General features: G+C 48.9%; 1 protein-coding gene across 10 annotated transcripts; it reads left to right on the top strand.

The window, feature by feature from the left end:
• The first annotated feature begins 18442 nt into the window (after positions 1 to 18442).
• On the top strand, positions 18443 to 234706 carry LOC113913852 (F-actin-monooxygenase MICAL2). 10 transcript variants are annotated; one of them, XM_027578196.2, is made up of 37 exons: positions 18443 to 18618; positions 43837 to 43910; positions 65881 to 66221; positions 102548 to 102755; positions 105989 to 106105; positions 107474 to 107575; positions 109969 to 110124; positions 113381 to 113481; positions 117775 to 118032; positions 119104 to 119219; positions 120064 to 120190; positions 120828 to 120918; positions 121649 to 121796; positions 122940 to 123139; positions 123516 to 123622; positions 132515 to 132583; positions 135619 to 135768; positions 137236 to 137358; positions 138402 to 138620; positions 138802 to 138903; positions 140088 to 140213; positions 144578 to 144640; positions 149427 to 149534; positions 150563 to 150749; positions 151930 to 152018; positions 153264 to 153366; positions 169052 to 169235; positions 173143 to 173324; positions 178028 to 178102; positions 182584 to 182738; positions 183943 to 185272; positions 202140 to 202255; positions 206162 to 206254; positions 208995 to 209088; positions 223680 to 223779; positions 227739 to 227812; positions 230948 to 234706. In XM_027578196.2, the coding sequence occupies exons 3-37, from the start codon at positions 65958 to 65960 to the stop codon at positions 231130 to 231132; spliced, it is 5922 nt and encodes a 1973-aa protein (XP_027433997.2). In that variant the 5' UTR covers positions 18443 to 18618; positions 43837 to 43910; positions 65881 to 65957; the 3' UTR covers positions 231133 to 234706. The 10 variants fall into 10 exon arrangements, 9 of the variants coding, with proteins under 9 accessions (XP_027433997.2, XP_027433998.2, XP_027433999.2 ...); XM_027578197.2 differs by lacking the exons at positions 137236 to 137358; positions 138402 to 138620; positions 138802 to 138903; positions 140088 to 140213 and having other exon boundaries at positions 18444 to 18618; positions 223677 to 223779; XM_027578198.2 differs by lacking the exons at positions 137236 to 137358; positions 138402 to 138620; positions 138802 to 138903; positions 140088 to 140213; positions 149427 to 149534 and having other exon boundaries at positions 18444 to 18618; positions 223677 to 223779.
• Positions 234707 to 244536: the final 9830 nt, after the last annotated feature.

Here is a 244536-nt window from a genome sequence, read left to right on the forward strand (position 1 = left end):
CACTAAGGATTTGTAGAGGTTGATCAGAGAGCTCAAGGTGGCCGGGGGCTGCCAGGGGATGTGGGTGGCTTGCTAACAATTTTCAGCAGTGGATCCCCTGATACATTCCCCCTGGTCCAGGGTGTGCATTCCAGGCAAGTGAACCACATAAACAAAAGCATGGGAAGGCGAGGAGGCACAGAGGGCTTGGCTGCTGCCCTTTTGCCCACTCCCTTGGCTGAGGTTGCCTCTTCCTCCCCTTGGCATCAGAGGTCCCTGCTCCTGGACCTGTGAATACAAAAGCTCAGCTCAGGTCAGGGGCCCTTCGCTCAGATGAAGCTGGTAAGTTCCTGGGACAAAACATGCTTGGTGAGACCCGAGCTTGCAGAAAGCTCGGAGCAGCCTAGGCAGGCTACAGTAAAAAGGAGAGATGTAGGGACAGGCAGGAGGGAGTCAGGAAGGAGCCTCTATCACTGACTGCAAATAGAAGCCTCAGTTTGTGGTGCGATGAAATCACCGTATATGGCTTGGGAGGAAATTCTCTACAAGGAGCTGCATGCAAATAGGTCATCAAGTAATGGCAAAAATATGCAGCCAAATGGAGGTGCTTCTGCAGAGTTTCTGTGTCTCCAAGGACTAAATAAACTCTAGGAAGCCATAAGGACTCAGAGCTTTATGTTACAGAGGATGGGGGACAACAGATGCTCCCTCTGCCTCCCCGCCCAGCCTCCTGTCTCCTGCTTCCCCCTTCCCCACCAGGACCACCCTGAGTCTGACCAGCATCTTTATTCCCTGTTGCTGAGATCAGGCAGGGATTTGGAGATTGCCTGAGACATTTTCTGGTGACTAATGCAGTACTTGAACAGGAAACAGACTGAAAAGGGCTTAGGAGGAGCTATAAATAGCCCATGTCCTAAAAAAATCTAACTTGGGAAGAAATGGAATTAACACACTGGAAGGAGAACAAGGAGATCACAGGCTCCAAGCAAGACCAGGACTTCTCCTGGGAGATGAGCTTTTCTTCCAGATGGAGCTCCATCTGCCTTGTAGGAGTCAACTCTACCAAGTATACCCTGTTCTGCTTTGGGGTTGACCAGCCAGCCCAGCCTGTCTGCCTGCCAATACAATGCCCTTAATTGTTGGTGCTTCTGGGGATCAAGCCATGTAGGGATTATGTGAGGGTATGTGTGCATGCATGTAATGGGGGTGAGGTTCAAGGCTCAAAGACAGTGAATGGTCTCACTTGGGGAAATAGATAATTTAAAAAGTGTCAGGAATATTACTTCTGCTTGCCTTGATTTCCCCTGTCCACCAGGCTATAGAAAACTTCTCCCATCTTGAACTCAGTGAAGGGCAGGGAGAGTATGTTAGGAGGGTGTGAGGGGCAGGGATAGTATGTTAGGAGAACTAGCCTTGGATTGAATAGTGGGTCAGCAGACTGGCCAGCCGAGACTCTTACTTGCTGAGTAACTTGGAATAGACACTCAACTTTACGAAGATTGTTTTCTCTGTGATGGAGAGGTTGGTCTAGTTCAGTGGACTTCAAATCTTTCCTTTTATTTTTTCAAAGCTGCATAACATTTCTCCAAAGGAAATCACAAGAGAGCAGCGCTGGCTGGTTAAGGTGGGGACTTCACACTTGTACACACCCACTCCCCTTGTGGTAGCTGCCAAGAAGCCACCATGGGACCCCAGGGCTTTACTGAGCACCATTTGCAAACCACAAGACGAGTACTTGACAAGTGTGGCTGGTCACCCAAAAGCTACTCCTCACGGTCCTTTTCTCCTTACCTCCATGTAGAGGCTGGGAAGGTAAAATACTGAAAAGTAATACTGAGCACTGGAGATTTAACTAAAGACACCAGTAAAAAACAGAGGAGGGATTTATGTCTCACAACCCTTAGCAAACTTCTTAATATCCTCATTAGATACTGGGATAAACTGATTGCAGAAATGGCTATAATCCTTCACCCCTCCCATTATTCAAACTATTTATTTGAGAGAGTGAGCAAGCAAGGGCGAGCAGTGGGGAGGGGCAGAGGGAGAGGGAGAGAATCTCAAGCAGACTCCCTGCTGAGCGTGGAGCCCAATGTGGGGCTGGATCTCACAACCCCAAGATCATGACCTGAGCGGAAGTCAAGAGTCAGATGTTCAACTGACTGAGCCACCCAGGCACCCCTCACACCCTCTGTAAATTTATTGACCCTCCCATCAAGAGACAGAATTGACTTCCCCACCCTTTGAATATGCACTGGTCTTGAGATTCGCTTTGAACAATATTTAATGGAAGACAGTGTGCCAGTTCCAAGCCTAGGGCTTAAGAAGCCTGTGTCTTCTACTCTGTTAAACCCCCACTACTGCCATGAGAAAAGCCTGGGTTAGCCTGCGGGGAATGAGAGATCAGGTAGAGAGAGCTGGGTTGACCCAGCTGAGGCCACACCCAGACCAGCCTGCCCCTAGCCAACTGACTGAAGACACATGAGCACCCAGACTCATGAGAAATAATATTTGGTGGTTGTTTATGGCATGTGTTTTGGGATAGTCTTTTTCTGTTCCAGCTATCTGTTGTGGTATAATAAACCACCCCAAAACTTAGTGGCTTAAAACAAGTTATCATACTAATTTATTATGATCACTCATGTTTTTGTGCATTGACTAGTCTCAGCTGGGCAATTTGCGCCTGGGGTCTTTTATATGATTACAGTCAGATGTCAGTTGGGGCTGCAGTTATCTGAAGGTTTGACTAGACTGGGGGTCTGAGATGGCTCATGCAGATCGGATGGCTGGTGTTTGAGGTTGGCTATCATCTGGGGGCTCAGCTGGGGCTACTGACTGCATATGACCCCTCCACGTGGCATGGGTTTCTCACAACATGGCTGCTGGGTTCCAAGAGGGGGGAAGATGAAGCTGCCAGGCCAGTTAAGGGCTATCCCGGTTCTGGTACAACATTACTTCCTTCATATTTGATTGGTCAAAACGGTCATAGCATCCTCCCAAATTCAAGAGGCTAAAGAAATAGAGGTCGCCTCTTGATGGGGAAATGGCAAGATGGCATTTCGAAAGAGAATGCAGGATGGGAGATATTCTTTGTACCACCTTTGGGAGGCAGAATCTGCCACAGTTGCACAATATTATTGTGGCAAAAGATAACAGATATTTTAATTTTGCATGGCCCCTTCTCCCCTGCAGCACTGCTTTCTGTCCATCCTCTCTGGCTCCTCAAGGAATCACATAGGGATTGGCAAAGGCTGAGCAACTGGAGAGGAGAGGAGGAACTTCGGGGCCCTGAGGAGGGAGATGATGCCGCCCACCTGAGCACAAGTACCCTTGGCAAATGCCAGAGATGCTTTCTGTCAGAGCCCTGCCCACCTGCCTGGGAGCCCCTGCCAGGGCAGCATCCAGTCCGTCAGCCCCCTTGGGGCTGGCTCCCACTACTCCTGTCCCAGCATGCCTTGTAGCTGAGCCCAGCTGCTCATGGCAGGAAACTTGCGGACACCTCCCCTCCTGACTAGGGTTTTGGCTTGCTTTGGCACCAACATCCTGTCTGTTTCATTTCCTACTGAGGGGCAAACCGGACTGGTTTCCAATTAATCCCATACCCCAGAGAGCCTGGAAGAAGAGACGGCCTTATAGAACTCCTTCAGGAGCCATCAAGAAAGGGAGGAGTTCCGGAGAGCCAGGAGCAGGGAAGAGGGAGGTAGAAGTGAAGTCTAAAGTCCAGAGTGTTCCTTCCTGGCTGAGGTAATGCCCCAGCAATGTGCTTTATGGAATGTGCACCTCACCTTAGTGTCTGCTCACAGGAGGCCAGCCCCTCCCTGCAGTGGCCTCCCCTTGCCCACAGCCGCTCCCTCTGCTCACACACACCCTGTCCCATCTACTGAGAAGTGGGGATGATCTTTGAGCAACATCCTGCAAATGAAGAGAGAGAAAGAATTATAGCCACTGTAAAACATGCATATAGTAGAATATCTGAACAGAGAAAATTTCCAGAGTTCCACCCCTAGAGATAAATACTTCTAAAAGAGTTTGTCTTGTTTGTTTTTATAATATTTAACCCAGTTATAGTCTTCAGATCACCTCTCTAGTATTCCTTTTGGTCTTCAGCTAAGCTCTACTCCCAGGCCACAGCGGTCATGGGGTGGCTAAGGCTTGTCTGACCCATTGTAAAGGGCAGAGCTATCTTGGTAATTGGGTTCAGGACTCTCCTCTGCAGTGACCAGGACTCAAGAACTGTGCTTTCCCCTTCCGAGAGGATCCTCAGCTGTGAAAGTCTGCCCTCCCCTTCTCCTTCCTCCAAGGGCAACAAGAGCACTCTGGAGAAACCGTGGTAATGAGGCTTCTAGATGCACAGGACCCTAGGATGCAGACCCTGGGAGAGGGAGGAGGAGGGCAGGCCTGGAGCCTCCAATTCTACCAGCCCCCCCCCACTTCCTCTTTCCCTCTCTTCCCTCCACTGTGTCTCTCTGCCTCCTCTGTCTCCTGTCTCTCTTTTCTTCCCTCTCTTCTTCCTCTCATCAGTAACAGGCAGAAGTCCTTGGTGTTGGACCTTGATCCCACAGCCACAGGTCGATAGAGCCTGGCTCACAGTTCTCTCATTGACTGTCTGTAGGACCTTGGTTGCATGAGTCACTTTAGCTCCCCGAGCTTTTTTTTTCTCATCTCAAAACGAAGATGATAATGCCCCTGTGCTGGGGACAAAATGAGCTGGTATCTTTTAAGCACTTAACCCAGTGCCTGACACATGATGGATATGAACTAAAAGTGAACCGACTCGAACCTGCATCAGGTAAGCCCCTACTGCGTGCCAGATGCAGAAGGTCCAGAGTGAGCAAGATGGAGATCCTTACACAAACCTCTGTCCTCATCTTTCCACGATATACTCTAGCGATTTGTTTCCATAAAAGGTGTAGGGAAGCATAAAGAGCTTCCCCTGCCAGCCATTCAGGGACCAGATTTCAAGGGCTCCTGCGCACTTAAAAACGCAGAGTAGCCTGCTAGCAGGATTGGAAAGTCAAAACCAGATCCTGCAGCGAAGCGTGTCCCCGTTCAGTCTACTCGGCTCTTTGGTTTGCCTGAAAACTTGTTTCTACCGAAAACGGGATAAGTTCACGTGTCTTAGGCGCCCGTGCACCTGTCTGTGGAAGGCAGCAGCCCCAGCGCTCGGCGCAAGTCTCAGAGCCACCAGAGTTGGGTCGTCCCAGGGCTCTGGCAAACGCCCGTCTGCTTGGAGAGACTTAGGCCGGATGGCACAGTGGTCTCACTGGGCGTGCCAGCTCTGACCAGCTGGGGCTGTGGCTCGAAGTACCAGGTCCGGAAGGAAGCAGAGAGTCCCAGGTCCGGAGGACTGGCAGTGTTTGTCACAGCGGGATCCACCAGACCTCCGGAATCCGCTCTCATTTCCTGCTGGCTCGGCTCCACCTACACCCAGCTAGGGCTCCTCAGAGGCACTCTCCTCTCCCATTGGCAACGATGCTCTGGGCTTCACCGCCACATCCCACACAAAAGGGAACCCAAATAAACGGAGAGCTTTACCTGACTCATGGATTGGAAAAGTCAATACCACAAATATGAGAGTTTCTCTCAAATTAATATGTAAATTTAGTGAAATGCCTATCAACATCTCAATGAAGATTGTCCTAGACATTTACAAGCGGATTCTAAAAGTCACGTGGAAGAGAGAAGGCCAAAGAAGAGTTTAAGTGAATTGGAAGAAAAACAAAAAGAGACTGACCCCCTGCCAGCTATTAAGACCTATTATGAAGTCATTGATCTGAAGGAATTTGTGCAGGAATGGAACAGACCAATGGGATAGAACAGAGAGCCCAGAAATAGGTCCACCTGTGTCTGGGTACCTGGCATATGACTGCGGTGATATTCATAAGGAAAGGACAGCCCATTCATTTAACGTGGTTGGGGAGCTGGTTATCCATATGGAAAAGTGAAAATTCAAGATGGAACGTAAGAAAAAGAAGTAGAACGTAAGACTTTTTGGAAGCGAATGTACATATGAGGGACTATATTTATGGCATTGGGGTAAGGAAATATTTTTTAGAGAGGAGACTAAAAACAACAAACCCACAGACTGGAAAGGAAACAATGAATTTGCCTAAATTAAGATTAAGACTTTTGTTCAAGGGAAGACACAACCAAATAAAAAGACGACACACAGACTACATCCAGAATAAGTAAAGAACTCCTACAATCAATTAGGAAAAGGCCACCCAGCAGAATATAACAAACAAAGGGTATGACTTAGAAATTCACAAATAAATGACACCCAAATGTCCAAGAAACATATGAAGCTTCACCTTCACAGTAACTGGGAAAATGCAAATTAAGATCCCAATGAAGTATTTTATCCCCATTGGATTGGCAAGACTTTTAAAATCTGACAACTCCAACTGTGGGTTTCACAGACATGTTCCGGGATATGGGGCACCTATGGCGGGAAATGGGCAGAATCACTTTGGAGAGCAATGTGTTCCTGCCTCGTAAAGGTGAAAATGAATATTCCCAATCATCCAGCCGTTCCAATTCTAGATATGTAGGGAAAACTCTCCTACATGCACACAAGGAGACATAGACAGGATGTTTTTGTGATATCAGTTATAATAGCAAAAAAAAAAATGTCTATGAACAGGGGAATGAGCAGATCAAATGTGTTGTATTCACTCAGTGGACTACCATTCAACAAAGCAGATCCTTATGAATATAATTCAGATACCAATATGGATAGATCTCCAAAACAAGAGGAAAAACAAATCACAATTTCGTGTAGTATGAATCCGTATCAAATTAATATGTTTAAAAATATGAAAACCAGTAAAAAACCTTGTTTAGAAATATATGCCTATGTGGTAAAAGTGTGAAAAAATTTATTTGAATGATAAACACCAAATTCACGAGGAAGACCATTCATGAGGAAACGGAATGTATCCCTTTGGGGTTATGATTAACTATAATGTTTATGTTTCTAAAAAAAAAACATCTGAAGCAAATAGGGCAAAATGGCAAGATTTGTGAAAGCTGTCTGGTGGGTACAAGACTGATGTGTTATGCTTTGTTTCCTTATGTTTGCAGTATTAGTAAAAAGTCCCCAGGTTCCTGGTCTTTGGGTTTCCCCCAGATGCACAGTTATGGCTTTGGAGAACAGAGGCCAGAAATGTGTTCACCTTATATTTATGCCCCGTGGTTTTCCTAGATACGGTGCCTCTCCTGACACTCTTCTCACCTGTGACATTTGATGGCTTCACAATGATTAAATTAATTCAGTACCAGCTAAGTGCCATGCACTGAGGAAACAGAATAACTTAGGTTTGCCCCTCCCTAATAGAGGAGCTGGTAGGCCCGTAGAGGAGACACACAGGTCAATGCCCATGCCGTCAGACATGCAGCAGCTTAGGCAGTTTAAAAAAACGCTGGGGCTAGCACAGGAGCAAGCAGTTCATTCTGCCAAGGGGGCGGGTACAAAGAACGCAAGGCCCTGACGGTTGAATACGAGTTTGCAAGTCCTTGGGTTTGAAGAGAGGATAGCATGAGTAAAGGAATCCAGACATGGAGTCCCTGTCGTCTTATGGGGCTGGAGAGCAGCCTCCAGACTGCACACATGCTTCAGAAACCTCCTCCCCGCAGTGGTGGAAACACTGAACAAAGGCAGGGGACTGGTTGGGAAGCCACTGAGGGTGTTTCAATGAGAGGTGATGGAGACCTAGACCATACCACAGTGATTTCAGTTATTAGTTTCCCCACAGAACTGCACATTAACGGAGGGCGGGCACGATGGCTTAGTCGGGTTTTGTGGATCTGTGTGTACCCCATAGCAGCTACAGTTGCACCCTGCGTCTGATAGGAGCTCAGTGAAGGCCCATTGATAGAAGGGAGGGAGGAACGAAGCCAGCAGGCCCACGGCCCCACTCCCTCCTTTTACAGATAAGAAGACAGACGGAGAGCTGCAGAGGGAGTGTTTTCAAGGACGTCCTTAGCTGGACGCTTACCGTCTCTAACACAGCAAAGAGCTCTGTAGCCACTCTGCTAACAAATTCATAGGCACATAGACCTTTAAAGACAGAAACCTGGCAGGTAAAAAGTCTCGATACAACGAATCCTGGTATAAAGCTGTGCTCTTCATAAGAAAGTGCTTTCTTTTCCTCTCAGGCAGAAAGAGTCCCTTTAAGACAGATGAAATTCTCTGAGATGAATAATACGGAACAATAGCCCTTCACCTGGCCTCATCCATATAACAGGCTCCATTCAGGTGGCTCTATAAACACCTGATTGTGTGCCGTTGGCACTGTGGGCAGGGCAAGCCCAGCAGCCCTGGGGATTTTATGAGACTTTTGTTCTGCCACCAACCAGGGATTGGCTCTCCACCCCAACATAGTCAACCTCCAGTCACCTGAACAAAATTCACTTACATTAACAGACTGCATGCAAAGCAAAACAACCTCCAAAGCGCATATAGGTGTGAAATCTTTGCAGCCTCCCCACCTCCTCTCTGTGATTCCTCGTGTCCGAGAGAGACTCATCGTCCTCCTGTCCGAAGCTCCACTTCCTCCCACCTCCTGTGGATCTGGCTCCGGCAGGCAGGTGTTGAATCTGCCCCTCTTGACACTACAACCTCTTCCTGTCACCTGGCTCTTTCTTTCAGCATCTAAACATGCTCAAGGCTTTCAAATATCAGAAAAAACTCTATTCTGCGTCTTCCTATTCCGTGTGTCCCCTTGTAGTCACGAGATTCTGCAAGGAGTCCTCTATACTCACTGTCTCCCCCCATCTCACTTCCCATTCATACCTCTAAGCCAACCCAGGGAGTCAGTGCTTAATATTTATTGGGGAGGGAAGGAAGGAAGGAAGGGAGGAAGGGGCTGATATTGTGTGCTTACTACGTACCAAGCAATGTTCTAAGAATTTTACATATATTAGTTTATGAAATCCTGACGTCACTGTGATGTAAGTGCTATTATTATTTACATTTTATAGATGAAGAAAGGAGTCATTGAGCAGTTGAGTATTTGCCCTGAGTCATATCAAGCCAGAATTTGGGCAAAGGCACTCTGGCTCCAGAGCCAGAACATTCTTACTTTGTACCTAGTACGTGGTGCCTTGAAGTTAAAAATGGACTTGTCCCATTCGTTCAGTCAGTCATCTGTTCATTATTTAACCCTTACTGAGATCTACCATACGCAAGGCAGAGAGATAAAGACATGAATCTGCCATTAAGATGCACAAAGTCCAAAGAGGGAGACAGCCAGTAATCTGGGGTATAAAGAGCTCTGGTAAGTTGGTGGGCAGGGAGCTGGGGAAGCACAGAGGAGATAGCTTGCTTTGCTTAAAGCAGAGGTTCCCAGACTTCACTATGCATTGGAATCACCTGAGAGCTTTAAAAGTTACTGATGCCTGGCTCCCACCCCCAGATGTTAGGGTTGAATTGGTGCTGGGTGTTTTAAAAGCTCCCCCTCTCCCAGGTGATTCTAATGTTCAGCAAAATTTGGAAAGTACTGGCTTAAAGGGTAATGAGCAGGGACTTTAGTTTGCAAGTAATACAAAACCCAATTCAAACTATTTTAAGACAAAATTAAAAGAAAAGAAAAAATTAAAAAAAAAAAGAGCAGGGGGATGTATTGGCTTACGTTTCAAAAAGAAAGGGTATGTGTCTATGGGTAAGATTTGCTCCAGTTCTCAAAAGATGTCACCAGGTAAGTGACAGCCCTAATCTCAGGCTCCCCTTGGTCACAAGATGCAGCCATTCCAGTCTGTACCTTCTTTCTTCACATCCAACGCAAAGAAGGGGCCTGATATCCTCATAGCTCAAATAAAAGCCCAGAATTGTGTTTCATTGGCTCCGACTTGGGCCTGAACAAATTACTGGGGCTAGAGAGGTGGAGGCTGCTGACTGGTGCAGGCTGAGTCATGTGTCCCACCTCTGGGGCCAGGGATTGGAGGCAGCTTCACCTCGAAGCCCACCTACAGTGGAGAGTGGAGGATTTGTGACAGGTTCTAGTATGTTCTAGGAGCTGAGGGTGAGGAGTTTAACTGTGTTTTCTAGAAGGCAGATACTCAAACAGGAGAACAACCTGATCACTCTTGTCTTTTGAGCATGTAATTCTGACAGTTATGGAAAGGACATATGTCGGTTTTATTTTTGTTAAGATTTTATTTATTTAAGAGAGAGACAGCGAGAGAGGGAATACAAGCAGGGGGAGTGGGAGAGGGAGAAGCAGGCTTCCCACTGAGCAGGGAGCCCGATGTGGGGCTCGATCCCAGGACCCTTGGATCATGACCTGGGCCGAAGACAGATGCTTAACTGACTGAACCACCCAGGCGCCCCCATATATGGGTTTTAAAAAGGTTACTGTAGTTGTCAGGAGAAGAGATCCTGGGATCTGGACTAAGACAGTGGCAATAGGATGGGGAGGAGGGAGCGGACTCAAGAGAGGGCTCTGAACTACACGGACATGATTTGTTATCCGTCTGGAAAAGAAGATTTAGAAAAAAGAGAGGAACCACAGATGACTGAAAATTCTAGTTTGGGAAATTGGTACACCATTAGTGAGATTAGGAATATATATCATTTGGTGCATTTTGGATGATTCAGTGTGACTGTTGAATGTGAGATGTGTCGAGGACTTCTGGGAGGTCCAGAGGGCAGGGGAACACAGGGATCTGGAATTTTTTAATATAAAGAAGAAAAGGAGTTTAGAGATACAGCCCTTCTCTGCAGATGTTACAGGCATGTAAGAAACAGTTGGAGTGTCTCGGGGCCACAGTGTTCCCAGGATGTGCAAGGAGCGTGAACCAAGGCAGCGAGACCGCACAAGGTGGTGACCTAGAGAAGTTTGAAAGGGAATGATGGTCCTCGGTGGGTGGAAAGGAAGAGGGAGGGCCCTTTGGAGGGAAAGGCAAGCACGAAACCCTGAGGCCAAGAGGGACGGGGGAGGAACGGGGAGATGCAGGCTGGAACCACTGGGGTGATGTTTCATGTCCACCCCGTCCCCTGGTCCTCCTGTTGACCTTCTTCCAGGTGTCTCTCCCCCTACTCTGCCCTGAACCAACCATACCACATAAATTTTCTTTGCTCCATACTGTCCATGGGACAGCTGCAACCTCCTTCCAGGATGCTTCCCTCAGTCCTCAGGGAGATGGAAAACCTCAAGGGCTGGCCTCTCAGGCATTCTTAGAAGGCCGCTGTGGCTGTGCCTTCCTGCTTTGTCCGGGGATCCTGTGACTCTCAGGCACAAGCCCAGAGCAGCCCTTACTCAATTGCTTCTTTGATTTTCTCCCAGTGGGACTGTCAGGGATTGTTGGCCAGGGGGAGGGTACTGAGTGGTGAGCAGTGCAGAGAAACAAGTAGTGTATTTCTTTCTGCCAGAAGTCAGATTTCTTTTCAGACATGGCTGTACAGAGAGCGATCGGACTCCTTCAGTTAAGACACAGTCTACACCAGTTTGCTTAGTGTGCGACTTCAGCATGATGCCCAGCGGATCTAAAATGGATTCCCTTTTGGCATTCCATCTTTCAGGGTATGTCCATCTCTTTTTCTTTCCTGTGTTTGGCATCTTAAACATTTTAAACTGATATGTCTAAGAGTCTTTCCTATTCCTAATGAGTATACATCACATCTGCAGCCTTTAATAATTAACGAGATAATGCTCCTGATGAGTGTCAGGGTGAGTGAGTGACAGGAGTTCAGGCACAAGAGCGAGCTAGACCAGGGTTTGAATCCTAGTTCTGCCAGTTACTAGGACACAGTATTTAACCTCCACGATTTGAGTTCATCCAAGTGTGGTGGTTAATTTTATGTGCAAACTTTAAAAAAATTTTTTTTTAATTTTTATTTATTTTTAAGATTTTATCTATTTTTTTGACAGAGAAACAGCGAGAGAGGGAACAAGCAGGGGGAGTGGGAGAGGGAGAAGCCGGCTCCCCGCCGAGCAGGGAGCCCGATGTGGGGCTCAATCCAGGCCCCTGGGATCATGACCTGAGCCGAAAGCAGATGCTTAATGACTGAGCCACCCAGGCGCCCCTTTATGTGCAAACTTGACTGGACCACAGGGTCCCCAGATACTTGATTAAACATTATTTCAGGGAGTGTCTGTGGGGAGTGTTTCTGGATAGGGTTAGCATTTGAATTGGTAGACTGAGGAAGGCCATTGTCCTCCTCAGTGGGAGCAGACCTCATCCAAAGCCTTGAGAGCCTGAATAGAACAGAAGGGCAGAAGAAGGGAGAATTCACTCTCTTAGCCTGATTGCTGAGCTAGAACATTGGTCTTCTTCTGCCTTTGGACTGGGACTCTCACCCTTGGCTCTGGTTCTCAGGCCTTTAGACTCATTAGAACTATGCTACTGGCTTCCCTGGGTCTCCAGCTTGCAGATGGTAGGTTGTGGGACTACTTAGTTTCCATAACCACTGAGCAAATTTCCCATAATAAATTCATTTATCTATCTCTCGATGTCTCTTATTGGTTCTGCTTCTCTGGAATGCTGACTAATATACAAAGTGTAAAATAGGGGTGATAATCTCAATCAGTAATTCTCAGAAGTAATCTCATAGGGATGTTGTGAAGAATAATAACATACGAACCCACGGTAGGCTCACAGGAAGTGGCAGTTTTATTTCCCCTCGTATTGGGGTTCGATCCGGGAAGCAGGACCATTAATGTGATAGGGAATAAGGGATTGTCATAGGGACTGGAGTTCACAACACAATTGCAGGAGCTGGTGAAGAGGTCTCTGGAAGGCAGGCACCTCACGTCTGCCGGTGGGCCCGAAGTTGTGTCCATAGGCAGGGCTGGCAAGTGAGAAGAAAACTTGGATGTGGAGTGGGAGAAATCAAGAGGAAACTGAACTCGGAATTCCAGGAGCCGGAATTCGTGTTTATTTCTTACCACCTCCAACCTTAACATGCAGTAGTGACTCAGAAGCAGCTTATACGCATGTGCACTGGCCCTGGACTCAGGGATGCCGGAGGAAGCTATCTCCAGAAGCCTGGCTACTGCTCCCCACCCCCACTCCATCAGCAACACGCATGCGCCGCACAGGTGCCTAAAGCCCTGCACTGCCCTTCCAGGCGTGCGGCCTGCAGTCACTTCTACCTTCCTCATCTCGTGCACATGTGCCTAGCGGCCAGTCCTCCCTGGGAACCATCCAGGAAAGAGAGTTCTGGGAAACCCAGTTCTAGCTTGGCAAGTTGCTAGGATATAAAACCACCACACTTACAAAATAGGGGAGAAAGCAACTAACACTTCATGAGGTCAACAGTAAGCCTTCATGTCCGGCATCTGATGTGATCCCTACTCTGCCCTTACAAGCAAGGGCTATTATCTTCATTAACTGGCTCGCTGGAAGTCACGCTGTTAGGGAGAGCAGAGGCTGGAAGCAGACTATTGGAGCCTGAGTGCTTTCCACCGGAACTTGACCTGTGAAGCTGACTCTGGCTCCATCACGGTGATACCCCGAGTGCCCCTGCAGACCCCAGTCATCTGACCAGGCGCGAATGACCCCTTCTGAACCAATCGGGCCAGGTTGCACTGCGTGGTCTCTTGCTATCCAAACTGCATCGAGGGAAAGGTTTGAAGAGAAAAGCAGTTGGACAGGAGTTCGATTTTAATTAAAATGTATTTACTACAGAACACATGGAAGCTAGAGAAGAGTTTAATGGGGGGTTGGTATGTGGGTGGGTGGAGGTGTGGAGTGGATAATAGAGGGGAGGTCAGAATGATATGACTTTCTGAGAGGTGAAAAGCATGAATTCCTTCTGCAAGTTCATGTGTGCCCTGGTCTGTATCAACCCAGCAAATGGCCGTGTGTCCCTCCTTTCCCACTGCACTCAGCTTTCAATCAAGTGTCCGCCTCTCTCCCCCACAGCCTGGTGTCTCAGGGGAAGCTGAGGCTGGCCTCCGTCCCCCCACCCCCAGGCAGGGGCCTTGCCTGGCACAGCCAATCAGCACATTCCAGCCCTCTGGCTACCCTAGAGGTTCAGGTGGGCATGTGACCCAGTCCAGGCAGAGTGGGTCTCAGGACTCCTGCTTGGAATGCTGGGTCAGAAATGTTCTCTTTGGGATAAGGTTGCTTGTGGCAACAAAAGCTGTTGGCACTGGCCGCAATGAGGAAAACCAGCCTGAAGACAAAGCCAACACGGAGGAGGGCAGAGCCAAGAGAATTGTAAAGAAAGGTAGCTGGAGCTCTTACTTCTGGTCTCTTCTGTCCTAGGAGCCTCTTTCTCTCCTGTTGTGGTTAGGTTTTTTCTACTGCATGTGGAATACACTGACTGCTAGCCCTGACTTCTGTGGAAAGAGATTGCTTTATCTCTACACTGCTCCCGAAGACAGAATCTGCTTGGACCGCGGGCACGTCTGTTGGACCAGTCATGGTGGGGGCTCTATGGTTGGCCGGGCCTGGGAGCTGTGCCCAGTCTTGTAACCGGGAGAGTGTATAGAGCACAGGCTCAGATGTCAGCCAGGCAGATTCACCCTGCTGTATGCTGGCTCCTGGGAGAGCTTGGGCGAGTGGGGCTAGACTACTTTCATAACCCTGTGTCTCTTCCTCTCACCCCCTGTACACCTACTCTCTGTCTCTGTTTGCTTCGGTATGTCATCTCCTGCCTGCTCTCAGCTCTCCAGAGCCGACTTTCCCATCATTGCTGCCAACAGGCACACATTCCCCAAAGTGCTACGGTCTCTCTGAGGGCATTACTGATTTTGATAGGTGCCATTTCTCCCCCAAACTGTCTCTGGAAAACCCACTGAAAATGTGGTAGGCCCGATGAGTGCCTAGTGACCTTGCAAACATTTATATGTCTTATCTCTGAAACATAGAGCATTGTGAGGCCTATCAGGAAGATAACGGGCTAGAACAAGGCCCCAGTGATCTTGCTTCTCACATACTCCTGTGTCTGTTTGAGGGAGGTACAAATGTTTCCACTTCCTGGCTTAGAAAGTCCTTCTCCAAAGATAGCTCCCAAGGTGGCCCGGGGCCAATCAGCCTTTTCTCATCATTTAAGGTCATTGGACTTTGCATAGATACCAGCCTTCTACTTCCTTCTGAAAGCCGAAAGCCAAAGGGCCTTTGATAGCAGCATGGGCAGGAACTGGTGAGAACCATAATCACTATTTTACCCCTTCCTGGAACGTAAGTACATGAGGAAGGGGCCCGAAGGCAGGGACCCTTTCTCATTTGGAGGGGGAGACACAGGTGGTCTAACTCTTCTCCTTCCCCTTCACATGTTGTAAGAAGCACCCTGGCTTCTCCACAGAAAATCTTTGCATTCTACTTAGTTCAATTCTGACCTTTCTTCAAGCAAATTGCCAGGCTTGAAATAAAAAGAAGCCAGGCCTGCCACCCCCACAGCTGTCTTGGAGTACCGTCAGGTAGATAACCAATGATAATGGAGATCACCAGCTGAAGTTTTCTTGAGGGAGGTACGCATGTGCTGGTAAACCCATGACTTCCAGTCTGAGATGCAGATATTTTTAGGGATGAATCTGGGCCTTCCTTTTCTCCCTCCTTCTGATGCTAATGTGGCCATCTGCATCTCCCAGACAACCTTCTGCGGCACACATTCACCGTCCTGAGAAGAGTGGGCTGGGGAAGGGATTATTATTAAATATAGCTTACTGAGCCACGGCACGAGGAGCTTGAGCTTGCCTCTGTGCTAAGAGGGAGGCCGGGGCCTCAGAGACTTGGAACCCATTCCCACACTCCCTGACACTCATAAGCGCCTTCCCTTCCCTGGGACTCCATTTGTTTTTTAAATTTCTTTAATCTGTTAAATGAGGGGCTCAGATGGTATTTCCTCTATGGCCCGTTCTACCTTTGCAAGACCTTCTCTTTGAAGAGCTTAGTCTTACAAACTCCCAGACACACAGTCCAGTGGGAGATACCATGGTAGCTGCTATGTCCAGAGGAGGTGAGGTTGTCATCTCCTGTCCCCCATTTCTCTCTACCCCGCAGCGAGATGGCCGGGAAGGGTAACTTGTGTGTGGAGGTGAGGGGCCCTGGCTCGAGAGGTCCCAAGGCGATATTATCTCCATCCATGCACTTAGCCCCCATGAACGCCCAACTTGCCCTAAAAGCTCACCTAGCAAGGGTCTTTCTTACTTGAGCCCCTGAGTTAAAAAGGTGGGGTGGGAAAAACAAAACAAAACAAAAAGTTTGGGTGGGGGAGAAGAGGCAAAGCTCCTAGGAAGGCAGGGCTAAGTTTTAGTTTTTGAGTTACTAGAACTTCTATACTGAGCAGTGTTTTTGTAAAACTTGGTTGGCCCAAAGTGTTCCTGAAGTAGTTAAATGTGTTTAACTTGGAGAACATTGTGCTAGAGATAAGGTGATGGGAATTATAAAAGATACAAGTAATAAAGAATAGAGCTCCCATAGCCCCTTGTACTTCTGGTTATTTATCAGCTGTGTTGTAAGTTACATGAACGCAGGAACCGTGTCCAGCTCACAGTAGCATTTGTGAACTGAATGAATGACTATCTCCAGCTCCATCCCCAACAGGATTGCCTCAGACCCAGGCCAGAAGGAAGAGGCCTTGTGTCCAGTGAGGCTTTGCACTGGGGGCAGAGGCAGCACTCTTTCCCGAAGCTCTTCTCTATCTAGCGTTTCCTGTATCAGTCTGTAGATAAAGCAGGGCCATGCTGGTCTCATCTCCTGGCCCTAAGAGTGCGCAGGCCTGAGCTCAGCAGAATGTTTGGGCAGGTCAGGCTCCAGAGCAGTTCCTTTAGAGATAGAAGGGGCGCCTGGGTGGCTCAGTCGTTAAGCGGCTGCCTTCAGCTCGGGTCGTAGTCCCAGGGTCCTGGGATCGAGCCCCGCATCGGGCTCCCTGCTCTGTGGGAAGCCTGCTTCTCCCTCTACCACTCCCCCTGCTTGTGTTCCCTCTCTCGCTGTGTCTCTCTCTGTCAAATAGATAAATAAAAATCTTAAAAAAAAAAAAAGAGGTAGATGGGGCCTGTCTAGTGTTCTTGAGCCGCGAGCAGGGCCATAGCAGCCCCAGTGCACAGTGTTAGGCATGCAGAGGCTGGGTTCAGAGCTTTAGGCTCAAATTCTGACCCTGTTACTTATTAACCGTGTGACCTTGAAAAGTTAACTTTCCCTCACTGAGTCTCACTTTCCACATCTGTTAAAGGGAACAATAGCAAAGATACAGACCTTACAGAGCCATCATCAGGACTGAGAAAATGTGCACAGAGCCCACTCCATCCACGGGCATCGCAGGCAGTGTTCCGTCAAGAGGAGAGCCGCCCATCTGGGAGTCACTGCTGACTTCTACAAACTGAGCAGGGACAGCTTTTGCTATAGTTCAACTACAGGAAGTTGACTGAACTCTGAAGATGCTAAGAGAGCTACCAGGTAGGACAATCCCTGGGAAACCCCAAAAGGCCTGGAGTAGGATCCCCTGGTAAGGAGCAGAGAGAACAAAGAAAGCCCCAGGTTTGATGGGGGCAAGCTGTTCTGTTTGTATGTGCCTGGCAAGGGAACAAAGTCTCTCTAGAGGGTGGTCTGGAGCTGTGGAAATTCCAGCAGCCTGGAGCCACAACACTCTTTACTCACCGCCCAAGCTTGCCTGTTCTCTCCTGGGTCAGCTCAGTTCCCAGAACGTTGGTGGATGCCTGCATTGGGCCCAGCCGGTGATAAGAGCCTGGGCTCCAGAGGTAAGTAAGACATGGCTCCCGCCCCTGGGATCCCTGTTCATGATCACTGCTATACCCGGGGCAGTCTGCACAAGTTGTTGGTAGGATTTACAGTGTACAAAGCCGCTTGGCACCCCTCACTAGGCCCCACCTGTTCACATAGTGTTTTCTGTGGATGGTGCTCTCTGCGGCTGAGGGCTTATGGGCAACCCAGGAGCGTGGGCAGAGCAGAGATTAAGGCAGCCATTTGACAGTCAAGAGAAGAGGGTGCTTAGGTGATGTGACTAAGGTCACGTGGCTGGTCTGCACTACAGCCCCTCTTCCCACCAGCGTTGTTCTAAGCAAGGCCGGTCCAGGTGAGGGGAAGAGCCTATCAGCTAACAGGGCGTTTGCTGAAGCCCGGCTGGTCAAGAGCCAAAGCAAGGAGGGAGGTCCACAGCCGTTACAGGAAGTGCCATGCTGCTCCATCACTTCAAAAGTGGAAGCTGAGGCTTGCTTTCCAGCTGCCCAGGCCAAGGAGCCTGAGGCCCAGCCCCTGCCTCTCCCCCGACACTAGGATACTAGCACCCAGGTTTTCATCTAGCAGCACCATTACGCCCCGCCTTCATCGGCCTCCCGCTGGTCTCAGACCTGTACCGGGGCTCCCCGCACTCAGGGCACGGCTACAGCCCACGTGCGCCCGCCGGCAGACGCGGTGACAGCTGGCCCCGTGGGGGCGGAGCGGGCGTGGAGCGGGGGTGGGCTCCGCGCCGCACTGCCATTGGCCGCGGGCCTCGGGTCGGGGGCGGGGTGCGCCCCCGGCCGCTCTGTCATTGGCCGCGCCGCCGATGGGGGCGGCCCCCAGCGCAGTCAGCCGCGCGGCGAAGAACTGCAGGCGCTCGCCTGGCTAAGGCTGCGCGGGGCTGCCTCCCTAGCTCCCAGCTCCGCAAGCCGCCTGCGGGTCTTGACCGCCGCGTCCGCGGCCCGAGGCGAAGGCAGAAGCTGACCCGAGGCTCGGTGGCGGGAGCGGATCTCGGTAAGGGGGGTGGGGTGCGGGGCTCCAGGGAGGGAGGGGAGGGAGGGCGGGCGGGGACCGTGGCAGCCGAGCCTGGACTCTGTGCCCTGGCCCGCGCTGGGGACAGTCAGGTGCGGCCGCAGCATCTCTCGCTTCAAACCCACCCCGCGGGGCGTCCGGCAAGCAGGTGGCCCTGCCCGGGGAGGCCGGGGCTGCCCGATAGGTCTCTGAATCGATTAGAATGCAATAAAAGCCTGCCACCCGTACCCCGAACTACCTCCTACTCCGCCCCAACACCCAAACCCTGCAATTCTAAGCCGAGAAAATCCCCAAACGTCAACACGGAGTGGGCGCGACGCGCCCGCAGTACCGCATGCCACCGGGGCAGACCATTCCCAAACTTTGCTTTCCCATAATTTGGGCTCCGCTCTGTTCACGCTCTTTCCCGGCTCTTCACTGGGCGCTCCCCTACCCGCCGCGGTTCTTCTCCCTCCTTAACAACAGGAAGTTAAGTTGGGCCAAATGTCATTGGCCTGGCCTCCTGTGGGCTGGGATTGGGACTGAGTCTGGGGCCCGGGCGTGGAGGTGATCAGGGGACTGTGGCGCTGTCCTGTCTGTCGTGTACCCCCCAGCAGCCCAGGCGCACCCCAGGCCTGGGAGCCGCGGCGGGGGCGTCTGCGGCTCCCTCTTCGTTGTCGTCGTCTGTACTAGCTCTGGGAAGAAATGGGGTCTTGCAGGCAGCGTCTGCCACCGCTGACCTGGCTTCCGGACTGGAGCAAGTGGGGTTAACTTTATCCTAGGTCAGCCTCCCGGCTGAGCTGGGAATCATAGCCTTTGCTGGATGGGGAAGAGGCGTGTTGAAACCAGAGTAAACGTGTACGTCTTTCCACATTGTTAATTCTGTAACCTGGGTTCTTAAGGCCAAAACAGCTTTTATTTGGAGGGCCATCCTGCCTTGCGGGACTTGGGGTGGCAGGTGTGGACCTTTTTGCTGTCAGCCTCCCTTGCTCATTCAAGTCTTCTGTGGTTTCAGGCGGTGGTGGGGGGCGGTGAAGTCACTAGTTGGCCCCCTTGTGGGCAGGTCCTTCGGAAAGAAAGCCAGCAGTGGGTTGGCCCTCTGGTGTTTATGTGCCTGGGTGCCTGGCACCTGGACCAGCTCAGTTCTTGTCCCCTTCCTGGGGCCAACAAGTGGGCCTCAAGTCTCCAGGACAGCCCCAACTGATGTTCTGAAGACTCCTTGCAGGAAGAGCTTGCCTTTGGGCAGAAGAGAGATTTATTACGTGCCTACGGACAGACAGGTCCTGCCCTGTGGCACTTTTGCAGCAGATTTCATGGTTATTATCCAAACACTCAGTTTTGCCCTCCTCATTTTAGATGTGGGGAAACAGACTCAGGTAGTGTAAGTGCCCAAGGTCACACAGAAAGTGGCTGAGCCAGGATTTGGACCAGGCTCTGCCAGAACTATATTCAGTGTTCTTCCTGCTGCCCTGTGGCTCTAGAAAATGATGTCTGCAGGATCATGGCACTCCCTTGTGCTGATTGGAGCCTCCTGGCCTTTGAAAAGATTTTGTCTAAAGATTCAGAGGCTGCTTCTTTGGCAAAGCACTTGAACTGACCCTGGTTAGCCCAGGTTGTTCAACCTGCAGACCACTTGCTCACTCTGTCCCCTAGTCAGGGATGAATGGCTGGTATTGGTCATGCTGTACTGGGGAGAGATTTGACCTGCTGGTGTTTGGGGGGGGGACAGGCTGGGGAGGAAGCCTGCCTGTGCCATTGACTTGGTCTCACCTCTGAAAGTTGGTTTCTGGGATGGTCTAGGAAGGTCTAGGATGGTCTATTAGCTGAAATAACCTCTACCTTAGATCTGATTCTGGTTTTGTTCGTTTTGTTTTAGGGGACCAGTTGTTGAGCTATACTAGTTATGATTGTAAGGCGATTGAGATCCCCAGATCCTCTTATCTGCACTGCCTTCCTTCTTCAGTCCTGGAGCTCTGGCTTTCCGCTCATCCCTCTCTTCTAAAAGAAAATCATGATTAGCCTAATACCAACCAGTTGTACTTTAGTAAAAAGCATCTTGTGGACTAAGGCTGGTTTTAGCTGTGTTCATTGGAGGCCCATTCCCAGGAGCAGCAAGGAGCAAAGGAACAGTTGGGTAACCCTCCTCTGCCTGTAATTGGGGTGTGTTTCTTCTCTTTGCCCATGTCCATATCCTCATCTGGGTGTGCCTGTCAACAACCACGGACCTGTTCCTTTCACTCCCTGCTTTTGAAGGGTAGAGGTCCTGCCTTCTTGGTGGAGAGCCTTCATTCTGGCTGGAGGGATAGGGTATGGACGCAAGAAAATTTGGGCTGAACACTGCTCATCTTAGAAGTCCTGCCAGGGCTAAAAGTCTCTGTTGTTTAAAGAGCCAGGGAAGGGAATACTGTTCATCATGTGGGGAATTTTCACTCTTTATATCAGTAGGTCCCCCCATTAGCCCTCCAAAGAAGTAACTGGGGTTGTCCCCATTTTACAGATGAGGAGACTGAGACGGGGGAAGTTTGAAAGTCCCCCCCCTCCACTTGCTTCACATGGCTAGTGAGCAACGAAGCTAGGCTTCTGGTCTCAGTCTGTATGAATGAGATTGAGGTGGTGAGTTAAGGACTGAAGGAAGCAGGAAAACTGGTGGCTGTGCTCTGTAGTCTGGAGGGGTGGTGTGGCCCATTCCCTCCCAGCACTCACTAGTCCCCAACTTCTGTTATAATTCTTTGTGAACATGGCTTCCCATCCCACCATGAAATGGCTTTTAAAACCCTCACAAAACTTAGCAGATTTCTTTCCTGGTTCTTACAAATCCTTCTTGCTCTTTGCTCCGTATTCCCTTAGCCTTTTGTACCAGTCTTCATTAAGCTGTCCACCACAGTGTACTGCCATCCTCTATTTTACTATATCCACGAACATTTTCAAACACAAAAATAAAGACAGTAGTATAATGAGCCCCATATACTCATTATCTAGCTTCAACAGTCATCAAGATTACGCCGGGTTGGCTTCATCTCTCATTTTTCTCCTCTCTGTCTTTTCTTCCTGAAGTATTTTAAAGCAAATCTCTGATACCATGTCATTTTGCCCCTATCTAATCCAGTATATATCTATTTTTATTTTTTTTATTTTTTTAAGATTTTATTTATTTATTTGAGAGAGAGAGAATGAGAGATAGAGAGCACGAGAGGGAAGAGGGTCAGAGGGAGAAGCAGACTCCCTGCTGAGCAGGGAGCCCGATGCGGGACTCGATCCCGGGACTCCAGGATCATGACCTGAGCTGAAGGTAGTCGCTTAACCAACTGAGCCACCCAGGCACCCCCAGTATATATCTATTTTTAAAAGAATGTTTTTTTTTTTTTTTGTAACCACATTGCCATTATAGCATGTAATAAAATGAGCAGTAGTTCTTTGGTCTCGTCTGTCCGTATTCAGAGTTCCCGGATTGTCTCCAAAAGGACCTACGGAATTGGTTTGTTCGAATCAGGATCCAAGTCTGTATGCTGCGTTTGGTTGCTAGTCCTTTTATGCCTATTTTAATCTGGAGCAGCCTCCCCTCCACTTTTTAACCAGTCACGACCCTCCGTCTTAAGTGCCCACCTCCCCCACTGGCCAGCAAACCCCACGAGGCTGGAATCCACTTCTGTGCCCAGCTGGATCCCTGTGTGGCCTCTGGGATGGGGCAGAGGCCGGCTGAGCATCTGTCCAGTGATGTTGTAGCCACTCAGGCAATGCATTTGGAGTGAATGAACCCTGTCCTGGGCTCGTGTGACTGCTTGTGACAGTGTTTAGATAAGAGGGTTAAAAAAAGATGAGTTGCTCGCGTGTGGAGGTTTCCTCAGCAAGCGTCACTCTGTACACATCGTGAAATAAGAGGAGAACTATTTGCTGTGCTCACCACACTGCTCTGGTTTGTGGTGGGGAGCCCAGATGGCCGCCTTTCTGCCCTGATCAGCAGCCGGTCTCCCCCGATCATCTGTGGGGCAGACGGGGACTGAGGTCATCTCTGCCAGAGCTTGGAATCCCAACTTACTCAGCCAAGGGCATCAGCACATTCTGACCCAGACACTTGGCATTTGGGCTCCACAGAGACCTCTGCACACCTCCGTCTGGGCCTTGCTCCTTCCCTGTGCCTTCCCGAGCCTCCTCTGACCTGCCCCACACCTGGCCAGTTGTGGAGCCTTACTCAAACGACGCACACTCATGACCTTTCAGTATGTTGTCTGAGTTTGCGGTGAAGAGCTCGTGTCACCTCTGGCACCTTTGTGGGCATCCTAATGTAGGAGACAAGAGGCTCAGAAGGGAAGGAAAAGGTACGCTTCACTCCCGGATTCCCTGTCAAATCTGCGTAAGATCTGACCCACCCGCGAGGGGCCCCCTCTGCAAACAGCCCTCAGAATGAGGGGTTGTTTTTTCCTCCTTGTTGTTTGTTGTTGTTTGTCTTGGGTTTTTGTTGTTGTTGTTTTTCACACAGTCTTTTCCACCAGGCGAGTCCTTCTTTTTTGATGGCCGTGCTACAGGTGATTCATTTTCCTTTATCTTTAGTCATCTTCTTAGTATTTTCTCCAAATTTTTACAATAAAAACATTTTTCTAGTGGAAAATCCAAATACTTGGGGTCTTTTTCCTTAAAAAAGAGAATTTTCTTCAATGTGGATAGGTAGACAAAATTATACGTGAGTTTTTGTACAGCTATGTATGTGGATAAGGTCACAGAGCCATTGGGATTTTGATATTTGCTTATTTTATTTATTTGTTTTATGACATTATCTTTAAGAACTTACCTGGGCTTCCTTAAATTAGGGAATCAAGAAAGCTGGGGCTTAGGAAACAGGAACCCATGGAACCCATGCAGCCTCACCCTCCTTCCTATTCTGCCTCCTTCCTTTCCTTCTTGAGAATTTCATTTTGGTTTCCCCGAAATCATTCTAATGGTAGGTTCTTGATTTTTTTTATTCAGCTGTCAGAGACACAAAATGACATGGTTGTTAAGGCCAGGTAGGCAGGGCAAAGCTTCAGGCCCCAGTGGCCTGTCTTGTCCTCTCGGGGAAGTGCATGATAGCCAAACACCCCACGGACCTCACTTTGCAGGGGGGGGTGGCTGACCGCTCCCTCCACCATTTCTGTTTCCTCCCTGCATCTTCTCCAGAGGTAGAAAACATGGTTGGTCTGCACTGATAAGTGTCCTCCTTTCTAAAGCACTGATCATCTGGTCTCACAAACTCAGGTCTGGCAGGGATGATAGGGGACATGCACCCTTTGGTCACAAACAAACTTTCACTGCGAGACTGGATCACCGTGGAGTCTGATTTTTGAGACCCTTTCCCTTCTCTGTCCACTGCTGAGGAAGTGTCCACCCCTGAGGAGCGTTTGGTGAAGGCCAGGTGTGATATCGTTTCTTAAATGTAATTGCTTGGTACCCTTCACCCACCTAAATATTATCGTAGTTCATCCTAGGAAGCTCTGGCCTGTTGCTGTGGTGGCTGGCCGGGAACTGTGCGTGGACAGTGCTGGTGTTTTCAGGGTTGGGATTGTAGTACGTTCTTTGTTTGCACTAGTGTTTCTCTCTTCCCTGAGTGTCCGGGTAGTTTCCCTGCCTGCACCCCACCCTGAATCCCCACCTCCCAGCTGGGATCCCTGGCTGCACTGGCATTCCTTGCAAGGCCAAGTCAGATTGCTCTTTGGGGAACACACAGGTATTGGCGGATCCCCGAAGAGGGACTTGCTTCCTGCTGGTTTGGGGCCCCGGGTTTTCTCCTTCCCCCACAGTGAGGGATGTCTAGTGCAGATGTCCTTTCTTCAGGCAGCAAGAGGAGGGTGGCGAGGAGCTGGATGGTGGCTTGTGATCTCCGAGCTGCCCCAAGAGAAAGTTTTAGGGACGTCTGCAGGCCGGAGCTCCTGCCACACCCAGCCCAGAAGCCCAGCCCTGCCAGAGGCGGGAGTGGGAGTTTAGGAACATCCCGTTCTGGCCCTGCCGAGCTCAGTGTGTTAGAGCAGATGCGGAAACCATGGCTTTGCTCTTGTGACTCTGAATGGCTGGCCTTGGCTACATATCCGAGTACTGACTGTAACAAGTAAAGATTTGCAGCATCGCAGAGTTTAACTTGGACCCGGGGCCAGGAGACGAGGTGTAGGGGAGAATGAAGAAGTTCCAGGAAAAAGTCACTTGGGCCCTTTGGTCTCTGGGAGAGCTGCTGCCTGGAGGAGAGTGGGCCCAGGGCCTGCTGGGGGCCTGGCAGAGCCGCTGACCCCTCTGACGGACAGCTGTTCACCCTGGAGGAGCAGAAGGGGGTCCTGAGGTGTGGTGTGCGGAGTCCGTGCCTGCTGTGAGGTCAGACTGCTGAAAGCTCCGAGTATCAGGATAGAGGGGCTTCTGCACAGCTTGATGCAAAGGGCAGGTGAGGAGACCCCTGCTTGAAGGAGGTAGGGGTCTGATAGCAGATGAAAGGGAAAACAAAGGAATAGACGGGGCCACTGGGGAGGCCTCTTTCCAGACTTCAGAGAGAGGACTAGGTCCATCTCTTTCCTCAGGGAATGTCCTATGGGGCTTGGGCAAATGGTGGGGGCCTTGGGGACTACGGGGTCCATGCCAGGAGAGCTTGTCGCCTGTCTGCCTGCAGCTGCAGGACAGGACTGCTGGAAGGAAGGAGGAGCCTCTGGATGAGGTCTCAGGCTTCTCCTGGGTCCTCAGTTTGTGGCAGCCAGGGGCCCAGCACTCCTGCCTGCTCCAGGTTTCCATCTCTAGCCTGGGTGTGTCTGTTATCTTGTACCTGACATCATGGACTCTCTTAAAAAAATGACTCATCCACCCACACATAGACACACACAGATGCAGGGTACTCACCGCCCCCCCCCCCCACATGCATGGATGAGGGTAACATACTCATTCACTCAGGACAAAGTTAATTCAATGAAAAGTCTCTCTCCTTCCCATCCTCCAGCCCTCTGTTCTCTTCCTCAGTGGCATCTGCTGTCGCTAATCTCCTGTGGATCCTGGCAGACAGAATCTAGGCGTCGATTTGTGCCTGTCTCCCCCTTTGCTCCTCTTTGGATCTGCTGGGAAGCATCTAGAACACGGAGTGGGGCCCACACGGCTGCTGAGACTCGGGGGTTCTTTCAATTGGCCAAAGCTTAACTATTGCCCTTCCCCCCTACTTGGCCACCTCGCCTCATGCGGAATCTCCTGGTGTTAGATTTGTGGATGTAGAGAGCCTGGACATTGAGGAGAAACCTCAGGGGCCTGTTCTGTGATAATAGGTACAAACAATCCTCCTAAGACAAACCTGGGTTCGAATCCTAGCCATGTGGCCTTGGGCAAGTCCACGCACACTAGTATTTTAGTCTATATAAAGGAGGTCATTACACCTACCTCAAGGGGTTGATGTAGAGATGAAATTAAAATATTTGTTTGGGAAGCACCCTGCAGAGGTGGGCACTTGAAGATGTCTTTACTTCCACTTTTAAGGAGTGACCCATTTTCAGAACGGGCCTGGAATCCTCTGGATGGCTTCCTGGAAATCTTTCTCTTGGTGGGTTCCTGAGCTCTTAATTTCCCTGCAGAAGGTAGCCAGTTCTCCATTTTCTGTCCCCACCACCTCCTTTTGCCCTGGGGAGCCCAGCCTCTCTGCACCACCTCCTTCTGTACCCCTCCCCACCCCCACTGGTGAGCGGGACGCTGCTGGCCTCCTGGAGAGGGCTCTGGGCTGTTTATGGCAGCTCTCCAGGATGTTTATGTTGTGATCTCTTCAGAAGCTCCTAGCAGATGTCTGGTTATTGCTGAAACTTCATCTTTATCTTCAGCACGAGAGAAGAGGGAGGCTATTTTTAAAGATGTTTAATTGGCATGGCTGCACAGAGCGGCCTAGATTGCCTCCAAGCTTTATTCTGCATCGTTCCTGCTCTTTACCCATTCTGAACCCTTCCGATCCAGGCTGAGAGACCTTATATGTCCTGATTTTAGAGCAGCACTTAAACTTGGCAAGCAATTGTAATCTCTTAAAAAGGTAGGTCAGGGAAGCAAAGGCGACCACCTGTCTTTTTCCAGGCTGGGACAGATGGCAGCGTGAATGAGGAGCATTTCTGTGTCCATAGAAACCAACACCTGCCCCCCAGTGCCACCCTTCCTTTCACCTGTGGTGGCAAACCCCGCCCCCGCCCTCCCCTTGCTGCCTGCTGACTGGCTGGGAGATCTTTAGCGTTGCCTTTGCCTTTGGACTCAGGTGGGGCTCAAGGTGAGCAGGGAGTGGAAGTAGGGTAGTTTCAAACGATACTGACCTCCCAGGAGGGAGGGAGAGAGAGATGGAGGCCATGAGTCACAGGACCTTGGGATGTCAGACTGGAAGGGCCCTCTGAGATCATCCAGCTCTCACTCCTGCCACTGTGGTTTTTACTTATGGGGAAACCGAGGCTCAGAGGTCTATTGGTACTGAGCAGAGGCCAGGGAGGTGCGGTTCCTTGCTCAAGGTCACCCAGCCAGGTGGGAGTCAAGTCTGTTCTCCCCCCACCCTTTTTGCCCAGCCAAGATCCTGTGGTTTGTCTTGGGCAGCTTTAATTGCAGTTGGCCTTCCCTTTTGGGGGCAGAGCCCCACCCCCTTTCTCACAGCTCTGGCATTCTTCCAGTTTAGGATGTATACACTTGTAGCGCTGGCTTGCTCAATTGCTTGGTGCAAGATCTTTCGTTAACAAAAATACCTCCGCCGGAGCCTTGGGGCCTAAAATTCCCACCTTTGTTTTCAGTTCTTGTCTGCCCTTTATAAAAAATATAGAATTTAACTGGGAAGGATATGTTGACAGATTAGTTTATCTCTGATTAGCTGTCAGCAGAGGGCTGAAACTGAGGGGGTGAGTCAGCTGGGAAGAGGTGGAGGAGGGAAGCAGGACTGTTAATAGGGTGCCATCAGGGAGGGCATGGAGCACCTCGACCAAGACTCTTGAGCTCAGCGTGCAGCTGCCATGCTGGGGATGCTGCAGTGAATGACAGGAGCGGAGCCCTCCCCTAAAGCATGGAGGTGCATTAGACAAGCTGCAGATGCCCACATAGCAAGGTAGAGTGTGGGATGTGCTTTGGAGAGCCTCACAGTGGAACCAGGGGGGACTTCCTGGAGGAGGTGGCACTTGGTGGTTGAGATGGGCCTTGGAAAATAGGATTTCCATAGGCAGAGATAGCCAGAGGTATAGCACACAGAAATGTGGAAAAGTGAGGGCACATTCAGGGAGCCACGTGGTAGAAACGTGGGGGCTGCCTGGGGGCGGTGTGGAAGGCCAGAATCAGGCCAGCCCCGAGCCCTGCGGTGGGGGTGGGGTAGGGGGGTTTCTGCAGTTGCCAGACGCTCGTGGAGCATTGTGGTCCAGCCTCTGAAGTGGTCTCACAAGCACCCAAATATCCCCTTCAGGTGGGTGCTGCCCTGGGTTTCTGGTGCACACTTTGGGTTTACTTGCCTAGTGGAGGAAGAAGCTTGGGCATGCGGATGGGGCAGGACTTGATATTTCCAGGCAGCTGGAACATGTAGGGGCTTGGCTGACCTCCCCAGTCTTTCCCCCGGCCCTCTGGACACCTGGCCATGGGGAGGGGGCAGAGGCTGAGCTCAGTTTCCACTAGCTCCAATGTTAACCTAGCAGGTGGGAGGCATGGCAACCCAGTGTGCTTAAGGCTTTGACATTTGAGCAGGGTTTCCAGCACCTGTTCTCTGCCACAGAGGTCTCAGGAACACCCTTGCTGTATGTGATGGGATAAATCGCTCCTGCAAGCAGCAAAGGGCATGAGTTCAGTGCCCATGGGAGCTACGGATGGGGAGCAGGGCACGCACAGAACCAGCTTTTGTCTTTCTTTTTTCTAGTGTTAGTGCTACCAATATGAGACCACATTGGTTCATTGATTGATCAGTTAATTGCTCAGTTTATTCATTCTGCAACCAAGACTTCTGGAGTTTCCTTTCTCTGAAGCATGTTGTCCCACTGACCATGGTTTTTAGAGTTGTAAAACCTTTGGCAAGCCACTTACTTTCTCTGAGTCTCAAGTGTCTCTTCAATAAGACGGGAGTGATAATATTCACCGCTCAGGGTGGCTGTGAGGATTAAATGGGGCAGTGTGCCCAGCACACCTGTCATGGTGCCTGGCACCTAGGGGGCATAGATGCCCTTCCTCCTCGAGTCTGTTCCTGAATTGGCCCGATGGAGTCTGAGAGCATAGATGTGGACAGAGCTCCTCTTTGCTTCTGGCCTCCCATTCAGTCCTGTTCCCTAAGTGGCTTCTACCTTTAAGTAGTGACTTGTTAAGAGATTGGCTCAGTCAGAGCACCTATGTGTGCAATGAAGAGAGATGAGGCGCCTTTCCCTTGGTGGCGAGATCTTTGCCATCAGACCTCGGAGCCACAGGGCTGTTCTGTTGGTGCTTGATTTCTCCACTGTGGTGGTCCAGCCTGGGCTTGCACATCAGAGCTGACCTGTTCCATCTTTGGACGGCTCCTCCTGTCCCCTCCCTGATGGCTCCTGGTAGCTCCTGGCATTTGGTCCCAGTCTTCCTTCTTGAAGCCATAGAGAATGAGCCTTCTCTTTCCTTCCACATGTCAGCTCCTCAGATACAGTTTTTTTTTAAAGATTTATTTATTTATTTGAGAGGGCGAGAATGAGGGAGAGAGAGTACATGGCGGGGGAGGGTTAGAGGGAGAAGCAGGCTCCTCGCCCAGCAGGGAGCCCAATGCGGGACTCGATCCCGGGACTCCAGGATCATGACCTGAGCCGAAGGCAGTCGCTTAACCAACTGAGCCACCCAGGCGCCCCTCAGATACAGTTTTTAAATCCAGTCTGTGATACCACCGATAGGAAGAAGTACCACTATTTCGTGTAACTTCAAGAAAGAAAAAGTGCTTCGAATTAAATTGTGGAACGATGCTTTTTATCACTGAAAAGTTTTATATTTACTGAGAGAAGAATCTTTTTAGACTTTAGACATAAGTTTATATCCCATAACACTTGTATGTACATAAAAAGGAAAACATATTGGTTAGGCGTTTTTAAAACCTCTTCAGTTTCAGAATCTGATTCTTCTAATTCACTTTTTGACTCTGCCATCTTTGTGGCTCTTTTGACATATTATATTTTGATAAATTGATGATACATTTCTCAATCTTAGATGTTAAGGGGCTAGAAGATACATTCTGCTTTCAGGCATTTTATAATTGGAAAGTACGCATCTTGTAATTAGTAAAACAACATATTTAAAGGCAGCCCTCTTGTTCTCTCTCGAGTCTTCTTCCAGGTTAACAACCTGTGATGTGGTTTCAGTTCTTTTTATCTTCCTGGTGGTTCTCCTTTGAGCAAACTCACACGTGTTCAGATTCTCATACAGTGCCCAGGCCGTGTATGCTATTTGTGGTGTGGTATGACCACAGCAGAGGAAGGGAGCCATCACCTCCCTGGTTGAGGCCATTCTACTCCTCTTAATGCAGCCCAGGATTGCATCAGCTTTGCTGGCCACTATATCACACCATTGACTCACTGACATTACTGCTGACCAGATCTTTTTAACATGTGGTGTTGTTCAGCTGCATCTCCTCTGTCCTGAACGTGTGTGGCTTTAGAACTTAAATGCAGAGCCTCCTTTTTGTTTCCGTCTGATTCAGAACAACCATTTCTATTAAATTTCCACTTTGTTAAATTCGGTGCATCCATGGTCCATTGAGCTCTTTCAGGATCCTATTTAAGTATGCCTTCCATGTGGTTGCTGGAGGGGAGGAGGGCGAGGGGATGGGGTAACTGGAGGATGGGCATTAAGGAAGGCACGTGATACAATGAGCACTGGGTGTTATCCACAACAGATGAATCACTGACCTCTACCTCTGAAACTAATAATACACTATATGTTAATTCATTGAATATAAATAAAATTAAATTTAAAAATATGCTTTCCGTAGCATCATCTGAGTTGCTGATAAAATTCTTCTCAGGAGAGAGCCCTCTGGCTTGCTACTAGAGACCTCCCCTCAGGCACCGTGAGGTCTTTCATCAGCTTGCTTTGGGAATGGCAGTCTAGGCTGCCCCTTTCCTGAGTCGCCATCCGTTTGCTTTTCTGACTTCCGGCCAGATGTCTTCTTGAATCTGGCAGGCCACAGCTATTGTGGTCTTCCATCTCCCTCCAGTATCCCGTCACAGGAGAAAGTGGGCTCTGGCTGACAGCACATGTTGTCAGTTCCCAGAGGGGCCCCCAGACTGCTTTCGGGTGTCCCCGGGCTGCCCTGCAGAGATGCAGCCGGAAGTTCAGCGGTCTCATCTGCAAGAGTTTCCAATGCTCTGGGCCAGGGGACTTACAGTCACTGGAAATATCTAAATAGATGTATTTTAAAAACCAAGCTTGTCCCCCATCCCAGCTTCCTTTCTCATCTCAGTGTTGGATCTTTGTCAGTCTAAAGATGGCTCTTTGGGAAAGGGACCCCAATGCACCTGGAGTGGGAGCCCAGGTCTGACTTCCTAGGGCCCCTTTCTGCCGCTCGACCTCTTGGCTCCAGATGACCCCCCAGACCTTCCTGCCCTCTGCCCTCTGCTGTGCAGCCTGAGCTCATCCCAGGCTTGCCTCCTCTGGCTGAGGCAGGGACAGGCCTCTCATCACTGTCCTAGGGTTTTCTTGGTTATGCATTCTCCTTCTGGTGACGGGTCATGGGCTCCAGCAGCTGGAGCCCTTATCAAGGGCTCCCTGTGCAACCACACGGCTCCTGTTCCGGAACATGTTCTGTAGTTGTCTGCATGCCAGGCACTGGTATCAGGGCTTTGTAAACATGAACTCACTTAATTCTTGTGCCAATCCCATGAGGTGGATTTTGTCATTTGCCCCACTTACCAGTGAGGAAATTAGGGCACAGAGGGGTTAACTGATTTGCTCAAGGTTTCACAGTTAGGGCAAGAGGGGGAGTTGGAGTCTAGCCGATTTGTACCCAGAGCCCAGCTCTCAAGCTCTCTGGTGAGCGGCTTGCTACCTAGAAGGCTCCTCCCCCTTCTCCTCCTCCTCCTCCCGCTTCCTCTCCTTCCCTCCCCTTCCCTCCCCTTCCCTCCCCTTCCCTCCTCTTCACTGCCCCTCCCCCCTCACTCCTTTGCAGAACCGGAGCTGCATCGGAGTCTGAATCATTGACTTCCTCAATCTCAGGTCCTAGAGCCCTTCCGTGCTCCCAGCCATTTGAAGTCTGTGAGAGTCTCAGGCACCAACTTCCCCCTTCTTGGTCTCTCATAAGTTTCAGAGGAAATGATTGCTTTTCCATAGTTCCTGTGTCCTCCTGGTCAGTAACCCATTCTGCCATTGTTGTGGGAGTCAGGTTAGTCCTGTTTCTATGGATACTTCCTCCCTCTCCTGGAAGGGAGGCCAGCCTGAGATTTCAGCCAGTGGGGTTTCAGGACTTCCTTGTAGTGTTTCCCCTCCCCCCCATGCTCCCACCCACCACCCAAGCTCTTCTCTGGCTGGCCTGAGATCCCATCAGCAACTGACCCCACCCCACGGGGACCTTCCCTTTAGGCCTCAGGTCTTCTCTGAGCACACCTGTGTTCTCCAGAATACGTTCCTCTTTCATGCTTTTTTGTTACATAGAGATCCTGTCTCCAGGCTCCATCCCAAGTCCATTCCTTTAAGAGATAAAAGCTGGGCACTGAGAACTGTATATCAGTTACGTAAGGAAAAGAATCAATATTTGTATTTGTGGGTATACACATAAACATTGTCAGGGTTGAGGCGTAAGCAATGAGAGCCATTCCCAGGTTTGGAGTTGGGGCAGACTGGGTAGCTGCGGTAGAAGGGACACACTTCCTGTATACTTTAGTGAGTTTTGATTTTTGGATGTATTTCCTACCCAAAATTTAAAACAACAAAACAAATAAAAACCCAACCACAGACAACCTGGGACTGCTGCTTGGGGGACTGTGGAAAGAGCGGGACTCACCTGGTTCAGTCAGTGCCCTGCCTCCTACCGAACGGGCCTCGGCTCCTCAGGTGCACGCCGGGCCCGTGACAGCCCGCTTAACCTGGCTGTAGGGATGCAGGGGGCCCCTCTTCTACAGCCTGGCACATGGGGGCTCTGAGTAAACCACCTCCTCCCTGACTCTCTCCTTTGACGCTCCGAAGGAACTTGAGACTTTGCTGCCTCTTACAGTCACAGTTTACTAAGAGCTGGTGCTCAACAGGTACACCTGGGCCTCAGGTGTTGGTTTTCCTGTGTGACTCACCTACAACTCACACCGTGGTCTTTTCCCCCTGTTGAATTCCGGGACTTGAGGTAGCTGAAATGCTCTGATTGCCTGGGTTTGCCTCCAAGAATGATGCACTCGCCTTCTCCAGACCTGCAGGACTTCACAGATCATTTCTCCCACCATACTCATCTGCCCAGCTCAGGGGAGCATGATTAGAATGGGTCTAACACCCTTTGAAAACAGAAGCCCATAACTGGCCTAGCAGATAACCAAGGTCAGAGCAGACCCTCAAGAAAAAAATGCAGGCCATTGGGAGAAGCCAGTCTGGGCACCTGTAATTGAGGAAACGACCTGATTAGGAAAGTGACTTGTTTACCTTGGGCAGGTGATTGTGAAGCCGAATTTGAGCACCTACTGTGTGGCCTGGGCCCTGTGATATGGGGACGGCAATGGGGGTAGGCCCAGCCTCACCTCTACTCCAAAGCACATTCTCGAGAAAACAAGACATACATGTTTTTAAAAAAATGAAGTAGGAGATTGTGGTAACAGTTCAGATCATTGAAGGCAAATCACAAGGTAACTTCATGACTAAGTCCATATGATGGTGGAGGTAGCAGTGGGTGGTTTTCTAGGGGCTGGAGAGGGCCTGGAAAGCTTGGAAGGGAAAGAAGGAGGCTGGGGAGAGGTGGAGACTGCATTTGATCTGGATCCAGAAGGTTCCATGAAGTGCAAATGGGTATGTGGAAGGAAGAGGAGAGCATTTCTAGTGGGTGTAGAGGCCTGGGGAGATGGGAAATGGCTTGGTTTGATGGTGGGCAGAAGGAGATGAGGCTGGACACGTGAGTTTAGGACAGAGGCAGACAGCCTTCAATAAGACAAGGAGAGAGAGAGAGTGTGTGTGCGCGCGCGCGTGTGCTCATGCACATGTGCATGTATGCACCTAAGTTCAGAACAGAGATGGGAGACTGTGGGCCCAGGGTCTCGTAGGGCACTGTTGTTGTAAATCCTAGGGAGAATGAACAAGAAAGGGTTTGGCTGCCTCACATCTTAATCTAGGCATCTACAGCCTCTGTTCCAGAAATGTCTTCAGGAGCGGAGAAGGAGGCCAGAGGCATGCTAGCCATTCCCCCACCATTGTTGTTTGCACATTTTCTTCTTAGGCATGTCAAATGTCGATTCACTCAGCAGATATTTATGAGTTATTTTCTGCCAGAAGCTGTTCTAGGTGCTATGGTTACAGAAGGGGAAGAAAAGGTAAAATCCCTTGCCATATAGACCTTAAGTTCTAGGACGGAGAGAAACCATAAATAATTAGGTTAAATGTATGAGGCCAGGCCATGAGGTGGATGAAGGGAGAAAAAGATAGGATGTTCTGGGTGTAGTTGGAGGGAAGCAGTTGAGGAGAAGGCTGGAATTTTAGATGGAGTGGTGGGAAAGAGCTTACTGACTTGCCCTGCCTCTGGCACTGAGAAGCCAGCAAAAGAGAGGTCTGGGGCCAAAGGGAAGGAGGCCAGGCCTCTTCCCCCCCCAGGGATCTTGAGTCCCCATTTGATCCTCTTTGCCGCACTGGGGACTTCGGCTCTAGGCAGCGGGGAGCCTTTGAGTGTGCTTGAGCAGAAGAGTGCCATGCGTGGTGAGGTGTCCCTTGTGACTTTGTAGAGGACGGGATATAGGGAGCTGAGGTCCCAGATGACCAGGGCCCACAAAAGTCCACTTGTCTGACACCTCTGACTTAGGTACAGTGGGGCAGAGCTGGGAAGCAAGAGCAGTGGGATGGGGGGTGTGGGGGGCAGGTGCTTGCAGAAGGGGAACGATGGTAGAGTTTAGTTGGGAGGGGAGCAATGCGCTGAAGTTCTTAGAATTTGGGGCTTGGGGTCCACTCACCATTCTTGCTGTGACTTTTCTTTATTTTAGAATACTATAGTGCTTAAGAATGTGGGCTCTGGGTTTGAATCCTGCCAAAGTGGCCTTGGGAAAGTTACTTACCCACTCTGTGCTTCAAGGCCCAGCCCTGTAAAATGAAGTAGTACTTACCTTATAGGTGCATTTTTGAGAGGATGAAATAAGCTACTGAATGTAGAATGCTTACAACAGTACCTGGTGTATAGGAAGTACCCAGGAAGTATTAGCTGGTCTGACTATCCTGTTTCTCTCTCCATATATAGGTGTGTGTCAGTAAAATTAATGTGTTGGGCATATCTTTTCTGTGGTCCTAAAGCTAAGTCAAATGAAGAAAATTATGCTTTTAAGGACTAAATGAGGTAATGCTTGTGATGGATTTAACTTAGTGGCAGATGAATATGAGTTAAAAGTACTATTATCACCAGATATTATCGTGCAGAAAATGATTTTCCAGTGGAAATCCTTTGTAAGGTCATTTATTTAACCATTACTTACCGTGCCTGTGGTTTGCACTAGATATACTATCTCATTTCATCTTTACAACACCTGCCCAAGATCAGCATTGTTAACCACATCTTACAGATGGGGAAACTGAGGCCCAGAGACACTAAGATTTGCCCAAGGTTGCACAGCCAATAAGTGCAGAGCCAGGATTTGAGAGTTCCGCCCCCCCCGCCTCTGACATTGAACTACCTTTTATAATAAGAATAATTATTCCATGAGTGATCTGTTATGTAAATGTACATTGACAACTAGGCTACATCAATCTCCCTTGGTATTGGTGGTGACATGGAGCCTTGGGGGATACAGAGCCATGGCCAACTTCGCAGATAGACCAGGAGCAGTGTCAGAGGCAGGACCCTGGACCCAGAGTCAGAGTTGCACATGGGTGGGAGATACTGTGGGTAAGTCAGCACCTTCCCTCAGTGACTCATACCCCATCAGAGCCTTTCAGCCACAGAGAGAGTCTGCCTGAGACCTGTCTTGGTTGACTCAGCCCTTGGTGTGCTGGAGGAGCAGAGTCTGACGGGTGCAAATCCCAGCTCCACCACTTAGCAGCCCTGTAAGGCCAGGATAGGAGTGAATTTCTTTGTGCCTCAGTTTTGTTATCTGCAAACCCACTCATGGGGATTTTATGACAATTAAATGAGGTAAGCCATGCAAATACCCAGAATTCCCTGGCCCCAGCAAGCCCTGAGAGTTAATATTATGCTAATAACTATTATATTATAATGTTATAAAAGCCTCCTTTGACCTCTGAGGCCAGAGTAAAATGTCCCACCCTCTCTGCATGGGCCCTCTGGTAGCATCTAGTTTTGCCTTATTATGTAAATGTCGGTGTAGCTCTTCACCGGACTGTGAGTGCTTGAGACCAGGGAATAAGTCTTAGTGTTTGTTTGTTCGTTTTGAAACCCCATGGAGACAAGTGCCTTGACCTAGAAGATGTGGAAAGACGTTTGCCAAATGGAATGGGATCCGAGTTTCCACTTCGCTCGCAGCCGCATATTCTCACCTGCACATCGCACCTCCCAGGACTATGGAAAATGTCTGATGTTTCTGAGGGTGCTTTACAGTTAGCCAAGCAAATTCACGTTCATGTTTTACTCAGTCTTTACAGTTGTCCCCTGTGGTGATCGACTCTTATCTCCGTGTAATAGGTAAGGAGACCGAGTCTCCGCAGAGTTCAGTAATCTGTCCACAGACTCGCAGGCAGAAGGTAAAGGAATGGGTGGTCCCCTGCCCATCCCAGGAAGCCTGAGTCTGGAGGCTCAGATCCACGGAGCCTCTCCATCTGTTCCCCTGTGCCCTTCTCCTGAGGAGGGCTGGGAGGAGACCATGGGACCAACAGACCTTTCTATGCTCTGCTTTCTGCCCTCCAGCCCACCTCCTCCAAAAAAAGCACAGGACAGTGGGCTTGAGCCAGGGATGGGACTTGCTTAAATCACCTCCACTCCCATTTCCCTTCTCCGTGGGTCTGAGGCCGGGGCTCTGTGTTCTGGGCTTGTGGGGAGTGGAGACAGTGGGGACAGCACTGTAGCTTTAAGCATTTAGAGCCAGAGCTGAGCCTGAGCACAGACACTCCTTGGGGATACCTGCCAATGCAGATGGAGGAGGCTGGCACCCATGCTTCTCCCAGGAGGAGGAGCAGGCCCTAGTTGCAGGGCCCAGAACCATGTCCGGGGCGCAGGGGAGCTCCTGGGGGTCCCAAAGTAGCGACTGCTGGGGGCGGGAGGCCGTTCCTTTCTAGGGGGCAAAGAGGCAGATGAGCCTTCCCGCAAAGGCGGGAAAAGCCCAGGGCTCCAGGACAGACCTGAATCCAGACTTCTCAAACTCCAGAGCTGTCGCTTAAGCAGAAGAATCTTTTGTTTAGTTCGGCTTAGCAAGCCGTTATTGAGGAAATACCTGTAATGTCCTGGCAGGTGTGGGGAATAGAAGTCCAGTGAGATAGGGAGCCAGCCCTAAGGAGCTCATGGCCTACAGCTCCCTTTTTACCTCTTCTGCCTCGGGGAGCCTTGAAGGCTGGGTACAGTGGTGATACTGGCGTGCGCGTGGCAGTGTTCAGATTCCTGGCGTCCCAGAGCATGGGCTGGAGTTTGGGCCTGGCAAATCACCTGCTCATCGCGCTGGGGGCTGGGCCTGCTGTGCGGACGGAGGAGTTATTGGGCCTTTAGGGTTGTGATTCTTGGCTCCCTCCAGGACTGTCCTAGGATCAAGGGCACAGACACAGGAGTGTCTCTGGGGTGTGGGTGAGAAAGACCCTAGGTGGAATGGCCCCCAGGAGGACGGTTAGGGCGGCCCATCCCGTCCTCAGGCCAGCCCCGCTTCCTCTCCTCCCCCAGCGGGGCCGGTCTCTGCCGCACTGCGCTGCCTGCCCGCCTGGCCATCTGCCTCCCACTCCTTGCTCTGGTGTTTCTGGTCTGCAGGGCTTGTCTTCATTCTCTTTGCCTCTCTCCATCTCCAGGGCCTGGACTCAGCCCTGCCTGCTCCAGAAAGTCTTCCTAAATCCTCTCGGCCCAAACTCCCCCTCCTTTCTCCTGGCGCCTGCTAGGTGGAGAGCCAGCAGCCCCGAGCTCGGCATTTAGGCGAAGGACTTTGGAGTCTGACTGGCCTGGGTGTGTGTTCTTCCTCTGATTCGCTGGGTGACTTTGGGCAGCTGCTTTCATCTCTGAGTCCCCATTTTGTCTTCTAACTTGAGGATGTGGTACCCACCTCACAGGGAGGTTGTAAGCTTCTGCTGAAATAATCTGTGCAAGGCCCTTAGGCTGCCTGCCCTTCCTGGCTGTCAGTGGCTCTCCTGTGGCCACTGTAAATACAGGCACTGCTGTATTTAATCCACACCCTAGCTTTCAAAGGTAGACCTCATCCCCCAGAGGGGAACAAATGAGCCTCAGTGCCAAAATGACACGCCTGCCGTCTCGGGACGTGGAGTCAGGGAGGCTGGCCTTGAGGCCAGGTGCCGGCTGGCTGGCCTGGCCACAGCGTTCTTCCTTCTGCTGCCTCGGCTTCCTGTGTCCACCTGCTTCCCTTGCTGTTGGGTGCTCTTCACAGTCTTTGCCAGGACACTCAGCAAAAGCTCATTGAATGATATTTCCTGACTGGTTTAAAGGGAACCAGGTGGGGGCGGGGGCAGGAAATGGGACCGCTCGAGAGCATTCCATCCCCTTTCAGCTGATCCAGCTTGGCCACGGAGCCCTCCAGTGGACTGTGTGCCACCCCAGCACCAGGCAGGGCTGGGTCCTGTGGCCATTACACCCAGCCCCGGGCAGCGCGACCAAATCATGCCCTGAGGAAAGTTACCTGTTCCTTTTGATTGATTTATTTTTAAATCGCAGAGCTATTTAAATAGCAACGCTATGAAAAGAAAAAGAAAAGCAAGGGAAATACCTGTCTGGATAGTCCCCTGCGATGGGGGCAGCCACTGCCTGAACCGGCTGCCGGAAAACAAAGAAGAGGAAGGCCACACCAGCTGGCAGTGGGCTGGGGCTCCGTGTGGCACTGTGACACGGGTGTCTGCCTGGGTCCGTGGGGGAGGCCTCTTCGGAAGTCTCAGCGAACCTCCCGCACACCCTCAGGAACAGCCCGCACCCTGCCAAGGCTGCTTGGCTTGGCTGGAGTGTCGTCCCGGGGAAAGGCTGAAAGCTCCCACTTCTGCTCTAGCCGATGTTCACGTCTGCACAGGCCTCACTCCGCTGGGTGTTTGGCATAGGCCTGTGCAGACTCTGGTGCTGGGGACCCCAGGTGCGGAGGTGTGTGTCCACCCCCTGGCTAATGCTGCGGGAGATGGGGAGGCCATCGGTGTGATTTTGCTCCCAGGTCTTGTTCTTTTGTTCTTTCTGTTTCTCTGAAACTCTTTAAAACACACCTGAAGTTGGAGCTGCTTTTCCTGGAGGGAACTGAAAAGATGCTGTGGGGAAGGCCCCGGGGGTCCAGGAGTGGACTGTCTTTGGTGCTGGCCCGGAAGGTGGTGGGAGGACGAGACCCTGTTGAGCATGGTACCATGTCCTGCACTGTAGTTGCACCTGTCAAGTCAGAACCTCTTGGGAAAGGTGACTGAGGATTAAAAAAAAAACCAAAAACCCAAATCCTGGGAAACTCCGCATGGGCTTTGACGGGCATGTCCTCGTTAAAACCCATGGATACATGCCATGTCCATAGCATCACACCATGGTTCTTGCGGATTAAAGTAACCAATGAAGGAAATGTGCCCAGGGACTCCCTCCAGATATCCATGGTGCTCCCTGTCCTGTCAGCACCTGCAGGCAGCCCCTTCCTCTGGAAAGCTGTCTCTGGGAGGGGGTGGAAGGCGGGTTGTAAACGAGGGGCAGCAGCACATGACCATCTCCCTTGGGTGGTTGGAACACAGGCCTGTGTGGCAGTGGAGGGGCCTGGGTGAGGAGGAGGCCTCAGGCTCGGGGCCCAAGCATCCTGGCTTCCATGGCAGTGTCCCTGGCAGGTGGACCGGGCATTGGGCACTAGAAGCGTGACCTTGATGAGTTAGGCATTGAGCTCTCTGAGCCTCAGTTTCCTCCACTGGAAAATGGGTTGGATGAGCATCCAGCTCCTAGGGCTGTGCTGCAAGTTCAAGGCAATTGCACCAGGGAAAGAGTCACGCATTTAAGGGCTCAGACAAGGTGGTTTCCCTTCTCTTAAGCACCTTCCTTCCTCCTCTGAAAAGAGTTGTCTCAAGCAACTGCCTGGAGTTTTTTTCCACCACTGTGAAGTCCATGGAAATCCTCTCCCCTTTCTCTTCTTCCTCTTTCTGACCGCTCTTGTGAGGGGCACCCACGTCTGAGGCTGGGTTCCCAGCCATAGCTCCCGGGATGGAGCTATTCACATTGTTGGTTCCAGCATCTTTCTCTCCCAGGAAGGGCATGGGGGCAGGGCTTGTAGTGGCCTCCCATCACTTCACTTTGCAGGACATCTTGCTGCACATGTTCACTTTTCCCTGGCTGTCTGGGGCTCACTGGGAGTGTGCAGCTGGCTTTTCCTCCTGGGTGGGATTTAGTGATGACGAAGCGGCCAGTTGCTGAGTGCTATTGTTAGTTGAGACTCTTTTGGTTTCAGGTGACAGGAATCCAACTTGAATGAGCTTAAGCAAAAATGGGATACCTTGGAAGGTTCTAGGGGAGACTCAGACTCAAAGGAAATGCTGCAGAATCCAGCACCAGGAAGAGAACAGGTGACCTCCGGCATCCCCTGCTCAGTGACCCATGGCTGCAGGCAGCTCCCAGCTGGCCCCACACAGCCCTCCACCCATTCCAAGAGGACCAGGCCTTCCCCAGGTTTTCAGATTAGAACCTGGCCCAACTGGGACCTGGTGCATACCTTTCGTACTCAAGATCATAGCCCAGAAAGAGAGATCCTCGGATGAACCTATCTTGAGTCCCATACCTACGTTTTTGGCTGAGGAGTGGGAAATAGGGTGGAATCTGTTTTGGAACAAAGGGAGAAGGGTGCTTGCAATATTAATAACTAAGAATAATGCCAAGTTGGGCGCCTGGGTGGCTCCGTTGGTTAAGCGACTGCCTTCGGCTCAGGTCATGATCCTGGAGTCCCGGGATCGAGTCCCGCATCGGGCTCCCTGCTCAGCGGGGAGTCTGCTTCTCCCTCTGACCCTCTTCCGTCTCATGCTCTCTGTCTCTCATTCTCTCTCTCTCAAATAAATAAATAAAATCTTTAAAAAAAAAAAAAAGAATAATGCTAAGTCACCAGTATGGAGTGCTCACTTACTTTGTGGCAGGCATTATTCTCAGGTCTTTACCTACATAACTCACTTAGTCTTCACAATCAATCCCATGTTCTATACTGGGGAGCTGAGGCACAAAGAGATGAAGCAAGCTGCCTGAGGTCACACAACGGGCTAGTAGGAGAGCTGGGGTTGCACCCAAGCAGGGGACCCCACATGTGCTCTTCTCTGTCCACTCTAGTGCAGACAGTCACAAGCCATGTCCTCTCTGTCTCCATGAGTGACACACACGGGCTTGCATCCTGAACCGCAGTAACTTGCTTCATCTTCAGAACAAGCCTGTGGAGTGGGTATCAACATTTGTCCCATTTTTACATCAGAAGCTGAGGCTCGCAGAAATTACATGACTCGTCCAGGGCCATCTGACTAACTTCAAGTGGCAGAGCTGGAGTAGAAAGCCAGGTTTGCCTGATTCCAGGGCCCGAGCCCATGACCACTTCGCCGGGCAGCCTTTACGTTCAGACGCTTCTCTGGCTCTAGCAGATGCTCACCTGATCCCTGGGATGAAGAGCAGACCTGGGTCAGCCTCTCAGCCTTCCTTCTCTGTCTGGGGGGCTGGGGGGTACGGTGTGGACACCTTGGCACACACTGCTGAGGGGCCAGTTTTGTGGTTCTGAGCCAGTCTTGGTGTGTCTCGTGCTAATTTATACCAAAGGGTTCTTGAACAAGCCTTAAGTGCATCTAACCTCTGGAGTTCTTCAGTCCTTCATTCAGCAAATACTGATGGAGCATCTAGTGGGTGCCAGGCCCTGTTCCAAGCGCTCGGGGTCCCTCAGTGAAGACCCAGAGTCTGTGGGGCTCGGCTGGGAGCACAGCAGAGAGAAAGGCCCCCTGAGATACCCTCATGGCCCTCGAGATCATGAACCGACTCAACCACACAGGAAATCTTTCCTGAAGCACCCAAGTCAGGTGCACAGGGCCTGGAGACTTGGTGCTTCTTTGCTTGGGACTGGCAAGGTGGCGAGTCTGAGAGGAGACATTATTTCTTCATTCTCTTACAAAGGGAAACATTGTGTCAAGGAGCACACACGAGCATGGCGTCAGGCCAGCTCCGCTGTGCGTCCCAGGCGCTGTGGCCAGGCGAGGTGCTTGCTGGGCCATGCCTCAGTCCCCCTCCCCCCAAGCTCCCCATCGCGTGGCTGTACCACCTGCCTCCTAGAGTTGCTGGGAGGATTGTCTATGCTAGCACATGCTAACTACCCACCACCATGCCTGGCCATGGTTTAATCCTTTCAGTTCTTTTTAACTACTGAGAAGCTTTGTAGGTGTCGCTTTAAGTCAGAGCCCTTAGAGGGGAGCAGCTAGAAGGGGTCTTTAGTGAGGAAATCACCAATTAGGCCAAACTTCTCATTTTATAGATAAGGAAACTGAGACCCCTCGAGGGGAAGGGAGGTGCTGGGCCCTAGGACCTTCTGGTTTAGTGGAGTACAGGGGAGTCTGAAGTACATTTAGCTGTTGGTAGACAGAAGGTTTGAGTTGGTCGTTGGAGTAGCTGGATCACAGTGTGTCCAGATCTCTATGGGAATCTGACCAATGGTCGGCCCTTACAGACTGGTCCGGAAATGCCCACCTGCATCCCACTGTGCTGTCAGTCCAGTGTGCTTACTTTAAGAAGCCCAGGGGCAGAGAAGGAGTCCTCCAACTTCTCTGAGCCTACAGCTCAGGCTGATAGAATGTGGGTGAGGCAGGCCAGCTTGTTTGTCGGCTGCCATGGGCCTGAGAGGTGTGGCTTGATAATGATGATCATGATGGGGATGATTGGAACTTCTGCCCAAGTGGCTGCACTCGGAGCCCACCAGGCTGTTTGCAGGCTGTTTGGACCTGCCACAGCTGTGCTAGGACCCCTCTCACCTCGGTGTGGTGGGAAAGCCCATGAGCACTGGGTCAGCCAGCCCTGGGCTTGAATCCTGCTGTGCCTTGAAGCTGTGGCAGGTGCCTTCTGCTCTCCAGGCCTCTCTGTTCCTGTCTGTGAGGAGCCACTGGAACAGAACACATCTGGTCTACAGTGTGCATTCCATGCTCAGTAAATAGTAGCTGCTCTCCCATTCATAGACTGAGAGTTTTGAAAGTGAGTTCAAGTCCTAGGCTGTAAACACAGTCCCTGGTGTATAGAGAGAATACATGTGTGGTTATGTGGGCAAGTCGGCCCACCGCCCTGCTGTACAAAGTATGCCTCTGTCCGTGGAGTATGCATGTCACCTCTCATATATCTCAGATTTCTCCTCTGTGTTGACTTTTGTCCTGAGAGGCCATGTCTCAGAAGTTTGGAGTTGTGAAAGTAAATTCTTAGAAGTGCTTTAGAACACTGGGCTCCATTTCCAAACAGGTGCAGGGCATTTTCTGCAGAAGCAGTAGGATATGACCAAACCATTTGGGTGGTCAAGGGAAGCCAAGATAGTAGTTTGTTTAGGAAACTCAGCCATGACCAGATGGTCTGCTTTTAGAACTTCCTAGTTTATTTAGTGTTTTGGACCCGTTCCACCTCGGGAAATATGGCAGATTTCACATTGGTGACTTATTACCATGTTTTTATACCAGCTTGACTTACTTTCAACATGTTTTCACCTTAGAAAGTCTGGCACTTTCTGTTTCTACCAGAGCAGCTACTGAAGTAATCTTTTCCAGACCCATCTGACTTTCTCTGTAAACTCTTATGTAGTGGTGTGATAAACCCTAGGGTGCCCATACAGCGACACAGTGGGATTTGTTTAAGCACCTAGCAGTCCCTTTCTTCACATGCAAAACTTGGAGCACAGAGAGACTTTCTCTGTGCATTTCCTTTTGTTGGGTAGTGTTTCTACGGGGTAAAGTCCACAGCCTGTGGGACCTCGTGGCAGGGAGAAGATAGGAGGCTGTATGTAAGATAATGTAACTGACATTCATTGCTGGGCTCTTGTTTTTAAGGGAACGTGGCAACCTGTGCATGGCTCGTCCCACAAGGAGAGGACTTTTGAGTCACTGCGATGCCTAAGAATCAAGTAAGTCTGTTTCGTGCTGTCGAGTCGTACTTGAGGAGCTGGCTTCACGCTTTGGGAAGTGTAGGGGCACTTGCACTCTTTCTTTAAGCCCAAGTGAATGTGAGCCCGTTTGGAGAGACACTGGTGGGTGAAGGCCTCCCTTGCCCTCCTCAGAGACCACGGTCGGTCACACGGCGGTCCGTGCTGTCAGAGGAGGGAGGGAAGCAGGGGTTGAGACTGATGTGTGTCTGGGACCTACATCAGTGGTCTCAGGTGGGCAGGCTCTCTGTCCCTTGTCCCCTTAGTAAGAGCAGCAGCTCAGCTGTCCCGACTCCAGTCCCAGCCCCTATGGTATTTCCGTCTCCGGCTGGCCCAGATCCAGGCCAAGGTGAGAATCTGGCTGGGCAGCTTCTGGAGGAAGGGAATGCAGGGCACTGCACCGTGTGTCCAAGATTTGAAAATGTGATTCCAGCATCTCCCTCTGCTTTGGTCTCTTCTTCTGAGGAGAGCAGAGCTGTTCACCTCTGTCTGTAGATTCAGCAAGTCCATAGAGGCTTAGGGGCTGGGCGGCTGGGTATGGACAGTAATCAATAATGACTTGTTGGCATAATCGCCCTCAGGAACTGTTGTGGGAGCCCCTACCATTCTCCCCAGCTCCACTCTGTTCCCCTTCTCTGTCCTTTCTGGCAGACAGTCTGACCATCACTCCACTGGTAGCCTTCAGGGCCCCCTCCTGTTAGACCTCAGCCTCACTTTGTAGCCTCATTTTCTGCCTCTCTCATTAGCCCTGGCTTTAGTCCCACAACTCCTGGAACAGATGTCCACGCCGGGGACATGCCATTCCTTCTAGAAGCTTCCTTCCCTTCTCCAGACAGAGTTGACATCTCCTCCTCCTCTACCCTTCCATAGCCCTTTGTTAGGACGCCAGATACATGACTGGCTGAGTTAAGGTTTGTCACTTGTTTGTCTCACTCCTTAGCTGTGGGAGCCTTGAGGCGGACCCGTTGTCCAGCCTTCCTGTCTGAGCCAGGTAGCACCATGCTGGAGGCACAGTATTAGGCACGTGGCAGGGGGTTAGCAGCTGTTTGTTGACTGAGGGAGTTCAAACCCCAAGATTTCTTCAGGGCTTTGTGGCCCATGAAGCTCTATGGCAGTGTCTGCTGGGAACCCCACTCCCTGGGAGGGGCGGTCCTATCATCCTCACTTATTCTATAGACATGGAGACTGAGGTCTGGGCAGTCAGCTAACTTGCCCCCCAGCAGCAGCTCCTAAGGACCAGGACACATGTCTCCTATGGCCAGGCTAGTCTGGTTTCTGTAATATCAAATTTTATAATTAGAGAGAACCCAAGAGATTATTTCGTACGAACCCCTTATTACCAGATAGGGAAACTGAGGCCTGGCCTGAAGATATTTTCTCAAGGTTACCTGCCTAATTGGTGCCAAATGGAGAATTGGAATGGGGCCCTGGACTTCCAGTCTAGCATCCTTTCTCTCCTCCTCCTTCCTCTTCTGCCTCCCTTCTTTGTATAGACATCAGAGAACATTTTGGGACCATCATTCTATATTTATAGGAGGGTGAAGGACTTATAGAATGCCCTGAGTCAGAGGGAACATGGAGATGAATAGAACTGGCCCTGCCTCTAGGAGCTTCCCTGGAGGTGTGAGACCAGGGCAGGTTCTGGTGGAGGGGAGAATGGAGGAGGGGAGAGGAGGGGAGAGCATCAGTGCCTAACCCAGGGCTGAAGCAGGGTGGAAGTCCCTATGGAGGGGCAGCAGGCAATCAGGTCTCTCATTTAGAAGCTGCCCTGGTGGGCACTGAGGATCTTTGGGAGGTGAGATCCTGAATGGCAGGCTAGGGAGGGGTTGGCTGGACCTGGGGAGAAGCTACTGCAAGAATTTTGATTCTTAGTGTCTGGGCAAAGACGTCCTCATCAGCCTATCTGCTATGGCCTGAGAATCCTCTCTCTTTCCTGGAGAAACACAGAATATAGAATGAGTCCACAGAAGAGGGTCAGGCAATGGGCAATGAGTCCCATCATTGTCTGAAATGTATACGGGAAGGTATGTGTGTGCCGGCTCATCTCTGTTGTGCTCCTATGGAGTTTTGTTTTGTTTCTGATTGACCACAGTTCCAGCTGGTCTTTTCCTGTCTATCAATCATAAGGCTTTGCTGGGTGTTTCATTCACCCAGGCTTGATATAGGGCCAGGCAGGTCCTGGCTACTCTGTTTTCACTCTGCCCCTTCTTGCAACTTCTGGGGCTTCCAGATAGGAAGACAGGGACTGACCACAGGCTCCATCTCTATTAGCAGGTTGAAACATAACCTTTGCCCAAATTACAGGGAATGTGATGTTTGCCAAATATGTACCTTGGATTATTTTCCAAAGATAGGCAGGTTATAAACTTCTTGAGGGCAGGAAAAGCATGCAGTGTTATATCATTGTTGTTTATCCCTTAGGTTTACATTGCACTTTACATTTTATAAAGATCATTTCATCTTTATAATAAGCAGGCGGATTCCTTCCCATTTCACAGATGAGAAAATTAACTTAAATTTTTACCCTGCCCAGGGTAGTATAGCCGCCTAAGGGCTGAGCTGGGACACAGCCCAGGCCTCCTGTTTATAAATTTCATGATCCTTAGACTCTGCTAAGCTCCAGCCATATGTAAATCCTTGGAGGGCATAGGACTTCAGAGGAGCTCAATAAATATTTGTTGAATGTGTGAAATTTGGCTTTTTGGAGGGGCGGGGGGGAGGCACTCTTAACCATAAATGGATCCTCTTTGGCAGCAAAGGGAACACTACCCTGTGAAGTATTTGCATTTCTTGCTACGATAAGGAGCTGGTAAGTTCTCTTCTCACCTAGCCTCACCTCCGGGAACTGGGTCATGCACACTGAATAATTAATTCCTTGAATCTCTTACTCTGAGCATCCTTCTCCTGGTGCTGAGGTGATTGTTGGTCTTTGAAAGGTTCTGGGCAGAGGCAAATCCTATTGTTTGGTGTCAAAAACACTCAGATGACCCATCTAATTCCTCATGATGACTATTCTTGGCCTAATTAGGTCAGACTTCCAGTGAGTTAGTTCAGTCTGCCCCTTTTCCCCACCAACCTCCTTTAGACAAAGGAAGAGGGATCCTTGTGATTATCTTAGATATTCTGTAGGGACAGGAAGGCCCACCCCTCCCTTCTCATTGACCTTTGAACGCCTCAAGATTTTGCAGCGAGGGCTGGAGAAAGAACAATTAGACCTGTCAGCTTGGGAAGGAACACATGGGGTCAGGGAGACAGTTATCAAAACATCTTCCGGGCCTGCTCTTCCCCTAAGTGGCACTTGGGTCGTGTTTCTTAGAGTCTGCAGGGGATCCAGCTGGCCTCATGAGAATAACCTAACTAGGTCTTGAGGTCATCGGAATAGAGTGGAAAGAAGTGTGGGCTGAGGCCAAAGACCCACATTCTGGTATTGATTGTCCACAGCATAGCTGCAAGGCCTTGGGCCACTCACAGAACTTCACCTGCCCTCCGATTTCTCATTAAGGAAATAAGGGAGGTGTAGAGGGTTAGGTAGCATCTCAAGGAGCTTCCTAAAATTCTGTAACTTTTCAGTGCTCTGTCTGTCCTCATGATTCGCACTGCCTTCTCCAGGTCACCTCCTCCTCATGTAGCTGGAGCTTACTTCTCTAGGCACTTTTCTCCTGGCCCTTGTAACCTTGCCACCTCTCTCCCCTGCCCAACCCTGGGACATGCCAGAGTACAGATAAGAACTACCTCCTGCAGCCCTAGTCTCTTGCCAGGCAGCATGGGGGAAAGTCTAATGTTTTGCTAGAGAGTTGGGAACCTAGGGGGTGTAGGTGGTATTGGAGGGGAGTGAGGAAAATCTTTGAGTGAGAAGAAGCCAACCCAGATGACCAGGGGTTGTTGGTATAGCCAAGCTCTCAATGCCACATGTTTTCTGGAGTTGAGTTGTTGAGTCGTTTGACCAGAGAGAGTAGATATGTTATGAAGAATATGGCCCCAAGCCTCTCCTCTTTTTGCCTGGCCAGGCTCTGCCCTCAGGAGTGACCACTCTGGAGCAATAAAGGTCATAGGGTTGATAGAAGTCTGCTCAGTGGGAGCTAGGAGAGCTCTCAGACAAATAACTAACACACAAAGGGGAAGGTCTGAGAAAGGTGGGTTTGCCTCTAAGATCAATGATCATAAGGTGTCAAAGCTGGGAAGAATCTACAGATCATCTAATCCAATTCTTCGATTTTTATGGGTAAAGAAACTGAGGCCCAGAGACATGACTTAACAAGACCCATGAAGCAAGCGAGGGGTAGAACTGAGATGAAGGCCAGGTCTCCTGATTCCCAACCTCAGGAATCCAAAACATCCTCTGAAGTGGCTTTTCTCCCAGCACCATTTTGCCTCCTCACGTGGGTCCAGCAACCACACTTCCCATGTCTCTCTGACCCTGAGCATGATTGTCTCACGTGTTAGCAGGGCCCTCTGCTGCCACCTCATTGTTTATCAGGGCCTAATAAAACCCCCGGGTGCAACCACATGGAGAGGAGGGGGCTTCTTCTCATGCTGGGGCTGTTGGGCTTGCGCTTAGTGCCTTACCACGGCTGGGTCGGCATTCTTCTGTTTTATGGTGTGTTTTGGGGTGAAAGGTTAACCGAAGACAGGAAATGAAGGCTCTGATGGCCCAGCCTTGACAGGAGTGGCCTCTTTTGGGTCGGTCATTCAGATAAAAATCACCTTTGTTGCTAAGCAGGCCTGTTCTGAGAATCCCAAGCTAAAGATGTGGGTTGAGTGCAGCCTGCGCCGTCTCTTACCCCAAGAGAGGCCACTTTGGGTGGGAGGCTGGCCTCCTTATCACGGTGTTAATGGCACGTGAACCAGGGCAGGGAGCCATTCACTTTTTTTAAATAGCACTCCATTTGGCTGAGCTTTTCCTACTGAGCTCCAGTAAATGAGCGGGCACTAGGTGACACCTATGACCTTGTCAGTCCCTCACAGCAGCCCCCAGAGAGGTGACGTGATTCCTGATTATGTTGAGAAGAAAACTGAGGCAGATACAGGTCAATTAACTCACAGGGGTCAGGGCTCAGAGGCAGGGTGTCTGACTCCATTGTCTCTTCTCGCTCCATATTTCACATGGCCTCTCTCTCAGCACCGAGAAGGTTGGGCTGGGGCTAAGTGGGCCGGGCATTGATTGGGGCACCAAAATTTATTATGCGACTTCTGAGTGCCAGGTCCTGGGCTGGGTTGTGGGGACACAGGGGTGAGTAAGCCCTAATTCCTTTATTCCCAGGAGCTTGTGCCCTGGGGGGTGGCAGCAGGACGGAGGAGTGCAAAGTGAGAGCTACTGTTCTAAGCATTGTCATAAACACATCAAATGCCCCGGAAGCCCTGAAAAGAGAGCCTCACGCAGGGAACACTGCACTGAGCAGGTGCTGGGGGACTTGGGTTTTGAAGGACAAATAGGAGATTACCAGGCAGACAAAAAGGCAAGAAGGTTTCTGAGTAAAAGGTGTGGTGGTATGAAACGTCTTGATTCGGTACTTGTGAGTAAGGCAGAGTTATGTGCGTGTTTTCTTCTTAGCTGAGGGTGAAAGGAGTGGGGCCTTTAGTTGAGAGATAAACTAGGGGAGGGGGGAGGGGGTTTGACACCAGACTTGCTAATTATGTGAGCGTTGTTGAAAGAAACATCCGTAGGGACCAGCAAAGATTCTCCTGATATGAATTCTCCAGGCATCTGAAGTACCTTTCCCTGTAGAAACGTGTGTGGGGCTTGTTCTCAGATGGTGTGCGTCCATTTTCCGTGTCCTGTGTCTCACGCGCCGGTGAAGGTGTTTACTGATGGGGCGAAGACATCTGGGTGGGACCCACCACCCTGGCAGCTCATGTTCAAAATGTCTCTGATTCCTCTTGCCAAATAAGCTGATAACAAACACCCTTGTGAGTTCATGTGCAGACTGTCTCTCCAGGGACCGTTTTGCATTCCAGACAGGGCCACACAATCGTTCCGCAGGAGCTGGGCTGTGGGGTGAGAAGGCTACTTAAAAATAAAGACCAATGAAAAGATATAGCTGTTTCTAAGGATGATATTTACAAGGCACAAGGATCTAGGAAGTGGATGACTTGTCATGAGAGAGAGCCAGAATCTTCAAAAATATGAGCTCTGTAGAGTGGGAGAAGTCCTGGTGGAGAAAGAGAGCCCTTCAGGAGCCCTGGCCTCTCTCCTTGTGGATGAATTCTCCCTGAGATCTGCCCCAGGGAATCTGTTTGGGAAACACAGCTTTGAGTCTGACTTGTCCTTTGCTGGGGAGGAGGCGAGTGAATTTGGAGTCAAAGGCTTATCGGTCCCACATCACAGTCTCCTTTGTAGCCCCTGGGTTTTGCTTTATTTTTATGAAGAAAGAGAGAAGATCCTTTCAGACGGTTGCTGCTTATTTTGGTGAATGTGTTTTTCAGAACGTAAGCCCAAACACTAAGAGAGGAGTCCTGCATCTTCATTCAGCCAGCCCAGATTTCTTACATTGGGATGGTGGGCCACCGCCTCCCAAACCTCCACAGAAAATTCACCAGCGTGGTCCCACCCGTGGGCTTCTCCCCTGCACTGCTGTCTGTTGGGCTGTGGGTCAGTGAGGGGCACCCTGACCACTGAATGGGGAGTGGTCCTGGAGTGCTTATCCCAGCATCTCTGAGCTCACAGGAACACGGCCTTTGCATGTCACTGGGAGTGTGGGGCATCCGTGTCCTCAGAGCTGTGCTGCCCACCCACACAGGTCCATGTTGCCCTCAGCGCCAGCCTCATGGCTGCTACCGATGGCGCAGTCCAACCTGGCAAGACAATAATCTCCTCAGAGAGTAACTGAGTGTCTCTTAGGGACTGGTTCTGTCCTGTCTTATCAGAGAGGCCTTTCTGCATTTACTGTCTGGAAACTTCATTGGTTTTATACAGCTTTTGGGAGAATAGTTCCCAGGAGACCTCAGTTTCTCTGCACAGTGAGGAAATGGACAAAACTGTCTTTCTCTCTGTCTTCTGCTCAGATGCATGAACTGCCTCCTGATAACAGTGTATTTGACTTGGACAGAGAACCCCCTCGGTGGGTCCTGCTGAGTGGAGACATACTTTCGTAGAGCTTTCTCACTCTGTCTCTGGCCTATTCACCTCCCCCCACCTGAAGGTCCCATCTGAGAACTTTTCAGTGGTGTTCATTTGCCTGGCACATTGTTATCAGTGTCTGTGGGGAAGATAGGAACAAATGAATAGCCAGGAAGTAAATCCTGAGATGTTTGAGCAGAAGCAAAAAGGAAGTGAACAGGCCTCAGACTGAGTTGCCAGAGTGCTTTCCACAATCCAGCATGCACTCGAGGAAAATTCTCTCCGGTCCTTGGTGCACAGGGATTTACAGATCTCCCATCCCTAGACTGGGCCTAGAGGGAGGGCAGGATGATCTTTGAGCCACATCCAGAAGGTTCCCTACTCAAGATGCGAGTCTTGTTTTCAGGTCTTAAAACAAATACACAAACAAACCACAATAATAACAAGAAACCGCTGGCCATGCTGGGCCCAGGGAAGCAGAGCCTGTCCATTCTGCTGGCTACCCCCGCTTGCCCAGCCCGCTCCCACTTGGCTGACTATCCCACGCAAGAACCTCCTGCTGGGTGTCCCTGTTTCGTCATGCGGCTTCTCCACAGCACAGGGGACTTCATGTTTAAATCACAGAGCCCGGCTTCTCAAGCGTGTTGACATGCGGGTGGGGTTTGAACAACCCGTGGGTCTTTCTGACTCAGGCAGGGCTGACTTGCCCATGCAGGGGTGCGCACCTGCTCATAAAAGCTGAACGCAGTTTACAGGCCCCTGTATGGAGACCAGGGTGAGGAGTGTGGCCGGCCCGACTGCTGGCTGCGGGGACGGCCTCGTGGAAGGAATGGGCAGGCATCTCCCCTTCCTCTGCCCTGGGCACACCCACACCAAGGCCAGCCAGCTGCTGAGGTCCAGGGAGGTATTATTTACGTTGCTAATAACATTCATGACAGTATAAACAACAAAGCAGCTAATTACATACCGGGAAATTGATTCTGAGATGAAAGGTCTATAATTCAAATGAAAAATTTTGGAAGTCTTTTAAAAGCTATCTCTGAAGGTGGTACAACATCAGCTGTTCCATTTCTCCTGAAATAGATTTGTACTCGTAGATGTTCACTTACTCAATGAACATGTACTAGCTACCTCCCAGGAGTGGACACCACATTGACACTGAAATTACGAAGGTAAAAATGAATAAACGACTTGTTAATGGCTGAATTAGTCAAAAAGCGGCATGATATGAAAAGTCAAATTATTTGAATCTTTAACATTGAATGCCGATTGTGTATTCAGAACTAAGCTGAGTACTCTGGGAAATAGGGAAAAACACCAAAAAACAAAGACAGTGGCCTTTTCCTTAAGTTTGTATGTTAATCGTCCAGACAAGATTAATGCACAAAAAAATGTGTTGGGTTCAAGGCCAGATGAAGTGCCAGATAGTCTGGCCTATGCCCCAGAAACCCTGTGTTGTGACTGTTTACCCCCACCCCGCTTCCTGCACCCCTCCCAGGGGGCAATTTCTCAGAAAGGAGGACAGAGCTTCTTCACCTACAACGCAGGTTCTCTGTAAATGTAACGAGTGGAACCGGATGTGGTTAGTGACTCCCAGACCTGGCTTTGGGCCACGCATTCCCTGGGGAGCTAAAAGCATCTTCCCCCTTGGCCCTCCGGCTATATCAGTGCTGTTGGGGAGCGGGCCCAGGAAGCTGTATTTTTGGACCCTTCCCGGTGAATCTGCGGTGCAGCCGGGTTTGGTGGCCTCTGGCATGGACTCCAGGAGTGAAAAGAAAGCACAGGAAAGGAAGGTCAGTAAGGTGGTGGGGCAGCTTTGGTGCCCAAACACTCTAGCTCCTCCCTGAAGACCCAGCTCTGATGGCACAGCGTGGAGCTTTTCTGCAGGCTGCTGGTCACGCCATCGGTCACTCCATCCCGTCTGTGTGTCCGCACATCTTGGTATCATGGCAGCTGTTACCCATAATTATTATTTAAATTTGATCCCCCGAATAGACTGTGACGTTCCTTTAGGACGCAGCGCATAGTAAGCCTTCGTGCCATGGGGCCCGCCCTGCTCCAGAGGATGGGTACAGTTGGAGCAGGGGCCGGGCGTGGGGTGCTCCAGGGGCCCGCCTGTCGGACGCAGCCATGGGAGCACGAAAACCTCTGGGAATCAAGCCTAATAAGGAAATGGGAGTTGCATGGAGGACCTGGGGAGCCCATCAAGGGAGTGTGGACTTCCACAGAGGGGTGTAGGGAGCCCCGAGGGCTTTGGGAACAGTGTGAAGGCGGTGCTGGAAGGATGGGAAGTAGAGGCTAGGTAGGAGGCCCCTGCAGTCATTCTGGTAGTTGAGAGACAAAGGGCAGTCACCCCGCAAGCCACCACAGAGCCTGGATTTTGTAGCTGCTCTTGATTGGATTTTACCTGTAAGCGGTGGTTGTTGGGCATCTACCATCCCCAGAGGCACAGGGGCAGGCCGTGGGCTGTGCGCCGGAGAGCTCGCAGTGCAAGGAGGCAGGCAGCCCTGTGAGTGGATCAAGTGCAACAGAAAGTAGGAAGCCATCATTGGAACCTCCACAGAGTGTGATGTGGGAAAGGGGTTGAGGGGAAGTCCAGGTACGACTTCAAAGAACAACAGTGCCGTCTAGAAGACTGCCTAGCTGGGCATCCTTGTGTTTTATGCTCATGTAACCCAGTGGGGTCAGGACTATTATTATCCCCATTTTATGGATGGGGGAACTGAGGTTCAAAGAGGTTAGGTAAGTCATCCGGGCTCACGCACCTAGGCAGTGGTGGGTTACGTTTGTAACAAGTCTGCCTGACCCCAGGGTTCAAACTGGGACCCCTGGTACTCTGCTAGCTTCGATGTCCCAGCGCTAAAGCCCATTGGGTCTTCACCGAGTAAGCAGACGCTGCATGGGCGTGCTAGACAAAGTAGCAGGAGCCAAGGCACTGACGGAGCCGTGGAAGAGTCCAGTTTATCAGGAGCTTCAGTGGCTCAGTAAATCAAGAGTACAAGGGAAGGGGGAGCAGTTGGGGGCAGGCAAGGGGGGCATCAGGAAGGTGGTTTCTGTTTTGCTCTGCTAGGACATTCGAACTTGGCCCTGGAGATTTCGGGGGGGGCGGGGAGGCGCTGAAGGATTTGAAACAGGAACAGAACCTGACCAAGTGTGTGTTTTTGGTGTAAAGGTGTCTTTGGTGGCAGCTTGAGAAGTAGGCTGGTGGGTTGGAGGGAGCTGATCTGGAAGCAGGAAGGGCTTGCTTTATGAGGACATTTTGAGTGTTCAGGTGAGAGCAGAGAGGAAGGCAGGCGGTACTGGATGGGGCTGTTGGGGAGGCAGGACTGGGTGATGGACGCCTGGGAGGTGAGGGAAAGGGGCAGGGAAGGGGGGACTCTAATGGTTTGGTATGAAGGTCTGGATGTAGATGGTGCTGTTCACTGAGTTTGGGGGTGCAGGGGAGGGACAGGGGAGGTAAACTGACTACACCTGAGGTCTCTCTACAGGAGTCACCGCGGCTGGCTTATGGGCCCAGAGTGCAGCAGATCCCATGGAGGGGTAGCTTGATGGGTCATCAGGATGTAGATATTGATCAAACTCTAGGAGCGTCTAGGTCCTTGAGGGTGAGAGGAGAGTGAAGATCAGAACCTTGGGACACAGCAAAATCTCAGGGGCATTTAGAGAGATGAGTCTGTAGAGGCTGAAAATAGGAGCAACAGTGAGCAAGATAGGGTCCCAGGTGTGATGATGGGATTGGTGTGACAGCCTTGGGTGTGAGGCCTGGACCTGACTCTGTGTGTGAGTGGGAACCAGCCTGTGGTGGGTGCAGGGGGAGGTGGAGGTGAGGGAGGGGACGTTGCCACGCAACCTAGGCTGGGAAGCAGGGGGTGGGGGGGGTGGGGGGTGGACAGAGTGCAATTTTGTTTCCTCTGGTGATAGCGATAGAGACCTAACTATGATTGAGTTTGTGCACATTTTTGAGACTGACTTCATGTTGGTAAATTCACACAACAGCAACAACAACAAAAACGCAAAACTCTGGTCAGGCAATGAAAAAAAGTTTTTTTTTTTTTTGGCTTGACAAATGCGGTCAGTTGACACAACTCTTTAAAATCTGGGGGCTTTGGAAAACAGATTCCGTGAGACACTGCTGGGCTGTGAGCTTCTCAGGGCTGGTACCGCCCTGCGGTTGTCCCAGGCTCCTGGTTGAGGAGCTGTGGGCAGAGCGAGCAGGCATTGTTGAGAAATCCTTTTCATGTTCATTTTGCTAGGATTTCTGTCTCCTCCCCAGCATCTGTGTCTGTCCTCCAGACCAATTACTGGGGTCCGAGTCCCTGAGACCTAATTCATCACGTCAGGGGATGCAATGCCAACCAGATACAAAAGTTCATCTGGGGAGTGGCCTTAAGGACATGCTAGGCAAAGACTTGGTGGAAAATATGCTTTTAGCTCTCCCATCCCAACATAAGTTAGATTAAATGGAATGAGCTACCTTTTCTATTTGTGTGAAAATGCACCAGTTTCTGCCTTGCTTTGGTTTGGGCTGCTTTGACCTTGAGGTGGTGGGAGTCATCCCCCTGCAGGTGCTGGAATAACACTTAGCACATCCGTGAGCGTGAGCCATGAGGCACTTCATTTAAATTTCACAGAGACTTCGTTGTTTATGTTCAAGGGAGTGCTCAGTGGTCCAGAGTCCATGAAGTTACCACATCAGCTTTCAGGGGCCTCAGGAGCTGAGGGCTGTTGGGGGCGGGGGGTGGGGAGGAAGTCATTGCAACCAAGGAAATGACTAGCTTCTCTGTCCTGTTCTCCTGTTCTAGTCCATTCTCATTTAGGGAAGGGCGGTGGATTTGTTGGGCGCGGGGCAGGGGCGGGGACTTAAATGGAGAGGTGGGCAGGCTTACTCTGAGGGTCTAGCAACTTTTCCAGGATATTGAGGTCCTAATGGAAAGTCAGCTTTATAAAATGGCAGAACTGGTTGTTTTGGAAGTTGACCCCCACAACAATGGTGGTAGCGAGAGATCCCTCTCACGTGGTCACTCCCCTGTGACCAGCAGTGTTACTGGGAGAGAAAGCTTTCTGACACAAGCCCAATTCGACATGCCTACCACACTGTGGTTTAACTCCACACTTCCTGCCTAGTAGAAAAACCCTCGGTTCTCGGTGACGTCCCGCACTTGAAGTTCATGTCTCACGTATGCGAAGTCCAAATATTCCTGGTCGCAGACGGCTTTCCCGCAGGTGGGCACCCAGGGAATCTGGCTCCTCCCTTCTTGAGGCTGGCTGGGCTGTCTTCCTCCTGTGGTTTCCAAGGCTGCTGTGCTCTGGCAGAAGTGGAAGAGCATGGAGGGCCCCCAGGGGAGGTTCTTAAAGGGCATTCCCAGAAGTTGTGTACATCACTTCTGCTCACAGCCCATTACCTAGAACTGGTCATGGGGGCTCACGGCTGCAGGGAAGGGCCCCAGAGAAGGGAGCAATGCGTCTAGTGATCAGCTAGCCTGTCTCTGCCATATCTACCGAAGCCTGAAAAGTGAGATCTCAGCTGAGTTTTTGTCGGCAGGTTAGCCACTGATGGTGCATTGGTCTGATGGTGCATCAAGATTTCATTATCCAGATCATAGCATTTTGGAGTTTGATGGATGAAGAGGAGTCCTTGGGCAAGACCAGAGATCACGTCTCTGCTGTGGTGTGCAGGGCAGGACTTCTATACCTTTTGGCTCCATCCACTTTGTGTCGGAGCACTATGGGTATAGTGGTTAAGGATGTGGGTTCTGAACTCTGGCTATGGGGCTTCACCTTACAGCTTTACCACTTCTGGCCATGTGACCTCAGGCCATTGGCTAACGCTCCTAATTCTCTGAAAAATGGGGATAACAATAGTGTCTAACAATGCCTGGCTTTGTGACAATGATTAACTTCTTTAATACATATGAAGCTTTTAACACATTGCCCAAACCTTCGTAGATGCTCATTTAGTGTCAACAATTCTTATGTTCCCAAGGGTTGACTATGCACTCATTCGTTTAGCACATACCATATACAGACTATGCATTCATTCGTTTAGCACATACCATATACAGAGGAACTGGGAGTAGGGAAGTAAAAATTTCACAGAGGAACTTGCTATAATCGAGGCAAGTACAGGATGCCCTGGGAGGGATCCGACCCATTTGGGGCTAGGGAGCTAGAGTGTCTGGAGGAGAGGGGCCTTGAAGTTAGTTAACTAGGAATTAGTAGGGTGAGGATTTGCTCACATGCCCTGCTTGAGCATACCAAGTAGGCTGTGTGATGTATCGGACTTAATGTTTTTTGAAATGGGGAAGCTTCTCTGTCTTACAACAGGATTCTTCAAAAGGATCCTTACCCAGTGTCCCTGAAACTGATGCTAGCCAATGAAAAATAGGCCTGGCCCTGACTTTGAGGGACGGGAGTCTCATCTAATGACACGGCCATTGTTTCCATTCATTCGAGCATGATGGCATGCCCAATCCATCTGAGCTGATCTGGGTCTGTCGTCAGGGAGCTTTTAGGGAATCTGTACACTGCAGGGAAGAATGTTCCCTGATTTCACAGAACTGCAGTCTGCCAGCACCGCTGCCTGGGATGGTCAGAACTCAGGCGTGTTCATTCTCCTCGGGCGATGTGTGTGGGCTCAGGGGGCCAAGACCAGGGAGCTGGGTGTTGAAGGAGATTTCACAGGTGCCCAGGTGTGTGGGGGCAGGGGTATCAGTGGTGGTTGCCGGGGGAAGGCAGAACAAGAGATAAAAATTACAACTTGTCAGGGCTGAGCTTCCATAGGCTTTCTGGAGTCAAATAAGATTTGGAAGGAAGAATGAGAAAAACCTAGATGACTTTACAAGAAAAAAAAAAGGTTAAAAGTTATTTCACTGAGCAAGATTCTTTTATTAGCCTAATGATTTATTTTGCTTATTACGTTTTAATTCAAAAGTATTTTGGAAAATTAACTTCAGTGTTAATTAGGCCACAAATTCTGTACTCTGGCCTTGGACAGCTCCTACTATTAGGCGGTAATGATGGTTTTTTTTTTTTTAATGCATTTTATTTTTTCTTATTTTTGTGGGAAAATATACGTAACATAAAACTCATTATGTTTTATGTTACGTAACATAAAACATTTTAACTGTTGTTAAGTGTCGAGCTGCTCAGTGGCATTAAGTATGCTCGCGATGTTGTCCAGCCATCACTACCATCCACCTCCAGAACCTTTTCATCTTCTCAGATTCAAAGTCTGTACCCCTCAAACACTAACTCCCCACTCCTCTCTTCCCCCAGCCCCTGGCATCTACCCTTCCACCTCCTGTCTCTGAATTTGCTTATTCTCCGCACCCCCACTAAGTTCTGAGATAGGAGAGCCTCCTGGAAATCGAAATTGAGAGTTCACAGTATTCCTGGGCACCCTGTGTGTGACCAAGACGATCCAGGGCACATGCAGAATAGACTGAGTTTTTGTTGGTAAGATGAGCCCAGTGTGTGTGTTGAGATACATGTAATTTTGTTACCTCTTGGCCCATAACCAGGTATGCAGGTTTCCTCCTTGTGGGTTCATGGGCAAGGCATCCTGTGGGCCCAGGAGGAGATGGGGGCAAAGGTGTGACTTCTTGGAAAGAGGTCTGAGGTCCAGAGAACAGAGCTGCAGGGGAGGGGGGGAATGAAGCCTTGGGGCCTCATCCCTCACCTGCTGGAATGCAAGCCCATTCATCAGGTGAGGGTGATGCCCGGGCTCTCTCTTTTCTGGAGAAAAAGCATGCTGCTGGTGTGGTGGAGGCCTGCAAGCACTTGCTGACCTGAGGAAAATAAGATTCCTGAAGCCTTTCTCCTGCTGTCAGGACCCATGGGTGAGTCAGGGACCGAAGACTCCTGGACTTGGGATGTGTGTACAGGAGGGCCTTGTACAAGTTGTACACACTCCTGGTAAAATATTTGGGATATGCAGGAAGTGTGAAGCTAAAAATAAAAGCCATGTGAAAGACCATCTCTCTCTCTGTCTCTCTCTCACACACACACACACAACACACACACACATGAACACACTGTTCACATTTGTCTTGTTTTTCCTCTTCTATAGATACTGCTTTATGGAATTGGAATCCTACTGAGCACCTGAAATTGTATTCTGCTCTCCTCACTCTGCATTAGGGTGTAAACATTTCCCCATGGATTAAATGTCTTTCTAAATATTATTTTTAAAGGATTGTCTAATACTTTATTATTTGGTTGCACCGTAACTTATGAGACTGTGCCCTGTTTTTGACACAGAGCCTGAAAGATCTTCAGAGACTCCAGGGCTGGACCCATTTGTGTATCCAGTGGCTTTGGCAAAGGCAGGCCGTGCTAGTTCTCTCTACATGGCGCTGATCAGTTGGTGACTAAGTGTGGATTTTGAAGTGAGCTGGAACTGGGCCCCTTTCACAGCATCCCTAGTCGTTGCCTGTGGGATACCAAGGTTACTCTGTCATCTGCCTTTTCTTCTGCCAAACAAGGAGGGGTAAATGAGATCACAGATGTAAGCGTCTGGGACAGTGTCTGGGCGTGCTGGCAGCAACTGAGCCACGCTGCCTTTGGTGTCCTCATGAGGTGGTGTGAGGGGCAGGCCCAGACTCCTCATGCCCAGGCCGAAGTTCTGCCCACCTCAGAGGTTTCACGTCTCTTGGAAGGTCCTTGAAGAGCGGCATAGTGGTCCGAGCGGAGGTGTGGAGCCCTGGCTAGAAATCCTTATCGAAAAATGTTTAAAATAGGGACGTGTGTACATACATACACACACAATGCACATGCATACATATACACCCAGTGCACATGCATCCACACATAATGCACATGCACACATACACACAATGCACATGCATACATATGTATATAAACACCTGCACATACATATAAGCACATGCACATGTACGTATGTGTACACACACACACACACACACACAGTAGGAAGCACATGTGGCTAACTTACACTTACTTTATAGAAAATCAAGGTGGGCGAGTTCTGGAGTGACCACTTGCCCCTGCCCCCTAAAGCCCTTGTTGCAGAGAGCACAAACAGAGGAAAGAAGACCACCCCACCCCAGACTTGTTGTGACGGCTCTGTAGGATAATGCTGGTGGAAGCCCCTGGCCTGCCGTGGGCCTCTGGTCACATGGGCTTCTTCCTGGCATCATGACCGGTCAGGATACAGGAGTCTGGCTCATGGGAGCAGGGAAGGATCTGCTACTGGGATTCCAGGAAGAAGTGGATGGAGGTGAGGAAGCGGGAGTGTGTGCGGTCACTTTAAGCCAGACCAATGGAGTCAAGTTGCTGTTGAAAGAGTAAGGAGAGGGCTGGGGCTGGAAGGGCAGGAGCCCCAGTGGCCTCCGGCTCTCAGTGGGGGAGCTGCATAGAAGGCAGGGCCTGAGCTCCCTGCCTGGGGTAGTGTAGACGGAGGGTAGTATCTAGGCCCTTGGGGCAGGCTGGGAACTTGTTTGGGCTCCCACAGTGTGTCTCCTGGATGCATTTTCCTGAGCCTTTCCTAGCAGGGCTCCAGATGGCGTGTGTCCGAAAAGTGCATGTGTGGGTTGAGCCTGCGTGGAAGGAAGGGCTTTGACTTCCTGTGGGCGATCTCTGGGGTTAAAATCAGGAACAGAAAGAAGCCTGTGGACAGACAGGATTGATCATCCTGGGGAGTGACTAAGACGAATTAGTCTCCATTCAGAGGAGGCAGTGTGCTCTCCAGCTGGGGAGGGGAGCAAGGGAAGGCTGCGGACTCCTGGCTGGAAGGAAATGACAAGGACAAGGGGGCCCTTGCAGTTCTTTCTCAACCCTGAGAGATGCCTCTCTTGGTTCAAGTTGGTGCTGTATGTAATTGTAGGTGGAAAGCCTGGCCGGGTGAGAAGATGAGGCCTGCAGGCATCACCTGTGGTCCTGGGCTCTGCAGAGACGCAGTATATGTGGGAGGCCTTTCCCCGGCTGCCTCTAGACTCACCTCAGGTGTTGGGGGCAGGTTGCTGTGACGGAGGGTCTTCTGTGTGTGAGGCTCGGAGCTGGGGCTTCTAGTTCTTCTGACCACCCTGTGAGTGCTTGGAGGGTGAACAGCCTCATTTTGTTGCCTAGGAAACTGGCCCTGCCTGGGGGCTCATTGGTGGGGTGCCTGGGAGATGGTAAGTCTGAATGGGGAGCTTGGCAGTGTCCATGGCAAGGGGCGTCTGGATTTTATTGTCTGGTTCTTATTGGATCTACTTATTTAACGCAAGTACAAGTTGACACGATGTATTGAGGCTTCCAGTGGACATCACACAGGTGCAGTCACCGTCTGCGGCCATCCGAAGTTATTGCAGTCTTATTGACTCTGTTTCCCATGCTGTCGTGTTCATCCCTGTGACTGACTTTATAACTGGAAGTATATACCTCCTAATTCCCTTCTTCTGTTTCACCTGCCCCCCACCCCCACCCCAAGAGCTTTATCTTTAGATTATGTTTACCTTGAGACATTGCCTTTGAGTTTTGAGGGTGTGGTTGAGGGCTGAGCTTTTCTTCTGGGTCAGACTGCTGCTTTGTGAGAAGGTTCTGCCTAGTGTCCCTCTGGCGCTCAAATTTTTATAGAACTCTGTCATTTATCCACCACCTGGTCACCCTGTTTGATGCCGTTTGGCAGGTGATGAGGCCCAGGGAAGACAGAAGGCGGGGGCAGAAGGGTTCCTAAATGTGAGCGCACTGGAAGCTCTTCAGCCAGGAGGTTCCTTCTCTCATTTGAGAGGTATTTAGGGACTCTGTGTCAACCTTGAACTTGTCTCCCAGATGCCCTGGACCAAGCCCATTCCTCATGCTATTGCCAGCAATTGGAGGCCCTGAGGTTTTTTAATTTGTAGCAGCCAGGGGCAGGGAAAGGGGGTTGGCTTTGTGACTCACCAAGTCACACAGGCAGAACCACAAATAAGGGACTCCAGTTGGCAAAAACCAAATTGCTTCAAGGCTATTCTTGGAAACTAAAGCATCACGTCTTGTTTCTTCCCAGAAAATGCAGAAACCTTTCATATGTCTGGGTGGTTTTATTTATATTTCATATCAAACTCTAAAAAGCAACAGCTGGGTGGTGGTTGACAAGGAAAATTTTAACAAGAGCTACTAACCAGGATCCCCTGATTTAACCAATCCTTGAATTTCTTTTGGGAAAGGAGAAAGAGTATCTACCAGAAGAATTCCACTCTAGTGTCTGGAAAGGGGCTTGGAGCTCAGACTCAGGCTCCCAGAGCCCTTCCAAGTCAGCCTTTCTAGTTCATTAACAGAACTACCTTGTACCGAGGATGTTTTCAGTTCATTACTGAAACTTCCTTCTTCCCCACTCTATATTTGAGGGAACTGAAATCTCAGAAATTAAGTGAGTTGTCCAAGGCTACACAGCTAGGAAGTGGATTTGAACCCACATCGTCTGAGTTGAAAGCCCATGGCTTCTAGTTTTAAAGTACAGATAATTCCTTGACCTGGGCAGCTGGCCCCATCCTTCTGGTTTGATGTTTGGGCCATTTGAGGAATCATAATTACTGCTGGTTATCATGTAGCTGCCAGGTGCTAAATACGTCACATCCATGATGGAGTTCATTCCTTATGGCCCTATGACGCGAGTATGATCATCTCATTCTGCAGATGAGGAAACAGACAGAGATACGTCATGTGCCTTGCTGGTGCATGAGACCAGGTTCACACCCTCGTCTGGCAGACTCTAAACACTCTGAGGCTCTTCCGGAGGAAACATAGCCTGCATAGATGTAAGAGTCATTTTTAAGGTCTTTGACTTCAACTGGAAAGCTGATTTTACAGGTTGAGACCAGACCCTTCAGACCGGGGAGGCAGGTCTGAGGCTGGCACGAGCTGCTGGGATAGGCCAAGGCAGTGCTCTCTGCTGTCCCGCCATCCCTCTCCACCACCCCCACTGCCCCAGGTAGCTCCCTCTAGATAAGAGCAAGCTCCTGGGGCCCCCACGCCCAGCCAGCACCCTCCGTACCACCTTTGGCTCTCCACTGGAGTCCTAAGATCAAGTTGTTCATTTTCCTTTGGGGGGAGGAGGGGCGGCAGCTGGAGCTGGAAGGAGACAGGTTCTTCCAGTTCGTAAATGATTCTCTGGGAGTCAGGTTTGGCTTGATATCTCTAACCAGTTCACCATTTTAGACAGGGAGGAGTTGGCAACTTGAAGAATTGATTTACAGAAGTATTTTTCCAAACCGGTACATTCCCCAGACACAAATCTGCCCCACGTGAGGGATGCAGCACCCATTTCCACCGCTGCCAGGCACCTCCCAGGGCCGGGCTTGCCACCACACACCTCTCTTGCTCTGCACAGCAACCCCGCAAGGTGGAGATTATCTCTTACAAAAGAAGAAACTGAGGCTCAGCGCTCCTGTGGCTCATGTGAGGCCATGAGGGCAGCCAGGGGCCAAGCCGAGCTTTGGACGTGGGCTCCACTCGCCCTGAAGCCTGTGGCTTTCTTCTGCGCCACCAGCCCATCCCCAGAATGGACTGCAGGAGGGCAGCAGAATTCAAGTAGCTGTGGATCTCTCAGTCAGTGACCGCATCCTTTGTTCAGCGCTGGGCGCAGAGTGCCTCCAAAGATAGAGACCAAGGATGCTCCTTCGCTCTGAACAGCAAACGGGTCTTGCTCTCTGTTTATGCTCTCTGGGTGGCAAGTCCTGTACCTGGCGGAGAGCTGATGAAACAGTAGGAGACAGTGTTTATGTGAGTGATGCCGAACTGAGCACTGCAGAGGTTTGAGGAGCTGCGAGACCCTCTGGGAGGGAATCCATGTCTTAGCAGCACCTGGCAAAGCACAGGCCGCGCTCTCCACGTGTTCTGGCTTTGCTGAGGTGCGGGGAACAGAGCCGCCAGGTCAGTGCTCCTGGAGGACAGAGGCCTGGCTGAAGACTGGAACTTGGCTAGGCCTGGAGCAGGGAATGGGCCTTCAGCCGAGCACGGTGCCAGGCCCATTGGAGGCTCCTGGGGTGGAGGGGAGGAGGGGGGGGGGCCCACGCTGTTGCCGGTGCCCCCTCAGCCAGCAGCGTCTGGGTGTCTGCCCCCAGCCGGCTGCTCCCTGTAGCTGCTACCCACGGGGCTGCCGTACAGCCTTCATGTGTGTGGGGCTCTCTCCCGGGGCTCTCCCGGTGGCTTTGTTCATGGCCGCCTCCCTCTCTCATGCATCTCCACCTCCGCACAGAGACTCCTCTCGGTCCGCTGCTTTATCTCCTGCACCCTGCAGCCCACGGGAGAAGCCAGATCCCCTCCATGATCTGCCTTGGATGCACCCATCACCCCTTGTCATGAGTTTAGAACTCTAGACGCCTTGGACTTGCTCTCATTCTGCAGCTGTCCTGGCTCTTTCCAGACTCACGCCTGTATGGTGTTTCTTTTGCCTGAGAATTTCTATTCCCTGGTCTTCTAATGAAATTCACCTTGTTCCTAAAATTGTAGTGTTTTGGGCATCCCAGCCCCCCTCCACCCTGTGGCTCCTCTGGGCACCTGTAGGCTCTGTTGGACACCTCCTTATGTGGCTTCCATGCACCATGTTCATCTTTTAAAAGCGCTTGCTTGTTGTCTTATAATCAACTCTATACACCTGTCTTCATCACTAGGCCCCATCTCTGCATCCCCAGGACCTAGGGTGATGCATGGCTCTTGCTTAGGCACCAGTATTTGTTGCTGAATGGATGAGTAAAGGATGAAAGAAAACAAACACCATTCTCTGTTTTTAATATCATATGGCCAGCCCACAATCCAAATGTACCCACAATAGTGCTGTCTGGAGAGTGGGAAGCCACCCAGCCCAAGGGCCTTGTCTCTGTGTTTGCTGACCTCCTCCCTCCAGGCCTCTGTCTGGGGGAGCTTGGTATGCTGTATCCTCTTGTTTACCGACCCTCTCGAGCCCTCTGGACAGCTGGGCAGCCCTAGTTCCTCTATGCTTGTCTTCTTGCACTAGCTTTGGATTCTGGAAAAATAGCTATTGCTTTGGAAAATCGACCCTAACTTATTTTTGTTCCTTTGAAACTTGAATGACTTTCCTAAGAAATGCCTGAGGTTAAAGTGGTGCAGAGAGACAGGCCAATGGCCAAAACCCAGGCGAGCTATTTTCGTGATGTGAATGAATACCCATCGCATTTTTCCTTCCATCGGCCTGAGCACTTGTTCCAAATAACTCACAGCTTGGGCTCACAAAGCACAGACTCCTTTTGTATGTGGGGAGGAGACCCGTGTGTGTCTGTGTCTTTTTGTCTGTCTGACTGAGGTGGATGCTGAGCTTGCAGCAGATACGAGGAGTAGAGAGAAGTTTCGAGAAGTTGCCGGTTGTCATCTGTATAGGGGAAGGACCTGCCCCCTCTGGTAGCTAATGGAGGAATACTTTCAAGTTTGGTGTCTTAGGATAGGTGGGAAGGCCATGAAATCTAGGGAGGCACGTGCTTTGAATGTTTTGGTCTGTGCACTGTTCTGTGGCTAGATTACACTAATATTAGCCAACTAATTTACAGCACCACAAATTAAAGGTTTTCGGTGGTGCTCACAAAATCTAGTATGCTTCTCTGCTTTGTCCCCCCCCCCCCCTTACTAGTTATTATTTCTAGAACTATGTAGCTCATAGCAAGATTGACCAAGTAATGCTGACATCAGCCAGGCCATATCTTTGAGCAATCTGTAGTTCTTTACAACCAGCGAGAGGAGTGAGGTGTTGGCGGGGGGTAGAAGGAGATTGCCAGCAAGACACCATTGTCAGGTCAGAAGGGATGATTGTACATTTTATATAGATGGTTTATGTTTAGCATTAAGTATTAATGGTTAGTATGCTTAACATCCCAAAGGAATTTTATTTTTCCCTCTCAGCAACACCCCCCCCCACGCCTGCATTGCCATGGAGCTCACCTCTGTCTCCATCTACCTTTGCAGGTGTGACGTGTTTCCAGGTACTTCATGGTGTTCTCCTCCAGCCTCTCCATACCACTGCGCTACACAGCTCCTGAAACATGGGGGAAAACGAAGACGAGAAGCAGAGCCAGGCTGGGCAGGTTTTCGAGAACTTTGTCCAGGCTTCCACGTGCAAAGGCACCCTCCAGGCCTTCAACATCCTCACACGACACCTGGACCTAGACCCCCTGGACCACAGGAATTTTTATTCCAAGCTCAAGTCCAAGGTGACCACGTGGAAGGCCAAAGCCCTGTGGTACAAATTGGACAAGCGTGGATCCCACAAGGAGTATAAGCGAGGGAAGTCCTGTATGAACACCAAGGTAAGGGAAAACCCTGTGATTTCTTACCCTTGTGGGGCATGTGGGTTGACTTGCCGGGAGTTTGGGAAGCTGTCTCCATTCTGCCATTCTAAGGTTCTTAATAGGTGTGGGCGTGTGTTAGCATTTTGCTCGGTTGAAGATTTCCTTGGTCTGTACATGCACAGCTTATCCTGGGTGGGAGCCTCTGTCTTACTGTGGTGGCCTCAGCTACTCTTCTTGTGTCCTCTCCATGGCAGAGAGAATAAAGGCATGCTTGGCACTATCCTCCTACTATTACCACTACTACTTCTAGTAGCTACGATTTATTGAGCAACTTCTGCGTGCCAGGCACTTTATAAACATGGCCCCAGTGAACACCTCCATGGTCCTTTGGGCCATTTTAGAGCTATGGAAACTGAGAAGTCAATTATCTTGCCTAAGATCACACAACAAGGAGGCAACCTTAGTCTGTCTGATTCTAGAGCTTATGCCCTAAATTCTGTTCCCCTGGGAGCCAACATTGTAGAAAGATGCCTTGACTTTAGTTGGCTAAGAAATAGGTCTTTGGTCCTTACTGCATTTTCCTCCCTCTCTCTTTCCCTTCTTCCCCCCCACCCTCTTTCCCAGGATGCATTTCTGTGCTCAGGGTCACACTTGCAGTTAACCCTTCACAAGCTGATTACTTCCCCCACTGTTTGGCCATAGGCAACATTGGTGAACGTGGCCTAAGTAAGCAGAGCATCACATCTCTTCTCTCACTCCGATGCCCATTGCCTAATGGGCAGCCAGAAGTCAAGACTTCCCGGCTGGCCCTGGGGGGCTGTCAGCCCCCGGCAGTGGTCCAGACTGTATGTTTAGGTTAAAAGTGAGCATGCTGTATTTAGACCTCACAGGAGGTAGCTCAGCCAGAGCCCTTGGAATTTTAGTTGGTGCCAATCCCAGACAAGAGGATTGAACTCTCCATGGCGATCAGGACTGTTGTGTTTTTGTTTTGGTGATGAGGAGCTGTTGAGTGTACCGTGGGATACGGCTGCTTTCCCTTGCCCCCGGGGGGACAGCTGCCAAAGCTCCTCCAAGCCTGGGGCGACTTTATGGGGCATAGGAGGAGCATTCCACCAGGCCAGAACTTCAGCCTGGAGCTCTAGCCATCCAGGCAGTGCCTGCCCGTAACCTGCCAAGCTTTAGCCCTTCCTAGCGGAGACAGAAGTGTTAAAGAAAAAGGAGAGAAAGGGGTGTGACCAGTCCCCGAGGCGCTACCCCCACCTAGCTGATGTAACTTCCCGGCTCCCGGATCACTGGGAAGCTCTTCAGACTTGGAGAGGGGGGCACCGTTTGTTTTCAAAGCATCACCCTTTTCAGTAACAGCATGTGACCGCTTTCTTTTGAAAAGGTCCCATAGAAGTCAGGTGGCCAGGCTGCAAGATGTTTTCTCAGGAAGGTTTTCAGAGACGTTATTCTATGAGGAAATGCCATGGCCTCCTGTGCCCAGCAGTTTCTGGCTGTTGAGAGGACTCTCTTGGTGATCCTGAGGACAGACCTGTGGAGGGAATGAACCAGCACCGGGATGTGATGGAGGCTCGACCAGCAGGGAGATGTGCTTTTTTTCAAAAATCACCAGTCGGTGGGTTGCCTCTCCCTGTCTAGCCAGGCCTTATTTTACAAGCTTTGATGCGTTGAAATAGAAGAGTCCTTGTGGACTCTTGGGGTTGGCAGGTGACCACTGGTGCCTGAGATAACAAAGGGAAAGCACTAACATCTGTAGTTAGCGATGCTGAGTTGAGAGTGCATCTTGCTCAGGAATTTTATGCCTCATAGGAGGAAGAATAAAGACCTTTCACATGTGTGGTAGCCCATCTCCTAAGAACTACCTAGATCCTGAAGCGTGGAACACATTTGGAAATGTGGTCCAAGTACGGCTCCGACTGTATGAGGTCACTTGTGCGACACACTTGAGAAACCCAGCTCAAAGCTAAACACAAAAGGGAATCATTAACTTGTATAAACAGGAAGGTCCAGACAGTCTTTACCAGCCTCTCTCCTTCCATCTATGTCTTGGACGTTTTGCTCTATGTTGGCTCCATTCTAACATCCTGCAAACAGATTTTCTCCATGTTGGTGGCCTCTATCTAGTTCATATCGTTATAACTCTATGACCCAAAGGCTAGACTCTCTCTCCTCCTGCTCAATATTGAATAAAATCTCAGGGAAGGATTCTGATTGGGCTGTCTCTGGACCAATTATTGTGCCCAAACCAGGAGAACTGGCTACTGTCTTTGGTAGCCCTTTCAAGCATCACATGATTGACATGAGGGAGGAGCAGGTTCCCAATTTCATAGAGGTGTGAGATGGATAAATAACAGGTGTCCTCTATAGGGACTGTTTATGTGCATTCTGGTTATGGTATAGTCTCTCACCATATTGGATTCATGTGGATGGTTAATACTCAGCTCTAAGAGCCTAGAGCTTGTAGTCCTTGTTGTGAGTCAAACAAAACACAGAACATGGGTCCTCCCTCTCTTCTAACATGAACAGACACTGTCTCACTCACACACCTCTTTTAGGTATCCTTGGGTGTAGTAGTTTTTGCTGAGCATTAGCCAAACAAGAAATGCTGGGTATTAGCATGCACGTGGATGACCATTAGTGCTGACATATAGCACAGGTGTGTCAGATATCAGGCACATACCCAAGCTCCTGGCTAGCCACAGTTAGAGTAGAAATAAATGGAATTCAGCCAGAACCCTCACCTTTCCATTGTTGTGGACATCTCAGCACCATCTGGAGTGGGTTTGGGCTTTAGCATTTCACAAGCATGTGAGTGAGTGTGTGTGTGAACGTATATATGCATGCATGCATGTATGTTGGCAGTGGTGGTTGGGGGAGATTGACCAGCATCTGTTTGGAGAAGAAAGCCTCTGCTGGGGGTGCCAGGGGACAGGGAGAAGGACCTACAATGTCATAAGAGCAGTGGCTTAGGTGTCAGTTGCATAATCTAACTTGGGATCATGGTTCATTATTGATTAGTTATGAGGGTTTTGTCAGGCACTTAACAATTCTTTCCTTGGGTGTGACCTGTTTTGCTAAGGATAGAGTGAACAAAGGATCAAGCCAAATTAACTCTTTTAGGACTAATATTGGCTCTGCATCAGGGCAGTACCCCAATCAAATGTCAAATCCAATTGTGTAATGTTCTTTGGGGAAAACAGCCCAGAAGGAAAACAAAACAATACAATACAAATTTTGATATGGGAATTGCCATCATCATGAAATCATAAAGTCTGATCTTTTATTTTATATGTACCTAATGTCAGAAGGACATATTTTGAGAGGATGTTGTGTACCATCTCTCCATTTGACAGGTAACATAGAGGGGCCCAGGAACCTGAAGCTATTGATCTGAAGCTAGAGGGTGGCTTTATCAGGATTTGGACTCTGTTGATGGGTGCGTGCTAATATGCTTTTGTTCATTCATTCAGCAGATGTTTCTGGTGCTCTGTGCCTTGCTAGGCACCTGACGGGGAGGTGGTTTGAAAGAATGAGAAGTGGCTCTGAGCAGTTCGTGAGACAGAAACATTGTTTCTTTATTTATTAACTTATTTAATCATTCAGGAGGTGAATAATTTTTGAGCAGCTGCTGTGTGCCAGGCACTTGTCTAGGTACCAGTCAGCCACGAACTAGCTCTGTGGCCTTGGGCAGGCTACTTAAATCGCTGATCCTCAGTAGTGTTCTCTATAAAATGAAGATGGTCCCTCTCTCACGGAGTTGCTGTGAGCACTAACTAAGGCAATCTTTGTGAAGTATTTAGAACACTGCCTAGTACACCATAAGTGATCAGCAAATACTTAGCCATTATTTTCATAAATATCCTAAGTGTATGAGACAGGTGCGTCCACCTCTGTTCTGCAGAAGTAGAGAAAAGCAATGACTGAGCCTGACTGGAGCAGTCCCGGAATGCTTCCTGGAAGAGAAGGTATGATTTGGAGCTTGACATATGAGAAGAAGTTTGCCTGGCCTAGCTGAGGGAACACAAGGCAGAACTGTATTCCAGGGAGAGTGTGTTGCTGTGTAAGAGGAACGAAGGTGTGGGTGGGGAGAGGGTGAGAGCCAGGCAGAGCCAAATAGATGGATGAAGGAGGAGATCCGCAAAGAACGGCCTCCCAGGGCCGGGCTGTGAAGGGAGGGTCTCGTAGTCAAACAGAGGACCTGGGGGACCATTGGAGACGAGCCTGGATTCCCGATCCAGGGTTCTTTCTACCACCCTCCATGGGGTTGCTCAGTGATCACAGACAACCAATGCAGACCAGAAGGCATTTGTACATCATAAAAACATGCATGCAGGAAATGACTCATGGACTCTTGTCACCAGCAGGAATGGGGCCAGCCTATAAAATGAAAACTGTTGGGTTATCTCGTGAGGAGGAAATGTCTGTATTTTGTGAGCATCCCCAGTGACACCCCCTGATGGATGGATGGATATTTTGTATCCATCCAAACCGCATACCTTTTGTTCCTGACCGTGACCCTTGCCCACCTCTGCCTCTGCAGCGGCTCCCAGCGGTGGGTGGCCCAGGCTTGAGGGGTACAAGTGGCCGCTGAGCTTCGAAAGCCGAGCACAACAGGAGGCAGGGAGGTGGGGTGGGAGGGGGCAGCTGGCAGGGCAGGCTGCTATCTCCTGGTCTAGATAAGCCTATCTGACATTCCGGACCTCTGAAATCACCTGCCACGGCCCTCAAAGCTGGGCTCTGCCGCGCTGGCTGGGGCATGTCAAGTACCACTCTGCCTAATACAGACAGCGGCAGGCAGTGCAGATAGGGCAGAGGACGGTCTCCGGGATATGCGTTCCTGCAGGGGGCTCTGGTGGTCTCCGGGGTACGCGTTCCTGCAGGGGGCTCTGGTGGTCTCCGGGGGTACGCGTTCCTGCAGGGGGGCTCTGGTGGTCTCCGGGGTACGCGTTCCTGCAGGGGGCTCTGGCGGTCTCCGGGGTACGCGTCCCTGCAGGGGGCTCTGGTGGTCTCCGGGGTACGCGTTCCTGCAGGGGGGCTCTGGCGGTCTCCGGGTACGCATTCCTGCAGGGGGCTCTGGCGGTCTCCGGGGGTACGCGTTCCTGCAGGGGGGCTCTGGCGGTCTCCGGGTACGCATTCCTGCAGGGGGCTCTGGTGGTCTCCGGGGTACGCATTCCTGCAGGGGGACTCTGGCTTTGTTCACTTACCTGTACCAGCCTCCCAGCGCTGCTGTGTTCAACAGGTTTCCCAGCCTAGATTATGACGGCTTTGTGTTTATTCTTCCACTTGTCACCACTGACCCTCATGGAGTTGGCGGGCTCAGTGTGAGTGTGTGTGCTGCCCCTTAGATATGAGCTGAGTGGATCCAGTCCCCCAAATATTACCCTGAGATAAAAAGCTCTCTTTTTTGGCTGTCCTCATGGGAAGTGGTTAATTCAGGTTCCCTGTGGTTCATTTTATTTCATTTTATATATACAGTTATAAAGACTTATTTGTCTTTTTAAGAAAAAAACTAGTTTCCTTAAAAAAAAAAAGAAATGTATGTTTTTGGTTAAAAAAAAAAATTCAAGCAGGACAAGAGCATGTACTGTGGTGAGTGTATCTTTTCCCCAGGCCCCCAGGTTCCAGCCCTAGAGGCAATCATGAGACCGTTTTCCATCTGCTTTTCCTGAAAGTCTCTACTTATGTGGGCATGCGGGCATGTGTACGTGCATCCAGATGTATGCATCCTGCCACCCACCCCCCCTGCCCCCCGCTACTTATTTTTTACTGGAAAATGTTTTGTTTACATATTGTGAGCCTTGCTTTTTTCACTCAAATATATCTTGGAGATTGTTTTATGTCAGTATGTGGGGCTCTAATCCCTTTATTATTTTCCTGGCTTCCCATTTCACAATTTATTCAACTGCTTAGCTCGTTCCGAGTCTCTTGCCATCTTAACTAGTGCTGCAGTACGTTTTCTCACCCACACTCCGAACATATGTGAAAGCGTGTCTGTGGGATAGTCATGAGGATTCTGAGCCGAGGGGTATGTGCATCACATGGAAAATATCATAGGCCTTGTGGCTTCTTCCCTGGAGGTTTTTCCAGAGGACACTCCCCACCAACAGTGCAGGAGATGGCCGAGAAGAGTCCTTCTCTGAAAGGGAGCTACCATGGCAGCATATTGCCTACTGGCATCTCCTTGGCCTTGCTGGATGGGCGTTGGGTTGGACACCCCCTGAATTCTGGAGTCTGGGCTGTGTGGCCGTGAGCAGCGCCACTGAGTGAGGAGCAGTCCAGGAACAGTAAAGGCAGGGATGGCTGCCACCTCTGTAACAATCACAGCCACAACCACAACTTCGTTGCTATTATTAACACCCAACAACTGCATAGCACTTTAAGTTGAAAAATAGTTGCATATACGTGGTTTTGTTCAGAGGTTTGCTTTATCTGTGATGATGAATGCTCTTTAAATGGGGAACCAATACAAGTGTATACTTTCCTCTTCAAATTTCATCAAATAATGGGAGTTTTAGAGCCCTAGCCCACAGAGGATGTATACTGCTTGTGCTGAACAGGGGCCCCTTCCTGGCCTAGCTAGCTTGTTCTCTGTGTGATTCAGTTAAAGCAAGCATCACCTCCTTCAGGGAGCCCTCCTTGAGCTCTTCTTCACTTCCTCTTCTCTTATTCTATCCTTGGTCTAGGTTTGGTGCCCACTGGGGACCCCAGGCTCTGGTCCTATGAAATCTTGCTGATTGGTATCCGTCCTTGATTGCTTTTTGTGTCTCTTTATCACTATGGGCTCTGTGACGACAGGGACATGCCTGGCTCATCCCCAGGTCTCAAGCACCCAGCTTATTTTTAAACTAGATATCAGTAGAGAGATAGTGGCTAGAGGTTCAGTGGCTATATTCTCTGATTCTCTAGGCCAGTGCTGTCTAGTAGAAATATAATGCAAGCCGCATATGTAATTTAAAATTTTCTTGTAGCATCATTTAAAATGGTGAAATTGATTGGAATAATATATTTTATTTACTCTAATATATCCAATATTATTTCACCCTGTAGTCAATATTAAAAAATATTGATATATCTCATATTCATTTTTTTATTAAGTCCTAAAATCCTGTATGTATTTTACAGCTCATCTCAATTCAGACTAGCTACATTTCAAATGCTCAATAGCCCCATGTGACTAGTGGCCATTAAATTGTATAGTGCAGCCCTAGGTGTTCCATCATACTCGTCACCTTGTAGAGCAAGGCAGCTGCTGCAGCTCCAGCCATCACATCTGCTTCCAAGACAGGAAGAAGGTAGAAGGTCCTGCTGTAGCTACAGACATTGCCTTATTATGTAGGCAAAAGTGTTCCCAGAAACCCCATTAAAACCCCATGGGGGCAGGAGTTGTTGTCTATACTTGCTGATTCCCCAGCACCTAGAATAATGCCTAACAAGCAGTAGGTATTTGTTATAGGTTAGATCTTCAAAAGTAGATGCTTAGAAGGTGTTTGGAGTATAAGGTGTTCATTAGCAATGAACACCTGTGAAAGGAATGGGAGAGGAAGCAGGATTGGACAGAAGAAGACTGTGCAGAAAGAGAACCAAATACCTGCAGGTTCAAGAATGAGTTTTGCAAAAGACAAAGGGTGAGGGCCACAGTTCTCCATTCAACATGTTCCACAGGTAGGAACACAAGTAGTGTACTATATAACATAGTTATAAGAGTGTATACTTAGGGACGGTAAGTTGTAAATTCAACAGCATATACATACATTCTTCAATGCATTCCATATAACATTATATTGCATAAAAGTTCTTCACCTTAAACTTCACTGCAGCTTCTTGGGAAGAAAACCTAAATATGCTGTAACTTCAGAGCCTGCTCAGAGCCTTCCGCTGTATGTACCATGTTTTATTGCCATCTGGCATACTCCCCACCTCCTCTTATGTGTCACAGTCTTAAGAGGTATAAATACAGCGTAGCAAGCTGTCCCCAAGCGTTTGTCCACAGGAGTTCAGCAGTGGGAAGATTTTTATTCTCCCAGCCTTTCTCTAGGAGAGAGCTGTCTAAATCTAGAAAATTCCTTTATGTCCAAATCCAGGGAAGTTTCCTTTACCCCATCACCAAGGAGCTAGCATGTTGATGCTTGCCCCACAGCTGTTTGTTGCTCTCTCTCGAACTTTAAGAAAATTATCTCTTCCATTTACTTCTTTTCCCCATTCCTTATCCTTTTTTTAAACTGTGGATATATATGAAATTTGCTATTTTAACCATTTTACATGTATAATTCAGTGACATTAATTACCTTCACCATGTTATAAAACAATTACCATTTCTATTTCCAGAATTTTTCATCACCCTAGACAGAAACTCTGTACCCACCAAGCAATAACTCCCCATCCCCCACTGCTGCCCCTGGTAACCTCTGATCTCCTTTCTGTCTCTATGAAACTTCTATTCTAGGCATATCAGACAAGTGGAATCATGCAATATTTGCTGTTTTGCATCTGGCCCTTGTCTTACTTAGCGTAGTGTTTCAAGGTTCGCCTGTGTGGTAGCAGGCATGAGAACCTGCTCCTCTCTTTTTTTTTCAACTTCAATAAAATATTTTATTTAACCCGATATATCAAAATACGATCATTTCAACATGTAATGACTATAAAAGTTAGGAGTAAAATAGTTTACATTTTTTTACTAAGCTTTCAAAATATATTTTACTCATAGCACATCTCAATTTGGGGCTAAATTTTAATCAGAAATACTTAATCTATATTCAGATTCCATAAAATTTACAGTTGAGAAAGTCGACTCACACGTGCAAGTTATTCCAACCACACTTAAAAGTTTTCCAATGGCTGAATTGAGTAGGAGATTTTTTTTTTATTATAGTGAAACATACATAACATTTACCCTTGTAACTTTTTTTTTTTAAGATTTTATTTATTTATTTGACAGAGAGAGACACAGCAAGAGAGGGAACACAGGCAGGAGGAGTGGAAGAGGGAGAAGCAGGCTTCCCGTGGAGCAGGGATCCCGATGCGGGGCTTGATCCCAGGACCCTGGGATCATGACCTGAGCCGAAGGCAGACGCTTAACGACTGATCCACCCAGGCACACCCCCCCCCCCCGTAACTGTTTTTAAGTATACAGTTTAGTGGTATTAAAGTGCATTTACACTGTTCTGCAACCATCACACCATCCAGCTCCCAAACCTTTTTTTTTTTATCATCCAAACTGAAACATCCCAAACTATGCTCATTTATCAAAAATTCTCCACTCTCAGGGTGCCTGGGTGGCTCAGTCATTAAGCATCTGCCTTTGGCTCAGGTCATGATCCCAGGGTTCTGGGATCTAGCCCTGGAATCGGGCTCCCTGCTCGGCGGGAAGCCTGCTTCTCCCTCTCCCACTCCCCCTGCTTGTGCTCTCTCTCTGTGTATGTCTCTGTCAAATAAATAAATAAAATCTTTAAAAAAAAAAAAAAGAATTCTCCACTGTCCCCTACCCCAGCCCCTGGCAATGACCATTCTGCTTTCTGCCTTTAGGGCTCTGACTACTCCAGGTGCCTTACGTAAGTGGAATCCTACAATACTCGTCCTTCCGTGACTGGCTTATTTCACTTTGCATAATGTCCTCAAGGTTCATCAATGTGGTAACATGGGTCAGAATTCCCTTCCCCCTGAAGGCCAAATAGTTCCACATTGTATGTGTATAGACCACATTTTGTTTGTCCATTCATCCATCGACGAACACTTAGGTTGTTTCCACCTTCTAGCTGTTGTGAATACTGGCGCAGTGAACCCTGGCGTACACGTATCCATCGAACTCCTATTTTCTGGGGTATCTACCTAGGAGTAGAATTGTTGAGTCCTATAGTAATTCTGCGTTCTGCTTTTGAGTAACAACCAGACTGTTTCTACCTACTTGTATTTTTTTTAATTGCCCTCCCTGAGTTAAATTTCCCACAATTGTTAATGCATTAGAAAAATCATTTTGAGTGTCTACTGCATGCCAGGCACCAGGGATGCAGCAGTAAAGAAAACAGACAAAATTCCTGCCCTCTTGTAGTTTATGTTCTTCTCAGTGAGAGGCAGAGAGTAAATGTGTGTGTGTGTGGGGAGGCGGTGGGTGGGTGGGTGTGGTAAGTGCTAGGAAGAAAATAAGGAAGAAAGCAAGGTAAAGGAGATACGAGTGTCCCAAGCAGAGGTGGGTTGCTGTTTTATATAAGGATATGCTGGGAAGGCTTCTATGTGACAGTAATATTTGAGCAGAGAACTAAAGAAAGCGAGAACATGAGCATGTGGACTCTTAGAGGAAAGAGAATTCTAGACAAAGGGAACAGCAGAAGGCACAGAGGTGCTGACAAGCGGAGGTGCTCAGTATGTTCTGGAAACAGCAGGAAGAAAGTAGAGGTCGGATGGTACCAGGTGGGGTCCAGGAAGGGGGCCCGGATATGTGGACCATGAAACCTCTGGGAGGGACTTTGCCTTTTACTCTGAGTGAGCCACAAAGCCATGGAAGGCTTTTGAGTGGAGAGTTCCATGAAACTTCACCATGGAAGGGATGTGGAATCTGAGTGATCCTGGAAGGGAAGGTAGACCGGTCTCCCAACTGTGAGTAACAGCTGTCTCAGGCATAAGGAATTTATTGCATCCCGTTCCATGTCATGTCTTCAAGGAGCTGTGTGCATTTCACCACAGACCAGCAGATTAGGGAAAGGCTAAAACCAGCCTTGCTGCCCAGATTCGGGCAGACCTGGTCATTCTGATTGAAAGTCTTCTTGGAAGGAATGTCCTCAGAACTTAACACTACCTGAGAAGAAGTATGTTCGTTAATTTACTCTTTACTGTTAAGTGCTGGTGCTCTATGCTGGGCACCAGAGAGGATGAAGACAGAGAAGACCCCACACTTGCAGGTCTTTCTGTCCAGTTAGGAGAGAGAGAAACACACAAAGATAATTTTATCATGTCATACCAAGAAGGACCTTATGTTGTGGGTATTGTGCTAGAACTGCGAGAGAGGAGTTGATTCTAGACAGGGTGTCAGGGAGGTGGCATTTAAGCTGCAGTCTCTAGGTGAGAAGCAGTCAGCTAGGCGAAGAGTGGGTTGTTCAGAGAGGACAGCAAGTGTAAAGGCCCTGAGGTGGGAAAGCTCTTGGCTGGTTGGAAGAAGCAGCCAAGAACAGGGCTAAGGTGAGCAAAGGGGATAGTGGTACGCAGGAGGCTGGGGGCGGTGGCTACCAGGAGGCAGTTCGTTGAAGGGCCTTCTGGGTAGTTTGTTGTAACAATGTTTGGCTTTATTCTGAGGACTCTCTTTGACTGCCTACTAGGTATTGTGATGATTCCTCTGTTTCTTCATTTGTGAAGTGGGAATGATAAGAGCTATCATCTTACAGGACTGAGATGAGGGGTATATGTGAAATTTACCTAAAGCACTTAAAGTACCTGGTAGCGATTAGTTTCCTCCTCCTTCTTGAAACTCTCCTGTTGCATTTGTGACACAACTTTCTTGATTCATTTTGAAAGTCGTCCTTACGCTCCTTCTCCTTTTCCATAGGACATACAAGGTGTCCTCCAGGGGCTTGTATCTGACTCCTTTTGCTTCTGCCGGAGGTGCTTTCTCGGGGGAAGCTTCCCTACACTCAGCTGTCACTCCCTGTGATGATGACTCTCTACAGTCGCTACCTTCCTGAGCCCCATGACCCCACTTGGGTGCCTGTGGCTGTCTTTAGGATGCCCCTTGGGCACCTTTAAGCCACATTCACCAACTTCTTCCTGATACCTGCTTCTCTTCCCCTGTTTCTTCATTTCCCCTTCCTTTGCAATTCCATTCGTGCTCAGCCTCTGCCCTCCATTCTCACCTCTTCCACTTTGGTGGCAGCAGTGACCTCTTACCCAGGTGGTCACAGTTGCCAGTCTCTCAACTCCCTTTTGCCTTTCTCCCTCTCCAGCCCAGCTACCCACCCCTGTGGAGCCATCCTCCTGAAGCCCAGGTCTGCCTGCGGCTCCCTGGTGCCTGTCATGCGGTCCCACCCCCGGCTTGGCCTGGTGCCCTGGCTGGTCCGCCCGCTCTGGGCTCTCCTGGTGTTCCAGAAGCCCCTTCCCACGTGCCCCATCCTAGCCACACCGCGCTCCTTGCTCCCCACGCCCTCCCCATGCTGCTCTGGCCAGCCTTCCCACATGTCCGATGCCCACTGCCCCCTGAGCCCTCTCCTCAGAGGCCCTCCGCCTTGGTGGTTCCAGTGGCTGCCACCCGCCACCTCCGCCTCAGCCACCCATCCCCAGAGCCACGCCTAGGAGTTGGCCACCACCCAGGGCTGCTCCTCCTAAACTCATCTAGAAGGCTTCTCTCTAACCACCACTCAGAGCCGTGCTCCTCTCACCAGGGGGCCCTCCCTGCACCTGCCTGCCCCCACGCCCCTAGGTTCCTGTCCTCCCTCGCCTGGCCCGCCATCAGCCTCGCCTCTCCTTACCTTCCTTTGCTGGCCCATCCTGGGGCAGTTTCTCGCTGCCCTGACTGCGGGCTGACCCTGCCCCGGGAGATCTGCCTCGAACTTGCGCCAGTGGAGGAGGGAGCAGAGCGGGCGGTCTGGGGACCCACATAGGAGGACTCCGTGCTGAGCTGCATGATGCTGCCGGGAAAGCCTTTTAAGACAGCCTAGCCAGTTGTCTAACGCCCTCCTTCCTTCATCTCCCTCTCCATCCTTCGACCTCCTCCCTTTAAGCAGCCGTCCCTTTTCACGAGACTGAGGTCATCAGATCTGTTTCTTCCTCCCTTCTCAACCAGATTCTTGGGGAAGATGATCTCTGTGCCCCTCACTCCCATGGCTTCCTCTCCCTCCCATTCCAGCTTCCTTCCCACCACGCCGGTAGAGATGATTGTTTTCAGGGGCCCCGGGGGCCTCGGAGGTAGCCACACTGTCACAGCTGCTGTGTCCTTGCCGACTCCGTGACTTTCAGATATTGGATGTGGCGGGTCACCATCTCCTTGAAACTCTCCTCCCTAAAGAGGCTCCTAGGTGAAGTCCACGAGCCCTGGTCATTGAGGGAGGGGAGGATGCACGTTATGTTCCCTTGCAAGGAACTGTAAACCTGAGTATCACCAGCTCCACTTTCTTCCAGGGTTTTCATGCCTTCTTGGCGGGAAGGGTTGCCATAAAGAGCACATCATTGGCCTTCCTGCTGCCGCTGCTGCTGAACTCAGCGACAGGTGTGGGCAGCGTGGGTTAATGATCCCTGCTAGTGCTGCAGGAGCCTCTTGTATTTCCCTGCTCGGATTTACCGCGGCGCTCCAGATCGTACTGAACAATTTATCCTTTATTAGAGTTTAGTGATGCATCACAGTGGGATTAAGTGTTTCTGCTCAAGAAGCAGTTTTGCACCTATCATCTCACTTGATTCGCCTACTAACTCTGTGAGGTAACAAGGGCTGGTGTTACCTATCCCAGCTTTATAGATGGGGAACCTGAGGCTGAACGGGATTAAAGGGCTTGCCTAGAATTTCGTGGGATAAATGGAAGAATGCAAGAATGTTCAGAACCAGGGATCCCAGACTGCAGTGCCCAGTTAATTGACCTTTGTGTGAGGACCTCACCGTAGGCACTGACAGTGTGAGAAATATGAAATCCATTTTACTTCCAACCACACTATTTTGTCAAAGATAGGGTGGCAGGGAGTGTTGGTGCTCAGACATCATTCTTGCCATTATTTTCAAAAGAAATCCTGTCTGGGGGCACCTGGGTGGCTCACTTGGTTGAACATCGGGCTCTTGATTTTGGCTTAGGTCATGATCTCGGGGTTGTGGGATTGAGCCCCACGTGGGGCTCTGTGCTTAGTGTGGAGCCTGGTTAAGATTCTCTCTCTCCCTCTGCCCCTCCGCCTGCTGATGCTCGCCCTAAATAAATAAATAAATAAATGAAAATCAAAAAGAAATCCTGTCCAAAATATTTAAGGTGGACAACAGCATTAATTTGTATTTATGCATTCATGGTTTTAGAATTTCACAGTTGAGTGTTTGCTTATTAGATGTTCTCAGTTCACGTTCTGGTACCATGAAGCTCTTTTGATGGATGTAGTATTTTGAAATTTGGGGTTAAAGATGGCACTTGCAGTCTTATATCAGCTTCAGCATCCAATTTCTTTTGTTTTATTTGCACAAATTTAAAAATAAGGGGTTCCAAGTAAAAGGGTTTTTAATAGCTTGCTTTGCGATCTAACGACATTAGTCCAGTAACTCAAGCGTGTAGTAGGTAGATCTAACTTGTTTTAAAGATTCATCTTTGATTTGAAATCCAATTTTTTTATCCGTAAAGTGAAGGTAATATGACCCTCTTCAAGGAGTTGTTGTAAGTAGGAAATGCAGCCGCTTAGATGAGAGTCCACAATGTTATGAGCATTCAGTAAATGCAAACTTCTTATTTTGCCCTACGGGTTTGAGGAAAAGGTTTACGAGTGCCCCGCGTGCTGGGGATTCATGGCAGTGCCACTCTCTGCTCTCAGGCATTTGGGGTTTGGGTTTGGGTTTTTGTTTTTTCTCAGAGCAGTTTTAGGTTCACAGCAAAATTAATGGGAAGGTACAGAGATTTCCCACATACCGCCTGCCTCCCCCATGCAGCGCCTCCCCCATATCCTCCCCCACCACGAGAGTGGTAGATTTATGACGACTGATGAACCCACACTGACACATCGTCATCTCCCAAAGTCCGTATTTACCTTCGGGTTCATTCTTGGTGGTGGCCATTCTGTGGGTTTAGACGATGATGTCCTGTATCCATCGTTACGATATCATACAGAATACTTTCCTGTCCTGAAAGGCCTCTGTGCTCTGCCTGTTCATCCCTCTCCCCCACCTTCCCAACCACTGGCAACCATGATCTTTTTACTGTCTCCACAGTTTTTTTTTTTTACATTCTTTTCCAAGATGTCACATAGTTGGAATCATACAGTATGTAGCCTTTTCCGATCAGCTTCTTCCACTCAGTGATACGCATTTAAGTCTCCTCCCTGTCTTTTCCTGGCCTCATAGCTCATTATTTGGGGCTGAATCATATTCCACCATCTGAATGTAGCCGAATGGACATTTGGTTGCTTCCACGTTTTGGCAATTATGAATAAAGCTGTTGTAAACATCCCTGTGCAGGTCTTTGTATGGACATGAGTTCTCAACTTCCTTGGGCAAATACCAAGGAGCCCGATTGCTCCTTGGTCATATGGTCAGGGTATGTTTAGTTCTGTAAGAAACGGTCAGACTGTCACCCAAAGTGGCTGCACCAATTTGCATTTCCACCAGCAATGGGTGCGCGTTCCTGTTCTCCATCCCTCGTCGGCCCTTGGTCTGTCCGTGTTCTAGATTTTGGCCCCTCTAATAGCCATGTAGTGTTATCTCATTATTGTTCTAATTTACATTTAATTTGCATTCCCTTAAAGACATGTGATGGTGAGTATCTTTTCATGTGTTTATTTGCCACCTGTTATGTTGTGAGGTTTGCTTAATTTTCAGGAGTTTGTGAACTTAGATGGTGGAAAATTTTTATTTTCACTCACCTCTAACTGAAATGTAGCATTGTCTCCAGTCATGAATGTCGGCAGCAAACCTGTGTTAGGAGTGCCTGTGACTTTATCACCAATAGAAATCACAGATGTTTCCATTTATCCTCTTGCTTGTTAACAGGTTCTTCAGACTCTCGTTTACACTTATTATTTGGAAATCATGTAAGGTATTAGATCTGTGGCTAGATCTTATTATTTAATATATTATTAGATATGTTCAATGTGTTAACATTTTGTTTTGTGCATTTTAAGATGTTATTCTAAGAAGGTGTCTATGGGCTTCACCTGGTTGCCAGAGTGACCCATGGTATATAGAGGACTCCTAGTCTGATGAAACAGAGCTAGGAACTAGGGGTCAGGAGCTGTGTGGGGTCTGCCTGTGCACGGCAGCGGGGTATGCTGGGAAGAGCCTGGGTGCGACCCGGGTCAAACCTCAGCTCCTTCACTTACTAGTTTGTGACCCTTGGTCAGTCACTTGCGTGGCTTGAGTCCCAATTTCCTCTTCTCTAAAACAGCAATATTAAAGCATACCTTACCAGCTTTAGCACCACATAAAGAATCATTGCTAGCACAAAGGAAGTCTTCAAAAGTGTAAATTCCTCTCTCCCTCCCTACTCTGCTCTGTCTTCTCTTCTGTGACATGCAAGGTTCTAGCAGTTAGCTGCTTTAAGACCTCTTGCAGATGTGGTATAACTCTGTGTCTTTGTTTTAATTAAGGCCACACCAGGTGGTCCATTGTTCAAGTCCTAGCTGGTGTCTTAATGCCCCGCGGGAGAGCCAGGCTCCTCTCCTGGAGCAGCAGTGAGAAGCCCAGGCTCACAGACCTTTCCTGGCCCTTCCTCTGTCCACCTTGGCTTTCTCTGGCTCACCTCCAGGCTGACTCACAGGTTGGGAATGCATAGGCTGATCTCCCTGGCGTGCCTGTGATAGGGCCTTTGGCGTAGCATGTTCTAAGAACAGTGCCTGCACTTAGTGTCTGGAACAGCTGATAGCAGGCCTGGGAAACCCATTAATCAGTGTCCTCCGTGGCTCCGCAGACCCTCGGCGCTCGCACTGCTTCTCCGTCTGTTGTTTCAAGCCAACTGTTCTTAGGGGGAAAACGTAGCCTATTGTTATCTTGGTGATAAGGTGCTAAAGTGACAGAATGCTTCATTATACAGGAAGTTAGGAGTATGGGGGGAAAGTGGCTAGATGCCATCATGACTCCATATCCTCCTTTTTTGTTTTTCTTAATTAAGCACTGAATCAAAAAAAGTCTTTGTGGTCACTGAGTTCAGATGACATATGTTGTGGTTTTATTTTCTGTTGTTTAACTGTCCTGGGCCTTGGAACCATATTCTGTTCCAACTCAATTTGCAGAGTAGGTGAAAATGTATGGCGTGCCTGGCTGACCATTGCACTATTTGTTAAAAAGACTGCCAGAGTCTCAGCCTCACAGACGTCCATTTGGAATACACTAGGGGAAGGTCATTGTCTATACTCTGCATGTCCTCCTCCCTGTTCCAGCCCAAACACAGAGCCGCTGCTCCAGCTTAGAGCCCAGAATCTAACCACCTCTGCTCCTCCCAAGCCTGCAAGAGAATTGAGTGTGAGGAAGCAAGTGTTTCTGAGTCTGAGCTGAGCCCGGAGGGGTTGATGATGTGTCTTGTATCTTTAATATCACTAGTGGGATGCTGGCTGGAAACTGTTATAGCTGTGTGACTTCCAGCTTGTTAGTTAACCTCTCTGTACCTCAGCTGTGAAACAGAGAAGCTAATGGTACCCAAGTATAAGACCTGAAGGAATTCATACGGTAAAGCACTTAGAATAGTGCCTGACACAGAGTAAGGTCATTACCTTGGTCATGATTACCAGTTGTCAGAGCAAAAGAAATCTGAACAGTGGGGCTCTTTAGACCTCCACTGTCTCCATGCCCTGTGGGCGGCTCCCGGTTCACCTTCCTTCTAGTGGTGTCTGTGTCCCAGGGGAGGGTGCCCCGCAGGCCATAACCACTGGGCATAGCTGCCCACCGAGGCTACAGAGCTGGGGTTCAGCTGCCCCTCTGCAGTCCCAGCCCAGGAGAGGTAGACTGGAGAAAGGGCCAGTCCCCAGTCTGCCCGTGGGACACTGAGCTCCTGAGTGCCCTCCCCCGTCTGTCCCAGAAAATGACATTGGGGTTTTGTGATGAAATTGTCCAGCTCTCTGAGAGGCTTCACAAATCGATTCCAGATCTTACAGTAAACCAAGCCCACGCCTAGGCCTTTCCATGTTTTTATTGACACAAGAATGAACTTGAGGGAATGACTTCAGGTGGCTAGGAGAAGGGGGCTGGGTGGAGCTGAATTTGGGGGTTAACAGTCGCAGTGGTAACCAGTGCCTACTGGGTCCTGTGGTTTTTAATTTCTCTGTCAAGCCCAAGGGCTTGGTGAGGTGACCCTGATCGCTCAGCCTCTAGGTGCCCAGAACCTCTCCAGTCAGCTGGGCCTCCTGAATCTCTGCTTTATGCATTTACGTAGCAGGAGGGGAGGAAGCAAGGTTTTATGCGGCCTAGAAAATTATTTTTGAAAATTGATGGCCAAAGGGGGGGTTCCTCACCTGTCTCCCCCAAGATTCCTCCTGTTTCATGAGGTGTTTGTAGAGGACTTAGACCAATGATTAGCTTTCATCCAAAACATACATACACACACACACACACACACACACTCACACAGACAGGTATATTTAGGGTCATGATGGCAGTGTTCTAGATGCTGGAGAGAAAGCATTGAGCTCTCACTAAATGGTCTCTGCTAGAATAAACCATGATTTAGTGCTGGAGGGCACAGTGAAGAAATAGTCCACACTTGACCAGGTCTAGAGCACTTTCCCACACAGAAGACATTCCTTGCCTGCATCCTTTCTTGTTCTAAGCCTCTCATGCTTCCAGTCCAGATGACAGGGTCTGGCCATCTCTGAGCCATCCCCTGCTGGGTTGGCTGGGGCTGGAATCCAAGCCTCCTGGCAGCTCTGTGATGTAGGTAGATGTTACTGCTATCATTTCATGGATGAGCAGACTGAGGCTGGGGGAGACCAGGGGCCCAAAATAGAGGAGGACTTCAGTTCTTAGTTCAGCTCAGTTCTAGCCAGTAGTGTTCTTTAACTACGCTGCATGGCTCAGCTGTCCTCAGGGAAGCAGGCAGCGAGGATGTCCAAGCTCATCTACAGGGTGTGAGGAAGGAGAAGCTCTGGCCCTCTGGAGGTCTGGAGGAAACTGGGGTGACACCCATACCCTGGCATGCTTCCTCTAAGCCACTTCACCTTGAGCCTCAACCTCCACCTGCAATCCTGTTTCCAGAATCTGGCCAGAGGCTTTGAAGTCCTACACCACCTTCAGCAGGTACCCGGTGCCTCCCGGGTGCATAGTAGGTGCTCAGTGGTAGAGTCCTAGAACTACAAGGTGGGCCGAGTTGCTCTGACAGGGCTGGGGTTTCCTTGCTTCCTCATTCTGGGCCTGGGAAGCTCTGGAGCCAGCTGCAGGGGGAGGCGATCCCTTATGGGATTAACTGGAGCCTGCACTTTTGCTGGAGATGGTGGGAAGCAGCAGAGAGCTCTCCAGTGCTTAAAAAGTGGGTTTTGAAAAACAAACAAGACCTTGCCCATGCAGGAATGAAGCAGAGGTTAGATATGGTGCTTTTTTGTTGTTGTTGTTGGGCTTAGTTGAATAACAGACTAGAAGGAGCTCTGTAAGTGGGCCTTAGTCCCTTTGAAAGAAGTCCATAAGTTTGTCAAGAGGACAATATGCTGTCTGTATTAAGAGTCAACTTAATAACTATCATTTATAAAACTTTATAAAGCCCTTTTCACATGTATTCTGTGTGTGTGTGTGTGTGTGTGTGTGTACCATATGTAAGCTTCCCCTGTAAGGTTATTATATTAATAACACACACACTCTTCATTCTGCCTGTTACATAGTGGAAACCACACAGGTTGGCTTGCAGTCTCTGGGCCTCAGTTTTACCCATCTGCACAGTGAGGATGACAGCTCCTATCTGGGGAGATGGTGTAAGGGAATGTGCCCCTCCCTGGTTCAGGTGGGATGTGCCTCTTCCTGGAGGCAGGCAGGCAGGAGAGGCGCAGGCCCCAGGGACCCGGGGGTTTCTGACCTGCCTCTCCAGGCTGCCCTCCAGACCTGGTTCTCAAGGCTATCTGACGGGTCCCCTGGTCCACCACCATGCTAATTCTCATCAAGGAGGGCCTCTGAGTGGTGATCTGTGTTTCTCCCCCAGGAGTTTGAAGAGCAGTGCCCCAGTCTCATGGAGTGGAGGTGGACAGCACCCTCCTGCTCCTGCCTGAGGCCCGGTGCTGGTCGTCGCCTCTCTGTGAGCTCTGGCCGCGCCCTCTCTGCTCCCTTCCCCCGTGCAGACCTGCCCCTCCCCTTGTCCTTTTCTGTCTGTCTTCCTCTGCCCTCTTCCCGCTTGCCCTTCCCCTGCCTTCTTCTTTCTTCGGTCCACGGAACTGTTTGCTTTTTAATTGCAAAGGGTTTTCCGTTTCTTGTTCCTTATTTAAAACATCAGTTAGTCAGTTGGTTTCCCGTTCAAGGGAGGACCATCTCTAAGTCTGAACTTGAATCATGTGCTTCGGTTAAGTTTTCTCCTTTAATAGTTAGTGAAGCATCATGGCCCCAACCCTTCCCAGCGGTGGGGTCCTGCGTCTCCATCTGCACAAGGGGGAGAGTGATGTTCCTGTCAGGGTGGCAGTGGCCAAATGGGTGGATAAAAAGTCCAGACAGCGGCAAGCCCCCAGCCCTACCATTTGAATTACGCCAAGGATGTGTTGATGGTTGCTGAGTGGTCCCAGGCAAGGGCCTCATTTTCCTGGATCTGGCTCCAGATTGACTAAGACTCTGTGGTTTTGAGGGCTTTGTTTCAGTAGTTACTTGGGCTGGAATCAGCCCTGTGTCAGCTGCTGCTGGTGGAGGTGACCCTGGGTGTTTCCCGCTTGTGGATGAGTTGTCTGCATCTGTTTGACTCCCTGACTCTGCCTCGCTTGCTGGAGTCTGGGAATTGCCTCCCTGAAAGCCTCCCTAATTCCCTGTGCCTGCGTGGGTGGGTCTCCCAGGGCCCCCTCCCCTGGGCTCCCTCTCTCCACCCTTCCTTACCAGACACCTTTCTTCACCCGCCGCTTGCCCCACCCCATCCCATGGGGTCAGTGGGTTGCTGGTGGGGAGACGCAGTTCTCGGAGGGGAAAGGAAAAGCTTCAACTGTCAACATTCCCAGAACTTGTCTATTGTACTCTCTGACCATTTCACCATTGTCTTTTGCTCCTCTCTCTCCACCCATTCTTAAATGTAGGTGAGCTCCCTCTTCCCCTGGATCTGTGTTGTCCGGCATGGGAGCCATTAACCTCATGGCCAGGGCACTTGAAATGTGGCAAGTGCAAACCAAGCTGTGCTGTCAGTGCAAAATACATGCCTCATTTCAGCGACTTACTGTGGAAAAAAAAAAAAGATTGTACAATATCTCATCAGTATTTTTTATATTGATTACATGTTCAAATGATAATATTTTGGATGTGTTGAATTAAATACATTTATTAAAATTAATTTTCTCTCTCTTTTCAGTTCCCCCCCCAAAAATATGACTACTAGAAAAATTACATGTGTGGCCCACATTCTATTTCTTAACTAGTGGCGATTTTGCCCCCCCCACCCCCACCCCCTTCAGGGACATTTGCAATAGAGATATTTTTCATTGTGATTCTCAGGGGAGAGGGGGTTGCTATTAGCATCTGGTTGGTAGAGGCCAGGGATGCTGCTTAAAGTCCTGCAGTTCATAGGGTAGCCCCCCATAACAACAAGTGATCCAGCCCCAAGTGCGCACAGTGCCAAAGCTGAGACACCCTGTTCTATTGGACACTCTCACTTCGGGTGATGTCGTCTTCTCTTATGGGCCATGACTTCAAGATAAGAGGTCCCAGGGCATCACAGAAAGAGCAGAATGGCCATCATCAGATACCTGCAACCACGGGCAGGTTAGTTAAAATTTCAGAGCCTCCACTTCGTCCTCAGTAAAGTAGTCATAATGATGCCTATTCTATAGGTTTCTAATTAGTAAATGAAACTGACGTATACCATACCTGACACAGAGAAGACTTCCACTGAATAGAAGTGACTGTTCCTGTTAAAAATCTGAATCTCTTCCTCTGTTGGCTCTGTGGATCAACAATGGGGATTTCTACACACCTTCCAGATTTTTCTTTGCGTGCCACTCACGCAACAACTTGGAAACTACATCTCTTTATGGGCTACGTGTGTCTCGCGTAACCCTTCCCATTCCCAGCCAGCAGGACGTCTTTACCCAGCCTGACAGTGGCTTCCTTCCAGATTTCTGCCCCTGCTCTTTCCTGATCCCTCTATGTGCGTGCTTGGTGAACTCCATCTTGTTCAAGAAACTTCAGTTTCTGAACTGAAAAAAAAAAAAAACAAACCTTTTTTCTCCCCCCTGTACTAAAGTGGGAGTACCTGTGGGCAGAACATGCGATGTATCCGTCTCTCTCCAGCACTCAACATGGTGCCTAGAAAAAAATGTGTTAGTTGAGTGTTTTTTAGATGAACGCATGAATGAATAAATGATAAATATCCTTTCCTTCTTGGCTCCTGGGTAGGAGCAGGTACTACAGGAGCTAGGATAGTGTTTTCCAAATGCCTTATTTTCCCTTTTAATAACTCAGCAGAGCTGAAACCATGTCCTTACCTACCTCATCACTCCCCCCCCGCCCACCTCGTGTTTGCACTGGGGAAGCAGTTTGTTTGTTCTACATGGAGGCTTACAGTAATTCTTCCCCTCTGGAGTGATGGCCATGATGCAATACACCTCTGGCTCACAGAAGTCCTGCCTTCCATATGTGGACTTCCTCCTCCAGCCTAGAAGGTGGTGCCCCAGACATTCCACTGGCCCAGGCATGGCTCCTTGCGGAGGGTGGGTGCGCTAGATGCCCAGGCATGCCTTCCTCCTGGTAGCAGAAAGAATTCCCCAGTAGCCCCCAGCCAGGCTGTGAGGAGAGGCTCTCCAGAAATTTGCCCTTGAAGATGCTCTGATAAAGAAAACGTGTTCTTTAGCAGGTTGTAATCATGGGCGGGCACGAGGGTGTAGGATTGGAGTCTCCCAATGTCTAGACACTGTGATCTATTCACAGTTTTGAAAACATTCTAATTACAAGCCACTTTATAGTGTAAGGTAACCCACTTGGAAGAGCTTCTGGGCAAGTTTGCTCATTTCTTTTATGGCAGCTGCAGGTGGAGTCAGAACCGCCTTCCCCTGGTGAGAATGGCCCGGAAGGCATGTGTTGGATGCTGTTACCTGCTGCTATCTGTTGTTTTCTGCAAGGTGTAAAGCCCCTTCACTAGGGAAGGAGTCTCTCTGTGAATACACAGCAGTGTGTTCGGGAGCTGGTGAGGCACATCTGGATTTGGGACTTCCCTATACAGCCTTCTGTGGGTTGGGTACCGGATGTGTCTCCCAAGCCCAGGGGATGGATGGAGGTACAATGACCAAATGGATTTTCCCTTGAGCAATGTCAGGATTTGCTCTCACCTCTAACCGCATCTGAAGTTGTTTCCCTTTCTTTCTTTCTTTTTTTTTAAGATTTTATGTATTTATTTGAGCAAGAGAGAATGAGAGATAGCACGAGAAGGAAGAGGGTCAGAGGGAGAAGCAGACTCCCTGTTGAGCAGGGAGCCCGATGTGGGACTCGATCCCGGGACTCCAGGATCATCACCTGAGCCGAAGGCAGTTGCTCAACCAACTGAGCCACCCAGGCATCCCTGTTTCCCTTTCTTGACCCTAACTATTGCACTGGTGAGAGATGAGAAAATCCCTGCCTCTTTTCAAGTTTCCTTTCTTTCCTTCTCCCCAAAACCTATGCTTTGAAACAAATTGTTTAACAAACAGCTAAAATAAAAGATATTTTAGATAATATCTTCCCTCCAGTTTTGAAAAATCCAAAGGCACATCACTACTTATCGGCATTTCTAATAAGCCACAGATAATCTGTGAATCCACTAAATTGATAAAACCCCACCAAAATTAAACAAGAGTGGTGGTTAGTAGCTTGGGGCCGAGTTTGGCAGACCTGAGTTTGAAACCTAGCACTGCCTCTAGCAGATAAATGTTTTTGAGCAGTGGGACCTTCACTTCAGTGTCACCAGAGAGAAGGAGATAAAATAGTTCTTATCCCATAAGTTAGTTTCTGTCTCATTTAATAAGATAGTATGTGCACAGCCTCCAAGACAGTGTCTCAATAAACATTCCTCCACTATGATATTTTGGTTCGTCTCTGCAAGCATCCTGATTTGGGGTAAATGTAAGGTTTGATTGGATTCCTTTACTTCCTTGGCAAGGCAGCTCCTATGGGTCAGGAACTTTTCTGGTCTCTGGGGATACAGCATGAATAAGGGAGGCAAGTTACTCGCTTCGATGGAGTTTTCATTTTAGAGGGAGAGAGACACAGTGAACTAGTTAACAAATAAAAAGGAGATTGAGGGTTGCGGTAAGCACCCTGTGAAAACAAGAAAAGGTGAGAAGAGTAAATGGGGGGCAGGGCGGGGAAGATACCACCGAGGAGTGTGAGCTTTGAGCGGAGATGAGGACGGGGAGACGCCGCCTCTGTACAGGGTTCCAGGGCAGGGCGTCTAGGCAGTGGGAGCAGCCAGGGAAATCCATCAGAATTCAGGAGATATTGCCAAAGACCGCTGGGCTGTCATGAATCCCTCCTTGGAGCCCCTAAGGTAAAGGAACCGCTGTGGAAGGAGGCACCAGACGGGTTGATCTAAGCCAGCAGTTGGCAAAAAGTCGAAAATATTTGCTACCTGGTCCTCTACAGAGAAAGTGTGCCGACCCCTGATCTAAAGTCCCTTCCAGCTTGGACAGTTACACACCCCTGTGGGCTCGGGGGGCACAGGGCAGCTCGCTGGTGTGGGGGCCAGTGGCCTGACAGCCTCCTGGGTGCCCAGGCTCCAGGCAGGGCTCATCTGCCATGCTACAGATACCCTGATAAAGGCAACACAGCTGCCCAAGGAATGCGAAACACTCCCAGCCTTGACACTGGCTGGATCGCAGCATCCATGTCCCCGGGCAAGCTGGACCGTGAGATCTTAGAGGTGGAAATGCTGCTTTCACTTAGAGAATTTCTGCTCAGGAAGAGGGGAGGGAGGAGACGGGTTGTCAGTCATTGCTACCCTTTATCGGATGCTTACCGCATGTTCTGCTAGGTGCTTCTAGGAACAGTTAGTTCTGCAGCTTCTTGACTCCATTCCCATCACAACCCTAGTTGGTGGGAGCTACCCTAATGCTTTGTTTGTGGTTGGGGAGACGGAGGTCAGGAAACTGGACTGGAATGAGCTGCTGCTGTACGGAAAGTCACACAGCTGGGAAGTGGCCAGAATCTGGGCCCCTCACTTCATGGCCAGGGGAACTGCTTCCCGGCTGGTAGTTTTCACCTGTTTGCATGTCTGAACTAAGTCATGCTGAGAGCCTAAGCCATATTCGTCCAGTACTGGCCTAGGAGGCTGGAGACCCTATAAAAGAAAAGGGTGAAGGAAGCTACCATATCCTTAACAGTATGCTCTTAGAGTGGATTCTTCTGTGCTGCCTCCTCGGGGAATATTCCAGGGCTCTTGGCAGAGTGTTTGCTGGTCTAGACATGGCTGTGGAGTGGTAGGGGTGCCCTGGCATTCCTTGGGCCCTCGGCCCACAAACAGCTGCTTGGATCAGGTAAATAGTCTCTCCTTTGCTGACCTCAGAGCAAGAAGAGTCTGTGAACGTGGGAGGAACGCCCGGCCTTTGCTCACAAAGATCCATTACCAGGCCAACAGTGGTCTTTCTGGCAAGGTCAGCCTGGGACACGGCTGCGATCCACCGATAGGGCCAGGATTGCTGGTCACCCTGTGTGGCCATGGGATGAGGTGGCCCTATTGGAGGAATCAGAGTACCTGTGAGGGAGAATAAAATGGGCCAGAAAGGGAAGTGGACCCTAACACGTGGGAGAAAGGTGTCAGAGAGGGCGAGGTAAGAAGAAAGAGCCTGATGGTGGAGGCTCGAGGACCCCGTCATGACTCTGGGCTCTGTGCTTTACTAGGTGTGAGATCTTAGGCACATGTGTGACATGAGTCTGTGTTTTGGAACTAGAAGCCTGGATCAGAATACCAGCTCCTTCTCCCTGGGATGCAGCCTTGGGCATTCCATTCTACCATTCTGAGCCTCGGTTTCCTAATTTGGGGCTGCTGTGAGGTTTGCATGCCTTAACACACGTGAAGCACTTAGCTCAGTGCGTAACACAGAATTCGAGTTCAATAAATGCCAGCTCTATTCAGTCAAGTTACCCGAGTCTCAGCTTCTCACCTGCAAACTGGGAAAAGCCGGGCCACCTTCACAATGGATATGAGTTCATGTACTCAAAGCATCTGCTGCAGGTCAGCTTGTGTAAGATACTCAGCAGGTGCTGCTCCTGACCTCAGGTGGCCCCCATGGCCCCTGTTGAGTGGAAATGTTTGTCACCGGGCGGCCATGGCTGGGGTATCCAGGCTGGGAAAGTGTAGGTTGGTGGATGCTCAGCCTGTGTTCCGCCTTTCTCCCTATTAAGCTACCATGGTCCCAGCCAGAAGGGGTGTCCTGCCATTGCTGTAGTTTTCCTACTGGATCCTGCCGGCGCCTGCTGCCCTCCCAGCCCCCTCACCAGCTTGGCCCCCAAAGGGCACTGGTCTGCCCAGGGCCTGCCAACTAGGCTCACCTCTCTTTTTTCTAATCACCGCTGAGCACTAACCCTGTGCCAGGCTAGTTGCTTGGAACACAAAGGCAAGCCAGACATGTCTTTGCCTTTGAGGAGGTCACACATAATTAGAATTCACTGGCACAATGGAGGGCTGTGTGGAGCTCCCTTCCTGCCCCTGTCACCTTCAGTGGGGTCCCCATGGCCAGCGACCAAAGGCATGGTCTCCGGCGCCAAGCGCCTGGGTTTGAGTCCGGGCTCTGCCTCTTACTAGCTTCAGCTGTGGCACTGGCATGCTAGGTTCCAGTGGCTGTGAACGAAGGACTGAGTGCTGGCTATTGTCACGTACTGTGGGGACCCCTGCCTGACCGATCTTACAGGCTCTAGAGCCCTAGCAAAAAGAGAAAGTGATAAACATGAACTAGTGTATCTATTTCTGGATGCTAGATTGTGTTTCTTAGCTCTACTTTTTCCCCACATATGGATTATAACTGGCTGGACATTTCTTAGCTTTGAATATATCTGGCCTCAGCCCATCTCAGAAGGCTCCTTCCCCTGTTACTCCTCGAGGAATGTGAGATTCCTCCACACCCCTTTTTTTGGGGTCTTGGAAGGGCCTGGGACTTCTGTTTTCCTGAGGGAGAAGAGGGAGCCAAGACAGCCAGGGTGCTTGGCCCCCGACCCTGCCCCTTGACTAGAATCTTCTGGCTAATAACTGCATGCACCAAGATACCAGCACCAGAGGGGACAAAAACTCTCAGGAAGAAAGACCACTGATGGGGAGAAACCCATGCTCCAAGAAGCAAAATAGAGTGTAATTTGTCACCTCAAATGGATATGTTTAAGATTAGCACATTTCATCATATGTAAATTTTATCTTAAAAAAACAAACAGATAAAAAACAAGTCTTGAACTCCAGTCAGTGATATTTATCCTCAAGTATTTGGGAGGAAATGTACTGATTCTGCAATTTAGTTGGAATGCACCAAAAAAATAAGATAAGTTGATGAATGGGTAGAGGGACGGACAGATGAATAAATATGTGATAAAGTAAGGAGAGTAAAATGTAATTATAGAATCTAGGTGGTAGGTACTTGGTTGTTCTCTAAAATTATTTCAACTTTTCTGTTATATTTGAAAACCTTTGGGAAAACGTTGCAAAGAAAACATTGTAAAGCTACTAGATTACAAAGAGAAAAAAACAGCCCATAATGGAAAAATATACAAGTAGACCTGGAAATATTTACCAATATTGAAAATGCTGTTTGGAAAGCTGGATGTTAATATGAAGGAAAATAAAACTAAGCCTATATATTTTCTGCAATAGATTGCCTTTTTTGTATCAGAAAATAAATATTTATTTTATGTAACATTTATTTTATATATTATGTATATAATGGGGGGAGGGGGATGTTCCAGACAGGGGGCAAAACAAATGAAAATAGGCCTGGTGCATATTTAGGTCATTATGGCTGGAGTGCAGAGAGGGAGGGAAGTGTGGTTGGAGCAGAAGACAGGAAAAATTGGAGGGGAGGGTCATGTAGGACCCAAGGCCATGATAAGGTCTGATTTTGAGCTCTATGTGCTCACTAGACACTAAACACTAGAGGTTGTGAGGTGGGAGTGAATGATCTGACTTTAGAAGGCCCTTTCTGCTCTTTTGGGGGAGGGGAAAACGGTAGAAGGAGGGCTCCCCACTCCCTCCAAACCCTCTTTCTGGTCCAGACCTTAGTGTGCCATTTCTTCTGTCTCCACTTCCTTGGCCTTGGGTTTCCACTCGTGGGCCTTCTCCTAGAGGAGTCTTTCTTACCAGACAGAGTCTCTAGTCTGTCCCTCCAGCAAGCTTCTGCAGTCGTCACAAGCAATCTTCAAACAATCCAGCTCTTATGGTCTCTGTTGTATTTTTTCCCTGGTCCCAGCCTCTCTGAGGCTTGGGAATACCAGCCCTCTCTTGCTCAGGGGTTCTTACATGTCCTAGTGGAGGAGGGGACGTGTTAATCCTCTACCACCTAGCACCCCTGCAAGCCCTGGATGAGTGGATATCTAGGCTTGTGATTTCAAGCGTGCACTCTGGGGTCACAGGTTAGCTCCCACTCTAGTTCTGTGACCCTAGACAAGTCCTATAAGCTTCCCAAACTCCAGTTTTCTCAGCTGCCAGACGGCGATGAGTATGATGAGTATGCCTAACTCAGGGTTTCTGTAGGAATGAAATGAGATGCATTTCTTACAAACGGCTCGGCACAGCTCTTGCACGTTGTAAGCAGGTAGTAAGCGTGGGCTCTGATTTTTATTAACGTTGTTATGAACACTCTGATCACTATTGCTCTTCCCAGTATGGGAGGTACAGGCACCAACGAAGGCGAGACGGAATGGAGCTGGTGCTATTAATTTGGCACTTTGTTATCTGCAGAGGGAGGAATCCTGTTCTCCCCTGCCGGGGGTGCGGGGGGGAGCACTGACTCGCATGCCCTGACTTTAGGGAACTCATGCCTGGATGGGGAGATACCGTGAGGTATCCACAGCACCCGGTGGCAGGAAACACAGCCCTGAGGGTCGCACTTAGAACTTCAGACCAGGGGTCCAATACCAGCAAACTCACAAGGCCGAGGGGCAGAATGTGTGCAAATGAAACTGTCCCTGAAAACCCACGAGCACTGGGTACGGTTGCTCCTCGGAGCACTGGCTCAAGCTGGAAGGGAAGGACAGGGAGGAATGGAATGTTTCTCAGAGGGACTTGTATTCTTTTTTTGAGAGCAGGCAGGGAGAACAGGATATCTTTTTCCTTTTCCTTTGTGTAAATTTCTGAAGTCAGTAAGTGGTGTTAATTGTTACTCAGGAATAAGTGGGTGTGACCCAGATACAGGAGAGTCGGGAGCGGGGCAGGGCCCTGTCAAGTCCGAGGAGATTTCGCTCCCTGCCCAGAGCGGCCCTTGAAATCCCCAGGAAGAGCCCCTGTCTGCCCACCCGGCCTCAGAGACTCCTCCCTGGCTAGAAACTTCAGAGGCTGCATCTCTCCACTTGGTGCTGCCCCGTGGGGTGGGGATGTGAGGCCGGCCCCTGCTGTACGCCCCCCCGTACTAGCATGTGGGTGGCACCTACGATCGGAATAAGGCTCCGTCCTGGGATTCTGAGATGAGCTGTTTGCACTCGTGGTCACCCACTAGCAGTCAGGGCCTTCCTGCCTGGCTTCAGATGAGCAGCTTGTCCGAAGAGACGGTGATGCTGGGAAGCCACACTGGGAACCAGAGCGCTGCCCTGGGGAGCCCGCCTGCAGCTCAGCATGCAGCTCAGCATTCTAGCAGGGAGATGACACCATGCGCGACCTCACAGGGCTCGGCTCGCTGCCAGGGCCGCCCGCGCCCCAGAGGCACTGGAGGAGGCTTGCACGGCCCGTGGCCGAACCCTCACGGCCATGGCACCTGCCAAAGTGGCTTCCTGGACGTGCACGAGCTCTAGTTCCGTCCGGCCTGTAAACGTCCACTCCAGGGCAGCACAAGAGGCTCGGCCCAGACACCGGCTTAGGCCCTCTGTGCAGCGGCCCTGTGCACCCAGCCTGCAGCCCAGCCCCGTTCCGCAGGCTGAGACGTGCCCCGGGCCGGGAAGCACTTCTCCCCGACGGCACCCCGGAGGTCTGCTTTACTGTCCGCCAGACACGCAGCTCAGAGCACATGCCTGGGACCCACATGGCTTCCATTTGTATCCAGACTTGACCACCTCCTCATCATGGGGCCGACCTGAATTTCTTACTCTCTTTTGCCCCTGTTTTTGTTTTTTTTTTTTTTGCTCAAAAACAGGGATAATAAGGGCACCCAGAGCAGGCAGCTGAACTTCTTCTGGTCCTCAGCTTGCTCATTTACAAAGTGGAGGTGATGATGACGCGGACCACAGAGGGCCATGGGCAGGATGCGATACATGATGTGACTGGGATGGTGCCTGGCACCTAGAAAGTTCTGGGCATGATACAGTTTACATACTGTAATCCTCCTTTTCAACAAGGTGCTGAGTGCCAGGCCGGCCCGCTAATGGACGGCAGGCCTTGGTCGGCCTGCTGCCTGCAGGTGCTGGCTCTCTGTACCCCGCCCCCCAGGGATGTCTGCACACACGGCTCCCCAGGAAACTGGAGGCAGAGTTGAGGAGCAGGAACCAAGTCTCCAGATGGCTAACCCCTGGCTTAGCCCCTGGTCCCCTGGGGTTTCCCTCTGGGGACCGAATACCTTTCACATTCTTGGCACAGTCCTAGGACACCCACCCACTTGTGGATTGGAAGCTGCACCAGGTCATCAAGAAGTGGGGAGCGCTTGTGGGGCTCCTCCTGGGTGGTGCAAGAGCCCTGTGTGACCGAGGCTGCCCCAGCTGTGGGCCTGACCCACCATCTGTGCCTTTGACCGTGGGCTAGTCCCCTTGTCTCCTCTTCCCACCCCTTGATGTTTCCATGTGGTGTTTGTCTCTCCATGAACGGGGGGCCTGAGCACCGCCAGGCTTATCTATACACTGGACTTCCTGCTGGTGTTGGATCTGCCCCACTTCCCACTGGGTCATAAATTTATGTCGCCTGAGCACACTGATCTGCTGACGTCCATGATGCTGGTGGCCTTGGCAGACCCCAGCTCCCCCGCTTCTGGGTGGGAAATGCAGACATAAACCCTGGCTGACATGAGCTGAACATCCCAGTGACTGACGGAGAGCCAGAACTGGGCGGGCGGGGGAGGGTGTGGGAAGTTCATTCATCCATCAGCTGTTTACTGAGGCCTCCCGTGTGCCAGGCCGGGTACTGGGCTCTGAGCATGCAGAAGTGCGGAGGACACAGGGACAGCTTTTGAGGGTCACTCCCGCTGTCCTGGGAAACAGATGCAGGTTATTACAACACACAGAGCTGAGTTCTGGGGTAGCATTAAGGACAGAACCTGTGGACGGAATGTACAGTGTAATTTGGGGCTCAAGGAAGGCCTCCAGGCTGAGTTTTAATGAAAAGTTTTCTTTCCTTGACAACAAATCCTCAGCAGTGAGAGCCCAGACGGGTGTGGGAAATGTGGAGTTTTTTCAGGGTGAGTTATCACAACCCTTTGCACCTGTGGCCTGTTTGTACTGAGCCCACCATCCAGAGCATCACCTGTGGGCACACTGGGGGCGGCCGCCTTCTCTCCTGTCCTCTGCCCAGGCCCCTGGCAGCTGTAGTTTTTGGCATCTGCTCAGAATTCTGAGTTCCCAGGTTAATCATAACAAGTGTGTTCCGAGAGAAGTGGCCTGGCTCCTGCCAGCAAGCCTTCTCTCCTGTCTTGATAACATCTGCACCAAATTTTCTCCCTTTGTATAATTAGGTATTTGCTTTGACTTGAGATTACAGTGTGACTGGCGTCTCGGAAATTTCAGGCCCAAAGTATGTGTTGGGGCCCAGAGCGGTGGGAAAACAGCTTTCGCCAGTGGGGTTTCAGGTTCAGCTGGGAGGGTGGGGAACGGTGCGCCGGCTACTGTCAGCATGAAAACTGCCCTGCAGCCCCCCAACGGGTGGGAAAGGAAGCTCGTGCCTTGCTCCAGGAGCAGTGCGGGGTTAGGCCTGGTGGACAGAAGGACTCAGGACAGCTCCCCCTCCTTCTCTTCCTGCCCTTCTTCCCCCCCACATCCTCCCACCCCCGCACCATCCCTGGCCCTGGAGTGACAGGACTCAGCAAACAGGAAAAGACGCACTAACTGCAAAGAAATGCATTGAATCCAGGCTTAACCCCAAAGGCAACCTCAGAGTGTCAGGGCTTGGAATCTTCCTTTGAAATGCCCGTCATGGTCTGGCTATGTCAAACCAGAGGAGCTGTTTGGGGTGTGAGATAAGGAGTGGTCCTCCCCTGTCTGCTCCAACGAGAAAGGAGGCAAAAGGATTTGCATACCCGCTCCCCAACATCTCTGGAGTGAGCTGTATCTCAGCAGTGACTTCATTTCCCCTAATGGGGTTTCCACAAACTCCCTGGAAGGTTCCAGCCAGTAAGCCACACTGATTGTGGTGTGGGAGTTTCTGATATGCTTGTTTGTACTTTCCCTTGGAGACCCCAGAGGCCCCAGAGGAGTGATAACTGGATGACGGAATATTTGCTAGGGGAAGAGAAATGCATTTTTTAAAGATAAGGTTTGATCCTGAGCAGAGGGGAAGTTCCCAGATGCCTCTGCAATGTTGAGCAGTGTGGTGTGGGTGCAGGTCTCCTTCCCATTGCCTTGCTGGGGTATCCTCAGGGATCTAGACCCCGCCCCAGGGGGACTCTGGCCTCTTGAAGGTGCTGCAGGGGCTGCCTGGGGGTAGGGCGGGTGCGGCACAGGGGTCTCTGACTCTCTCAGCCAGAACACTGCCGTTTCCCTCTGTCTTTACACGGTGCTGGTGACTTTGTTTACGTAGAAGGGCTTTGCCCAGAACAGCCGGTTAGGTCATTCCATGCTGTCCCTTCTCTCCTAATAGGGCTGTAGCTTCCTTGGGGAAGGACCCTTGTCTTGCTCAACATTGCAGTGTCCATTGAGACTTAGTGTGAGACCTGTATAGAATCTGGTTTTGTCGCCTCCGCTCCCCATGGCCCCAGTGTCTGTGGGACCAAGATCATAGTCCTTCACTTGGTGTTTAGGACCTTCAGCATCTGGCTCCAGACTGACCCTCATCTCTTTCCTTTCCTTCCTTTCCCTTCTCCCAAAGTATCCTCCTCTCCATCCACCCGGAACTTCTTTCTTTTTGAATGGGTGAGCCCTCTGCTGAAATGTTCTTTCTTCTTTTTACTCCTGTCAGAATTAGGACAGAAGTAATAGTACAGCATGACGGGCCCTGGAGTGAGACCACCTGGGTCTGCGTCCTGGTTCTGTCCCTCTGGATCTGGGAAAGCAGGGGCCCACTACCTCGCTGTGTTGTGCCTCAGTTTTCCCATCTGTGAAATGAGGATAACAGTAGTTTCTTCCTTTCCGATGTGTTGTGAGGACTAAGAGCTAAAACACATGGTGCACGTAAACTGAGTGTCTGGCATGTAGTAAGTGTTCAACAGGTGCAGACTCTGGTGATGGTGAGGGTGATGGTGAGGAGGAGGACGGTGGTGATGGTGATGGTGAGGAGGAGGACGGTGGTGATGGTGAGGAGGAGGACAGTGGTGATGGTGAGGAGGAGGACGGTGGTGATGGTGATGGTGATGAGGACGACGGTGGTGATGGTGAGGAGGACGACAGTGGTGATGGTGAGGAGGAGGACGGTGGTGATGGTGAGGAGGAGGACGGTAGTGATGGTGATGAGGAGGACGGTGGTGATGGTGATGGTGAGGAGGAGGACGATGGTGATGGTGATGGTGAGGAGGAGGATGGTGGTTTGATGGTGAGGAGGAGGACGGTGGTGATGGTGAGGAGGAGGACGGTGGTGATGGGTGATGGTGAGGAGGAGGACGGTGGTGATGGTGAGGAGGAGGACGGTGGTGATGGTGAGGAGGAGGACGATGGTGATGGTGAGGAGGAGGACGATGGTGATGGTGAGGAGGAGGACGATGGTGATGGTGAGGAGGAGGACGGTGGTGATGGTGAGGAGGAGGACGGTGGTGATGGTGAGGAGGAGGACGATGGTGATGGTGAGGAGGAGGACGGTGGTGATGGTGAGGAGGAGGACGGTGGTGATGGTGAGGAGGAGGACGATGGTGATGGTGAGGAGGAGGACGGTGGTGATGGGTGATGGTGAGGAGGAGGACGGTGGTGATGGGTGATGGTGAGGAGGAGGACGGTGGTGATGGTGAGGAGGAGGACGGTGGTGATGGTGAGGAGGAGGACGGTGGTGATGGGTAATGGTGAGGAGGAGGACGGTGGTGATGGTGAGGAGGAGGACGGTGGTGATGGTGATGGTGAGGAGGAGGACGGTGGTGATGGTGAGGAGGAGGACGGTGGTGATGGTGAGGAGGAGGACGGTGGTGATGGTGAGGAGGAGGACGGTGGTGATGGTGAGGAGCAGGACGGTGGTGATGGTGAGGAGGAGGACGGTGGTGATGGTGAGGAGGAGGACGGTGGTGATGGTGATGGTGAGGAGGAGGACGGTGGTGATGGTGAGGAGGAGGACGGTGGTGATGGTGATGGTGAGGAGGAGGACGGTGGTGATGGTGAGGAGCAGGACGGTGGTGATGGTGAGGAGGAGGACGGTGGTGATGGTGAGGAGCAGGACGGTGGTGATGGTGAGGAGGAGGACAGTGGTGATGGGTAATGGTGAGGAGGAGGACGGTGGTGATGGTGAGGAGGAGGACGGTGGTGATGGGTGATGGTGAGGAGGAGGACGGTGGTGATGGTGAGGAGGACGACGGTGGTGATGGTGAGGAGGAGGACGGTGGTGATGGTGAGGAGGAGGACGGTGGTGATGGTGAGGAGGAGGACGGTGGTGATGGTGAGGAGGAGGATGGTGGTGATGGTGAGGAGGAGGATGGTGGTGATGGTGATCATTGTTAAAGACCTGCTCTGTGAAGTCTTTCCAGCTTATCAGGAGAGTCAGTGTTTCTTCACCTGTGCCCCTCATCGAAGCAACCACAAAGAGTTCTGGTTTCTTATCCCACAAGTCTGAGTTTGCCACTAGACGGAGAGTCCCTAGATAGCGACTGGGTCTCAGTGACGAGAATGAGAGCGTCTACACTAGTGTGTACCAAACTCCATAACGTGCTTTTTCTTCTCATACAAGTATTTTATAAGGATATAATTCACATACCACATACCACATATTCACATACCACCCTTTTAAAGTATAGAATTCAGTGGTTTTAATATATTCACAAAGTTGTGCAACCACCACAACTACTGAATTCTAAAATATCGCCATAAAAGGAAACCTTTCCCACTCCCCTCCCCCCTTCGCTGGCAACCACTAATCTACTTTCTGTCTCCATGAATTTGCCTATTCCGGACATTTTATGTAAATGGAATCATACCATCTATGTCCCTTTGTGTCTGGTTTCTTTCATTTAGCATGACATTTTCAAGGTTCATCTATATCTCAGTACTTCATTCCTCTTTAGAGTTGAATAATCCATTGTATGGATATGCCATATTTTGTGTGTACATGAATTAATGGACATTTCAGTTGTTTCTGTTTTTCTTGGCTATAATGAATAATGCTGCCATGAACATTCATGTACACGTCTCTGTGTGGACATATGTTTTCATTTCTCTTGGGCTTATGCATAGGAATACAATTGCTGGCTCACTTGGCAACTCTATGTTTAACTTTTTGAGGAACTGCCAAACTGTTCCAAAGCATCTGTACCATTTTACATGGGTTCCAATTTCTCCACATCTTTGCCAACACTTATCTTTGTCTGTCTTTTTGATTATAGTCACCCTAGTGGATATGAAGTGGTATCTCATTGTGGCTTTGATTTGCATTTCCTTGATGGCTAATGACACTGAGCATCTTTTCATGTGCTTTTTGGCCACTTGTATATCTTATTTGAAAAAAATTTCTATTCAGATTATCTGCCTGTTCCTTAATTGGGTCGCCTTTTTTTATTATTAAGTTGTTAAATTCTTTGCATATTTTGGATACTAGTCCCTTATCCAATTTATGATTTGCAGCTATTTTCTCCCATCTGTAGGCTATCTTTTCACTTCCTTATGGTGGCCTTTGAAGCACAAAAGGTTTTAGGAATGAAGTCCAGTTTCTCTCTTTTTCCTTTTGTTGCTTGTGCTTTTGGTATCACATCTAAGAAACCATTGCTTAATCTAAGATCATGGTGATGCACCATAAGCTTTTTAAAAGCAGTCTTATTTTCGATAGTTCTATGAGGAAAGAGTAGTAGACCCATTCACAGATGAGGAAGCTAAGAGGTTAAATGCCAGAGCTGGGGTTTAAACCCAGGTTCGTCTGGCTCAGAACCTCAAGTGTATCTTTCCATGCCCCGCCCCAAGTCCCTGTACCTCTGTGTCCCTCCCAGGGTTTGGCACGGTGCCTGGTTAGGCCCACAGGTAAGGTACCTTGGGTGGATGAATGGCAGATCCTAACAGGTACTTGGTTTGTACTTGCTGGTTGATTTGAGTGGACCAGTTAGCTGTTGACGAGGGGTTGGTGTCCACAGTGCTAGAGGTCAGTGAATGTCTCTCTCCTCTCTGACTTCTGCAGTGTCTCATCATTGGGGGAGGACCATGTGGTTTGCGCACTGCCATTGAACTTGCCTACCTGGGGGCCAAAGTGGTTGTGGTGGAGAAGAGGGACACCTTCTCCAGGAACAATGTGCTGCACCTCTGGCCTTTCACCATCCATGACCTGCGGGGCCTGGGAGCCAAGAAGTTCTATGGAAAGTTCTGCGCTGGTTCCATCGACCATATCAGTGAGTAGAGCCAATGATGGCACCCCATTCAGGGACAGGGCTGACCCTGGGTGGGGCACATCTCTCCATATTGAGGAGGTTCCAGGATGTTCCAGCTTACATGTCCCTGGGGGATCCACACATTCAGCCGGCAGACATTTCGTGAAGGGCCTGCTTTGTGCCTTATGCTGGCTCTGTGCTGCGTGGGCCCATGTAAGCACCATGAGGTCGGGGCCTGCGGTGTGCCTTGTTCCCCAGAGTGTCTCCAGGGCATAGAAGAGCGCTCGACACATAGTAGGTGCTCAGTCAACTTCTGTTGGATGAATGGATGAAATATGGGACACAGAATCAGTAGTAGGTAGCATGGTCTGCCCTCTCAGAGGGGGCTCACCGAGATTTTGTCAGGAATAAACTGCGCATGAACAGAGTTGTCAGACTTGCTGGAGGAGTTCCAATGAGGGAGGCACACAAAACCATGAAATGGGCCAGGGTGTCGAGTGCCTCTTGGACATTGTGCTGCCAGTTCTGGGGGAAACTGTGGCAGGTTTTAGAACAGAGGAATGACACAATTGACAGGCCCTGTACCAAGTCTCCTTGAGTTCTAAAAAGAGAGGTCATCATGACAGGGGTTCACCCAGACAAGGAGTGGGGAATAGAAAACATGGATTTCAGGCTCTGGGCCAGCCCTGCACGCCGAGTACGCTCTGGGGAGCACTGAGGCCCTTCTGCTCTGTGTTACTCCAGCCTGGGTCTCCAGGCAAGATCTGTGCAGACAGGCTGTGGGAGAACAGACTTCCCTCTTGGGCTGAGCAGGGAGGAGGTCTTTAGCCATTTAGTATAGAAAACTGTGTCCCATAAAAGTCAAGGAGGTTAACACTGTGGGGAGAGTTCAAGGTCTTGGACAGATCTGGGCCCCAAATCTGTCTTGCCCATTTGCTGTGGGAGTTGGGTCAAATTCCTTACCTTCTGCAGGCCCCAAGTTTTGTCTCCCGTGCATGGGATGAATGCCTGCCTCCCAGGACCCCTGAGGGGATCAAGTGAGGTCAAGTTTGTGATGTGCTTATCGCTGTGCTGGCAGGTAGTAGGTACTCGGGAAGTGCTTTGCATCCATTGGTGTGCAGCGGGCAAGAGGCAGCAGGGTCCCCAGCTTCAGGTGTCAGAGCTGCAGTCTCCCAACCTGTAGATGGGAGGAGAGCCCTGCTAGCCATGTTCTCATGCAGACAGGAACCACGGGAAAGGGCGTGGGGCTCAGAGGAATGACTGGAGAAGGTGGGCAGCCACATAGGGTGTAATTTAGTCATGGGTACAGGGGACCTATCAGCAGTGGCCCCAGATTTTATTCCCACTCTGGCATGAGAAAATTCCAGGAGTCCGTTGGAAAGAAATTTGGGTTTGCCCAGAAGGCTGCAGTGTCAGCTTTCGGGATATTCTCTACCACTCACAGAAGAATGTATATTAGTGCCCAATTCGGAACTACAACATTGAGCACCACTTTCCCATCGGGCACTCCTGAGAGGCAGAGCTGGGCACGAGGGTACTACCCCCATCTGTTGGGCTGCCTTCCCTGCTGTCTGGGAGCCCCTCTCTGCCCGCATCGATGGGGCTCCCATTTAACCCCTAGTTCTCAGAAAAATCCCGGTGTGCAGAAACACTGGCAAGAGTCTGGATCTGAGATTCTGATGTTCAGGGCGCTCGTTGTCAAGAGCAGTTCCATAGCCTGTGGGAAGGGAGGCAGGGAGAATTTATTGAACACCTCCCGTGTGCTGGAACAAGATCAATTAGAAACCTTGAAATGACGAGGAGAGTCCAGGCCGCTGCCTAGGCCTGTTTCCAGGCATGAGGGGGATTGGCTTCTTTAAGCCCCAGCTGACTGGCTTCGTTTCAGACTGACCCTGGTCTGCAGCCCTGGCTTTGCCCTCGCCCCCAGCATGGCTCAGCAGTTCCCAACTGTCCCGTGTCAGCATCCACCTCCAGTTCCCATGAGGCTGCTCCAAACCTCCACCACAGCCTCCTCCTTCTGAGCAGATGGCCTTCCTCCTGTGCTCTGGGGAGGAGGAGCCACTGGGGGGCACTCCCAGCCCCAGCCCCTCTCTGTCCTCCTGCACTGGCCTCCACCTGAGTACTTGTTCCCTCCCCCGCCCCATGTCTGAGGCTCAGCTCCACTCTGCTCCCTCCCGGGTTCCTGTAGAAAGAGGGGGTGTAGACTTGGTCTGTGTGTCCCATTCATGCTCCCTTCCATTGCAATCTGACTTCTTCCCCACCCCCTGTGAAGGAGATTTTCACTGAGATTGCCACCCCCAGAAGCCTCCTAACTCCCAGCCTCTTGCAGTTGTCATAATCCCTGATCTGTCCATGGGATTTGGTGCTCTGTTGGCTTCCGGGACCGCAGCTCAGACCCTGTTCTGTCACTCCCCTGCCCCCTGACCACTGTGGCCTGCCCTGGTCTGTCCACCTGCATTTCCTCCACTAGAGTGAGTTCTATGTCTCTGTGCCTACCATGGCACCTGGACCATTGTAGATGCTCAATACATGTTAAGTGAACAAAACCCATGAAATACAGAGGGACTCACAGAAAGTTTCTCGCTCTACAGAAAAATATTTGGAGGCATGCCCATGTGTGCTGAATGGCTGGGGACGAGGTAGAGAAACGAGGTGGTGACACTCATCAGGGGAGTTTAGGGAGTGGGTACAAGGCGAATTACCATAAGTCCAGCTCTGTGGAGAGAATTTCCCTCCTGACACTGACCCTGGATGGCTAAGAGCTTAAGCTCAGTCCTCCACAAAATGACCCATTTCATCACTGACTTTACTTATGGCCATTACTCTCTAGGTCTACTCCTCTTTCTGTCTTTACCTCGTCAGACCTCTAGCCTGTCTCAGGGAGGAGGCAGGAAAGGGAGAGCCTCCATCATGATAGCATTTTCTAAAAGCTAGAGCACAGTCTTGGAATCAGGCAGATCTGGGTCCACATTCTAGTTTTGCTGCTGTATGACCTTGAGCAAGTCACTTCACCTCACTGAGCCTCAACTTCTTATCTGTGAAATGGGAATAATTATCCCGCAGGGTCACGGTAAGGGGGGTTAAACGAGAAAACACTGAGTAGCTGGCACATAATTAGTTCTCATTCGTGGTCATTGTTGGAACATTGCTCTGCTCAGAGACCATTGAGTGACGATTATAGAGTACTCTGCATACAGGAGGCACTCAAGCATTGCTACTGATAATTCTTCTCTTTCCCCCTTCCTTTCTAACAGGCATTCGTCAGTTGCAGCTCATCCTATTCAAGGTGGCCTTGATGCTGGGAGTTGAAATCCATGTGAATGTGGAGTTTGTAAAGGTTCTAGAGCCTCCTGAAGATCAAGAAAATCAAAGTACAGTATAATTTCCTCTTATGTCTAGAAATCAGATATTGCAAAATGGAAATCGCATTTGCAGCTCTCAAAGAATGTTCCTGTAAGAGTTATTCTTGTCGGGAGCTGTTGGGCCTAATTCCTTCAGAGGATGTTTTACCTTTCCTGACCAACGCTGTCACTTTAGGTTTGCTCTTCTCCTCCCAGGGGATTTATTAAGTCATTAAACCTATAATTTGGTTTCCCTGTCGGTGGGAGGTGGTACTCTGACAAACAAAGTAATAGGTAATTAGGATAGAAGACCTAGATTCGGTTGTTTGATGAAGTTCATTCCTATGCTCTTCAGGCTGCGTGGGAACACACACGGACATGTGGCTACACTTGTACCCACGTGATATTTTCAAACCTAGTTAAAAAAAAAGTGAAACTTCTAGAGCAAATACGAAGTGCTCATGATATCATTTGGTATGTAATATTCTGAAGCCTTACGGAAGCATAATTTACAAACCACAAAATTCACCCATGGTGGGTATGTCTTCTTTAGTCACGTTGCTCTTTTTCCTTTTAGTATGTTTAGTAAATGCTGAAGTCACACACACCGTGGTCAGAGTTTGTTCATGATGCCTCTGCAGCTTATTTCTTATCGAAAGCTGCTGCTGCCTGGGCAGGGCTTATGGTTTGGGCAGCTTCGTGTCGGAAACCTCAGAGCTTCGTGGGTTCATTACGACTCTGACCTCTCCTGTCCTCTGCCCAGAATATTTCAGAATGGAGGAGAGGCCTTCGGTGGCTTTTGTAGCAGGACAGCATCTGTTAGTGGACTTCCAGAGATACGTGTGCCCTTCGTAAGGGCAAGCCTGAGAAGCCTGAGAAAGGCTTCTCAGACCCAATTCTGGGTGACCAGCAAGCTGTTACCTGGAAATGTTCTCATCGAAGGCTGTGTGCTGCCCATCAGAACATTTCGAGCATAATGAAGTGGGAAGCCAAACTGGTTTCATGACACCCAGCACGTCCTCCGGGTCTGGTTGGTAATAGGAGGGCAAGGAGGAATAGAGGGGCCTATGAAGAGAACATGGTAGAGCACACTGAGACGAACAGGGTTCAAGTGAGACTGGCCTGAGAATCATTGAGCATAGACTCCCAGCCTTTAGAGAAACCAGTTAAATCAGGCAGGGGGTGGGCGCTGCTGGTTTACCTTGCCCTGGGTTGAACTGCTATTAAAGCCAGAAGGACTCCAGATGAGAGTGTGATTGAGGATAATGCTGGGTCTTTCCTCTGGCAGCTCTGTCTGGGGTGCCTCTACCTAGTGATATTATCCCCTTTTCCCCGGCCAGCACTGAAGGGACCTCCCACCTTTCTCTGCCAACTCAAATCATTTTTCTGTTCTGGCAGAGATCGGATGGCGGGCAGAATTTCTCCCGGCGGACCACTCTCTGTCGGACTTTGAGTTTGACGTCATCATTGGCGCCGACGGCCGCAGGAACACACTGGAAGGTGAAGACTCTTCTTCCTGGAACTGAGGAAGGGGGGGGCACGGGAGTTGGAGGGGGGCTGGAGAATGGGGGCAAGATGGCAGGTGCCAAAGCTGGATGGGGGCCTTGACAGAAGGGCAGACTGTCCTGCCGTGCCTGAGGCTGAACATCCAGAGGGCAGGCATTTCGTGGTCTCTGAACGTCAGGCTTCCCATCTGTAAAATGTAGATAAGAGAACCTCCTCAGAGCATTCTCATGAGGGCTAGGAAAGGACTTGTATGTAAAAATGCTTTATAAAGGTAAAGTGCCATGGAAACTGAAAGTCAATATGCATTTATTGAGTGCCTGTCGATGAATCTGTGGTAACTAAGCACTTTCCCACTTACTCCGTCTAGCTACGACAACCATTCTTAGACTCTCTGTGGCCTTCTTGTCCTGTCACGTGTAATACCCCAGCGGGAGGAGCCCATCTCTTCTGTAACTTTTAAGCACACTCACCGCTGGGCAGTAAGATAAGCTTTTCCCAGACTGTCAAAAGGTGCCAAACCCTGCTTCTCTGAGTTCTGGAGTTGGAAGCATAACATGTTTTCTTGGAGTAAGATCTGGTCAGGTTGGGAAAAGAGCGCCACTGCCAGAAATGTCTTCAATCCCCTAGCCCCTCCCCAAAAGATTAATTGACGCAGAGGTTGTACTAATTGGTGCTAACTGTATGAAGGCGAGACTGCAGATTATGGACAAAGTGGTCCCACATGGCCTCTCTCAGATTGGTGGCTATCTGCTCTTCAAGCTTGCCTCCCTCAAGGGCTGCAGGCTGCGGATTTCTGATGGGGAGGGCACATCCTCTGAGGACAGAACACACTCCTGGAAAGAGGGCTGATGCTGGCGGAATCGGGAGGTGTGGGCTGCCTAGCTGGGCCCTACCCACCTGCTGTGCCACCAGGACCCTTTCCCCACTCTTGCGTCTCTCTCTTTTCCTCCATCCTTACACTTGCCCGACCCCTGCAATCAATAACCCATATCTGACAAAGACTTTTTTAAGCTGCTAACCTGGATGTTGTGCTGTTGGAATTTATGGGGCCATTTTGGTGGTTGGGTAAAATTGTAAGTCTGAATATTTTCCAATCCAAAATCCACACTTTGCCTGAGTATAGTTAGGCATATCATGGACAGGAAAAGAAGCTGTGAGAAGGAGGAGAGCCATTTAGGCCGCTTAGCACCAAATAAGTAGACTAGACTGGGAGTTTTTCTATACTGGCACTGTTGACATTTGGGGCCAGATCATTCTTTGTCCTGTGCACAATAGGATGCTTAGCGGCATCCCTGGCCTTTCCCCGCTAGACACCAGTAGCACCCCCCAAGTTGTAGCAACCAGAAATGTCTCCACACTTTGCCAAGATGCCCCCTGGGGGCCAAGGTCATTCCCAGTTAAGAAATACTAGACTAGACAATAATGGCCATTTCTGACCATTTCAATAAAATCTAATGAAGAATGACTTAAAGAGGAGGTATTGAGAAAAACCTCAAGGTTTCTAGTCAAAGGGAGTATTGACAGAGAAGTTTGGGAATCAGCATGAGGTTTGAGTGTGCGGTGAGCAAATGTAGGGGGAGTTCCCAGAGGAGGCTGAAGACAAAGGCATGTCCAGAGAGCCTGCCCTTGTGATGAGAGCCTTGAGTTAAGCAAAGTAAACAACAGTGGGGCAGAGGGAAGATTCAGGACTGTGGGATAGCCAGATGCTAGAAAGAAAGGGGATTGGCAGAAGATGCTCCACTGAAGTGTGACCACCTGCTTGGGATCCTCTGTGTCACCACCATTGAAAATCAATTTTAATGTAAACCATTAACAACTAGAAGAACCCCAAGGAATCATTGTATTAAATCAATTGCAAGTTAGACTTTTGTCTATTCATTATATATTTACTGAGTGTGGACTAAAGCGCCAATCACTGGAGACTAGAAATAGAAAATTTGTTAAAATCCCCATCCCACAGGAATTCAGTCTCATAATCCTACTTTTCAAAGGGAGAAAAACATGAAAAATGCTGACAACCTAGTTTGAATTGTAGAAGTTCAAAGTTCACGTGTCATGGTGTACCTAGCAACAGTGCCTAGCAAATCTTAGCAGGATGAGCCTGCTGGGAAAATCACTTTAGCCTTTTGTTTGTAGAAGCCTAACCAGAATCATTGGTCCTGTAGATTTTAGGAGAGGAGAAAGTCCCCCTGACTGAGGCCTCTGGTGATGTGTTTCTTCCTCAGGTACGAACCTTGGCATTTCTGCCTGCCCCTGTTCTCCAGAGAAGCAGAACTCTGGTTTCACTGGCCTGTGAGGCATCTGAGAACAGCTTCCTCCATAATCGTACTCAGTTTTCACACCAAATGCAGAAGAAAGACTCCCTTTTTGCCTTTTTCCTCACGCAGGGTTCAGAAGGAAAGAATTCCGTGGGAAGTTGGCTATTGCCATCACTGCCAACTTCATAAACAGAAACAGCACAGCTGAGGCCAAGGTGGAAGAGATCAGTGGTGTGGCTTTCATCTTCAACCAGAAATTTTTTCAGGACCTTAAAGAAGAAACAGGTGGGACCTTCACCTTTCTCCAAACCAGGCCATTGTCTGTGCTGGGCATTCCCAGCTCTTGGGATTGGGAGACTCACTCTGATTAAGTGGAAGCAGGGACTTCTCCATAGGATAGAACTGGGCAGCGTTCCTTCAAGGATGAAAGAGCTTCTCAAGGGCAAGTTCTGGATGTTGTACATAAAAATGGATAAAGATATATTTACTCAGCATTTAGTCAACATGTTCATTGTGTGCTTGTATTCAGTATCATGGGATACAAAGTTGAGATTGACATCGTCCCCTCCCCAAATGGCTCCTTGTCCAGTGATGGACACCCAGGGAAATCATCCTGATGCAGGGAGGTCGGTCTGTGCCTGAGGCAGCGTGAGCTTCAGGGAGCCCTCTGAGGAGGGAACCAGTAACCCTGGGTTGGTCCCTGAAAAAGTGTAGGTGTTTTAGTTCAGTGTACCAGCTGTCCTTCCCCACAAGGGACTTCCAGGGATGCCCAGGAACCATGTGCTCACCCCAGGGCATCAGTTGTCCCCTAGCCATGGGCCTTGAGTATCTTTCGAAGATACTCATTCATGTACTCAACAAATATTTATTGACTGCCTACTTGGTGCCAGATGCTGCTCAAGGGTCTGAGAAAGAGCAGTGGGCAAAACAAGACCCCTCTCTTGGAGCTTATATTCTGTGGGGAGAGACTGTCAGTAAACAAATAACTAGCACGTCAGGCAGTCAGAAAGATGATGGAGAGAAGTAAAGCATGGCGAGGAGAAAGAGGGATGACACCTCGCTGCCAATTAAGTAAATTCCAGATTTTTCTTTTAACCTGATTTTAAAATCTTATCTCTCCTTGAAAGGCAGTGTGACAAGTGTTAAATAAAAATTTGTTTAAAGATTTTATTTATTTTGAGGGAGAGAGTGTGAGTCAGGGAAGAAACAGGGGGAAGGAGAAGCTGAGGGAGAGGGAGAGAGAATCCTCAAGCAGACTCTGCACTGAGCGTGGAGCCGGACGTGGGGCTCGAGCCCACGACCCTGAGATCATGACCTAACTTGAAACCAAGAGTCGGACGCTTAACCAACTGAGCCACCCAGGCGTCCCTAAAATTCTTATGCTAGAAATAAATCCTCCACACTCACCGTCAACCTAACACAGAAATAGTCCTCATTTCCATATACTGCTTTTCAGTAACTGTCCACCTGTTACCCTCCCTTTTTACATGGTTCCAGCTCTTAGCAGAGTGCTAGTACTCTTTGTGATTCTGGTTTTCTCATTCGGCATCGCATTGTAAATATTGTCCATATTGCAGTCCTTCCGATGGTCAGTTTTGCAGGCTGCAGAATAGCTCAGGAACCGGATGTTTGTCACTGCCTGAGTGTCTACATTGGAGGCTGGCAAACTGTGGTTGGCCACATGGGTCCGTATTCTCTTCAAGCTAAGAATGGTTTCAGTAGTTTGGAATGGCTGAAGAAAAAGCAAAAGAAGAATATTTTTTGACACATCGAAAGTTATATGGAACTCAAGTTTTCGGGTCCATAAATGAAAGCTTATTGGAACACAGCCACGCCTGTTCATGCATGTCACTGCCCGTGAGTGGTTGTGGACCTGGATGGCTTGCAAAGCCCGAAATTACGTACTGTCCGGCCCTTTATGGCAAACGTGTGCTGGCCTCTGACTTAAGACCTTTCAGTTACTTACCCTTAGAGAGCAAACTGCTCCTGCTGGAATATTTCCATTTGGTTTTCTAGGAATGGGATTCCTTATGGAGCAGACTGGGCAGCTGTCTGGCCACGAGGACATGTGCTCATTGTGTGACCGTCTGAGTTTCACCACAGTGGCACGATTTTATTAGAGTGTTTTCTTCCAGCGTGTTATGCTCTTCTGAATGATTTAAGAATTAGTCCAACCCTCCCTTCCTCTCAAAAACTGAAAAGATAAATACTTCAACAAATCACCAAATCTGAATTATGACAGGACATTGAGTGTGTTTTTCCAAATGTTTCAATGAGTTTCCTTTAAATTTCGCTGGGGTGGTCACCCTTGGCCATTGTTTCACCATGCCCCTTACAAGGTGACAACGATGAATTTCCTCCCATTCTCTGGGGGGCCCTCTGCTTTGATGGCTGTTTCCTATTTAACGGTAATAAAGGGGTTCCTATGGTTACCCAGGACGCCCTTGTCAACTGCTGATAGGTTGTTATGTGTCTGTTCCTTTCTCTCCCTTTGAGGAAGCTAAGCCAGTGGTTCTCAAACTGACACGTGCATCAGAATCCCCTCGTCAAAGTGCAGATTGCTGGCCCTACCCTCAGAGTTTCTGCTTTACTAGGTCCAGGATGGGGTCCTGATCATTAGCATTTCTAGGTTCTCAGGTGATGCTGATGGTGCTGGCCGGAGGGGGGGCCACTTGGAGAACCACTGAGCTAAGCTCTCATAGCATTTTTTTTTTTTAATGCAGAAACATAGCCTATGAAGTGTTTTTGCAATTGCTGGGAAGTACAAAGCTATACAACCCAGCCCTCTAAACTGAGTTGTTCCTGCCAGGGCATCTGGGTTTCCCCACACACAGGGGACATAGTAGAAACATCACTTAGCACAGTCTTGAAAGAATTCCCACAGCTCTTTGAATCTCTGGCCACATGGAGGGCCTGGTGGATGGCACTTGGAATCGGACAAGCTGGGGTTCAAATCCTGGCTCTGTTGTTGCTTAGCTGCCATGCCCCAGACAGCTCTTGGCCCTTCTGCAGCACTTTGCTCTAGCTTGGAAATACTGGTCCACAGTCCCTAAAGACTTTGAGGTTTTCCTTTTTTTTTTTTTTTAAATGCTTTAATCATATTGCAATATATAAATATATCAAATCAACATGTTGTACACCTTAAACTGACACCATGTTATATGTCAATTACATCTTAATTAAAAAAAAAAACACATAGTGTCTTTGGGGCACCTGGGTGGCTCAGTCCGTTAAGCAGCTGACTCTTGATTTTGGCTCAGGTCATGAGCCCCCTGCTCACGTGCGCGTGCACTCTCTCTTTCTAAAATAAATAAATAAACCGTAAAAAACAACAACAACATAGTGTCTTTGTGGTACAACAAAAGCTAGCTGTGTGGAGTTGGGTAAATTCTAGCACTTAGTTTTATCTTTTCCAGCCTTGTATGTTTTAAAAACTTGCCTAACGTTGAATACATGCAGGTAAGTAATGACACCTGTAATGCAGCGAGGCACTGAGACACTGAGGGAGTCAAACTGAGTCCAGGCACGCTTCTCTTTGCAGGGATTGATCTTGAGAACATTGTTTACTACAAGGACTGCACCCACTATTTTGTCATGACCGCCAAGAAGCAGAGCCTGCTTGACAAAGGTGTCATCATTAATGTACGTATCTCTTGGCTGCAATGTCCTGTCTTTCCCTTTGTGACCCAGCAAGTGCAGGAGTAGGTGCTGTCCCGCGGGAAACTGAGCAAGGGGGTGGGGGCAGGTGGAAAAGAACCACCACCCACCACTCTCCTCCTCCATGCTGTTGTGAGTGTTGGATGAGGGAGCCCACACCACTACACACAGACGTGTTTCTGCAGAGGACTGTGGGCTGGGCTGAGACCCTCACCCAGGTGTTCGTGTAAGCCTTTGCCCCCAAGAGATTGGCTGAGTCTTTTCCTTCCCCACGTCTCATTCAGCCCTGTCCCTGTTTCGGGGAGGTCCCACGTCATTTGGAGGCCGATGGGGGCTCCTTGTCCGAGTGGGGCACTAAGACAACATTCGCTTGTGAATTTCCCTCTGTGGCCCTCTTGTCATGGGGTGGTGGGGAGCTCTCTGTTCTCGCAGTCAGAAAGGCTTCGCTTGAATCTTGGCTCAGTCGAAGATTAACTCAGGACTGTGACTAAGCTGCTCAGCTTTTCTGAACTTCGGTCTTCTTCTCTGGAGACTCCAAATAATGTATTCTGTCTGAAAGGGTTGTTTGCAGAAGTAAATGAGAAAATGCGTACAGAGCAACTGTCCCAAGACCTGGTCCATATAGGGGGAGTTTACAGATTCCCTGCGTAACTTACTGTCTGGTTTGGACACCTGCTGGCTTCCTGGCCTCTGTGTCCTGCCTTTGCATCTTCATGCCTCAACTGAGCACCAAGTTGGAAGAAAGCACATGGAGTTGGGGGTCCGGGGCCGGAAGCTTCTTTGGTCAGGTTTTCAACCCTTCCAGAGCCTCTGTTCCTGCCCCGGCTGCTGCCTGGTGCCGTCCGAGGTCAGCCTGCTCTCGGGGTGTCAGCCTGGAGGCCGGGCGGCGTGGTGACCATTCATTGTTGCTTGTCGGAGAAGAATGTGCCTGTCCTCTTGCCACTTTGTGCTGGCCGCTGGCTGGGTGGCATGGGTAACCCAGTCGTCCCCTGGGCCTCCTCCATGCGGCTCAGGTCCTCTCTGAGAGCCCGAGCTGCAGGTAGGAGGCTGTGAAGGGCGGGACGGGGGTTGGAAGAAGCTGACTGAGCATAGCTAGCAGATGTGTGAGCAGTGGGTCTCAGCGTCTGGTACTCCGTGGCTGACGCAGTCTGGGGGAGGTGGGGGTGGTGGCCCCTTCTTTACTCTGCTCCACAGGCATCCCTCCTGAAGTTGCCTCGTTCATTGGGAGGCCTATGGCAAACAGTGAAGGACTGTTTGGGGTCCAGGGCTGCCAGCACAGTGGGCACCTCTGCAAAGGAGGGACCGAGGAGGCTTTTGTCAGGCCCTGACCCCACCCCCAGGGAGTTAGGCAGAGTTTGATGTGGGTTTCCTATTTCACTGGCTGAGTACTCCAGCCTCTGGGACACCAAGGCTCCCTCAGGGCATCCCAGGGCCTTTGTCCAGGTCAAGACGTGTTGCTCATGGTGACTCAGCTCTTGGGCAGTTGTTAAAGCCTCTCCATCATACTCCTCATCTCTCTGTCACGGCACAGGTGGGCAAGTGTGACTCACTGTGAACCTGTCATGACTGTGGAAGAGCTGGGAGCAGATCCCGGGCTTGTGGGTGTCCTCACCAAGCCTTTTCTTTCCCTCACAGACTCCGGGGGCATCTTCTGAGCCAGTGCTGAGGGGCCTCTAGGTATAAGACAGGAATTCTCTTCTAGAAATTATAGGCCCCAGGCCGGACATGAGAGAGCTGGACGGCCATTTGGTTCAGGAGCTCTGGCCTTGAGTCTCCCTGTGTCCAGCCAAGCTCTGTGGCATTTGCATAGCTGGGAGCTGGTCCATCTAACCCAAGCCTCTCAAATTAACGTTCCTGTCGTGCTCCCGGAGGAATGACATATCCTCTCTCATTTCCTCTCCCCACATGGGTCAGCATCTTCCTAGAGGCACACAGAGGTGCTGAGCAAATGTGTGTTGAGTGACTGACTGATCTGCTTCCCCATCTATTCCTCCTGACCTCTGGGCTTCTTTCCGTGGCTCCTGAAGGGAGAGTGACGTTTCTCCTCAGGAAACCATGCCTGTGGGCTCCCCGCTCTGTCCATCTTGCTCTCTGTCACAAAAGGAGGGTGGCCCATTACCCCAGGACCCTGCCTCTGCTGGGCCACATACGTACAGGCTAGGGCTCCTGGGTGCAGCAGGCTTGGTCTTGCCACTGTGGGAGGGAGCGCTATTGCCAGGTGGGCAAGGTGAGCACGCATCATAGCTGGTCTCCTGACGCTGAACCCACCCTCGCTGGAAGCCATTGGCTGACCTTCTCTTCCGGTCTCCAGCCTTCTTTTTAGCTCAGTACATGGGGCGACTCTTCTTGCTGTCAGATTCCCCACCCGGGCTATTCCTGCTGCTTCTCTCTCTACTGTCCCCCTCTCTGCCTAGGACACAGCCTCTCTTCGGTACCTGTGCCTGTGGAAAGTGGGCCCCACCCTCATTCTCCTGCCTCTGTCTTAATTTAGAACTCCGTTCTCCAGGCCTGCCGTTCCCTCCTTTCTGTCCCTTGCCCTTGTTCTCACCCCATGCCCCTGGTCCTGCTTCTGTATCCGCCCACTTCCCTGGAACCTCGGGCCTGACAAGGTCCCTTGGCTCAACCCAGCAGCCCTGGACCAGGTTGGCTCTCAGCCCAACACAGCCTGGGGTCTGCTCCCTGTGCAGGTCCCCGCGCTCCTGTCCGGGCCACCAGCACCAGGGACCTTCACGGTGCAGTGCTTACACTCACTCGTCAGCCAGCCCACCTGTGGCATGCTTTGAAGAGGGGGTGTTTTCAAGACCTCTCCATTCACCCTTCCCCATCTCCTCTCCACACCTTTAAAGGGAGGGAATTGGTCATGTGATTGTAGGAACAGGCGTGAGAAAGGACAAGTGAATGGCAGGAGCTCCAGCCTGAACGCCACCAGCTGACACAGGGTTCCCGGGCCAATGCTGGGTGCGATCTGGGTGATATAATTTGGTGTAAACATGTTAGAATTTCTGGAACACGATATTTGAAATCATGGTTATTAGGAAAATTGACATAGTGGGTCACTCTGTAGATGTGGCTGTGCCTTCTAAGACCTTTGTAAATGCTCCTGGTGGTGCCTGGGTGGGTCCAGGAATGTACTTCACCAGACACTGTGTTTTGTGCCATCATGAATTACAGGGGACAGAAATTCCCATTCACTGAGCACTTCCCACATGCCAGGCATCAGGTTGGGGATTTTATGTCTATGGTTTCCTTTGGTCCTCACTGTGTGAAGTGGATTTTGTTATTCCCATTTTACAAATGAGAAAATGGAAACTCAAAAAAGTTCAGTAATTTGCCCAAGTTTGCTCAGTGAACAGCAAAGCTGGAATCCAACCTCATGCCAAGGCCTGCATTGGTCTTACACACTGGTTCCCACCCACGCCTCCGCCCCCACCTTGGGATCTGCGCTTTCTGTGTCACGTTTTGGGAAAGTTAGCCTTCTAGCTTCTTAGCCATATGATGAGCAGATTAGACTCTGGGAGGCGTCCCTGAGGTCGCTGCCAGGGTCCCTCAGAGAGGGATAGCCTGCTCCTCTAAGCCAGGGCCCTCCTCCTTCCGGCGGGGAGTGTACAGTTAACACTGTAAGAGCACAGCAGAGCCCCGAGCAGCCCTAGCCTCTCAAGAAAAGGGAGAGCAGATTCTGGAGAGAAGGTTTGCAAGCCCTGCCAAGCACCCATGTCTTTTCTGGTTTTGTTTGACCACTAAACACAGCATGTCGGGACCATGTTAGCTTAGCTTAGTCCACTAAGAAATCACTATTCCTTACTTGCTCTCTTGTCTTTTAATTTTACTGAAAGTTATCACAAGAACCAGCCATGGGAAATACACTCCTGCATTTACCGCTAGACCATTATTGAGTAAGCTGGTCATTACAACACTATGTCCTCTGTCAAAATTCCTACGTGAGACCGTTCTTTTAGAATTTAGTGCCAGGAAAAAAATTTCCTCCCCTAGGAATTTCTACGCTTCCTTCTTTCTGATAAGGAAAGCCCTGCCATAGATCACATTTCCCCTTTGCCTTGGATGCCAGGAAGCTCAAAGCCCAGTGTGAGGCCTAATCACAGCTCTGTTAACCCTGACAGATGACTGATTTGGTTCCTCCTGATTCCTTTGGCCCTGATTTTCTGTTTTGCTTAGCTTTGCTGTGCAAGCCCATTCCAAGTCCTTTTGCAAAGACATGGGTATGAAGGCTTGCCCGTTACGGGGGCGGATTCCCACACCGGGCTCCCGTTCTCTCCCCAGGACTACATCGACACGGAGATGCTGCTGTGTGCAGAGAACGTAAACCAGGACAACCTGCTCTCCTACGCCCGTGAGGCCGCAGATTTTGCCACCAATTACCAGCTGCCATCATTAGACTTTGCTCTGAACCACTACGGGCAGCCCGACGTGGCCATGTTTGACTTCACCTCCATGTACGCCTCAGAGAATGCGGCCTTGGTGCGCGAGCGCCAGTCACACCAGCTCCTCGTGGCCCTGGTGGGCGACAGCTTGCTCGAGGTAGCGCCTGCATTTGGGAACGCCCCTGATTCCCGGTAGAAGATAGATCCCTGCATTTCTGGTGTGGCCAACGGCATCTGCTGTCGTGCAGCCAAGGGGAAGGACAGGCTGCCTGCCAGCAGGCCGGAGTCAGCCAAGCCCATCCTGGCTCCGGCTTGCACCTGGCCTGCCCTTTCACCAGACCCAGAGTTGCTCATTCTGCCTTCCTTTCCCCGCTCTGGGCTCTTCGGGCTGAACTCTTTGTCGAAGTATGAAACTAGTTGGCCCTGCCCTGCCCTTTAGGGTGGGCGGCCTTCTTCAGAACATGTACCCCTTCAGCTGGGCCACAACTTCTCCCTCATGTGGGGAGCTTTCCGGGGCCTTGCAACATGGAGATCGGAGAGGGGGCAAAAGGGCATGTGGGCCCCAAAGTCTGGTTTCTATCCGTGGCCTCCCTGCTCAAAATGCTTCCCAGAGCGTCGGCAACTGCAGGCATCCTTAGATTGAACGAATGTTTTCAGCAGGGTTACATTTTTAACTTTAAAGTAAGCAGTAACCAAAAAATGTTTGTTTATCCCAAGAGTCAAATTCCAAACCATGCTTTGGGTGCCCATGGGACAGTTCAGTTAGAACTTAGCTTGGCGAACCAGCCCTCGCTCACCATGGTGTGTGGGCTGTGATCTGCCCCCGCTGCTGCCCGCCCCTTCTCAGCATTCTCTCTTGCTCCTCTGCTCCGTTCCTCCACCAGGCCTTTGCCCACCCTAGTCTTGAAGGGATCAAGATTAGAAGCCTACCGGTTCTTTAAAATCAGCATAAATGCAACTCTTTCGTGAAGCATTCCCTGATTTCCATCTCCCTCCCCGGGGTGTGGGGGTGTGTGTGTGTGGGGGGGGGGGGGGACAGACGGACTTGCCTATGCCTTGTTTGAGCCCCAGAGCAGTTTTGCTGTTCCTGTGACACCACACCCACACTCCCGCCAGTGCGTCCATGGGCTCAGCAAGCAGAGTGCTGGATAGAATGGGATAGCAGGCTGGGGGAGCGGGGAGGGTGGGCATGAGAACCAACTGGAATTTTGCATGTTTTCTTCTCTAGCCATTTTGGCCCATGGGCACAGGTTGTGCCCGAGGCTTCCTGGCAGCCTTTGACACAGCCTGGATGGTGAAAAGCTGGGACCAGGGCACCCCTCCCCTGGAGCTGCTTGCTGAAAGGTAAGTACTGACAGTGGGGCTTCCAGCTGGGGGCAGGACTGGTTGTGTAGCTCAGGCAGGAAAGGGAACAGGGCTGGCCTGGATGAACCTGGAGCCTCTGTCCTCTTGCATTTCCTTCCCACATGTGGCCTGATTTGATCATTAGGATCCCTGGGGAAACTCTCTGTGTCATGCTCTACCTCCTCCCGTGACTTCTCTGGGGGCCAGGACCTTAGGACCTGAATGCAGAAGAGAAATCTTGGTCTGGAGTGACCCCGAAGTTGGGGTTCCCAGCACGGCCTAGGCACTGTGAGCGGAAGAGGTTGAGGGGAAGCCTCGGCTGTGGGGCTGTCTTCCCCTGCGGGGGGGCTGGGTGTCTGACCTCTCAGGCCTCTCCTGCTGTTGTTGAGACCCAGGGCTCCCCCCCAGACCCTGCTGCTGGCCCCGTGGCTGTAACAGCTGGCAGACTGGGAGACGGCAAGACTGATGGTGGGGGGCAGGCCTCTACAGGTCTTGGGTGTGGAGGCCTGTGGTCACGGGGGACAGGAGGCCACGGGAGGCAGCGTGGCTGAGTGGTGGTTATAGCAAAACCACAGGTCCCTCGGCTACCAGCTCTGGTGTCCCTGCCCTCTGCTCAGGGGAAGGAGGCCGGCATCACTGCTGCTGGACACCCCTTCCCCCCGCCCTCTCCAGCCCTTCAACTGTCCCCCACTTTGTGAGTCTCCGGAACCACGGGGGCCAGGCGCCGCAGGGAAGAGGTACACAGACACATCTAAGAGGCCCTTAAGAGCAGGGAAGGGGTGAGGGGGTGAGGGGATGAGGCTGCCAGAGCAGTCCCTGACGCCTGGGATCTGCCCCATCCTAGAGAAAGTCTTTACCGGCTGTTACCTCAGACCACCCCGGAGAACATCAACAAGAACTTTGAGCAGTACACGCTGGACCCAGGGACACGGTACCCAAATCTCAACTCTAATTGTGTCAGGCCCCATCAGGTAAGTCCCTCCTGGGGCCCCATCTGGGCCACCCTGCCCTGAGTGGTGGGTGGGAGGTCACCCAAAACCTGGCCCCATGCCCAAGGCTGTGGCCGCCGATGCCTCCTGGCTCTGATGTGGGACCAGTTCTTCTCTCTAGGAGAGCCACGAGAGACCAGAGAGTCAGCGTCTCTCTAGCCCGCAGGAAAGAACTAGAACAGATGCCATGTCTGTCCTCATCTGCACACACGCTGATGTGTTTACTGCCACCGTGCATCGGTGTCGCTAAGCATGCCTCTGTCACGGAGTCTACTCAGCCAGCCATCAGGTCCTTTCAGTTCCCAGTTCCCGCATTTCCTCCTGTTGACTCAGGAACCCACAGCCGCCAACTTCTTCTGGCTGTGCTGTTTGCAAACCCCGTCCTGCTGTTTGTAAAATCAGCCAATTGCGTGTTTTCACACTTGAGTCCCCCCGTGTTTGGGTGGACAGCTGAGATCTGTTGCTCCGCGCCTCAGGTTCCCTGGGGCCCCTTGCCCAAAGGCCTGCCCTCCAGCGAGAGAGGAAAAGCGTGGTGGACGTGGAGTAGAAGCCGGGCCGGCCCCGAGACCGGCTTCAGGGAAACCCCAGTGGGCAGCTGCATGGTCTCTTTGGCTTGTAGGTGAAGCATTTGTATGTCACCAAGGAGTTGCACCAGTGCCCTCTTGAGAGGCTGGGCTCGGTGAGGAGATCGATGAGCCTCTCCAGGAGGGGTAAGCCGCTGCCCCGGGTCCTCGGCCAGGCTGCTGGGGTGCAGGGTGGGGGATCGCTTTGCAGGGTGGCCATGGGGGCCCAGGCCCTGCAGCCCACTCGGCTCTGCTGCTATGACTTGTGTGACCTTGGCCAGGTACCTCTCCTCTGTCCTTCTGTTTCCTCATCTGTAAAACCAGGACAAGGACAGCCCCAGCAGCAGATCGGTTGTAAAGGAGAGAATATGTGTCGAGCACTTAGGACAGTAAAGTGAATGGTGGAACTGCGCCTTGCTTTTCCCTCCCTGTTATTTCCAGTATGGGGATCTTGTCTCCCCAGCTAGATAACAGGCCCCACATGCTGCACACTTTTCCTAGTGGAGGGAAGGGATGGTTAAATGAGTAACTCCCCAGAATCAGTCCGGCCTTGCTTGGGTCACCGTCCAGCCGAGAGACCTCTCCGGTCTCTGTTGCCCGCCCAGACCCCACCTCCTCACTGCCGCTGGGGAGCCTTACCAGACTCCCCTCCCACCCCCTCCCATCCCCTCCCACCCCCTCCCACTGCATGCCCCTCTGCTGCCGCCCCTGTTGTACACAGCCTGCCCCACCTTGCTAGATTCTTCCATGGCACAGCCCTTTTCTGTTTTCCTGGAATGCTTTCTGTCTGATGAATCCCTCGACGCTCCTCAAGATGTGGCTCAGATGCACCTGCTCCATGACTCTGTCCACCACTGTCTGTTTCCCCCTGCTGCAGAGTTAGACATCCGGCCCAGCAAGCTCTTAACCTGGTGCCAGCAGCAAACCGAGGGCTACCAGCACGTCAACGTCACCAACCTGACCACATCTTGGCGCAGTGGCCTGGCCCTGTGCGCCATCATCCACCGCTTCCGGCCTGAGCTGATGTGAGTTGGGGGGGGTGCAGGCTGCACCTGCTGAGCCCTCTGTGGCCCAGGGGGACCCTGGAGACAAAGGGAACCAGGGATGTTCTGCTGGATGTGGAATCCTGGCTCAAAGTTCACTTGATCTTAGCCAAAAGGCCGAGAAGCGATATATCTCTGGTTTGAGTTTTTCTTAAGTTTTTTTCTTTGCTGTTTGCACTGATTACTCTGTCAGCAGCTTGATTGACCTGTGTTCCTAATACGTGAGGCGCAGACGCAGTTCAGTCTCCGTGCTTGTACTCATCCCCGCATCCCGTCCATCCCCATGCTGGGGAAATCGAGCGTTCACACCTGTGCACTCTCCCCACAAGAGAGAAATTACGGGCAAGACCTCATTCTGGGGGCCAGTTCGAGGATTTTATAGCCAAAAGAATTTGATCTGAGATGCAGACCAGTTAGCTGTGTGGCACTGGGCAGGTCCCTTAGCTTCTCTGAGTTTGTTTCTTTGTCTGTAAATTGGGAATAATGGCAGCGTCGATAGGAAGATTGGACACACTTTGTGGTGTTGAAGGCCCAGTACATGTATTAATGTTGGATTCAGATCGGCTGCAGAGTAACCACACACCCACGGGCACATTCATCCAGAAGGCTGAAAGAAAACCTCCCAGGGGGTTATCAGTCGGTACCTTTAGGAAGTGAGGCTGCCTCAAGAAGGGGATGGGGTGCTCACCTGTTACTTTATATGTTATTTATCCCTTGATTCCTTTTTTTTTTTTACAAGATATCCATATACTTTTATAATTAAAAGCACAAGCATGTAAAGGAACTATTTAAAAATAAAGTAGCTGAAAAGTTTTCCAAAGACAAATTATTTTCCCATTGTTTCAGCCCAGGCAGCAATGACATTGTCATGGCCTAAATCTGATTTGGTCCCTACCCCAAGTGAGGAGGAGCCTCCCTGGGCAGTAGTGGGTGGGGGGGCAGTCGGGTGGGGTGGGCAGCAGGGGGCTGGGGTGATTGGGGGCAGGAGCCAGCGGCTCCCTCACCTCTCCCCAGCTGGCAAGACCCAGCAGAATGTTGCCCACAGTGCTCCTTACAGGTAAATTGGTTCAGCTTTTCACACCTCTGTCTCCTGTCCCTGAATTTTGCGTTGTTCTGGTTCTCCAGCAACTTTGACTCTCTGAATGAAGATGACGCTGTGGAGAACAACCAACTGGCATTTGACGTGGCCGAGCGCGAGTTTGGCATCCCCCCAGTGACCACAGGCAAGGAGATGGCGTCAGCCCAGGAGCCCGACCGCCTCAGCATGGTCATGTACCTCTCCAAGTTCTACGAGCTCTTCCGAGGCACCCCGCTGAGGCCTGTGGGTAAGGCCCTGCTTTGGGACAGGCTTTGCTGTGCCCTTGGGCCATCTCTGCCCTGTGCCCATTTCTGGTTACTCTCCACACTGGTGTCTTCTCTTCTGAGGCTGGCCCCCTGCCTTCCCTCTCACTTTGAGGCCAAACCGGGTGGACCTGTGTGTGTGAGTGGATGTGTGTGGCAGGTGCCACGTGAGGCCAAAGGTCTGCCCCCGTGACTGGGAGGTCACTGGTTAGAGCTGCATCAGCCCCCTACCCAGCCCATTTACATCTTTAGTTGAGGGGGAAGGAATTATTTGGAGGGACCTTGTAACCATGACACCCCCTGAGCCCCAGGGTAGTGGTGGCAGGGTCTGATCTCTGTCATATTTTTATTTCCTAACAGATTCTTGGGGCAAAAACTATGGAGAAAATGCGGACCTCAGCTTGGCCAAATCCTCCATTTCTCATAACTATCTCAACCTCACATTTCCAAGAAAGAGGACTCCACGGGTAAGTTTGGCCACGGATGGGGCAAGGGGAAGGGAGAATGTCATGCCTTCGGTCTATTAACGCTGATAAATGACCCAGATCGAGTGCCCACGGGAGACATGAGTAAAGCGCTGTTTAGTGACCCAGTGCTGCTGGAAGTCTCCCGGCGCCGTGTGGCTGGCTTCGGTGACATGAACTGGTTACAGGAGGGGCATGGCACAGAACTGAGAGGTCATGCCGCTGAGTATTTTTTTAAGTAAATCAGATTAGCCCTGCCTCCTAAGAGGAGGGTGGAGATGATTTCTCACTTGTTAAGCAGTTTAGATCGGTTATGCCATGGCTGTTAGTGGCAGAGTGTATGGTGCTGCTACATTTATACATTCTGTTCCATTAATTTCCTTCCTTTCCCTTTCCCTTTCCTTTCCTTTCCTTTCCTTTCCCCTTTCCCTTTTCCCCTTTCCCCTTTCCCCCTGCCCTCCCTCACTCCCTTCCTTCCACAGGTGTTGCCAACTTTAGGGCTGAATTTTTTTGTTTGTTTTTCTAATTTTTTTTTTAAGAGAGAGAGATAGCAGGGGAGGAGGGGCAGAGGGAGGGAGAGAGAAAAGCCTGAGTAGGCTCCACACTGACTGTGGAAGCCGATACGGGGCTTGATCTCACCACCCTGAGATCATGACCTGAGCCAAAATCAAGAATCGGACGCTTAACTGACTGAGCCACCCAATCGCCCATTTTTTGTTTGTTTTTGATGAGAGGAGCAAATACACAGAGGTGAATAAGGTATGCTTTTGAGGAGCTCAGAGCTGAAAGAGGTTCCCAAACTTTCCTGACTTAACAGCACCCTTAGTGTCTCAGTGATTTTTATCACAGTGTCCCCCAGATCAAAAGAAATATCTAAAAGTTCTGTTTACTAAGTAGTTGAGTCCAAATAACTTGGTAGGGGTATTTTCCAAGGTGTATAACAGACTTCACCATGTTTCCCTGGAGAATTTAAAGTATTGTACGGCTCCTCTGCAAGCTCACTGTGGGGGGGGCCATGGGGTGCCTTGGTACACAGTTTGGGAACTGTGAAGCTAATGAGGCGTTGTAACTTCATTTGAATGGTGGCATGTCTATGGTAGGTATGATGCAAGTTATCCTACGTACTGTGCTCATTTTACAGATCAAAAAAATGGAGGCACAGATACGTGAGGTGGCAAGTCCTCATACAAAGCTTGCCTCTCTCCACAGGGCGGCAGGCCTCTGTGTGTGTCTTAGACTCTCTAGGTGGCCGACAGTCTCCTATGTGTGGTCAGTCACACCTGGCCCTGCCAGCCCCTCTGCCCAGGGTGGGGCTGGGGCCACGTAGCCTCCTGTCTTTCCCTTGGCTGTGTGAGCAGTAGTCACTTCTTCCACTGAGGTCTGCACTCCCTGGAGCGTTGTAGCCTTTGGGCTAACTCCAGGAGCGGGCATGCACTGCTCTACCACGCCCTGTCTATAGGAGGGACCGGGCCAGCAAGGCCAGGGCCAGGGAAGGAGGATGTGCAGGTCTGCGGGGGTTTTCAGCAGAGCAGCGAAGGGGCTGAGCTGCACCCAGCCGCTCTGTCCCCCTCTGCTTCCTAGGCTGCTCCGTTCAGCGGCTCCATGGGAGGGCTGCGTGGCCTACCACATGTCCCACTGAGTGGAAGTCATCTTCTGGAGACCAGTCACAGGCTCGTTCCACCCCAGCCCAGCTATTGTCCCTCTAAACATCCGCACTTCGGGCTTCCCCATCTAAGCAAGCCAGGGCAGGCTTTCTGAAAACTGTCTGAGCCAAACATTTAAGGTCTTTCTCCATCCACCTGCTTTCTCCCACCACTTAGCCCACAACTGGGAACTGGAGAGGAATGCTTAAACCTTTCACTTGCCACACCTCTGTTTACAGAATGACGGAATGATAACAGTCTGGCCAGCCCCAGGTCCCGTGATGGGAATGGTTGGCAAGGCCAGCCAGGCCCTCCAAGGGCTGATAGGTCCTCACTCCACTTCCCACTGGCTCTGCTAGAAAATTCAGGGGGCATGGGCAGGCTCTGTCTGGCCCGGCCCTGGCCGAGTTTGAACCATGTCCAGTTGCCCCCCAGGGTGTGCCTAGGGGCTGCCCATCCTGAGAGGGGTCCAGTCCCCCCCCACCCCAGCTCCATTTGTGTCTAGGATTTGCCCTGCTGTTTGGATAGGTAGAAAGATTAGGTCATTGAAGTAAGTGCTTGGCATGGGCATTATTTGTGATTGAATGCTCCCTCTGGGCGGGTTGGCAAGTTAGTAAAGGCCGCTGGGTCACATTCTGCCTTATCACCGAAATACCCCAGTCCACCACTCAAAGTCTGCAGCGACTGGACCACACACAGAGTACCTCCTCCCCAGCAACCACGGGTCTTCTTGTGTCTGCATACTCTTTGGTTTGGGGAACCTATTTGCAATGCTCTTTGGTCTTGACATTTCTCACAAGCAAAGAGAACTGAGTCCACTCCAGTTTTCCCCAGAATGGGAGTGGAGGATGTGTGCACAGGACACTCTGAAAACTGCACACACATCGAGGCTCCACCATGGTTTTATCCAGAAGATGGCAGCACAGGTAGGCACACAGCCCTCAGCACCCTCGCTCATGTGCCCCGATGGACTAGAGACGCAGGCTCAGCCATGCCCACGTGAGTACGCCGTAGCACACGGTGTCTGGACACACAGATGTGTCTGTGTTCAACCTCACCCCCTTTCCCCAGCCCTCTCTGACCCTCCCTACGCCCTCACTAACTCTCAGAGGAGCATTTGATGTGGGAATTGAGAAGCCCATGTTTGTTCACAACATGGCATCTTAATGTGGAGAGGGTCCATTTTTCTCTACTGAGCCAGCCTTAAAAATCTCTCTTTCCTGGTTTTCATGGTTGGTGTTAAATTGTTGTCTCATCCCTAACCCCAGATAGCATCCAAATCCCAGCAAAACTGATCAGCTTCAGGCAAAATAGAAGACTTTTCCTCTACCAAGGACCTTGTTTACTTTTAGAGAAGGCAACTTTCCCATCGATCTGCAGGTCTGCTCCTGAAGATCTGCCTCTGATCCTAAAAGCATTCGCACAAAAGCCTGTGGCATGGGAAAATTACTGGGGACTCCAGACCCCCTGTTACGATGGACCTCAGGCGATATCTGAACATACCTACATGGTCTCTGTCCTCCCACGTGTCCCCTCCTAGACCTATGACATGTGGGTCGTGCCTGGATTTATGGCCACTGCAGTCATCACAGACAGGACACTATGGACACACTCAGGGCACCTGATGTTTGTTTTCTCTAGTCTGAGCCCACTCCTTCAAGACAACACAACACAGAGGTGTCGCTTGTCCGTGAGAAGCCAATCCCAGGGGTCCGGGTGGTGGCCCCAGGGTGTTTATCCTCTCAGCTGGCTGATGGTGATGCAGGCTCCCCTCCAGCACTCTTCCCGGGACAGTGGAGTTCACAGAACCTGGCTGGTGTGGGTGTCCGGTCTCAGCAGTCAGGGTGCCCGCCCAGCTCTCCTCACCCCTCCCACACGAACACTTTCCAAAGAGCCAGGCGCATGAGGTAAGGAAGCGTTTCTTCCATTCAGACTGGCCCGGTGCATATCTGATGCTGGGTTCTCCTCTCGGTGCTGGGGGTAGAGCAGAGAACAAGATAAGCAAGGACCCTGCCCAAGGATGCTGCCCTTCTAGGGGGAATGTCTGAATTCCTCTCCTCTTCCCCAGCTGCTCTCACAGAACCCCCACCCAGCAGCCAGAGCTCCCCACTAGGTCTCTAGTGCTTCTCAGTTCGCAGACGTGAAGGAAGTCCCCGAGAGTTGAGAGCACAGGGCCTCTGAGCTGCCCCTCTGGCCCCTGTGGTTGGCAGGCTGGTCTCTCTTCTGCCATCTGTGCCGCACATCCGGCCATTCTGAGCTGATTTACACAATGGGAGTACATTAGAAGCCAGGCAGATGAATATGTATGTAGGTCTGCTGAGGATTTGGCACATGCTTGAACCGCTCCGAAGGTGGTTCCTTTGCTTGTCTGCAAAGTGGTTGCAGTCACATCAACACTGCATTGCGTCATGTCGCTGTGAAGAGCACGTGAACAGATGGGTGCTGCAGGTCTGAGCACCTGCCCGGCCAAGTGGGAAGGGCTCCCCAGATGAGCGCGCCTATCCCTTAGGAGTACCAATTCAACGCAGATGCCTGTTTCCTGAGAAAATGAGTCAAGCTAGTGGGATTGGGCACTTGGTTCTCCACTGCAACCATGATCAGTGCGGCACCTTACGGCGTACAAAGCAGTTTCATATATATCTCATTTGCTCCTTGTGTTCGCTTTGGAGGAAGGCTGGGCATGTGTTCTCAGCCCAGTTTTAGAGAAGGGGAATGTTGGCTGTGGGGAGATTAAATCGTGATGTCCTGCCTGTAGGTGGAAAGTCAAAGTCAGAACTAGAATTCAGGTTTTCTAATTCTGTTAACTAGCATTAACCTAAGTAACAGTGTGTAACATGTATATAGCGCCTTATAAGAAGTGTTTTATGAACATGACTTTGTTAATCCTTACAACAATTTGTGCGCTGGATAGGATATCTAGGTGAGGAAATAATAGATAAGGAAACTGCAGTCAGGGAAGTTAGGTGATTTTCCTAAGGTCACACAGCTGGGAAGTAAGTCATGTCAGAATTCGAACTCATGACTCCTTACTAGTCTGTTACTGAAGAAGAGAAGAGTTCTCTTGCCAGTGTCATTGGCCTAAATATCACCGCTGCCTCCCTACTCAACCAGGCCGTTGCCTGCAGTGGCCGGTCTCTCTTTCTATGCCCCAGATCCAAATTTCTCCAGGGTTAGGCTAAACTAACTAGTTAAATATAAAGGTTGTTTCCTTTGGGCTAAAATCATAGGAAGTTGGGCTTTATGGGGACATGGTTATCTTGTACTGATCAAATAAATACTCAGATTAGCAAATACTTATCTTTTTTTTTTTTTTAATGGAGATACCAAATAGTTTAATAAATGCCCTCTGGGGGGGAAAATGCCATCTGGTGTATGGACTCTTTCAGATCATTGGGAAATCATGATAAGAAAGTGTTCTTAGGGGGAAAGGCAGGAAAAAATTAAGAGCAAAAGAAAGTGAGCTGTTTGTGTATTCTCATGCTCTCTCTCTCTCTCTCTCTTGCTCGTCACCATAAGTATTTTCTTCCTCCTTGTACTCCATTCTTTGTAGAGCAAAATAGAGTCCAAGGAGATGGGGGTACTAAGGCAACATTGGCTTGCAGATAGAGATATACAGATAAGAAAAAATTAGGTAAATCCCTAGGTTTGAGTTTTCTCCACCTTTCTGTTTTAACCTAACTCTTTAGTTGAGAATAAGCGCTTCCATGAGAAATGTGTAAGGAAGAGTAGAGACCATTTGGGTATGTGTGTTGCCAACCTTTTCATATAGACTGCATTTTTTTTCTATGGGTCAGGTTGAATCAGAGGAGTGGAGGTTGCCCCACCTACTTCTTTTTTCCCCCTGAAGGATCTGGGGTCTTCTCAGGTGCTGGACACACTCCCTCTCAGGAGCGCTTCTTGTGAGCCTGTGGCTAACCTACTGGGTTTGGATCTACTTGGCTCTGAAGTTGGAACAGTCAAGTCCCAAGCTGTTGAATGCAAGAGAGAGAGTAAGAGGTGTAGCTCTTTGAGAGAAAAGCCAAGTCTTCATTTACGGTGGAAACAACCACCACAACAAAACAACAGAAACCCCTAAGATTATGCATGCAGTGTTCTTGTTGGGTAGGACATCCTGTACTTTCTGAGGCCCCTGTCTCGGCCAGCAAGCCATTCACAGGCGATGGAGCTGGGGACCCAGATGGCCTGCGCCTCTAAGACCCAACATTGTTGCAAATAAGGTCATCTATTTCTCTTGGTGTTTGCCCAAGCATTTGGGTTGAAATCATTTCCATTCACAGAATAATGATTTATTAGAAGCTGAGAAAAATGTTAAAGGGAGGGCAGGGCCCTTTGATCTGTTGTTTTGTGCTGCCTGAACAAGGGAAGGGTCAAATTTTTGAACAAATATCGATGCCTAAACTATGGTGGATCTTGTCTTTAAAAATATCAAAGGTGCTGGTAAGTGTGGGAAGGGTCAGGGGTGATGGGAAAACAGAAACAGGGGAAGCAGGTGCTTTCCGCTGGGAGCAAGTGGGCACATAGTCATGGGTGCTGGGGGCTCTGAGTTCTTACTGCAGAACAGGTGAGAGGTAAAAGAACCCCTGCGGCGCAGCAGGGGTAGGAGGGGTGGGGCAGATTGGGCTGTACTCCTGGGTTCAGGGGGAGAGGTGGTCAGTAGCCCTTCCCTCTGCCTGCTCAGTGGAACAAAGGCTGGGATGTAAGCTGGCCTGCCCTGGAGGGCCTGAGTGTGTAGGAGGCTTGGGGGTAGGGGTTCCATGGCCCTCAGGGGGCTGGCCATATGGAGAAGGCCCCAGCTGGAGACCGGTGGTAGTAGGGTCCGGGAAGTCTTGCCATAAGCATCTTTGCTGCAAGCATTTTTGCTCTGTAACTAATCAGCCCTAAGGCAATTGTGCTGTAAACAAGAAAAGCACAAGAAACAAATGATGGGCATTCATTAAAAAGGACATATGAAACATGAAAAACAAATAACAAAATTAAAAAGACTATTTTTTTTTTTTTTTAAAGATTTTATTTATTTATTTGACAGAGAGATAGCACAAGTAGGCAGAGTGGCAGGCAGAGGGAGAGGGAGAAGCAGGCTCTCTGCTGAGCAGGGAGCCGGACATGGGGCTCGATCCCAGGACCCTGGGATCATGACCTGAGCCGAAGGCAGCCGCTTAACCGACTGAGCCACCCAGGCGCCCCAAAATTAAAAAGACTATTGTGAAATACAAAAGATTTGAATCCTTCAGAATAAGTAGCGTAGATTCATGGCAACACTGTGCAAACAGCTGGTTTCATTTCGTACCTAAGATTGTACCTAAGCACTTGTCTTCACGGTCTTTGGTTCATATTATTATACATTTTTTGCTCACTGATTCATCTCCATGTTCGACATTACACATATTCTTTTTTCACTAAACTTTCTTCCTTCATTAAGAGAGGTATCCAGGGGCGCCTGCGTGGCTCAGTCGGTTAAGTGTCTGACTCTTGATTTCAGCTCAGATCATAATCTCAGGGTCTTGAGGTTAAGCCCCGCTTTGGGCTCCATGCTGGGCGTGGAGCCTGCTTAAGATTCTCTCTTCCTCTCCTGCCCCCACTCTCTCTCTCTCTCTCTAAAAAAAAAAAAAAAAAAAAAGAGGGAGGTATCCATTTCTAAATACAAGGATGCGTATTTGTGACTCAACTTTATATTGCATTGTGAACACCTTCCACATATTGTTTCCACTTGGCATTTTGTCACGTGTCCGTCAATAGACATCCCAAAGTTCTATGGGAAATGCGAGTTCAAAACTCTGCACCACTGTATAGACCATTATGAGGGCTAAGATTTATATAATATAAAAACGGGAGCACGGTGCCAGAGGAGAAATGAAACCAAGCTGTCAATCACCTGATGAAACCAAACTGTTAGCCCATTATCTTTGTATCTGTTATGGCAAAATTGCTTTATATCCAATGAGTTCCGTGGTAAAAACTCTTGTGGCAAAGGGGCTTGAAGCAAAGCTGTCTGCAGCAAAGATGCTCATGACAGAAATACTGGACATGGGTAGGTAGACTGGTCTAACCCCAGGGTCAGGATAGACTCACCTGGCAGGGCACAGGGGTGGCGCTGAGTCCAGCCGCCTGTCCCTAGCCTAGCCCACAGCCTCACTCCATCTGTGCAGCCCTGCCCATCCTCCCGCAGGAGACAAGACTGACAATGCGTGTGCCCTTTGGTCCCTTGCAGGGTCGCTGCAGTGGGCTTGTGTAGAGTGGGGTTCTCCAGACTTCAGTGTTCAGATTCAGGCAGCAGAAAGTGAGCTGGAAGGGCTTATTGGTAGGGCATCCATGCAATTTATTGTCTAACCGGGATGCTTTTGAGAATGGAAGGGAGCACTATAAATAATTCTGCTGGGGAAACAAATCAAAACGGTCCTGGGGCACGTGGGTGGCTCAGTCGTTAAGTGTCTGCCTTCGGCTCAGGTCATGATTCCAAGGTCCTGGGATCGAGCCCCGCATCGGGCTCCCTGCTCGGCAGGAGGCCTGCTTCTCCCTCTCCCACTCCCCCTGCTTGTGTTCCCTCTCTCGCTGTCTCTCTCTCTCTGTCAAATAAGTAAAGTCTTAAAAAAAAAACAAAACCAAAAAAAAAAAAAAATGGTCCTGGGAACACATTGCTGTATGATCACCATAGTTTCCAGACCATACCTGATGCTCCCTTGAAGTTGATAAAATATCATTTACTGGCATTTGCAATGGTGACCGAATGGCAGGTGTAATTTGCCTTCAAATCCCTGGACAGCTGCTCTGAGCCCCAAGAATCCCTGCCTGTGAGGTGAGCAGTGGCATCTCCTTGCAGGAGGGGGTCTCCTTATGGCAGCATGCCAAGGGGCATCAGCAGGCCGGGCTGTGACTGCTTGGAGCCCAGGGTCAATCACATCGACCACAGAGACAGTCCCTGCCCCGCCCGTGTCACGGGGATTCTTTGTGCTTTGGGATGTTTCAGAATGCTCTTTGGGGATGTGATTCCCACCCCTCTGACAGAACCCCTCTCCTCCCCCTCCCACCCCCCACCCCGGTTAGGAAGGCTCCCTCTTCTGAACAGAACTCTGTGATCACATTTGTCACAGTGCAGGGTGATGTGTGTCCATCTGTCTCCTGGGATGGCACCTGTTGGCGGGCAGGGTGGCATCCCCGAAGGCTGGTGCAGGGTCTGCCCCATGGCCTCAGGGCGGTTGGTGGAACTGCAGACCTTGCTGGCCCTGAGCTCACTACTCTTTCTTGGCTGCTGCAGGTGGACACCCAGACTGAAGACAGCGACATGAACAAACGGAGGCGGAAAGGCTTCAACAACCTGGATGAGGTTCGTGTGCACGGTGTCTGTTTAAACAAAGGCTGGTGGGGCGCCTGGGTGGCTCAGTCGTTAAGCGTCTGCCTTCGGCTCAGGTCATGATCCCAAGGTCCTGGGATCGAGCCCCGCATCGGGCTCCCTGCTCTGCGGGAAGCCTGCTTCTCCCTCTCCCACTCCCCCTGCTTGTGTTCCCTCTCTCGCTGTGTTTCTCTCTGTCAAATAAATAAATAAAAATCTTAAAAAAAAAAAAATTAAACAAAGGCTGGTTGCCTGATAGCCAGTGGCCACAGCGCTGGCCCTTCCTCCTTTCCTCTCTTGTGAGCCGCTCGGTTCCAAGCTTCGCTTGATGGAGAAACCATTGGGCTCTGGTCCTCTCTCTGCTGCTTCCTAGCCATGTCACCTGGAGAAATGGAGCCTCCCAGACTGTGGCTCACGTCTGTGAAAGGCATGTGTAGGCAACTTTTTGCAGGATTTTTAAAGATTAAATAGGAGAACGTATATAATGTGCCGAGCATGCTCTCAGGCACCTGTGCTAATCCACACAGCATCACTATTAGCAGAGAGTAGTGACCGGGCACCGGCAGCCCCTCCTGTCCCCTAGCCATAGTTTCTACCTTTCGTTTTCTGCACTTGTCTTTTAGGCAAATGGCCTGGTGCCCACAAGTGCCACCTTCTGGTGAAAGCAGAAAATTACAGGCTACTTGGTCAAAATGAAGCACCAATCTCTCTCCAGACACGGGGTCTCAAAACAGTGAACTTTATAACAAATAGAGCTACAAGGCCCGACCTGGGTGGGTCGGGAAGCTGCCTGTTGTTTACCCCATTTTCTGGAAGGGGCAAAGGGGTGCTCTGATAACGGAACCCTGGAGTTCAGTTCACGTCTTAAAATGTGCAGAAATACGTTTTATCTGATGAGTTCAAATCACCTTTGTCCAAAGCTTTTCTAGAACTTCTTTGATCCCTTCAAGAGCAGTCACTTCTCCATCTCTTGGTGCTAATGTGAGCAAGAAGCCAATGAATAGGGAGATAGTTGAAAGGAGCAAGCGGAGGCTGAGAAACAGGGTGGGGGGAGACCTCCCACTTTCCCAGTTATGGGGTGTTGGCTCTCATTTTAAGTGCCTGTGATCTGCCCATGCCTCCTCCCTAGAGGTTTCCCTGTGATGCATGATGTCTCAGGTGGAAACCTGCTCCTGCCTTTCATCCGTGGCTTCTTTGAGGGAGTGTTTGTGCTCTCTGTTGCTGACAACACAGGAGTCAGAGTGTGGGAATTGAAATCGGTTGCGCCTGCCCCTTCTGAGATGTTTCTAGGCTGACCTGAGCCAACTGTTTTACTAAAGTCAGGTTTCACTAAGCAATAATTCTTTCCAAATTCTTGCTACTCAAAGTGTGGGCTGGGAACCAACAGCATCAGCATCACCTAGCAGCTGGATAGAGATGCAGGGTCAGGCCCCCAGACTATGGACTAATCTGAATCTGCCTCTGAAAGAGCCCCTCAGTGATTAGTATCTGAGAAGTGCTGGTCTGCATGACCCACTATCCTGGCCAACTTTGGCCTTGAGCAAACAGTGACCACTCCAGTAAACCTACCCTCTTCCACTCAAGCTTATATCGATATGCAGAGTTACATTCTGCACTTCGAAGTGGGGAGTGACACTTTGGTCTGTGTTTGTCCAACACTCAGGAGTGGCTACGCATACACGGTTTCCCCTGGGGCTGCCCCTCTTAGGGAATCTTTAAAAAAAAAAAATCAGTTGGCCATAGCTTGCCTCTTCCCATGACTTTTCTAAGTGAACATATCTTCGTTGTCTTGAGAACATCTGTTCCTGTGAGGGAGATGCAGTGCCTCCTTGGGAAAGCACACTGCCCACCTGATACAATGGTGGCATTTGCTGCTGAGGCCTATGGGAGCAGGTCCTTTGGTAAGGAGAGCAGACATTGAATCAGTGAATGCTGGTAGCTGTCCAAGTTTTATTTTTTAGCAGATGAGCTAAAGAAGGCTCACGTGGAACTCCATTTTATAAAACAGCACAGTCAAGTGACCACAACCAGCCCCTCACCAGTCAACAGTCACGTTGATGGACCCAAGCACTTCTGAACTTTGAGGCATCTTCTTCAAAACCCATAACCCTAGTCTGACCATGAGAAAACATCAGACCGACCCAGCCTGAGGGACTCTGTACAAAATAGCTGACCAGTGTCCTTCAAAATTGTCAAGGTCATGAAAGGCAAAGAAAGATGGAGAAAGTGTTACAGAGGAGGGAGATGGAGGAGACATGGCTAAATGCCATGTGGGACCTGGACTCGTGTCCTGGAACCCAAAGGACATCGGTGGGAAGCTGGGGTAGTCCGAATCAAGTCTCTAGCTTAGTAGAATCATGCCGGTGTTCATTGCTTAGTTTCGGTAACAGTACCACAGTTATTCTAGATGCTAACATTGGGTGCATCTGGGTGAGGCGTATGCAGGAACTCTCTGTGTAACTTTTCTGTAAGTCTAAAATTCTTTCCAGATGAAAAGTTGTTTTTTTTTTTTTTTTAAAAGATAGTGACCACAGAGCAGGGCTGGTTGAAGCTGGCAGTGGGGCGCAGAGGAGAGAGGAGAAAGAAGCCCAAAGCCTGTGCCTTGCCTGACACCCCTCTTGCTTTCTTCATCCGCCCTACTCTTCACCTCTCGCAGCCACATGGGTATTTGGAAAACTGTTTTGCTGATCGCTTCATTGTTGTATTTGACTTCTGCAACAACCAGGTGAAGTGGACTAGGCTTCCATTTTATAGATGAGGAAACTTCAGAGAAATGAAGTAAATTGCCAAGGTCACTGCGCTGGGAGGTGAAAGAGGCTGTTTTCAAACCCTGTCTGGCTCCCAAGTGGGTGTGCCCGTCCTTTGGGAAGATGTGAGCATCGTTTCAATGGGCATCACCTGCTGCTCCTGCCTCCCATCCTCAAACCCTGACGTCCTCCTTCAGAAAACTGGTCCGGTGTCCCAAGTCCCCGGGCCCCTTCCTGATATCTGGGTTCACAGTAACCAATGTGCTCGTTTGGCCTTTGCAGCCTTCAGCCTATCCCAGCCGCAGCCTGCGCTGCAGTCCAGAGGGCGGCAGCGGGAGAGAAGGGGGAGGCCAGAACAAGGTCAAGTCCATGGCAAGTCAGCTGCTGGCCAAGTTCGAGGAGAGCTCTCGGAACCCCTCGCTCCTGAGGCAGGTGAGTCCCATCAGATGCTCACTGGACCTGCCTTCCTGGTGACCAACACCTGCTGAGAAGCCAGCAGAAACGTGCAGGCTAGTGGTGGATTTCAGGTATGCCAGCCAGGCCTGGCTCAGGGGAGACGGGGGCTCCTTCTAGATCAGGAGTCAGCAGACTTTTCCAGGAAGGACCAGGTAGCGCATTTAGGCCATAGCAAAGATTTGAGGCTTCGGGAGCCTCCTCTCTCTCTGCAACTGCTCATCTCTGCCGTTGAAGTGTGAAAGCGACCATAGGCAGGACCGTAGCTGCGTGCTAATAAAACTTAAATTACCGAAACAGGCAGCAGGCTGGCTTCGGCCTGATGACCATAGTTGGCTGATGCCTGTTCTGCCCTGGAGAAGAAATCCAGAATTTGGTTTTGCCTTGTAACCATGACTTGATTTGCAGCCATCTTTGAGATGGTACAGCGTAAGGGAGTTTTAGAGATGCTGGCTGCCTGGGAGTTAAGTCCAGAGTGAGAAAACCTGTGCACCCCAGGGAAAACTAAGTCACGGATCTCAGCTCCATGGGAACCAACCTCCAAGTGTTCTGTGACGTCCGCTCCTCCGCATTCCCTTGGGTCAGGCGGCAAGGCTGTGGTGTCCGAGCAGGGCGGCTGGGCGGCTAAAGGAGGCAGAGTGCCGTGGGGCAGGCTTGACACCAAGCTGATTGCTCTCAGACTTGACTCCAGGGTCTGCGCTGTGGGGTTCATTTTGCTCCCCTGAATTCCTTTGGGATGCCACTGTCACATTACAAAAGCTTGGGACAAGGGGTTTGGTTTTGTTTTTTTTTTTGGAGAACACCTGTCGTATAACAGAATTAGGCTCCTCTCAGGAGGAGGACAGACTCTTGGTTAATTAACGTTATAGGCAGTCATCATAAATGTCTACCTGGTCTTGATGGGGGACCTGCCCCTCCCGGACAAACTGGCCTTCCCCAGGAAGCCAAGTTTTGTGAGAAGAGGGCCATCGTCCTGAGACTTGTGATTTTTTTCTCAATTGCCCCTTCTGGAGGCTGGGCCCCTAGAAGTCCCCAGGTGTCAGTCGAGGGTTCTCTTCCATCAGAAGGAATGTAGCATCCCTGTCATCTTGTGTGCAGGAGACTTTGCCATTTCCAGGAGGACTCCAGGCCTGGCCACCTGGGCTTGGCATAGGCTCTCGTGGTGCAGGCCCGGTGCCCCAGGTCTGAGCCAAAAGCAAGGCCTCCCTGGGATTTACACGTTGTCCAAGAGAAGGGGACTCCAGGACTTGATGTTCCCATGGACAGAGAACCGGGGTTCAAGTTTCCCCTCTGGGCCTGGCTCGTGGGAGCTCAGCCCAGTGCTGTCTCTGCACTTGCAAACTCTCTCTGCCTGCCTCTCTTCCTCTCCTCCCTCCAAGTGTCTGACTCACCTTTTCCTTCATGTTTCCTGTGGCTGCTATTTCGGACTCACCTTCATCCTCCCAGGAATGCCGTGTCTCAGGGATGGGTAAGCCTGTCCTGCGCACTTCCTCTGACCCACCTGTTAACTCTCGCTGCCCTAGGCCAGAGGAGCCCACACCCAGCCCGTCACCTCCTCTGAAAAGGCAGGTAGGGCTCCTTCCAGTGGACCCTGTCTTGGTGAAGTCAGAGGGGACTTTGATCCAGAGGGGTGGGGTCCGTGGCTCTCTGTGTGCCCCAGGTAGGGCTGACTGTAGCTTCTCTGGGAAGGCAGACACAACTTGAGGTGACCATCCTTATAGGTAAGAATAACCAGGTCTGCAGCCTCTTGAAGTATGTGCCAGTCTGGAGCATCGTCTGCCCAACTGCTATGCTCTTGGTGTTTTATTTGCTTGGGGTAAAACAGGCTGCACCACATGGGGCATTTGGGGGACGCTACGGGACACTTAGCTTTATTTGCAGACCACTTGGATAGGAGATTTCTAAATAGAAGGACAAGTGGCAGGGATGGTGAAATGAGCTCAGGTGGCAGTTGGCTGCACACCACGGAAGGGGTAAGGCCGGGGTGCTGTGAAGCCATCTCCTGGTGCCCAAGCAGACGAGGACTCGCCCGGGGCCGGGAGGCAGCCAGGGCCCGAGGCTTTGTCCAGCGAGCATCTCTGGGTTTGGAATTTGAACAGAATCACTATTCCTGAGCACACTGTTCAGAAATGTCTAGCCAGCAGTAGGAGGTTGGTGTTGCTCCCGTGGTGGAGGTTGAGCGAAGTCAGTGAGGATATATTTCGGTGATGTTAGGCCTGTGTGCATAGAAGAATCACCTAGAGAGCTTTTTAAAAAATATCACCATCTGGTACCCACCCCCGGACCAGTTAAAACAGACTCTCCGGGGGTTGCGCCCAAACTCGGGTGACTTTTTCTAAGTGCCCTAGGTGACTTCCCTATGCAGTTATAGAACCGAGACCGGGCTTGTGCAGGTTTTGACCCGGTGGGTCTGGGGTGAGGCCCGAGACCGTGTATCACTAATGAGGATGGCAGGTGGCGGAAAGTCAGGACCTGAGGTTAGCGGGGGGAGTCTGACTCGCAGTGGCCCCTGCTGCGCCCTTGGTCCCTGGTCCTCCTGGGGAGGGCTCACGGCAGGGGGTGTATGAATGGGCCACAGTCGGGAAGGAAGCTTGACTTTCCTTCTCTCCCAGTTCCCCTCGGTGGTTGTGACGGGGCACGTGCTCCGAGAGCTGAAGCAAGTGTCTCCTGGCGGCGGGTGCCCAAGCAGGCCCTGGAGAGCCAGAGCCAAGTCTGACCTGCAGCTGGGTGGGCCTGAAGCCCCTGCTGGCCGGCCTCCCGCCTGCCAGGGAGCTCTGGCGCTTTCTGGGGTGCTGCGGCGGCTGCAGCAAGTGGAGGACAAGATTCTGCAGGTGAAAGCCCGCTCGTGGCCCTGCCTCTGCCTGTGTTTGGGGTGCCTTCCTTCCCTCCTTCCCTCCTCTGCCCCGGGTGGGTTCCTGTCTCCTATCCCATTCTGCCACTCTCCTGGAGGCAACCACCATCGGCTCTGTCACTGTTGCTCTCTCTCTTTCTCCTCTCTCGCCCTACCAGCAGAAGAGGGCTCAGAACTTGGCCAACAGGGAATTTCACAAAAAGAACATTAAGGAGAAGGCGGCTCACCTTGCCTCCATGTTTGGACACGGGGATTTCCCGCAGGTAAACACAGGGCTTTCAGAGCCCCCAGGAACCCAGATGTTGCACATCTAGCAAAGTGGCCACGAATCCATCTCCGGAGCTTCATTTCCACCTCCCTCCTCCTTTTCCGGCAGGAGGGGCTATTGACTTTTCAAGCCACTAAGGGATTTGGGCTGGCATCTAAAAAAGACTCAAATGAGCAGATGCAAAAATACTAGATCAGTCATGACAAAGGGAAGACCAAGGTAGCAATGTAGGCTCAGGTCCAAGGAAAATGTGACGAGCAGAAACGTATGCTGTTAGAGCCTAGACGGGCCTGAGTAGGCACTGAGCTCCCTAAGAGGGAACACAAAGAAGGAAAGCTGGTCCTTGCAGGCATCACATCCCAGTGTCTTAAAGTGAAACCATGGTGTTTTGAGGCACAATGGAGAGATCTCCCCGTGGCCCTGACCAGGGAAATCCTGAATGACGAGCCAGCCATAGGCTTTAACCCGTGCTCTGCTTTTCCAAACAGCAGCATCAGCCAAATGGAGTGGCTTTGCCTCAGAATGGCAGGGACTGACCTAGAAACTTGCTGAAATGAAGAGGGAGTGCGTGGCAAGGAGAGGGAAGAGTTGATAATGAGGTGCCACAGTCCGTGTGTGTGTGTGCAAGGGGCACCCTTGCTTGCAGACAGCCTGAGCTCTAGAACATAACTCCTCTGCTGCTTTCACTCGGTCTCCTCCAGACCTGTGTCCTGTGCTACTGGGCCGAGTCGTTGTCATGGGAAGGAAGTTTTGCAGCGAGTTCATATCTGGGTCCCAGGGGGCTGTAGAGGCACCTGCCGTGGCCGTCTGCCCCACAGTGGCCCGGGGTTCTCCTTCCCTCAGTTTGCAGCTTCTACTTCACACCAAGCTCCAGAGCGAGAGCATCAGGAGTTAGCTCTGGTAGTCTGCGGCAGACGTACATGGCAACAGGGCGGGTCTGCCCCAGCTACTTCGCTGTGATGAGGGAGCCGGGATAGCTGTGGCAGAATGCAGTGTATCCGGGAGCCAGACGGTCCTGCTGGGCTCCCAAGACAGAGGCTTCTCTTCTGTCCTGAGACACAGCCCTGGATTTCTTTTCCCCTCCCCGAACGTGTAGGCATGGGGCTGCACGGTGGAGGCGAGCCTCACTGTGCACTTGCCAGGGACCATCACCGTTTGCTCTGTTTCTGTTCTGTGCAGAATAAACTACTTTCTAAAGGCCTGTCTCTCGCTCACCCTCCGGCTTCTCCCTCCTGCCTTCCGTCTCCCGATCCCGCTGCTGCTTCCTCTCCATCGACTGCTGACTCTGTTTCTCCTACCAGAAAGGTAGTCGTCCTGAACAGTTAGCTGCCCCCACTCCCTGCACGTTCTGAGATGTTCTCATGCTCTGCTTGACCTGCGCAGACAAGCATCTGGAGCTTGCTTTGGCTGCGATGAAAATGTGTAAGATCCTTTCCAGCAGTCCTGGATTCGGTTGTTTCTGTGTTGGAGCAAGCAACCAAGCGGACCAGGAGACACACAAAAACGTGTCCAACCGTGCTGCTCATCCAGCAAGCGTTAATTGGGCACCCACCATACACCACCATGTGCCAGATGCTGACACAAGGAGGACGGTGGCACAGCCCTCTCACTCCAGTTCTGAGGACAAACAGCACGTTAGCCTTGAACTGGAGGAGATTGCCAGTCTTTGGCTGTCTTTGACCTAACCGAACGGCAGTCTCACATGGCAAACATACCACTTTTCAGTACTGCCCCTTAATTCTGAGGGACATAAAGGGCAAGTTTATAGGAACCCAGAGGGGAGAAACCTGGAAAGGATTCACACAAGAGGCAATATGGGAACCAAGTGTCAAGGGTTCCATGGAAGGGGAAGGGCAATGGTTCTAGAAAGGTCTAGCATGTGCAAAGGAAGGCAGACAAGGTTTGTGTGAACAGAAAGAAGATTCTGGTGCAGCTTGCTTTGGAAATAAAAGTATTTATGGCAGTGTGGAGGGTGAGGGTGGAAGTCAGCCCGCTCTTCATGTTAAGGAGTTTTATTCTGCTCTCTTAGAGCTGCTGAAGCCATGGCTCTGTATTCGAGAAGGATGACTCAGTTAGCAGTGCAGAGGTTGGCTCAGAGGAAGGGAGGAGGTGGGAAGCTAACTTTAACAAGATGCAACCCTTGAAAAATTTTTAAATTGGGGTTCTGGAGCACTTTTCATGGTTTCCATTGTCCTCCTGGTACCAAGTATGCTGAGAACACTAGCAGGCTGCGGTGGGAGAGGGAAGTGGGTTTTGGTCTCTTCCTCGCAAACCGTGCTCCTCCAAACACACCTGGTCTGTCTCGCTTCCCCAGGCTTACCTTGGTGCGGAAAGCTAGATGTCCCCCATCACAGTTACTGCTCATTTGCTTCCATGCTGTTAGGCTGAAGCACAAACCAGCAATCTGCTGTTGCCTTAGTGGAAAATTAGGAGCTGCCTCTTGGTTTGTAGTTGGGACCCCCACTGCTGTGGGGAGAAGGGTGCAGGTAGGGTCTCTAAGAAAGGAGCGAGGAATATTATCAGCCCCACCCCCTCCACCATCCCCAGTAAGGGTATGAAGCATCCCCAGAAGGGCAGCAGGAGGTGGCCCAGAGAAGCACAGACACCTCTGATCTGCAGCTCCACCGAAGACAGCCATGGCCAGGATGCCCGGCATCTTGTTCCAGGTCAGCCACTGGTCAGCCATTTGGCCTCATGCCTCCTGACCTATCAGGGCTTCTGTATTTTCTCATCAGCACGAGAGTGATCCCTTGCTCATGTGATAGCAGCTGTCTGGGTGGGGACTGGCATTTTTCTCATCATCCTCACCAAAGCTCCAGAGCAGCCTTTTTGCCCAGCTTGGGAGAGGAGCCTCCCCTGGGGGGGTGCTTCCTGTTATGGCGCCCTTGACAGGACGAGAAGGGGCCAGGGTGCCTGGGCACAGACAGGCAGCCGCTGGTGCTCCTGGCTGGGCAGCTGGGCCCACACTGTGCTTCTCTCCTGCCCAGCCCCTCCAGCTGGCCCTGGTCCGCGTCCCCTCTAGCCTCTGCCTTTCTTTCATGCTCAGCGTGGCCTGGCTTGAGGGCAGAGCTGGGGCAAGAAAAGCCCCCACACTTCCCAAGGTCCCTGACTTGGTTTCCAGTAGGTGTTTGAGCTCTAGGTGCTGGCAAGAGGCAATCTGTGCAGGCACGTGTGGGCCACCAGGATCTGACAGAGACACTTCTTGTCAGGAGGCATTGCTCCATCATCATCATGCTCCACTGAGGCCCTCAGCTTCTCCTCCATTGGGCTCCTCAAGCAGGTTTTAACCAATGTCACTCATGAAGCGAGCCAGCAAGTGAACATTCAGCCATTCAACAAACATTTATTAGACCACAGACGGCTCAGTCAGGCACTTTGGACTCTTGGGATGTGCATCAGTGGTCTGGAGTTACATTCCTCCCCTGATGAGGCTTGTATTCTAGTGGGTAGAAATGAACAATCAACAATAATGTAATATATAGGTAAATTATATAATACATCAAAAGACAAGATAGTACCTCCTATGGAAAAATTATAGCAGGGAGCTAGCGTGCTGGGGAAGGGTAGCAATGTGAAATGCAGTTTTAGTGGGGGCTGTTGTTCCTGGGAAAGAGAACTGAGCAGGAGTAGAGCCACAGATAGGAACACAAAGGTGCAAGGAGACCAGTCCCCAGGCCTCCTGCCCCCCGGCACAGGGTTCTCTGTACCACAGCGGCCAGGCATGAATGGGAGGCCTTGTCAGACGCACCGGCTCGCAGGCTATAGCCACGGGGAGCTCTGCACCCAGGTGCATCGAGAGCTGCAAATGGGGTGGGCTTTGGGCTGAGCAATCCCAGGCCCTCTGCTCCCCCCTCCCGCCCATAGCTTGACTCTTTATTCTACCAGGTTGTGGTAGAACAGTCACCACCTCTTTTTCTTATCCCGTCTCCTTAGCCAGCCTTGGCCATCAGGTGATGGTGTAATTGGGCTGATGAATTACAGGCTGATGCGCCTCTCCCAGTTGGGCCGGAACCAAGTGGAGAGCTCTTAGGGCCACCCTGGGACAGTGGGCAAGTCACTGACCCTCTTTGTGCCTTAGTCTCTCTGTAAAAAGGACCTAGTCTGGACTCAACATTCCCAGCACCCTCCAGATCTCAGTGTGAAGCCGTTGTAGACAGGACTGAGTGGTGAGTTTCCAGGGGCAAGCAGTCTCAGAGAGGATATTGCCACTGGCCCTGCAGTCTCCCCATCCCCCACCACCAGTTTCCCTCCCTCTCCTGGACCCCACCCCACAACCCATTCAACACTGGGTTTTGTGCATGCGGAATCTGGCAGGGTGACAGCCTCCTCTGAAGAGAGAATTGGCTGCTGCTTAAAGTCTGTGACAACCTGGTGACAAACTTCATTCAGTCCTAAGGGAGCTCTGGGAGCCTCTCCCCTGAAGAGAGCCTGAGGCTGCAGTGCTTCTGCCCAGCCAATGATGGGCTGCTCTCATTGCCCAGGGGCCCAAGCTCACCTCCATTCAGGGAAAGCTGGGGAAGGAAAATGCACTTGGAAACTGATGTTTAGTCCTTGGCAAACTTGAGGCAGGCAGCATGTCTCTATTCCTGCCCTAGAGCCCTACACTCCAATTCTGAGGATCCAGGGATAATCCCTTCCATGTGGGAACAGACCTATCCAAACCCGGATGAGGACCACCTGTTATAGGGGTGCAGACTTGGGTCACCAGTTCCGGGAGATGTGGCCAGGGCTGTGCCTTCAAATGGCCCTCTCAGCTGGACACTTGCTTTAAGATTCAGTGATACTCCTGAGAGTTTGGCCTGAATGGTCACAGGGTGTATTGAGGTCCTCTCATTTAGGATCTAGATTCTTACCAGAGTCTTGTCTTTCAAAGACCCAACTAGGGATCATGTCCGCTCGTATGTCTCCAGCACTCATTCGACTCGTCCATCCCATTAAACCCACCCTTCATCCATCAGTTAACTCCTTTTTTCAAGCAGGGAGGCCACTGCCAATTTGGCACCTGGCGTGGCTGCTAGCCATTTGCCAAGGCTGGCGAGCTCTTGCAGGAACAAGATGGTGGCTGAGTGTTTGTGCCAAGGAGCAAGAGGGGGCTGTGGTTTAAGTCTTCCTGGGTCAGAAGAGCAATGTGCATTACAAAAGGAGCTTTCTCTACCTGGGGGTGTTTGTTTTAAAACTGGATTTGCAGGGTTTACTGGAGAGATTTGCACATTGGAGCAAAGCTAAGGGAGGCTTGGCTGGGCACTATGTCTTTCTTTCATTTGATACAAGGATAGATCTCAAGGCTGCCCCCAACCTCCTCATTCTTCTCTTTGTTCCTGGGATAGGACTGCCTTTGGAGGTGTCCTGTGTGCATCCCAGCTTGGGGGATTTTAATTTGCAGAGGGCTGGTGTGTTTCAGGGAAGCAGGGTGCTATAGGGAGAAGAACACGGGCTTAGAGTCAGAGCACCGACCTTGCAGCAGTTGGTGGACTTCCCAGCACCTCGGTCCCCCAATTATAGACCGGAGGTGACAGCAGCTAGCCCTGATAGTGCGAGGAATGTTGCAGTGAGCTGGCAAAGGTAGAATGCCTAAAGTGTCCAGTAAATGTGCTCTCTCCCCAGCAGAGGAGAATTCCAGAAGAAATCTCACTTACCTGAAATGCATGTTGATTCCTCTCTTTCTCAAGGCAAAGAAGTCACCTTCAGGTTTCCATTTCCATCCCAGCCACTTAAGAACAGTGCGGCCTCAGGTGAGTTAGAGCCTCTCTGAACCTCAGCTGCCCCATCTGCGAAGGGGGATTATGAGACCCACCTCGCAAGGCTCTGAGCCTATGATCACAGCACAGTGCCTGGCGCCAGGGGATGCAGGTGCAGACGTGGGCACCCATGGGGAGGTCATAGCCTCAAAGGCCTGCCCGAGTCTCAAATCTGAGCATGTCATTTCCGGACCCCCTCAAACAAGGTGGTTTCAGTTCTTGCCCTCTCTTGCTCTTGCCCTGAGCATACCACTGGACACCCAGGCCCATAGCCTGTCCTATGATGTTTCTCCCCCAGGCACTCCTCAGAGGGGAATGTTGGTCCCAGTGGGCGCAGGAGACCTCCTCAGGCCCTGCCTGTCGAAACCTCCCCTTCCTGCAAGTCCTCAGCTTTGAGGTCCTAGAACCTCTGCCCTTACCCTGCCTGAGCCTTGTGGGCTTCATGATGCTCACAGCAGGCCAGGTGGCCTCAGGTGGCCCAGCTCCATGGTGAAGCACAGCCTGGGCACCTGGTATTCTTGGCTGAGTTCCAGGCCCGAGGGGGGAAGTTAGCAATGTTTGGACACAGAGGGGCCCAGGAACCTGCTTCCTCCTTCATTCAGAGCAAACGTCCTGTGCCAGGAGCATGGAGATGAGTAAGGACACAGTCAGACATCAGGGAGTGCAGACCAGAAGGGAGCTGGGTGAGAAAGGCTCCAACATGCAGCTGCGGACTGACAGTCATGTTCTGAGCTCAGAGTGCCAGGATTGCCTCAGACATGCCTCCTTGTGGGGGTCCAGCCATCTTCTGCAGCCTCTGGGGATGATGCTGGGGACAACAGTTATGCTACCATGTTTGAATCTGGGTTGACTCATCGAAGAGAAGCCAGTGTGCTCATTCTGCGTAGGCCATACCATTCTTACTCATGCAGAGGATAGAACCCAAGTGACCTAGAGTTTCCCAGAGTGCAGATCATCTAAGAAAGGAAAAAAGAAGTTCTAGAACATGGAAATGTAAAGCCAAGCCAATGGCAGTGTTTTGGACTCATTAATTCCCTGCAAAGTGCTTCCTGGGGGCCCCACACCATGTGAGGTGTGGCCTGGATTCTATGGTGCCCCTTTTTTGTAGCCCTGCAAGGGTGGCAGTAGTCTCCCCATTTTACAGATGAGGAAGCTGAGGCTCACAGAAGGGAAATGGTGTATGTGAGATTAATCTAATGTAAGGTGAAATAATGGCACACCAGAAATGTCCAGCCATTCCAGCTTGTTCTAATTAACTGAAAAATAATTAGAATTCAAAAGGGGGAAGAGGGTAGTAAGAAACCTTCTTCAAAATTATAAGAATATTGCAAGATACGTAAAGGTCTGCAAAAGCAGCCCCATAGCCCTCCAGAATAACCAGTTCTTTAAAAACTAGTGACTGGGATGTGATCATTTTTGGCCAAATCTTTTTGTTTGCACAAACTCTCCCAAATTATCAATTCTGCTCTTGACCAGCCCTCTGCAGGAACATATATGGCCGACCTTTTAGTGCATGAGTCTCCTTGCTGAGAAACCCTGGCTCTCACTCTGAGGTCAATACCAGAATGAGTTTTCTGGAAGTTTCTCTACAAATTGATCTCTGTCTTAGGATCCCAGGAGCTTGGTTGGCTAGAGCAATGCTGCTCAAAGTGTGGTCCATGGGCAGGTACTGGTCTGTGACCCAATGAGCATGGCGAGTGAGAGTGAGCATTAGACACTTGTGAGCAATCTGATATTGCCACACATCCAAGTGTGTGGTCCTATTTCCAGTAATTCACATTTATTATGTCCAGAAATACTAGGTCACAACAGACTAGAGATTTATTTTTTTTTAAGCAAAACCTGGTCATTTACCACTGGTAGTTTGGGGAGCAGTGAGCTAGCATTCATCTGGCTGGTCATGTCCTCGCTCTGCTGGAGCCAATAAGGCATCCTATTGACAAGAAGCAGAAGAGAACCCATAATCCTCAGGGCAATGTCTGCCTCCACACTGGTCTTTGGGGTGGGCTTCAGGGGCCCCCCCCCCTCACCTCTTGAGATGAGTTCTCCATCACCGGGTCTCCTTGTGACCTCTCCAGGAAGTCCAGTCCACCTCTTGGTTGGCCAGTGGTGACTCTGGGTTGGTTTCTATCAGGTTGGAAAGGGCGTGTGGGAGACCCAGTGCTGCTCTCCTTAAGGGTGCTTTCGTTATTCTTAGGAAAGCCGTGGCAATGGGCTGGGGCTGTGACTGCAACTGGGAGAAGGGAGCCTTTCTGGCCCATTCTGAAAGACCAAGTCTTGTCTTCATCCTAGATCACCTGGCTGGGTGACCTGGACAGTGCTCTGTCCTGGCAGGGCAACTGAGCAGGCCCATGTGCACATAGATGGGTCTAGCGACACCTGCCAGCTACCTTCTAGCCCTTGGCGTGCTTCTGTAATTGCTCCTTAAGTCAGGATTGCACAAAAAGCTCAGCAGCACAAAGTGCTTATTAGCTAAGTGGTTAATAAGGTCGCATTAAGGACTTGTATTTAAAGCCTTGAAAAGTATAGTCTCAATCCCAGCTAACTCAAGGGAGGCGATAATTGCACGTGGGTATCATGGCATCACCATGGAGTTTTTTCTGGGAGGGCATCCCAGAGCCAGTTCACACACGGGGCCACTGGAGACAGCCACACAAGGGCAGTGTGGGCAGGGAGGTAAATCTGACCTCTGTCTTGTCTCCCCCTTGAATTTGGTATAAACCCAAGAAGTACTTGGTATTCTTCAGCCCCTTCCTGAGGGGCCTGTGTGTGTGTGTGGGCAGGGGTGGGGGGGCAGTTCCCAGTGGGGGATGGAACATCAGGCAAACAATGGCTTGTTGTTCTGAGCCACTGCACCTGAACCTTTCTTAGAAACAGGAGCCAAGGTTCTGGGCATTTATTTGTGACATCCTGTAAATGGCAGAGAGTGTGCTTGGAAGCAGAAAGCTGATCTCTCCCAGGCTGGGCCAGCTCGGGAGGTGAAGTGGGTCTGGGGTAACTGGCGGGGTCGCTGCTCCTGGGAAGGGACAGGCTTTGTAAATTCTGAGGGGCTCCCATCTGTCTGAGCCGTGGGCTCAGACCCCCTACCTGGCAGGCCCATGGCCTGCTACAGTCCCCAAGAGCCCTGCATGTGGTCCAAGTGACTGTTGCAAAGTGGCTGTGAGTGTGAGGGCTTTCTTAATGAGAAAGGGAGCAGAGGGCTCCTGGGTCTTGTTGTTCTCCCCAGCCTGCCTGGCGACCTTGCAGCAGCTGTGCTCTTGCTGGAATCCTGGAGGCTGGTCCCAGCTTCTGAGGCTGGGCTCTGCTACCGGGAGCTGGGGAACCACTGCCATTCGCTTTGCCGTCCCCCGAACTTCCTGCTTTATAGCTGAGGCTTTCATAGCAGATTAGATGTGACCTCCCAGGAGTCCTGGGTTTAGATTGAGGGTGTTCCTTCAACCACACCCATCCACCTATGCCACTGTTCTCTCTGGCTGCACCTCCCAGAAGCTAGATTCTGAGGCTGGGCAGGGTCTGGAGCCTGCCTTCTTCCCAGATCCTGGGACCAGAAGCTGCTTACAGAATCCCTTCCTGTGGTGTGTGCCTCCCTGAAGAGGAGACTGCAGTGTTCCCAGGGTAGCTTTCATAGCTGGTGGGAAAGGGGGAGCTAGGTGGGATTTGTGGGGGTATCTGGGTGATTGTGCCATGTCTGCGTGGGCTGTCAGCTCCACCCCTGCCCCAGCTCCCAGACACGTGGATGGGGAACCAGACACTCACAGGTTGGGGGTGGACGTCATGCCCTCCAGAGCACAGGCACCTGTGCACCTGCCAGGCAGTGGTGCCCAGGGCCCCCATGGAGCTGACTTGCCAGCATCAGCCTGGGGCCTCTGGGCACTGCAGCCTGGTGCATGTGGTGGAGTGCCATCCTGTTGCCTCCTCACTCCTGTTCTAGTCACTGCTTCTGTAGGTCTGGGGGGCACTCAGGTCAGACACCACCATCACACCCCAGGGGTGTGGAGGCCGCAAGGCAGGCTGGGACCGGCTGTACTCGGGAAACAGGGAGGGAGGAGTCTAGTTCATCCTGGCCTAGCCCCGCCAAGCGCCAGGCACTTGAACACCCATTCTCTCCCTCAGTTCTTACCACACAACCATGAGGCAGGCACGATCTCCCCCATCCTACTAAACAAGGAAACTGAGCTCAGAAGTTGAGAGTTTTGTGCCCAGTCTCAGAACTGGTTCGTGGTGGAGCTGGGGTCCAACCCTTCATTCCAGTCCGGGGGGCAGGTACTGCTCACGAAGCAGGTGAAGCAGCATCTCACAGCCCTCCAAAGAGGAGGGATCTCTATGGGAGGGTGGCTGCCGTTCAGCTGTCTGTCCGTGAGGTCCTGGCTCCTTAGGGTGTGAGGGCATCTGGGCTGGGGCTCAGGAGACCTGAGAAGAGCTCTGAATCTCACACGTATTTGCTAAGTGGCCTGGGATAGCTCCCTTCCTGTCTCCGGGATTCATTTACCCCATCTGTGAACCAAGAAACTCGACGAGTCCTGAAGGCCTTGCATGCCGACGGAGCTAGTTCTACAAGTCACCTGGCTCACCCCGGGCCCCAGCGTTCCATTTCTGTCCTGTCTGTCTCCAGAGTGCCCGCTGCCCTCTCCAGGCTGGTTTTGCCTCTCCTGGGACGTCGGGCGCTGTTTGCATGTGGGTGTGGAGCCCTGTCCCACCTCCAGCCTGTTTGCGCTTTCCTTCTCAGTGCTAACTGGCCTCTATCTTTGTCTCTGCCTCCTCTACCTCTGCTCTTGGGTAGCTGACGGTAGGGAAAGTGTCCAGCGGAATAGGGGCTGCAGCTGAAGTCCTGGTCAATCTGTACATGAATGATCACAGACCTAAGACCCAGGCCACCTCTCCAGACCTGGTAAGGACGCACACCCCTCAGCCTTCACCCGCAGACACTGGCTCTGGTCTCCCAGGGAGGATGGCCTGGTCCACGCGAGGCCCCCTTCTCATGGACAGGAGGCGTGACAGTGGGGTAGACCGGTGCCAAGGTTGGAGGGCTGCGTTTTCTGGCCGACAAACCTCACTTGGCTCCCCATAGGTCATTTCACAAGGCAGAGCCTGTCCCCTGCTGTCTGGTGAGCTCAGTGAAAAGGCCAGGCAGGCCACCCCTTACCCTCAGCATTTGGCGTCCCGCCCAAGTAGCCCTTTTGCACTGGACAGAGGATCCAGTAACAGAGAGATACTCTTCCCGCTGAATTCTCCCTTCTCCAAACAAGGCTGCCTGCTGCGGTCACCGGCCATCTGACTGGACATTCTTTTGCTTTCCTTTTGACATGTCCCCCCAGCCCTAGAATCCCCCAGGCGCACCGCTGCCTGGCCCTCATCCTCCTCCCTTGCATTTAGGAATTTGCCTGGCAGCCCCGGGGACTAGAGGACACAGCCTGTCCCTGTCCTGCAGTACTCTTCAACAGTTTGGCTGCCACAGGCTTTCCTTGCCTGGCCTAAGTCACTGCAGGGGGGACAGGGGTGTGGAAAATATTCTTTCGGGGACCTCACCCTAGAGGCGGGCAGATTCTGGCGGGAGCCAGCGTTGCTGGGCAGGCACGTTGGTGAGGGATGCCCACTGTGTCAGACAGAGAGACGCCACTCCCGCCCCCAAACTGGAGCGGCCGGCCTCGGGAGGAGCCCCTCCTGGGCCTCCCCTGTCGCCACCTGGCCTGCCTGGGAGCCCGTGCGGGGTGGGGTCGTTGGGGTCTGTGCTGGGGGCGTATCCTCCCACCGCTCAGTCTCGGCTGCCGTGCCTGCAGTGCCATGGGCAGCAGACAGGAGCCCACGAGGTCCCCATGATCGAGGTCAAGATTTTCCAAGAGTCTCAGCCTTGCACCGCGAGATGCGGGGTCAGCCCTGACACGCGGCGCTTCTCTCCTGCTGCCCTGTGCCCCCCAGGAATCCATGCGGAAGGTGTTCCCCCTGAGCCTGGGCGGCAGCGACACCTGTCACTTCTGCAAGAAGCGCGTGTACGTGATGGAGCGGCTGAGCGCCGAGGGCCACTTCTTCCACCGAGAGTGTTTCCGCTGCAGCATCTGCGCCACCACCCTGCGCCTGGCCGCCTATGCCTTCGACAGTGACGAAGGTAACTCCCAGCAGCCGGGGACAGCGCCAGGGTCTCCGGTCTGGGCTCCTGTCCTCTGGAGGCTCTGGGGCACCCCACCGCTTCCCAGGGACTGTGGCATCCCCGGGAGAGCTGTTCTGGGAGCTGGGAGATCCTGCTGGAGAGAGAGGCCACCTCCGGCGGGCCCGGGGAGGCGGTGAGCACCTGCTGTATACCAGCAGCAGCAGCACCTGCTGTGTGCCGAGTGCTTTACATACGTGTCCTCGCCAGCATCCCCACCTTCCATGGCCCCGTGTGGGCAAGGAAATCACACCTGGCGACCTAATACCACGCTTGTCACCACACCTGGCTTGTAACAAGGGTTCGAAAAATGAGGATGTATTAATGTTTTTATTTACAAAGTGTGTCTTACAAAAGTGGTCATAATAGCAGCCTCCCCTCTGAGAAGCAGCCTGCCAGAATGAACCATTAACTAGCCCCGTAACCTTGGGCCTGTTACCTAACCTCTTGGTCCCTCCGTTATGTCATCTGTAAAATGAGGATAATAATAGTTCTTAGCTCATAAGGTTGTGGCAAGGTTGTTCGTGTGAATTAATTCACGGGAAGCATTCAGAGTAGTGCCTGCTCTATTGTGAGTCCTGGATAAGTTTTTCATGTTGTACCATTGTTCCTGAGGTTACTTTAGTAACAGTGAATGAAGAAGGCTTTTCTGGAAGGTGCCCAGTGGTCCTGGGCCATGGCCAGGGGCCCAGGGCAGACTTCACCTGGGTCTTCTCCTCTCCATCACTGCTACCATTTGTTCTGAGCCTTTCCCACCCCCAGGGGCCCCAGGAAGGACCGCAAACTGGAAACAGTGCTGATATTCAGAGCTGTCCATTCTGCAGCCTGGCAGCTGGCCTTGGGAAGGGACTTGACCTCGGTTTGGCTTAGGGATTATCTGAGGGCTTCAGCCCCAACCCCGGCATCCCGCCCCCTCGATTGCTACAGCCTGCCTCTGAGGCAACAAAGGGTCCTGCTACCTCGTCTGAGTGTGGCTTCTTTAAGACAGGTGACAGAAAGCAAGTTTGAGGCCTCCTGGGCTTACTCCCAATATTGGCATTCCCTGACCTAGACAGGGGCAGAAGTTGGCTTGTATCTGCTGTGACCCTAATTTACAGGAGAAAACCCATGCATGCAAGTGTGCACGTGTTTCTTTTTACAGGCAAGTTTTTCTGCAAGCCTCATTTCATTCACTGTAAGACCAACAGTCAGCAAAGGAAGAGACGAGCAGAGCTGAAGCAACAAAGAGAGGTATGCTTTCCTCCTGAAAGTGCTGTTGAAACAGGGACGGCCCCTGGATCGGAGACTGTTTTCAAAGGTCCCTCCAAGTGAGGCCAGAATTTCCGGCCCTGGAGGGGCTGAGACCCACAGGTAAAGCCGAGAGTCCGTACTGTGCGTGTGGCGTGGAGGGTCTCTCTGCCTTAGCCTGTTGTGCCAGCCTCTAGGTTTATCCCATTCTGGAGGCCAGCTGCCTGGTGAGCGGCAGTGCTGGCTTCTCCTGAGAAGGGCCTTCCCGCGTCCCAGGGCTGGGACTAAAGTCCCAGCCATGTGGAAACCACAGGGTCCCCCACGCCTGGGTCCCAAGTGACCACAGTGTTGTTTGCAGGGATGCCTCTTGGGGAGCCTACCTTTCCCTCATTCCCCACCCCCCCCCAGTCTCTTGTATGTCAACAAAGTGACAGGCTGCTGAACGTATGGACGGTTGGTGATAGCGTTCTTCCCGCAGCTCTTAGCACACACCTTCTCTGCCGCTTGATTAACCACCCCCTCCAGCAAGGACCCACACCATACAGCTCTTTTCAGGTTATATGAATCATAGAGGCTTAATATAGAAAAATGGGTAAATGAAGTATGTAAAGAAGGAAAGTTAAATCATCACCACCCTATTCTGAGAAACCCATAACTAACATTTTGTGACATCGCCCTATGTGAATGTCTTTTTACCTAGTTGGAATTCAGTAATTACACTTTCATATCCTTCTTTTTATTTACTGGCAGTATACCAAGAACCGTTCCCCATAACATTAAAAATTCTTTTGGAGCATCATTTTTGATGCCTATAAAAGATGATTAATAATTTATTTAACAAGTCCCATGTTGCTGAATGTTTATGCTGTGTCCTGTTTTTACCTTACAACTATTTTCACAGCCAGCATCTTTGTATGCACATCTTGGTCCCTGTTTCAAATTATTTCCTGAGGACAGATCATTAGAAATAGAATTTCTGAGTCAAAGGACATACGTGCGTTGTTGTTGTTGTTTTTTAAGGACGTGTGTTTTGAAGGTCTGTGAACCCTGTGGTCACGTTGGCCCCGGAAAAGCGATGCCCATATTCAATCCCCCTTCAGCAGTGCACAGGGGCTATTATTTGGGGGGCTGGTTGCAAAATGCAGGGTCTGCCACGGTCCGTTTGTGTTGGCTCTCTTCATCTGCTTCCTCGGAGGGTGCTCTGTGAGAATCATGGACTAAATGCCCTTCCTCTGCTCCCTCTCTTAGGAGGAGGGACCGTGGAAAGAGCCAGAGGCCCCTCGGCGAGACACTCCCGTGGAAAGTTCTTGCGCAGTTGCTGCTATTGGCACGCCCGAAGGCAGCCCTCCAGGTATCACCAGTTCCTTCTTTAGGAAGGCGCTAAGCTGGCCCCTCGTGCTGCCCTGGGGCCTGCTTCACGTTCCCCGGAGCCTGCTTAACTGGATTCGGGGACTCCTGCGTGCAGCCGGACTGCATTTCAGGGACAATGCTTATAACTACTGCTACACTTACGAGCTCCTGAGCCTCGGGCTGCCCCTCCTCTGGGTGTTCTCTGAGGTCCTGGCTTCCATGTACCGGGAGTCTGAGGAGTCCTTGGAGACCATCCGCAACTGGGTGCTCAGATGCTTCCCGGTGAAGCTCCACTGAAATGCCAACCACCCCAAAGTGCCCTCACATTTCCAGTTTAGACGGCAGCGTGTTGGCAGTTAGCCAAGGGTCTGGCCGGGAAGCCTAGCATTCTCTCGCCAATTCGCTCAAAGCCAAAGAGCTTCACACTGGCCACCCGCACCTGACTCTGTCAGGGTGGACATCTGCTCCTGGTGCCGGGGCCAGACGACATGAAGGATGTTTTTTATAGCTTTGTACTTCTTTTATACCAAAGCGAGCCATAGTTCTAGGTTTACATTTCAATTTTTAAAACTTTTAATAAGCCAAGAGAAAGCATTTTTTTTTCCCTATGAGTGTCAGTTTTTCTAAACACGGTTTGAAGTTTGTAACTGGTGTCACGAATCCCTTCCACAGTGTGGTCCGTGGTCATGGTCGCTGCCCATGACACTAATGATTTGGGCTTTTTATAGAAACAGAAGCGAGTGTGCCACCTCCTGACCAGTGCCTTTTGCTGTGTGTACCCTGATGCCACTTGTCCACAGGGGACAGTGTTTTGGCACCACGAAAGCATCAGCAGTTTAGAAGAAAAGAGTCGATCAGAGTAGAATTAAACCATACGGAGACACACGGCAGTATGTAGTCGGCTGTGATCTGCCCTCCCACAGGGAAGGGGACTGTTTTGCACCCTTGTTTTGATGTAAAATTAGTAGCTTAAAGATTTTTCCCCTCATCACCAGCCAAATGACTGTGGGGTTTCCTGCAGATTGCTACAAACATACACTGTCCCTTCCCAATTAACGAGCAGTGCCTGCGAGGCCCCGTGGCCCCTGGCCGAGCAGAGCTCTGGTGAGCTGGTGCATTGCAGGAGAGGAGCTGTGCCCATCCCCCCGCCTGGGGCCCCCCATCCGGTCCTCAGCCCAGGCTGCAGACTGAGCCAAGGCCACTCAGGGTCCATAACGGTCAGGCTGAGGGAAGAATCTGCCCTCTCGTATCACATGCTTTGGGACTGAGGCCGTTTGTTAGCACCTCAGGGTATAGGATTTCTGGGAAGCGTGACCTACCCGAGGAGCTCTGCTTACAGACATCCTGGCTGCTTAGCCCCTCAGCTGCCATGCATGTTGGTCAGAGCAGTCAAAAACCATTTGTTTTCACGCTGTCCTAGCAAAGGAATGTGTCTGAGTCTGACCTCCTGTGTCTTGACTGGCAGGGGAGGCAGAGATTGGAAGCTGTTTCTTGACTGATACAAAAGAAATATGCCCTATTAAGGGCAAAAACAGGCCTTGGGCCTACCTGTGTTCTTCACTCTGGGCTTCCGGGGGAGGCCTCCGCTTCCCACACCCTGCTCTGCCCGGACGTGTGCCACTGCTGGGTCTGCTTGAACAAGGCAGAGGCCTTCCAACATGCTCAGGATATCTAGAGCTGCCAGGCCGGAGATGGCTGTGTGCACTTGTGACACTAGAGATCTCCTCTAGATTAAGGGAAGATGGAACCCGGGGTGCGTTAAGAGCCAGGGCGCTCAAGAGCTTGGAGATGACAAGTTTCTATAGGGCAGGACGAAGGGGAGAGGCATTTCTACAAACCCTTCTTGAAGTCCTTAGAGAAAAGAGGGGCCGGGCTGTGTGGCCCAGCCCATGGGAACTGACACCTCTGTCCTCGTTGGAACCGTTCTCAGTCTGATGACTTGCGTTGGGTTTTTCCAAATTTTTGCTGGAATTTTAATATTCAGCGTGGTGGGAGGAGCCCTGGATTCATGCTATGTTTGATTCTAAAAGGAAATTCTTGAGGTCATGACGTGAACACATGCACAGCCATGTCACTGCTCCTGTCTTCAGCTCAGGGTGGGCTGAGAAGCTTTGTGGAGCGCTCCATGAAGCCAGAGTTAGACTCTCGGAGAACGTCGTTTATGGCCATAAAGAGACTGGTTTGAATTATTCTGGGGAGACAGGGTGTGCCTGTCAGAAGCCTGAGATGTTTGTATGTTTTGAGGCTGTGAACCTTCCCGGTGGGCAGAACCGAAATGCATGGTGGATCCCAGGAGGGAGACGCCCCTTGGCCTCCACAGCATATTCAAGAATGAGTGTGGGACACGGGAGTGAAACTGGGGAAAAGAGATATCGGGGTGGGGGGGGCGGGGGTCCTGAGGACGCGTGTCTCTCCAAGGGGAGGGCTTTGGCCTAGGCCAACTACCCGCATCCACTCTTGTACGTGAGTAGGCGGTCACTACCAGAAAGGTTTATCTGTCCCAAGCAAGCAATGATTTGTTCGGGGAAGTTCCCCTTTTATCAACGGTGGCCTCATCTTCAACTCCAGTGCCTTTTGTGTTATCAGTCTTTTTTCCTCCCCCGCCTCGCCCCCGCCCCGAACTAAATTCTCCTTTCTGTCTCTCTCTTTCCAACCTTACACTGTGGCTACCAGTTCATTTCAGCCTTCCAGTGCTACACCCACTTCTTGGCTGACACACTTCTGCTCGGAGGTGACTGGTTTTCTTGCCAATTTTCAGAGAGAGGTACTAATGCCTAACGTGCTCTCCGCGCCCCATCCTCCGCACCGTGGTCCTGGTTGTGCTAACTGCGAGCGTCTTGCATACTAACGGACTCATTCCATGGCATGGGGTTTAGCAATGTGGGGTGGTGTTCCGCTCGAAAGCCATGTTTGACTCTACTTACCTCTGAGCCGGCCGCCAGGTCTACACCGGTTGCATGCCCTGCCTCCCTGCGGCTCCCCGTGCAGCCTGCATGCATACCTTTGCCCTTGCGAAACCGCTTACCTTCCTGGGACGGTTCCCCCAGTGGTGAGACAGAACACCAGAGAGGGCTCTGTCACCTTGCAAAAGAACTTGGGTCGAGTAGCTGCTGAAAAAGTACATGCAAACAAAGAGTTCTTAAATTGATTCTAGTATAAAGATTATTGATCAAAACCATGGGGGACTCTTTTGGGAAGGGTTTACAAAGAAAAAATGCTCCCAGCCTTCATCACAGGCTTGACCCATGCTTTGTGTTTTGAACACACAATCACAATGTTCCTGGCAAATCCTTTCTCTACCACAGCCTTTACTTTAGACACAAGGGCTTTGCTGTGGCTCTTCTTACTGTTCTTGGCTCATAATGCCCCAGATGATGCAGAAGCTTCCACTGGAGCAATCATTGTCCCAGGCCGGGGGTGGCTGTGAGACATGACTGCGCTCAGCCCGGGCCTGGTGTCCATGCCTCCGTGGCTCTGCTCAGACGACATGTGCCCGCTGACTCATTACTTGGAGCAGCAGGACGGTCAAAGTGCTTTTAGAGAGAGGAGGGCCGTGCCGAGTCCGGTGGAGCTGCTGGGCGCCGGGCCTCGGGGTCTCGGGCAGAAGGTGGCGTCTGTCCCGCATGTGGCCCGGAGCCATGCTGACCTCCCGGCCTGTCCACACAGCCCTGCATGCTGCGTTGCTCACGGCACTGGTGCAGAGTCCAGCCAGTACAAAGTCATCGCTCTTGTCTTGTTTCTCTTGCAGCGTCTCCCTCCCTTTATAGAATGTCAACCAGAGAGGGCCCTCCTTCCCTCTCAGCCTTCTCTTGAGCTAGCCCCCCCCATCTCCTCGCAACGCATGTCTGCGACCTCTGATAGTCCTTTACAGTGCCACACGGGACCCTGTATTTTGCACACAGCAAATGATGTTTAGCTTTATTTATGGTATTTGATGCTGTAAATGAAAATAAATATGGTTCTTTATAAAGCGCATTGTTTCCTCTCTTCTTTGCCATGGAAGCTGCTCCAACCTCAGACACGGGGGCTGGTTTAGGGGAACAGTCTTCCCTAAACTGCTGGTGGGGCCTGCACTCGTGGTGACATGGGACGCTCTGGGGCTGCGCTGGGCACCTCTGAAAGGAAATATTACCCAGGGGTAATATTTGGAAAAGGTCACCGATGCTCCTGGGCCAGGCTTTGGGGTCTCTTTCTTGAAAACTCATGGTACCTCTTCTGTGTAGATTCTGGGCAAAGCTGGGTGAGGGTCAGTGTCACCTGAGCTGTGAGAAACAGACTGTCCTAACAGCTCCTGTTCTCATTCCCCCACCCTGACCCCCACCTAAGCCGTGGACCTGTCGGAGAGCTCTCCTTAGGAACCGTTCACTAACTTAGGTTCCTCTGTAACAAAGGTCGCTCTCACAGGCCTTATGCTGGTCCAGCTGAGTGGGAGCTGTAAGGGAAGAGGACCAGACGTTGGTTTCAGAATGGCAGCGAACGTGGAAGTTGTGCTTATCCAGATGGAGAGCCATTTGTGATCCTAAGAGGCCTCCCCTGCCCCCAAAGGCTCAAGTCACTCAGTGTCTTAGGCTGCAAGGCTCTGCCCACAGGGCCATTCGGAGGACAGAACCCATGGCAGGCTCTGACCCAATTCCAGGCTGGCTTCCTCTTACAGGAAGGATGCAGAGTCTCGCCTGGCTAGTCTGGACAGCTCCAAGGAAGTCTGGTCCTCAACTTCCCTGGGTTGGGATGCCTGACATCGCCAGGCTGGATGCAGCTGGGCTTCTGACGCTGGGATGAGCCTCTCCTGAGGGGCATTTCTGGGGCCCTGGGCCTCTGCGCTTACCTGCTGGCTCCTGGAACTGCCTCCCGAGCTGCCTAGGGTCATGTACTCTTACCAAGGTGAGATAGTCTTTCTCTTCCATAAAAGGAAGGGTGTTAGGGACTGAAGTCAGGAGCTCAGTTGGGCAAGTGATTCATTCCTTTATTTATTCATTTGTTCAAGTATTTGTTGAACACACACCATACCCTAGACATATTCCAGGTCCTAGGGATGCATCAGTGAACCACACAAAGTCCCTGCCCCTCCCTGCTTCTTGGAACGTATCTCGGTGTTTTGTACTGGGTTTGATTTGCTTTATTTGTACATACACTCATTTATTTACTTAACTAATATTTACTGAGTGTCTATGGTTTGCTGGGAATATAGCAGGGGGTGAAATAGACAAAAGTCCTCATTACCATATTGGAGCTTATAGTTTTGTTTTGATGTTCTGATTTGAAGTTGGGTTAAAGCAACATTTTCCAAAGCATGGCAAGGGAAAACTAGCTCCAAGAGGGGCTTTGTGGATGAGGAGCTCTGCGAATGAGGAGCTCCATAGGCGCCAAGTTTAAGAAATGCTTTATAGGAATAATGCTGGTCCTCCCAAACCTTGGAGATCCACAAGACTTACTGGCATGGTAAAAGTCTCTGAGGGACCCTCCAGTAAAGAAGCTTAATTAACTTTGCTGAGGTGGGCTTTCCCATATCTATTTGAAATGAGTTTTTTGTTTGTTTGGGGTGGGGTTTTTGTTTTGTTTTGTTTCGCATGTCACATTCTACCTAAGTGTCTGGTAGAATATTCTTTAATCCAGAAACAGTGGATTAAAGACTTTCAAAAGTAGAATAATAGAACTAAATATTAAATAGAATTAACTATGGATTAGATCATGGGGTTGTAACTTTCTAAGCTTTAAAACCTCTGACGGAAAAAAATATGTAGGATTCACATGATGCAAATCTGACAGTATACATTTTAAAAACTTAATGTATAACAGTACAAATGAAAATATTCAGTAGACAGGCAGACTGGGGGGAAATGTGAATTAGATGTGCTCATAAAGAAGTTCATTGCTATGGCCTGAAATAGTTCATGCAAACGAGGTGTTCCCAGGCACCTGACAGTGTCAGTGATCAACTCATGTTTGTTGACCCAACCCCCCAATGATAAATGTGCAAAGGCTATGAATAGACACTTCTCACTGAAGCAAATTAAACAAGTAAATGCTAAAAAGAAAAAGTGAACATTTATAACAATTACATTCGAGGGAATGTGAATTCATTATCTCCTACCTACTGAATCAGTAAAGAAAAAGCAAAGTAGATCGTAAGAAAAAAAAAAAGAGTCAGGTAAAAAGTAAATGGGGACAATCTTTTCTGGAAAGCAATATGGCAACAGTTATAAAGACCCATAAAAGGGCTCTCTGACCTCTCAGTGCAGTAATCCTACCCCAGGGAACTTATCCTAAAGAAGTAATCCAGCTGGAGAAACCAATCTCCGTGCACCCTGAATATTAAGTAGAGTAAGTGGGTCACGCAGAGCGAGGGGGCTGTTCTTTATTTCCATAACTTGTTCACTTTTATAGCTTTTTCTTTAATCCCTAAAATAAGGAAAAGAAGTGACTGCTGCTTGGACGGCTCTGGGGCCGTCTGTCACTGACCGAGTGTGTCCCCACCCCTGTGCTGGGCATGGGGCCGAGCCCCTCGTGTGCAGGCCCTCGTTAGCTCTTCACCTCCTCGCGGCCACTTTGAGGGGAACCTTGACATTAAAGGAATTGATCTAGAGCAGGGAGGTGATCTAGAGCAGCATCTTCAGCTGTCAAAGAACAGAGCATCACCAGGCCCCGGCCAGGAGTCGGATGCTGCTCTCAGGGGAGCCTCGGCCCATGGGAAGGTCCTGGACCTGGCCACAGACCCAGCTTTGACTCCGGCACTGTGTACGGACATAGTGGCCTTGGGCAAGTCCCTTCTAGAAATGGATGCCTCCGACTTAGTGTTTTGTGGCAGTAGAATCGGGGAACATGCCCGATAGGGCTCTCAGGGCAGCAAGAACTCTCTTGCTGAGCTCTAGATGGCACCTTCCTGGTTTTGCGCAGTAGGGAAGACTTTCGTGGGCATTCTAGATCATTCTAGATCAGCATACCCCACAGGACATTTTGGGTTGGCCACTACACAAAAGTCTCAACTCACACTGCGTGGTGCCATCTATTTTTCTGTCCTTTTCTGATCTCCTGGCCCTCCTGAAGGTAACTGGTCGCCTCCCTTCAGACACCACAGCCTCTGCTGTGGGTGCCCCTTTCCTCCTGCCACCTGCCAGCAAGACTTTGGCTTGGTTTAGTGAATTCCTGAGTCTCAGCAAAGAAGGAGGGGGGCTCTAGCTCTTCTCTGGCTGCCTACTTGACATCTCCGCTCAGATTCTACCAAGTCTCCAGCCCAAGTATCCACCTCCTGCTCTTAATCTTCCCCTGAAGCTGGTTTCAGGAAACGGCGATTCCATCCTTCCCATTGCTCAGTCCAGAGCCTTGGAGTCATTCTTGACAACTCTTTCCCTTGGCCCCACGCCCACGCCAGCGGTGAATCCCAACCAAGCACAGCTAGAACCTGTCCACTTGTCACCACCCCCATGCTACCGCCCCAGCCCCAGCCACTGTCCTCTCTTCTGGAGCTACTGCAGTGGTCTCCTACGTGGCCCCCAGGTACTACCTTGCTCCCCTCAACCCATTTGCAACACAACAGCTAGAGTAATCCTTTCAGAACTTAGATCTGTCCTCTGCTCAGAACTTTCCAATGGCTTCCCAGCTGGCTCAGGGTAAAAGCCCATGCATACGGCAGACTCAGACGGCTCTGGATGGTCTGGATATTCTGACCTGCTGTCTCCTCGCTCTCTGTGATCTGCTGTGTCCCAGCCACACTGGCCTCCTTGAACACCAGGCCTGCTCTGTCTTAGAGCCTTTGCACTGGCTCTTCCCTCTGCCAAGAACACCCTCCTTTAGTGTCCCTCTAGCTGGCCCCACCCTTTATTCAGGCCTTTGTTCCCTGTCTCCCTCCCAGTGAGGTCTGCCTTTAATACTGCAGTCCGTCCCCTCACCCGCCTACACAGGTTTTCAGAGCATTTACCACCTCTGACCATATTATGTAATTCACCTCCTGAGGATGTGTATTGTTTGTTTCCCCTCTTGTTAGAACATAAGCTCCTCGAAGACAGGGATCTTTGTTTCTTTTGAACATGCATATCATCCCCACAGGTAGAACAGTGCTTGACACATAGTGGACCCTCAATAAGCATTCGTAGAATAAATAAAGGCCCTGACTTCTGGCCTGGACCCCAGACTGTGGAGCTTGTCTTGGGCTTAGGAAGGTCTTGCTGGCATCAGCTCACGGCTCAGAAAGGAGAACCTGGAGGAGAAGTATGACATTGTGTGTCCGGCTGCTTCCACAAAGCCCTTTGATGGATGGGGAGAGGGGAGTCTCGATTTTACTTGCATTTTGCCTTCCCAGGGGTGCGATCTTCACAGACCTGGGTCACCCGTGGGAGCAGGCCTGAGGCTAGCCAGAGAGAGCAGTACCAGTGGGACCCCCGTGGGTGTCAAGGCCCAGGCCACGGGCTCACACACATCGTCTATCCTGACACAGGAATCCAGGTGACAGGTTTGAGACAAGAGGTGGGGGTGGGGGTGGGGAAGGCTCTGTTGCCATGGCACATGGTTGGCCCAACTTGCCTTTGACCTCCTGAGTCTAGGCCTCCTGCAAGTATCTCTAACAGACCACAGGAGTACAGACAGCAGGGTGACCGAGGAAGCAGGGCTAACCCCACCACCACCACCACCACCCAGAAGAAGATGCCAACCTCTCAATGTTGCGGGGCCTAGAAGTGTCTAGAAGTTCAGGTCTCTCTACTCTTACTGCCACCTGCATGAGGCCCAGCCAGGCCTGGCGCATCCCCTGGCCGTGAGGACTTCGTCAGGGCCCTGTGGTGGCGCCTGCCATCCCCATCTGCCCTGATGTGAGCTGGGAGCAGACGTCTGCTCAGCACTGGGTGACCAGCTGCCCCAGCCATGGGGTGTGTGCAGGAGTGAAGTACTGGGGGCCCCGAGCCTACTTCCCTTCCTGCTTCCCTGGGGTGCTGTTGGGGTTCCTACCTGGAAACATCAAGTTCTCTACCCCCAACCTCGTTCAGAGAAATTTGAGTGTAGGTCCTGGCTGTGCCCAAAGTTGGAGGCCCAGAGCCGGCCTGACACAGTACCTGTCTGTGGCAAGAAGAGAGGCAGGGTCCGAGGACTGAGGCCCTACACCTGCTGCTGTTTGCAAAAGAAAAGGAGAAAAAGCTGGCTGTTTGAGGGCCCGCTGAGCTGTCGGGAAGATACCACGTGCCCCCTCCCCTCCTGGCCCTGATGGAGGAGACCCTGCTCCTCTGGGTGTTCACACCAGGTTCGGGGCCTGTGAGTCGCCCTGCCCTGCTGTCTGGCCTTGCGTCCAGCCGAGGGCTCTGTGGAGGGAGCAGGGCAGCTCTGCTGAGGCCGTGAGGGAAGGGCCTGCAGCCGGGGAGGGCTGAGCTCCCCTCCCTCCCCGGATGGCTGTTTGTTGACCTGAGCTGGTCTCTGCATAGAGGCTGCTCCCGAGGCCAGGCAGGGCCCTTCGAGTGGTGCTGCTCACCCTGGTTCAGGGCAGCGGAGGGTGGGCCTGTGAGTACACATGTCTGCACACAAACAGGCTCACACACTCAGCCTGGGGGTGCCTGGCAAGAGTACAGGAGGGCAGGACAGCCCCGCCTGAGGCCCAGGGCTCCCCATCAATTTTCTCATTCCCTGAAGACCCTTGGAAACTGGCGTTCCTGGCAGTTCACCCTGGGGTGTCACTCTCAGAAGCCCCAGGATGGCAGCTGCAGCCATTTGGCACCTGTTCCTTTATCCTTTAAAGGGACACGCGCTGTGCAGGACCTTGGTAGTGGCACAGACAACTGTGCCATCCCCTGACACAGGCCCCTTCCTGAGACCCTCTCCCATCCTGCTGGCGGCTTGTCAGTGTCTCCTCACTCGTCACTGTCCACCTTGCAAGGGGGTGGGGAGCCCGCTCTATGCTTAGTATCCTGGACATTTGCCTGTTTGCTGGCAAGATACCCTCCCTGCTGTCCCCCTGCTCTGCTCTGTAGTAAAGTATAATCCCTGCAAACTACATTTCCCAGGCTCCCTGGCACCCGGTTCCTGTTCGGTCTGACTGGTGGGAGGGTGGAGGATGGGATCGAGGGAGAAGCCAGGGTATTCCCCCGAGTCTCTGCATCCCGGGCAGTGGCTGGGTCTTCCCCGTGGAACCCACTCCTGCCTGGTGGCCCTGGCCTCTGGACTCACCGGCTCCTCCCGCTGTCCCTTCAGCCGGCGGCTTCCTGCTCTGGCTCATCTCTGGGGTGTCTGCTGATCCGCACTTGGCTTTTCGGTTCATCCAACCCCATTGTTGTGAGTTTCCTGTACTAACTTTCCTCTGTGGAACTTTCTGGCTTGAGCTCTATTTTCCTGACTGGATCCTGATAGACTTAGTTTCATTGCTCTTTTTAAACTTGTTTCCTCAGAGTGAACAGTGGGCAAGACAGCAGAGGGAGTTTTTCCAAGCCCAGAGCCAGAAGTAGCTCTGGCAGTTAGGAGCTGTGTGACCTTGGACAAATGAGCCTCAGTTTCCTAATCTGTAAAATGGACTTAATAATGATACATAGGAGAACTTGTTGCTTTGTTGTCTCCCTGGGTTCTGGGGCAGAGTGGAAGGGTCTCCAGACTTGGAGAGAAAACAGAAACAATTTCACCAGCAGAACGAGGGCAAGGGTCCTCACGCTGATACTGTAGCAGGGGTCTGGGGGTGGCGTGTGAGGACAGACACTGCCTGGCTCTGCCTCTGGAGTATCGTCTTTCACCAGGGAGCACTGGGAGGAGATTGAAATGCTTGGCTCTGAGAACACCTGCTTCCCTCCAGGAGGCCAGGGAGCTGGGGGATCATTCTCCCTGCCCGCCCTGTGCGCCTCCTCCCCTGGCATCCCCTGGCTTCTCTCTATGGGAATAGATAACTTAAGGCGAAATCTCGGACAACCTGCAGACAGGCCTGGGGGAGGCAGCGCAGGTGAACACAGCTGGCCCCTCCTGTGGGGCTGGCCACTGACATAGCCGCTGCGTGTCCCCGGGGCGGCCGATCCGGCTCACTCACTGCGGGGCCCTGGCTGAGTTATTCTCCAGGCGCCACGTTCTCGCACGCATGCGGTGAAGATGACAACACTGTCCTTTCAGGCTCTTGGGATGTCAGAGACAATGAACATGGATAAAGGCCTCGATAATGCATGGCTGTTGCTGTCGTTGTTACCTTGAGACTACTTCCATCGCTCGTACTGGGCTGCTGGTCTGTGCGCGCAGACGGGAGTCCCCGGGGAATGAGAGAGCGGTCTGGAAGTAGAAGCTTGAGAGGAGTGATTTCCTCCGGGGCATAGCACTGGACCTGAGACCCAGCTGTAGCCTTTGGCCCAGGCCTCGGGGGGGCAGAAGGGAGGGGAAGAGGATGTCCGTCTTTGGGGCTGTTGCACCTCGGCGAGTGTTGATCAGAGAAAGCCCCAGCTTCTTTTTTTCCAAGTCTCCACCTCCCCCCACCCCCAGCCCCTCCACTGATATCTGGGCTCCACGGTGAGAGACGCTGGCCCTGACCCCACTGTCCCGAGGGCTCATCGCTCAGCCCCGCCCCACCCCTCCAGCCTGAGCCCTTGCCCCGTCCCACCCCTCGGCCCTGCTGGCCAGGTCGGAACTCTCTAGGAGGAGGGAGGATACAAGCAGACCCCCGGGGTGTCCCTCGGAGGTTTGGGCTGGTCCCGGAGGTGGTGCCACCACGGCCCGGCACAGCTCCCCTCCACTGCCTGCGCCTCCAGGCTGCTCTCACCAGCCTTGCTCCCCTCTTCTCCGGCCACGCATGCTCAGCCTTTAGTTCTCCTCCAGGTTATCATGGCCCTTTCCCTGGTCTCCCTCTCCCCTCCTGGTGGGTCCTCCAGTCCACCTTGCACTCGGCAACCAGAGCGATCTTTCTATGAGGCCACTCTGATGATGCCAGTCCTCAGCTTCCAAACTTTCAGTGCTACTCTTCACTTTGCCCTTCGGGGCCCTTTCTGGTCCCATGTCAGTGGAATGATGTCCCACTGGCCTCTCTCATGGACTCTCCTGCCCTCCAGCCACGCGGACGCGGTGTCTGTTCCCCTGCAGCTGGCAGTGCTTTCCCTCATTGTTTTGGCTCGCAGAGGTCCATCCCGTGGAACACCGTCTCTCCCTTCTCTGTTCAGATCCTACTCATCCTTAGCCCATTAAAATGGTGCCTTTCACCTCAAGTGTTCATTGTACAGAAGTCAGATCTCCTTCCCCTTCTACTTTGTCTCGCCTTACTCATAGACGATCTACCTGATAAGGCTGCCTCATCTCCCCTGGGAGATGGGAAGAGACCCTTGAAGGCAGAGCATGGCTGATTCATCTCCAAATCCCCAGCACAGGCCTGGGTCAGAGGAGGCCAAATAGCACTTGTTGACTATACAGGTCTCTGTGCAGCCCGCTCAGGCACACACACCTGTACTCAGGTATAAGCCAGGTACAGAGTCGAGTCTCTGCTACAGTAATTCTGTGTGATAAGCCTCCTGAATTTCTGGGGCTCATAGCATCTATTTTACTGGCTTGGGGGTCTGTGGGGTTGGCTGAGGAGCTGTGCTTCAGGCCGCAGGTCTCAGGGTGGCCTGGGCTCCCATGGGATTGGTTAGGCAAGGCTTCAGATATGCTCCATGTGCCCACAGTCAGGGACCTAGGCTGCGGGGGCAGCAGCCCTCTGGGACAAGATCTTCTCATGGCAAACTAGCAAGAGTGTGGGTGGACTGGCCAAACAGCAAGGTCATTTGAAGCCACTGCTCATGTCACATCCACTTGTTTCCCCTGGGCAAAGCAAGTGTCAGAGCCAAGTCCCATGTCAGTTGGTCAAGGAAGCATACCTACCACCCCTAGTAGGAAGAACTACAAGGTCACAGAAAAAAAGTACAGCTCTGTTATGGAGCGGGGGTAAAAAACAGGAACATAATCCTGCCCAAACTCCCAGAATAAAGGTCACGCATATGGGCGTCCATGGTTCTGTTCTGCTCGTAGCCATACAGACGGATCCCTGTCCTCTGATGTCTTAGCCTCTCTGTGCACCTGTTTTTCATCCGCAAAATGGGGATAATAATACTTGTCTAGAAGGTTCTATGAAGTTTAATAGACTTAATAAGCGTTAAACACTTAAAACAGTTCTCCATAAAAGTGCTCAGTAAAAGTAAGCTGCTGCTATTATTATTATATTATTACAGCTACTACTACAAAGCCAAGCATCCAGTTACACCCCTGCTCCCCAGGGCGTCCCACGCACAGCCGTACCAGCGCAGAAGTGTGCAAATGTGCACGCACAAGCAAGCGCGCACGCATGCCAGGAGTGGCAAACTGGCCACCCACTGGCCGCATCTGCCTGGAGATGTGTTTTGTTTGACCTGTACAATACTTTTAAAAACATGAGGCATTTCACGTACAAATAAAGATTTCTCGAGTTATCTTCATAGATGGTAAATATAGTTAGGGAGTAGCTGGCCTCTTGCAGGTGGAGGCATGAAGAGCCCGGCATTTAGGGGTTGGCTCGGAGACTGGCTGGCTGAGATGCGTAGCTGGTCTCTTGCAGGTGGAGATGTGAAGAGCCCAGCATTTAGGGGTTGGCTCGGAGACTGGCTGGCTGAGAAGCAGCCAGAGAGGCAGCGAGAGAACCAGGTCCCCAGAGCAGGGCTAGGGGAGGGCAGCAGCAGCTGCAGGAGAATCTCAGAGCTTGTGAATTGGACTTAGCAATAAGGAGGCTGCCAGGGGCTTTGGGGTAGGTCAGTGTGGGAGTCATGGAGACACGGGCAGGGTTGTAGGGGATTGAGGAGTTGAGTGATGGAAGGTGCACAAGTAGAGAAGGTGAGTGCAGCAAACTCTTCCAAGATGATGGCTGGGAAGGAGGGAGAAGAGGAAGAAGGGTTGGCTAGGGGCCAGGCATGGGAATTGGGTTAAAAATCATTTTCTTAAAATGGGAGAGGCTTCAGCACCTGCAAATACTGATGGAAAAGTTCCAGTAGACATAGAAGTCTGTGGCACAGGGAAGAGGAGGTAATGATCCTTGGAGAGGGGTTGGTGAGGAGGGAGCCAAGTGCAAGTGAGGGGTCAGCCTTCGAAAGGAGAAAGGACGCCTGGCCCACTGTGACCAGAGAAGGGGTCACCCAGCTAGTTTGTGGCCAAAATGGAACTGGGCCTCAGGTGGCCTGTTTTGCTTATTCGTTCATTGACTCATTCAACAGGCATTCCTCAAGCATCTACTTCTTACCAGGTACTGTCCTAGCAAGAAAGGAAACAGACACAAATCACTGCTTATGTTCTAGTCATGGGAGAGAAACAATAAACAAAAGAGAAAGTTGTAGAATTTATTAGAAGGTAAGATGTGTTATGAATAAAAATAAAGAATAACAGAGAGTGCTGAGGGCACAGGTTGCAGTTAAAATAGGATGACAGGGTAGGCCTCATGGAGAAGGTGCCATTTGACCAGAGACTTGAGGCGGTGAGTGAGCGAGCCCTGTGGGAAGCTGTCCAGGGATAGCATCTCCTAGGAAGAGGCAGGAGCGGTACACAGGGCTGAGCTGGGGGCACAGTGAGGTGGCCACGTGGTCAGAGCACACAGTGGGGCAGTAGTGGGAGATGAGGTCACGGGGGCCGCTGGAGGGTGTTGAGCAGAGGAGCATGATCTGACTTATATTTAACAGTTACTTGGGTGGCTGTGTTAAGAAGACTGGGAGGAGCATGGCAAGAGGGAAAGAAGGGAAACCCACAGAAGATGTTTCCATAATCATGGTGCCTGGGGCCAGAGCAGCAGCAGAGGAGGTTGTGACAGGTGACTGGATTCCTGACCTAGTTTGAAGGGGGAGCCAGGAGGATTGGCTGTTAACTTGAGTGAAGAATGAAAGAACAAGAGAAGTCAAGGATGCCATGAAAGCATTTGACTTGAGCAGCTGGAAGGCCAAGGTCGCCATTTAACGAGATGGGGAGGGCTTTGGGGGAAGCAGGGTTGGGGAGCAGTGGGGCTGAAGAGGTCCACTGGGATATGAGTTTGATAATGTGTCTGCTAGACGTCCACGTGGAGATGCCAAGTAAACAGGATATATAAGTCTAGATTCAGGGGAAATGTCTGAAATATAGATGTAGGAGTGAGTCATTGTTATCTAGGATTATTTGAAACCAGGAGACCAGATGAGATTATCACGGGCATGAGTAAGAGAAGAGATTCAAAGACAGCCCTGGGGCCTTCCAGTGTTACCAGATCAGGGGGAAAGGTGTACCCAACACAGAAACAAAGAGGGAAGGAGAGCTGCCAGTGAGGAGAAGGGAGCCAGGCTATGCTCTCCTAGAAGCTGAGAGGAGAGCTGTTTCTAGAAGGAGAGAATGAACCGCTGGGTCAAATGCTGCTGATGTGTCAAGACAAGAATGGAGAAGTTGCCACCAGGTTTAGCAGTATGTTGGACATGGTGATTTTGACAATGGCAGTCCAGAGGCTTTTGGGCCTGGGTGGTCCCTCTGGACATTTCAGGACCCTTCTATGGGACTACATGAGATGCGTGTGTTCGTGCCCTGTACACAGAGGTGCTCTAAATCCTGGGGCATCTGGTAGGCTAGGTGGTAGGAACAGAGGACGAGAAGGTCAGTCTTGGAGTGTCCAGGTAGACCCAAAGCCTGCTGCTCTGGCCACCCTCTACCCCAGCAGCCTCCCCAAGCTTCGGGACGGGAAGCAGGTACCCTGCAGGGCCCCTTTGTCCCCATCATCTCTCTAGATACTCTTATCCTCCCAGCAGATGAGCCAACCTCCCCCAAGAAGCCCAAGAGTGTCCTGGAGCCAGAGCCCAGTGATATGGAAGGTGAAGCCACCTCTCTCCTGCCCTCTGAGTGGACCTCAGTGAGGATCAGCCCTGGGGAGAACGTAGTTGGAGAAGACATGATGGCTGTGCGTGTCCTGGTCACCAGTGATGACAGCAGGTATGCTCAGGCTGCTGCAGGATGGGGACAGAAGAGGGATTGGGCAACAGTGACAGCATTCAGGGACTGGTCTCCTCTCCACTCACTGACCATGTGACCTCTCTGTACCTCCATGCCCTCGTCTGTAGAATGGGGACAGTGGTAATACCTGTCTCATAGACAATCGTAAGGATCTCACAGTTAATGTATATGAAGCATATAGAACAATGTTCAGCACATAATAAGCACTGTAAGTGTTAGCAGTTGCTGTTTTCTCAGGGAAGGGACAGGCTCTGGCCCCACTGTCTTCTCCCTGAAAGGCAGTTGTGGTGTAGGCTGCAGTGAGGGGTGCCGAGTGGGTGTCACTGTGACAGTGAGATGTAAGGTAGTGACGCATGGTAATGGGGAGGCTGGGCTGGGGGCAGGAGAAGGCATGAGAAGTGAAGCCCTGCTGCCCTAGATGAGTATTTCTCAGAATGCCATCCTTCCCGCCCATACCGGAACCACCCAGAGTGGTCATTAGGAGTGCAGACTCCAGGCCTCCCCCAGACACCGAATTCATCCAGGAGGCCAACCAGCAAGAGGGACCCATTGCTCAGTATGTACCAGACTCTCAGGATATAGCAGTGACCAACACAAGACAAAGGCCTTGCTCTCACAGGGCTCTCATTCAAACTGGGTAGGCAGTCAGCAAACAAGTAAATAGTTAACAGGAAAAATATCACCTGTGTTCTAGGTAGTAAAATAAAATAGGAGTCTATGATAGAGGGTGACTAGTCAGCTACTTTTGATCGGTAGCCAGGAAAGGCCTTTGTATCAGTCATCTGTTCTCACCATCGTGCTCAGTAACAAAGCACCATTATTCTACTCACGATTCTGTGGGCCAGCAATTTCAGTCAGGCTCAGTCCTGCAGTTCTTCTGGTCTCAGTGGGCTCCTGTGTGTGTTCGGGCTTCTGGAACATGGCTAACTGTCAGCTGGGGTGCCAGGAGGCTATTGGGCCATGGGTCCTTCATCCTCCAACAGGCAGCCTGTGCTTATTCACATGGTCCTATGAGAAAGCACAATCATGTCAAGTCTCTTGAGGTCTCAGCTATTCCTATCACGTCTGAATGGTCACAAGTCCAGCCCGGATTCAAGGGGTGGGGAAATGGGCTCCACCATTATGGGAGGAGCTGCAAAGGTCCATTGAAAAAGGGTGTGGCTCCAGGAGGGGAATGATTGCAATCGTTCTTTGCAAACAATTGATCACAGCTTCCAAGAGGAGGTGACATTTAAGCTGAGAATTGCTGACAAGAAGGGACAGGCATGCGAAGACTGAGGAAGTGGCATCCAAGCAGTGGAACACCAGTACGTAGGCTCTGGGGCGAGTATGGGCCTGATGTCTTCTAACATGGCTGGCACACAGTGAGGGAAGAAGACTAAGATATTCTACCAGAAAGTAAGGCAGGAGTAAGGCTAAGTGAGACAGGGCAAGGAGTTTAAACTTAATTCTAGATCCAATTGAAAGCCATTACATAATTCTTAAGTCAGAGAGTGACATCTTTTTTATGATTTCCAAAGATCAGCCGGGCTTGGGACAGAAAATGGGTGGGGCAGAGGTGGGTGGGAGCGGGGGCAGGGAGGCCCAGTGGAGCCTGTGGCACAGGTAAGAGATGGGGGGACGCGGACCGAGGTCGGGAGCAGGGGAGAAGATTTGCTAATGGACTGAATGTGAAGGTGAGAGAGAGCCCAAGGGTGACTCTCAGGCTTTGACCCAGGTGACCGCAGGAAAGTTACAGTCGTTTCTACAGTAGCCTTGAGGAGGACAAGATTTCGGGGAAGAGGCAGGTCTGTGGAGAAAATCAAGAGTTCTGTTTTGGGCCTGTGGGGTTTGACATGTCTACCAGATGTCTTTGTGCAGTTGTCAAGCAAGCAGTAGAACAGAGAAGTTTCTGGGAGGCAGGACTAGAGACAGTGATTTTGGGGCCAGTGGCACATAGAGGCTATGAAGGCCAAGGGAGCTGATGAGTCACCCGTGGAGTAAGAATATCTCTTCAGGAAAAAAAAAAAAAAAAAAAGAGGCTATCTTCTCATAGATAGAGCTAAGCCTAGGTGAGGGCCCCAGGGCATTTGAACATTCAGTGGGCAAGCAGAGAAGATGCTGGCAAAACCCACAGGAAGGAGAGAAACCGAGAGACTGAGTTGGGGAAGCTGAGAGAAGAAAGAAGTTTCAAGATGGAGGGTGTGGTTCACTGTTTCAGATAAGAATGGAGGAACTGGAGAAGCAACCTCTGGATTTTCCAACAAGAGGATCAGAAAAATGGCTGGAGTAGGTGAAAACAGATACTGCTGTGCAGACAGCTAGTTCACGACGTCTGGAGACTTCAGACTCTGGAAGGGGGAGCCTGGGAACGTACATTTTAGCAAGGCCCACAGGTGATTCTGACACACAGGTCAGCATGAGCACCTCTGCCTTGGAGTGCCCTCTGCAGTCACTGAGATAAAAAGCAAGGCCCAGAGAAGGAAGGCCCTGCCCCAGGTCTCACAGCCTTCTAGGCCTCAGGTATGCAGGACCATGTCCATTGTAAGGGGCAGAAACCCAATGCTAGCTTAAGTAACATAGCAAATACTTCAGTTCCTCTGACTGGGAAGTCCAAGGGTAGTCCTCTCTTCAGGCAAGGTTGGAGCCACAAACTGAAATAGCCACTCTGCTGCTGCCCCTTTGCATGTCGGATTTACAATCATCCACAAGGAGGCTCTATCAATGTGTGGAACTCTTGGCTATGGAGGGCCTCAGCCCATGTCCGTCAGTCCATGTCCATGTCCCAGGATCTCAAGGTAGACCTCCAATGGGTACTACTCACATGGCATGCCCACCTCTGGGACCCATCGGTGAAGAGCACAGGGATGCCGTGGCTGGTAGGCTTGGGCACTGTGATGGATAGGGAGTCCACCAGAGCACACAGATGGATAAGGAACAGCAACCCAGTGGAAAGATGCACGCTGGACTTATATACACAGAGAGTAAATAGTCACAGCCCTACAGGTTTGCGCCTCCCCAAGCCCCTGGGGGACGGCGTCTGTGCTGTCCTTGCTCCTGAGGACACATTTCTTCCATCTCTCTGCCATGCGAATTCCTGCCCATCATTCAAGGCCCAGATTACATACTCCCCCTCCAACCCTGTAGCCTTCTCTTTTCTCCCATCCATTCCCACAGGACACAAGCAGTGCTGAAATGCCTAAAGTTTTAGGACAAGTCCTAAATGATAAGCTCATTTTGCCCCAGAGAGCTGAGGAGTCATGCTCAAGGATGGCTGAAGGTAGGTAGACCAGCCATCCGGCAAGCACATCAGCATATGTTCACGGGGCTTTATTCTCCTGCTTGGATCCACACCGGTATTTGTTCACTAGGGCTCTGTAAAGCACCATGGACTGGGTGGCTTAAACAACAGAGACATGCTTTCTCACAGTTCTAGAAGCTGGGAGACCGAGATCAGGGAGTCCGCGTCGGCACGGTTGGTTCCTTCTGAGAGCCACGAGGGGGAAGGATCTGTTCCAGGCCCCTCTCCTCAGTTTGTCAATGGCTGACTCTGTGTTCACGTGATGTTTTCTTCTCTGCCTGTCCAAATTTCCTCTTATTGTAAGGACACCAGCCATGTTGGATTAGGGCCCACCCTAATGACCTCATTTTAACCCAATTACCCCCTTAAAGACCCAATCTCCAAATGCAGTCACATTCCGAGGTCCTAGGGGTTAGGACCTAATATGAATCTGGGGGGACACAGTTCAGCCCATAATGAAGCCTGAGGCTGGGCTTGAGACAGAGGTGACAAAACCACTCTGTCCGCCCCAGGGCGCCACGGGCAGTGACGTGCAGGGCACAGTGGGGGTGTGGGAAGTGAACTACTGGGCTGTCCACTCACCCACCCTCTGCTTCTTCCTTCCAGCTCCGACGCAGAGCCAGACAGCCCCAGCAGTGAGGCACCCGGTGCACGGCCCTGTGAGGAGAGGCCCCGGCGGCCAGAACGCCCACCCCTCCCGGAGCCCCTCACCAGGCACAGCTCCCTGAGAGAGGCCCCAACCAGGAAAGTCTCTTCACAGTGCCCTGAGGAGTCACAAGCTGTGCACGGTGAGCAGAGAGCGTGCCTGGGTGGGAGGCAGGCATGCTCGATCCTGGGACATGGGGAGGGAGCAGAGACTCCCCATGGCCCAGTTTTTCCTCACGGAGGATCCGGTGACAGGTCCAGCCCTCAGGCTCAGAGGCAGTGGGGCTGGGGTATAAGTGGGGTGAGGGGACCGGACCCAGGCCCAGCCTCCTTCTCCAGGGGAAGCTTCGGAGTCTCAAGTGGGTAGGCGGCAGAGGGGTCTGACTGGCTGTTGTCTGTCCCAGGCTGGCAGAGATAAGGAGACCTCAGCACCCTCTTGCCTGGAACAGTCTCCTCTTTGAATATCTCCTTGGGGGCCCATCTGGCATTGCATAGCCCACGAGGGAAGGATGTGGCTTAGCTGCCACTGGACCACAGCCAGCCAGGCCATTAGCAGTGCTTGGGACACGTGGAATGCACTAAAATTTTACACAGTAATAAATACACTTCTACTAAGCACCTGTAATGGCTTGAGGGTTTTCCCATACGTGGCCCCATTTCATCCTCAGGATGACCCCAGGGGGTAAGTAAGCTCACCATTTTACCTGTGAGCAAACAGATTGTGTTTTCTCTAGGTCTCACAGCTGGTAAGGCCTGCGGCCCAGGGCCAGGGGCTTCCACACCCTAAAAAGTTGTCTTTAGTAGCGCAGCTTGTTTTCATAAAGGTGGCCTTGAATTGAATGTTTTGATTCAGTCAACAGCAGCTTGCGAGCTCGGGGTGGGAAGAAGCAGACTTACAGGAACTTGCCACCTTGGTCGCCAGCAGCCTTGGCTGCCCTGGGAGAACCGGAACTCAGCTTGTCCTGCACACCCCTCTGGTGGCCAAGAGCAGAATTTCCACCAGAACCTAGAAACAATCTCCCAGGAACACCAGGGCTGGGGCCGGCCTCCTGGAGACTATGGATTTACCCTCCCCTGTGAGCCTTTTTATAAAAGGACAGTTGTCATCGGAATATATTTGCTCAGTACCATCGTGGTGCCGTCTGGAAGGGCTGAGCATAGGCAGTGAACAGAACACTGTGCTGTACCCGGCTGGGGGCAGCCTGCCTCTGTTCACTTATGCGTGACCGCTGTCTGCCTGGGCTCCAGCCTCCTCATTTACAGTTACAAATCTTGCCTGCCTTTCATCCTTTCCCTCCATTTCTCCTCGCTCCTCGATTGCCAGGGGATTTTGGGCAATTTACAAGAAAGACATAAAACAAAATTCTACGTCTCTCTCTATAAAAGATAAAGCCTCAAGATCAGGGTTAACAAAATGAGTTTAGGAGATAGAGACCCCGGAGAGGCAGAAGGTGGGCCTAAGCAGTTGCTGTAGTGGAATCATAAGTTTGATCCTGAGTTTTCTAGCAGCCAGAGTTAAAAAGGAAACACAATTATTGTTCATGAGAAAAACAATGTATTGGTATGCAGCAAGTTCCAGATCTGGTACCACTTTTCCTAGTGCTTCTTGTCAAACAGACAACAGTGAGAGACACATGAGTTCACATCCTGGGTGAGGCTGTCTCATGCAGCTAGCAGGTTAGGGCATCGCGACCACACACGACTCAGCAAGAGGAGTTCTTCCAGGGGGATAGGGCTGGGTCAAGGTGACAAGGCAGTGTGGCCAAAGCGTTTTGTTTCTGACAGTCCAATGTAACTCCAGGGTAAAATACAGAGTAGACAGAGAAGTGGATAGACCATGTGACTTTCAAGCACTCTCTTGTTGATTTCACTGTCATGCAATATGTTTTTGATCATTGCTAGGCAGACCAAATCGTAGGGTTAAAACCTCTGGTACAGTCTCAGCATTGTGTTTTGTGTTGCTGGTTATGGTGAATCTGTTACTTTACCAGATCATATAGGGTTGATATGTTGTGCATGTTAATGGAGTTTCACTCATCACAGTTTTCACTTGGATAAATGGCGCAGAGCTGAGCCAAGGGAATGCCAAAAAGGCCAATATACTGCTTTAAGAAGTTTGCACACCCATGCTCATCCGGTATTACTTACAATTGCCAAAGGGGGAAATGACCCCAAAATTCATCAACCAGTGAATGGATAAACAAATTATCCTATATCCATATAATGGAATATTATTCAGTGTTGAAAAGGAAGGAAACTCTGACAGAGGGTACAACATGGATGCATCTTGAAGACATTATGCTAAGTCAAGTAAGCCAGACACAAAAGAACAGGTATTATACGATTCCATTTCTGTGACGTACCTAGAAGAGTCAGATTCATAGAGAAAGTCGAATGGTGATGACAGGGGCAGGGGGTAGGAATGTGGGGAGTTGCTGATTCATGGGTACAGAGTTTCAGTTCGGGAGGAAGAAGTTCGGGAGGTGGACGGTGGTGATGGTTGTACAACAGTGTGAATGTACTTAAGGCTACTGAACTGGATGGACTCTAACATGGTTAAAATGGTAACTTTCATGTTATGCAGTATTTCTCCACAATTTAGGGAAAGACTTCTGGGATTACTCAGCTCATCGAGGAATCTATTGTGTCCTCAAGTTCCTTAGCATAGAGCATGCCCAAGAGGATGGTCTGAAATAGAATTTAAGCCCTATGTTATTGAGGCTCAGTAGAAAAGGCTCAGCAATGGTCCCCCAAAACACCTAGTTCAGTGGTTCTTTAAAATCTTGTTTAAAAGGCAGATACGTAGGTTCCCACCTGCAGAGATTCAGATTTGGTGGGTCTAGCATGGAGCCAAGTATCTGCATTTTATGGAAGCGCCCCAATTGCTTCCATGCAGGGGGGAGGCCACATCCTACACTTGGGGGAATCACAGAAGAGCAGCTTCCAAGAGGGCCTGTCTGGATAAGTTTGTTGTAAAATGCACACCTAAACAATTAAATGAATCAATCAAGTGCATTGGATTTTAGGCGTAAACCCATTAGAGCTAGGGGGGCAGACTGCCTCATCTTATTCTGGTTTAGAAAAATTGTTGTTTCTCCATTTTTTTTCTGGCAGTAATTTGACACCAGAATGGTCCAGTGACCTATGGGAGCGCACTGCTAGTTTGTAACAATAAAATGATATCATTAGCACTGTATGGCAAAATACTTATCCCTTATTCCTTTTGTAGTGGGTCATGCAGTAGGAGCTCCAAAAGTACTCCCTAAAAAGAAATACAAGTAAAATATAAGCTGAAAAAGGGAACCAGGCTGGCTTTATGCTGCTCAAAACAACTGGATCAAATCACTGCTACCCACCCTGTTGTGCCTATTGTGGTAAAAAATGTGCACATGTGTGTCCCATAAACACCAGGGATGGAAAATTGCTTGTGAATTTTAACCAATTTTAATAAGTTCCATTCCACAAAGTGAAAAAGCTGAGGTGAAGCAATAAGAGCTTGAGGCCGTCTTCTACATCTCTCGGGAAATTTCTCCACCAGCTGATGGAAGGGATAGCGTCGGTCAGCAGGAGGTAGCTATCCTGGAGGCCTGCCTGTCCTTGCTGCATACCAGCCCAGCCGGGCAGGCCCCGCCCTGCGTCTGTGGGAGGAACAGGCCCAAGCTGGAGGATGGGGGATGAGGAGGCTGCGCCCTGAGCCAGGCCACACAGGCTCCCCTTCAAGCCCATGCACTCGATATGACAGCAGGCCTGTGGGACAGGGAACCCACAGATGGAACAGGCCCACATCATCTCCAGGGACAGTAAGGGAAGGAGGGGAGTCAGGGATCTAAGGAGCTGTCGGATCTTATCCCAAGGAAGAGAAGCCCCCGGAAGTGGTTGCCACCTGCACCCCACAGCCTGGCTAATGAGAGTGGATGCCCAGTTCTGAGTACTGGCAGGGCGTGGGATCCAGACCTTCCTACCGAGACTGAGGGCTGGGCCTTGGCTTCAAACCTTCCCTACCCCATTCTCCCACACCCACATCACTCCTGGGGCATTCTTTCCCTCCACGCCCCCTGGTCCCACCTGTGTGCACATTCAGGCCTGCATGCATGCAGTGCCCCATTCTTTCTCTCGGGTATGAAGGAACCACCACAGGGACCTAGAGCCTGAGGCCAAATCTGAGAGCCCAGTGTGGGAATGGGGTACATGTGCATCTCTCACACCCTAAATGGCCAAGGCCACCTTCTTCTGCATGTGATGTTCATCTTGCTCAGCTAATTCTCAAGACCCAGCTGGGTGGAGGGTCTTCAGGACACAGTCCATGGAATCCTGGTTCCCGAAGGGTTTGGGAGGCTTTGCGGGGGAGGGGGAGAGGAGGAAGAACTTTCTGCAGCTTCCGGGTTTCAATGAGAACAGCTCCGGTTTATCTACTACATATACGGGACATTGATGTGAGACCAGCTTTGAAGAACTGCTCTGCTAAAAACGAGCAAACAAGCGCGCGTAAAAGCATGCGTATGTATGGGCAAGCGTATATACATGTGTGCACGTACACATGTATACATGTATGTTACTTATGGGTAAGTCAGAATGATGGCTCATAATCTGAGTCATTTTCTGAATGATGGCAGTACCTGTCCCACAGCAGGGCCTCAATACATATTCAATGAATGAGCAAATGAAATGTTGGAGATGTGTGTCTTAGGGATGGGAAGATGCAGTCTGGAAAAGGAAGGGGCTCAGTTAATTATGACTATTAGTCCATAAAATGTGCCGTAGGAGAAAACCCCATGGTTATTCTGTAAGTTTAACAGACTCTTCCTCCTTCCCCATCTCCCCTGCCCCTTTCTTTTTTCCACCACAGCTCTGCAACGGGCCAGTAGCTTCCAGTCTCCACCTCCCAGCAAATACCAGAGCTGGAGAAGAAAATTCCAGTCGAGTGAGTCACGAGCTCCCTGGGAGTGGGAGGGGAGGGGCATGGGCAGTCTTCTGGTCAATTCTCAAGGGCACCTGTTCTCATTGCATGCATGGCCTCTCTGACCTGGCCTCCTGGATGTTAGGGGCAAGGAAAGAAACAGAAGGTTGACTGTTCTCACGGCTGACTCGAAGAAGCATCTTCCAAGGATTTGGGGCCTTTTCTTCTCCTTCAGTCTGGAATCATGGAGCCTTAGAGCTCTACAGCTGCACCTGGAAGGGGTGTTAGTAATCATTGGCTCCAAGCTTTGTGAAACACAGATGAGGAAACTGAGACCCAGAGCCTCTATGTAATTTCATTTTGTGCACTGGAGTTGGACTGGGGGCATCAGGGCAAAGCAGTGAAAGAAGCCACACCTACACCCACTCACACGCCCATCCATACAAACACACCCGCTTCTTTTTCTGAGCAGGCTTTGATCCCAGCATCCCTGAGAAGAACAGGGCTGGGTGAGGACCAGCGGCTGCAGCGGATGCCAAGGCATCTGGATCCCACTAGGGGGCACAGTAACCCCGTTCACAGTGGCACAGCACCCCGGGGCTGGCCACGTTCTCTGTGCTGCCTCCCTTACAGGGCAGGCATCCCCTCCTGGGCCCTCTAATCCATCTCCAAGTCTACCTTCCATCTCCCCCTGCCCCCACACTCTCTCTCTCTGGGCTTTGCGCTGGGAGAGGTGGACCCAGGAAAGCCTTGGGTTAGACAAAAGTTTCTAAAAAGAGCCATTGTTGAAGTTGGAACAGAGCACTAGTTAGTTGCTCCTTCCCTCTGAGTCAACACGGACTCCTGGCCCATGAGTCATTCTCCCAGCAACCCTCAGACTCCAGGCTCCCCCTTCTTTGGGTGAGGCTGGGATAATGGGTGCCTCTGGAGCTGGACCACAGCTGCACCCCACAAGCCACTCCACCTGGGACACCCTGAAATGACTCTGGAATCATCTTGCAGTCCCAGGCACTGAGGGTGACGAGAAAAGAGAATTAATGTTTACTGAAGGCCTGCCTGGGTCACTTCATTTCTCACCCCTCCCTGGCCTTGAGCCCCTCCCCAGATCACAGGAATTCTGCTTCTGTGGGGTGGGGGGTGTCCATTTGAGTACAGATTCCACCCAGCACTTCCAGCTGACTTCACTGAGCGCCAGGAGTGCAAGGGGCTCGGCCTTTGCCCTCGAGAAGTTCCCAGTCTGGGGTGCAAGCTGCGAGACTGGTGGGGGGCCCCTCCTAACAGGTTAGGGGACGCTGCAGGAGGCACGGGAGAGAGGGGACTGCTAACCAGCAGCATGGTTTCTGGGATGGGCCTGAGGACCTCGGCGTGTCTTTAGTTATCCCAGATGTTGGTTCTCAAGTGTATATAAAAGCTGGTTTGAGGGCAGGCCTTGAGTTGGGGTCATTTGTATGGGTCTGGCCCAGAGGAGGTGTCCAGTTGTTGTTTGCTAAATGAATGAGTAAATGAGTGAACAAACTAACATACGAACCAAGGAACAAGCTGGCTGGACTGAGGGAAGAAACGAACGGGGCCTATGAGTTCAGCCTGCACAGGCGGGCTGCCCCTAGAGGGCGCACTGAGACCGGGAGATTTGAGCATTGCCTGAACTCCAGATTTTGGGAAGCTGCACCCCGCAATCCCAGTCTTTGTAAAAATCCTCACACCCGTCATTTTGGTCATCTTCGTTTTGCCCAAGAGGAAACCCCAGGGGGCAACACTGGTCCTACTGTAGTAAGGAGCAGGATGTGGGGCGCCATCTCCTGGGTCCATTTACTGCCCGGTCAAGGCCGGTTCTGGCCCCAGCGCCAGGTGGGAGGACAGAGGGAGCTGTGTGAGTGCCCTTCTCACCCTCCCCCTGCTGACCATAGTCACCACAGTGACCTCTAGAACCAAGGGGAAAGGTCACTGCCAGAGGGCCCAGAGAAGAGGCAGCTGAGCCAAAGGAGGCTTGGGCGCTGTAATCCGGGCCCGCTCTGCTCATCAAGCCCTTTGCATGACGGGACCAGCAGGGCTGGCAGCACCCGGGACTGAGGCCCCTGCAGAGGGCAGGGCAGCCTGGCTGGACTGTGCCAAGCGTCCAAGGAAAACAAGAAGGAACTTGCAGAAAAGGATCTGAGTTGCTGAATGAGGAATCCCGGAGCCTACAAGTTAGAGAAATCCTGGCAGGGTTGGGGTATGCAGCCCCCTCTGGCGCAGGTCACCCGTTCAGCACTGTCTTTATTGGACACAACCTGTGTGCGTGGGAGGAAGACAGGGATTAGAGTTAATATTTCGCTAGCGGGCAGCATTGACTTTGCATTCTACCCCGGGCACCGCGTTTTATCCCATTTTATTCCTTCAGCCTCCCCGTGAAGCAATGCTAGCCATCCCGTTTTTCACGTGAGGAAAGTGTCAGGCAGCTGGAGTGGGTGTGAAGGAGCTGGGGTTCCAGGTTCCCCTTTGCCCTTCTCTGAGGGAGCCCAAAGACACTGGCTACCTCAGGCAGGTGAGATCTCCTGTCGCCTCTCAGCTTAGCTCTGGCCTTCCCCTCCCAGGTGGCAGCTTGACTGCAGGTGTCCCTTCAAGCTCTGCCCAAGTTCTCCTGAAGTCAGTGCATGAGGAACATGTGTGCAGAGAGGCCTCACTGGTGGGAGTGGTGGTGGGAGGGGCAGGGTTTACAGAAAGGGGGGAGGGAGCGGGTCATGACCTTGTGAACCCCAAGGCTTTCCTGTCAGGTTTGCTTCCCAAGGTGTCCCTGAACCTGTGTCAGAAGCGGGGAACAAAAGAGCGGTCTGTTGAGCTGAGGGGCCTCTGAGACAAGCTGAGGAGTTTGATTCAGGAGGGAGCAGAGGGAAGAGAATGAGGGGGCAAGGAGGAGGAGGAGGAGGAATGTGGCAGGAACTTGGCAAGCCGAAGGCAGGAAGCAAGGCAACAACTGACTCACAGCGTTTGCCTTTTTAGGCTCGAACCATCTAATTGTGGGCTGCGCTGGGGGTTTGGGTGACAGGCTGGCCAGCTACCTCCCCCGCATCGGCTCCTGGCAGCCCCGGGCCTTCTCCCAGCAGCTCCTTCCTGCCACCCTCAGATCTCTTCCCCTGAGTTATCTTTTCCCTCAGAAGCTTTCTGGAGGGCTTCTCTTTGGAAGCCTGTGGAACGTATGTGTGTGGTGGCCGTCTTTCCAGAGCCCAGCACTGCAATACGCACTCTGACACACTCGCCTGTGTGTACAAGGGAAGCAGGACAGAATCCTGAAGAACCCACATGGGTCTGGAAGGAACTCTTCTGAGGGTGGGGTTGGCCTGGCCTGTATGGGTTCCAGAGGAGGAGCGTATCGCCCGAAGCTTTGGGGAAACTGAGGCAGGGGATTGTCTTGAGTTAGGAAGTGAGCTAACATCTGAAGGCTGGACAACTTGGAGGGAAATTGGAATGGGTCAGCAGAACGGCCGCATGCAGGGAGTGGGAGACGCACATTGGTCCTGGGAAGTCTCTGGGGGGTAGCCTCATTTGCTGGGAGGGTTCACAGGAGAGTTGGCTGAGGGCTGAGCTGAAGGGTCAGACGCTGAGCAGACAATTCCGAAACGGAGTGTGGCATTTTCTGAATCCCTCTGAGGACATATTATTGGGATGCTCTGCTACAGAAGCAAAGCTCTTGAGATTTTAGATTTAAGGTTACTAGAGGGCGTGTGTGTGAACTCATGAGAGAGAGAGAGAGAGAGAGAGAGAGAGATTGAGCTCACAGGCTACAACTGTCACATTTCTGCAGTTACCAGACGAATGGACTCCAGCTCCCACAGAGCAGAATGAGGCGTGTCCCCAGGGCCTCAGCCACACACTCCTTTCTCCCATTGCTCTGAGCGCACACACTGCATCTCGTTTGTTCCCTGACCAATGGGAGCTTGGCACGAACCCCACTCCATATGCTTCAAATGATTTGATGCTCATTATAACCTCCCTCCCTGGTGTTCTCTTAAAATCTCAAACTAACCATCTCGTCTGAGAGCCCCTTGGCGCCCGCGTGAGAAGGAAGCCCCCGATTCATTAGTGGTGACTGTCTACCCTGCCCACGCCCACGGCTAATGGTCCAGCATCTTGTGGGAAGAGGCCTCAGGTGGTTTATTGACTAAGTGACTTAATGCAGCCCAGACCCCAACCACAATGGCTTCAGGGGAAACTTTAGAGGTAGGCGCCAATTTCCAAGAGATGCCCTGGGGACTCCCTGTTCCATCTCTCAGGAACATCCTGAGTGCGAAGTGCGATGGTTCCTAGACTTTCCATCCTTGGACCTCCGTTCCCCCACAGGAGGCTGCCACTCCTCACCCGTTCCTCCTAAGGTCAAACTCAGCACTGGGGCCTCTCAATCAGTCTCCAACACCTTCCTCCCTCTGACTCTATTTATTGAGTTGGAGCTTCTCTTAAAACCTCCTCTTTTCATGATAAAATAAGGTAATAACAGCTCTGTAATGGAGAGTATGTTCTTTCCTTGGTAGGTTTGACGCCAGTGAACAACAAAAGAACTATGTCACCTTCAAAGGAAGCTGCTCCTCTTTCTTCTTCCTCATTGTCTTCTCCCTTATCTTCCACGCCATCTTTTTCTTCAGCCAGTGTCCCAGGGAATGCTCTGGATGGCTTCTCCCTACCTCAGGTAAATGCCCTTTGGGGCCCGGTGCAGGTGTTTGGAAGGTGAGCTGCTCGTGCTCCACCCACTTCCACACTTAAGTCTGGATTCTTAGCGCTCTTAGGTCACCCAAGTACAAAGCCAGGGCCATGAGATGCTCTGTCAAGAGTCCACCCAGGCCTGCTTCACTTGTCCTTTGCATGAAGGCTCACCCATCCTGTTCCTTCTCAGCCAGCCCCGGGGCACAGCCACTCACTAAACTGACTTTGTGGGGAACAGACTCTGGGCAGGACTGTGGCATGCAGAGATGCTAGGATATATAAGGCAGACACAGACTGAGGCTGCCTTTGGTAGCAGCTGAGACTCTTGGAAGCACATCCCCCCTTGAAAAGAAAATGGCATTACTGAGATACTCAGGTTTGATCTTTATCCTTCAATATGAGTTTATCAAGCCTCTGTTGCCTGCTGGACCCTGGTCTAGGCTCTGGGAAACAGAGTGCACAAGACGAAGAAAGGTACATGCTCTTGTAAGTTCCTGTCCTATGACCTGCCCCTCAGGTACCAGAGCTCTTGGCAGGGCACAGCCACTTCTAGAATTTCCCTACGCTCTTCCTTTGCCAAGGGCCAAGGTCTTGCATGCTACAAATGACTACTTTCTCAATGGTGCAAGGCAAGAGTCAGGTTTAGAAGGGTCATTGAAAAGTCCTAAAGGCCATCCTTTTGCCACCACAGCTCCAGCCCAGAGGGGTAACTGTCTCTCCTTAATAATCTCCAAGGAAGAAGCCTTGGCCTCTTGGTTGGTGGAGGAACATACCTATGGGTGCAATGTACCCCTTAGTAAGGACCATGGCCAAGCCAGCCATGGGGTCTCTGTCCTCCCGTACACATCTGGCCACTCACAAGGGGCCAGGCCAGCTCTGCCTGGCTGGCCCGGGAGCTTGTCTGTGCCTTAGCCTTCCATTCTGGCTTCCTACCCACCTAATCCAGCACCCAGCAAAGTCTTGGATCAGTCCTGCTACAGGGACTCCAGGCAGATCCCAGCAGGTCCTGAAGCAGCCACTTAGAATGAAGAACAGCCCTTTGAAATCATCCTAGGCAGAATTCTTTCAGACTTTGGGTGTCTGAGATCTGAAGAGAGGAAGGGAGGGGGCCGTGGGCTGAGATGTGCCTCCCCATATAAATAAATGCTGGGAATTCCTAAATAACCATTCATTTTTCCCATCCCCTCTAGGTGACAGCTAACAACCTGCCCTCACAGGTCTTAAGAGGTCACTCCAGCCCTTCCACTCCAATCTTTCTGAGGCGTGCCAGAGCCCAAGGTTTACCCAAGGACATGCCCCTGTATCTGCCTCACGGCCAAATGCTGGAGCAGGCAGAGTACTGCATGGTGAGGCCTGGTGGAGATGGCCTCGCCAGGCCCCAGCCGCCCAGCCTTGCAGAGATGGCTTCTGATGGGTGTCAGGAAGCAGAGGCCCCTCTTGGGGATACCAGAAGCATCCGCAGAGGCCCTCACCCCACTGGAGGGAAAGACAGGTGCTTGCCAGACCAAGAGCTATCTCCCAGGGCTGGAGAGGACCCAGGAGAAAAGAACACCGGACCCAGAAGGGGAGAGGAGGACGGGTCAGAGCTGGAAGAGGGGAAGAAGCTGGGCTTGAAGAAGTTAGTCCTCATTCCGGAGCAGAAGACAAAGCTGCTGGACTGGAACCATCCCATCCCCGAGAGTATGAGCCTGGAAGCTGGGGCACAGTGTGCCCAGAGAAGTACTGACAATGGTAGGGGAGGCTGTGTGCTGAAACCAGTTAGTCCCTTGCTGTTCCCCCGGACAGCGAGAGAGACCCCACCCACCCAGGGAAGGGCTCAGGAGAAGACAGGGACCCCAGCTGAACGGGCTCCACCCAAGTCCCCACTTCGGCTCATAGCAAATGCCATTCGAAGGTCCCTGGAGCCCCTCCTCCCCAACTCTGAAGGTGGGAGAAAGGCCTCTGCCAAGCCAGAATCAAAGACTTTGCCCACCAGCCAGCCGCATGCTTGCACTCACTCCTTCAGCCTTCGCAAAACCAGCTCCAGTAAAGACGGCAACCAGCAGTCCCCGGGGAAAGACATGGCGAGCAGGGCCTCAGCCTTCTTCACCTGGGGCTCCCCACCTGCCAGGGCTGCCCAGCCCTCGTACCCTCGCCCTCCTGACCTTGCCCTCCGCACCCATAGTTTGCCCAACCAACCGTCCAAGGTGTTTCCTGCACTCATGACCCCGCCCTGCCACAAGATGGAAGATGTCCCCACACTCCTTGAGAAAGTGAGTTTGCAAGAGACCTCCCCAGATGCTTCTAGGGATCCAAAGGGAAAAATCTCACTCTTTACCTCCTTCAGACTCAAAGACAAATCTTTTGAGAGTTCCCTCCAAGAATCCAAACAAAGAAAGGACTTCCAGGACCTCTTTAGCACCCTCAGGGGGGCGGGGGAGCCGGCGGACAGCGCCCAGCCCCTGGAGAAGTTGGCACAGCCTTTCAGTAGCACCTGCCTGGGGCAGAGGGTCCATCCTGCTTCTCCAGACAAAGATGCAAGTAAGTGGTGCTTTCCTAACAAAAGTCTGCAGTTCCTGCTGGGCAGTTAGTCATTCTTACTGCACTAACAACAGGCATCTTTCACTTTCTCCTTCTTCCCAAAGTAAATTGTGACAAAAGTAGGAAGATTTGAATTTGAAAAATTAAGAAAAAATTAAGTTTGAAATGATGTTACAGAGAGTTTTGAAAAAGACAAAGAATCAACCATAATCTCACCACTTGCCTGCTCATTATCCGTATATGGCAACTTTTACCCCCCAAATTGTATTTTTAAAAAAAATCAATATATCCTAGCTATTATGACAGTTAGCACATCGTTTACATAATGCGATTTGATGGCAGGAGACTATTATATCTAGTGGACATGTTGTTTCATTAGGTAAATAATTTATTTTTTATTTAGAAAATAACTTTTATTAATTTATAGATATATATGTATATATAAATTATACATATGAATATATTGGTATATATGGTATTGAATGAACATTTTTATGCATATAGGTTTTTCTTTCCTTTGAATTATTTTTGTTTTAGGATAGGTCCCAAGAAATGAGGTTACTGGATTAAAGATGCGAATATTTTTAAGTTTCTTAATTTGCACTAACGAATTATTTTTTATCAGTATGGATAAAGGATACAATGGGAGTTTTCTGTGTTATATCTTACACTGCATGTTCTAAATTTGAATTAAACGGAGGGAAAGGTACCAGTTTATATTTCACTGCTAATGTATGAAATAACTTTTTCACCATACTGTCACCTGTATTGAGGACCACATTTTAAAAACATTGCTGTTTTACTAGTCAAAAAATGGTGCCTCTTTTAAGCTTGCATTTTTTTTATTTACTGTTTAAACACACATATATTTGGTTACCAATGGAAACTTAGGCCTTTTTATATTTAAATATGATTGTAATTTTTTAAATTATTGAATTAATTAATCAAGAATTGGAATAATCCAACAATACAGAAATATCTTAAAAAAAAAGTAACATCTATTCTCTGCCCCCTCTCCTCCTTGCCAAAGTTTTGGTATATATATATATATCCCTACCGACAGTTTAGTTAAACACTCACATGATTTATTTTGTTGTTGATATTTATTTGATGGCTTTAAACAAACTGATTCTCCTATTCCTATTTTTTTTAAGATTGTATTTGTTTATTTGAGAGAGAGAGAGAGAGAGAGAGAGAGAGAGAGCATGAGCGGGGGAAGGGCAGAGGGAAAAAAATCTCAAGCAGATTCCCCTCTGAGTGTGGAGCCCGATGTGGGGCTCTATGCAGAACTCGATCCCAGGACCCCGAGATCATGACCTGAGCCAAAGTCACACACTTAACCGACTGAGCCACATAGGCGCCCCTCCTATCCCTGTTCTTGAGCAACTTTGTTTTTACTTATTTTGTTAACTTTTTTCTTATTTACCTTTTATTTTAGAACTTAAGTTTTCAAATGAAAAATTATTTTCCTTCTTTTGTGCCTTAATCAGAAAGCTGCATAGATTAACAAGAGACTTTATTTTCAGTCAAGCTCAGGATAAGCACAAACAGGCTGGAGTTTAACTACATCCTTTATTCCCCATCGTAAACTTTAATGTGTTGTGTGCATTTTTTGATAGATAATACATTCATGTGGTTTAAAATAAAAGGGTACAAAATGCACAAAATAAATAGTCCTATCTCCCTTCCCTGTCCCTGAGCCATCCAGGTCATGTCCCTGAGGACAGATGTGATGATCATCAGCTTCTTGGGCATTCTTGCAGACAGAATTCGTGCATATAAGAGCAAATTTACATATTACATTCTTTCTTTCTTTGTTACATTAAGGTAGTTTGCTAGCATATTAGACACACTTTTTATTATACTTCTAATTTAATTTTTTTTTAGATTTTATTTATTTATTTGACAGAGAGAGAGACACAGTGAGAGAGGGAACACAGGCAGGGGGAGTGGGAGAGGGAGAAGCAAGCTTCCCGCCGAGCAGGGAGCCCGATGTGGGGCTCGATCCCAGGACCCTGGGATCATGACCTGAGCAGAAGGCAGATGCTCAATGACTGAGCCACCCAGGCGCCCCTACTTTTAATTTTATTTTGGAGATCATTGTATATTAGCACATAAAGAGCTCTATGTTTTATAGCTGTACTGTATTCCATTGTGTGGATGTGGATGTAGGTAGCCAGTCGCCTAGGATACAAGTTTATTTCTGATCTTTTGCTATTACAAACCGTGCTGCAAAAATGAGCTGGGAACTTGGGCCATTTGGCATATGTAGCAGTACTGGAAGTGGAAATGCTGGAACAAAGGATCTGTGGACCAGGGATTTTGATAAATGCTGCCAAATTGTGCTCCATCACAGTGGTGCTGGTTCAGCAAAACATGAGGGTGGTGGTTCCCTAATTGCGCTAACCATTGTGCTATCCAACTTTTTTTTTCATCGTGACCAATCTGATAGGTGATTGAGTATCTCCTCATATGTTAAAAGGTCACTTGTATTTCCTTTTCTGTCAGTTCTTACTTCTGTCTTTTTTTAAAAAAGATTTTATTTATTTATTTGAGAGAGAGAGAGAGAGAGAGAGAGAAACACCGTGAGAGGGGAGAAGTTCAGAGGGAGAAACAGGCTCCCCGCTGAGCCAGGAGCCCCGTGCAGGACTCGATCCCAGGACTCCGGGATCATGACCTGAGCCGAAGGCAGTTGCCCAACCAGCTGAGCCACCCAGGCGCCCCTTACTTCTGTCTTTTGTCCAGTTTTCTGTTGGATTGTTGGTATTTTTCTTAATGGTATGAAGGGACTCTATTAAAAGGGAAATTTAACCCTTTTATGTGATAGGAATTACAGATATTTTTTTCCAGCTTCTTGTTTGTGCTTAACTTTGTTTATGGTGGGTTTTGTCACATAAAATTTTTGTTTGTATAGAGTAGTTATACAATTTTTCATTTTATGACTCCTAGACTTTATATAATAGTTCAGGAAGAGCTTCTTCCAAGTTTATAGAAGAATTTTCTTATAGTTGCTCCTAGTCTTGTTTGTTTGTTTGTTTTAAACTTTTTTACATTGAAATATTTATATCAGGAAACTGTCCTAAGAGCAAATGTGAGGTATGGATCCAACCCCGGTTTTGTTTTTGTTGTCAGCTGTCTCCCTGGTTATTCTAAAATAATTTAGTGACTAACCCATCTTCTCCTCTCTTATGTGAGATGACATCTTTGTCACGTATCAAATTCCTGTACTTGGACTGATTTTGATACCATCCATTATATTCTGTTGAGTTGTCTGTTACGTATCAGTACCACACTGTTTTAATTATTTTACTTTATATATTTATACCTTTTTAAATTTATATATGTATCATCAGGTAGGAAGAGTATTCCATGATTGATCCTCTCTTTCAAAAATTTCCTGTCTCTTCCTGCTTTGTTTGGTATTCTATGTGAATTTAGCATCAGCTTGTCTATGTACCCAAAAAATCCTACTACTACTTTTACGGGATGAAGTTTACAAACAAACTTGGCAAGAATTCACAACTGTATGATATGAATTGCCTTTCCATTTGCTCTCTTTTTTGTGACTCCTCCCTTGCCCCCCCAGAATATTTTAAACTTTACATCTTACAGGTCTGGCGTATTTATTAAGTTTATTGCAATATATAAGTTTTTATTGCTATTGTAAATAAAACCTTTTGATCTATCTTCCTACTATTGTTTGTATACCCGAAATGTGTTGATTTCTGTATAGTACTTTTGCACCCATCCATTTTGCTAGATTCTCCTTGCTTATGAACACTTTCCAGTGGCTTCTCCTGGGTCTTCCCCAAATGTGCAATCATAACATCTGTAAATAATGAGAATTTTAGGGCATCCGGGTGGCTCAGTCGGTTAAGCTTCTGCTTTCAGCTCAGGTCATGAACCCAGGGTCCTGGGATTGAGTCCCACATCGGGCTCCCTGCTCAGCAGAGAGTCTGCTTCTCCCTCTCCCTCTGCCTCTCCCCTGGCTTGTGCCCTCTGTCGCTCACTTTCTCTCTCAAATAAATAAATAATTTTTTTAGGGCGCCTGGGTGGCTCAGTTGGTTAAGCGACTGCCTTCGGCTCAGGTCATGATCCTGGAGTCCCGGGATCGAGTCCCGCATCGGGCTCCCCGCTCAGCGGGGTGTCTGCTTCTCCCTCTGACCCTCTTCCTTCTCGTGCTATCTCTCATTCTCTCTCAAATAAATAAATAAAATCTTTAAAAAAAAATAAATAATTTTTTAAATGGTAATTTTACTTCTTGTTTTAAGGGTGTATACCTCTAATTTATTTTGTTATCTTCATTTCTTTGGTTTCTAGGATCTCCAGAATAATATTAAATAAAAGTAGTGATATGGTTTCCTTATGACATTCCTAACCTTAGTGAGAATGCATCTCATTAATGAGAATGTTTTCCCATTTAAGCATGATGCTGGCTGGCTTCTGGGTTGACTAGGATAAGTTTAAACACTAAGGAAATTGCCATCTAATCCTATTTTATTGAAAGTATTTTAAATCATGAATGGATGTTGACTTTTATCAAACGTCACTCCAGTACCCTTCAAGATGATTGTAGGATTTTTTTCTCCATAGTTTGATTAATACCATGGATTACATAATAAAGTCACTGATATTGAACCATCCTTATATTGCTGAAATGGATATCATTTGGTCATGATGTCTTATTATTTTAATATATTTTTCTGTTCTGTTTGCTAATATATTTTTTTAAGATTTTATTTATGTGAGAAAGAGAACGTGCGGGACGGGGGAGAGGAGCAGAGGGGGAGGGATAAGGGACAAGCAGATTCCGAGCTGAGCACAGAGCCAGTGCGGGGCTCAATGCCAGGACTCCAAGATCATGACCTGAGCCGAGACCAAGAGTCAGAAGCTTAACTGACTGAGCCACCCAGGCGCCCCCTGTTTGCTAATATTTTATTTAACATTTTTACATCAAATTCCTTAGTAAGATTGGCCTTTAGTTCATTTATTTCACACTTATATGGCTTTTATATATGCTGATTACAATGACTGGGGATGAATGTGTTTTCCTGATTTACTTATCATGGAGAACTGTCTCATTTCTATTTACTAGGGAATGGTATGACTTCCTTGGCTTGGAACAGAATGGGAAGGTAGAGAATGGAATTAGGTTAAGGCTGACCCGCTCTGGAAATAGTGCCTGGGCCCATCTCATGGAAGAGCTTTGTGTTTCTCTCAGATGTTCTTTGGTCAGTATCCTAAGAATGTAAAGATTTTACCTACCCTACCAGATTCGGCCCATTAGTTTCCTTTTATTTCCCTGCCCCTGCCCAGCCCACCCACCAATCACAAACACACACACACACACACACACACACACACACTGCCTCTCCACACTTAACTTGTGGGTACACTCCCATGCAATGGAGAGAGAAGACAGTATTCTAATTGAAAATGAGAAACTCTCAAAACGGATTTGAATGGAAATACCTCGAATTTACGATCACTTGAATAAATCGGCTGAAATTTAATTTTTCTTATCTTTACAACAAAACTTTCTGGGTAAATTAATAGTATATATAAACTTCTCAGGGTCTTTAAATTCCTTAGGGGCATAAACTGATTTCAAGCACTTACCAGTGCCAATTTTATACAAACAATTTTAATGCAGACTATCTTTTTTGTGTATAACTAAACAAGGCACCTGAGAACGTCTTTTTTTATTTTTGCACCAAATCTTTATTGCAGTATAAAATATATAAAGTACACAAATATTAAGTACACAACTGGATGAATTTTAGTAAAGTGCATATTTGTACAACTACCTCTGAGATCAAGATATAGAAAATCACCAGCACTCAGAAGCTTCCATCATGCCTCTTCCCACATATATGTGACATCCAACAAAAGTACTTGCTTACCATCTGACTTCTATCATTTTGGATTACGTCAGCAGGTTTTTGACTTTATAAACATTGAATCATTCAGTGTTATGGTAGGCAGAATTCTCAGAGGGTCCCATGCTTTCTGCCCTGTAGAATCTCGTCCTCTTGATTCTGGTGGAAATGTGAATATGATGGATCTCACTCCGGGGATTAGGTTACCGGATTTTGCAAATGTAATTAAGTTCTAAACCAATTGACTTTGAGCTAATCAAAAGGGAGATTATCCTGGGTAGGTATAACCTAATCGGAGGAGCCCTTAATAAGGATGGGGCCTTTCCTGAAACTCGCAGGGTGAGAAAGATATGATCCTGCTGGCCTGGAAGAAGTAAACTGACATACTGTGAGAGACCCTATGGCCAGGAGGCCTCTGGGAGCTAAGACGGACCTCCAGCTGGCAGCCAGCAAGAAAACGGGCCCCATCTCCTACAACCACCAGGAGCGGAATTCTGCTAATAACCTGAATGAGCTGGAAGAAAACTCTGAGCTGCAGGGGAGACCCCTGCATGGTAGATACCTCAAATGCAGCTTTGTCAGACCCTGAACAGAGGACCCAGTTGAGCCATGCCTGCCTGTACTTCTGACCTACACACTGTGAGATAATAAATGGGTCTCGTAGGTGCTGAATCTGAGTTCCTTGCTCTCACAACAACAGAAAATACAAGCCTATATTGTGCCTGGCTTCTTCCGTTAAACATTATTGGGGTGGGGGCGGGGGATCCGTATTGTTATGTGCAGGAGTGCTTCATTCTTTGCCTCCCTACCTCGTATTCCCTTGTGTGAATATGCCACAATTTATTTGTGCATTCTGATGCTGGGCACTTAGGTGTTTTCAGTTGCTTTTATGGTGAATAATGCTGCTTTGAGCCTTCTTAGACCAATCGTTTCTATTGGCTATTGTCAAAGATAAAGCCAGATGCTGTGAAAAGTGTTAAGGACGGATTTTAATTAACGACATACTATTACAACAGAAGAGAGAGTCCAATATGAACTGAACTCACCTTTGATTTATACAGAGGTGGCTGGGTGCTTTACAGGGAGATTGAAGGAACAAGGAGGGGCTGAACAGAGACTCAGTAGCGTCAAAGACGTGAAAAATTCCAAAGGCTCAGTCAGTATAAATGCTGATTAGGCCAGATATGTGTGTTACCTGACAATTATTGAAGTTAGGATTCTATCTTCCCATAAAGCCTGGGAGACAGAGGTCCTAGCCTTCCTGATGATTACATTTCAAAGGACTGGCTTTCAGGTCGTTGAGAAAGACATTCTTGAGTGGTAGGAGATACAGATACATCTCAAAAGGACAGAGGAAGGATTCTTTAAAGCCCTTTTTAGTAAGGGTAGTCAGGGACCTATCAGCAGGTGTGGGCTAGAACAAACACTAAATTCCTTTGTCAGCTTTTGAGTTTTCTCAGGCAGGCACTTTTTCTTCCTACTTCCTTCCATGTAGGAAGAAGTGGGTGGGCTAAGTAGTTTATGTGGGGAGTCCGTAGTTTTTACAGGCCAAGGTTGAGGCCTAGCCAAGAAGAAGGCTCAGAGGAGCTTGCCCAAAGTTTGTTCAAAGACAGACTTTGTCAGTGTATGCCTGGGAGTGGACTTGTTAGGTCGTGGGATAGGCATGTACATGGTTTGCTTTAATAGAGACTGTCCCACGGTTTTCAAAAGTGGTGGTACCAGTGTATATACACTCCAGCCGGAAATGAGAGCTCCCCTTAACCTCCATCGTTGCAACACTTGGCAGTCTCAGTTTTGTTTTGTTTTGTGTTTGGATGGCACCATTTTTATGGACGTATCTCATTATTGTTTTAATCTGCATTTGCCTGCTAACGATGTTGCACTACTTTTCACATGCTTATTTAGATATTCTCTTGTGAAGTGTCTAGTCAAGTCGTTTTGCCCGTACTTCTGTTGTGTAGACAGCCCTTTCCTTATTGATTTGTAATCTGTGTAGATTCTGGATATAAGTCCTCTGTCAGATATACATATTATAAATATCTTCTCCCACTCTCAGGCTCACTTTTTCACTCTTTAAGGGTGAAATATTACTAACAAACTTCTATAAATAAACACTATACTTATTTTAATGCAGCCGTATTTATCAATATTTTCCTTTATTGCTGGCTTTGCACCCTGGTAATGAGACCTTTCCCTACTCTGAAGTCATAAAGATGTTCTGTGTTACTGTTTAGAACTGTGCCGTCCAATATGGTAGCCATGATTTCACACTTGAAATGTGGCTAGTATGAGTGAGGAACTGAATTTTTAATTTCATGTTAAGAAATTTCAATTTAAATACTGAATGGAAAATGTTCTTCTATTCAAAACACAACCTTTTGAGGAGCCTGGGTGGCTCAGTCGTTAAGCGTCTGCTTTCGGCTCCGGTCATGATCCCAGGGTCCTGGGATTGAGCCCCGCATCGGGCTCGCTGCTCAGCGGGAAGCCTGCTTCTCCCTCTCCCCCTTCCCCCTGCTTGTGTTCCCCTCTCTCGCTGTGTCTCTCTCTGTCAAATAAATAAATAACATCTATAAAAAAAAACACAAACTTTTGCTTTTTGAATTACATTTTACTTTAACTGTTAAAAATGTGTCACTTTGGGACACCTGGGTGGCTCAGTCGTTAAGCGTCTGCCTTCGGCTCAGGTCATGATCCCAGGGTCCTGGGATTGAGCCCTGCATCGGGCTCCCTGCTCGGCGGGAAGCCTGCTTCTCCCTCTCCCACTCCCCCTGCTTGTGTTCCCTCTCTTCCTGTCTCTCTGTCAAATAAATAAAATCTTAAAAAAAAAAAAGTGTCATCTAAACAGGAATGTATAAAACATGTACCAGATTCTGAAGACTTAGTATGAATGAAATAATGTAAACTACCTCAATAATTTGTATATGACCACATGATGAAATGATAATATTTTTGAAATTTAGGGCTACATAAAATATATGTTTAAGACTAATTGCAAATCTGTTTCTTTTTACACTTTTTAATATGGCTGCTAAAAAATTTTAAGTTATATGTGTGGCTCATATTATATTTCTATTGTACAACAGTTATGGAAGTTTTATTATTTTACCTTTCACAGTTTAGTCTACTACCAAACTAAGATAGATTTTTGTATATTCTGTGAGGTAGAGTAAAGGTCTATTTACTCTTTTATGTTATCCACTTGATTCAACAGCATTCGTTAAAAAGGCTGTCTTCCTCCCCGCCCCCCCCGCCCCATGTTATTGCTGTAACACTGTCATAAATTAGGCAGGTCTGTTTTTGGATCTTCTAGCCTCTTCCACTGACTGGTTTGTTCTTACGCCTGAGTCACACTGTTCTCATTAAGTGGTTTTATAATAAACCTTCACAGCCTGGAATCGACCCTCCACTTTGTTCTCCTTCAAGACTGTCTTGGCTATTCTTGGCCTTTTGTATTTCCATGTGAATTCCAGAACCAATTAATCAATTTCCACAAAAATATTTTCTGAACATTTGATTGGGATTACATTGAATCTATAGATAAATTTGGAGAGAATTAACATCTGTGCAATATTGAGTCTTCAAATCCATGGACATGACACCTCCCTGAGGTGTCCTTCAGTTTCTGTCCATGTTTTGTGATTATAACGATCTTGCACAATTTTCATTAGATATATTCCCTAGTATTCAATTTTTTGGTGCAGTTAAAAATGATAGTCTTTAATTGATTAGTTTATAGACATTTGCTAGCTTTAGAATAATGAGCCTTTTGATCTAAGAATATACAATATTCTTAGTCCTCTATTTAGCCAGAGTTCCTAAAATTCTAGCTATAAATCCTTTATCAGATATTTATTCACAAGTGTTTTCTCCTAGTTAGTGGATCGTCTTTTTATTTTCATCACAACATCTTTCAAAGAAGTTTTTACTTTCATGAAGTCAAATTTATTAATTTTTCTCTTTTATAATTTGAGTTCTAGTTAGGAAATCTTTCCTAAACCCAAGGTCACTAAGAATGTCTCCTGTGCTTTCTGTCAGAAATTTTACAGTTTTTAGCTTCCAGACTTAGATCTATAATCCAATTCTAATTAATTTTTTATAGTGAATAAAAGTCCAGGTTTCTTTGTCTATAGATATCTAATTGTCAGCACTACTTGTTAAAACGACTATTCTTTCCCCATTGGGTTATTCTGGCACCTTTACAGATAATTAACTACATATGTGTGGTGTATCTCTGTACTCTTGAATCTGTCCGTTGCTCTATATGTTTATACTTGAACTAATAACATGAACTCTTGCTTACTGCAGCTTTAAAGTCTGGAAAACAGGTAGTGGGAATCCTCCAGTTTTGTTCTTAAAATTTATATTGGCTATTCTAGGTCTTTTGTGTTTCTGTATAAATTTTAGAATGAGCTTGTCAATTTCTAACAAATAAGTCTGCTAGAATTTTGATTGGGATTGTTTTTCATCTATAAATCAATTTGGGAAGAATTGACCACTATTGAGTCTTTCTGTCTGTGAAAATGGAATATCTCTCCATTTATCTAGGTTTTCTTTCATTTCTCTTAGGGAGCTTGCATTGTGTAGATTCTGCATATATTTTATTAAATGTATCCCTGAAGTATTTCATTTTGTTGTTGTTGCTATTATAAATGGAATGGCTTTCTTCATTTTGATTTTCAGTTGCTCATTGTTGATATATAGAAACACAGTTGCCTTTTTATATTGTCCTTGCTAAACTCACTTATTATTCTAGGAGCTTTTTTGTGGAATTTTCTACGTAAATAATCATGTTGTCTACAAATACAGTTTGACATCTTCCTTTCCAGTTGGTATACCTTTTATTTAACTTTCTTGCCTTATTGTTCTGCCTAGGACTGCCTATAAATGCTAAATAGAAGTGTTAAGAATGTACATCATTGTCTTTTTCTCCCCATAACAGAGGGATTATATTTCACTGCTGAATATATTGTTTGCTGTCGATTTTTAAGATAGGTACTCTTTATTATCTAAAGAAGATTCCTTCTATTCTTAGCTTACTCTTTTTATCATGAATAATGATAAATTTAATGAAAAGCTTTTTTAATTCTTTTGAGATAATCATGTTTTTTTTTACTTTAATTGGAAATGTACTGAAGTCCATTGATGTTTTTATAGAGATTTGAAAATGTTATGCCATTATTGTGTTCTTGGAGTAAACCCCACATGGTCATAATGTATCATCTTTTTATGTATCACTATATTGGATTTGCTAATCATTTTTAGTAGTTTTGCAGCTATGTTATGAGGATTATTGGTCTGAAATTTTCCTTCTGGCAATATCTTTGTCAGGTTTTGGATTCAAATTTATGAGGATTATTGGTCTGAAATTTTCCTTCTGGCAATATCTTTGTCAGGTTTTGGATTCAAATTTATGTGTTAGCTTGTAACACAAGTTGAGAAGTGTTCCATCTTTTCTTATTCCCTGGAAGAGGGTTTGTTTTAACACTGGTGTTATTTGGTTTTTAAACATTTGAACACAAATGAAGTCATCTAGCCTCGTATTTTCTTTGTAGGGTAGTTTTTAATTGTGGATTCAGTTTCTTTAATAGATATGTAAGTATTAAGAATTTCTATTTCTTCTTATGTCAGTTCTGGTAAGTCATGTTTTTCAAAGAATTTGTCCATTTTATCCAAATTTTCAAATATATTGTCATAAGATTGTATAATAGCTTCCTTGAATACTCTGGAGGACTTTTCATCCTCAATGTTGGTAATTTGTGTTTTCTTTCTCTTTTTTCTTAATCATTCTTCTTAGAAGTCATCAATGTTATATCTTTTTGAAGAACCAAATTTTTGCTTTGTTAATTTTCGATTTTATTTCTGCTTTGTTTTTATTGTCTCTCATACTCTGTTCTTATCTTGATTGTTTTCTTCCTTTTTGTTTCTTTAGGTTCAATTGTTGGTTCTTTGTCTAGCTTCTTGAAATAGATCTTATGGCATTAATTCTCAACTTTTCTTTTGCACAGTGTGTACACTGAAAGCTCTAAATTTCCCTCAAATCACTACTTTAGCTACATCCTAGTTGTGTTGTTATGCCATATTCTTTTTTTAAAAAAAAGATTTTATTTATTTATTTGACAGAGAGAGAGAGAGAGAGAGAGACAGTGAGAGAGGGAACACAAGCGGGAGGAGTGGGAGAGGGAAAAGCAGGCTTCCTGCTGAGCAGGGAGCCTGATGCGGGGCTCAATCCCAGGACCCTGGGATCATGACCTGAGCCCAAGGCAGACGCTTAATGACTGAGCCACCCAGGTGCCCCTGTTATGCCATATGTTTATCCCATCAGCTTCAATTTACTTTTATTTTGTCCTTTATCCATTGGTTCTCAGAAAAATATTGCTTAATTTCTAATGATTTTGAGATTTTCTAGTCACAGCTTGGTCTCTCTAATGACCAGCCATCTTCCAGGAACTCACCAAGAGTCACTTCATTAGAACAAAAGGTGCTCCTATCATGGGAAGTTTCAAGGGACTTGGGAACTCTTCACTCAGAATGACAAGTGTTTCAGGAGCTCTGTGTCAGGAATTGGAGTCAAAGACCAAATATTGGTGGGAATTGGGGACAGAGACCAAATTATATATTTCTTATTATTTCACACTATCCTGCATTAAATAGTTGATTATCTTTTTTTAAATAATTTTTTATTGTTATGTTAATCACCATACATTACATCATTAGTTTTTGATGTAGTGTTTCATGATTCATTGTTTGTGCAAAACACCCAGTGCTCCACGCAGAATGTGCCCTCTTTAATACCCATCACCAGGCTAACCCATCCCCCCACCCCCTCCCCTCTAGAACCCTCAGTTTGTTTTTCAGTGTCCATCGTCTCTAATGGTTCGTCTCCCCCTCCGACTTACTCCCCTTCATTCTTCCCCTCCTGCTATCTTCTTCTTCTTTTTTTTCCTTAACATATATTGCATTATTTGTTTCAGAAGTACAGATCCGTGATTCATCGGTCTTGTACAATTCACAGTGCTCACCATAGCACATACCCTCCCCAATGTCTATCACCCAGCCATCCAATCCCTCCCACCCCACACCACTCCAGCAACCCTCAGTTTGTTTCCTGAGATTAAGAATTCCTCATATCAGTGAGGTCATATGATACATGTCTTTCTCTGATTGACTTATTTCACTCAGCATAACACCCTCCAGTTCCATCCACGTCGTTGCAAATGGCAAGATCTCATTCCTTTTGATGGCTGCATAATATTCCATTGTGTATATATACCACATCTTCTTTATCCATTCATCTGTCGATGGACATCTTGGCTCTTTCCACTAGTTGATTATCTTTTAAAGAAGTTAAAAACCAAAAGGGAAATTATTTTATATTTACTATTTCTGGAGCTCTTCACTCCATGTGTTATATTCCTTCTGCTACAGAACTTCTTTTGACATTTTTCTTATGTATGTCTGCTAACAACAAATTATCCTAAAGCCTTTATTTTTTCTTCATTTTGAATGGATCATTTCACTGGATATAGAATTATAAACTCACAGACTTTTCTTTCAGCATTTTAATGATGTTTCATTATCTCTTAGCTTATTTAAGTTCTGATGAGCTGTCCATGGACATTCTTATCTTTGTTTCTCTGTATGTAATATATCATTTTTCTTCGTCTGCTTTTAAGATTTTATCTCTATCTCTGGTTTTCAGTAAATTTATTATCGTGAGGCTTGCTATGATTTTCTTTATGTTTACCCTGCTTCTGGTTTATTGAACTTCTTGGAACTTACGATTTTCATTAAATTTGTGTGATTTTCAACAATATTACATAAATGACTTTTTCTATCTCCCGCCATCTCCTTCCAGCACGCCAATCATACATATTTTAGACCACCTCATATTATGTCACAGATCACTGAAGTTCTATTCAGTTTTTCAGTCTTTTTTTCCCCTCCGTGTTTCATTTTGGATAATCTCTATTGTTGTTACTTAATTACACAGGCTATTTTCCTCTGCAATGTTTAATCTACTATTAAGCTGATCCAGTGAAAGTTTCATTTCAGATTTTGTATTTTCCATATTTATAGGTTCCATTTAGTTCTTTTTCTATATTTTTTACCTCCTCATTCTGTTCATGCTGTCTTTTTAAATTCCTGAGCACATTTATAATAGTTATTTTTAAATCCTTGTCTGCTAATCCCATTATCTTTGAGCCTGCTTTTATTAACTGATTTTTCTCTTGATGATGAGCTCGTTGTCCTGCTCTTTTGCAATCTAGTAATTGCTTTCTGGCTGCTAGGTTTGGTGACGATTACATTGTAGGGTGTCTAGACTTTGTTTCTTCATTTAAAGAATGTTATATAAACAGTAAAAATGTTTGGCAGACAGTAGTGTGATTTGAAGATCAATTTGTTTCTTTCAAGTTTGTTTTTAAGCTTATTTGGGGCAGTTTATAATAACCTTTACCCTATGGCTAATTTATCCCTATTACTAAAGTATGACTCTTCTGTGGCCTCTATTCTAATGCCCCCAAAGTTTGTTCTACCCAAGCTGGGTGGAACTTGAGTATTTCCCAATACTGTAAAAAGCTTTAGAGGCTATTTACCCTGTAATTTTCCAACAGTCACTGGCCCAACCTCATGCAATTTCTCTCTATGAATCTAAAGTTTACTATTAAGCAATAGACTCAGGGGGACTTCTGTGCTTATTCCTGATGTGCTTTTTCTGCATAGCTCTGTCCTCTACCCCCCCCCCCCGACACATTCCAGCTGCCTCCACTCACTCAAACTCGATTCCTGTCTTTTCAACTCAACGAACATGCTATATTGTTTAGGTTCTTCCTACCTGCACTGTGGCCTGGAAAGTGCCTCTAGGGAGGAAGCTAGTGTGATTGTAGGGCTTCATTTGCTTCTGTTCTTACATTTATCACAGTTCTGCACTGCCTGTTGTCCAATGTCTGGAAATAGCTGCTTCGTGGATTTTGTCCTGATTTCTAGTGCTTTGTGGTGGGATATCAATCCCAGAATCAGTCACTCCATTATAGCCAGGGTGGAACAATGCTGCCAAGGTTTTTTTAACTTTGCAACTGAAAAGTAAATTTCTGGAATCGGTGGTTCTGTGGTGGAAGAGAGTAAAGGGGAAGAGATTCAGAGGTAACTATATATAACGTTTGCCAGAAGTTTAGGAAATGCATTATATTTGGAAATATTTTCTTCTCGATTTCAAAATAAGATGCAGTGGAACTATTATATTCATTTTTGGAAGTTTCTACTTTAGGTTATTCTACTTCTGTACAATGAAGGTTAATTAGGCAGTGTTGTTAATATTGCTGTATTGTTGATTTGGATCAATGTTAACGATGAGGCAGTTGCTGCTGCTGCGGCTGATGACAACGAGATTTATTTGGGCATCTCCAATGAACCAGGCACCGTGTCAGGCTCTTTCCAGCGATTACCTTTGCTCTTCTACTACAGTGCTGCAAGTTAGAAGTTGTGAGCTCCAGAAACTCAGGGAGGTGAAGTTAGTTCCTCAGGCTCACACACTAGGAAGTGAATACTCCATGACTACATTCCTCCATAGTAACCTAGTAGCCAGAGTTGGAGGACAATCTGAGCTCACCACCAGTGGTGCCTCCTTCCATTACTATGCTGCCCTCTGATGCTCTCTTCACCTGAGCTTCCCCATCTGGCAAATTGTAGTGGCAAACAGTTAACTCCTTCCCCAGGGAGGCTGTGCTATTATATAGATGTTCTGCATTATTTTGCTTTGAATAACAGCATATGTAAATGTGCTCCCGGAGGTTGAAATTACCCTTATTTTCTAAAACTTGGCCTCTCCCACTGGGGTAAATCGTTGGAAATTACGGGGAGGAAAAGGCAGGCTGGAGGGAATGTGAGTCACATGGAATTGCTTCTCCGTCCCCCTCCCCACCCCACACATATTCCTCTTTGGATATAGGCTGCCACGGCAGAGCAGCGATTCATACATTTCCTCTCATGGAGTCCTCACAGGTTGTGATAGTCAGCATCCAGCGTGGGTTCATCCAGACATTACTCATTAACTCTGCATCAGGATGATGTGCAGGGGCAGATGTTCTTGCTGAGAAGAATAAAAGCCTCCTGTGGCACCTGGAGGACTTTACCACACACGGTCCCCAGCTAGATCACAAAGAGATTCTAGTGAACATGGGCCCTTGGCCGCCTCTAACCATCTACCTCTTGTTCAGAGGTTGGCAGATCTCCTGGACTTCGGCTCTCCCCTGGGCCCTGCATTGTTGAGCCCTCCCTATCTTCAACTGCCTTTCCTGGCATTTGAATCATCACTTCGATGATGTGATAATATCTGCAAGTTGGGAAAATAAAAGTGGCATTTGTTTAGCCATAATTAATGAAATATTTATGTTGCATGAGACTATGTGATAAAACCTTAGGCTTAGAGTCCTTTTGCTTCTGATTACATTTGGGATTTTTTTTTTCTATGACCAGACATTCTGACGCCAGCTCTTTTATACTGAGCAGATGTCATGTAGTAAAAATGGGTGCCAGATGCTGTGAGCCACAGAAGGGCGATTTGTTTAAGAGCTGGCTCTGACTTTCTTGCATTCAATTACTCTGCAGAACGAATCTTACACGAGTGTTTAGGTAACTCAGCTAACTTCAGACAAGCATTTTAATAATAGATTTCATCTCTGAATGCGTTCTAGGCAACACACCATATAAATGGTATTTAAGGAATTAATTGATTTCTGCATAATGCCTTTTTTTTTAATATGAAAGGAGAGCTGCAAAGCCCTTGGCAGGGACCCAGAAATGTAATTAACGTGGAGGGCCAAATTTTCAGTTGCCCTTAGGTTCTGTCTCCTCCTGCTCATGGCAGGTGCAGCGAGGGAAGGGCAGGGAGGAAGGGAATGCGGTAAGAAGGGTGGAGGGAGAGGCAGCTTTGGATCGTGAGGCAGGAAAAGAAGCTGGGATTTCAGTGAGTTCTTCTGTTCCCATTTCAGGTCCCAAACACATCCCTATCCGAGTGCAGGTGCCAGGGGCCGCCTCCTCTACCTCCTCCACCAGCCCCTCCTCTGCAGATGAAGATTTTCATCCCCAGCCTTCTTTACGGTCAAAGGTAACAACACTTGGCCAACCAAAGAGGGCCTTGCTTGCGGGGGCCGTTTACTATCCAGGTTTCAGACCCGATGTGGACTACAGTGGCAGTGGTTTTTCGTTAGGAGGAGCGTGTTTCATTGCATCTGACAGCACTCGCTTTTTTACCTGGAACACCCCAAGAATGATCTGTTTTTTTTTAACTTTTAGAAGCTTGCCTTTCTCAGAGACTCCAACTGGCAGAAAAAAAAAAAAAAAAACAGACATATTTACTTAAAATCATTTGGTGACTGTAGCTCTTAAAGTGGGTTTAATATGTGGTCCAACAAGCAAGCCATCGAAAAAATTACAATAAGCAGATGCATATTTCCCTGGGGGAAACACAGCTTCATTTAAGAAGCACTAGAGGCAGATTGCATGGAAAATGTTATGTTTATTCTAATCAGAAATATGAAATGAACCATGCAGTTGCATCTAGACATGGATACTCCAAGAGTCCCTGCTGTGGAAGGGACTAGCTGCGTGCTGGCTAGGGAGATGGCAGTTCTCTTTGCTTCATGAACGTATTTCTGGAAAACACTTCAAACAACTCTCATACCCATAGATTTTAAAAATGCAAACATTGGTGTACATCTTTAAATGCGTCTATGTGTCACATACATGAAGACACATCCCACAACCAAACCTCACTGTTGTTTTCTTGATCCACTGGGGCTGGAGCATTTTCACTGGGACTGAGGGATGAATGGTTGGACCTAAAATGCTTCCCAGGAGAACAGACAAGGAGTTCACTGTGCTAACAGTGTTTATTTTTTGGAGCAGTGAGGACCTGAGGAGAAAGGGAGAGAACCAAATTTATTTACTTAGACTCAACTTTTCCATAGCTGGCATTGGGAAATTTGGTGTCATCTCAAGTCACTCAGGGGTTCTATCTCCCCACGGCCCAGCTTAGAGCAAGTCAGGAGGGGGCTGGGACATAGCATGAGAGAGAGAGAGAGTGTGTGTGTGTGTGTGTGTGTGTGTGTGTAGGGGGGAAGGGAGAGACAGGGAGAGAGGGAGGGAATGCAAATGAAAGAGAATATGTATGCGTTTCTCATTTCTGACTGTGGGCATCTCTGATTAGTTCAGTACTCAACACAAATGAATTTGGTGTGTTATGTTGGTTCCTGGGGTTTTGTTCCTGTCCCTCTCAGCCCCTTAAGTGACCTTGAGTTAAGTCTGTATTCAAATGAATACAGACATTCATCAGCCCTTCTAACAGCCATTCCAACACTCACGGGGAATAAGAGAAGGAATGGCCCAAACACATCAAATAGCAAGACCATGAGATCGAGGGCAAGCCTTGCAAGTAGCTCCTTGTCCTCCTGCTGGCCCAGAACAGAGCCTGTCAGCACTTAAGCTTGCAGTGTGGAAAAGCTTGCCTGCTTCACCTGGCCTCTGACCACTCTTACAGGAAGGGAAGCTGGCCAAAAGTTCTTTCTTTACTACTTCCCAAGGGCCCACCCTGAAGGAACAAGGGTTTTTCCCCCCTCTGGTTTCTTTATCTCTTCTGTCCCATACAGGTGTGTCCCCAGTCCTTTGGCACAGAGCCCACATCAGTTCAAATGAACCTTTGCGCAGGAAACCCGAGACAGGATGTGAACACTCCACCCCTCCCCTTGACTTCAGCCCTCCCCACCCCTCCCTTCCCAAAGCCAGGCCTGGACCTGGGAGACTGGGGCAGGCACTCGTCCAGGGTCCTGCCAGACCTCTCCCTTTCTCTGTCCTTCATCTTTTCCTTCCTCGCCCCGAGCCTCTCTCCTTGCCTCTCTGTGCTGGCATTGCCACTATTGAGCCTATAAGGACCGTGCCTGGCTCATCATAAGACTGGATGAGCATTTGTGAACAAATCACCCTTCTTTTCTGTATCAACATCTTCTAATAAAAGGCAATAGTGACTTTCTTTCCTCCTCCAGGTTCTGGTTTGCTGACTCTTGATAAAACAGGAAGGGTTTGGCAGCTCTGCTGCTTAGACGTATTAAGATGGTGTGATGCTGTCAAGGCACACCCCTCCCCTTGAAATTATATTAAATGGCCTTAATTTAGGAGGAAACCTTGACATTTCTATAAGGCAGGGGTCCTTGATGTGCCTGTGCAGTATTTGGCATAGGAAAGGCCATGAGGACCAGCTGAAAATGTGGATGCTGGATTCAGGTGACCTGAGCTTAACTCCTGGCTCTGCCAACGACTAATTGGGCCATCTTGGGCAAGCTGTTTTGGTCCAAGATTTGATTGCCTTGTATCCATAATGTAAGTGTAATTTGAGGAATAAATGAGCTGATACACGTGAAGTAATCAGTGTAATATCTGCCATATAGCACTCAGGATGTGCTGGGAGTTATTATATAAATTAATATAGTGGAAGCTCAAGAGATATTTGTGAGTCTGTGTATAGATCGAGTTAGACAGTCTCTGGGCAACAACTACGAGTGATCTCCACCATGCCCCTCTGCCCTAACATTTCCAGAAAGATTCAGACTGCCTAATGGTGGGGCTCCACCCCCACCCCAAATGGCCCAGGCCCTCTGTTCAGAGTGGTTGACAGTCAATCTGGAAGTTATCGCCTAGAAATAGAGATGATATGATATGGAATAAGTTTCAGTTCTGAGAGCTAGAATTTCCTTCCAAGGATGAAAAAGATCTTTATGATTCTAGATCCTAAGGAGAATTCTAGAAAAATGAAATTTCATCAAGATAAATGTTTTCACTGACAACCTGTAGACACTCTGAGGCCTCAAAACTGGCTGCTTTGCTGAGGAGCATGATGGTCTCCCCATACGTATCCATGGAATGGGTGACTGAATGACCAGAATCCACGAGGCCGTGCAAATGTAGGCGCTTTTCAGGCATAATCTCTGACCTCCGTCATGGACCTGGATTCCTCTGGCAGAATCTGGGGTACGCCTATTAGGTCCATTCTTCCCTTGTGGATTTATACTCCCTTTAATGGGCAAACATCCAGTTCAACCACAGATACTGAATGCCCAGGCACCAGGCTAGCTGTAACAAATTTTTAATTCCATATTTGTTTCTGCCAGCATTAGAAAGAAATCTCTAGCATGCTCTAATCTTTAACCTAATATGTAGAAAGTGGATGAGTATGCTCCAAGAAGACAAACTCATAGTAAAACTAGCTCAATTTGAACATTTACTCTGTAAACATAGGAAAAATAATTGATTTAAGTAAATTATAATCATGCTAATTTGATATGATAATCTAATAATATGATGATCTAATATTTATGCCACTAATAATAAAAATCATGGTATTTATGTATTTATCCCATATCTTTTTCAAGTATTCTAGGAAGGGCATGACGCACATTCTCTCAATTAATTCTTATAACATCCCTCCAAGGTAGGCACTCAATCATGTTCATCGCTCTGAAGTTCAGAAAGTTGTGTGGCAGGCTGAAACTCACACAGCTCAGCTGGACTTTGATGCCAACTTTGCGAGGCGCCCGGGCCCAGTGCTCCACCGGTATTCCCTGCTCTCTCTGCAGCCAGAAGTGTTTCCTCTGCTTTCCAATATGGGAATCTGGCCACACCGTAACTGCTCCTTTCTCTGGTGTTTCAAACCTGGAAGTGACACCATCAAGATTTCAGTGCATCGATTTTGAGTGTTCTGGATTTTACAAGCCCAGGAAATTCAGTTTCTTATTCATGCTAGCTCATTTCAAATGTCCAGTAGCCATAGGTGGCTAGTGGCTTGCGTATTTTAGCACAGATATAGAACATTTCCATCATCTCTGGAAGTTCTATTGGACGTCATTGTTCTAGAAGCTAAGCAATGGTTTGGTTGGAGCAACTAGAAACCTTTGTCATTATTTTGCAGATTTCAACCCCATTTCTCTCAGATACGTTTTGTCTTCTCTTTTGGTTTTTGTAGGAGAGGAAGACACTCAGAAGAAGAAGGAAGCTGGAGAAAGCAACAAAACAATTGGTTAAGCAAGAAGAATTGAAAAGACTTCATAAAGCTCAGGTCAGAAAACAAACTTGACTTGAATGAGTGAACCTGGGGCCTGGGACCTGGAAATTGGATTGGAAAACCCTTTGGAAGTCTCTATTGTACTGGGGGAGGCGGTCTCGGGGAAAGGTCAGTCTCTCTTCTCTGAATGACCAGATCTGTGGCCATTCTAAAGCCCTGACTCATCCCTGGTGGGACTCAGGGGCCTGAGGAGCCCAGGTGTTGAGCTGGCCCACTCCCAACTGCCTTTCCCTCTGCAAACATGTATCCTGCAAAGTGAGCCTGGAGTGACGGCCAACACATGGCCATGGGAACCATCCCAAACCCTGACTGCCACATAGCAGTGGACTTAGTCTTGTCCTCTGTGAGGATACAACTTTCCCCTGACTTCCTCCCAGTGTCCCTGCTGAGCTGACAACTATCGGGAGCTGTCTGTATTCCAAGGTTCGTCAAAAACATAAAAATCTAGTATTTCAATATAGATTCCCTGTCTTGATTGTTAGCTCTAACATTTCTGCCCGAGTGGGTCTGCCCACATCTGTCACAGACAGGCAAAGGAAGCAGAAAGTCAAGGCATTTTCCACGTCCCTGAGGACCCCAGACTTAGCCTAGAAGAATATCGAGGTTTTAGGACAGAAGGACTTAGAGTGACCACTTGTATTCATGCAATGTTCCCTTCTATTCCTTTCTGCAGTTACCCCCTTTATCTAGCCATGTAGTCTTGTTGAGGAAGGAAGCCGCTTAACCCAAACTCCTTTACCCTTCACAGTGACTGACAAGGGAGTCACCCCTTTCACCTAGCAGACAGGGAAAATCCCCACAAAGTGCCTCTGTCCCCTCTCAACTTCTGAAACAGGTTTCCTTGAAACATTGTAACTTGGCCTTGTGAGAACGAGATAAGCCTTTAGGATACAGATGGGCAGACTGGCAGCCCCCCTCCTTACGTGCTCCCTCCAGACCGCAGGTGGTGATAAGGACCATGATAGCCTTTCGAAGCCTCATCTGCTAGCCCCTTCTAGTCTTCAAGATTTTCATCCTTGGTTTCCGAAGACTGAGCACTGTGTTAGTCTGCTCGGCTGCTACAACAACATAGCACAGAATAGGTGGCTTAAACAGCAGGAATGTATTTCTCCTAGTTCTGGAGGCTAGAAACCCAAGATCAAAGTGCCTTCAGGACTGGTGTCTGGTGAAGCCTCTCTTCCTGGCCTGTAGACACTGCCTTCTTTCTATGCCCAGGCGGAGAGAGAGTGATGTCTCTCTTCCCATCAGGTCACCAGTCCCACAGCATTGGGGGCCCACCCTTATGATCTCATTTAACCTTAATTACTTCCTTAAAGGCCCTATCTCCAAATACAGTCACATTGGAGTTAGGGCTTCACTATATGAATTTGGGGTGGTGGGGGGGAACCATTCAGTCTGTAACAACCATATGGCCATAAATGCATGACAGTCAGTCATAAAGTCATTCAAATGTTTCCCTTCCATGAGTGATTTGACGTCCTGCCATCAAGAGATGGATTTATAAAAATAGAATTGTCTTTAAAAGAGAGAGAGGGCATGAAATTATGGTGGCGTTACATAGAATTCGCATCTATTTCAGATTGTATGTTAAACCCCGGGACGGGTTTTATGTTTAGCTGGGTTGAGGAGAGCCAGGTGGCTGCTCAGGCCCGACCCCAGCTCGCGTCTCTTCACAGGGTTGGAGGTACTTCAGTGATTGTACTCTGAATCCAGGGGAGACCGAGAAGATGTGGAGTTAAGGAGGAGAGGGGGTGAGACAGAGCTGCAGTGAGGTAAAGGAGGAAGAACACACACATTCTACCTGCCCAGACAGCTGCCGGCTCCTTTCATGTCCCTGTCCAGCCAGGTGCGATGTCTGTTCTGCCAAGAGATGCGCCTTCTGGCAGCATGCTGTTTGAAAGCAGAGGAAACTGCTGGGGAACAGAATGTATACAGGGAGAGGCTTTCCCCTCATTTTCCTTCCTTATACAGACAGGAGAGAATAGCCAGTAGGGAAACTAAGAGCGTAAATGCAAACCCAAATGTGAATAGGTGCTGATGCTGAGTCTAGGGAGGGTGTGAGGTTGTCCCTCACAGGGTCTTGTCTTCATAATCTGCCACTCACAGCCACTGCACACTTGCATATTAAGAGGCCCCTGGGTGTTCACCCTGTGGTACAGGGAAAGAAGAGGTGCAATCTGCAGCTCAGGATGGGAGCTAGACATGCCGAGCAAGGCACACCCGGCCCTGGGAGTTGGCCCGGGGTCTCCTGCTCCAGACCAACTTCTCGGGAAGTATCTCCTGGCTCTTCTTGGGAAAATAGAATGTGACCGTGCTCTGTGTTTGCCCCCAGAACCTCATCCTACTCTGAGTAGAGGCTGCTGCTCTGTGTATGCCATGACCATAGTCAGAGGCCAAGGTTCAAGAGAGTCTGGGAGCCATGAGAACCACCCACCTAGCCCAGCATCCTCTGCCTGAGGGCACATCTGTGTGGTTGGCCTGGTCAAAGACGACCGTCCTCATGTCTATGTGGGGGCAGATTGAGCTTATAGACAGACTCCTTGCTTTATGTATTCACACTAAAGAAGGGAGACATCAAGATCTAGTTGTCTGGGAATTCAGAGGTCCTTACCCAAGGAGGGACCTCATACGGGACAGGGCCTCTTCTTCTTAAAAAGTAAGTAGCAGAATCAGCCCCCTCACGTGACTCTGGCCCTCAAGAGTCCCCACGTGACACACAATCCTGGCATTGCAGGCCATCCAGAGGCAGCTGGAGGAGGTGGAGGAGCGCCAGAGGGCTTCAGAGATCCGAGGCATGAGGCTGGAGAAGGCGCTGAGAGGAGAAGCAGGTAGGAAGCCTGGCAGATGGGAGAGGTGGGTGTGGGCCTACGTCCGCAGTCTGAGGATAGTGCTGGTCCAGCCATGCTGTCACCCCATGGAGCTGTTAACGCAGGTTTCCAAAATCAAACTGATGGTCCAATTTGAAATTCCTAGGGTCCTGGTCAGCCTGTGGGCCTTGTACCTGGCTTTCTGGCCTGCCCAGTCTCACTTCTGCAAGTGTGAATGTTCTTGGCAATCCAATGAGAAATTCAGGAGAACCATTCAGACAACGTTACTAGTGAGTCCAAGCCCAGACTTGGACTCAAAGTCCTCATTTCTTCCTTTTCTAGCCATGTCCCTTGGGCTGGTCACGTTCTAAACTTTTATGACCTTTCGTTTTCTCCTCTAAAATGGGGATATTTATGGTTTCCTTTGGAACTGATACAAGGATTAGAGAAGAAATTAGAAATAAAATATATATAAAGAAAATAAATTAGTGTATCGCCTGGTACAAGAAATGGTAAGTGTTCCACCAATAGCTTCCGACTCTTAGATCCAAACAGAATTCCTCTGGTGAAGACCTACCGTGTGGGGGACATGAAGACAGTGGGTCTATAACGATGAGCGTGGCCCAGTGTCTGCCTTTGAGAGGTTCACGGTCCACTGAAGGATGCAGACACGTAAACAAATAGACCGCCCTACAGAAGGACAGGTATAGTGATAGGAACAAGCATTCGGGGACGGGGGCATGTGGAACACCGTCACAAGCTTCCTCACTGACCTTGGGGAGAAGGGCACCCAGGCTAAGCACCTGGAAGCGGTGATCCATGATGATGGAAACCACAGGAAGGATAGGAATTCACCTATTCACCTAGGAGGTGAGGAGATTGTTCTGGAAGAGGGAATGGCACCTGCAAAGGCCAAATGTGAAAAGACGTGAAATGCCTCAGTGAACAAGGAGTCAGCAAAGGATTCCAAGGTGAGGGATGGCTTAAAGAAACCTACATTTTTGGAAGCCAGCCCAGCACTAGTTTATGGCTAGTGAATTGGAGGGGCCCTTAGAATTAGTGGGTGGGGGGGGGTGGTATTGTCTCTTTAGTTTTTGGATGGGATGTCTTTAGCCTTCTGCATTTTGGATACCACGTGTGAAAAACCAGACCCTGAAAACATATCTCTGTGTGCAATCGCTTAAGCAACATGGTACTTGTTCAACAACATAGTGGAAGGTTGGGATTTTAATCCTCTTAAAAGTTCAGTTATTTGAGAGTGATGCTAGCAGCAGGGGTGGACCTGGACTTCGTGAGGCCTGAAGTTTGTACAGAGTCACGTGGGTGAAATTGGGAGAATTGCTCCCAGAGCCTTGCAAGGTCACAACCAAGTGAGGGTCCCCGCAGTGTGAGCCTCAGTAGCGGCGTGGTTCAGGGAAATGCTGGGGTCTGACTTTCTCCCTCTGAGCCTCGGTTCTGGTTTGTAAAGTGGGAGTGATCATCATACTTTGGATTTGTGGTGAGGATTGGCTAAAACGATTTATGTGGAAGTCCTAACACAGCATCTGCCATGGGATAGACAATTAGTAAGTTTTTTTTTTTTAAGATTTTTATTTATTTATTTGAGAGAGAGAGAACGCGAGCGAGGGAGGAACAGAGGGAGAAGCAGACTCCCCGCTGAGCAGGGAGCCCAACATGGGGCTCAATTCCAGGACCCTGAGATCATGACCTGAGCTGAAGGCAGACGCTTAACTGACTGAGTCACCCAGGTGCCTCTGTTCCTTTCCTTACTAAAATACACTGTGCATCTCCTTGCAAAGATAACCCAAATCCACCTATCAGGAGTAGACTTCATGACAAAAATAGTAACTGTTTCTTGCCTGGAGTGAGAGTCCCTGCCCGTCTCTACAGCTGTTGCTGGGACGTTCAGTACATTGAACTGCTTCTTGTTGGCCATACGGCCAGATTCCCCATCAAGAAGGCTCTGCACTGGTCTTTGGGAATCCACAGGTTTCAGCGAGAGCCTTAGAAATGGAAAGGATAAGCCAGCAAAGCTGGGGCACATTTCAGTTTGCTGGGGAGGCAGGGTGGCCTGGTGGGGAAAGGCATCCAAGAGCCCTGTGTACAAATTCTGCTCCGTTGCATTTAGGCTGCGTGACCCTGGGAGAATCGCTTAACCTTTTGGGCTGCAGATTCCTTATGTGAGAAATGGAGCTAATAGTCCTTACCATTACCAGGGCATTTTGAGAATTAAGGGCATTGGTGGGCAGAGTGCCTCCCAAGAGTGCCTACCACGTTGCAGGCATTCAACAAAAGCCACCTGATATCATTTGTACAAAGTACTCTTAAATATCCACACACATGCCCTGTGAAAGAAGTGACTCGCCTCATCTTTGCTGCTTGAAATTTAAATTCTAGGCACCACATTTCTCAAGCTTCTGAAATTCTCCCTCTCCCCCAAGTGTACAGAAAGGCTATTTTGAATTATCAGCTGAAGAAAGCCTGCTTCTGTTTTCAAAGGTGTGTCAACCCAGCCAGAAGATGGATTCCCTTCATTCCCTTTACATCCTTAGTAATTTAATTCCCCTGTTCCCTTCATGGGCCTTTCCCTCTCTTGATTGTCCTTGTGTGGGTGACAGATGCAGATCAACGTGGGGCTGGAGCCTGGAAGAGTCGAGTCAAGGGGAGCGGCCCCAAAGGAAACCAAATGGAAGATGTGCAAACCAGGCGTCGAAATTAATACACTCCAACTTGTAATAACATTTGTGCAATAACAATATTCCTTTGCAGTTTAATATTCTATTCAGCCCCTTTAAAAGATTGCCTTGGTGCTTAATGAATGACCAATGCTTATTAGGTTAAGTTGTATTTGAGCTGGCTTGTACCGCTCTGGTTCAAGTGATTTAATGGGAATTATTTAATAGGTATTATTAGGATAATTAGAAAATGATCACAGTTAGGCAATAATATTGAGCTATAAAGGTTGTGAATAACCAAATTTAGAGACAGGCCTGAAAACATGAGTAGTCTGTGACAGTTATGCAAGGCTCCTCTAATAATTACGTGCGCCAGCCTGAAAGGCTCTTTTGTTCCTAGGAGTTATTCATTAGGCGGGCATTGAACTAGAGGAACATGCGGGGGTGCAGGACGGAGGGCAGTGATGGCTGATGAGCAAAATGAAGCTTTGATGAGCTCCTAATTGTCGTGACAACAATTCCTCCTTTCTTTCTTCCCAATAGTCAGAAATAAACTCCCCCACCCCCGGGAAGGGTTGTTGCCCATTTTGTCAAGGAAAGGGAAACAAAGAAAAGCAAAAATCCAACCACCCATCTAGATGATAAGTCATGATATCCTGTAGGGTGGGTGTTGGGAGGCAGGGAGAAGTGTTACGGACGGATGTCCTTGGAAAAGGGAATGGATTCCCCCAGTGCTCCTAGCTGCCCAGAGTTAAGGTTCAAGATGTGCCTGATTGCCCTGGGCCCCGCCCTCTCTGAGGAAAACAAGCCAAGCTTTGCCAGCCACCTAGACTCTTCTTGGTCAAGGCACTGTTACCCACTGCTTTGTTAGCGATGCGGTGGTCAGTGTTAAGTGCTAGGGCCAGGGAATTCCCCAATTTTGCAGGAGACCACCCTTCAAATTTAGATGGTGTGGATAACCGAATCTGTCCTCTCTTTCAGTACGTGGAGGCAGGTGAAATCTGATGAAATTGAGAGCAGCTTGGAAGGAGAAAAAGATTTGTCCCTAGGGGAGGTATATGGGAATTACTTTTCCCTTATAGCTCTACCAACTTTTGGGGAAGGTTTACCAGCTGGTTGTGTGCATTGAGTTTGTTGTTTGTTTGTTTGTTTGGAAGGTTTTTAAAGAGCCAGATGGCTTCTCCTTCGCAAAGATTGAGTTTGCGAAGAAATAGCAGGATGTGTGAGGCTGCCGGTAGGTGGCAGCAGGAGCACGTGTTATGCCAAGAAAAACTGCAAGCCTAACTTAGCCCGGAAGAGGGAAGTAGTTTGGCTTACACTCTGTGGTTTTTATCTTGACGGCTGCTGAGGCACAGAGGAAATAATACTTTCCTTGATAATGTAACAATGAGGTGTCCCGAAAAGAACGCAGATACTGGAATCAGACGCTTGTGAGTTTGAATCCTGACACCATTCATAGAAAATGGCCAGGAGTAACAAGATTCCAAAGTTGATGGCTAAGCAAGCCAGGAATTTGAATGGGTTTGCCGCAACTCTCTGTGCTGAAAGTAACACAGTGAAATTCAGTGCATCAGAGCATGGAGTTTTTTACTCACAGGCCAGCAAGAAGCGGGAACGCAGCACGGTACAAGTTGCCCTCTACCTGAATGCTGCAGTTTGACCTGGCGGGCCCAGATGGTGGCTGTGCACACAGTGGATGGTGCAACAGCCCAGGAGCTCAGGGCAGGGTACTTGGCAGCCTTTACAGCAAGCACTGAACAAGCCAGCCCCTTCCCAGGAAGCAAGTCATTGTACAGTAGTCACCCTGTGGGATCCTGATCTTCTCAGAATCATCTCCTTGGCTGGTTGCAGGAATGGCTCAGGGCTGGAGGATGGTGGCGCCTTTCCATTTGGCATACTCAGCAGAGACGTGCAGGATCCGCAGGGTCTACTGCAGATTGCCTTACTCGACAAACAGGAATTATCCACTGATTGTGTGTTCCCCTCAGATACCAGTCTCAGTGGCCACCCTGTAGAAAGTCAGTGGCCTTACAACAAAGATGGGCCCCGTGAGGGTGAGCCTGAGATTCTCTTCCTGAAGAAGAAACCTTGAGTCCTCTCCGCTGTATGGATTCCAGGCGCATTGAGGTCTCAGAGTTATGTGCCCTAAGGAACTGCTTTACACCATAAAACCACCATGACAACAGCAAGACGTGCGTTTTATATCACAAGTCAGTACATATAAATATATAATTGAATACAATTCGTCAAGAAATAATACTGAATTTTGCTACCTATAAAAGACTAGTACTTTCCATTCCGTCTTATTTTAGTGCTTGTGATGACCCGTTAGGTTAACTTTGCAACGCTGAGATTTAAAAAATACGGTCATAATGATCTTTACTTGGAAAAATATTTGAAATGAGATTACCAAGTGGCCGACTCCACCAGAAATACAGAATGCAGTTCCCGAGAAGCGTGGAGCAGCAGAACGGTGGACTAGATGCTATAACAGGCCATTCACCACAAGTCTACTTTCCAAAATACAGCTAGGCTCCCAAGTAAGCAAGGTAAACCTCTCAAGGCCAAGAAGAAAGAAGAGAAGAAAAAGAAAAGTGTGCTGAAACTTACACGTGCCAGGAAGGAAGCAAGCATAAAAAAGAAATCCAGGGTTGCTTTGAGGCTAAATATCAGCGGTTTTAAAGTTTAAGCCTTGGGACTAACAAAAAGGAGGGAAGCTAACCTCAAGGGTCCCACATTATGTCAATTCTTCTAACTCCCTGAAAAACAAGTATAGATCTTCTATGAAAGAAACCATGCTTTAGTTTTTGCTCTCGGGATTCCAAATAAGTTCAATAAACTATGAGATGATGCTTGGTAAATAATCCTACAAAACGCAAGGAAGTGAGCCACTAAGAATGACCAAAACAACAAATTTAAATGGCCAAGAACTTCAATGGTTATTAATGATTAAATACAGAATATGCTATGTCTCTGTGTCAAACGTTTACAGAAATAGATTACACAGAAAAATGAGCAAGCAGAAAAAAACACTGCAGAGGTGGACAGGCAGCACCACCTTCACCTTGACCAGCTGTAACCACAGTCAAATGTAACATCATGAGCTTCCTGCTGTGAGGTACCAAGAAGACACAGCATCACTTATGCAGCAGAAATGCTTAACCTGAATTTAACCGTAAGGATATAATCAGACAATTGCAAACTAAGAGACAATCTGCAAAATAACTCACAAATGTCAATGCCATAAAAAAACAAAAGGCGGGGGGATATCTAGGAACTGTTCTAGATGAAAGGCGACTAAAGAAATGTAACAACTAAATATAATGCTTAATCCTTTAGCTTTAAGTTTTTTCAAGTAAAAAGTTGAGAAAATGGCCAGGGATTTTTTTTTTTTAAGGATTTTAAAAAAAATAAATAAATGAAGAGTCTGAAAATGAACAATGTATTCATTGAAATTAAAAACTCACTGAATATACTGCACAGCAGCTTGGACACAGCAGTAGAGAGAATGAGTGCATTGGACAGTATATCTGAGGAAATGAACCAGAATGCAGCACAGAGAGAGAAGGAGATGGAAAACAAGAAAGCATGGTTTGAGGGCACAGAAGATAAAACGAGAAGGTGTGTGTGGTATATGTTCAGAGTCCTGGAAGGAGAGAACAGAGAAAATTAAGGTTGTGTATTCTTTGAAGAGATAATGGATGAAACATGACAACAAAGCATTTATAAATGTTAGCTTTCTTTTTCTGCAAATGGACGAAAGACAATCTATAGATGCAGAGGTTCCAGGATACAGAAATCAGGATAAATTTGAAATACATCCACGCTTACTTTGGCACAACAAGGGAAAATGTAGAACATCAAGTTCAGAGATGATCTTAAAGTGGATATGGAGTAAAGATAAATCATCTAAAAAGGGAATGAAATTTTTACTAACAGCCCTTTTCTCAACAGCAATAATGGATGTTACAAGACAGTGGAGTAATAATGTCAAACAGCTAAAAACAAAACATAACTCTCAAGCTAGAACAGTAGACACAGAAAAACTGTATTTCAAGAACAAGTGCATAATAAAGAAATGTTCATCCCCCCCCCAATAGAGTTAACTATGTATAAACAAAATTCTAGACAATATACTTTAAGGAGAAAAGGATACACAGAAGGATGATCTGAAATATGAAAAAAGAAATGGTGAATAAAAAAATAAACATGTAAGTAAATCAAATAAACGTTGATATAAAATAATATAGATTTTTAAAACAGAACTGAAGTATTGGACTAAAATAGATATACGTTTGGAGTTGAATGATTGGAAGTAAAGTGTCCCAAGGCCCTTATATTGTTTAAAAGAAGGCTAAGATGATTAGTTTAAACTTTGTTAAGGTATTAAAAATACCTATTTAAATTTTAAATGTAGACACTGAAACAATAGAAATAAAATCAGTAATTTCCAAATCTGTTGGAGGAAACAAAGGGAGAAGAAATTTTAAAAAATAATAATCAGCCAAACAAAAATCCCAACTCAATTCCAAATAAAAACAAAAGAACATTTTAAAAAAAGATAGCACAAAGTAAGACAGAAGCAAGTCCAAATATCTCAGTAATCATAATGAAGGTTAGTGAACAAGACAACTGTATGCTGTTTAGCAAATCCATATAAAATATAAATATACAACAAGTTTTAAAGTAAAAGGATGGCAAAATATATACTAACTAAATAAAGCTGGGGTAATGTGTTTAAAATTCTCCATAACCAAAATATTTAAGAAATGAGAAAAAAAGTTGGAGATAATGACATTAAAAACAGATAAAATAGCCTTTAATACCAATACAATGATTAGGAGTAAACAGGAATAAAATTACTACATAATTTTTATTTCTTAAAAAAGATTTTATTTATCCATGCGCTTGAGAGTGAGAGAGAAAGCACAAGTCGCGGGGGAGGGGCAGAGGGAGAGGGACAAGCGGACTCTGCGCTCAGCAAGGAGCCCTGTGCGGGGCTTGATTCCAGGACCTTGATCAGGAGCTGAGTGAAACCAAGAGTCGGAAGCTCAACCAACTGAGCCACCCAGGCGCCCCATATTACTACATAATTTTTAAATGATCAATTCACCAAGAAGATATCACAGTTTTAAATGTATATGTATCGACTATAATAGGCTCAAAGTATATATAACAACAACAACAAAAGAGATAAACTACAGGGAGAATTTCTACTGTGGCAGGAGATTTTAGTATATCCTTCAGTGATAGTCAAGCAGAGAAAACATTAGTATAAATGTGAACAATGCAACTAATAACCTTAATTTAAAAGACATTTACAAAATCCTCTACCCCTAATTGGAGAATGTATATTCTTTTCAAGTTCACATGGTGATTTATAAAAATTAACTATATTAGTTCATAAAATTAATCTCAGAGAACCTAAATTATACAGACCACAACCTATAGTACCATGTACTTACCATGTACTTAACTTAGAAGTCAATAGTCAAGAGATGTTTTTTTAAAACCCTTCATTTGGGAAGTTAAAATATATTTCTCATGGATCAAAGAAAAAATCAAATATATATTTCTAAAAATACTTGGAAATTTAAAATATACCAAATATGAAAAGGAGAACAGTAGATCAAAACTCAGGGGATGCAGTGAAAGCGCTGTTGAGAGGTATTGCCCTAAATACTTTTATTAGAAAAGAAACAAGGCTGAAAGTTAATGAGTTAAGCCTCCAACTTAATTTAGAAAAAGCAAAAACAAAATAAACCTAAGGAAGAAGGTAATAAGCAGAAGGAAATGAAAGAGAGTCATTGTAAAATGGAGAGGATCAAGCAGGCCAAATGTTGGTTCTTAGAAAACACTGATAAATCAAAGACTAGAAGCAACCCTCTTAAAATGATTTTTAAAAATAAAATAGAAGACAGAAATAAGTAGATTAGGAATGAAAGGGGCAGACATAACCATAGATATAGCAGATTCAAAAAAAATAAAAGAATATAAATGATATTTAATGCAATTAACTTTAAAATTTGACAAACTAAGGGTGATTTAACAATCACCATATTAACAAATGAAAGAGGAAAACCATATGGTCTTTTCAATATAAGAAGAAAATATCATTTGACAAAATTCAACACTCATTTGGGACAAAAACTTTTAGCAAAAAAGGAATAGAACAGGATAGAATTAGTCTGAAGGATATCTTTGAAAATGTTATAACAAACATCACTGTTAAATGGTAAAATATTAGAAGCATTTCTTTAAAAATCAGAAATAAGAATAATTACCTCTTCTATTCAACATGGCACAGGAGACCATAGCCAGTACAGAAGACAAGGGGAAAATGGCTTAAGGTTTGGAAGGGAAGAAGAAAATTTTTGTTGTTTCCAGATAATAGAATTATCCACATGAGAAGCCCCCTAAAATGCACAAATTATTAAAAATAAGAAGAGCCTATATGACGGTGATCGAATATAAGCTTAAAATAAAAAAAGCAATTGCATTTCTAGATCTCAGCGTAAAGCAATTAAAAAATGAAAGAACAAAGATGTCACTTGCATTAGCATAAACATGTATGGTACCTAGGAGAAAATCAAACAAAAAATGTACACAACCTTTATGAAGCCAATTTTAATGATTCACTGAAAGCCACCAAAAGACTCAAACATAATCTCACATATACAAAAACCTGACACAAGCCTACAGTAGCGTTGCAGATCACAGGAAATAAGTGATTCTGGGACAAGTGGTTTTCAACAGAGGAAAAAGATGAAATTGAGCCTTACATCATACAAACAAATCAATTTCATAAGGATTAAAGATTTAATATGAAAAATGGAACTTGAAAAGTTAAGAATCTTTTTAACCTCAAGCTGGTAATCTGTAGACACTACAAAGGAAAAGAAAAGATAAGCCACTACTTCAGAAACTACATCTGCAACAAATATAACCAAAAAAGAATCAGTGTTCTAGACTATGTAAAGAACGCTTACAAATCAATAAGAAATAGAGAAGCAAATATCTGCCTGTATAAAAATAGGCAAATAATTTGCAACGATGTGGGTGGAAATAGAGGGTATTATGCTAAGCGAAATAAGTCAGAGAAAGACAATTATCATATGATTTCACTCATGTGTGGAATTTAAGAAACGAAACAGAGGATCATAGGGGAAGAGAGGAAAAAATAAATCAAGACGAAATCAGAGAGGGAGACAAACCATAAGAGACTCTTAACGGTAGGAAACCGAGAGTTGCTGGAGGGGAGGGGGCTGGGGGATGGGGTAACTGGCTGATGGACATGAAGGAGGCACGTGATGTAACGAGCACTGGGTATTCTATAAGACTGATGAATCACTGACGTCTACTTCTGAAATGAATAATACATTATATGTTAATTAATTGAATTGAAATTAAAAAATAAAAATAAGCAAATAAAAAATATATTTCACTGAAAGAATACTCATTAGTAACTAGGAAAATGCAAATGAAGACTATGATGAGAAACTATTTTAAACTATTAAATTACCAAAATTTATAAAACTTGGTAATATGAAGGATGTGGCAAGGATAAGAAGCCAGGGGAGCTTTTTATTCAATGTTAGTGGGAGTAAAAACAGTCATAGCTCTTTGGAAAACACTTTGGCTTTCTGCTGTGAAACTGACCGACGCTTTGTATACAATACTATTCAAGAAGCTCATTTGCAAGTGTATATTCCAGAGCAGGACATGAAGAGCAACTTAGATATCCATCAGCAGGAAAATGGATCAATTTTGGTAGTTCAAAGACAGCCCCCGAAGTGATTTTGACTGTTGAGGAAAGGAAGACTCCAAAAAAACTACTGTAAATTATTTCATGGGAAAAAAAAGAAGATTGAATGGAATGATTCAGTTCAACTTGTGTTTGTTGAGTACAGCATCAGTAGAAATCAGTACGGCTGCAAGGCGACGCTCTCATGGACCACGTTTGAGAAGGATACATAAGAGAAATTAAGAAGGAAACATGTAAGGCAGGATAAAAGTCTGGCTAGAACCTGTGGGTATAATGCAGCAAAGAGGCTGAATCTGGGGGGAAAAAAACCCACAAAACTCTAAAGACAGCAAAATAGTGCCTTTAAAGCTGTTTCTTTTGGATTGAGAACAAGGAAAGGAGAGGCCCAGTGCTCAGGCAGATGGTGTAATGTTACATGATGAAAAAAGGCAGAATTTCCAACTCTCAGCTTTTATGTTTTCTTTATCAAGGAAAATGGTCCGCAATCTAGAAATGTTAAACACATCTAGAAGAGGGAACTGAATCTGGATGAGAAATCTAGGTGAGAAAAATGAGGTGAGAGCAATGAATTCAGGTTTCTAAGCCCAGGTGAAAGACGGTATATAGATTAGTGTCTTGCGTGTGGCATTACTCAATCGGAATCTGTTGAATGAACCAAATTAACCTCCCGGTGTTTGAAATAACTGGTAGATGTAACCTCTGTCTTTGGAAACCCATGGAGAATTCCAGAACCCAAGACTAAAGGCCACTATATTTTCTATGTTTCACATCACATGGGAAAGAAATATGAATTCTGATCCTTGTCAAAATTCTAGAAAGGATTATTAAAGAAATCGTGAATATTTAGAAAGAAATTTAGAGATTACTAGGAACCACTGGTGTTTACTGAGAAGCTGTGAAAACAAATGTCATTTCCTTTTCTGGGTGGAGTTGTGAGGTTTGCAGTTGCCAATGGACATGGCAGACATTGTGAAGCTTGATCTCAGGAAATTAGTTTACCAAAGTTTCCTGTAACAGCCTCATGGACAAAACATAGACGTGTGCTGGATGATCGGGTGCATTTAGAGTCTGTAGAACAGCCTTACCCGAAGCCTGAGAAGGGTCCCTGATGATGGGCCAGATGGCTCTGTTCTTGGTCCAGTCCCATCTGACATTTTGTTTTTCAATAATGCATAAAGGTCCAGGATGCCCATTTATCAATTCTGCAGAAATCCCAAAGCGAGGTCTGTGTCAGCTAGATAAAATATTCAAAAGATTCCCCTATGATGAAACAGAATAAACAAGATGATATTTAACAAGATACATAGAAAGTCTTGACTCAGGTGAAGGAAAAGATCAGTTGTACAAATAGAACACAGAGTCATCAGACTTCACCACCGCCAGTGTGGAAAGACCACCTTGTGTGCGAGGTAGTAAGAGCCCAGTGAAGACACATGGCAGCTAAGAGACCTCTGCAGCCCTAGGGTGCTGGGCTAAGGTGCAGGAGGGTCTCTTCACTCTGAACTGTTGATAGTCTGTTTGATTCAGACTCCCTTTCAGTTGCATCCTGGAAAATGACCCTTACCACTTACTGAGCTTAAACCATGTGCGGGGGCTGCGTTAAGGTCTTTGTGTGCACAGTCAATCCCGCTGCATTTCCGTAACAGATGAGAAGCCTGAGGCTCAGGGAGGCTACGCTAAGTGTTCAAGCCCAGGTAATGGAGCGTCGAAGAGTGCAACTTGAATCCCAAGTCTGAGTTTAAAGTAACTTTTATGTTCTATATGATCTCTGGTCTATATACTTGATTCTTTCAGTGTTGTCATAGCAAGGGGACACATTGTATTCTATTTGGCTGTGCAGTGTTGGGTTTCCCCACTGACCTGCAAGCTCCCTGTTTCCCTAAGAGTCGAAACCAATGCTTATTCATCCCTGCCCCTCAGCACCATGAACATTACTTAGAAGATGTTGGTACTCAACATGTTTATAAATTCAATCATTCATTCGTTCATCCAAGAAACCTAAGGAAGAATAACATCTTGCTTATTTCTCTCCCTTTTAATCCTTTCTGTGTAAAACTTGACCTAAATTATCCTGCTCCACCACCTTGCATGTCCCTCATAAAGTACAATAGCCTTAGCATGACGTTCAGTGGCCTCTATGATGAGATCCTCAGACATGCCCAGACCTCACCCTGCACCCTTCCATCCCCCTTAGCCGTGCCTGATCTCTGTTTCTGCTGCCTTCTGTTCCATCCCCATGTCTTTGCTGACATTGCCAGCTTCACATCCTGACCAGGAAAACCCTCCCTTCTGCATTTTCCCAGAGTAGTTTTTTGCTGCTTTGTTGTTGCAGGAGTTTCCTAATGGTCTATTTTATTCTAGCTCTTTAAATCCATCTGATTCCAAAGAGTCTTAAAAAAAAGAGAGAGAGAGATGGCAGCCATTATGCCTTACTATGTCCAAATTTCTCATGATATGTAGCATTATCTGTCACTGTATCCCCAGTACCTAAAGCAGTATTCAATACCTATTCAATAAATAGGTGTTATTAGATGAATGAATGAATTGATGGATGGATGGATGGATGGATGAAATGGACAAATGAATGAATTCTTCAGAAGTCAAGATCTGCATTATAGCACCAGTTTACCCATTAATTATATAATTTGGGGCACTTATATAAATCTCTCTAGACTCAAGTGTCCATATCAATAAAAAGGTGGTCAAGAAGACAGGGAAGGGGGCTCAGTCGGGTGGGCATCTGCCTTCGGCTCAGGTCATGATCCCAGGGTCCTAGGATGGAGCCCCGCTTCAGGCTCCCTGCTCAGCGGAGAGTCTGCATTTCTCTTTCTCTCTCCCTCTGCCTCTCCCCCCACTTGTGCTCTCTCTCTCTCTCAAATAAAGAAAATCTTTAAAAAAAAAGGGAGAAAAGGGAACTCATTTTTATGGATGACTTACTAGGTACAAGGCAATGTGCTAGGGATGTGACTTACCTTTCATGCCCATAAGAAGGAAGGAAGGAGTGAGGGGGGGGGGGGAGTGCTATACAAGCAGCAAAAAGCCCAGGCTTAGGATAAGTCTCACCTGAGTTCAAGCCCTGGCTCTGCCACTTACTAACTGTGAGCTTGGGAAAATTAATCTTCTAAACTTCTGTTGTCTTCAGCTATCAGGTGGTGACAATAAGCAAACCTACTGGTGAGTTTGTCATGAGGATTAAATGTGATGTCCCATGTAATGCACGGAGCCCACTGACTGGCATGTGATCACTGCATAATAAACAGTAGCTTATTACTATTATATTGTGTGTCTTATTGTTCAGTTTAACCAATGAAGAAGCAAAGGCTCAAGGTCATGTATAACTTCCATCTGCACTGTTTTCCCCTCTGCCTATGGGACACTCCAGTATAAATCCGTCTAGAATGGCCATGAGCTTTGCAATATAGCCTGTGTGTCCTCATTTCAGGGTGAAATACTAAAAAGCCACCTCCATGTTGCTACTTATGAAATATGCCCAGATTTTAACATTGTATTATATAAACCTTTAGCATCTAATAGTGCATATCTAAAAGCAGTGTCGGTTTTCTCATGGTTATTCTTATGCTCAATAAAGGTCATAAATCTAAGTTATAAGAAGGTATGACTATAACTCTTCGAGTGAGACTCAAAGCTAATAACATTTTTTTTTCATCATTTGGCTTTTCTTTGTGCAAAAAATCATGATGCCCATCACCACCCCTCTATGATTAAATGTGGCGTGGGTGTCTCTGCCCCATGAAGGGAGCCACACCCCACCTGGGCACTCAGTAAGGGAGGAGGAGATAGTAGTAACCAGCAGAGTTACTAGGATTTTCTTTGGTGGTGAATGTGATGCATAAACATACAGAAGTTTTATAGAGAACCTACTAGTAGGCAAGAGAAGTTTCATCTGTGGCAGGACATTATCAAGATTATATGACCCTTGGAGCTGAAGGATTCCTGCCCTCAGTGTCCAAGAGGACCTCTCCCCCAGAGCATGCACAGGGGGGTTTGATTTGTCAGGCCCGCAACCTGAGGCATCAACAGGCCATCAGGGGGCTGCTGCCTGCTGAGCCTTTTCCCGCTACAAACATGGCCCACTAGCGCAGCTCCTAAGCAGGTTGATCACAGGGAGAAAAATGCCAATCTAACGCATTTGCTGTTGATTTCTTAAGCAGATTCAGGCACACAAGATGAAGCACAGCTTTTGCAGGAATGGTTTAAGCTGGCTCTGGAGAAGAATAAATTAATGCGATATGAGTCGGAGCTACTGATCATGTAAGTAAGGCAACACAGATAACAGTGAGTCCTAAAAGCAAAGGGGGTGGGAGTGGGGTGGCTCGCCCTCCCGGGTTGAAGTCCCAGGAATTTTTCTCCTCGTGCATACAGAATTGTGATTGAGGCAAATTGATATTTGGTGTCTTGCATATCATATTGGCATTAGTGCAGAGAATCTTCAGTTGTCTGTTCTCTCTGTGGAGTCCTATGGCTAAAAAAGATGTCAGGTGATGGGTCTGGAGCTGGAGAGCATTTGGATAAGGTATTTTCAGTCTGTCCTTGTCCCCCAGACTGGTGTGGGGGGGGCATCTGCAGTCACACACCTGCACTGGGGAAGCATGTGTCTGGCCTCTGAGTATGAACCCTGGGAAGGGCTTGGGGAGATCTGCGTGGCCACTTCCTTGCATATTTAACATACTGAGGGACTGAGACCTCTCTGGCTGTGCTCTCTGAATGAGAAGTTGCAGCCTGGAAGGAGATCAGAAAGTAGAGGTGGATCTTATCATAGAGTCGAAGTCACTCAGCCAGATGCGGACATATCTTTGGGGGTAACCAGTCAACCCACTACACTAACCTGACCCCAGAATGACACATATTCACCTATGTCATCACAAAAGTTAATGGACCTACTTGTTTCTTAGGGTCAAGGCTTTTACTCTAGACCAGCAGATCTCAACTGGGGTCAGTTTCACCCCCCCAGGGGCTATTTAACAATATCTGGAGATATTTTTGGTTGTCAAACTTAGGAGATGCTGCTAGTATCTAGTGAGGAGAGACCAATAGTGCTACTTAACATTGTACAATGCACAGGACGCCCCCTCTCCCCGCTCCCCCCTGAACAAAGAATTATCCAGCCTCAGGGCGCCTGGGTGGCTCAGTTGGTTAAGCGACTGCCTTCGGCTCAGGTCATGATCCTGGGGTCCCGGGATCGAGTCCCGCATCGGGCTCCCTGCTCAGCTGGGGGTCTGCTTCTCCCTCTGACCCTCTTCCCTCTCGTGCTCTCTGTCTCTCACTCTCTCTCTCAAATAAATAAATAAATAAATCTTTAAAAAAAAAAAAAGAATTATCCAGCCTAAAACACCAATGGTGTCAAGATTGAGAAGTCTTGCCCTAGACCTATGGCAAGGCTCAAAGGCATCAAGAACACAGGTCTGCTCCAGGCTGGCTGATCCAAGAGAAAAAGGGTGTGAGCTGAGTTCACCTAGTTTCTTCCCAAATTGGCCTCTTCCTGGGTGAGAGAGAGTAAGAGTGCGGAGTGGGGAAGGAGGCCAGGAATTACACTCATTGAAGTTCATGGACATGGAAAGAAAGTCCGGGAATGAGGAAGAAGGCATCTTCCTTAGTAATTATTATTTTTGCTCACTGTTTTTTAAGTTGATACACGTGCTGAGACTCAGAGCAACACTTGTTCTTGCCCCTCTGACTGCAAAGCCCTTTTTTTAAAAAAAAGATTTTATTTATTTGACAGAGAGACACAGCAAGAGCAGGAACACAAGCAAGGGGAGTGGGAGAGGGAGAAGCAGGCTTCTCGCGGAGCAGGAAGCCTGATGTGGGGCTTGATCCCAGGACCCTGGGATCATGACCTGAGACAAAGGCAGACGCTTAATGACTGAGCCACCCAGGCGCCCCTGCAAAGCCTTTTTACACAGTCATACCACCTGCCTATGGAACAGATTCTGAATCACAACGTTCATTCAACAAAAACCTATCCAACACATTCTCAGTGCCAGTAACTGCTGGGTACTGGGGAGAGAATGAGCGGGGCCACAGTCCCTATCTTCTAGGATCTCGTGGTTTCGGGGAGACAGACATGCAAACACACAGCACACCGGCAATAAGAAAACATGGCGAGAGCTCCATGGAGGCTTGTGGAAGGCGCAGTCTGCATAGGTTCTCCCTGGGAGAATCAGGAGGGCGGCGGCTCCCACTGCTCCTGCTCCGTGCCTGGCTTCCCTAGTTAGCATGCAGCCAGAGGGAGCCTTCTCCAAGAGAGGCCGGAGGGAAGAACTCAGGCCTGGGACCTAGACAAAAGCAGGTGGGAGCTCTGTTAAGGGATTGATTTTAGTTTAGACAAACATCTTGGACAAGCGACTTGAGTGCTTTGGGAAAGCAGATGCCAAGACAGGATTAGAAGTACAAGAGACGGGGCGCCTGGGTGGCTCAGTCGGCTAAGCGGCTGGCTCTTGATTTCGGCTCAGGTCGTGATCTCAGGGTCCCAGGATCGAGCTCTGCGTTGTGTCGGGTTCTGTGCTCAGTGGGGAGTCTGCTTGGGATTCTCTCTCTCCCTCTGCCCCTCCCCCCGCTCTCTCTCTCTCTCAAATAAATAAATAAATAAATCTTTAAAAAAGAAAAAAAGAAAAATAAATATAAGAGACGTGGTGGGATAAAGGGGGAATGGGAGGGGGAGTAAGAGGGAAGTCTCAGACCCTCTGTGGTCATGACACCTGTGAAAGGAGAGGGGGAGGAAAGAGAATTGGGCAGAGGAGCCTCCGAACTGCAGTGCAACCCCGAGAACATCTCTGCCAAGCCAAAGGGAGTACCAGAGCAGAGATGCCATCAGGGGAGTCCAGCTCCAAGACTGCCCTCTGTGCTCTGTCATTGGCTGGGAGCTGCCCGGGGACAGTGTGGCCTCAGCACCACACTGAGTGGATTGTGCCTCAACAGTCAGCTCTCTGCACTCCGCCCAGAAAGTCCTCTCCTAAAGGAAGCCTTGAGGGGTACACTTCCATGGGTGACCAGAGTGGGCCAAGAGAAGTTCAGGGTCAATAACAAAAGGCAGAATATTGAACATGGCAGGGATCTTGGCCCAGGTAGTAGGAGAAGTAGTAGCAATAAGGCAGCGACGGCAGGGCACAGCAAAACGACCCCAACTCGGTGGCAGTTACACGTGTGCACTGTGGGTGGGGCTGGAAGGGAAGGCCCCACGTTGTCAAACGCAGGGCCCTAGTCTCAGCCCTTCCCGCCTTCGGTGTCTCTGTAGCAGTGATCCTCTCTCACCTCAGCCTCTCTCTTCTCTCTCAAAACTCTCTCCTCTGGGTTTCTGTGATGCTGCCTGGCTTATTTTGATAGCTTTTCAGAGCTTTGATGGCTTCCTCCCTGGTTATATCTCTTTTGTTTGGCTTCTCAATGGAGGCATTTCCAAGCTCCTGTCTTCAACCTTTCCTTTCTCTATAGTCTTCCTTTTAGGGATCACCTGTTTCCACCTACCATCTCTGAGCCCTGTGACAATCTGTGTGTGGTCCTCATTTCTCCTGAGTGCTCCAGAGTTGGGAACCTCCACATTGCACAAAGCCTAGCATATCCCCTTGCATGCACATGGGATATCTCCAGGCATTCAAATGTCAAGAAGTGCCAAACTGACCTTCACCGAGAACTAACTTCACTTCTCGACTCTGCTGTTTCTATTGGTGGAAACAGAGACCCCAGCTGGATGACTCCAAAGCATCACTGACTCTTCTTTCCACATCTCCTACCACCAAATGGATAGCTGTCTGGATGTTTTTGCTCTACCTGGATAAAATGGCTCACTCCTGTCTCCTCCTTGTTTTGTTGTTTACCATATTCAGAGATTTGGGAGTTGTTAGAGATGATACTTGAAGTCATGTTGCCCCTAAGAGAGAAAAGAGTTTTAGATTGTCATTCCTCTCCCCTGGATTATACTAGCCATTTCTTAATGATCTGTCTGGAGGGTGGCCTGAGTGGCCTTCCAAACGCCCCCAGGGATCACATTCCAACCTTCAGCTGCTCCAGCGTCTCTGGACTTAAGCGTATGCCAGCAGCCCTTCTCGGCTCCTTCGGCCCCAGACCTTTCCATTTAGAGAGATTCCAAGACCCCAGTTTTAATAAGAAAAAAAAAAAAAGCAAAAAGAATATAGCGGCTCTAGTCGGTGAGCTTACTAGGCAGTGTTTCTAGGCAGATCTTCGGTATTTACAAGGTGTGAACATTTTCTTACCCCCAGGGCCCAAGAATTAGAATTGGAAGATCATCAAAGCAGACTGGAACAGAAATTAAGACAGAAAATGCTCAAGGAGGGTGAGTACAGTGATAGGAGTTTGGGCCCCTGTGAAGGACATTTTTCCCCGGAAAGGCCCTTGCCCAGAGCACGCCACAAATCCCAAAGTGAGGCGCTCTTCCCGTCTTGGGCGAGCAGCCTGGAGGTGAGTGGGGAGGCTGGAGAGGTGCAAGCCCTCCGCCAGCACAGCAAGGCGCTCTGGCTTCGGTCACCTGGGCTGCAGGCGGCATTGGATCCCATCCTACCAGCTAATAGAATGAAACCGTTCATTCACTTCCCCATCTATTCAGTTTAGAAAGACTTGCGGAGGAGTCTCGTGTGGGCCTGGTGTATGAAGAAGAGCACCCCAGCTCTGGGGCCCCACTGGGGAAGCCGACACGCAGACAGGTGATTGTGGTACACATCGGGATGATTGAGACTCCTCCCAGGACAGGGGCACCAAGGAAGGCCGGCCTCGGTCCCCCAGGCACTAGACACGGTACTGGCCATAGCCCTGCCCACGTGTGCGGGGCCAGGGCAACACACGTGAGAAAACGATCACCGTGGAGGAGGGAGAATGAGATGAATTCAGTTGACACACTGTCCTGATCTATGTGTTCATTGGCTCCAGCATGCTGGGCATACTCAATGCTTTGTGTCTGTGCGTTTGTGGGACCAGATCCATGCATGGCTTTCCTGCACTTAGACCTAGGTCTAAAAGGACAAGTTCAACAAGTTCAGCTATTTCTTTATACATCATGGACTAAACATGGCACCTCCCTATGGGCTTGCCTGGTACAGGGGAAGCACCTAGTAAAAACTGGATATTAGTGAATATTAGTAATCATCATGACTGTTTTTACTTAGGCATTTTATCCCCATTTTACAGTTTAGAAAACTGAGTCTCAGCACGGTTGGCGCGCTCAAGGTAAGTAGTGAGGGGGCTGAGATTCAGGAACAGACCACCACAGACTCAGGGTCTCCTGCTCTTTCCCACATAGTAGTGATTTGTAGACCTTCTTTATAGCAACAAAATTCTATTTCTAGCAAAATCCTTACAGGGCTGCACTATATAGAACAGATAAAATTGGTATACATCATTTATATTTGTCAGAAAGGCTCAGATGAGTCCGTTGATAAGAAGCCAACATTGAGAAAGGAATTTTTTTTTCTGTGTTGATTATCAAATAAGGACCAACACTGGAATAGACCTAGATTAACAAACCATACAGCATAATATCTGATTTACACACCTAATAAAAATTTAAATTTGCTCCATTTCAGGATGGTAAAATAAATACCACCAACAGCCCCCATTAGCCACCTTTTCTTTTCTTTTCTTTTCTTTTTTTTAAATTTTTACTGAGGAGTGAGGATCATACATTTCTTCACACCTCTCAGGTATACAAAAAAAAAAAAAAAAAAGGCTTCTTCGTTTTGACTATGCCTGAGCTCATCTTCCACAAAAGCTTTATCCCACCAGTTAGCAAGAAAGAAAAGAACTTTATTTATCCCTCTCTAGTAAACTCAGTCTGTTGCAATAATTTAAACAGTCCCTGTAGGAAGTGCTCAGTCTCTTTGGGATGAAAATGTTCCATCTTGGAGATGGCCACCTTTACCTTCTGCCCTTCTCGCTAAGGCCAGGTAACTGGGAGAGGCAGGTTTGTGACTTCGAGGCGTTAGGTGTCTGTACTGGTTGCTTTGACTCACTGAGCCCCCACACAGCTGTGTCCTGTCATTGGGCCACCATTCTCTCTGCTGGCATTTGCAGCCAAGGTGTATAACTCGCATCCTCCACAGCCTGGCCCCTCCTTAGCGTGCCTGGAGCCTGGTGGCATTCCCTGGCTTTCTCAGCCTCACCTCAGCACATCTTCCATTCAGCTTGGCCAGAGGGTCTCCACGGTGGGACCACATCGCTCCTCAACGTGGGGGAGCCCTATGACCAGCTACCTTTGGCAGCTCTGGGGCTGGTGGGCACTTCTGGGCCCCACCTAGGCCATACACTGCAGATCGAGATCTGGGGAGCCAGCCTCAGACCATTCTCTACCCAGCCACAACGTACTGCCCCATGTTTACACATAAGGTGCCCTTCCAGCTGGCTTCTTCCCAGAATTCCAAACAAGGGGCAGGGTAAGAATCCTTTGGCCCCCAGTGTTCTCACCAAACAGTATGACATTTCCTGGCCCAGAGTAGAGAGGCTGGAGCACAGAGCTCTCAACCTCTGCTTCTCTTCTCTCTCCTATAAAACATGAGGTGCAAAGGGAATAGTGCTTCTCCCTCTTCCTTTTGTCATGTGTACCTTCTTCCTGACCCTGTCCTCAGAACTAAGCCTCACGTGAGAAACAGTGGCCCTTGTCTGCTTGAGGACTGGGCTCACTGCCTACACCCCAGTTTGTTAAAGGGAAGGGGCGAAGGTATTTACTATAAAATCCTCTCCCAAGGCAGTAATCTGGTTGACAAGGCTTCCATCTGCCTTAACATCTATTTTGACTGTCAGGAAGTCATTACTACCTGTTTCTTACTCTTTCCCTTCCTTTTATAGCAATCTTATATCCCCTAGGCAATCGGATGCGTCAGGCCAATTAGGAAGAAGCTCTTGTACTCTGAAGGCAAAAGGGAAAAAATAGTTACAGTCTGGAGACACAGTCCCATCGGCCAACCAGAGCCTTATTTTGCTCTTGCCTGGTCTCTACTCAAAGGACTGAAATTTGTCATTCACTACTGATGAAATAGGATTCTCGTCATTGAAATAGTAGCCACCAATGTGGATGGTTTACTTAGAAACTTTGCACATAGATTTCTTTGTTGTAGTTAGGACATGTTTAGGGAAAACAGCCTTTTTGTTGTTTTGTTGGTTTCTTTTTTGAGGGGGAGGGGAGGCTGGAGGACTCAGTCGGGCTTGGCTGATAATTCTTTTCCTCACAAAGGGATTTCCCCCTGTTGCTTTATATATATTCTCAAGATGGAAACTGAGCTGACTTGCAGCACAAAGCACCTTCTTTGCTAATCTGTGGCTTCAAGAACAGTTCCCTGGTGTTAAATTCATTTCCTTGTTTTCTCCATGGAAATTAAAAGGAAGAACAAGTCCAAAACAATCAAGATTGCCCACGCCAAGAGCTCTCTCCCTGGGCCAAATGTTACCTGAGGTCCCATGCTTTTCCTTTTTTGTTTTTTAGAGAGCCAGAAAGATGAGAATGATCTGAATGAGGAGCGAGAAATATTCAGCGAGATGATGCAAGCGATTGAACAAAGGGACAGACTCGTGGACTCCTTGGAGGAACAGCGCATAAAAGAAAAGGCTGAAGACCAGCACTTTGAAAGCTTCATATTCTCCAGAGACTGTCAGTTGAGCAGGACATGAGCAGGCCCAAGGCGCTCCCCACCCAGGGTGCCGGCTGAGGACGGATGGGGCCAGGCACACCCACTCACTCACAGTTCCTTTGGCAGGATCTGCCGTACCTAGAACTTAAGGGATACCCTATTGCCATCTTTTCTTAAACACTAAAATTCTTCCATACGGAGTACAACTGCCCGAGACCCTTCCAGAGATTATAATGAAGAGAATACAAAGACTGTTAGGAGATCGGCAGTCCCTTTGGCAGGTCTCACACTGGAGGTGACCTTGGCAGATGAACAGCATTGTTTTCCCAAGAAAGTGACACAGAGAGCGACTTTCCTGCTGCCTTTATCATTTATCTTCCCAATTCATTGAGTTACACATCTTCAGATTTTTAAGAAGCTGCCTTTTCATTAAATATATCCATATTTGCCTTTTTTTGCATGGATGACCGGTTTCCAAATGTCAGAAAGAAGCAGCCGCAGTTTAAAGATTAGGTTAATATTTAAATTGTGTTTGCAGAGAAAAAGGAGAAACCTTGAGATTACTGATTACATAAAGCAAATAACTCATATAGCAGGTGTTAATTCAATCCAGGGTGAATTTAATTTACCAGTTGTATTTATAAGCCTTAATATAATATACATAAGCAATGAGAATTTAATACAACATTTGCACCTTAATTTTATTTAAAAAAAAAAAAAGGAAAGAAAACTTTGTCCCTGGAAAAAAAAAAAGCATTTCTAGAAAATGAATAGTTTTCCAGTGCTTTTTTATATAACTGTTGGTGATGGCAAAAAGGGAAACTCATTTGTTGATAAAGTATCAGTGAGGCTGGTGCTGTTACTGAAAACACACCCATTAGTGATCCAAGGTGAGAATGCTTCCTGAAGGCAATCTTCTCAGGTCTAAAGAGAAGCGTCTCCCACACTCTCTCCAGGGATTCCCCAGGAACTCCACGGGACAAGGACAAAACCACGTCTGACTTCACTGGGAGCTGAGTGCCGTGATCCCATTTACAATGCAGGGACCAAATCCCAAACTGGGTCATGGATTTTTTTAAATGACATTTTCAGTGTGAAAAGAAAGCCAGGAGATAGAGTTTTGTGCACTGGCAAGGGATTCCTGGGCCCTTCTGATGGGTCATATGGGAACCAAAGAAAACTGATCTGTTTTACATAGTGATCTGTTGTCAGAAGGTATTTGATTGTTTTTCCCTCAGTGGGATTCTTTGAAGATTCAGTCTGTCACTGACAAGAGACAGACTGAGGAACTCTTTGTTATATGTTTGGCCTCTCTCATTTCTGCAAGTGTGTAAATGTGTCACTGAACAGAAGGTGCTGTGCAACAGTTGGCTCTGACCAGAGACCTGGCTCTCCTCAGTATAAGTTGACCATGAACCACTTCTGTCTGAGATGCTGTCCGCACACGCCAGTCTGGCCAGCCAACAAGCCAGAAATGAGAAATGTAACTGGATTTTCCAAGCCCGCCAACATTTGGGGTGGGGTTAAATGCAACCTTTCTGTGGCATACCAAATTCCAAAGGTTGCGGTTCTCTTTTCCTTTCTACTTTCCTTCCTTCATCTTCCTTTTTCCTTTCTTTTAAAAAAGAATCAGACCTTCTAGTGCATGAATTCTTCTATGAGGGAATATGTGCAAGCATCTATCTATCAAAACTGTGCCATTTACGGCTGTTTATTCTTATTTATTTATATATTTGGTGGAAATTGCTAATATGATTTCCTCCTAATTCTGGTTTTCCTGCATTATACCACTGGCATTAAGATATTGGTATATAAGCTATTTAACATACAAATAACCCAGATGTTTGGGGCAGTGAGTTGTATAGTATTAAAGATTTATGGAGGTAGTTAAAATAATATTTTCAGTCATTAGGTATTTAAAGGTAAGACTACAGATACTCAGGACTTTTATTTGAAGAAAAATTCATTTAAATAAAAAAGATATAGAACTTCAGTTTTTATTCTAGAATGTTTAGAAGTATCTGAACCCAGTCTTTTCTGTCAGTTACATAAAAGTGCGCTACTTGGTGCTTGCGTACATTTAACAGAGGATGCTCCCATGTATAGTGTCTGGGTTGTTATTATACAAAAGAATTAATTGCCACTTATTTTAATTTGTTCTGTTTTTATCTAAAAGAAAGATTCTCCCAAGAGGGCCAAGAAAGAAGGTGTTTCTTGGCCCTAGTATTCTGTTAATAGATGAGAGAAGCAATTTGTTCACTTTCTCTTCCAAAGACTATGTTCTGTGGTTTAAGGCTGAGTCTTATCTGGCCAAGTTGAAACATAAACCTCATATGTAACAGCCTTCTACTTACACCGGCTTTCAGCTTAACAGTACCTAAAACCATTCCAATGAACACTTCGAAAAGGACACAAATAATGTGGCTGTTGAATTATTTTGAATAGTTCCATTCCTTATTCACAAATAAAGAATGTTCTAAGACCCTCAAAATGTAAAATACTGTACATTTTAAAGACAGGTTTTTTTAATGCAATACGAATAGGATTATGATGAAAAGAACTTCTTCTGTCCCATAAAAGAACACTCATGATCAAAGCTGGACAACGTAAGACTCTGGGTGAAACATAAAGCCCCAGTCTCAGATCATATTCTAAACGCAGGCTCACACAGCTTCTAAGTTAAACTAAAGGGCTCATGATAGTTGCAAGTTAAGGATTTTACTTAAGATGGACTGAGAGGACAGTTCTTAAGCTTGCTCTTCCAAACCATTCATTTGTTGATCTGTTTGTTTAACAAACATTCTCTGATTGCCTATGGGGTCGTGCAGCCCCAGAGTAGGGGCTGGCATAGAGGGAGGAATATTAGTCCTCCGCTCCACCCAAAAACAAATGCAAAGATAAACAAGTACTACTCCCAAATAAATACAAAAATAAAGAACTATTTTTATTATAAGCATCAGCCTATTCTACTCACATTTATCTCAAGCGTAAAGACTTTTACTCCCAACAATTGCAGGGCTTCTTTGGCAATAAAAATAAGTTCGTTTCTAAAACTGTGAAAAATAGTGTCAAGTTGTACCGTTTCATTTAAACCTTTACTTTGGCAGTGCTAGGCTGCTTGGAAGCAATCAATGCTGAGATGCAGCATGTTAATTGCAACTGAGAAAGGAAGTGGCAGGTGTTTCCAACTCTGATGAGCTGCAATGAAATTGATGTTTTCTGCATTCTGGAGGCACATGACAATTCAGCAATGTCTGTCTTCCCAGGAAGCAGATTTACGGGCTTTTCCTTCCAAACTGAAAATGGCAGCGAGTCCCACCCAGGTGGCTGATCAGAGAACTACCCCAGCAGGGCAGAGGTGGCAGGGGGTAGCTGGGGCTGCCACATGAACAGAGAGAGTGGCAGTCGTTGGATGTGGTGAGCTCGAATGTAGTTTACTGTAATAGGAAGGTGCACGTACAAGGGAGCGTGTACTATCTCACCTACTGTTTATCTTCTAACCTCACTGCTGAGTAGCTTGTAAGAGATTAATTTGCTCTGACCATTGGGAACTATTCATGTGGACTGAAATGCGTTACATGTGCACTGCTATAAATACTGAAATGAACCAAAAATAAATGGTTTTCTGTTAAAGGAATCAAAACGTTTTCATGTGGGCCTGGTCTGGCACTTCCGAGGGCAGTGTCCGTTCCATTTCTTTCTTTGCAGTGAAAGGAACGGGGGAAAGCTTTGATTTCGAGTGGGAGTCTGTGAATTAACAGTTGGATGCTTTATTCCCACTGGGGCACCTGGAAGGACTTACCCGACCAGCAAATCAGACTGGATTGGGAAGAGGAGTGAAGTCAAGCCCCGGGTCTAATTCTTCCCAGAAAGAAAGTGACCCTCAGAGCTGGGGAGGGGGAGAGATGGAGCCCATCCTGGTTCCACCTCGCAGGTCCTCTTATCTTTTTACCTGGCCTGGCCTGATTTTGTATTACATTCACTCAGCAGGAATGCTCCCACCTGCACAGAACTGGCCTCTTTCTTCAATGAGCACTTCCAAGACCGAGTTTGTTTGTTTCCGCTCTTAATCCCAGTGCATGCAAATTTTCATGAAATGTGGCCCCACGATACACCAGAATTGCCACATCAGGTTAACCCAGTGGCCAGTCCCCAGCATTTCACACCGAGTTTCCCCATTGTTGGAAGACTTTGTCTGCTGATGGAATATTTGCCATGATCCATTTTTTCCATTGAATATTAACAAAAAGTAAACATAACTGCAGATAAGAGCCCCTGTTTTGCAAGCGCTAACATTTCGGCAGCAGGGAAAGCAGCAGCTAAGGCCAGCCACTTTTTAAAAAATTTTTTTATTGTTATGTTAATCACCATACATTACATCATTAGTTTTTGATGTAGTGTTCCATGATTCATTGTTTGTGCATAACACCCGGTGCTCTACACAGAATGTGCCCTCTTTAGTATCCATCACCAGGCTAACCCATCCCCCCACCCCCTCCCCTCTAGAACCCTCAGTTTGCTTTTCAGAGTCCATCGTCTCTCATGGTTCGTCTAAGGCCAGCCACTTTTGATGGCACTTTGCCAGCGTTCTTGTGCTCGTGCTGGAGCTCATCTGCCCTCCTCTGGCTTTCAGAGCTGCAGACTCTAAGCCTTTAGCTGGCCCGTTTGCTGCAACTCACCATCCCTTAGCTTTCCGGGCATGCGTGGTAGTGTCACGCTCGCTCCCTCTCCCAGCTTGTTTCTAGAAAAATAAAAAGCAAAACCAATGCTTTGGGCTCCCCTGAGGAGCCCTCAGACCCTGATCATGGTACTGGATACTGTGAATTCAGCTCACCTCACCTGCCAGGTGCTGTAATAACCTCTGTAAGTGCATTATTGCATTTAATCCTGAAAGCGAAATCCTTCAGATAGCCCATTCTGGAGATAAGACGGAGACACAGAGGCTCAGCTTACCTGGTAGTCCAGGTCCGAAGCAGTAAAACTGGGGCTAGACCCAGATGTCGGCCTCCAGAACCTGGGCCCTCAACCACCAGGCCATACAGCCTTACCCTGTGTCCCTACCTGGACCTGCACCTTCTGTTTACCTGCGCCTTCTCTTCCTTTCCTAGATCAGTTCCCATGGCCACCCTCCCCCAGCACCTCAGTGCCCAGCCCTGCTCAGGGGAAATCTGGGCATGGAAGCCAAAGCTGCCCCTTTGAAGTGCTTTGTGTTTCCTTCCAGCTTGCATCTACCTATACTCTAACATGAGAACAGTCTTCTAGAACAGGTAAGTTACCTAACCTCCACCACCCCTCACAAAAATCTTTCAATAAATGTGATACTCTAGGAAGATGCATCTTGTTTATCCCGGGTGACCAAGTGTCCCTGACACACTGCCATGGGCCTCAAATAGAGAAGCATGCCACGACATCAACAAATCCCAGGTCCCAAGCGTCGGGAAGCAACACAGGGCTGAAGGGATGGGAGAAGGTGAGCACAGAGGGAGCGTCTTGGGGACCGGCTGGTTTTTGCAGGCCCTTAGATCAGGCAGAGACAGAAAGGGGCAGGACAGGAGTCACCCGAGTCATGGTCCTGGGTGAAATGGAACCAAATAACCTGTTATTGGAGCAGCAGGTTGGAATACATCTGAATTTATTTCCTTTCCCATCCCCAGAATAATTGAAAATGTTGCCATAAGAATTTGGGAGAAATGCATGTGTGTTTATGCGTAGTAGTCCCAACACCGTAAGTGTGTGATTTGAAAACAAATCAATAGCTTAAGAGAAACCCAACAAGGATGATCATTCCAAACACAGTAACCCGAGCTAAGAGTCACTATTTCTGGGCTCGAGTTCCAGTTCTGCCTTTGCTCCCTGGACGCCTCGATTATGCCTTGATGTCTTCATTTGTGAAATGGAGCTGAACCTTCCTCTCTTCCTCCGTCCCTCCCTCCCAGGTTCCTTGCTAGAGTCCGTCTGCTGTATCTAGGCTCCAGTTTTAAAATGGGAAAGGCCAGAATAGGACTTTGTCATTGGTATGCCATGGTGAGTCTTGAACTGTTTTAATCCCAACAGCAGAAACAGAAAACAACATCTCAAATCTCAGTAGAACAGGGAAGAATGGGGGCAGTTCTTAGGAAAGGAGGTAGAAGCTGTAAGCTAGGCCAGGGACCACACTTCCCCGTGCATTGGCACCTCCCTTTTGGGACTCTGTGTCTCCAAGCTGGCCTCTGCTGACCTCCTTGGCCAACGGTTTCTCAGGCACACCCTGAAAACACCATCTGGTCATGGTGACTGGCTTCCAGCTCATGGTTAGATGTAATATTTCTCACCTTCCTCCCTACAAGGAAATATCTAAAGTACAAATAGCCTTAATAGCTTCCCTAGCAAAGTTGGGAGTGGAGACTTGTTCCTCCAGGCCACAGGAGTCTGGAGGCAGGTATGGGAGGAAGGTGGATTACAGCCGTGACCACCATGACCTTGCTCCTACAGTCACACCTGCCTGGGAAAGGGTAGGGGAGACTGTGGGAACAATATCGTGGCCTATGACATGGACCACACACAAACAGAATCACTGGGACCCCAGGTATTCTTGCCTTGCTGGGTCTGAAGTATCTGACCGCTCCTTTCTCTCCTTAGAAGCTCTGCCCCTGCTGCTGTTCTTCTAGAGTGTTCTCCAGTCCTCTGTTAGACCACTCGAGTAGGAGACACTGATTTTAGAGCTCCATCTGTGCGTGTAGTGGGCACTCAGCTACCACGCTGAGGTGAGGAATCCCCCTCTAATGTCTATGGTTCATTACCGGACTCTTCAAGGATAGGTAAGTGGGTCACCTGTCTCCAAGATCTTGGGACACATTCCACCATGGCTGGATCAGACGCCATTTGAATGGCATCGTCCTGTGTGATCATCAACAACACCCCAGTCCCAGACCCCCATGGACAAACCAAGGCGGAGGTCTATCAACTTTCCCTGCCCTGATGCCTTTCCCCACTCCGCTGCCCCATGCTGCCATCTGGCTGCCTTAGCCCGTGCAAGCAGCCCTCTCGAAGGACATGCTCGCTGGCAGCCTGGCCTTCAGAGGCCACTGCTAATACCCCAGAGTTCCCAAGAGGAACACTCACTTAAGAGATTTCACTTAAGAGTCCCACTCCAGAGCCATTTTATCTCTCACACATTCTTTTCATCTGGAGAGCACACTTAGCTTTCAGTGATCAAAGAAGTCCCCAGGAGGCTCTGGCTGGCTTCTCTTCACCACCAGCACGCCCGCCCCCCCCCGCCCCCCCAGCCCCCACTGCTTTGATGTGGTCAAACAACCTCTGATTATTAATGAAGATCCAGACCCTTTGTAGAACCCTCTTCATGATCCTCAGGGGCCTCCTATTTTGTCCCTTAGACAGTATATTATTTTTGTAGGCAACCATAGCAAAGGACCACAAGCTGGATGGCTTAACAGAAATGTATTCTCTTACAGTTCTCAAGGCTAGAAGTCCAACATGAAGGTGTGTTCCCCGCAGTGCTTCCTCCTAAGCCTCCCCAAGCATCCCTTGGCTTATGGGAGCATAATTCTAGTAGCTGTCTCCTGTGTATCTTCACATCATCCTTCTTCTGGGCATGTTTGTGCTCCAGCTTTCCTCTCTCAAGGACACGGGTTTTACTGGGTTGGGAGCCCAACCTCGTCCAGTTTGCCTGACATCCTATTTTGACATAACTAAGTACATCTGCAATGACCCTGTTGCCAAATAAGGTCACATTTTGAGGTTCTGGGGTGAGAATTTCAATATGTTTTTTAGGGGACACAACTCAACCCATAACAGATGGTATTCACATTTGGGAAATATAAACACTTCCCCCGTGAAAACCTCTTCCAGTTTGACTTTAGCTTAATTTTAGATGCTTGTTTTACCTCTCTCTCCTGGGCTTTTAATCTATACAACAACAACAAAAGTAACACAGCAAAAGAAAAAGAAAACAACACAAAAGACAAGTTGCTTAAATATGACAGATGTAGATCACAAATACAATTTATGGAATCTGCATGGAGCACACAGACTCCAATTTTCTCTCCGTTACCTTACTATAGTTACTCTTTTACTATTCTCTACTGGTTACTCTAGAGGCTACAACACGATTGCTTGATTTATAAAGTCCAATATAAACTGTTACCTTTACTTCTTCCCAGACAGTGCCTGGACCTTGGAACTCTTAACTCTGTTTACTCACTTCCCAAATGAACTGATTGCGCTTTTGTGTATTTTAATTTGATTTCTAAATTTTTTAAACCAAGACATTATGATTATTTTATTTAGTTAATATCCTTTTGAATTTAACCTTTTATGTGTGCTTTCTTCCTCCCTGTGTCACCAAGCTTCCATCTGGAATGATTTTCTTTATGTCATACACTTTACTTCTGTTTGGGTCTGCTATTAACAATTTTTCTCAGTTGTGCTTTTTAATGTAAATGCCTTTGTTTTCTCTTTGTCTACCAAAGGGCAGTCTTCTAGAGTCCCAAACTAAAGCCCAAGGTGGCGGGGGAGGTTCCCGGGGGGTCCCTGGTTTCATGGCCCCTGAACATGTGCCTACTTATCCTTGTGAGCTTGGCAGTTGTCCTGCTCAACCTCCCAGCTCCTCAGCTGCCTCTTCTGAAACTGGGGAGGCAAAAGACCCGGTTGATGGGCTCACCTCTCTGGGGTCCCTTCTTCTCCAAGACTGTGGCCCTATAAGCTTTCAAATGCTCTCAAGAAGATTTACTTTATACTCAGTGTCCCGCTTTTCCAGTTGTTCTCAGGGGGAGGCTTGGCCTGTGTTTCATAGTCTGATGACACGAGAAACTGAATACCCCTTTTCCATCTATGTGTTAGGGTTCCTGGAAGCTGTCATATAACACTTTGGTCACATCCCATAGGTCAAAGTTTAGTCATGTGACTGCACCTAGCTGGAAAATATAGTCGTCTTTGTTCTGAGCAACCACAGCCTAGCTGAAAATTATAGGTTCTACAGATATTTGGGAGAACAGATTCTAAGGGCTCTAGTATTAATCTCTCAGTTATCAGCTATGTGATCTGAAGCAAGTTATTTAAACTCTCTGAGTTTCAAGTTACTCACCTGTAAAATGGAGGTAATGATATCATTTATGAGTCTCCAATGAAATGTAATCATCAACACTTTATTGTGCTAGGACTTGTTATCTGCTAGGCACTGGGCAAAGTAGTTTATTTACACTCTTTTGATCCTCCCAATAACCTTATGAGGCAAGTGCTCATTTGTTTGCATTATGATGAGAAACCTGAGACACAGAGATGTTAAATCACTTGCACAAGATTGCACAGATACTTGACTGCAGAATGGCGATTCAAGCCCCAAACCTTCACCACTACCTGCTCCTGCCTTGTAAATTACAACCTCCCCGCCCCATGGGAATTGCTAAGGGAAGATGGAGGGACCAGGATGGCAACGATGCTGGGTGCCTGAGAGCAGCACATGTTCCGCTAGAAAAATGATCTCCTAAGGGAATGTCTGGGGACAGAAGTGACCTAGTTTGAGAACAGTGGGATTTTGAGTGATGTGGGCCACTGAGGGAATTGCAGAAGGAGACCCTGGAGATAAAAGGGACCCTAAAGGGCACGCCATGGACTGGTTAATGTCGTGGCGTCATTGTATATTGAAGAAGCATATATAGAGAGAGAAAATTGTTGAAATTATTTAAGTGCATGTTCCATGAATTTCCAAAGTGAAACCACCCATGTAACCAGTACCCAGATCAAGAAGAAGAACACTACCAGTCCATAGCCTCCCCTCATGCCTTCCCACCCACCCTGTCCTATTCTAGTCACTACGCCCCCCAAGGCTCATCATTATCCTGACTTCTAACATCAGAGATTAGTTTTGCCTGTTTTTGAACTTTATATGAATAGAATGACAGAGTATATGCTCTTTTTGTGTCTGATTTTTTTTTCAATATTGTGAGCTACCTTTCTGTTGCTCCTTGTAGTTGCAAATTGTTCACTCTCCTTGCTGTATAATATTCCATTGTGCGACTATCACAACTTATTTATGGAGTCAACTCTTAATAGGCATTTGAATGGTGCTGCCATGAACTTTCTAGAAGATGTATCAGAGTGCACAAATGTACTCATTCTTCTTGGGTAATAACCTAGATTGAAATTGTGGATCATCAGGTTTGTGTGATGTTCAGCTTTAATAGGTACCGCCCTCACTTTCCTGATGACAGAAATGGAAGTACAGAAGGGCCAGTCATTCATCCAGAGTCACCTAGCCACTGAGCCAGGACTAGAACCTGGGTTTGCTCTCTCCCAGGATGGTATGTCTAGCTCTAGATTTCAAGGAGAGACTGACCTAGAGATTCAATAGAGTCTCACAGCAACACACATTTCATTTATGAGCTGCCCTTATCATTAAACCTTGGGTAAGATGAAACCAATGACCAAGCATGAGAAGGGCGGCTCCTCAGTGGGGCCATAATTATAGACACCAATTTACAGTGAGGGAGCTGGTGCAGGGTCTTCTATGCATCTTATCAAAGAACAGCAGGAGGTGTGTGTCCTTGATTAAGCAGGCTTTAGATTCAGTCTATTTCGGTGCCAGACCCTGTGTAAGATGCTTTCCCATGTATCAACTCATTTAATCTTCTGAGCAGAACCAAATCATATCCATAAGGACTAGAAACACATGGTATCAAAAGAGAGTGTCTGAACTCTGTAAGCACACTGGAGCAATTTGGAACAGCACTTTCCAAATGATCTATGGTGAAGGACCAATCCATCTCAGACAAGTATTTTTGGAAAATACAGGAAAAAAAGAATTATCAAAAAAATAAAATGAAATGATATTCCAAATATAAACTTCCAATTTTTATTATTATATCAAACAAATATAAAATTGCACTGCTAAATTCCTATAAACGTTTCTAGACACTCTCAGTTTCTGTATTTATATCATAGAGAACCAATAACAGTTTGCAGATCAATACTGGTTTTCAGACTACACTTTGAGGGGCACTGATTATAAATCAGTTTGCAGACTACACTTTGAGGGGCACTGATTATAACTCAGAACCACTCATTCCCTAGTGGGAATCTCTCTTTCAAGAGAGACTGATAATTATCTTAGAAGCAGGAAGGTTTGTAAATAAGACATCTGTAAAACACGTAGACCCTGGAAACCATTCACATCCATACGGTTTCCGTTCACATTAATGGGACTTCACCATTTCACTCTTTATCAACATCACTATTCCAAAAATATCTTTCACGGAAAGATAAGAGTTACAAATAACTTCATTGTGGGCACCTGGGGGCTCAGTCAGTTAAGTGTCTGCCTTTGGCTCAGGTCATGATCTCAGGGTCCTGGGATCAAGCCCCGTGTTGGGCTCCTTGCTCAGCAGGGAGCCTGCTTCTTCCTCTGCCCCCCCCACCCCTGCTCATGCTTGCTTGCACACTCTCTCTTTCTCTCAAATAAATAAATAAATAAATAAATAAAATCTTAAAACCAAATAACTTTATTGTGCTTTTGAAGACCTTCTCCCAAAACCTTACTGAAATGAATGTAAAACCTTTAAACTTTTCAATAGCATCGAAAAGATTATTTACTCTCCAAGACTCTAAAAGATTTGCCTTTTTTAACCTACCAATCCTAAACCAGTATGATCTTCAGCCAAAATTAAATAAGCACTCCCTCATTGAAAGAGCTGCCTTAAACCAGATTCCCAAACCTTAAAATATCCCCCACTTTGCCCTCCCCCAGTCCAAGATTCTACGCAGACTCTGTCAAGGCAGGGGTCTTCTTACCATGGCGTAGAATAAACTCAAGCTTTGTCTTCTCCACAGCTTATTTTGCTGATGTTTTCTGAGAGCCAGCTTACAACAACCAAGACTTTGTTCCTCTTTTTTAGTCTTGCTCAGGTGCTTTCAAACTTTAGTATGCATAAACATTACCAAAGAGGGTTGTAAATGCAAAAGCATGCATGAGCAAAATTTAAGAGATCTCCACATATAATTTTGATCATGCCGTATTTAGGACCTAAGCCTTGCTGACAAATACCAGCAACTGATGAAGAAAAGAGAACCTCAGCGTGTGGGAGCTGAAAGTGGCTCTAGGTGCCCAAATATCAGTGCGTAGATCAGCCCCATCAAATCACCTGATATAATCCCTGTTAAAAAATACCTATCCCTTGGTTTCGCCTCAGGTGTACTGAATCAGAACTTCTAGAGATGGGGCCTGTGAATGTCTATTACCAACTCCCTAAGGAATTGTGATGCACAATCAGGTTAGATAACCGTTTTTCTGTTCCCCCACTTTATTTTGTGGATGAAGAAATGGAGACCCAGGATAAGTGAGTACGGTTGCCTGCGATCACAGAACTGTTGAGCTGTGTGTCTCCTGATACCCTGACAGGAGCTCACAGGGCTAGAGATCAGATGTTGGAGATATTTTTATGTACCCAATATCCTGAACAAGAATTGTTAGTGATGTAAAACAAAATCTATTTTGGCTTCTCCATATCTCCTTTAAGATTTTTCAAGATGGTGGTTGGCGTTGGGAGGGTGTTGTAATCTTTCCTTGCTCCTGGGTGAAAATTTTAGCAGTCAGCAGGACCTCTCTGCTTTCTGTTAGGTAAGAGGCATCGGCTAAAGTATAATTTTCAAAAAAAGAAAAAAAAGTATAATTTTCCAAAAAAAAGGTAGAATTGTGACTCTTACACAAAGATAAAATGAACACATACTCCGCTGAGACTCTATTGGCGGTCTTGTGTGTTAAATTTTTGTTCTCAGGAATTATTGCTTGTCAGTTTGCTGATTAGCTGGAGTGAAGGCGGATGTGTTATTTAAAGCTTTAGGAATATGTCCTAGGAAGGAAGCATGGGTTGGCCCTCTGGGGAACTGCAGTGGGCACTGGGAAGAGATTCAAAGGCCCAGGCAGCTACTACCCCAGGGTTTTTTGTAATCAGACCACCTGGCTTCTTGAACCCATTTCCTTGCTCCCTTGGTTTGTTTCTCTGCTCATCCCCCTGCATATGACTAAAAAGAACACTCCAGTAATGGAGTCTTCATGATCATTACTAGATGCTCGACTTCTGACATGAGTCTCTAGCTTAGTTCTGATTCTTGATTGACATCATCTGATTGGCTGTTCTCCAGTCAAACATTCGCTCTCTTTGGGTCTGGTGGTCACCCAGGGTCAACCAGCTGTAGCTCCTTGGAGGAAACACAGTTGCCAAGGGGCTGTGTGAGGGGGAGAGAGAGAGCCCGGAGAGCCCCAAACTTCAGGGGGGGGCAAGCACAATAAAACGTGCCTTTTAATCATTTCTAGCAAGAGTCCTTGAATCTTGGGGTTGGTGCCACTCCCCTGTTATCCCAAATGAGTTTGGTTGCCATTCTGTTGCTTTCATTTAGCCAGGATAAATTTGGGGTGCAGGGCTGTTTCACAGGAGCCCATGGATGTACCTTC

This window comes from Zalophus californianus, chromosome 11 (genome assembly GCF_009762305.2).
Source record: "Zalophus californianus isolate mZalCal1 chromosome 11, mZalCal1.pri.v2, whole genome shotgun sequence".
NCBI lineage: Eukaryota > Metazoa > Chordata > Mammalia > Carnivora > Otariidae > Zalophus > Zalophus californianus.

Bases quoted from the DNA above. Each gene is read 5' to 3' on its own strand.
- LOC113913852 (XM_027578196.2), top strand. From the start codon at position 65,958: ATGGGGGAAAACGAAGACGAGAAGCAGAGCCAGGCTGGGCAGGTTTTC. The intron at 110,125-113,380 runs GTGGGACCTTCA...TTCTCTTTGCAG, and splicing joins GGACCTTAAAGAAGAAACAG to GGATTGATCTTGAGAACATT. The intron at 135,769-137,235 runs GTGAGTCCCATC...TCATCCTCCCAG, and splicing joins ACCCCTCGCTCCTGAGGCAG to GAATGCCGTGTCTCAGGGAT.